At 43.1% G+C, this 259,411-nt stretch overlaps 3 protein-coding genes, 1 long non-coding RNA gene and 2 other non-coding genes across 6 annotated transcripts; 3 read left to right on the top strand and 3 right to left on the bottom strand.

Moving 5' to 3' along the window:
* Positions 1–17,939: 17,939 nt before the first annotated feature.
* Positions 17,940–24,723, top strand: LOC119920869. The gene is made up of 3 exons (XR_005448436.1): positions 17,940–17,968; positions 23,968–24,168; positions 24,608–24,723. It is a non-coding gene; the product is annotated as an uncharacterized LOC119920869 (long non-coding RNA).
* Positions 24,724–31,782: 7,059 nt separating this feature from the next.
* PEX7 (peroxisomal biogenesis factor 7) lies at positions 31,783–128,156 on the top strand. Its single transcript, XM_038741459.1, has 10 exons — positions 31,783–32,043; positions 41,738–41,795; positions 47,064–47,214; positions 69,819–69,896; positions 70,651–70,759; positions 88,385–88,491; positions 93,271–93,384; positions 95,805–95,860; positions 115,807–115,906; positions 127,606–128,156. Exons 1-10 carry the CDS (start codon positions 31,914–31,916, stop codon positions 127,672–127,674), a joined length of 972 nt encoding a protein of 323 aa, XP_038597387.1. The 5' UTR covers positions 31,783–31,913; the 3' UTR covers positions 127,675–128,156.
* A 10,419-nt stretch (positions 128,157–138,575) lies between these two features.
* LOC119924491 lies at positions 138,576–138,713 on the bottom strand. The gene has a single exon (XR_005449202.1). It is a non-coding gene; the product is annotated as a small nucleolar RNA SNORA7 (small nucleolar RNA).
* A 4,549-nt stretch (positions 138,714–143,262) lies between these two features.
* On the top strand, positions 143,263–151,228 carry SLC35D3 (solute carrier family 35 member D3). The gene is made up of 2 exons (XM_038740864.1): positions 143,263–143,701; positions 149,918–151,228. Exons 1-2 carry the CDS (start codon positions 143,263–143,265, stop codon positions 150,730–150,732), a joined length of 1,254 nt encoding a protein of 417 aa, XP_038596792.1. The 3' UTR covers positions 150,733–151,228.
* Positions 151,229–189,779: 38,551 nt separating this feature from the next.
* Positions 189,780–189,912, bottom strand: LOC119924367. Its single transcript, XR_005449113.1, has one exon. It is a non-coding gene; the product is annotated as a small nucleolar RNA SNORA7 (small nucleolar RNA).
* A 328-nt stretch (positions 189,913–190,240) lies between these two features.
* Positions 190,241–207,932, bottom strand: IL20RA (interleukin 20 receptor subunit alpha). Its single transcript, XM_038772095.1, has 6 exons — positions 207,805–207,932; positions 203,254–203,432; positions 202,390–202,565; positions 200,992–201,136; positions 194,761–194,900; positions 190,241–191,854 (listed from the first exon to the last, which is right to left on the bottom strand). The coding sequence occupies exons 1-6, from the start codon at positions 207,876–207,878 to the stop codon at positions 191,060–191,062; spliced, it is 1,509 nt and encodes a 502-aa protein (XP_038628023.1). The 5' UTR covers positions 207,879–207,932; the 3' UTR covers positions 190,241–191,059.
* Positions 207,933–259,411: the final 51,479 nt, after the last annotated feature.

Genomic DNA, 259,411 nt, shown 5'->3' with positions numbered 1-259,411 from the left:
ATGATGACTTCAACAACCACCTCTAAGTGGATGATTCCCAAATCTACCTCTCCACCCCAATCTCTCTCCTCTGCAGTCCCACTTTTCCTCCTGCCTTGGGGACATCTCTATTGAGGTGAACGGCCCACACCCATCTGCCCACCCAAACCGTGTCGTCCTCCACCCGACAACCACCCCCAAAACTGCCACATGATCGCCACACTTGGAGATTTACACCCCCCACCCTGCTGCACTTACGTACACGTCTCTATATTCTATTACTTCTTCTTTTCTGTAATTAAATCTCCCCCTTCTCTATTCTCCCAAGGGCTTAGTATAGTACCCTTCACACAGTAGATGCACAATAAATACCACTGATTGATTGCGTGGGTGTGGTGTCGAGATTGGAAGTCCCCACATCTACTTTTTTTTAACCATCTAAACATATATGTATATATGTTTGTACATATTTATTACTGTATTTATTTATTTATTTATTTTACTTGTACATATCTATTCCATTTATTTTATTTTGTTAGTATGTTTGGTTTTGTTCTCTGTCTTCCCCTTTTAGACTGTGAACCCACTGTTGGGTAGCGACTGTCTCTATATGTTGCCAATTTGTACTTCCCAAGCGCTTAGTACAGTGCTCTGCACATAGTAAGCGCTCAATAAATACGATTGATGATGATGATGATAAACCGCCCCTTTGCCTACTATGAAGAAAAAATACAAATACAGATCTACATATTGCAGTATCTATGTATATAATGTGTTTTACGTATTATAGGCATGCTACATATAATACAGTACAGTGTAGCTCTACTTTATGGAGCATATAGATATAATATATTGGAGCCAACACTACTCAGTTCCTGGATTTTTTAGGAAAAAAGGCCTTAAAATGGTGCTGAAAAAATAAAAAATGCATTCCACTTCTTAACTGCATTGAACACTAGAATAAGTAGGGGTTTATGAATTAAGGGGAGGGAGAAAGGCTGACTCGCCATTAAACAAGTTGGGCTGCCCTAATAATGATACTCATAATAATCATCATATTTATTAAGCACTTACTCTGTGCCAGGCACTGTACTAAGCACTGGGGTGGAGACAGGCAAATCAGGTTGGTTACAGTCCCTGTCCCACGAGGGGCTCACAGTCCCAATCCCCATTTTACAGACGAGGTAACTGAGGCCCAGAAAAGTGAAGTGACTTGCCCAAGCTCACACAGCAGACATGTGATGGATGGGGATTAGAACCCATGACCTCCTGACTGATCATTGATATATTTATTTAGGGGTAACTCTATGCCAAGCACCGGGGTAGATGTTGGCAAATCAAACTGGACACAGTTCCTGTCCGACACAGGGTTCACACTCTAGAGGGGAGAGGAGAAAGAGTAATCTCCATTTTGCAGATGAGGAAAACCGAGGCAGGTCACGCAGCGGGCCAGCGGTAGAGTCGGAATTAGAACTCGGGTCTCTCGACTTCCAGTCCTGTGCTCTACCCCCTAGGCCACCCTGGTTCTTGCTTGGGAGGTTTATGAAGATCCTCAGGTTGGTCAGGTCTGAATTAGAAACCCGACCTCCTCTAGTCCCTTTTCCTTCACCACCAGAGGAAAGCGGAGTTCCGTATCAAGTTCAGCCTTGCTTAATCTTATATCATCAATCATATTTATTGAGCGCTTACTGTGTGCAGAGCACTGTACTAAGTGCTTGGGAAGTACAAGTTGGCAACATAAGTACATCTTATATGTGCTGCCTTGCCTGAGCTACACCAAGAGACCTGAAGCTGCCAGTAATAATGATAATAATAGTGATAATGATGGCATTTATTAAGTGCTCACTATGTGCAAAGCACTGTTCTAGCGCTGGGGAGGTTACAAGGTGATCAGGTTGTCCCACGGGGGGCTCACAGTCTTAATCCCCATTTTACAGATGAGGTAACTGGGGCACAGAGAAGTTAAGCGACTTGCCCAAAGTCACACAGCTAACAAGTCGCGGAGGTGGGATTTGAACCCATGACCTCTGACTCCAAAGCCCGTGCTCTTTCCACTGAGCCCCGCTGCTTCTGTATAGAAGCCTGGAAGCTTCTCACTGGGCCTCATTCTCGCCTGTCCCGCCGTCGACTCCTTGCCCACGTCCTCCCCCTTGCCTGGAATGCCCTCCCTCCTCACAACCGCCAAACTAGCTCTCTTCCTTCCTTCAAAGTCCTACTGAGAGCTCACCTCCGCCAGGAGGCCATCCCAGACTGAGCTCCCTGCTTTTTTCCTCTCCTCCTCCTCCTCCCCTCCCCACTCCCTCCCTCTGCCCTTCCCTCTTCCCCTCCCCACAGCACTTGAGTGTTTATATGTGCGTTTTTATTATTCTATTTATTTTATTAATGATGTGCATATATCTAGAATTCTATTTATATTGTTCATTCATTCAATCATATTTATTGAGCACTTACTGTGTGCAGAGCACTGTACTAAGCCCTTGGAAAGTACAATTCGGCAACAAATAGAGACAATCCCTACCCAACAACGGGTTTGATGCTATTGATGCCTGTCTACTTGTTTTGTTGTCTGTCTTCCCCCTTCGAGACTGTGAGCCCATCATCATCATCATCAATCGTATTTATTGAGTGCTTACTACATGCAGAGCACTGTACTAAGCGCTTGGGAAGTACAGATTGGCAACATATAGAGACAGTCCCTACCCAACAGTGGGTAGGGATTGTCTCTGTTGCCGAATTGTACTTTCCAAGCACTTGGTACAGTGCTCTGAACACAGTAAGCACTCAATAATAATAATAATAATAATAATAATGGCATTTATTAAGCACTTACTATGTGCAAAGCACTGTTCTAAGTGCTGGGGAGGTTACAAGGTGATCAGGTTGTCCCACGTGGGGCTCACAGTCTTAATCCCCATTTTACAGATGAGGTAACTGAGGCCCAGAGAAGTTAAGCGACTTGCCCAAAGACACACAGCTGACAATTGGCAGAACTGGGATTTGAACCCATGACCTCTGACTCCAAAGTCCGTGCTCTTTCCACAGAGCCATGCTGCTTCTCAATAAATACAATTGATTCATTTTCCAATTCAGTGGTTAATAGCATCATTGAAACTCTTTGAATCGTGCATACAGGAGCTCCTTAATGCCATGGAAACATACACTCGAGAAGGCTTGAAGGTAATTATGAACCACTTTTCAGAATCAGTAAAGTGCCAGGTAGTGACAAATAGCTTTTGAATAATAATAATAATAATGACATTTGTTAAGCACTTTTTATGTGTCAAGCACTGTTCTAAGCATTGGGGTAGATACCAGGTAATCAGGTTGTCCCACTTGGGGCTCAGTCTTAATCCCCATTTTACAGATGAAGTGACTGAAGCACAGAAGTTAAGTGACTTGCCCAAAGTCACAGAGCTGATAAGTGGCGGAGCTGGGTTTATAACCCACAACCGCCGACTCCCAAGCCCGTGCTCTTTCCACTAAGCCACGCAGCTTCTCAGAAGATGACTAAGTCTATGACTCAATCTGCACCTAACAAGCTCTATACACAATCAAAGATCTCTGGGTGATTTAGAATGAAATGTAATCTCTGAATTTTGCTACCTGACTTGCATTTAGTCCACGGATACAAATATAGATTAAAAAAAAATAGAAAAGAAAATCAAGGATATCAGCATCGTATTTGGGAGTTTGGGGGCAAAATACGACCTCGAATAGCAACAAGCTTCAGAGTGATAGGTCTACGGAATAATTGTAGTGCCCGATCATCTTACTGATTGGACTTAAAACAAACCGTAACTTCTTCCTTTCCCAACTCTCCTGATTGGGATGAGATCTGAAATCTCCCAGGTCCTGAGGCAAGTTGTAGAGGATTCTGCCTTGTGAAATATCAATGTAGTTAACCATTTTGGGATTTGCAGGTACATACTGTCTTCTTTTGGTTCGGATTTGCAATAGCCAGGTGGAAGTGTAGGCTGAACTACACGAACCGGAAAAGGCTTTGAAATGAATAGTCTAAAGGAAAACTAGAGAGTAAAGGTAAAATGTGTTTTTAGGTTTTCTGGGGGTGAGGTATTGTTATTATTTGAAATACTGTATATTTAATACTTTCATAAGGTACGATAGTCACTTGAAAATGTACAGGGATGGAGAACTTTTATTCATCATTTATGATGTCTTTTCCCTTTCTGTACATCCAATTAGTTATTTTGACCACTCTATTTGTAAACAGTTTTATGTCTGTCACCCCTGTTAGAAAATACACTCCTTGTGGGCGAGGAATGGGTCACGTCTTGGTCTAGTACTTCCCGACTACTTAGTACAGCGTAGTACACCAAGTGGGTGCTCAATAAATACTAATTCTACCAGTTGTCAGAAAGTGCTAGTATACACAATTGCAAACCATAGTTGCTTGATTGAGGATCCTGGGAAAAAGTTTTAATAAAAACAATTCTTTATTAGTCAAAATTGAATTCTCTTATAGTTACTAGTTTGCTTCCATCACCACAAGATCATTACAATGCAAACTTAACTCACTTGCCCTCCTAAATCCTCTCCTCCACCTAACCACCCTGTCACAGTTGACATCACCATTCTCCCTGTTTTGGAAGCTCTCAACCTTTTCATCATCCTGATTCCTACACTCAACTCTCATATTCGGTCTATCACTGAACGCTAAATCCTGTGGGTTTTTCCCAGATCTGCCGGTTACTCTATCCAGAAGCCCATCACCCCAGTGCAAGCGCTTGTCATATCCTGGCTTGACAGTTTTCTACCTTTCATTCTATGGCTCAGATCCACTTTCTAAGACATCATCTTGCATATGTATCTCTACTCCTCATAAGGCTCCAAAGCTTACCCATCCATCATGGGAAGAAAAATGGGCATGCTGACCCTCCCTGCTGATTTTTTCCTTGTAATCAGGTAGCCCTTTGGCTCCACCCCATCCCTAATTTAAACTTTCCTCCCTTTCCCCCTCCATCACAGCTTGAAAATGTTTTCCCTATCTCCCCCAGCCACATTTCCCCTCTCCTCAAGAACCTCCAGTGGTTGCCCATCCACCTCTACATCACACAGAAACTCCTCACCGTTGGCTTTAAAGCACTCAATCACCTTGCCCCCTCCTACCTCACCTCCCTGCTCTCCTACTACAATCCAGACCGCACACTTTGCTCCTCTAATGCTAACCTTCTCACTGTACCTCGATCTCGTCTATCGTGATGCTGACCTCTCGCCCACATCTTGCCTCTGTCCTGAAATGCCCTCCCTCCTCATATCCTACAGACAATTACTCTCACCCGCTTCAAAGTCTTCATTAAAGGCACGTTTCCTCCAAAAGGCCTTCCCTGACTAAGCCCTCCTGTCCTCATCTCCCACTCCTTCTGCATCACCCTCCCAGCCGCACTTATGTACATATCTGTAATTTATGTATTTACATTAATGTCTATCTCCCCCCCTCTAGACTGCAAGCTCATTGTGGGCAGGGAATGTATCTGTTTATTGTTGTACTGTGCTCTCCCAAGCAGTTAGTTCAGTGCTGTGCACACAGTCAGCGCTCAATAAATATGACTGATTGACTGTCTGACACCCCTCTGCCACCCATACACCCAGAATTAGTCCCATAAGGCTTCTGTTGTACTTTCCCTAAGATCTTAGTTCAGGATATTGAACTTAGTAGAAGTATTCAGTCGTATTTACTGAGCACTTACTATGTGCAGAGCACTTACTATGTGCAGAGCACTGTACTAATTGCTTGGGAGAGCACAATACAACAATAAACAATAATCATACATAGTAGGAATAGCAGTAGTAGCAGCGGAGGCAGTAGTAATAATAATAATGGTGGTATTTACTGAATTCCCACTGAGTCCAATCTGCTATTCAAAGTGTTCGGGAAAATACAAGAGGAAGAAGGGATATGTTCCCTTTCCACAAGGAGCCTTCACTCTGGAGGTGTTCAAAAATATCATTAATTAGTATCAGTAGCTTCTGCTACTACTGTTATTACTCATCTTGCCAGGACTTCATAAGCAGCTTGCTCCAATCTTAGCTAGGGTTGGATACGTTTTAGCAATGCTCTTTGACAAGGCCCTTACTGCCTCAGGGTTGTTCGGTTCATCAGGTGACAGAGTCAGTCGGTAATGTATGCCCATGAGCAACAGTGGAGTCTCACCCCCCTCAGTGACTATGAATTGCATTGTTTTTCCAATAGCCACAAACTCCTTCACTACATCCTTTCTTCACTCACATTGATTTTACTGGGCTGGTCTAGAGATGGTAAGACTGAAGCGTGCTGATTCTCGGTGCTAGAGATCAATCAATCAATCGTACTTATTGAGCGCTTACTGTGTGCAGAGCACTTTACTAAGCACTTGGGAAGTACAAATTGGCAGCATATAGAGACAGTCCCTACCCAACAGTGGGCTCAGTCTAAAGATAAGGGATTTCCCTCTGACAATTCTGGAACTGAAAGATATTCGAGCAGTTCTTCCGAAGTCTGTTCTTAAGCTGGTGTCCCAAACTCAAGAAGTGATCTCAGTGGGTGAATTCTGAGAATCTCACCTATGCTAACAATATCCCTGCCTGACTGGCGAAGTGACTTGCCTCTCTCCCCCACCACAGGTTCCAAAACTGTCCTCACGGCTTCTACTCAACATAATTCACATCACCTAGGAGGCTATGGTTCCCATTTTCTGTGGCCCGCCTCCCCTATTCAGAGCCTCCATCCTGTGGGCTAAACTTATATGTCATTTATAAATTCCAACAAAGTCCAACCCACACCTCCCCGGGTGGAGGACTGTGATAGCTAAAGGTAGAGAAATGCCTGCTGGGCTATAATAATAATTATTATGATATTTGTTAAGCACTGACTATGTGCCACACTTCACTGCCTGGATTATCTTTCTACAGAAACGTTCAGAGCATGTCACAGCCCTCCTCCAAAACCTCCAGTGGTTGCCCATCCACCTCCATATCAAATAAAAACTCCTCGATATACTACAGCCTTGCTCACCCACTCACTTGTTGCCCTCACTACCCAGAAGGGAACACAACTGGCAGTGATAAAGCAGTTAAAGTGGCATCTCACAAACCACAAGCATTCTAAGTAATTCCTCCGTACAGGTTCTCAAGTCCCAAAATCTTTGTGACTGAACTGAGATTAGTCTATCATTACACTATCCAGTGTGGTGGACATTTAGGAAGAATGATTTTGGCAATGACTATTGAGATCATCAAAGCTCTCCATCACCTTGTCCCTTCTTACCTCACCTCCCTTCTCTCCTTCTACAGCCCAGCCCACACACTCTGCTCCCCTGGTGCTAACTGTGCCTCGAACTCACCTGTCTCGCAGCCGACCCCTGGCCCACGTCCTACCTCTGGCCTGGAATACCCTCCCTCCTCAAATCCGCCAATCACTCTTCCCAATTTTAAAGCCTCACTGAAGGCGCGCCTCCTCCAGGAGGCCTTCCCAGACTAAACCCCACTTTTTCTCAGCTCTCCCTCCCTTCCGCGCGTCACCCTGACTCAATCCTTTTGCTCCCTGCCCCACAGCACTTACGAATATAATTCTATTTATTTCTGTTTACTTGTGTTGCTGTCTCCCCCTCTCTAAACTGAGCCTGCTGTGTGCAGGGATTGTCTCTATTGCTGTATTGTACTTTCCAAGGGCTTAGTACAGTGCTGTGCACACAGTAAGCGCTCACTAAATACGACAATGAATGAGTGAATTGAATACCAGGCTAAGCCATCAGTGGTGCAGGTTTTCAACAAAGTGCCACCTAGGTCATCTCATGTAACCTCGCTGTGGCCAGGGAATGTGTCCATTGTTCATCATCATCATCAATTGTATTTATTGAGCGCTTACTGTGTGCAGAGCACTGTACTAAGCGCTTGGGAAGTACAATTTGGCAACATATAGAGACAGTCCCTACCCAATAGTGGGCTCACAGTCTAAAAGGGGGAGACAGAGAACAAAACCAAACATACCAACAAAATAAAATAAATAGAATAGATATGCACAAGTACAATAGATAGAGTGATAAATATGTACAAACATATATACATATCTACAGGTGCTGTGGGGAAGGGAAGGAGCTAAGATGGGGGGGATGGAGAGGGGGACGAGGGGGAGAGGAAGGAAGGGGCTCAGTCTGGGAAGGCCAGACTGTACATTGTTATACTGTACTCTCCCAAGCGCTTGATACAATAATAATAATAATGGCATTTGTTAAGTGCTTACTATGTGACAAGCACTGTTCTAAAGGTTGGATAGTGCTTTGCCCAAAGTAGGTGCTCAATAAATATGATGGAATGAATGAATGTGATGGTCAGACATAGCAAGAATCCCCAAAAATAGCTGGCTAGGGTAGCAGAGACCACAGCGCCTAGTAGCTCATGGTGCTAGAGAATGGCATCAGCACTATGTTCCAGTCACTTGGGCTGTAAACGAGTTCTGAACGCAAAACTCTCCTGGGCACTTGGCTATGTGCTGCATCTCTGCCTGCCTACTCACTTGGTGGACTCCATGGCCCGGTGGACACCTGGCCTGCGGGGATGAGAGAGCGCGGGTGGCACTGGGCATACACCATCACGATGATCAAATCCTGGCCTGAGTTCTCGGTCCTCATTAGTGCGGCCAGCGCAGCATTTGGAGAGCTGGAACATCGGTTCTGGAAAGAAAAGGGAGTCAGTTACAAATGGAGAAGCACGCTGAGAAGCAGTTGTGGCCTACTGGATAGACCGCAGGCCTGGGAGCCAGAAGGGCCTGGGTTCCAATCCCGGCTCCAACACTTGTTTACTGGGTGACCTTGGGCAAGTCAATTCTCTGCGCCGTGGCCTAGTGGAAAGAGCACAGGCCCGAGAGTCAGAAGGATAGGTGTTCTAATCCCGGCTCTGCCGCTTGTCTGTTGTGTGACCCTGGGCAAGTCACTTAACGTCCCTCTGCCTCAGTTACCTCATCTATAAAATGGGGTTGAAGAGTGTCCCATATGGGACAGGGACTGTGTCCAACCCAATTACCTTGTATCTACTCCAGAGCTTAGTACAGTGTCTGGCACAAAGTAAATACTTAACAAATACCAAAATTAATTACTGTGAGCCCCATATGGGACATGGACTGTGCCCAACCTGATTAACGTGTATCTATCCCAGCGTTTAGTACAGTGCCTGGCACATAGTAAGGACTGAACAAATACCATTAAAAAACAAACAACAATCAATGGCTCCTGAGCTGTTGTCATCATAAAATTGTTATTCATTCATTCATTCAATCATATTTATTGAGTGCTTACTGTGTGCAGAGCACTGTACTAAGCGCTTGGGAAGTACAAGTTGGCAACATATAGAGATGGTCCCTACCCAACAACAGGCTCACAGTCTAGAAGGGGGAGACAGACAACAAAACAAAACATGTGGACAGGTGTCAAATCATCAGAATAAATAGAAGTAAAGCTAGATGCACATCATTAACAAAATAAATAGAATAATAAATATGTACAAATAAAATAAATAGAGTAATAAATCTGTACAAATATATATACAGGTGCTGTGGGGAGGGGAAGGAGGTAGGGCGGAGGGGATGGGGAGGGGGAGAGGAAGGAGGGGGCTCAGTCTGGGAAGGCCTCCTGGAGGAGGTGAGCTCTCAGTAGGGCTTTGAAGGGAGGAAGAGAGCTAGCTTGGCGAATGTGCGGAGGGAGGGCATTCCAGGCCAGGGGAAGGATGTGGGCTGGGGGTCGGCAGCGGGACAGGCGAGAACGAGGCACAGTGAGGAGGTTAGCGGCAGAGGAGCGGAGGGTGTGGGCTGGGCTGTAGAAGGAAAGAAGGGAGGGGAGGTAGGAGGGGGTGAGGTGATGGACAGCCTTGAAGCCGAGAGTGAGGAATTTTTGCCTGATGCGTAGGTTGATTGGTAGCCACTGGAGATTTTTGAGGAGGGGAGTAACATGCCCAGAGCGTTTCTGGACAAAGACGATCCGGGCAGCGGCGTGAAGTATGGATTGAAGTGGGGAGAGACAGGAGGATGGGAGATCGGAGAGGAGGCTGATGCAGTAGTCCAGTCGGGATAGGATGAGAGATTGAACCAGCAATGGCAGGGATGCCACACTGACAGCATATAAAACCACTCGATCAGTTCCAATTGTGCTGCCTGAGGTAGACAACCAGCATGAAATGGCAAGATCACACCTTGAATACCAAGGTCCTGCAATGTTGGAGGATCCCAAGCACTGAGGAGATGATGATCTAAACTCAGCTACAACAGTTCTCACTGTGCCTAGATCTCACCGCCAACCCCTCGTCCACGTCCTGCCTCTGGCCTGGAACGCCCTCCCTCCTCAAATCCGATAGACAATGACTCTCCCCCACTTCAAAGCCTTATTGAAGGCACATCTCCTCCAAGAGGCCTTCCCAGCCTAAGCCCCTCTTTTCCTCTTCTTCCACTCCCTTCTGCATCACCCTGACTTGCTCCCTTCGTTCTTCCCCCCTCCCAGCCCCAAAGCACTTAGGTTCATATCGGTAATTTATTTATTTATATTGATGCCTTTCTCTCCCCATCTACACTCTAAGCTCGTTGTGAGCAGGGATTGTGTCTGTTTATTGTTAAATTGTATTCTCTTGAGAGCTTGGTACAGTGCTCTACGCACAATAAGCCCTCAAATATAATTGATTTTTCAGTCAAAGTTAGGTTCAAAGACACAGTGAAGGCCACCCTCAGGGCATACTGGATCGAGATATCAGAAGGAAGTCCCTCTGGGAGATTACTCATGTTCTGTCAGGACAAGCATACTGCTGCAGTGACGGAGAAGTGTGCTAAACGAAAGGAGGTTCAAAAGTGTTGTAGTGATTCAAAACTGTTGCAGTGATGGAGAAATTTGCTAAACGAAAGGAGGTTCAAAGCATTGCAGAATCACCAGGGCTAAGCTTTGAGTGCACCATCTGCACTCCTCAATCAGTCAGTCCTATGGCTTCACAAATCTTGGCCTCCACGGACATGCACAAGTAACAGAACTGAGGCCCATCCATCTTTTTCAAAGGGAGAGTCTATCACCTCCAATTCTGGGATTTATAGCCAATATTTATTAAACACTGCAAAAAGGTGCACGGGTATAAGGTAATCACATATCTACATTTACAGAAAGGTAGTGTGGCTTAGTGAACGGAGCATAGGAATATCAGTCAGGAGACCTGGGGTTCTAGTTACCTCTCAGCCACTTGCTTGCTGTGTGATCTTGGGCAAGTCACTAAACTTCTCTGGACCTCATCTGTAAATAATAACAACAACAAATAACGATGGCATTAGTTAAGCACTTACTCTGTGCCAAACACTGTTCTCAACACTGGGGTAAATACGAGGTAATCGGGTTGTCCCACATGGGGCTCACAGTCTTAATCCCCATTTTACAGATAACTGAGGCACAGAGAAGTGAAGTGACTTGCCCAAAGTCACACAGCTGATAGTGGTGAAGTCACGATTATGTGGTCAAGCCTTAACCCTGCTCATGCATATAACTTCTTAGCAAATACCATCAGCATTATTAGTAGTAGTATTGCTGTCACTGAATATGTATACTGACTAGCTCTTGTACATGCTTTATTGTCACTGAATATGTATACTGATTAGTTGTGCTGAGTTCCACCCAGGAAAATGGCAACTGGCAAGGCCATGATCTACGTTATCACCACCCTTAGCAACAACCAATCACCGCCACAGTCCTGGGACCCCGGATTATCAGCAAACCCTAACAGCAATAAATTGCAGGCCGTAGCCCTCAGCCTTGAGACCCCAAGTTGTCAGCAAACCCTAACGGCAATGAATTACTGGCCGCAGCCCATAGCCTTGAAACCCAACACCTGCGCTCGCTGAAGACTTCTTCAGCCCCAGAGTGTCCGCTGGATGACCCAAAGCCAATAATGAAGAAGCTTGGTGTGTAATGAGAGGCTAATGAAGACAACAATAAACAAGGGCAGAGCGGCACGTGATGTGCCAATCCAGCGCACGAACAAATAGGACCTGAGGGACTTGGTGTTCCGTCACCCGGGGAAGTGGGACCAGCGGGAAATATAAGGATGGGCTCATCCTTTCATTCAATCGTATTTATTGAGCGCTTACTGTGTGCAGAGCACTGTACTAAGCGCTTGGGAAGTACAAGTTCATTCATTCAACATATAGAGATGGTCCCAACCCAACAACGGGCTCACAGTCTAGAAGGGGGAGGCAGACAACAAGACAAAACATGCGGACAGGTGTCAAGTCGTCAGAATAAATAGAAATGAAGCTAGATGCACATCATTAAGAAAATAAATAGAATTTGGCTACCAAACAGCCATTGACCTTTTGTTGCAACAAAATGAATAAAAGGCTGGCCTAACCTGACTCATTACTTGGAATATTTTCCAATAATTACAACCCACGACCTCTGATTCCCAAGCCCATGCCCTCACCACTAGGTCACATGTGTATTGAGTGATTACTGTGTGTAGGGCACTGTACTGAGCACTTGAAACTGGGGATTAAATATCCATTTAATCCATTTTCCCTCCCCCTTATAGTGTGTCTCATTGAGGGGCAAGGACTGTGTCTGATCTGATTACACTGTCTCTACCCTTGTGTTTGGCACATAATAAATTTGTCTCGCATACACCAATTATCGTTTACAAGGGAGATGGACTCAGGTGATCCCATTCCTGGCTTCCCAACATTAGCACTGTCATCATCTAAAACCAAGAGAGTCACTGAATCCAATCCCACTCCAAAAGCAACAGAAAAGCTGCGGGTGCATTCTGGGCTCATAAAATTTACAGAGCCGCACACATTATTTGTGGATTGGGATTGCCCCAGTTGAATCATTGCATACCAGGGAAAATTACAAGGAAAAACTTGCCTGATGGGAAAATCCCTAAGAGCTAACTTCAAAGAATAATAACAGTATGAATGTTAACCACCGAGAAAGCTGTAACTATCCCCCTACCTAGTTCTTCAGCATGCAGCGATGAATATCTATATTCTGTGGCTCTATAAAGCACCAAAATGTCGTGACTCTTTTCTCAATTCTACCAGTATAATTGTCAGAATGAAAGAAGCTATAAAAATGCAAAGTAAAATCAAACAATCGTATTTATTGAGCACTTACTATGTGCAGAGAACTGTACTAAGCGCTTGGGATAGCACAATACAAAAGAATTAACAGATATGTAACCTGCCTAAAATTAGCTTACATGGCATAGTGGATACAGCACGGGTCTAGGAGCCAGAAGGTCATGGGTTCTAATCCCGGCTCTGCCACGTGTCTGCTACATGTCCTTGGGCAAGTCACTTGAATTCTCAGTGCCTCAGTTACCTCATCTGTAAAATGGGGACCAAGAATGTGAGCCCCATGTGTCCAACCTGATTGCTTGTCCCCCCTCAGTGCTTAGTACAGTGCCTGCCACACAGTAAGCACTTAACAAATACCACAATTATTATTATTATTATTATTATTAAAAGAGACAAGACTGGCAACTCTATTAGCATACATGGGGGTAGGGGATTAATCCCACCTTCTGAAATGTTTTGCAGGGTCAAGGTATCTGGAAGCAGGGGGCTGTACCAGATGATGTCTTGAGGTTCCTCCAGCTCTGTCTCCAGGAGACCCCTCCCCACAGCACCTGTATATATGTTGGTACAGATTTATTACTCTATTTATTTTACTTGTACATATTTACTATTCTATTTATTTTATTTTGTTAATATGTTTTGTTTTGTTGTCTGTCTCCCCCTTCTAGACTGTGAGCCCGTTGTTGGGTAGGGACCGTCTCTATATGTTGCCAACTTGTACTTCCTAAGCACTTAGTACAGTGCACTGCACACAGTAAGCGCTCAATAAATACGATTGAATGAATGAAGCCAGGGAAATATATTCTTGACTCTATAGGTAGAAGAATGATCCACCTAGGCATGGAACTCTTAACTACCTATATATTTGTAGGTCATCTCTGGTTGCTAAAGTCACCCTGGAATATGGGCCACAGGGGGCTTTTGGCACCTAGGACTTGCTCCATAGCTCCAGGATTTTACGTGGCTGTTATCATCCCCCTCACTGCCCCATCTGTGTTTCTGTCACCATCCTAGGCCCTCAAGTACTAATTCCTACCACTTTCCCGCTCCCCCAACTCCCCAGATGTCTTCACCCTTGTTTTTCATTCATTCAATCGTATTTATTGAGCGCTGACTGCGTGCAGAGCACTGTACTAAGCGCTTGGGAAGTACAAGTTGGCAACACATAGAGACGGTCCCTACCCAACCACGGGCTCACAGTCTAGAAGGGGGAGACAGACAACAAAACAAAACATGTGGACAGGTGTTAAGTCATCAGAATACATAGAAATAAAGCTAGATGCAAATCATTAACAAAATAAATAGAAGAGTAAAAATGTACAAGTAAAATAAGAGTAAGCGCTGTTCTAAGCGCTGGGGAGGTTACAAGGTGATCAGGTTGTCCCACGGGGAGCTCATAGTCTTAATCCCCATTTTACTAATGGGGGAACTGAGGCACAGAGAAGTTAAGTGACATGCCCAAAGTCACACAGCTGGCAATTGGCGGAGCCAGGGTTTGAACCCATGACCTCTGACTCCAAAGCCCACGTTCTTTCCACTGAGCCACACTGCTTCCAGGTTTCCCTCCCCCTTCCAGGTTTGTCGTGTGACTTCCCTTCGCTTTGGAATAAAATAAACCTATAGAACCTTAGCCTTAAATTTGATCGTTCTAATCCAATGTCCTTTGTTTCAGCAGATATTAAGTGGGGATCTTGCAATTCGAAATTCACTTAAAAATATTTGCTTGTCTTGAATCTGATTACAAAGATTAAGTCTTCAACGCACTGAGAAGCAGCAGGTGGAGACCTAGCAGATACAGCACGGACCTGGGAATCAGAAAGATGTGGGGTCTAATTCCGGCTCTGCCACTTGTCTGCTGTGTGACCTTAGGGAGGTCACTTAACTTCTCCATGCCTCAGTTACCTCTTCTGTAAATTGGGGATTGAGACTGTGAGAGCCATGTGGGACAGGGACTATGTCCAACCTGACAAGCGCTTAGTACAGTGCTCTGCACACAGTAAGCACTCAATAAATACGACTGAATAAATTAGCTTGTCTCTATCCCAGCGGTTGGTAGCGCCCGGAATGTAGTAAACGCTTAACAAATACTACTAAAAAGAAAATTGTTCATTTTTGTTTCTTGGAGGAACTGTTGTTTTCTGGACTGAGACACACGGGTCTCACAAAGCCACCTGAGTTTAGTAGACAACACTTCCAGGAAAAGTGTCGGGAAGACAAATTTTCCAGGAAAAGTGGAATCAAGGGTTTCGATTAGACTTTAGCCTCCCTCTGGTGGTCCTAGTGCGAAAACATGCTCCTGTAATCTGAATATTGTGTATATGTATATATGTTTGTACATATTTTTTACTCTATTTATTTTACTTGTACATATCTATTCTATTTATTTTATTTTGTTAGTATGTTTGTACATATTTTTTACTCTATTTATTTATTTATTTTACTTGTGCATATCTATTCTATTTATTTTATTTTGTTAGTATGTTTGGTTTTGTTCTCTGTCTTCCCCTTTTAGACTGTAAGCCCACTGTTGGGTAGGGACTGTCTCTATATGTTGCCAATTTGTACTTCCCAAGCGCTTAGTACAGTGCTCTGCACATAGTAAGCGCTCAATAAATACGATTGATGATGATGATGAATCATTTCCAACCCTAACAAATTAGATTTTCTTCACAAGGTGTCACATAAACATTTAATACTCTGTTATAAAACTAGCACAGGAGAGTTAGCATCTTGCATACAGCAAGTGGGAGGCTAACTACAATGTAGGGGGAAACATGGAAAATGAGCATATTTTGCGTACATTATCGGGTGTTGGACGGTTCCAAGTCATTCCATTCAAATTCAACAAATAGGCGTTAGTTATGAACTTCGGGAAAGAATAGGATTTTGAGGTGGTGTTTGAAAGCGAAGACGGGGTTGGCTGGAGGAGAGTAAGGCCCACACAAAAGACCTTTCAGAGATGACAGTGGGGGGAGAGAACAAAACGATCAGGCAGGCAAAGGAATGGGAAATAAGGTGGAGAGTAGGAGGAATCTAATTTAGTTTCTCTGCTCCTTGAAACTTTTGCTCCGAAAAGCAAACTAAAATCAATCAGCAACATTATATATTTATAGGTTTCAAGACTTTAGTACAAAAAAGACTTTTGCCAAACACTATGTCACGTTCTGATGTGATGTAAAAATGCTAAAATTTCTCCCAGATGATTTTTTTAAAACCTAAATTCCTAAAACCACCTCCATACCAAAGATCTCCCCCTCCTCCCCCTCTCCATCCCCCCGCCTTACCTCCTTCCCTTTCCCACAGCACCTGTATATATGTATATATGTTTGTATGTATTTATTACTCTATTTATTTATTTTACTTGTACATATTTATTCTATTTATTTTATTCTGTTAATATGTTTTGTTTTGTTCTCTGTCTCCCCCTTCTAGACCATGAGCCCACTGTTGGGTAGGGACTGTCTCTATATGTTGCCAACTTGTACTTCCCAAGCGCTTAGTACAGTGCTCTGCACACAGTAAGAGCTCAATAAATACGATTGAATGAATGAATGAATCTCATTGCTGATTACTGCAAATGTTTGAGCCTGCTTGGAGCAAAATCGATTCTCTTAAAAAAATAATTTAGGATCCACTTGATTCTTAACTATTTTGTGGCTCTGCTCTGACTTTCAGTTCTGTATTTGCTTTAGACAATCATTCGTGATATTACAAAACTCAGGGAAAAGCTAAAGGTTCCTCCTACATGGGTTGGAAGGGAAAAGAAGGTAGAAAGAGACAAGGCAGGAGAAAACCTGGGAAGCAGCTTTGCCTAACAGATAGAGCACGAGCCTGGGAATCAGCAGGACCTGGGTTCTAATCCCACCTCTGCCAAGTGTCTGCTGTGTGATCTTGGACAAGTCAATTACCTTCCCTGTGCCTCAGTTACCTCATTTGTAAAATGGGGATTAAGACCATAAGCCCCAAGAGGGACATAGACTGTGTCCAACCTGGTTTGCTTATACCTACCCCAGTGCTTAGTACAGTGCCTGGCCCATAGTAAGCGCTCAATAAATACCACTGATTTATTATTATTATTATGATTTACTCATAATTTAGAGAACATATACAAGGTGGAAAAGGAGAAATGTACTTCATGTGAACAATCTCCTCCTTGAATTTGTCTATCTAAGGTCTTCAAGGCATGAAAAGACAATATATGAGATTAAAGAAGGAGAATCTGCTTCGTTCAAAAACTGGCTTGATCATTTTCCTACCTAAGTTCTTCAAGGCCTAAAGAGAGCATAGATGGGGTTAAAAAAGGAGATACAGGCTTCATGTAAACACTCTTCTAATATACTGTCCAAGGTCTTCAAGTCCTGAAGAGAAACACATGAAGCCGGAAAAGGAAAAATTTGCTTCATGCAGACACATCTTCTGTGCATTAGTCCACTTCAAGCCTTCAAGGCCTTTTAATTGAGAGGATTCAAGATTATTCGAGGTGAGAAAGAAGTTTGCTTCATGCAAACAACCTTCTGCTTTTATTCTTCTACCTCAGGTCTTCAAGGCCTGATAAGAAAATATTTTAGGTGGAAAAAGAGAAATTTGCTTTTTGCAAAACCCCTCCCGTCATTGTGTCCACCTAACATCTGCAAGACCTGATAAGAAACTATATTAACTGGAAAAGGATAAATTTTCTTCATATAGAAATGTCTCCTGAAGAGGACCGCACCTGCAGCCTTCAAGGCCTTTTAATAAAGAATGAATGAATAAGGAATTTATTTATATTGATGCTACTGATGCCTGTTTATTTGTTTTGATGTCTGTCTTCCCCCTTCTAGCCGGTGAGCCCGTTGTTGGGCAGGGACTGTCTCTGTTGCCGAATTGTACTTTCCAAGCACTTGGTACAGCGCTCTGCACAAAGTAAGCACTCAATAAATACAATTGAATGAAATGAATGAATTCATTAATACCACAAAAAACCCTTACACTGGATAGATTTTTTAAAAAATGGCATTTATTAAGCGCTTACTATGTGAAAAAACACTGTTCTAAGTGCTGGGGAGGTTACAAGGTGATCAGGTTGTCCCACTTGGGGCTCACAGTCTTCATCCCCATTTTCCAGATGAGGGAACTGAGGCACAGAGAAGTTAAGCGACATGCCCAAAGTCACACAGCGGACAAGTGGTGGAGCCGGGATCTGAACCCATAACCTCTGACTCCAAAGCCCGGGTTCTTTCCACTAAGCCATGCTGCTTTATGGGAGGAGAGTCAGGCGGGCCACAGAGATACCTTCTTCCCCTCTTCTCTTTCCTCCCCTCTAAATGGGTCTCTTCCCATCCTCCAGATTCTCCTTCCGAACCACCAGCCCCCCGGCCACAACAGGCTGGCTCTCTTTCCGGCTTGCTGCCATTTGGCAAAGGGAGTTTGGCAAAGGGAGTGTAGTACAGTGCGGGACTGATACCAGAATGGACCAGAACTTGGTCACTGGGGAGGGCAGAACCCACAGGTGCCCGGCCTTGTCCGAGCCCTGCTGTCTTTTTGTTGGCCAGTAGCTGCAGCCAGAAGCAGGGCTCTGGATCAATCAATCGTATTTATTGAGCGCTTACTATGTGCAGAGCACTGTACTAAGCGCTTGGGAAGTACAAATTGGCAACACATAGAGACAGTCCCTACCCAACAGTGGGCTCACAGTCTAAAAGTGGATGTGGCCACGTAGGGGGTTAATAACCCAGGAATTGCCAGACCTTGCTTTGGAGACCTGTGGGAAGTGAGTATTCCCCGGGCAGGAGGCTAGAGGCAACGCAAATAACGTGTTTATTTGCACGTGAATTTAGAGGCATTTTTTATATCCCTTAATGCCAGAGTAATCTTGGCTAATTGGTCCCTTGTGGGTAAGGATCCGCTCAGCAGTAAGCGTTTACAGTGATCAGAATAGGTTTAAATCCTCACCTGAGAGGCCGTGGTAGGTACAGAGCTAAAAAAGTCAAGCTACATGCCGTTACCTCGGGGTCTCTTTGGGGAATCCTAGAAGGACTGCATTGGGCAACCAAACCCAGGCACAAAGGTGTCCTGCCGATCTGATTAATAACAGTAAGCGCTCAATAAATACAATTGAATGAATTAATGGAACAAAAGTTTCAACATCTGGTGCTGGACCCGATTTCCAGGGGTTGCGGCCCCCCAAGTAGTTGAGTTTGTGTGACCAGAGTTCAGTTAACCTCCCTGCGTTCCCACACTGCACTTGATCTCTTCCTCCCTTCAAAGCCCTACTGAGAGCTCACCTCCTCCAGGAGGCCTTCCCAGACTGAGCCCTCTTTTTCCTCTCCTTCCCCTCCCCACAGCACTTGTATATATTTGTACAGATGTATTACTTTATTTGACTTGTACATATTTATTATTCTATTTATTTTGTTAATGATGTGCATATAGCTTTACTTCTATTTGTTCTGACAATTTTGACACCTGTCTACATGTTTTGTTTTGTTGTCCGTCTCCCCCTTCTAGACTGTGAGCCCATTGTTGGGTAGGGACCATCTCTATATGTTGCCGACTTGTACTTCCCAAGCGCTTAGTACAGTGCTCTGCACACAGTAAGCGCTCAATAAATATGCTTGAATGAATGAACACGGCTGGAAACCGTGTGGCCTAGTCGAGACAGCACGGGCCTGGAAGTCAGAAGGACCTGGGTTCTAATCCCACCTCAACCGCTTGTCTGCTGTGTGACCTTGGGCAAGCATAGCTCGGTGGAAAGAGCCCGGGCTTTGGAGTCAGAGGTCACGGGTTCAAATCCCAGCTCCGCCGATTGTCAGCTGTGTGACTTTGGGGAAGTCACTTCACTTCTCTGTGCCTCAGATACCTCATCTGTAAAATGGGGATGAAAACTGTGAGCCCCCCGTGGGACAACCTGATCACCTTGTAACCTCCCCAGAGCTTAGAACAGTGCTTGGCACATAGTAAGCAATTAATAAATGCCATCATTATTATTATTACTTCACTTAATAATAATAATGAGGTATTTGTTAAGTGCTTACTATGTGCCAAGCACTGTACTGAATGCTGGGGTGAATACAAGCAAATCGGGTTGGACACAGTCCCTCTCCCATGTGGGGCTCACAGTCTCAATCCCCATTTTATAGATGAGGTTACTGAGGCAGAGAATAGTGAAGTGACTTGCCCAAGATCACACAGGAGACAAGTGGTAGAGCCGGAATTGGAATTAGAACCCATGACCTTCCCCGGGCCCCTGCTCTATCCACTATGCCACACTGTTTCTCTGTCCCTCAGTTCCCTCATCTGTAAAATGGGGATTAAGAGTGTGAGCCCTATGTGGGACAGGGACTGTACCCAACCTGATCAACTTGTATCTACCCCGGCACTTAGTACAGTGCCTGGCTCATAGTAAGCACTTAACAAATACCATTAAAAAGAAAAAAAAAAAGTGGAGGCCCGAGCCACCATGCGCTAACTCCCCAGGACAGCTCCATCCAGCCAGCAGGGCCCTCGGCCCCCACTTCCCTGTCCACCCAGGGACCGATTGATGTTTCCCAAATCTATTTTTAGACTGTGAGCCCACTGTTGGATAGGGACAGTCTCTATATGTTGCCAACTTGTACTTCCCAAGCGCTTAGTACAGTGCTCTGCACACAGTAAGCGCTCAATAAATACGATTGATTGATTGATTTGCCCGTGTACAATAGGCAATGGAGGCCAACCTACCTGCCAGCTTGCTTGCTTCGGGCTCCCTCTCCACTCGTCTTCCTCCCTCCCTTCCCATCCCCATCTCCCCATGTCTCCTTCTCCCCTTCCCACTAAGAGCTGGAGCCGGGTGGCTGGTCCAGGGAGGGAGGACACCTTGGGTTCCAGAGGTAGGGTCCCACTCAGCCTGGCAATCCTTGTACAACCTTAACTATAGGCCCCCCAATAATAATAATAATAATTGTGGTATTTGTTAAGCACTTTGTGCCAGGCACCGTACTAAGTGCTGGGGAAGATTCAAGCAAATGGGGTTGGACACAGTGTGTGTCCCACATGGGGCTCACAATCTCAATCCCCATTTTCCAGATGAAGTAACAGACCCAGAGAAGTGAAGTGACTTGCACAAGGTCACCCAGCGGATAAGTGGGGCAGTCGGTAATCGAACCCATGACCTTCTGACTCACAGGCTCATGCTCTATTCACTAGGCCACACTACGCCCCGTGCTCCCAGTGGACTGTGGGAAGAACCGTTTCAGGTGTGGGGGTGGAACGGGAAAAAGGATAATGACCCTTTCAGGTGGCTTCTGTCTCCTCTGAACTTTCCATTGACGACACTACTATCCTCCCTGTTTCTTAAGCCCGAAACCTTTATTCCCCTCTCTTTCAATCTACATATTCTATCCGACTCCAAATTCCATCAGGTCTTCCTCAACGGCATCTCCGAAATCCACTCCCTCCTACCATCCAAATGGTTACCATGCTGGTCCAGGCACTAGTCATGTTCCATCTTGACTACTACTAATTATTATGATCCTTTTTAAGTGCTTACTGTGTGCCAAGCACTGTTCTAAACACTGGGGTAGATACAAGGTAATCGGGTTGGATGTAGTCCCTGACCCACAGTGGGCTCCCAGTCTTAATCCCCATTTTACAGATGTGGTGACTGAGGCACGGAGGAGTTAAGCAACTTGACAAGGTCACACAACAGACAAGTGGAGGAGCCAGGATTAGAACCCATGTCCTCTCACTCCCAAGCCCGTGCTCTTGTCATGAAGGCATGCTGCCTCACAGACATGCAACTGCAAACGCCCCGCCGCTGACCTTGTAGCCTCCAGCCTCAGCCCTCTCCAGTTCATATCTCACTCCGCTGTCCAGATCATTTTTCTAAAACTTTATTTTGTATCTGCCTCCCGACTCCTCAAAAGTGGGCAATGGCTCTCATTCCTCTCCACTTCAAACAGAATCTCCTCCCCTTTGGCTTTGAAGGCCTTTCCCACTTCGTCTCTTCTCCCACTCCTTTCTGCGTCGTCCTTGCATTTGATTTGCACCCTTTATTCACCCTTCCCTCAGCCCTTCAGGACTTCTGCACACATCTGTAATTTATTTATATTAATGTCTGTCTCCCCATCTAGAATGCAAGCTCATTGTGGTCAGGGAACAAGACTATCAACTCTGTCATATCATACTCTCCCGAACACTCAGTACAGTGCTCTGCACACAATAAGTGCTCAATAAACATGATTGATTAATCAATCAATCAATCAGTCGTATTTATTGAGCGCTTACTGTGTGCAGAGCACTGTACTAAGCGCTTGGGAAGTACAAATTGGCAAGGTAGTCAATCGACTCTCTCACCACTAATGATAATAATAATAATAATAATGACATTTGTTAAGTGCTAACTATATGCAAAGCACTGTTATAAGCGCTGGGGGGGAAACAAGGTGATCAGATTGTCCCACGTGGGGCTCACAGTCTTAATCCCCACTTTACAGATGAGGTAACAGGCACAGAGAAGGTAGGTGACTTGCCCAAGGTCACACAGCAGACATGCGGTGGAACTGGGATTAGAATCCACAACCACTGACTCCCATATCGTCACTCTCCTCCCCAGCTCCTCTCAAGTTGACCTACCCAGAAGCAGCGTGGCTCAGTGGAAAGAGCTCAGGCTTTGGAGTCAGAGGTCATGGGTTCAAATCCCAGCTCCGCCAACTGCCAGCTGTATGACTTTGGGCAAGTGACTTCACTTCTCTGTGCCTCAGTTACCTCATCTGGAAAATGGGGATGAAGACTGTGAGCCCCCCGTGGGACAACCTGATCACCTTGTAACCTCCCCTGCGCTTAGAACAGTACTTTGCACATAGTAAGCGCTTAATAAATGCTATCATTATTATTATTATTACCTTTTCCTCATCTCTTTCACTGCTGACTCTTGCTCAGAACCTCCCTTCTGCCTCAAACTTCCTCTCCCTTCACATCTTGCAGACAACTGCTCTCCCCATCTTCCAAGCTTTTTCTGAAATCACCTCTCCTCCAGGAAGCCTTCCCTAATAATAATGGCATTTATTAATCGCTTAGTATGTGCAAAGCACTGTTCTAAGCGCTGGAGAGGTTACAAGGTGATCAGGTTGTCTCACGTGGGGCCACAGTCTTAATCCCCATTTTACAGAGGAGGGAACTGAGGTACAGAGAAGTTAAGTGACTTGCCCAAAGTCAAACAGCTAATTGGCAGAGCCGGGATTTGAACCCATGACCTCTGACTCCAAAGCCCGGGCTCTTTCCACTGAGCCACGCTGCAAAGTGAATAACATAGAGGGGAGATGAAATGGAGAGAAAAGGGAAAGAGTAAAACAGGAAAATGACTTCAGAAAGAAACAATAGTATTTTCTGGGAATGGTAGCTAATTTTCAAGTGCACTTCTTTCATTGCCGAATCTCTCCCCTCTCCAACCCTCTTTCCACCCCTACGGACATTTCAACACTTCGGAACCTCCCTAAGGATTTTTCCCCTAAGTACTTGGGTACGAATTTTCCCCTTCTTGGGTAACATTCAAGCGTGTATCTTTTAACCTCTGTGGCTTCTCCCTACTTGCAAGAAGTAACCATCTCCCCTGCTAGATCATCGGCTCATTGATGGCATAAATCATGTATACTGACTCTAGTGTACCCTCCTAAGTCCTTAGAATAGGGCTATACTCTATTGAGTATATGCTCAATATACACTCTTGATTTATTTTGTCCTAAGTAGACCTTGAAGGGACCTCTGGGCTCCCAGTACACTGTGTGTTTGGCATTATATGCGTGATATTCATTCACTCATATTTACTGAGCACTTACTGTTTGCAGAGCACTGTACTAAGTGCTTGGAAGAATACGATATAACAGTAAGCAGACACTTTCTTATGAATGTTCTGGTATGAGGTGTTTTTTTTTTTTCCATTTCAGCACTGGAGTGGTAAAATAAATAATAACTGGTCAGAAACTTCTGGAGTATGCCAGGAATTTTTCATAACTGACCAACATCCTTACTGCATTAACTGAAGAAGAGGAGATGCACTTTAGCTTGTCCATGCTTCCTACATAAAAGAATGAACCTGGTTCTGAGAACTTGCAAACCGATGTGACCTCCGGAAATAAAGCAAATTGGTGAGTAACAGAGTGAATAATCAGTGAAATCACAGAAATTCCTGGAATTTCAAGGACTCACAAAATGATGTACTTCCAGGAATTTCCAGCAATTTCCAGGAGAAATGCAGATAAGCTTCAACTCTTACAGAATAGAAAATAAACTCATGTATATATACATTTATATATAAATATACATATTTATATATATGTATGTATGTGTATATATGTGTGTTTTCATGTATGTATGTATGTGCATATATATGTATATATATATTTTTCCTATAACTACCCACATTCACAAGTTTATTTTCTACTTGGTAAGAGTTGAAGCTTATCTGCATTTTTCCTGGAAACTGCTTGAAGCGCAGCAATGTATCATATGATCTATGTCTCTGTGTTCAATTATTATTTTCACTTCTCCAGTTGTAAGCATTTTTATGTTTGTCTCCCCTTTTAGAGTGTAAGCTCCATGGAACACATGGATAGAGAATATGTGACTTCTTGAGAGGCAGCATGGCCCAGAGGAAAAAGCACAGAACTGGGAATCAGCAAACCTAGGATTAAGACCGTGAACCCCACATCATCATCATCATCAATTGTATTTATTGAGCGCTTACTGTGTGCAGAGCACTGTACTAAGCGCTTGGGAAGTACAAATTGGCAACATATAGAGACAGTCCCTACCCAACAGTGGGGATTGTGTCAGACCTGATTATGTGTCTCTAACCCGGCCCATAAACACAGTCCTTGGCACACAGTAAACACTTCAATACAATTATTCTTCTTCTTTATCCTTTAGTACAGTGCTCTGCACACAGTAAGCACTGAATAAATACCACTGATTGTATATTCTGTACTTTCCAAGAGCGTGGGCGCTAAACAAATGCTAGTATTACTATGGAAAGGACAAGCAAAAAAAAATATTGACATGTAAAATTGTAATTTATTGATCATAGGAGACAGGTGCATGAAACAATGGGGTTACAGAGATGGGGCACTAAGATTAGCAGTTGAGGTTCTGTCACTGAGCACAGAGTCTTTGAACAAACCTCGTAAGGAGCACTGCGGAAAAAGCACAGGCCTGAGAGTCTGAGGACCTGGGTTCTAATCCCGCCTCCACGACTTGCCTGCTGTCACAACTTCTCTATGCCTCAGTTACCTTATCTGTAAAATGGAGATTACGACTGTGAGCCCCAAGTGGGACAGGGACTGCATCTACCCCAGTGCTTAATACAGTGCCTGGCACAGTTAAGTGCTTAACAAATGCCACAATTATTATTATTATTATTGAAAACCAAAAAACTCTTTAATTTGCCTATATGCCAATTACACGAACATCTTTCACTTCTCACATCTGTCACAAAGATCTCAAACATGAGATTTGTTCAACACAGCCCAAGACTGTAAGCCCATGGTGGGCAGGGAGTGCTTCTCATTATTGCCGTATTGTACTTTCCAAGCGCTTAGTACAGTGCTCTGCACACAGTAAGCACTCAATAAATATGATTGAATGAATAAATTAATTAGAGTCCTGTTTTTTAACATGAGATTTGTTTAACACAGCCCAAGACTGTAAGCCCATGGTGGGCAGGGAGTGCTTCTCATTATTGCTGTATTGTACTTTCCAAGCGCTTAGTACAGTGCTCTGCACACAGTAAGCACTCAATAAATATGATTGAATGAATAAATTAATTAGAGTCCTGTTTTTTAACTATGTAAGTAGGGCTGGCTGGGCCGCCTGTGCATCCACAAAGTAGTCGGTCAACCAAGCATATCTACTGGGTGCTTACTGTGCGCAGAGCACTGTACTAAGCGCTTGGGAAAATACAATGCAGCAATAATGAGAAGCAATCCCTGCCCACAATGAGTTTACAGTCTAGAGGGGGGAGACAGACATGAATACAAATAAATAACAGACATGTACATAGGATGACCACTTCGCTCTTCCCCGCTCCCAGCCCCACAGCACTTAGGCACATACCTGTAATTTTATTTATTTGTATTCAGGTCTGTCTCCCCCCTTCTAGACTGCTCACTGTGGTCAGGGAATGTGACTGTTTATTGTCATATTGTACTCTCCCAAGTACTTAGTACAGTGCTCTGCACACAATAAGTGCTCAATAAATGGGAAGCAGCGTGGCTTATTGGATAGAGCCCAGGCCTGGGAGTTAAAAGATCGTGAGTTCTCATCCCATCTCTGCCACTTATCTGACTTGCCCAAGGTCATACAGCACTTTACTTCTCTGTGCGTCAGTTCCCTCATCCTTAAAATGGTGATTAAGATTGGGAGCCCTATGTGGGACAGGAACTGTGTCCAACCTGATTATCTTCTATCTACCCGGCGCTTAGAACAGTGCCTGGCATATAGTAAGTGATTAATAGACTGTGAGATCATTGTGGGTGGAGAATGTCACTTTTTATTGCTGTACTGTACTTTCCCAAGCGCTTAGTACAGTGCTCTGCACACAGTAAGTGCTTAATACGACTGAATGAATGAAATACCGTAATTATTAAATACGATTGAATGAGTGCAAGCTCTTGTAGATACCTGAGACACAGATGCTGAAGACGCCCCATGTGATAAACTCAGGGGTGAGGCTCTTATCACGCAAATTTTTTCGAGAAGCAGCGTGGCTCAGTGGAAAGAGCCCGGGCTTTGGGGTCAGAGGTCATGGGTTCAAATCCCGGCTCCGCCTCTTGTCAGTTGTGTGACCTTGGGCAAGTCACTTCACTGCTCCGTGCCTCAGTTCCCTCATCTGTAAAATGGGGATGAAGACTGTGAGCCCCACGTGGGGCCGCCTGATCGCCTTGTAACCTCCCCAGCGCTTAGAACAGTGCTTTGCACATAATAAGCGCTTAATAAATGCCATTATTATTATTATTATTATTATTATGATCAGGTGGAGCAGGGTGCTTTAAATACCTGCCATTCCACCAAGGTCAGGTGTGGGCCAGGAATTCAAAAATCATGGAATGGTGAGACTCCAGCTCAGCCGGCAGTCCAAGGTGGGCAAGGGGTGCCTTGCAAGTGTCTGGGATGGGTAGGAGACCGAACTGCCATCTGAAAGACCATTCATTCATTCAATCGTATTGATTAAGCAGGTACTGTGTGCAGAGCACTGTACTAAATGCTTGGGAAAGTACAACACAACAATGAAGAGTGACAATCCCTGCCCACAATGAGGTCAAAGCCTAGAGGAGGGGGAGACGGGAATCAATATAAATAAATAAAATTACAGCTATATACATAAGTGCTGTGGGATGGGGAGATGGGGGGAAGAGCAAAGAGAGCAAGTCAGGGCAATAATAATAATAATGGCATTTATTAAGCGCTTACTATGTGCAAAGCACTGTTCTAAGCACTGGGGAAGTTACAAGGTGATCAGGTTGGGGGGCTCACAGTCTTAATCCCCATTTTCCAGATGTGGTAACTGAGGCACAGAGAAATTAAGTGACTTGCCCAAAGTCACACAGCTGACAATTAGCGGAGCCGGGATTTGAAGCCATGGCCTTCCGACTCCAAAGCCAGTGCTCTTTCCACTGAGCCACGCTGGCAATGCAGAAGGGGCAGGGAGGCGAGGAAATGTGGGGCTTAGTCTGGGAAGGCCTCTTGGAGGAGATGTGCCTTCAGTAAGGCTTTGAAGGGGGGGAGAGTCACTGTCTGGCGGATTTGAGGGGGGAGGGCGTTCCAAGCCAGAGGCAGGACGTGGGCCAGGTGTCGGCGGCGAGACAGGTGACATGGATGCCCAGTGGGAAAGTTAGGACCAGAGAAGCGAAGTGTGCGGGCTGGATTGTAGGAGGACAGAAGCGGGAGCAGGATGGGTAAGCGCTTAGTACAGTGCTCTGCACATAGTAGGCTATCAATAAATAAATACGATTGATGATGATGATGAGTGCCAGCTTCCCCCCACCCCCAGCCTGGGGCAGACCCCCGCATCAGTCCCTTCCTTCCTCTCTCCCTCGTCCCCCTCTCCATCCCCCCCATCTTACCTCCTTCCCTTCCCCACAACACCTGTATATATGTTTGTACATATTTATTACTCTATTTATTTATTTATTTTACTTGTACCTATCTATTCTATTTATTTTATTTTGTTAGTATGTTTGGTTTTGTTCTCTGTGTCCCCCTTCTAGACTGTGAGCCCACTGTTGGGTAGGGACTGCCTCTATATGTTGCCAGCTTGTACTTCCCAAGCGCTTAGTACAGTGCTCTGCACACAGTAAGTGCTCAATAAATACGATTGATTGATTGATTGATCAGTCCAGAGCCACCCTCTGACCTGCAGCCCGGTCTGCATTCTGGATCCCGGCAACAGCTGCAACCAACCTGATGATGGTGTTTGTTAAGCGCTTACTATGTGCAAAGCACTGTTCTAAGCGCTTGGGGAGGATACAAAGTGATCAGGTTGTCCCACTTGAGGCTTCCAGTCTTAATCCCCATTTTACAGATGAGGGAACTGAGGCCCAGAGAAGTGAAGTGATTTGCCCAAAGTCACAGAGCTGACAAGTGGCGGAGCCGGGATTAGAACCCACGGCCTCTGACTCTTTCCAGTGTGGCGCTAGTGGCAAGAGCCCGGGCTTGGGAGTAAGAGGGCGTGGGTTCTAATATCAGCTCTGCCACTTACTGTTGTGTGACCTTGGGCAGGTCACTTAACTTCTCTGTGCCTCAGTTACCTCACCTGTAAAATGGGGATTAAGACTGTGAGCCCCACGTGGGACAACTTGATTACCTTGTATTTACCCCAGTACTTAGAACAGTGCTTGGCACGTAGTAAACACTTAACAAATACCACAATTATTATTATTATTATCATGGCATAGCAGAAGGGCAGGAGCCTCGGAGTCAGAAGTCATGGGTTCTAATTCCACCTCCGTCACTTGTCTGCTGAGTGACCTTGGCCAAGTTATTTCACTTTTCTGTGCCTCAGTTATCTGTTCTGTAATAATAATAATAATGGCATTTGTTAAGCACTTACTATGTGCAAAGCACTGTTCTAAGCGCTGGGGGGGGAATACAAGGTGATCAAGTTGTCCCATATGGGGCTCACAGTCTTAATCCCCATTTTCCAGATGAGGTAACTGAGGGTCAGAGAAGTGAAGTGACTTGCCCAAGGTCACACAGCAGACGTGGTGGAGCCGGGATTCAAACCCATGACCTCTGACCCCAAAGCCCGTGCTCTTTCCACTGTAAGATGGGGATTAAGATAATGAGCGCCACGTCCAACCCAGTTTGCTTGTATCATATCTCAGTGTTCAGAACAGTGCTTGGCACATAGTAAGAGCTTAATAAAACCATCTATTTCTTTTCCCCAGGGGTTGCGGCAGCTCTGTGTGTCTTGTAGAGTAAAACCAGGACCCCCGCAGCCCCCTTAAGAATATGGGTTCGCTGCTCCAAACCACCAATCCAGCGTTTAGAATAGTGCTTAACAGAACAGAACGCTTAGAACAGTAACTGCTTAAATACCATTACTATTATTACCAATCCACTAAAAATACCAAAGAAGGATTACCTTAAAACCAGTCGAATGGGCGGTCTAGCCCATTCTAATCTTTCAAATCCTGGCTCCGCCGCTTGTCAGCTGTGTGACCTTGGGCAAGTCACTTCACTTCTCTGGGCTTCAGTTCCCGCATCTGGAAAATGGAGATTATGACTGAGCTCCACGTGGGACAACCTGATTACCTTGTATCCCCCCCCAGCGCTTAGAACAGTGCTTTGCACATAGTAAGCACCTAACAAAGGCCATCATCATTATTATTAGCTAACAAATGCCATTATTATTATTATTATTATTAGCACACAGTCTTTTACCGATGCTTGGTTCCACCTGAACTTTGACCCCTTGGATACGCCAGGCAGGCTGCGGGTTGTAATAAATGACACAATCGCCATTATGTGGCAGTCCATCCCAGCCCACCACAACTTAGAGGGCTTCTTTGGGGACACACCACCGCTCCATCCCCTACCTAGGGAAGCGGCTTGGCTGGGGGGAAAGAGCCTGGGCTTTGGAGTCAGAGGTCATGGGTTCAAATTCCAGCTCCACCACTTGTCTGCTGTGTGACTTTGGGCAAGTCACTTAACTTCTCTGTGCCTCAGTTACCTCATCTGTAAAATGGGGATTAAGACTGTGAGCCCCATGTGGGACAACCTGATCACCTTGTTTCCAGTGCTTAGAACAGTGCTTTGCACCTAGTAAGCGCTTAATAAATGCCACTATTATTATTATTATTATCGCTCCTTTGCTCCAGAGAGGTTGCATTTCCTTCCCAAGTCGCCGTGAACCAGGGCACTGCTCCCGATCTGACAAGAGAGCTGACGGGGCAACCGGTGCTGTAGCCATGGCGGACAGGGGATGGCCAATGTACCCAGAAGGGGCCATGGGCCACTTTCTGAGACAAAAACGCGCCCTCCACTGCAGTCCAGCCAGAGAGGGAAAAGTCAGAATTCGGGCCTCATTCCCAAACCTTCCCGAACTTTAGGTCTGGGGAGGGTTGTGTGTCTGGGGAGTAAAACAACGACAACTCGGAGGCCTTCCCAGACTGAGCCCCTTCCTTCCTCTCCCCCTCGTCTCCCTCTCCATCCCCCCCATCTTACCCCCTTCCCTTCCCCACAGCACCTGTATGTATGTACATATGTTTGTACATATTTATTACTCTATTAATTTATTTTACTTGTACATATCTATTCTATTTATTTTATTTTGTCAGTATGTTTGGTTTTGTTCTCTGTCTCCCCCTTTCAGACTGTGAGCCCACTGTTGGGTAGGGACCGTCTCTCTATGTTGCCAACTTGGACTTCCCAAGCGCTTAGTACAGTGCTCTGCACACAGTAAGCGCTCAATAAATACGATTGATTGATTGATCCCCATCTTACCTCCTTCCCTTCCCCACAGCACCTGTATATATGTATATATGCTTGTAAATATTTATTACTCTATTTATTTATTTATTTTACTTGTACATATCTATTCTATTTATTTTATTTTGTTAGTATGTTTGGTTTTGTTCTCTGTCTCCCCCTTTTAGACTGTGAGCCCACTGTTGGGTAGGGACCATCTCCATATGTTGCCAACTTGGACTTCCCAAGCGCTTAGTACAGTGCTCTGCACACAGTAAGCGCTCAATAAATATGACTGATTGATTGATTGATCCCCCCATCTTACCTCCTTCCCTTCCCCACAGCACCTGTATATATGTTTGTACATATTTATTACTCTATTCATTTATTTTACTTGTACATATCTATTCTATTTATTTTATTTTGTTAGTACGTTTGGTTTTGTTCTCTGTCTCCCCCTTTTAGACTGTGGGCCCACTGTTGCCAACTTGTACTTCCCAAGCGCTTAGTACAGTGCTCCGCACACAGCAAGCGCTCAATAAATACGATTGATTGCCTGCCCTCAGAAAACATGGCGGCCCTCCTCGCTTCTGCTCTAGCAGGCGCTCCAGCTGCGGCCTAGGCCCGCCCGCCCTCATCCAACATGGCGCCCGCCAGCGTCACGGCCCCCCCGCGGGCCCGGCCCCACCCGCTTCCGCCGTCGGCGGCTCGGCCGCTGCGGCCTCGGCCCGCCTGCCCTCATCCAACATGGCGTCCGGAGGCGTCACGGCTCCCCTTCCGCCGGCTAATCGGGCCCGCCCCCTCTGCCCGGCCACTTTAGCTGGAGATCCAGCTGGAGCTTTAGGTTTTCCCGGCCGCGATTCCTCCGGGATCCAACGCCCGGGAAGCCGAGGAGGAGGAGGAGGAAGGAGGAAGGAGGAGGAAGAAGATGGCGGCCCCGCCCGGCCGTTGGGCCCGGTCCTTCCGGACCCCCGGTCGCCATGGTTACGCCGTGGAGTTCTCCCCCTACCTGCCAGGCCGCTTGGCCTGCGCCGCCTCCCAGTACTACGGGATCGCAGGTGATGGGGGGCTTCAGTCCCATTCATTCATTTAATCAACCAATCAATCAATCAATCATATTTATTGAGCGCTTACTGTGTGCGGAGCACTGTACTAAGCGCTTGGGAAGTACAAATTGGCAACACATAGAGACAGTCCCTACCCAACAGTGGGCTCACAGTCTAAAAGGGGGAGACAGAGAACAAAACCAAACATACTAACAAAATAAAATAAATAGAATGGATGTGTACAAGTAAAATAAATAAATGAATAGAGTAATAAATATGTACAAACATATACATCATTCAATCGTATTTATTGAGCGCTTACTGTGTGCAGAGCACTGTACTAAGCGCCTGGGAAGTACAATCAATCAATCCGTCGTATTTATTGAGCGCTTACTGTGTGCAGAGCACTGTACTAAGCGCTTGGGAAGTACAAATTGGCAACATCTAGAGACGGTCCCTACCCAACAGTGGGCTCACAGTCTAAAAGGGGGAGACAGAGAACAAAACCAAACATACTAACAAAATAAAATAAATAGAATAGATATGTACAAGTAAAATAGAGTAATAAATATGTACAAACATATATACATCATTCAATCGTATTTATTGAGCGCTTACTGTGTGCAGAGCACCGTACTAAGCGCCTGGGAAGTACAATCAATCAATCGTATTTATTGAGCGCTTACTGTGTGCAGAGCACTGTACTAAGCGCCTGGGAAGTACAATCAATCAATCAGTTGTATTTTTTGAGCAATTACTGTGTGCAGAGCAGTGTACTAAGCGCTTGGGAAGTACAAATTGGCAACATCTAGAGACAGTCCCTACCCAACATTGGGCTCGCAGTCTAAAAGGGGGAGACGGAGAAAAAGAAAAAAAAAGCAAACATATTAACAAAATAAAATAAATAGAATAGATATGTACAAGTAAAATAAATAAATAAATAAGAGTAATAAATATGTACAAACATATATACATCATTCAATCGTATTTATTGAGCGCTTACTGTGTGCAGAGCACTGTACTAAGCTCCTGGGAAGTACAATCAATCAATCCATCGTATTTATTGAGCGCTTACTGTGTGCAGAACACTGTACTAAGCGCCTGGGCAGTACAATCAATCAATCCATCGTATTTATTGAGCTCTTACTGTGTGCAGAGCACTGTACTAAGCGCCTGGGAAGTACAATCAATCAATCAATCGTATTTATTGAGCGCTTACTGTGTGCAGAGCACTGTACTAAGCACCTGGGAAGCACAATCAATCAATCGTAATTATTGAGCGCTTACTGTGTGCAGAGCACTGTACTAAGCGCCTGGGAAGTACAATCAATCAATCAGTCGTATTTATTGAGCGCTTACTGTGTGCCGAGCACTGTACTAAGCGCCTGGGAAGTACAATCAATCAATCCATCGTATTTATTGAGCGCTTACTGTGTGCAGAGCACCGTACTAAGCGCCTGGGAAGTACAATCAATCAATCCGTCGTATTTATTGAGCGCTTACTGTGTGCAGAGCACCGCACTAAGCGCCTGGGAAGTACAATCAATCAATCAGTCATATTTATTGAGCGCTTACTGTGTGCACAGCACTGTACTAAGCTCCTGGGAAGTACAATCAATCAATCCGTCGTATTTATTGAGCGCTTACTGTGTGCAGAGCACCGTACTAAGCGCCTGGGAAGTACAATCAATCAACCCGTCGTATTTATTGAGCGCTTACTGTGTGCAGAGCACCGTACTAAGCGCCTGGGCAGTACAATCCATCAATCCGTCGTATTTATTGAGCGCTTACTGTGTGCACAGCACTGTACTAAGCTCCTGGGAAGTACAATCAATCAATCCATCGTATTTATTGAGCGCTTACTGTGTGCCGAGCACTGTACTAAGCGCCTGGGAAGTACAACCAATCAATCCATCGTATTTATTGAGCACTTACTGTGTGCAGAGCACTGTACTAAGCGCCTGGGCAGTACAATCAATCAATCCATCGTATTTATTGAGCGCTTACTGTGTGCAGAGCACTGTACTAAGCGCCTGGGAAGTACAATCAATCAATCAATCATATTTATTGAGCACTTACTGTGTGCAGAGCACTGTACTAAGCGCCTGGGAAGTACAATCAATCAATCCATCGTATTTATTGAATGCTTACTGTGTGCAGAGCACTGTACTAAGCGCCTGGGAAGTACAATCAATCAATCAGTCGTATTTATTGAGCGCTTACTGTGTGCAGAGCACTTTACCAAGCACCTGGGAAGTACAATCAATCAATCGTATTTATTGAGCGCTTACTGCGTGCAGAGCACTGTACTAAGTGCCTGGGAAGTACAATCAATCCATCGTATTTATTGAGCGCTTACGGTGTGCAGAGCACTGTACTAAGCGCCTGGGAAGTACAATCAATCAATCCATCGTATTTGTTGAGCGCTTACTGTGTGCAGAGCACTGCACTAAGCGCCTGGGAAGTACAATCAGTCAGTCGTATTTATTGAGCGCTTACTGTGTGCAGAGCAGTGTACTAAGCGCCTGGGAAGTACAATCAATCAATCCATCGTATTGAGCGCTTACTGTGTGCAGAGCACCGTACTAAGCGCCTGGGAAGTACAATCAATCAATCCGTCGTATTTATTGAGCACTTACTGTGTGCAGAGTACTGTACTAAGCGCCTGGGAAGTACAATCAATCAATCCGTCGTATTTATTGAGCGCTTACTGTGTGCAGAGTACTGTACTAAGCGCCTGGGAAGTACAATCAATCAATCCGTCGTATTTATTGAGCGCTTACTGTGTGCAGAGTACTGTACTAAGCGCCTGGGAAGTACAATCAATCAATCCATCGTATTTATTGAGCGCTTACTGTGTGCAGAGCACCGTACTAAGCGCCTGGGAAGTACAATCAATCAATCAATCGTATTGAGCGCTTACTGTGTGCAGAGCACTGTACTAAGCGCTTGGGAAGTCCAAATTGGCAACATATAGAGACAGTCGCTACCCAACAGTGGGCTCACACTCTAAAAGGGGCTCACAAAGCAGCGTGGCTCAGTGGAAAGAGCCTGGTCTTCGGGGTTCATTCGTTCGTTCAGTCGCATTTATTGAGCGCTTACTGTGTGCAGAGCACCGTACTAAGCGCTTGGGAAGTACAAGTCGGCAACATCGAGAGACGGTCCCCACCCAACAGTGGGCTCACAGTCTACAAGGGGGAGACAGACAATAGAACATGTGGACAGGCGTCAAGTCATTAGGACAAATAGAATTAAAGCTAATAAATGCACATCATTAACAGCCTAGGAGGAGGAGACAGACAACAAAACACGTGGACAGGTGTCAGGTCGTCAGAACGAACAGAATTAAAGCTAAATGCACATCATTAACAAAATAAATAGTAAATAGGTTCACGTCCCCCCACTTCATATCCAACAGACGATCACTCCCCCTCTCTTCATAGACTTATTAGAAGCACGTCTCCTTCTAAAGGCCTTCTCTAATTCCTCATTTCCTCTTAATGGCATTTTTTAAGCGCTTACTATGTGCAGAGCACTGTTCTAGGCGCTGGGCGGGGGGGGGGTTACGAGGTGATCAAGTTGTCCCCTGTGGGGCTCACAGTCCTAATCCCCGTTTTCCAGATGAGGTAACTGAGGCTCAGAGAAGTGACTTGCCCAAGGTCACACAGCAGACATGTGGTGGAGTCGGGATTCGAACCCAGGACCTCTGACTCCAAAGCCCGGGCTCTTTCCACTGAGCCACGCTGCTGCTGCTGCTCCTCCTCTTCTCCCGCTCCCTCCGCGTCGCCCTCGCACTTGGATTTGCCCCCTTTATTCACCCCTAGGTCATGAGTTCAAATCCCGGTTCCGCCCACTGTCAGCTGTGTGACTTTGGGCGGGTCGCTTCGCTTCACTGTGGCTCAGTTCCCTCATCTGTAAAATGGGGATGAAGACGGTGAGCCCCATTTGGAACAACCTGATCAGCTTGTCACCTCCCCAGCACTTAGAACATTGCTTTGCACATAGGAAGTGCTTAATAAATGCCATCATTATTATTGTTACAAGTTGGCAACATATAGAGACGGTCCCTACCCAACAGAGGGCTCACAGTCTAGAAGGGGGGAGACAGACAACAAAACAAAACATATTTACAAAATAAAAGAAATAGAATATGTACAAGTAAAACAGAGTAATAAACACGTAAAAACATATATACAGGTGCTGTGGGAAAGGGAGGGAGGTAAGGCGGGTAAGAATAAATCTATTTATTTTATTTTATTTTGTTAGTATGTTTGGTTTTGTTCTCTGTCTCCCCCTTTTAGACTGTGAGCCCACTCTTGGGTAGGGACTGTCTCTATGTGTTGCCAATTTGTACTTCCCAAGCGCTTAGTACAGTGCTGTGCACATAGTAAGCGCTCAATAAATATGATTGATGATGATGATGATGAATGGAGAGAGGAAGGAGGGAGCTCAGTCTGGGAAGGCCTCCCAGCTCAATCGACTCAATTCAATCGCATTTATTGAGCGCTTACTGTGTGCAGAGCACTCTCTTCCTCCCTTCAAAGCCCTCCAGAGAGCTCACCTCCTCCAGGAGGCCTTCCCAGACTGAGCCCCCTCCTTCCTCTCCCTCCCTATCCCCCCCGCCTTACCTCCTTCCCCTCCCCCCACCACCTGTATATATGTTTGTACGTATTTATTACTCTACTTAGTTTACTTGCACATATTTATTCTATTTTGTTAATATGTTTTGTCGTCTGTCTCCACCTTCTAGACTGTAAGCCCGCTGTTTGGTAGGGACCTCCTCTATATGTTGCCACGCCACCTGTATATATGTTTGTCCGTATTTATTACTCCACTTATTTTACGAGCACATATTTATTCTATTTATTTTATTTTGTTAATATGTTCTGTCTTGTCGTCTGTCTCCCCCTTCTAGACTGTGAGCCCGCTGTTGGGTAGGGACCGTCTCTATATGTTGCCAACTTGGACTTCCCAAGCGCTTAGTACAGTGCCCTGCACAGAGTAAACGCTCAGTAAATACGATTGAATGAATGAATAGTAGTAGTAGAGAAGAGTAGGGAAGTAGAGAAGCAGCGTGGCTCAGTGGAAAGAGCACGGGCTCTGGAGTCAGAGGTCGTGGGTTCAAATCCCAGCTCCGCCAATTGTCAGCTATGTGACTTTGGACAAGTCGCTTTACTTCTCTGTGCCTCAGTGACCTCATCTGACCTGATCTGTAAAATGGGGATGAAGACTGTAAGCCCCCCATGGGACAACCTGATCACCTTGTAACCTCCCCGGCGCTTAGAACAGTGCTTTGCACATAGTAAGCGCTTAATACATGCCATTATTATTACTATTCTTCACGCTACTGCACCTCCTCCAGGAGGCCTTCCCAGACTGAGCCTCCTCCTTCCTCTCCCCCTCTTTCCCCTCCTTACCTCCTTCCCCTCCCCACAGCATCTGTATATATGTATATATGTTTGTACGTATTTATTACTCTATATCCCAGCCCCAGAGCACGTATGTACACATCTGTAATTTATGTATTTATATTTATATTAATGTCTATCTCCCCCCATCTAGACTGTCAGCTCATTTTGGGCAGGGAATGTGTCTGTTTATTGTCATATTATACTCTCCCAAATGTTTAGTACAGTGCTTATTCAACCTCCCTCCCATCCCCACAACACATATGTATGTATCTGTAATTTATTTTTCTATTTATTTATATTAATGTCTGTCTCCCCTTTTAAACTGTGAGCTTGTTGTGGGCAGGAATGTGCCTGTTTGTTGTTATAGCCTTCCAAACACTAATTACAGTGCTTTGCACACATTAAGCGCTCAGTAAATATGATTGATTGCACACAGTATGCATTCAGTAAATACGATTGAGTGATTATTGTATATAATAATAATAATGTTGGTATTTGTTAAGCACTTACTATGTGCCAAGCACTGTTCTAAGCACTGGGGGGGATATAAGGTAATCAAGGTTGTCCCACATGGGGCTTACAGACTGTGCCTTTTGTACTGTAATAACTATTGTAGTAAAACTATAATGTATGAAGAAAATACGGCAACTTTGACTTTCAAAATGTTACTCTTGCTCCTTTTAGCCAAATGTTCCATGTTTAGGTAATACTGTTATTTAAAGCTGTTGCCCCAGAATTTGTTCTAGTCTTTCTTAACTTTAGTCACCCATCATGTATCTGATAATTGTTTTTATCAAGTGCTTACTATGTGCCAAGCACTAGGGTAAATAAAGGATGATCAGGTTGGACACAGCCCCTATACCCCATAGGGTCAGAGTCTGAATGAGGGAGAATGGGTATTTTATACCTGTTTTACCGATGAGGAAACGGAGGTCCAGAACGGTTAGGGAAGCAGCGTAGCTCAGTGGAAAGATCATGGGCTTTGGAGTCAGAGGTCATGGGTTCAAATCCCGGCTCCTCCACTTGTCTGCTGTGTGATTTGGGGCAAGTCACTTCACTTCTCTGTGCCTCAGTTACCTCATCTGTAAAATGGGGTTTAAGACAGTGAGCCCCACGTGGGACAACCTGATCACCTTGTAAACTCTCCAGCGCTTAGAATAGTGCTTTGCACATAGTAAGCGCTTAATAAATGCCATCATTATTATTATTATTGACTCTCCTGAGGTCACCTATCAGATAAGTAACTCCCAATCCTGTGCTCTTTTCCTAAAGCCATGCTGCCTTCCATGATACCCTATAGTCTCTGGAAAATTATCTCCAGTCAATCAATCAGTTGTATTGTTTGAGAACTTACTGATACATTCATATTTCAGTAGCAGTCACGTAGATATTCCTTGCATTGGAAAGTGTACAGAGAATGCTAGAAATACTACTAATTGATTGATCTTTATCCCAGTATGATTTCTTATATAATAATAATTATAATAATAATGATGGTATTTGTTAAGTGATTACTTTGTGTACAGAGAATGCTAGAAATACTACTAATTGATTGATCTTTAGCCCAGTATGATTTCTTATATAATAATAATTATAATAATAATGATGGTATTTGTTAAGTGATTACTTTGTGTACAGAGAATGCTAGAAATACTACTAATTGATCTTTAGCCCAGTATGATTTCTTATATAATAATAATTATAATAATAATGATGGTATTTGTTAAGTGATTACTTTGTGTACAGAGAATGCTAGAAATACTACTAATTGATTGATCTTTATCCGAGTATGATTTCTTATATCATAATAATTATAATAATAATGATGGTATTTGTTAAGTGATTACTTTGTGCCAGGCACTGGACTAAGCTTTGGGGTGGATACAAGTGAATCAGGTTGGACACAGTCCCTGGTGGAGTGCTTGATAATAATAAATAATGATGACTTTTATTAAGCGCTTACTATGTGCAAAGCACTGTTCTAAGCGCTGGGGAGGTTACAAGATGATCAGGTTGTCCCACATGGGGCTCACAGTCTTAATCCCCATTTTACAGATGAGGTAACTGAGGCCCAGAGAAGTGAAGTGACTTGCCCAAGTCACACAGCCGACAGTTGGTGGAGCCGGGATTTGAACCCATGACCTATGACTCCAAAACCCCGTGCTCTTCCCACTGTGCCACGCTGCTTCTCTCTTGATCACCATTTTACGTGCCTAAGGTCACACACCAGACAAGTGGTGGAGCCAGGATTAGAACCCATGACTTGCTCCCAGGCCCCTGCTCTACTGACCGTGCCATGCTGCTTCTCGCAGTTGCTATGTAGCAACTACCTCCTTCATTCCATAAATATTTATTTATTTATTTTACTTGTACATATCTATTGATTTTATTTTGTTAGTATGTTTGGTTTTGTTGTCTGTCTCCCCCTTCTAGACTGTGAGCCCACTGTTGGGTAGGGACTGTCTCTATGTGTTGCCGGCTTGTACTTCCCAAGCGCTTAGTACAGTACTCTGCATACAGAAAGCGCTCAATAAATACGATTGATTGATTGATTCCACAGAAACGGCTCTCCCAAAGGTGACCAATGACCTTCTTGCCAAATTCAGTAACCTCTACTTCATCCTAATCCCCCTCACCTCTCAGCTGCTTTCAAAACTGTGGACCAACCCCTTCTGGAAACATTATCCAATAATAATAATAATAATGATGGTATTTGTTAAGCGCTTACTATGTGCAAAGCACTGTTCTAAAGCTGAGGAGGTTACAAGGTGATCAGGTTGTCCCCCAGGGGGCTCACAGTTTTAATCCCCATTTTACAGGTGAGGTAACTGAGGCCCAGGGAAGTTAAGTGACTTACCCAAAGTCACACAGCTGACAGTTGGCGCAGTTGGGATTTGAACCCATGACCTCTGACTCCAAAGCCCGTGCTCTTTGCACTGAACCACGCTGCTTCTCCAAGCAGCGCTTAGTACAGTGCCCGGCATGTAGTAAGTGCTTAATAAATGCCATAATTATTATTACTTTCACTAGAAAATATATGTCCTTAAAATACTCTTAAAACAATCACTAACAAAATAAACAAGACACAACCCTGCTGCATACTTGGCATCCAATCTTGGCTTCACTGACACTGTCCTCTTCTGGAAGTCAGGGGACCTGTATTCTAATCCCGACTCTGCCACTTGTCTGCTGTATGACCTTGGGCAAGTCACTAAACTTCTCTGTGCCTCCGTTTCCTCATCTGTAAAATGGGGAGTAAGACTGTGCACCCTTTGTGGGGCGTGGACTGTATCCAACCTGATTAGTTTGTATCTACCCCAGCTCTTAGTATAGTGCCTGGCCCACTGTTGGGTAGGGACTGTCTCTATATGTTGCCAACTTGTACTTCCCAAGCGCTTAGTACAGTGCTCTGCACACAGTAAGCGCTCAATAGATACAATTGATTGATTAACAAATTCCATTAAAAAAATACTTGGAAAGATTAGTTACAATTATTCACAAAGACTCTCTCATTATCTGAGACTCTCTCATTACATGAGAAGCAGTGTGGCTTAATGGAAAGAGCCTGGGCTTTGGAGTCAGAGGTCAATCAATCAATCATATTTATTGAGCGCTTACTGTGTGCAGAGCACTGTACTAAGCGCTTGGATAAGTACAAGTTGGCAACATATAGAGACAGTCCCTACCCAACAGTGGGCTCACAGTCTAGAAGGGGGAGACAGAGAACAAAACCAAACATATTAACAAAATAAAATAAATAGGATATGTACAAGTAAAATAAATAGAGTAATAAGGTCATGGGTTCAAATCCCTACTCCGCCAATTAGCTGTGTGACTTTGGGCAGGTCACTTAACTTCTCTGTGCCTCAGTTACCTCATCTGTAAAATGGGGATGAAGACTGTGAGCCCCCACCATGGGACAACCTGATCACCTTGTAACCTCCCCAGCGCTTAGAACAGTGCTTGGCACATAGTAAGCGCTTAATAAATGCCATTATTATTATTACCTAAATTTGACATTTAGGTAAATTTGACATTTGGATAAATGAACTAAAACAGACCCCATATGGATAAATTTATTTATTTATTTATTTATTTATTTATTTTACTTGTACATATCCCTTTTATACTATGAGCCCACTGTTGGGTAGGGACTGTCTCTGTGTGTTGCCAATTTGTATTTCCCAAGCGCTTAGTACAGTGCTCTGCACATAGTAAGCGCTCAATAAATACGATTGATGATGATAAATATTGAACAACCCTATTTTTATACCTTTTCTGTTTTCTTTCTTTAGGTTCTGGGACACTAGTAGTGCTGGACCAAAATGAAAGTGGCGTTGGCGTTTTCAGAAGGTAACCTAGTTCTGTAACCAGGGCAAGAGAAATAAATTGCATTCTTAGCAAAGGTATAAATAAGGATGCCTGTCTTCATAATATGCTGCCTAAAGTGGCCTACGTTTGAATTAGTGACAACTAATGGACCTTAAAGTAAGTCATGATATTCCTTTATTTTGTATCATTAAATACGCAAAAAAAACCCCAAATATAGCGTACAACAATTTGAGGCTTTTCTGTAGCATCCTCTAAAAAATCAATTCCAGTGCCCAAGTACATATGTGGGTGTCATTTCTAGACTGTGAGCCCATTGTTGGGTAGCGACCGTCTCTGTATGTTGCCAATTTGTACTTCCCAAGCGCTTAGTACAGTGCTCTGCACATAGTAAGTGCTCAGTAAATACGGTTGAATGAATAGGGACTAAAATTAGGGCATCAACACAACAGCCATCATTTTAGCTGTAGATGTAAAGATAACTACTGTTATCAGTGTCCTAATTTCATTCCCAATGAACTTCCCTGTTGCCTTTTCCTTCTCCCACAAGCAACCGCATGGCCTAATGGATAGAGCACGGACCTGAGAGACTGAAGGACCTGGGTTCTAATCCGGATTCTGCCTCGTTTCTGGTGTGTGACCTTGGACAAGTCACTTCACTGGGCCTCAGTGGCCTCATCTGTAAAATGGGAATTAAGAGTGTGAGCCCCATGAGGGACAGAGGGACAACTCAGTATGTCGAAGACTGAACTCCTTATCTTCCCTCCCAAACTCTGCCCTCTCCTTGGCTTTCCCGTCACTGTAGACGGCACGACCGTCCTTCCCATCTCACAAGCCCACAACCTTGGTGTCGTCCTCGACTCCGCTCTCTCGTTCACCCCACACATCCAATCCGTCACCAAAACCTGCCGGTCTCACCTCCACACATCCGCCGAGCTAGCTCTCTTCCTCCCTTCAAAGCCCTCCTGAGAGCTCACCTCCTCCAGGAGGCCTTCCCAGACTGAGCCCCCCTATTTCCTCTCCTCCTCCCCATCTCCCCTCCCTACCTCCTTCTCCTCCCCACAGCACTTGTATATAGTTGTACAGATTTATTACTCTATTTATTTTACTTGTACGTATTTACTATTCTAATTATTTTGTTAATGATGTGCATATAGCTTTAATTCTATTTGTTCTGACGATTTGGACATCTGTCTACATGTTTTCTTGTCTGTCTCCCCCTTCTAGACTGTGAGCCCGTTGTTGGGTAGGGACCGTCTCTATATGCTGCCAACTTGTACTTTCCAAGCGCTTAGTACAGTGCTGTGCACACAGTAAGCACTCAATAAATATGATTGAATGAATAAATGACAGGGACTGTGTCCAATCTGATCAACTTGTATCTCCACTCCCGTGCTTAGAGCAGTGTGTGGCACATAGTAAGTGCTTAACAAGTATCATCATTATCATTATTATTCTCTCACCTCCCATCCGATCTCCATCGACTCCGGTGCAGCCATAAAGCTGTCCGTCCGGTGCCAGGCTCCGCTCCTGCTTGGGCAATCACCCTTGCCCTCTGCCTAATGTTCCTGGCTGCCCACACAGTTTCTGTGAGTGTATGGTTTTACGTATCACGTATTTTTAAGTGGTGACATGCAATTGCAAAGTAGTGTTAGTAGCCTGGAAAAGCGTCCTGAGCTTGCAGAGGGTGATGTGAGAGGAGCCCGATGTTAGGGAGGGATTGTTTGTATTTGCTGCCGAATTGTACTTTCCAAGCGCTTAGTACAGGGCTCTGCACACAGCAAGCTCTAGTGAATGAATGAATTTGAGAAGTAATCAATTTGAGATTAAGATTGAGATTGAAGAATTTGAGAAGGGAGTATTTATTCACGTATAATGTATAAATTATAATGATTAATTATTATAAATTATTATAATACTAATTATTATAATAACCAATCATTAATAATATTTAATAATAATTATTATCATAATCACATAATATAGCGATATGATTAATTAATAAACAACCGATAATTAATTATAACAATATAACAATTAATTACTAAACCCATCATTAATTAATTATTATAAATATTAATTATTAATTGATAATTTATTGATTAGTGGTAATCACTTAATAAATACATCATTATTATAATTATTATATAAGAAATCATACTGGGATAAAGATCAATCAGTAGTATTTCTAGCATTCTCCGTACACTTTCTAATGCCAGGAATATCTACGTGACTGCTACTGAAATACGAATGTATCAGTAAGTTCTCAAACAATACAACTGATTGACTGCATATAATTTTCTAGATACTATAGAAATCGTAATATAGAAATCTTTGATCGAGGCCAAAAGAAAGTCTTGTCTTATGCTGCCGAGTCGTGTCCGACCCGTAGTGACTCCATGGACGCATCTCTTCCAGAGTGCCCTTCCCCCACCTGCAATCATTCTGGTAGCGTTTCCATAGAGTTTTCTTTGTAAAAATACAAAAGTGATTTACCACTGCCTCCTTCCACGCAGTAAAGCTTGAGTCTCTGCCCTCGGCTCTCTCCCGTGCCATGGCTGCCCAGCACAGTTGAGTTTTGACTTGTAGCAAATTGCCTTCCACTCTCTAGCCACTGCCCAAGCTAGGAATGGAGTGGTTAGGCCTCTGCGTGACTCTCCCTCCCATAGCTGAGACTGATTGAGTACTGGAAACTCTCCAGGTGCGACCAAAGAAAGTAAGCATCGTGAGTACATTCTGAGAATAGAAAATAAAATGTTCATTTGTTTCAGTGCTATCACCACATTTTAATATTTCTCTTTGGTCATGCTGTACATTCCTACTATACAAAAGTGATGTAACAGTGTTGTTATATTGTCTAAGTTAGGTATGCTTATTTCCACCTACTGAAACTGAAACAGCTATTTCTTCCTAACTTTTTTTATATGGAAAGACCCAAGGAATTAAGTTCAAAGAATAATAACAATTAATAATACCTGTGGTATTTAAGTGCTTACTACATGCCAAGCACTGTTCTAAGTGCTGGGGTAGATATAAGAGTGGTTGGACACAGTCCCTGTCCCATATGGGGCTCACAGTCTTAGTCACCATTTTACAGATGAGGAAACTGAGGCACAGAGAAGTGAAGTGACTTTACCAAGGTCACACAGCAGGCAAGTGGCAGAGCCAGGATTAGAACCCACATCCTCTGACTCCCAGACTTGTACTCTTTCCACTAGGCCGTGATGCTTCTTATTAAAGAGTGTATACCATAGTACTATTGAATATTGAGTTTATTACTAAGCACTTAGTACAGTGCTCTGCACACAGTAAGTGCTTAAAAAATACGATTGAATGAGTGAATGAATTTTTTCAGAGACTGCTTTATCCAGGGCCCGACTATTTCTAGACTGTGAGCCCGTTGTTGAGTACGGACCGCCTCTATATGTTGCCAACTTGTATTTCCCAAGCGCTTAGTACAGTGCTCTGCACATGGTAAGCGCTCAATAAATACGACTGAATGAATCCAAACTGGATTGCCATGTCCTTTGTTGTGTTATCATCGTCCCCTTGCCTGACTTTTGGCTAATGCACTTCTAGTGTCACCACTACTAGGTAATGGCCAAGGAAAGGGAAAGAAAATTAAAATCAGGTCATTTGATTTTTCAGTTTACGAGCATCGTAGATAATAGCATGGGGTGGGGCAGAACGTTAGAACTTGGCTTAAGTGCTGTGTGTGCCTTTAGTAATTGTGATAGTAATTGTATTTGTTTAGTGCTTACTGTGTGCAAAACACTGTACTAAGCACTGAGGGAGAATATAGAGGTGGGAATTAGAAATGGTCTTTTTCTCTCTGGGTCTAACCTGTCTCTCTCTCTCTGGCCTTCTTGTCTTTGGCCTAGTGGAAAGAGCATGAGCCTGGGTGTCAGAGGACCTGGGTCCTAATCCCAGCTCAGCCAGTTGTCTGCTTTGTGACCTTGGACAAGTCATTTAGCCTTTCTAGGCCTCAGTTTCCTCATCTGTCAAATGCATTCATTCATTCATTCGTATTTATTGAGCGCTTACTGTGTGCAGAGCACTGTACTAAGCGCTTGGGAAGTACAAGCTGGCAACATATAGAGACGGTCCCTACCCAACAGTGGGCTCACAGTCTAGAAGGGGGAGACAGAGAACAAAACATATTAACAGAATAAAATCAATAGAATAAATATGTACAAGTAAAATAGAGTAATAAATACGTACAAATGAGGTTTTAAAACCTGTTCTCCCTCCTGCTCAGACTGTGCGCCCCATGTGGGACAGAGACCGTGTCCAATCTGATTATCTTGTAACTACCGCAGCGTTCAGTATAGTGATTACACAAGTGCTTAATAAATACCAAAGTTGTTGTTATTATTAGTCTGTAAATTCCTTGAGGACAGGGAGTCTATTTTGGCTTCTGGGGTACACTCTCAAGCACATCATACTGTGTTCTACGCTTACTACGCCCTTCCCCACAGCACCTGTATATATGTATATATGTTTGTACATATTTATTACTCTATTTTACTTGTACATATTTATTCTATTGATTTATTGATTTATTCTATTGATTCCTCCCTTCAAGGCCTCCTCCCTTCAAGGCCCTACTGAGAGCTCACCTCCTCCAGGAGGCCTTCCCAGACTGAGCCCCTTCTTTCCTCTCCCCCTCGTCCCCCTCTCCATCCCCCCGTCTTACCTCCTTCCCTTCCCCACAGCACCTGTATATATGTATATATGGTTGTACATATTTATTACTCTATTTATTTATTTATTTATTTTACTTGTACATTTCTATCCTACTTATTTTATTTTGTTGGTATGTTTGGTTCTGTTCTCTGTCTCTCCCTTTTAGACTGTGAGCCCACTGTTGGGTAGGGACTGTCTCTATGTGATGCCAATTTGTACTTCCCAAGCGCTTAGTACAGTGCTCTGCACATAGTAAGCGCTCAATAAATACGATTGATTGATTGATTTACTTGTACATATCTATTCTATTTATTTTATTTTGTTAGTATGTTTGGTTTTGTTCTCTGTCTCCCCCTTTTAGACTGTGAGCCCACTGTTGGGTAGGCACTGTCTCTATATGTTGCCAACTTGTACTTCCCAAGCGCTTAGTACAGTGTTCTGCACACAGTAAGCGCTCAATAAATACAATTGATTGATTGATTGATTGATTACTAGGTCCCTCTTTTCTCCCAAAATACGAGTGGGCCGTGGATACTTTAAAGGTAACTATTCCAAACTCCTGGGAAGTAATCGCTAATGAACTGACCTTTTCTTATCTTGGCACAGTTTTGAGTGGAACGACGGCCTGTTCGACGTGACGTGGAGCGAGAACAACGCACACTTGCTGATCACTTGTAGTGGAGATGGGTCTCTGCAACTATGGGATACGGCCAAAGCCACAGGCCCACTGCAGGTCTATAGAGAACATGTTCAAGAGGTAAAGGAAGAGAACTCCTGCATGCGATTTGGTTGCGTGGATTTGGAATAAAGGGCAGTGGTGTGGGGTTAGCTACGTAATTAAGGGTCTCATTCTAGGGGTGGGGGGAGAAAGTGTTTTTTGGTCAGTAGTAGTGTGAACTTTAGCATTTCTGCAAGATAATTTAATGCCATGTGTCACTTATTATTTGATCATGCAAATACAGTGTGCTGTGCTATGAGCGTTGTCTTCGGCCCACAGTAGCAGAAGAGGGTAAGGAAAAGGGCAACCTTTCACTAAGGAATCGAAACCCCTCTGGTCGTTTGAAGAGTGACATTATTGTATATTAATTCAGGCAGTTCCTTCAGTTCCCTGGCGGTAGAGCAGCTACAGTCCCTTGTGATAGAGATGGGGAATAGATATGTATCAGGCTATATTACAAGGAAATCCTTACGTCTCTGAGGATTTTTTTCAATGGGATGTAGTAGAAGCTTTAATTCCTTAGATCAAGCTCACAACTTCTGGAACAAAGAAAAAGACAACTCAAACTGCATTTGATTCAGGCTTGCTGTATTTCTAAATTTAGAAGATAGGAAGAATCATTTAGTTGCAGTTTTCAAAAGGAGAGAAAATGAACATTTGCACATTTTCTGCAGGGTGAAGTTCTTGAGTAGTGGTCTTTGAGAATCATGAAATTGTCCCTTCTCCGCTGTAATTCTTCCATTTACTCTTCCGTTCACTTTGTTGGAAATGCTTGATACCTGCCTGGTTACCTTTTTCTGCTTCATTTTCAGCCTCGGAGGTTTAGGGCCTTTTCTTGGCCCTAGCCTCCCATGCTTGGTTTGGAGGGAGAGGGAAATAGGGTCGTGATATCACGATGCTTTGCCCGTGTGTAGTTGTCCCTTTGGGTTCCTGGAAGCCGACGGTCAGGGTGAGGCACGAGTGAGGTTGTGCCACAGCTGCTATGCCTCCCTCTGTGCCAAGCAGTGTCTGAAGCACTGGACTAGACGCAGTGCCTTCAGATCAGACACAGTCCCTGGCCCACAGTCCACTAAATAGTAAAATCCTTAAGGGCAGTGATTGTGTCTAGGGATTGTGCCTATTTAACCATATTGTACTCCCCCAAACTCTTAGTGCAGGGCCACACTCACCGAAACACCACAGAATGGTAAGTTAACTTACTTGCCCGAGGGCAGACAGCAGGCAAGTGGCGTAGCTGAGGGTCATTCATTCATCCATTTAATGGTTCATTAAGTCCATTAAATCCATCAGGTCCGACCTCTACAAAGTCACTTCCCCCCCTTCTCCAGCCCCCCAGCTCTCAACACTCTCTGCTACTCTCCCATCCTTCCCAGCAGTATCCCCAGAGGAGCTCTCCTCCCTCCTCTCAAGTGCTACTCCGGTCACCTGTGCTTCTGACCCCATTCCCTCTCATCTCAAGAAATCTCTCGCTCCATCCCTTCTCCCCTCCTTAACTTCCATCTTCAACCGCTCACTCTCCACTGGTTCCTTCCCCTCTGCCTTCAAACATGCCCATGTCTCTCCCATCCTAAAAAAACCCTCTCGACCCTACCTCACCTTCTAGTTATCGCCCCATATCCCTCCTACCATTCCTTTCCAAACTCCTTGAATGAGTTGTCTACACGCGCTGCCTCGAATTCCTCAAAAACAACACTCTTCTCGACCCCCTCCAGTCTGGCTTCCGTCCCCTACATTCCACGGAAACTGCCCTCTCAAAGGTCACCAATGACCTCCTGCTTGCCAAATCCAACGGCTCATACTCTGTCCTAATCCTCCTCGACCTCTCAGCTGCCTATGACACTGTGGACCACCCCCTTCTCCTCAACATGCTATCCGACCTTGGCTTCACAGACTCCGTCCTCTACTTGTTCTCCTCTTATCTCTCTGGTCGTTCATTCTCAGTCTCTTTTGCAGACTCTCCTCCCCCTCCCATTCTCTCACTGTGGGGGTTCCCCAAGGTTCAGTGCTTGGTCCCCTTCTGTTCTCGATCTACACGCACTCCCTTGGTGACCTCATTCGTTCCCACGGCTTCAACTATCATCTCTACGCTGATGACACCCAGATCTCCATCTCTGCCCCTGCTCTCTCCCCCTCTCTCCAGGCTCGCATCTCCTCCTGCCTTCAGGACATCTCCATCTGGATGTCCTCCCGCCACCTAAAACTCAACATGTCCAAGACTGAACTCCTTGTCTTCCCTCCCAAACCTTGCCCTCTCCCTGACTTTCCCATCTCTGTTGACGGCACTACCATCCTTCCTGTCTCACAAGCCCGCAACCTTGGTGTCATCCTCGACTCCGCTCTCTCATTCACCCCTCACATCCAAGCCGTCACCAAAACCTGCCGGTCTCAGTTGCGCAACATTGCCAAGATCCGCCCTTTCCTCTCCATCCACACCGCTACCCTTCTCGTTCAAGCTCTCATCCTATCCCATCTGGACTACTGCATCAGCCTTCCTCTGATCTCCCATCCTCGTGTCTCTCCCCACTTCAATCCATACTTCATGCTGCTGCCAGGATTGTCTTTGTCCAGAAACGCTCTGGGCATGTTACTCCCCTCCTCAAAAATCTCTAGTGGCTACCAATCAATCTGCGCATCAGGCAGAAACTCCTCACCCTGGGCTTCAAGGCTGTCCATCACCTCGCCCCCTCCTACCTCACCTCCCTTCTCTCCTTCTCCAGCCCAGCCCACACCCTCCGCTCCTCTGCCGCTAATCTCCTCACCGTGCCTCGTTCTCGCCTGTCCCCCCTTCGACCCCCGGCCCCCGTCATCCCCCGGGCCTGGAATGCCCTCCCTCTGCCCATCGGCCAAGCTAGCTCTCTTCCTCCCTTCAAGGCCCTACTGAGAGCTCACCTACTCCAGGAGGCCTTCCCAGACTGAGCCACTTCCTTCCTCTCCCCCTCGTCCCCCTCTCCATCCCCCCATCTTACCTCCTTCCCTTCCCCACAGCACCTGTATATATGTATATATGTTTGTACATATTTATTACTCTATTTATTTTACTTGTACATATCTATTCTATTTATTTTATTTTGTTAGTATGTTTGGTTTTGTTCTCTGTCTCCCCCTTTTAGACTGTGAGCCCACTGTTGGGTAGGGACTGTCTCTATATGTTGCCAACTTGTACTTCCCAAGCACTTAATACAGTGCTCTGCACACAGTAAGCACTCAATAAATACGATTGATGGTGATGATGATGATTCATTCATTCAATCGTATTTATTGAGTGCTTACTGTGTGCAGAGCACTGTTCTAAGCACTTGGGAAGTACAAGTCGGTGACATATAGAGACAGTCCCTACCCAACAACAGGCTCACAGTCTAGAAGGAGGAGACAGACAACAAAACATGTGGACAGGTGTCAAGTCGTCAGAATAAATAGAATTAAAGCTAAATGCACATCATTAACAAAATAAATAGAATAGTAAATATGTACAAGTAAAATAGAGTAATAAAACTGTACAAACATATATACAGGTGCTGTGGGGAGGGGAAGGAGGTAGAGCGAGGGGGTGGGGAGGAGGAGAGGAAAAAGGGGCTCAGTCTGGGAAGGGCCCTTTGAGGAGCTGAGCTCTCAGTAGGGCTTTGAAAGGGGGAAGAGAGCCAAACCAGATAAAGTTCAAGACCAAAAAAACCTCAGATCATTTCAAGAAGCCTGCATTGACTCATATCTCTGTCATTAACAATGCTCATTAGCATCTCACTTTTAGAAACAGTTTCCATAACAATGCACCGTCGCAAGTATATTCATTCATTCAATCCTATTTATTCAGTGCTTATCCCTTTGCAGTACTCTGTAACTATCGTTACCTCTGTTACCTCTATTAACCCTGGTCTTCTGACTCCCACTCCTCCTGATCTCTTTTCACTAGGCCACACTGCTTCTTTCTATTGTATTTGTAACTTGAAATGCTTACTTACGCTGTGAGCGTCATGTGAGATTCATTCAGTCATTAGAGACTTGGTCTGACCTGATTATCTTGTATCTACCCCAATGCTTTGGCACAAAGTGCTTAACAAAACACCACAATTATTATATTCTCAAAACCCACCACCATAAAAGAAAAAATTGGAATTATTTCCTGCTGAAGGGATACTCTAGTGAGAAGCAGCATGGCTTAGTGTCAAGAGCACGGACACGGGAGTCAGAGATCATGGGTTCAAATCCCAGTTCCGCCACTTATCAGCTATGTGATTTTAGGCAAGTCACTTAACTTCTCTATGCCTCAGTTCCCTCATCTATAAAATGGGGATTAAGACTGTGAGCCCCATGTGGGACAACCTGATTACTTTGTATCTACCCCAGTGCTTAGAACAGTGCTTGGCACATAGTAAGCGCTTAACAAATACCATCATTATCATTATTATAGGTTCTGCATGTCTAGTTGAGGGCACACACATGCAGCTCTCTCCACAAGGACCTATTGATAATGTTAGCATTATCATTAATAGCCACGCTGCTTCTATTAGCTATTGAAAAATCAAGCAATAGAGCTATATCATCATCAATCGTATTTATTGAGCGCTTACTGTGTGCAGAGCACTGTACTAAGTGCTTGGGAAGTACAAATTGGCAACATATATAACAGTGTAACAATAATATATAACAATAATGATAAGAAGTATGACACATATTGAGCACCCTGTGCTAAGCGTGGGATAGATATGACGTTGTGAGACCGGATACAGTCTATGTCAGAGAAGCAGCGTGGCTCAGTGGAAAGAGCCCGGGCTTTGGAGTCAGAGGTCATGGGTTCAAATCCCGGCTCCGCCAGCTGTCAGCTTTGTGACTTTGGGCAAGTCATTTAACTTCTCTGGGCCTCAGTTCCCTCATCTGTAAAATGGGGATGAAGACTGTGAGCCCCCTGTGGGACAACCTGATCACCTTGTAACCCCCCAGCGCTTAGAACAGTGCTTTGCACATAGTAAGCGCTTAATAAATGCTATCATTATTATTATTATTATGTCCTGCACACGGCTCACAATCAAACTTATCTCCATTATACAGATGAGGAAACTGAGATCCAGGGAGGATGGGATTTGCCCAAGATCACCCAGTAGGTCATTGGTGGATCTGGGACTCAAATCTGGGTCTCTTGATTCCCAGATGTACATTCTTTTCACTAGGCCATGCTGCCTCGGTTGTATAGTTTCTAAATTTATCAAGTTCTGCCACCCCTTGTCTACCGTTTATTTGGGCTACTAAGGCTTTTGAACCTCATATGACTCATCAGGCTTTCTGGGGCACATCTTTTCTCCTCTTCTCTCTCATTACCACTCATGAATGCATGCTCTGTCATATGTAGAGAGGTCTTGGCAAGAGTAGAAGAAGAGAAGATAAAGGAGAAAAAAATAGAATAGAATAAAAAATAAAAATAAATTTATTTAGAAAAAAATAAATGGAAAGCCTCTTGCTTGCTTGTACCTGAGCTTCAAGGACCCCTTCGGCCCTCAAGTGATGTACCAAAGGAAATGGTTGGAACGATAGTTCCTACTAGTAAATTTTCATTTTAGCTACTACAGTATGAAACGTACACCTTTTCTCTTCATTTTTATAAATACTGAAGAGCTCAATGGATTTCATAATCCTTTGCTAAGTGGGTTGTTTTTTCTTTAAGCTTTTTGTTGATAACTCAGGAAAGCTTTTCTTTGAGTTCAGTGACTGTGGGTAAAAAAGTGTGTTTGCTGGGTTTGCCAGGGTGTCACCAAGGCCAGAATCCTGTATTAACAAAAGATTGAAATATTCACATTGCACATTGTGTGCAAAATGTTTTCCATTATTTCTCATAGCTAAAATGCATTGCATAGTTCAAAATCTTTAAAAATCTTTTGATTTTTAAAAATCCATTTCTTATACTTCTAATTATCATGCAAGCTGGTAGCTAACTCCTGAAAATAAAAATGCAAAGTTTCAACCAAACAACTTTAATTTATTCTCTTTAGAAATGCATTGATGACTTTAAATTGCATTTTTAAAAATCCATTTCTTATACTTCTAATTATACAAACTGATAGCTAACTCCTGAAAGTAAAATGCAAAGTTTCAACCAAACAACTTTAATATTTCTCTTTAGAATGCATTGGTGACTTTAAATTGCATAACACATTTGGAGACCTGAGGGTATTTGGCAGTTTTTGTTTTTTTTTGGCAAGGAAACTGTTGAAGTATGTTAAACACAGCCATTCTTAGTTTGCTGCTGTATTGTTATGTAATTAACTTACTGCTTTTGACTGTAATCTCAAGAAAAAACTGTTCATAACTCAGAGCAGAGGGTGAGTACCATAATGTTATCATTTAAGCACTTAGTACAGTGCTCTGCACACAGTAAGCACTCAATAAATACGATTGATTGATCATTTGGTAATCTTTTCTTGCCTTTTGCATTAGTAGGATTCTACATTGTTCAGGAATCTAAAATCTGAGTTCAAGACCTTTTCATTTTCTTCCAATTTTAAAGACTTAAATTGGGAGAACTGGACCTCTGCCACCATTGGTTATTTAAAACCTTAATAACTTAATAAAAGCTACTGTCTCTGGGGTGATTTAAAATTGAAGTCCTTCAAGAGATTGAAAAGAAAATATTGGTAGAAGGGATAAGAAATTAACCTGCCTATGCTTTTATGGTATTTGTTAAGCACTTCCTATGTGCCAGGCACTATTCTAAGTGCTGGAGTGGATACAAAGTAATCAGTCCTAGCCCCACATGAGGTTTACGGCCTTAATCCCTATTTTACAGATGAGGGAACTGAGGCCCAGGGAAGTGAAGTGACTTGCCCAAGGTCCTACAGCAGAAAAGTGGTGGAATCGCAATTAGAACCCAGGTCCTTCTAATTCCCAGTCCACTAGGTCACACTGCATCTCTAGGTCCCAAATGTTGCTGGATAAACACCTAATACAGTGAAGGACAACCAAGATCATCTTGGGGGTTGAAACTTCCATAGCCAGAGAGACTGAAAATATTGGAATTCAGCACCCAGAAAGGACAGAGGCTGAGCAGGGATGTGTTTGAAATGTAATAATAATAATAATAATAATAATTGGCATTTGTTAAGCGCTTACTATGTGCAAAGCACTGTTCTAAGCGCTGGGGAGGATACAAGCTGATCAGGTTGTCCCATGTGGGGCTCACCGTCTTAATCCCCATTTTACAGATGAGGTAACTGAGGCCCGGAGAAGCTAAGTGACTTGCCCAAGATCACACAGCAGACATGTGGCGGAGTCGGGATTCGAACCCATGACCTCTGACTCCAAAGCCCGTGCTCTTTCCACTGAGCCACGCTGCTTCTCTATGTAGAAAATCATGAGGCTTGAGAACAGGGGGAACACAGAATTGTCATTTACCAGATGGCACAACACCAGGATAAAGTGACATGCATTGAAACGTGAAGGCGGTAGGTTCCAAATGAGCCAAAAAACACTTCTTCACACGGTGCTAGTCATATGGCATTTGTTGCCACGGGACTTATGTAACATTAAAATATAAACAGATTTAAGAGAGGTTTGGATAAAGTCATGGGTAATAATAACAACAATAATAATAATGGCATTTGTTAAGTGCTTACTACATGCCAAGCACTGTTCTAAGTGCTGGGGTGTATACAAGGTGTCCCACATGGGGCTCACAGTCTTAATCCCCATTTTACAGGTGAGGTAACTGAGGCCCAGAGAAGTTAAGTGACTTGCCCAGGGTCACAAAGCAGACAAGTGGTGGACTGGGGATTAGCACCCATGATCTCTGACTCCTAAACCCATGCTCTTTCTACTAAGCCATGCTGCTTAATAATAGTGATATTTAAGTGCTTATTATGTGCCAGACACTGTTCTGAGAACTAGGGCACTGGGGTAGATAGAAGATAATCAGGTTGGGCCTAGTCCCCGTCCCACATAGGGCTCATAGTCTTAATCCTCATTTTACAGATGAGGGAACTGAGGCCCAGATCAGTGAAGTGACTTGCACTAGGTCACTCAGCGGACAAGTGGCAGAGCCGGGATTAGAACCCAGGCCCCTGCTCCATCCACTAGGACACAGATAAGCACCCCTTAATGAGTTACTAATGGACACGTTAGGGATGTAGATGGAAAGTAAGGTGTGTTAGATGGTCCATTCCACCCTGCACAGAGTAAGTACTCCATAAATACCATTGATTGGTTAAAGACACAATACTAGGGCAAATTACTTAACTTCTCCATGCCTCATTTATCTCATCTGTAAAATGGGAATTAAGACTGTAAGCCCCTTTGAGACATGGATTGTATCAACTATGTGTCTACCCCCGTATTTAGTACAGTGCCTGGCACATAGTAATCACTTAAATACCATAAAAAAGTCTTTTTTAATGGGATTTGTTAAGTGCTTATTCTGTGTCAAGCACTGTTCTAAACACTGGCTTAAGTAATAGTTAAGTAGGTCAGGCACAGTCCCTGTCCCATATGGGGCTCACAGAAAGTAGGAAGGAGAACAGGTATTTAATCCCCATTTTACAGTTAAGTAAACTGGCACAGAGAAGTTATGACACTTGCCCAAGGTCACAAGCAAATGGCAGATCCAGGATTAGAGCCCAGGGTCTTCTTAATCCCTGGTCTGTGCTCTTTATTTCCATTAAGCCACATTGCTTCGGTCAGAAGAAAACAATGCAGAGTAGGTGTCATGTTATAGTTTCCAAAAATATAACCAGTTTCAATGAATATGCCTAAACCCTAGAGTAAAATTTGGAGTAGTCAATTCAATCTTTCATTTGCTGGAAGGCACTAGAGTGGAGTTTTGGTTGCTGGTACCGCTCAGTGGCTTGTCTGTAAAGGACAAGTTCATTGTTGGAAGTGAGGTTATTTTCTGTTTAAATTTCTTATGTTCTTTAAAATTTCAATTTTAAATTTCAAGCAAAATGCCAAGACATTGTGTTCCAGAATTACCCCCGCTCTCCTCCCTTCATCCTTCTTTCAGAATCCCCCAGGAGTTGATGAGGAAGAAGGGTTTTGTTTTTTTGTCATTAAGACAGTGAGCCCGTTGCGGGGCATGGGCTGAATCCAACCTGATTAGGTTGAATATACCCCAGTGCATAATAATAATAACGGTGGTATTCGATAAGCGCTTACTATGTGCCACACACTATACAAGTGATGGGATGGATACAAGCAAATTGGGTCGGACTTGGTCCCTGTTCTGCATGGGGCTCACAGTCTTAATCCCCATTTTATAGATGAAGTAACTGAGGCACAGTGAAGTGACTTGCCCAAGGCCAAACAGCAGACAAGTGGCAGAGCTTAGTACAGTGCCTGGCACATCCTCAGCACTTAACAAATGCCATAAAAAAAATTGCTTGTAAGTGCAAATTCAAATTGAGCTGCCCCGTCTACTCTGATGTGCAGCATGGCTCCGTGAGAAGAGCCCGGGCTTGGGAGTCAGGTCACGGGTTCTAATCCCAGCTCTGCCACTTGTCAACTGTGTGACTTTGGGCAAGTCACTTAACTTCTCTGTGCCTCAGTTCCCTCATCTGTAAAATGGGGATTAAAAGTGTGAGCCCCATGTGGGACAACCTACCTTGTACCCCCCGCACTTAGAACAGTGCTTGGCACATAGTAAGTGCTTAACTTGCTTAGAGAAGCAGCGTGGCTCAGTGGAAAGAGCACAGGCTTTAGAGTCAGAGGTCATGGGTTCAAATTCCGGCTCCACCAATTGTCAGCTGGGTGACTTTGGGCAAGTCACTTCACTTCTCTGTGCCTCAGTTTCCTCATCTGGAAAATGGGGATTAAGATTGTGAGCCCTACGTGGGACAACCTGATCACCTTGTATCCCCCCAGCGCTTAGAACAGTGCTTTGCACATAGTAAGCGCTTAACAAATACCATCATCACCATCATTATTATTATTAACAAATGCCATCTTCATCATCATCATCACAAGGCGGCATGAAAAGGGTCTCCAACTTCCTTCTCCATCTTCCTCAGAGATGTCCAACAGGGTCCAGCCTGGCATGTCTTCCTTATCTTCCCTCCCAAACCCTGCCCTCTCCCTGACTTTCCCGTCACTGTAGACGGCACTACCATCCTTCCCGTCTCACAAACCCGTCATCCTCGACTCGGCTCTCTCATTCACCTCTCACATCCAATCCGTCACCAAAACCTGCCGGTCTCACCTCCGCAACATCGCCAAGATCCGCCCTTTCCTCTCCATCCAAACCGCTACCTTGTTGGTTCAACCACTCATCCTATCCAGACTGTATTACTGCATCAGCCTCCTCTCTGATCTCCCATCCTCCTGTCTCTCCCCACTTCAGTCTATACTTCTCGCTGCTGCCTGGAACATCTTTGTGCAGAAACGCTCTGGGCATGTTACTCCCCTCCTCAAAAATCTCCAGTGGCTGCCTGTCAACCTACGCATCAGGCAAAAACTCCTCACCCTGGGCTTCAAGGCTGTCCATCACCTCGCCCCCTCCTACCTCACCTTCCTTCTTTCCTTCTCCAGCCCAGCCCGCACCCTCCGCTCCTCTGCTGCTAACCTCCTCACTGTACCTTGTTCTCCTGTCCGCTGTCAACCTCTGGCCTGGAATGCCCTCCCTCCATACATCTGCCAAGTGAGCTTTCTTCCTCCCTTCAAAGCCCTACTGAGAGCTCATCTCCTCCAAGAGGCCTTCCCAGACTGTGCCCCCTTTTTCCTCTCCTCCTCCCCATTCACCGCCCCTCCTTCCCCTCCCCACAACACCTGTATATATGTTTGTAGAGATTTATTACTCTATTTATTTTACTTATACATATTTACTATTCTATTTATTTTGTTAATGATGTACATTTAGCTTTAATTCTGTTTATTCTGACGACTTGACACCTGTCCACATGTTTTGTTTTGTTGTCTGTCTCCCCCCTCTAGACTGTGAGCCCGTTGTTGGGTAGGGACTGTCTGTATATGTCACCAACTTGTACTTCCCAAGTGCTTAGTACAGTGCTCTGCACACAGTAAGCACTCAATACGATTGAATGAATGCCTAACACACAGACAGGCTTGTTACGCATAGAGGTGAGGCCAAGCTTTAGCTAGGGCAGGCAATGTCAGAGTTCCTTGAGGGTGGGTGGGCTCCCAGAAAAACAGTTAAGAGTTCAGAACATGAACTAATGCTCAGGTCTTCCTCTTGAAATGGGAGTCAGGGAAGGAGAGCATGAGCAAGCCATGAGCACAGAACACGGATCAGCACCTTTGAAACGATGTGAAGCCGCTCACCTGCTCAAGCCCAGCCAGGAACATGAAAGTGCCAAGAAAACCAGGTGGGCTGGAAACATACTAAGAAAATTGCCGGCACACATCTGCTTGACTTGCTCATCACTGATCCTGCGGGCTAGTTCCAAGCCTTAGATGACTGTGAGCCCGTTGCTGGGTAGGGACTGTCTCTATATGTTGCCGACTTGTACTTCCCAAGCGCTTAGGACAGTGCTCTGAACACAGTAAGCACTCAATAAATACAATTGAATGAATGATGTCATCATAAAAATAATTATGGTATTTGTTAAGCATTTATTAAGTGGCAGGCACTCTGCTACCACTTCTTCCCACCCCTAAAGCCTTCTGCTCTCACTCAGCTTTAGATGTAGGATTACCAACTGAATACACCCTCAGTGAGGGCTGTGGGGTAATCAGTCAGTGTGGCCTAGTGGATAGAGCATGGGTCTGAGAGTTAGAAGGACCTGGGTTCTAATCCCGGCTCCGCCTCTTGTCTGCTGCGTTAACCCGGGCAAGTCGCTTCACTTCTTTGAGCCTCAGTTCCCTCACCTGTAAAAAAGGATTGAGACTGTGAGTCCTATGTGGGACAGGGACTGTGTCCAACCTGATTAGAAGCAGCATGGTTTCGTGGAAAGAGCACAGGCTTGGGAATCAGAGTTCATGGGTTCTAATCCCAGCTCCGCCACTTGCTGTGTGACTTTGGGCAACTTCTCTGTGCCTCAGTTACTTCATCTGTAAAATGGGGATTAAGACTGTGAGCCCCACGTGGGACAACCTGATTACCTTGTATGTACCCTAATGTTTAGAACAGTGCTCGGCACATAGTAAGTGCTTAACAAATGCCATAATTATTATATTTATTGAGCACTTACTATGTGTAGAGCACTATACTAAGCAGTTAGGATAGTACAATATAACATAGAGTTGGTAGACATTCCCTGCCCACCACAAGCTTACAGTCTAGAAGTGTAGAAGCTCTTGGGAGTGTGCAGGGGATGGTAAAGATACTTGCCCCTCTGCTCTCTCTGAGGGTTCAACCCAGGGAGAAAGGAGGAGCTCCGGAACTATTGCATTCTCTAGACTGTGAGCTCATAGTGGGCAGGAATGTGTCTGTTGTTATGACTTACTCTTCCAAGTGCTCAGTACACGCCTTTGCACACAATAAGTGTTCAATAAATACAATTGAAAGATTGAATTCACTTTTCAGTGAAGGGTTAAGATGGAGTAGGACAAATGCGGCGGATGATATGAATTACTGGGGAAGCTTTGGGGAGGAAAGTGAGCTTGTGGGCAGGGAACATCACCAATGGTGTTGTGTTGTACTTTCTCCCAAGTGCTTAGTACAGTGCTCTCATTCATTCATTCATTCAATCGTATTTGAGCGCTTACTGTGTGCAGATCACTGTACTAAGCGCTTGGGAAGTACAAGTTGGCAACATGTAGAGACGGTCTCTACCCAACAGTGGGTTCACAGTCTAGAAGGGGAAGACAGAGTACCAAAAGAAAACATATTAACAAAATGAAATAAATATGTACAAATAAAATAAATAGAGTAATAAATACATACAAACATATATACATATATACAGGAGCTGTGGGGAGGGGAAGGAGGCAATGTAAGCCTCAAAATGTAAGCACACAAAATACACAACTGATTGATTGAGTGGATTCCTATGCTTTAGACACAAGACAGGCACAGCAGTTCTAAGATCCAGGATCAGCATATAGGAAAAATCTTAACCTCTTGTCTCCAATCATCATCATCATCAATCGTATTTATTGAGCAGTTACTATGTGCAGAGCACTGTACTAAGCACTTGGGAAGTACAGATTGGCAACATATAGAGACAGTCCCTAAGCAACAGTGGGCTCACAGTCTAAAAGGGGGAGACAGAGAACAAAACCAAACATACTAACAAAATAAAATCCCCACAACTCCCACCTTCCCATCTCAAGTGAGGCACAGACCCAGAAGTCAACAATCCTGGAAACCTTTTTTGTAATAAAAAAAAGCACCGAGAATGTTTTAAAATTCTGTTTTCCATGTTTTGTGTAAATATCCTTTTTGTATGGATTTATATAACGTATTTGCAAAGGGATTTTCAGTAGTCCCTCTCCAGTGCCTACAGATGCATTCTTTAGAGTTCATTATCGACAGAAAGCAGCATTCAAGAACTATTGTTTCAATAGGAAATAAAGGGGTGCTATCCAGACTCCCTATATGTAATCACGAAGTTAATACACATTTTTTGGATGCCAAAAGGGTGTTTTATGCGGAAATAACTGTAAAGCAGAACCAATCTTCTAATAAAACACCTGCACATAGTGAAAAAACCCACCAACATTTTCTAGTGATTTTTCATTTCTACCTGTGTCTCTCAGTGTGGCTTTCTTGGGTATTAAAGGCATGATTAAAAACCACACTCATGATTCCTCCTCTAAGGTAGCAGTAAGATACCGTGAGCTTGGCCTCAATATTACAATTTGAGGGTATGAAAAAGTAATAATTCTTTGGATTTACATCGAGTTTTGCCCTACTACATTTTTTTCATGAAGTATTTTGAGGAGGGTACTCCTAGGGAATATTTGTTTTCAAGGGGGAAGCAGTATGACCTGGTGGATAGAGCGTGGGCCTGGGAGACAGAAAGACCTGGGTTCTAATCCTGACTCCGCCACTTGTCTGCTGTATGACTTTGGGCAAATGAGTTAACTTCTTTGTGCCTCGGTTACCGCATCTGTAAAATGGGGATTAAGACCGAACCCCGTGTGGCACAGGAACTGTCCAACCTGATTAGCTTGTATCTACCACAAAACGGAGAACAGTGCCTGACACAGTCAATCATTCGTTCAGTCGTATTTATTGAGCGCATACTGTGTGCAGAGCACTGTCCTAAGCGCTTCGGAAGTACAGGTCCGCAACATATAGAGACGGTCCCTACCCAACAGCGGGCTCACAGTCTGACACATAGTAAGTACTTAACAAATACCATTAATAAAATAAGTAAGTAAATAAAAAAAGTTAGCAGACATGTTCCCTGCCCACAACGAGCTTCTGACACATCCAGTGAACTTCAAGAGGGTTCTGGAAGACGAAAGCCTTCAAAAGCTTATTTCAAGAACTTTCCTCCCATGTGCTTCTGGTTTTTAGCAGATCATTTGCGCCGTAGGAAGAGCCAATTTGCAAAGCTTAAAAGTCAGTTTCCATTAAGCATTGAATTTTAAACAGTTGCAGTTGTTTCCCCCTGGTAATGGTAATGTACTACTGATGAGTGTTGCCTGAAATTCTTTTACTTCTTGCATGAAATAACATAACCAGTTCACAACTGAGTTGTGGTAGTAATGCTCTTGTATTCTTCCATCAAATTCTATACACATCACATTCTGAAATGCCATAATTTTTGCAGGAAAGCGGGACTTGTTTTATTGTAGCACATGTCCCATTTTACTTCGGAAAGTAATCATTTGGAATTTTTCCATTTCATCAGATTTGTTCCAGGAATTTGCCTCTACAGCTTTCCCTTGTGCCTGTTTGGAATTTAGATTTTGAGCATTCTAATTAGTATTATTGACAATCACTTTTTCGTTTTTAAACTTTTCCGAAATATTTATTAGGTTATATATTGGCATAATGCAGCTTTAATCCTTTAGAGCAGCTCTATGTGCAGTAATTTATAACTGAGTTTCCTTTTGAGATCAGATTAATAATCCCTTTGGAGTAGTTGTATTAGTTGGTTCACCAATCTGTAATTTTCTAACCGCATAAATTCCACCAAGTATTTGACCTTCCTCATTCTTTCATGTGACCAAATGTCTTGCAACCGAAATGAAGCTTCCAGGGGTTTGGCTCAGTGGCCTAAACAGATCAAGGAGGAAAGGGGATGACACAAGTCGCAAAAAGAAGGGAATGCCAGAGAGAGAAAGTGACAGGGTCAAATATCTGCTGAAGAGTAAGTGAAATTTCAGTTAGGTGGCATTAGTAAATCTGAGTCTGAAAAACAAAATAAGAGTGAAAATGAGAGGAAACTGAAAATTTTGATAACAAATATGGAGTTTTGCTTTATATAGACTCTGTATAGTTTCCTGAGTAAAAAGAAAAAATATGGTATTTGTAAGTGCCAAGCACTAGGGGTAGATACAGGGTAATCGGGTTGTCCCACATGGGGCTCACACTCTTAATCCCCATTTTACAAATGAGGTAACTGAGGCACAGAGAAGTTAAGCGGCTTGCCCAAGGTCACGCAGCTGACAAGTGACAGAGCCGGGATTAGAAGCCATGTCCTCTGACTCCCAATCCCGTGCTCTTTCCACTTAATGTTATACCATTAATTATAATTGTGGTTTGTTAAATGCTTACTATGTGCCAAGCACTATACTAGCCATGGGTAGGTACAATATAATCTGGTTGGACATAATCCCTGTCCCACCTGGAGCTCACAAACCTGCATTTTGGCAAATCCTAAATGACAGCCCCCAAGAGGCCTAGAGCTTTGAAGATCTGTAACCCAGTATTCAAGAAGTAACTATTGCTATTAACTGGAGAGGAATTCCTCATAGTAGGTATAATAATGATGGTATTTGTTAAGCACTTACTATGTGCCAAGCACTGTTCTATGTACTCAGTTCCTTCCATTTTTTTATAATGGCATTTATTAAGCACTTACTATGTTCAAAGCACTGTTCTAAGCGCTGGGGAGGTTACAAGGTGATCAGGTTGTCCCACAGAGGGCTCACAGTTTTAATCCCCAATTTACAGATGAGGTAACTGAGGCACAGAGAAGTTAAGTGACTTGCCCAAAGTCACACAGCTGACACTTGGCAGAGCAGGGATTTGAACCCATGACTTCTGACTCCAAAGCCCGTGCTCTTTCCACCGAGCCACGCTGCTTCTCATCATTGACCCCGCCTTGAGTGTATTGGTAAGTATAAGAATATTTTCAATGTTGGAAAGTGCCAAAGGTTGAAAAATAGGCCTTCAGTAGATGGTCACACGTTTCACACCATTTCCAAAGCTGTATTCTAAGTAAGGATGAAGAAAAATGCAATCATTAGCTGCTAAAGGAAGGCTTAATATTTGGAACACTATTGTATGAGAATTGTAACCTTTCTCAAAAGTATAGCCTGTAAGCAAAAATGTACTAAATTACTCAGAAGCTCATCTATCTAATCAAATGTAAAAGTTTACAAATTTTAAGTTTGTCTTTTTCAGTTAAGGTCTATCAAATTAAAACAATGCTCTGCATTTCAAATGCTTGAGAGAGGACTTGAAAATATAAATGCTCAGTATTATCATTAGATTTTTCTAAAGCATAGCGTCCTATGAAATAGGGAAATGGAATAAAAAGTGAAAGATATTTCTAGTTTCATATGACATTAGATGATCCAATAAATGATTGTATCAATAATAATAACAGCATTTGTTAAACGCTTGCTGTGTGCAAAACACTGTTCTAAGCGCTGGGAAGGATACAGGCTGATCAGGTTGTCCCACGTGTGGCTCACAGTCTTAATCCCCATTTTACAGATGAGGTCACTGAGGCCCAGAGAAGTCAAGTGACTTGCCCAAAGTCACACAGCTGACAACTGGCAGAGCTGGGATTTGCACCCATCATCATCATCATCAATCATATTTATTGAGCACTTACTATGTGCAGAGCGCTGTACTAAGCGCTTGGGAAGTACAAATTGGCAACATATAGAGACAGTCCCCACCCAACTCCGACTCCCAAGGCCATGCTCTTTCCATTGAGCCACACGGCTTCTCTAATTGCTTCTCTATTTGTAAGCGCTTACTAGGTGCCAGGCACTGTATTACCCACAGAGATGTTCTTAGGCAGAGCACGGGACCTTAAAATAGGAATCTGGGATTCTGGCGCTAGCTCTGCCACTTTTGACATTGGCATGATGATTGGCACTCTTGAAACAAAGGTGAGAAGGAATATCTGCACCCCTTTTCTCTTCATCCTCCCCCGACCACCCTCCGCACACACAATTTGCACCTCACTGTTACCCGTGGTTCTCAGGTTATGAGGGGAGTGAGAAATTTAGGGGGAGCTTGATCCCACCCATAGGGAAGGAACGTGGCCTAGTGGATAAAGCACAGGCCTGGGATCCAGAGCACCTCGGTTCTAGATTCCCCTCCCGGCCTGCTGTGCGACCTCCTATGTGCCTCAGTTAACTCCTATGTGCCTCAATTTCCTCAACTGCGAAATGGGGATTCAATACCTGTTCTCCCTCCTACTTAGACTGTGAGCCCCCTGTCAGACAGGGACTGCAGTCCCCACCTAATGACCTCAGTGCTTAGTATAGTGGTTGATATATAGCATGTGCTTAACAAATACCATAAAAACACAGGAAGCAGCGTGGCTCAGTGGAAAGAGCCCGGCTTTGGAGTCAGAGGTCGTGGGTTCGAATCCCGGTTCCGTCACATGTCTGCTGTGTGACCTTGGGCAAGTCACTTAACTTCTCTGAGCCTCAGTTACCTCATTTGTAAAATGGGGATTAAGACTGTGAGCCCCACGTGATCACCTTGTATCCCCCCCAGCACTTAGAACAGTGGTTTGCACATAGTAAGCGCTTAACAAATGCCATAATTATTATTATTATTATTATTATTATCAGGAATCCTCCCGATTCGTCTGCTCACCTTTCCTGCCTTCCAGACCAATGATTTAATTCTCCCTTCTTCCTGTAGTGGCAATCAATCAATCAATCAATCGTATTGATTGAGCGCTTACTGTGTGCAGGGCACTGTACTAAGCGCTTGGGAAGTACAAGTTGGCAACATATAGAGACAGTCCCTACCCAACAGCGGGCTCACAGGCTGAAAGTGGCAAATTCATTGCGGAGGGTGATCCAAAGTAATAATAATAATGGTATTTGTTAAGCGCCTGCTATGTGCCAAGCTGAGTGATGAATGAACTCAAATAGGATTCTCCTGAAGGATCACCACCCTGCAGGAAAAAATTCCAAAGAATGAGACAGGCAGAAGCCCCTCAGTCTGGGGGTTCCCGGCCAGTGGGGCTCCAGAGTCCACGAGGGCTGCCTGGTGATAAGTGTGACTCCAGGGAAGGACTGGGGATTGAGTGGGGATTTGGCTCAGTGGAAAGAGCACGGGCTTTGGAGGCAGAGGTCATGGGTTCGAATCCCGACTCTGCCACCTCTACTGTGTGACCTTGGGCAAGTCACTTAACTTCTCTGAGCCTCATCTGTAAAATGGGGATTAAGACTGTGAGCCCCACGTGGGACGACTTGATCACCTTGTATCCCCCCCAGTGCTTAGAACAGTGCTTTGCACATAGTAAGTGCTTAATAAATGCCATTATTCTTTTAGACTGTGAGCCCACTGTTGGGTAGGGACTGCCTCTATATGTTGCCAATTTGTACTTCCCAAGCGCTCAGTACAGTGCTCTGCACACAGTAAGCGCTCAATAAATATGATTGATGGTGATGACTGCCCTTGCTTGGCAGAAGCGTCCCAAGATTTGGGCACAGGGAAGGTTATTGTAATAGTAACGGTATTTATCAAGTGCCCACTGGCTGCAGAGCAAGAGCAGGAGAAGGTAAGCTCATTGTGGGGTTGGAGTGTCTATCGTTATACTCTCCCAAGCACTTAGTGCAGTGCTTTGCACACAGTAAGCACTCAATAAATAAAATTGACTGAATGAATGAAGCCCACAACATGTTCCCTGCACACGAGTGTACACGTTAATGAGGGAGGGAAAAATGAACATGCTTTTAAAAGAGTAATCCATTCAATAGATGGTATTTATGAAAGCTACTGGTGGGCAGGGATCATATCTACCAAGCCAGTCAATCAATCAATGGTATTTATTGCGCACTTACTATGATGATGATGGCATTTATTAAGCGCTTACTATGTGCAAAGCACTGTTCTAAGCACTGGGGAGGTTACAAGGTGATCAGGTTGTCCCACGGAGGGCTCACAGCCTTCATCCCCATTTTCCAGATGGGGGAACTGAGGCACAGAGAAGTTAAGTGACTTGCCCAAAGTCACACAGCTGACAAGTGGCAGAGGCGGGATTTGAACCCATGACCTCTGACTCCAAAGCCCGGGCTGTTTTCCACTGAGCCACGCTGCTTCTCTATGTGCAGAGCACTGTTTGAAGAGCTTAATTCTGTTGTATTATACTTTCCCTTAGCTCCTTGTACAGTGCTGTCCAACAGTAAGTGCTCAGTAAACCAGTGTGGCTCAGTGGAAAGAGCCCGGGCTTTGGAGTCAGAGGTCATGGGTTCAAATCCTGGCTCTGCCAATTGTCAGCTGTGTGGCTTTGGACAAGTCACTTAACTTCTCTGTGCCTCGGTTCCCTCATCTGTAAAATGAGGTTTAAGACTGTGAGCCCCCCGTGAGACAACCCGATCACCTTGTAACCTCCCCAGCGCTTAGAACAGTGCTTTGCACATAGTAAGTGTTTAATAAATGCCATTATTATTATTATTATTACTGTGGGCAGAGCACTGTACTGTGCACTTGGGGGAATACAGTACAATAGAGTTCATAGACAGTCTCTTCCCACAGCTCAGTGGAAAGAGCCCGGGCTTTGGAGTCAGAGGTCATGGGTTCGAATCCCAGCTCCACCAATGTGTCTGTTGTGTGACCTTGGGCAAGTCACTTAACTTCTCGGAACCTCAGTTCCCTCATCTGTAAAATGGGGATGATGACTGTGAGCCCCACGTGGGACAACCTGATCACCTTGTATCCCCCCCGGCGCTTAGAACAGTGCTTTGCACATAGTAAGCGCTTAACAAATGCCATTAAAAAAAGGAGCTTACAGTCGAAAAGGGGACACAGACATTGAAATAAATTGCAAATAATAATAATAATGATGGCATTTATTAAGCTCTTACTATGTGCAAAGCACTGTTCTAAGCACTGGGGAGGTTACAAGGTGATCAGATTGTCCCACAGGGGGCTCACAGTCTTCATCCCATTTTACAGATGAGGTAACTGAGGCACAGAGAAGTTAAGTGACTTGCTCAAAGTCACACAGCTGACAATTGGTGGAGCTGGGATTTTGAACCCATGACCTCTGACTCCAAAGGCCGTGCTCTTTCCACAGATTATAAGAATATATACATAAGTGTGGAGCTGGGTGTGGCATGAGTAATCAAGTGCTTAAGGGACCAAAGTCAATAACTGCACAATTGTTTATAAATATATACATGAGTGCAGGGAAAGATTAAAAAATACTTTGACAAGCACTGCAGGAGGCTGCTGGGCTGATGATTTAGAGGAGGGGAATTAATCAGGAATGGCTTATCAGAGAAATCGGGGTTTTAGGAGGACTTTGAATCTGGAGAGAACTGTGGTCTGGCAGAATTGGGGTGTGGGGAGAGGAAATTCCATTCCAGGGGAACAGTAAATAAGAGGATGGGGTGGGAAGAGTCAGGAGTGAGGTAAAGTTGGAAGATCAGCTTGGAAAGGACTACAAGAGGGAGCTGGGAAGAGGCGGGTGAAGACAAGCATATGTAAAAATGGGACAGATAATTGTAAGTCTTGAAGCTGATCATGAAAAGTCTTTGATGTACAAGAAGATGACTAGGCAATGGAAGTTTTTGAGGAAAGTTGTGGTCTTTGAGATAATATAAGGGCGTTTATAAGACTGGTGAAGAGCTGTTTCTTCTGTCTGTTTCTATCTGTTTCTTCTCAGATATACTGCTGCTTTTTTAAGTTACAGTTTTTGCAGAATTTAACCTGTTATTTCATCGTAGGTCTGTGGTCAGTGCTCTACTTCTTATATTTCGAGCTGCTTATAGGCCAGAGGCTGTACCTGAATTAATATCTTTGTACTTTCCTCAGTTCTTAGTACACTACTTTGTACATTGCACACGTTTAACAAATGCTATAATCACATTTCTGATAATTATTGATAATAATAATGTATTTAAGTGCTTATTATGTGCCAAGCACTCTTCTAAGTGCTGGAGTAGAGAAAAGGTTATCAGGTCGTCAACCTGGGGCTCAGTCTTAATTCCCATTTTACAGATCAGGTAACTGAGGCACCGAGAAGTTAGTGACTTGCCCAGTGTCACACAGCTGACAAGTGGCAGAGCTGGGATTAGAACCCATAACCTCGGACTTCAAAGCCCAGGATAATAATAATAATAATAATGATGGTATTTGTTAAGCGCTTACTATGTGCAAAGCACTGTTCTAAGCACTGGGGAGGTTACAAGGTGATCAGTTTGCCCCATGGGGGACTCACAGTTTTAATCCCCATTTTACAGATGAGGGAACTGAGGCACAGAGGAGTTAAGTGACTTGCCCAAAGTCACACAGCTGACAGTTGGCAGAGCTGGGATTTGAACCCATGACCTCTGACTCCAAAGCCCGTGATCTTTTCACTGAGCCATGCTGCTTAGTAGATCTTGGTGGATCTTTCCACTAAGCCACACTACTTCTCTCAGATGTTGCTACTGAATTAAATTAAAGTGATCCCCATGATATTTGTATCAATTGTATTTATTGAAGTATTTGTAACTGAAAGTAGGCAGTATTGATTTGATGCACAATCCATTGTGTAAAGTGAACATTTCCATGACTTGCTTTTGCTTTAACTTGATCAGGGCTCAGTGGAAAGAGCCCGGGCTTTGGAGTCAGAGGTCATGGGTTCAAATTCCGGCTCCTCCACTTGTCAGCTGTGTGACTTTGGGCATGTCACTTCACTTCTCTGGGCCTCAGTTCCCTCATCTGTAAAATGGGGATTAAGACTGTGAGCCCCCGTGGGACAACCTGATCACTTTGTAAACTCCCCAGCGCTTAGAATAGTGCTTTGCCCATAGTAAGCGCTTAATAAATGCCATTATTATTGTTATTATTATCAGGGAGGTGAAGAAAGTGAAACCTAGATTAGAAAGGCAAAATGGGATAACTAAGCCGTTTACTGTGAGATCTGAAAGGATCATGCCAGGTCTTAGAAGCCTTCTCTACGAAAGGCCAGATATGGATATTAATTAATTTTAATATCTTTTGTAAACACTGAAAAGCATGCTTTTGGGGATGACTAACTGTAATCTTCTCTGACATTTCTCCAGAATGCTGCAGACAGTGATTTGCAAATTGTTGTTTTTTAATAATATTTTAGTGATTAAATAGATGACTGAGGGAGACTGTGTATTCTCCTTCTCAAAAGGTCTTAAAAAATGGTAGAGTCCAATCCGTTTGGGTTGGGATCCTTCTTCAAGGCAGGGGCTGGACTAAATGACCTCCGAAGGAACCTTTCAAGCCTGTGATTGCTATGACGGGTGGTAGGACTCAGCTTCCAGTTTCTGACTCCTTTTCAACAGAGATTACTGATGTCTGTAACGTATTGTCAACAGTATTGGAGAAGGAGCCGAAACATTAAAATGTGCTGATTTTAAAACTTAAAAATATGTTTTAGGTTTACAGTGTTGACTGGAGTCAAACCAGGGGAGAACAGCTTGTGGTATCCGGTTCGTGGGATCAAACTGCCAAACTGGTACGTCAGCCATACGGTATTCACGGAAAATAGTGTCACGTCGGTACATATCTTCTCGTTTTCCTTCTCCCAGTTTGATTTTTAGCTGAGCTACTTCCATTGAGCTGTAGTGAAAACAGCATGGCCTGAGAGTCAAGAAGACCTGGGTTCTAATTCTGACACCACTTGCCTGCTCTGTGACCTTCGGCAAATCACTTATCTCTGGGTCTCAATTTCCTCATCTATAAAATGGAAATTCAGTACCAGTTCTCCCTCTGTTCTCTCCATCAATCAATCGTATTTATTGAGCGCTTACTTTGTGCAGAGCACTGTACTAAGCGCTTGGGAAGTACAGGTTGGCAACATATAGAGACAGTCCCTACCCAACAGGAGGGATTGTGTCTGACCTGATTAAATTATATTACCCATGCACTTAGTACAGGCCTTAGCACATAGTGATCATTTAACGAATACCACAATTATGATACAGTATTCTTCGATATTTTCAAAGTTTTAAAAGCCATGTGTACAGAGCTAAGATTAGAACCCAGGTTCCCTGACTTTACACTGGACCACAATTCAGCAGTCCCCAAAAGGCTTTCACCTGCAAACCAGTCAGATCGGATATTGCTCCAAAAGAGTTGTTCTGTCCTTTTGTTTAAGAACGTGTGCCTCAAGATGATATCCGAAAAAAATTTCAATTTCAGTTCCTTAGTTTTCTTATATTTTACAAGTGCTAACCTCAAGGAGACATGATTTATTCATTTATTTGTAGTGGGATCCAGCTGTTGGAAAGTCACTGTGCACTTTTATGGGCCACGAAGGGGTCATTTATAGCACAATCTGGTCTCCCCACATCCCTGGTTGTTTTGCATCTGCCTCAGGTAAGTACTTTGATACTGGATTAAAAAGTCACAATCATAATGAATGGTTGAATAATTTTATCCAGTAGATGGCATTATGCATCAGGAAAATCCAGGAATTTGTAACCATTGTTGGGTTTTGTTGTGATTTTTTTTTTAAAAAAAAAACAGAAAACACTTTTCATTTCCTTTCAGGCCCATGACAGGAATCAAACCTAATTTAGGGGTCTGCTTCACAGTGATTGCTCACACAACCGCTTTTTGTTAATATCTCTTCCTTCAGAGTTTACTCTTCTTCCACTGATATTCTTTAGTATTTTGCTGATAGCTAAATCTTCCAATATTTCTTGTACACGGGGCTTCTGATCTTTATCAGTTTGCATGGTAACAACCTTGGAGAATGTACTTCAGTTGATATGAAATAAATATATGAAGGATATTTTGGGTGGAAGAGAAATCAGCAAATATATGCCAATTTCTAGATAGTTATTTCTAAACTAGAACAAATTGGAATGGCAGGGCAAAGAGTTGGGAAATAGAACATTTTCCAGATTTTATTAGGAAAGTTATGACAACACTAAGAAAGCACGATAGTATATTTTTGAATGAAGTGATTATTCAAAGGTATATTCTTGTACCTGGGGCTTCTGATCTTTATCAGTTCACATGGTAACAACATTGGAGAATGTACTTCAGTTGATATGAAATAAATATATGAAGGATATTTTGGGAGGAAGAGAAATCAGCAAATATACGCCAATTTCTAGATAGTTATTTCTAAACTAGAACAAATTGGAATGGCAGGGCAAAGAGTTGGGAACTAGAACATTTTCCAAATTTTATTAGGAAAGTTATGACAACACTAAGAAAGCACGATAGTATATTTTTGAATGAAGTGATTATTCAAAGGTGTATTTCAGAAAATTCTCTACATTTGTGGTTTAAACTTTTGTTGAAACAGCAGTTTAAAAATACACCTAAATTGCGCTGCAGTTGGAAGCAGCTTGGCCTAGTGGAAAGAGAAAGCCCTGGAGTCAGAGGACCTGGGTTTTAATCCTGGTTTTGCCACTTTTCTGTTGGGCAAGTCACTTAATTTCTCTGTGCCTCCGTTTCCCCACCTGTGAAATGGAGTTTAAATCACACTCCCTCCTACTTAGCCATAAACTCCATGTGGGACGGGGTCTTTATCCAACCTGATTATATTATACCTTCCTTTGTGCTTAGTACAGCGCTTGTCACCTGCTAAGCACTAAACAAGTACCACTTTGAAAAACAAAACAAACTTATTCTTGGATCAACTGACTTGATAGGTAATTCCTATGGGTCTGATTTCCCATTTGTAAAGTAGCTTTGCCTTTCCAATTAAGAATTTGAAGCCCGGTCTCACATACATTTATCTCATTTTCCTCCCAACACTCTTGTAGGAAAATAGGCTAATCATACATATGGAGAAACTAAGGAAGAGGAAGAATAACTGACTTAAAGCTGACTTAAAGCCATTGGCTGAGATGGGGAAAGAGCTCAAAAATACTCAGTTCTACAGTGCTACACATTGTTATTAAATTACAGCACTTTTGTCCAATAACGTGACCCTGTACGGATACAGGACGCTACGGTTTTGGTAGAAATGACTTGTGCACTTGGGTGCAGTGTCAAAATGGGAGAATACTACATTGCTAGTAATCTGGAGTTTTGGAGGAATGCAACTTCACGCTAAAGGAGAAGTGGGTGTATTTTGACTCATCCATTAAACCTGCTCGACCCAACCCACCTATCCCAGACTCACTTTGAGAAAATTGAATCGAATCTCTCATAAAGTAAGTATCAAAATATAAGATAGTATAGTGATATGCTGTGTTCTGCCTTCTGGGAGCCTTTCATCTATTAATAGAAATAATAGAATAATTTTTTTCTGGTATGCATTTTCATTTATTAAAGTTTTTATTGAAATTAGATATTAGGTTAGATCTTCCAAAATTGTTTAAAAATCCTTAAAATTATTTCTGTGAAAATACATTCTGAACCACTTGGAAGGTTTCTTATTTGCCAATGGTTTTAGTCTCTTAATTTTTCTATGCTTAAACTGTATCCTTCCTCGAATATTATAATAATGTTGGTATTTTTTAAGCGCTTGCTACGTGCTAAGCACAGTTCTAAGCGCTGGGGTAGATACATGGTAATCAGATTATCCCACGTGGGGCTCTCCGTCTTCACCCCCATTTTACAGATGAGGGAACTGAGGCCCAGAGAAGTTAAGTGACTTGCCCAAGGTCACACAGCTGACAAGTGACAGAGCTGAGATTAGAACCCAAGACCTCTGGCTCCCCAGCCCGGGCTCTTTCCACTGAGCCATGCTGCATCTCTATCACTTCAGGGAGGGCCAAGTGATTAACAATTCCCAAGAGAGAGCAAGCAAAGTTCGCTAATGCATCTGAGAAGAGATTTTTCAGCTCTTTTGATATGTTAAGTACTCATTTGGGTTTTTCTTTTTCTTGAAATGTCAGCAGGGCAGTACAGATTTTTGGCCATGTTAAAAGGCAGAAGGCCACATTAAATAGGGATTAGTCAACTTCGAGTAAGTTGAAACTTCAAGTTATAATTGAAGCTTCAAAATTAAATAGGAGCTCACCAAACTTGGGGTTTTAGTCATAATTTTTCAGAATTGAAATAGAAATGACCATCAGTTCACCAGAGTGAAGGGAGGAGAAATTCTTATAGTTAAATCAATCAGTGGTATTTATAAAGAACTTTAGGTGCACAACACTGTACAAAGCACTTGGGAGAGCACAGTCCAGCAGAAATAGTGGACATGTCCCCTGTCCATAGTGAGCTTATAGTCCTAGAGGGTGAAAAGGATTTATATACTGTGAGGTTTGTAAACAAGTTGACTGTGAGCCCGTTGTTAGGTAGGGACCGTCTCTATATGTTGCTGACTTGTACTTCCCAAGTGCATAGTACCGTGCTCTGCACACGGTAAGTGCTCAATAAATACGATAGAATGAATGAAAATAAATACGATTGAATGAATGAATGAATGGTAGCATGTTAGGCTACTAGTCACTATGAGCCCATTGTTTGGTAGGGATTGTCTCTGTTGCCGAATTGTACTTTCCAAGCCCTTAGTATAGTGCTCTGCATACAGTAAGTGCTCAGTAAATATGATTGAATGAATGAAAGTCTCCCTACCCAATTGCTCAGTGTCTCTGACTCCATTCCCCTATCACCTTCTGAAAGCACTTGCTCTCAGAATCACCAGCTTCAACTGTTCACTCTGATAGCTTTTTTTCTCCATGCCTTCAAACATGCTCAAGTCTCTTCCATATTAAAGAAGCCTTCTTATGATTGCAGGAGGCCTTCCCAGACTGAGCCCCCTCCTTCCTCTCCCCCTCGCCCCCTCTCTTCATCCCCCCATCTTACCTCCTTCCCTTCCCCACAGCACCTGTATATATGTATATATGTTTGTACATATTTACTACTCCATTTATTTATTTTACTTGTACATATCTATTCTATTTATTTTATTTTGTTAATATGTTTGGTTTTGTTCTCTGTCTCCCCCTTCTAGACTGTGAGCCCACTGTTGGGTAGGGACTGTCTCTATATGTTGCCAACTTGTACTTCCCAAGCGCTTAGTACAGTGCTCTGCACACAGTAAGCGCTCAATAAATACTATTGATTGATTGATTGATTGCACTGCAGCCAACAAGTATTGCCCCATTTTCCTGCTCCCATTCCTGTCCAGACTCCTGGAACAAATGGCACTCAAGGCATTGCCCTCACTTCCTTGTTTCCAATTCCACTGTTGACCACAACAGTTTGGATTCTGCTCCCTTCACTCCACCTAAGACTTGTACTCTCCAGGATAATCAATGACCCACTCCTCACCAAATCTAATGATCTCTGCTTCGTACTAATCCTCTCTGACTTCTTAGCCTCCTAATTATGGTATTTGCTAATTAAGGTATTTGTTAAGTGCTTACTAAGTGCCAGGCACTGTACTAAATGCTGGGGTGGGTTCAAGCAAATTGGGTTGGACACAGTCCCTGTCCCATGTGGGGCTCAAAGTCTCACTCCCCGTTTTACAGATGAGGTAACTGAGGCACAGAGGAGTTAAGTGACTTCTCCATGGTCACACAGCAGACAAGTGGCAGAGCTGGGATTAGAATCCATGACCTTCTGACTTTCAGGCCTGTGCTGTATCCACTACACCATGCTGCTCCTCTGACATTATGGAGTCTTCTCTCTTCCTGGAAATGCTATCTACTTTGGTTTCACCAATAAAATTATCTCCTGGTTTTCCTCCTACTTCTCTTGGCATTCTCCTCATCTCATTCACTGACTCCTCTTCCACCTCTCATCCCCTAATCGTGCGTGTCTCCCCCAGGCTCTGCTCTGGACTCCCTGTTCTTCTCGCTTTACGCTCATTTTTTTTTCTGGAATAGAAACAAGGAAGCCAGATTGGACACAGTCCCTGTCCCTTATGTCCCCTTTGCTTGTTTCCACCCCAGCTCTTAGTACAGTGTCTGGCACACAGTAAGCGCTTAACAAATACCGTTATTATTATGTGGGACTCACGTCTTAATTCCCATTTTACAGATGAGGCAATTGAGTCACAGAGAGGTTAAATGACTTGCCCAAGGTCACACAGCAGAGAAGTGGAGGAGTCAGGATTAGAACCCAGGTCCTTCTGACTCCCAGGCCTGTGTTCTATCTACTAGGCCATGCTGCTTCTTCACTTTCAAAGAGAGCTCATTCGCACCCACAGCTTTATTTCCTTCTTCTCTGTGGGTGACTCTCAAATCTTTTTCACTTGCCCCAACCTTTCTCCTCATCTGCAATCTCACATCTCCTCTTACCAGCAAGATTTCTCCAAGTGTCATAGATTGAAATTATCTTCCCACCTAAATCCTCCCTTCTTCACCAACTCTCCCATCACAGTTGACACCACCGTCCTCCCTGTTTCTAAAACCTGGGCTCTTGACACTGTCCTTGATTCTTCACTCTCGTTCAAATCCCACACGCCAACCAACCACAAGTCGACACTTCCAGAAAGTCATCCGCATTAAAAATTGAACCAAGTATTCCGAAGGCAGTGATCACCTAAACGAAAAAGGTTCAAATGCTAACATCTGCAGAATAGAAGAGCTAATCGAGCCCATCTATGCAGATGATATTGGGCTGCCTAGAAACTGGGATCTTTGGCAGGGACCATCTCTTTCTCTATCAGAGCAGCTGGAGTTAGGACCGGTATGAAGAAAGCTTATTTTTTGCCATAGTCCATGTCTGCAGCCTTGCTCCTTGAGGGCAGGTTACTACATCTTCTACTTTTAGTATCCTTGCCCAAGCTGTAGGTTTTGTACTCTGACAGGCAGTGAATAAGTACCTCAGATTTTTGCCCTTGATGATATCGATAATTACATCCTTTAAAGGATTTCTGCCCTTAATGATATCGATAATTATATCCTTTGAAGTGATTAATCTGAAGTGGCGCTTTCTGGGGTTGGCATCTGAGCATCTGGATATTTGCTAGTAATAATGAGAAATGCTCTAATTGACACAAACCCTCCAGTAATCTGGGTAGTTAAATTAGGGATTTTTTTTTAATATAGCCCTGACCTTTGGCTCTCTAAACAGCCAAGTCAAGGACTAATTTTAGGGACCAGAAATGAATTATTGGCCTAGTGTAGTGACTCCTTAAAGGTCAAGTCATTTCATTCTGAAATGTGCCTAGCAAAAACAATAAGAAATTATATTTTAAGAACATTCATTGGTATTGAGAACAATATAAATTTAATAAGAATACAGGTTTATCTTTAAGAGAACTCTGGAAGTTCTGGGTAGATTTTTACATTCCTTTGTTCTGGAGATTTTGTGTGCTCTCATGGTAAATTATGATTAATTTAATGTGCTAGGATTTTCATGTTATGTAATTATTTGTGTGAATTCTAGCATTGACTGAGCTTAAGTATGAAAAGATCGAAAGCAAATGCATTTGGTTTTATTTAAATGTCAGGCCAGTATGCATTTCAAGCTCTTTGTTTATTCTAAATAATATATATCGTCTCTTTTCCCATGGATCTTTTGTATAGCAAGGTATGTGTGATAGTGGTACTGGACATAGAGAATAGGACATCTGCGCTACATGACAAACTCTGGATTGTATTTAATAAGATGCATTTTGGGGACCTTGTTTTGGGGGTGAGAGAGTGACTGATTTATGTGGTTGAGGCTCTTTCTAATCTACTAAATATACGTTAAAGCAACAAAGATATTGGTATCAAAAACTCCTGTACATATGTCAGTCAGTCAATATTTATTGAGCACTTACTGTGTGCACCATAAAAACTGTTCTAAGCACTTGGGAGAATACAACAGAACAGAGTAGGCTGACATGTTCCCTGCCCACAACAACAGTCTAGAGAGGAATGCAACATTCATCTAAATAAATTAATTACAAGTATATACATAAGTGCTATGGGGCTGAAGATGGGGTGAATATCAAGGGCTTAAAGGGTACAGATCCAAGTGCAGAGGTGATGCAGAAGGGCAAAGGGAATAGGGAAAAAGAGGGCTTGAATCAAGGAGGGCCTCTTGGAGGAGATGTAATTCTAATAAGACTTGGAAGGTGGGGAGAGTGATAGTCTGTCATGTGTGGACAGGGAGGGAGTTCCAGGCCAGAAGGAAAGAGGATTGTGGCAAGATGGATGAAATCAAAGTTTAGTGCATATGTTGATATTAGAGGAGCTAAGTATGCATACTGGGCTATAGTAGGAAATCAGCAAGGTAAGGTAGAAGGGGGAAGCTGATTGAGAGCTTTAAGCTGATAAGGAGTTTTTGTTCTATATGGAAGTGGATGGGCAAACACTGGGGGTTCTTGAGGAATGTATCATCCTACTTTGTTATGCTGTGCTCTCCCAGGCACTTATTTCAGTGCCCTGCACACAGTAAGTACTCAGTAAGTACAATCAATTGCAGAAATGTGGAATTAAGTTTCGTAGAAAAATGGTATGGGCAGTAGAGTGAAGTATGGACTGAAGTGAGGAGAGACAGGCAGCAGGGAGGTCAGCAAGGAGGCTGATGAAGTATTCATCAAGTGTGAGTTTGAATGGAGAGGAAAGGTTGGATTTTTGCAATATTGTGAAGGTAGACCCAACAGGATTAGGAAATAGATTGAATATGCGGGTTGAATGAGAGAGGAGTCAAGGATAATGCCAAGGTTATGGGGCTGCAAGAAAGGGAGTATAATTGTATCATCAACAGTGATGAGAGAGACAGGGGGAGGAGAGGCTTTGGATGGGAAGACGAGTTTTGTGACATGTTTAGTTTGGAGAAGCAGCATGGCTCAGTGGAAAGAGCCCAGGCTTTGGAGTCAGAGGTCATGGGTTCAAATCCCTGCTCTGCCAACTGTCAGCCGTGTGACTTTGGGCAAGTCACTTAACTCAGTTCCCTCATCTGTAAAATGGGGATTAAAACCGTGAGCCCCCCGTGGGACAACCTGATTACCTTGTAACCTCCCTAGCACTTAGAACAGTGCTTTGCTCATAGTAAGCGCTTAACAAATACGATTATTATTATTATTTCGTATCTCTCCACTACTTTCCCATCCTTCCCCGTAGTATCTTCAGATGAGATCTCCTCCTTCCTCTCAAGTGTCACCCCATCCACCTGTGCTTCAGACCCCATTCCCTCTCATCTTATGAAAACTCTTGCCTCTCCCCTCCTCAACTTCCATCTTAAACCACTCACTCTCCACTGGTTCCTTCCCCTCTGACTTCAAACATGCCCATGACTCCCCCATCCTAAAAAACCCCTATCTTAACCCCACTGCCCCTTCTAGTTATCACCCTATCTCCCTCCTACCCTTCCATTCCAAATTCCTAGAACGAGTCGTCTACACTCGCTGCCTCGAATTCCTCAACTCAAACTCCCTCCTAGACCCCCTCCAATCTGGCTACCATCCCCTCCACTCCACCAAAACTACCCTCTCAAAGGTCACCTATGACTTCCTTCTTGCCAAATCCAACGGCTCGTACTTATCCTAATCCTCCTCGACCTCTCAGCTACCTTTGACACTGTGGACCACCCCCTTCTCCTCAACACACTATCCAACCTTGGCTTCACAGACTCTGTCCTCTCTTGGTTCTCCTCATATCTCTCTGGCCGTTCCTCCTTCCCCTCCCATCCCCTTACCGTAGGGGTTCCTCAAGGGTCAGTTCTTGGTCCCCTTCTGTTCTCCATCTATATTCACTCCCTTGGTGAACGCATTGGCTCCCACGGCTTCAACTGTCATCACTACGCTGGTGACACCCAAATCTACATCGCCACCCCTATTCCCTCTCCCTCCCTCCAGGCTTGTATCTCCTCCTGCCTTCAGGACATCTCCATCTGGATGTCTGCCCATCTTCTAAAACTCAACATGTCCAAGACTGAACCCCTTATCTTCCCTCCCAAACCCTGTCGTCTCCCTGACTTTCCCATCACTGTAGACGGCACTACCATCCTTCCTGAGTGAGTCGAGGTGACACAGAAGAGAGGGGGAGCTGAGGAAAAGGGGGATTAGTCTGGGAAGGCCTCTTGGAGGAGGTGTGCCTTCAGTAGGGCTTTGAAGGAGGGAAGAGAGAAGCAATAGCAAGGCAACATGACCTAATAATAATTTTGGTATTTGTTAAGTGCCTACTATGTGCCAATCACTGTTCTAAGTGCTGGGGGAGATACAAGGTAATCAGGTTGTCCCACATGGAGCTCACAGTCTTAATCCCCATTTTACAGATGAGGTAACAGAGACCCAGAGAAATTAAGTGACTTGCCCAAAGTCACACAGCTCATAAGAGGCAGAGCCGGGATTAGAACCCATGACCTCTGAATCCCAAGCCCATGCTCTTTCCACTGAGCCACGCTGCTTAGAGTGCATGCCTTGGGGTCAGAAGGACCTGGGTTCTAATCCCAGCTCCGCCACTTGTCTGCTGCGCGACCTTAGGCAAATCACTTAACTTCTCTATGCCTCATTTGTAAAAAGGGGATTAATAGTGTGAGCCCCATGAAGAACATGGACTGAGTCCAAACTGATTAACTTGTATCTACTGTAGTGCTTGGTACAGTGCCTGGCGCATAGTACTTAGTAAATACCATATTAATGTGTCCTAATCATTCATTCAATCATATTTATTGAGCGTATTCTGTGTGTACAGCACTGTACTAAGCGCTTGGAAAGAACAAGTCGGCAACATATGGAGACAGTCCCTAATCATGCAACCCCTGCATCCTTTTGTGGGATTTTTCTCTTAGAAAATTAAAACCTTGCCAAAATGTTTCATCTAGAGAATGGGTAACAGTTTATATTTTAATCTACAGGCACTTCACTCTGCAGGAAAAATTTAAATCTTCAGGGCCACAGTCCAGTGCTTATTAAATCGAAGCAGTAAAATTTTCAAATGGTATCAGACAATTACTAAGACAAGACAGACATATCCATATCAGTGGTATTTATTGAGCGCTTACTATGTGTAGAACACTGTAACGAGCTCTTGGCACAGTATAGTTGGACAGAAATAGTAGGGACGTTCCTGCCCATAATGAGTTTACATACCTATCACTAATATTTATCGATTTATATCTATATACTTTCAAATGTAAAAACTTACTGTTTATGCATTATGTAATTTATGTTGGTATTAGTCATAAATCACATTTGTAAATCATATTTACATATTAACTTGCTCCACTATTTAAGTGCTAACCCATATACATATCTACTTCTCCTTAGGTGTAAATGATTTCCGTGTCTGCCTCTCACTATACTGTGAGCTCCTTGAGGGCCCGGATCATGTCTAGTAACTCTAGCGAAAAACAATATGTTGATCTCAGTGAGGGATTAGTAAAAATGCCATCTGAAAGTCTACATTACCTGTGACTAAGGCAGTAAGTTCATTTTCCACATAGGCAGTGTGGTCTAGTGGAAAGATCACGAGACTAGGAATGAGGGGATCTGGGCTCTAATCTTAGTTCCACCACTTCTCCGCTGTATGACCTTGGGCAAGTCACCAAACTTCTCTGTGCCTCGTTTTCCCATCTGTAAAATGGAGATTAAATATCTCTTCTTCCTTATCCTTAGACTGAACCCTGCACGGGACAGGGGCTTGTCCAATCTGATGATCGTGCATCTACCACAGGGCTTGGCACTTAGCTCTTTACAAATGCCATCATTGGTATTTTTAGTATTAGAATTAGTTTTCCAAGAAAATAATCATTTGGGAAATAACTAAGTCATTTACAAAATATAAAGTGCTTCCAATAGCGATTTTTCTTTTGAGCTACAGAAACTAAGTTATCGGCATTTCAGATCCTATACTATATGTCAAGATGAAAATCCAGGAACATTCTATACCGTAAAGGTGGTTCCACCTTAAAAAAAAAACCAAACCAGACCTGCTCGACTGGCATTTCAATCAAATTAATTTATTCATTGTCTAATACACTCACTTTGATTAGGGCAACAGGATGCACTTGACTGTGCTCTTATAGTGGCTTGCAAGTGTTTTGCCCCTAATCTCCTTACTCAACTGCCTCTTACCTGTTATTTGAACTCAAACATATTAACCTCCAGCACTTCCTTTGTATCACTGAGGATTTCAATAAATTCTTTTCCAAAGGCAGGGACGGTTTTAGACCCGATAAGCTAAGATGAGAATTCAGGTGGCCAGCTGCACCATCACAGGGGCCTGATCAGTGTCTGGCTTGACAACGAAGGCCCAGTCAGCTGGAAAATGTGATTAAAGAAATGACATAAATAAAAATGGCCAGGGGGCTAAAAGGGTTTAATGAGTCACTGGGCCATTTGTCCAGAAGGGCCCTTGTCTACCTGGAGAATAAAGTGACCGGGAGAAGGTGCCAAATGAACACGCCAGAAGCTACTGTAAAGCAAACGTAAATCAGCTAGATCAGTGATCCTTAGCCACTCTAGAGCAAAAGGCTCCAGCCCTCCAGCCCTCACTCGCTATGGAAACACTTCTTCCCCAGCAGCAAGTCATTGTTACTGCCCTTAAATTAACCAAGGCAGCGATGTGATGTTTTATTAAAAGTGACGACTCTTTAAGAGAAATAATAAGGCCTGTATGTGGTTTCTCAAATAGAGGCGGACTAATGCCAGGAAAGTTGAACACAATCACACCACCGATTTCCAGGAGGACATTAGTTGCTGCATTGCTACCATCCTTTCAATCATTAAAGCAGCCAATTCAATTCCATGAGTATAGTGAATATAGGCTCATTAAGCACTAAGTTGAGTGCCATTTTTTATTGCTGTAACACATACTCTTGTCTAAGGCTTTAGTTGAAGGCCATATTGATAAATACCATTTTTTGCTCATTTGGTAAGTCTTTCACGAGGTATCTTTCACATTGAAGATTGAAAGCTACACCTTGTCTTTAATGCCGAGCTCTTTGTTTTGGAATTTAAATGCCCCATTCATGGAAATTCCTCTTATACATAGAGGAGCTTACTGTTTCATATGCCCTTGTATCCAGCACTTCTTTTTATGCTCAGAACAAAAAAAATCACTTCGTATAGTATAAACAACAAAAGTGATGCATGCAAAAACTCAAAGCAGTTTCACCTCTGTTTTCTCACTTAATGTCCTAGGTTTACCATGAGGAAGAGAGGCAGGTATTATTGTCTGAGCCACATAGAAGTTAAAATACTTGCCCAGGGTCACTCAGCTAATCAGTGACAGAACAAGGAATACAGTTCCGTACTTTTGTCTGTAGATCATGCTAACTCTTTCTTCTTTCATATCTTTTTTATGAGCCTGATTCTTCCAGCTGAGATTCTCTCAGTAGCCCTGAATGAAAGAACAGTCATCCCTCTTATCTCCTTGTCCCATCTCTAATATTTAAAAGGTAGCTCACATGATAAATAGAAAATCATTGCCCAGGTGGCTGCAGAAAGCCAAAAACCAAAGGTGCCTTGAACCAGGAGAACCCCAAACTCAGTCTTCTAGCTTTGCAGTTATGCTCACACGAACACAATTCCCTGGATGGGACATGTGAGAAAAATAACTGAATAGTGGTAGGATACCCAAATGAGCTGAAATTGTGCATCTGAAAACAAGGGGGTGGAGAACACAGCACATAGCAGATGGATGTTTCAGACAATATATTACAGCTGAAAACAAGAAGATAACTACAGCAAACTAGCATGCATTCAAGAAAGGAGAGGCTATGAGCAGAAAATCTGTGGAAATAGACTGGAAGCTTCTTGTGGGTAGGGAATATGTCTGCCAACTCCTATTGTTATATTGTACCCTCCCAAGTGCTCAGTACAGTGCTCTGCACATAGTAAGTGCTCAATAAATGCAATTGATTGATGTAGTAATAGCATTTTCTGAGTTCCTGCTAGGTGCAAGGCACTGTACCAACTTCTTGGGGAATACAAGACAAGAAAGTGATGCAACTCTTTCCCACAAGGAACTTATACTCTAAAAGACTAAAGACTTGTCAAGAACCACAGACCAGAACTGTAGATTGAGAAAAAGCATGTGCTCTAATGTCTCTGTTCAAGTTCATTCTTCCTGAGAACTGAGTGATTGGAAAGGGATTAATTCTCTCAAGTATTCTTCAAGGATGGTGAACTAAGCTCCAGATAAATTTTGGAACAATACATAGTATGCAAATAACTCACACCCAAGGCCAAAGTGAGGACATTTTATATTGAGAGAGCATCTACTCTATTTCTTTAATGCAACAGCAACATCTTCTACTTAGATATATATTTACACCCTTCTTCAGCCTCATTTCAAAAGACAAGATGGCAAAAAGATAAAATGTTCCAGGCAGGCGAACAACAAAAAGGCATAAAAGAGGATACTCCTTGTGTCTGTGCAGTGTGATTGGGACTGCTGGTCACTCTCTGACTTAATAATAATAATGGCATTTATTAAGCGCTTACTATGTGCAAAGCACTGTTCTAAGTGCTGGGGAGGTTACAAGGTGATCAGGTTGTCCCACGGCGGGTTCACAGTCTTAATCCTCATTTTACAGATGAGGGAACTGAGGCCCGGAGAAGTTAAGTGCCTTGCCCAAAGTCACACAGCTGACAATTGGCAGAGCCTGGATCTGAACCCATGACCTCTGACTCCAAAGCCCAGGCTCTTTCCACTGAGCCACATTGCTTAAGGGTTAACACTGACATCACTGCTTGTTCTGTCCCTGTGCAAGGTTGTACATGTTCACTAATGCATTAGGGTAATCCTAAGGTTATGGGAGGATCTTTAGACAAACTTCATCATCAGTGGTATTTATCAAGCACTTGTGCGCAAGGTTATGGTTGGAGTAATCCTAAGGTTATAGGAGGATCTTTAGACAAACTTCATCATCAGTGGTATTTATCAAGCACTTGTGCGCAAGGTTATGGTTGGAGTGCAGATATCTCTTATTTTTTTTTCAATTTAACTCTCCACCTCGTAGCTTATCTCATGAATCCACTACAACCCAGCCCACAAACTTTGCACCTCTAACACCAAGCTACTCACTGTACCTCAAACTCATCTTCCTCACCACTGACCCCTTTGTATCCAACAGATTCTCCCCATTTTTCAAAGACTTACTAAAAGTCACATCTCCTCCAAGAGGCCTCCTCTTACTAACCCCTCATTTCACCACCCCCTCTGCATTGCCTGTGCGCTTGGGTATGTGTACCCCTTTAACACTGATGTCCTCCCGACACCTAAAACTCAGCATGTCCAAGATTGAGCTCCTTATCTTCCCTCCCAAACCCTGTCCTCTCCCTGACTTTCCCATCACTATGGACAGCACTGCCATCCTTCCCATCTCACAAGTCTGCAACCTTGGTGTCATCTTTGACTCCGCTCTCTCATTCACCCCACATATCCAGTCAGTCATCAAAACCTGCCAGTCTCACCTTCACAACATCACCAAGATCTGCCCTTTCCTCTCCATCCAAACCACAACCACCTTAGTACAATCACTCATCATATCCCAACTGGACTACTGCATCAGCATCATTTCTGATCTCCCAACCTCCTGTCTCTCCCCACTACAGTCTATACTTCACTGTGCCGCCCGGATTATCTTTCTACAGAAACACTCTGGGCATGTCATTCTCCTCCTCAAAAATCTCCAGTGGTTGCCCATCATCCTCCGTATCAAGCAAAAACTCCTCACTATTGGCTTCAGAGCTCTCCATCATCTTGCCCACTGACCTCACCTCCCTTCTCTCCTTCTACAGCCCATCCTGCACACTCCGCTCCTCTGGTGCTAACCTCCTCACTGTGCCTCCTCCCACTGTAGACCCCTGGCCCACATCCTACCTCTGGCCTGGAATACCCTCCCTCCTCAAATAATAATAATAATAATAATAATAATAATAATAATAACGTGGCTCAAATCCTCCAAACTAGCACATTTTCCCCCTTCAAAGCCCTACTGAAAGCTCACCTCCTCCAGGAGGCCTTCTTGAACTAAGCCCCCCTTCTACTCTGTTCCCCCTCTACTCCACATAGCCCCCACTCACTCCTTCTGCTTTACCCCCCCATCATTTGTATATATATATGGACACATTTATTATTGTATTTTATTAATGATGTGTATATATCTAAGCACTTAGTACAGTGCTCTGCACACAGTAAGTGTTCAATACGAATGAATGAATGAATCTGTAATTCTATTTATTTATATTGATGCTATTGATACCTGTTGCTTTGATGTTTGTCTCCCCCCTTCTAGACTGTGAGCCCACTGTGGGCAGGGATTGTCTCTGTTTTCTGAATTGTACTTTCCAAGTGCTTAATACAGTGTTCTGCACACTAAGCACTCAATAAATATGATTGAAAGAATGAATTTGAAACTCACCCTGTCCCCAGCCCCAAAGCATATGCATATTCTTATACTCTGCCATTTCCCCTATCATTAACTGATTTTAATGCCCATCTCCCCCTCTAGACTGTAAATTCCTTAAGGGCAGGGATTGTTTCTACCAATCTACTCTATTGTATTCTCCCAACCTCTTAGGACAGTGTCATTGATTGATGGATAGCTGTATGCTGAATCATAGAAAACTAGACCTCGGACCAACTCTGTTTTGTGCTCTGAACTAGGTGAGCACTCAATGAATATGGTCAATTGATTGACTGAAAGGATCTTGAGTGACAAAGTTCAGACCGTCACCCCCTCACTGCATCCCTTTGCTTATATTGGGAGAGGCAAAGTAAATCAGTTTTGTATTACTGAAGCCCTCTCCTGTTCTGATAGAGGTGTCAAATATATAATTAAATGGTGAACTTAATTTTCAAGGTCATCAAACTGTCAAAGGGATTTTTCAGCCCAATCCATAATAAAATGTTTTGATAATTGGTGGAGCCTGGTCCTTTTAATAAATTTAAGTAAACTTGAATTACAAAGTTGAATATCCTTTCTTTTTAAAAGTAAAGTAGCAGTCCAAAGTGGAAAATAATGTATTTTGTTCAAGCTGCTTGTGCTTCATTACTGTTAATTATCTATGGTAAAAAATAACTGTGTTGCATATGGTATGTGCCCCTGGGACATGGTTTTAGGTTGAATAATTCTCAATTGAGTTCATTTTCTTGATGTTCTGCAGCAGTTATTTGTTCTAGGAGGAAAAAAAATGATGGAAATATTTCATGTGAGATTATTGCTGAATAGTGCATTTAAAAAAGTTTTTGTTAACTTTTTTTCAATTTAAAGAACAGCCATAATAATATCTTGCCTTCAGAATCAGCTTCTAATACCAGTTTTGCTTTTGGAAATTTAAAGCCTCTAGTCTCGTAAATTTGATTTGCAGCCACACCCCATTCTGACCTCTCTACCTTCATTGATACTGTTTTTCATTTATCTTTTCAATAATCCTGTGTAGCCAAATCATGAACATTGACCCACACAGCATCATCCATCATTGCTTTTAGTAGCTGATGGTTTTCTCAAATGATCAGTAGAAGATGGCATATAATGAAGCCTAAGGATTTGGAAGAATATATCTGTTAACATATTTAATTTTTTGAAGCCATTTTCTAATGAATAAAAACTAAGGTGATATCTAAGGGGACTACTCAAGCAATAGTAGGACTGGGTTAACCAAAGTCATGCAAAGTAACTGGAGGGATCTAAGCAAAGTACAGTACTTCTGAAGTGTGGTTATACTTTTAAATATTAAGATACCATTTATTAGAACTGTTTTCCAAAATTTTCTATATTTAAAATTTTTCTGCATTATTGTAAGCATTTTATTAAACATATATGGTATTGAGCATTTGTAAAGTGATCGTTTTGAAACTATTTTGACAGAGCTAAATATTTTTCTTAAAAATCTAGTTTACCATTCATTCATATTTATTGAGTGCTTACCATGTGCAGAGCACTGTACTAAGCGCTTGGTAAGTACAAGTTTGCAACATATAGAAATGGTCCCTACCCATTTGGTATCTGTTGTTACCAAATATAACAACAGATATCTCGTATAATTCTTACAAAACAAGGTTCTGATCTTTGAGCCTGGTAACTGGATTAACATCATGTAGTTCTGTGTTAATTTAGCTGTCAAGAAGGATTGTTCAGGCTCCGAAAGTGCTTCAGATTTTATTTTTCAGTTGGTCTGGCCAGTAGACTAAGCTCTCCCCCACTTCAAGACCCTACTGAAGTCACATTTCCTCCAGGGACCTTCCCCGATTAATGCTGAGTCTTCTGAGTCTATATGACATTTAAGGCCTACTCAATCAATCAATCGTATTTACTGAGCGCTTACTGTGTGCAGAGCACTGTACTAAGCGCTTGGGAAGTACAAGTTGGCAACATATAGAGACAGTCCCTACCCAACAGTGGGCTCACAGTCTAAAAGGGGGCTCTAGGTAGGAGAGTCTATCAGCAGGCTCTAGGAGGGTCAGTAGCAAAGAATCAGGTCCTCTCGTTTAGTACAGCGGCCTGTACATAGGTGCCTAGTTGATTGGTCTAAAAATGACACATTCACCTCTTGTAATTCTTATGAACAATTAAAGAAACTAACAGTGTAGATAGGGACAGTTTTAAATAATATGGGAAAGTATTGAGGAGCAGCATACCTAGTGGAAAGAGCACAGGCCTGGAAATCAGAGAACCTGGGTTCATTCATTCATTCGTATTTATTGAGCACTTACTGTGTGCAGAGCACTGTACTAAGCGGTTGGGAAGTACATGTTGGCAACATATAGAGACAGTCCCTACCCAACAACGGGCTCACAGTCTAGAAGGGGGAAACAGACAACAAAACATGTGGACAGGTGTCAAGTCGTCAGACCCCTGGGTTCTGTTCCTGGCCCTGTCCTTTGTCTGCTGTGTGACCTTGGGAAAGTCACTTCACTTCTCTGTGCTTTAGTTATCTGTAAAGTGGGGATTAAAGCTGTGAGCCTCATGTGGGATATGGGGCATGGACTGTGTCCAACCTGATTATCTTGTACGTACCCCAGCACTTATTTCGGTGTCTGCACACAGTAAATTCTTAACAAATACCATAAAAAATATTTAAATGCTATGCTTGAAAATTGTAATCATTATCAACAAGAAACCCTCGAGTGAATAGCATTGTACCAAACCTTGAGCATTTTATTGCAGTGAAGAGTGATTAACTCAAAATCCTTTTTTCAGGGGATCAGACTCTAAGGGTTTGGGATGTGAAGACAGCAAGAGTGAAAATTGTGATCCCAGCTCATCAAGCAGAGATTTTGACCTGTGATTGGTGCAAATACAATGAGGTATTTATGTCTGAAACCATCCAGCTTCTAAATTAGCTTCCTTTCTTCAATGGTAAAATGCTCTATTTTATCTTGGGTTAGTGATAATAATAATGGTAATTGTGGTATTTGTAAAGCACCTATAAAATACCAAGTAGTATACTAAAACACTGGTATAGATACAATATAGGTAGATCAGACAGTTCCTTCCCTATATAGGGCTCACTGTCTAAAAGAGAGGGAGAACAATTATTTGCTCCCATTTTACTGATGAGGAAACTGGGACATAGCGAGGATAAGCAATTTGCCCAAGGTCACGCAGCAGTTACATGGCAGAGCTGGAATTTGAACCCAAATGCCTTGACCCCCTAGCCCTTGCTGTGTCCATGAAGCTACACAACATCCCAAGTTTAGGGGAAATGGTTAGATTACCTTAATGTCCAGTGGATGTTCACATAGGATAAAGGATATAAATCCAGAGAAGCAGCGTGGCTCAGTGGAAAGAGCACAGGCTTTGGAGTCAGAGGTCATGGGTTCAAATCCCGGCTGCACCACATGTCTGCTGTGTGACCTTGGGCAAGTCACTTAACTTCTCTGAGCCTCAGTTCCCTCATCTGTAAAACGGGGATTAAGACTGTGAGCCCCACGTGGGACAACCTGATCACCTTGTATCCCCCCAGCGCTTAGAACAGTGCTTTGTACATAGTAAGCGCTTTAATGCCATAATTATTATTATTATAGGACATACTCTATACTCACTCCCTTGGTGAACTCATTTGCTCCTAAGTCTTCAACTGTCATCTCTATGCAGATGATACCCAAATCTACATCTCCTCCCCTGTTCTCCCTCCCTCCAGGCTCGTATCTCCTCCTGCCTTCAGAACATCACCACCTGGATGTCCGCCTGCCACCTAAAACTCAACATGTCTAAGACTGAGCTCCTTATCTTCCCTCCCGAATCCTGTCCTCTCTGTGACTTTCCCGTCACTGTGGACGGCACTACCATCCTTCCTGTCTCACAAGCCCACAACCTTGGTGTCATCCTTGACTCCACTCTCTCTCACTCACCCCACACATCCAATCTGTAATCAAAACCTGCCAGTCTCACCTTCACAACATCGCCAAGATCTGCCCTTTCCTCTCCATCCAAATCACTACCACATTAGTACAATCACTCATCATATCCCGACTGGATTACTGCATCAGCATCCTTTCCGATCTCCCAACCTCCTCTCTCTCTCCACTTCAGACTATACTTCACTCTGCTGCCTGGATTATCTTTCTACAGAAATGCTCCAGGCATGTCATCCCCCTCCTCAAAAATCTCCAGTGGTTGCCTGTCAACCTTCGTCTGAAGCAAAGACTCCTCACTATTGGCTTCAAAGATCTCCATCACCTTGCCCCCTCCCACCTCACCTCCCTTCACTCCTACAGCCCAGCCCGCACCCTCCACTCCTCTGCCGCTAACCTCCTCACTGTGCCTCATTCTCACCTGTCCCACTGTCGACCCCTAGCACACATCCTACCTCTGGCCTGGAATGCCCTCCCTCCTCACATCCACCAAACTAGCTCATTTCCCTCCTTCAAAGCCCTACTGAAAGCTCACCTCCTCCAGGAGACCTTCCCAGACTGAGCTCCCCTTTTCCTCTGCTCCTTTTCCCCATTGCCCCTACTCCCTCCCTCTGCCCTACCCCCTCCCCATAACACTTGTGTATATATGTACATATTTATTATTCTATTTATTTTATTAATGATGTGTATATATAATTCTATTTATTTATTTGATGCTATTGATGCCTCTCTACTTGTTTAGTTGTCCTTCTCCCCCCTTCTAGACTGTGAGCCCATTGTTGGATAGGAAGTGTCTATCTGTTGCCAAATTTTACTTTCCAAGTACTTAGTACAGTGCTCTGCACACAGTAAGTGCTCAATAAATACGATTTAATGAATGGTGTAAAATTAATGTATTAAAGAGCACCCAGTGCTATACAGATTAGAAATTCTCAAATTCAGTAGCACAGATTTTTTGGGGGGAGCTGGGAGGGTGCGCATTAATTCCCAATTTGACAGCTGGAACACATTTTATGAGAAACCTAAATTCCTGGATTTCTCTCCTTCTTTCCCATCCATTTGCAGTTGCCCTCATTTGGCTTTTTTTCCCCCCGACTGGTTCATTCATTCATTCATTCAGTTGTATTTATTGAGTGCTTACTGTGTGCAGAGCACTGTACTAAGCACTTGGGAAGTACAAGTTGGCAACGTATAGAGACGGTCCCTACCCAACAGCGGACTCACAGTCTAGAAGGGGAGACAGACAACAAAACAAAACATATTAACAAAATAAAATAAATAGAATAAATATGTACAAGTAAAATAGAGTAATAAATATGTACAAACATATATACATATATACAGGTGCTGTGGGGAGGGGAAGGAGGTAAGGCGGGGGAGAGGGGGAGGAGGGGAAGAGGAAGGAGGGGGCTTAGTCTGGAAGGCCTCCTGGAGGAGGTGAGCTCTCAGTAGGGCATCCCCATCCCTACTCCAATGCTTTTTCTCTGCTTTTCATTCTCAGTGGATCAACCCTGTCTGTCCCCTCTGGTGCTCTCACCTGATGCTAACCCCTTTCCCACTTTGCTCATTTGCAAGCTTCCAATCTTATCTGCCACTGCTCTGAGTTGTCTTTCCCAACTTGCTTTTCTAATTACCCTGATTCCTCCTTCCTCTGCTGTGTGCAGCCTGGACTGGAAAATAGCTATTAGGGTACTGCAAAAGACTTACTCTTTTCTCTCTTGTTCCTTTTCCTCTAAGTTTACATCCATCATTTCTTTTATTTCTTTTTAAACTTTCCAGCCAGATGGTTAATCAGCTAATAAACTTGGTAGGCCTTGCCAGCCTCTCATTTTTAATTTGACAGCCCATTAGTTTTTTTGAATTTTCTATTTCGTCCATTCCTTATTACACTTATAGGGCTCAATTTGCCTTTTTGGAAGCATTGGATAGTTGTAAAATCCATGGAAAGCTTCAGACAACCTCTTTTTGTCCAAGCTGAATTCCAGGCCATTTCAGAGTGTCAGTTAAGGATAGAAAAATTGAGTCAGTTGTGAACACAGCATCCTTAGCCTAAAAGTGGAATTATAAAAATCCAATAGCAAAATCTAAAAATGCACAATTAATTCTGCAGAGAGCAGTTTAAACATCTGACATGAATGAGTTTTCAAAACCTTGAAATTGAGTTGGGGAAAAAGACTATTTTGTAGAAACATTCCCTAGTGGAAAGTGCACAGGCCTGCGAGTCAGAGGACCTGGGTTCGAATCCCTGCTCCACCATATACCTGCTGGGTGACCTTGGAAAGTTACTTCAATTTTCTGTACCTCAGGTCCCTCATCTGCAAAATAGGGATTCAGTGCCTATTCTCCTTCCTGCTTAGACTGTCAGCCCCACATGGGACATGATTATCTTGCATTTACCCCAACTCTTAGTAAAGCGCTTGGTACGTAAAAAGTGTTTAACAAATATCCCAGATAGTACCTGCAAATCAAACTATAAAACATTTGTCAGTGGGAATGACTGCATAATTCACAAGTAGATTTTTCTAAAATACCCAACACCTGAATCCTCATTTTGAGAGTCAGAAATAAGTGTAATCTTTTAAAAATTACAAACCCTAGTAAAATTGTTTGCACCCTTTGCATTTCACATGATGTTCTTAAGGGTTCAGATTTTTTTTGTTATGCTTCCATTAACCAAACAGCTAAATTAAATTTAAGGCAAATTAAATTTAAGAACATAAAAAAGCTAGAGAAGAAACATGGGATCCTTTCTTAAATCCGGACTTTGTTCTGATTTGTATGTTTGAAGCTTGAGAAGCAGCATGGCCTAGTGGATAGAGCATGGGCCTGAGAGTCCAAAGGACCTTGATTCTAACCCCGTCTCTGTCACTTGTCTGCTCTGTGACCTTGGGCAAGTCACTTCACTTGTGTCTCAGTTACCTCACCTATAAAATGGGGATAAAGACCCCATGTGGAACATGGACTTTATCCATCCCAGTTCTCAGAGAAGCAGCGTGACTTAGTGGATAGAGCACAGGCCTGGTATAGTGGATAGAGCATAGGCCTCGGAGTCAGAAGGTCCTGGGTTCTAATCCTAGCTCTGCCACTTGTCTGCTGTGTGGTCTTAGGCAAGTCACTTCACTTCTTTGTGCCCCAGTTACCTCATCTGTAAAATGGGAATTATGTCTGTGAGCCCCATGTGGGACAGGGACTGTGTCCAACTCAATATCCTTGTATTTATCCCAATGCTTAGTACAGTTCCTAGCACATAATAAACGGTTACCAAGTACTACAGTTTCTGTTATTACAATGCCTGGCACATAGTTAGCACTTAATTATTGTGCTTTACGAGGCCAAAAAGGCAAACCATAATCTAGTTGCATCTTGACTGCCTTCTAGTAAAGCAGAGTAGTATTGTTTCATATACAGAACCCCTTATGTTGACTTCTATTTAAGATTTATTTTCCCTTTAGATTTGCACTGACCTTCAATCATGATGCTGACCTTAGGAGAAGTCAGTGTAAGCTTAAAGTTAACCTTAGTTATGTTTTAAATGTCAGTGTTTGGAAAAATATCAGTCACAGTAATTCAAATAGTTTTTGGCAGACACCTTTGAAATAAAGCTTCAAGAGATAACTCTGTTTTCATAACCTCATGTATTACCTGACACCAGAATAAATATTCCTAGCACTAATGAAGCCTCTGACTATCAGTATAGTAAATTCTTTCTTTTCTTAAATCCTTTACCAGAACTTGCTGGTAACAGGTGCCGTTGACTGTAGCTTGAGAGGCTGGGACTTGAGGAATGTTCGACAACCCGTTTTCGAACTTCTCGGCCATTCCTATGCTGTCCGAAGGGTGAAAGTAAGTTGATTTTCCTTCTCCCTCTCTTGCTTTAGGGCAGATTTTAAATTTATATATAATTGGAGCAAGCACAAGTGTAGTAGTATATATAGAGTATATCTACATATATATAGATAGTATAGAGAAGTAGCATGGCTCAGTGGAAAGAGCATGGGCTTTGGAGTCAGAGGTCATGGGTTCAAATCCCAGCTCTGCCAGTTGTCAGCTGTATGACTTTGGGCAAGTCACAACTTCTCTGTGCCTCAGTTACCTCATCTGTAAAATGGGGATTAAGACTGTGAGCCCCCCGTGGGACAGCCTGATCACCTTGTAACCTCCCCAGTGCTTAGAACAGTGCTTTGCACATAGTAAGCACTCAATAAATGCCATCAATTATTATATATGTTTTTCCACAAGGTGGAACTTCAATGTGGGCAAATCTGTGCACTGCCAAAAAGCTCTTTATTGGCCAGTATTGACTAAGGAGAAACATTCAGTTGGTGATAACAGCAGCTAAAATGAAACCTCTGGTCAACCGAATCTGAACCCTCAAGTAGCCAGGTGGCTTTGGATTTCCTCAGGTAGTCTGAAGGGGATTCAAGATGAAGAGAGGCCCGGAGGCTTTCCACTTTGATCCAGCCCAGCCCCTCTTCATCCAAGTAATAAACACAGATATGAGATATGTCGAGATAGAACCGCCTCCTTCCTCTTCCCTCCACCTTTTTGGAGCTGAGTCAGAACTGCCAGGATTACCCCAGATCAGAAGCTGGATCCAGCAAGAATGGTACCTGCAAGTTCAGGGGGCTACCCCAGACCTTGTTGTGGGCAGGGAATGAGTCTGTTACATTGTCCCAAGTGTTCAGTAATAATAATTATAGTATGTGTTAAGCACTAAGCACTTACTATGTTCCAGGCAGTGTGCTAAGTGCTACAGTACAGTGCCCAGCACACAGTAAGGACTCAATATATACAATTGACTGACCGCCCTGCGTCCCTGGGGTGGCCTGAGGGACCCAGAAACACCTCCAGGGCTTCATAATTTAATTGCTCCTGATTTGTGGGGCTTGGGACCGCCTTTGCTATGGTTAATTGCATCTCTACAGTAACCAAAATTATGCCTGGCAACAAACATCTCCTAAACTGCCATAGTGCAGTTCAGTTTTTGGTGTAATTTATTTTACACTTACTAGGTGCTAAACGCTGAGGTAAATACAAGACCATCAGTTTACTCCCTATCCCTACACAGAGCTCACAATCTGTTTTGTCACCATTTTAGGTGGAAAAAAAAACTGAGGCCTAGATAGGTTAAGCTGGCTGGGAATAGAACCCAGGTCTTCTGACTCCCAGCCTTATATGTACTTTCTTCAGTAGGCCCCAGGTTTGCCATCATTTGAAAGACTATATGTCATGTTTGGCAAGGGCTGGGCTCCTTGACCTAATTTCCACTTCAGTAATTATGTTCTGCCTATTTAAAAGTCCCTTTGCTTTTGGCTCATTTGATAACAATGCCCAGAGGGTTTGTATTGCTATAAGAAGAGCTCTATCCTGTTTCTTATATCTGTTAGGTATTTTGCAGAGAGTTGATAAGTAGGTGTCATGCTTCATATCAGAGGTAATTGCACTTAAATGCAGGGCGGGCGGGGCGGGGGAGCCTGATAGCTAAGGGAAAGTGCTTGCCTCTTCTTACGTAAAGGAAGATGTATTCTCAGTAATTTTCCTAACTAAACCAATTATTTTAGTGATTGAAGTAAATAAGCATATTTTGGAAAGTTTTATGTATGAGACAGTCCATTGAATTTTTTATTTTCCCCATTTAATTCTTTAAGATAAAGAAAATATATACAAAAGGCAACTGATCTTTGCTTAGAAATACTTGTTTTTATACACTTATGAATATCTATGTTATTAAAAAATTGAGAATTTGTACTATATTTGTCGTAGCCCCATATTTCAAGTTGGTTTGGTTAAAGGTTTCTTTAATATGTTTAAAACGTAATTTTTAAATTGGCAGGGTGCCAGAATTTGGGAAGATTTTCTTGAGCTAAAATAAAAAACAAAAAAAATCAGCTGGCTGCCTCAGTTTTCACAAAAAAAGCCTTTGACTTAATTTATAATCCAGACCAGTTTGCCACTCAAAGTGAAACAATGTTTAAGTTACAAGATTCTCAGAAACAGAATTTGAAGTGTCAACTGTGACAGAACTTCAATATGTGGTGTTGCTGATAGACACTGCTCTAATGAGACGAAATGCTATCATGCAACTAATCTCACTTGGCTAAAGCCACTGTTATTACTGCATAGCTTCTATTTTGTCCCAACAAAACAGTGTGATATTTTGTGATTCCCATCTTGACAGTTGAATTAACCCTTATTTGTCATCATGTGAGTTGTATACCCAGAGTTTTCTCTTTAGGTAAATGCACATTTTGTCTTTCTTGCAGTTTTCACCATTTCACGCTTCTTTGTTGGCCTCTTGTTCCTATGATTTTACTGTAAGGTACGGTAGGTTTTATTACATTAATAACCCATATTAAGTGGCATTTGTATATTACCTCAGGGACCATGCCTGTTTATCATGCTAGTAGGAAAATATCCTTACAGAGCAAGTGTTTGCTATTAGGATTCCAGCTTTCATGGTCCAGCTGCAAATGAATATTTTTTTTTTCTTGCTGCTAAAGGTTAGCCTTTAAACTCTGTTTGAAAGACACATTTCTTGACAACTGCTTCTAATTACACTTTTCCACAGTTGCTAGTTAGGGCTTGGATCACAAGTAGATTTATTTTTTTGGTAGGATTCTTTAACAGGGAAATTCTGATTAAGTCAAATTACATTTATATTTGATTAGCAATAAAACTTGAGAAAAGAAGATTGCCAAAGCAAACCCCTGTCACCGGAGTTGGTCAAGTGAGAACTTCAGGAGATCAGTCACTTTCAAGGGTGGAAGCTTGAGAAAAGGGTGTGATCCAAAGTAGAAAGGCAAGTTTATATGGAACAGTGGAGGGGAGAGAAAAGTGTGGAAGGTAACTCTGCAGACTAGCTTCTGGGCTGTTTCAAAACCACTGACAGTTTTAAATTGGCCCTTTCTCAAATCAATATTCCCATTCCCAGAACCACTGCAAGGAAAAGGATATGCTTTGGCAGTCCACCTTTGTGGGAACAAATATGTCTGTTGCTCCAGACCCTCATTCTCAGAGGATATCTCTCCTCTGACATTACTGCTCCATCAGTAAATAGGAACAGTATCTGCTTCCCTCCCTATCTCACAGAGATGTTTAGCAGCTTGAAAGGTGATTCTTTAAAAATTGTTGGCGCTTCGTAGAAGCTCTTGGAGTTGAAATATGAGGTGGTGTTCAAGTGTAATGTTTTTTTCTGTGTTTAGAAAGGGAGTTTGTTTCTGTAGTTTCAGTTGGTTAGATGTTTTACTGGCTGAATTTAGAGAAAGGAATGACTGTTTCATGTTAGCAGGTGTTATCAGAGCTTATATTGTCTAATTTGTATCAGGCCCTAGTCCCAGAGCCTGTTTGGACAAACTTTTCTCATCCCTTCTTTTTATTGGGCCATTTTGGTTATTCTTTTGCATTAAGTAGTTTGAAGGTTCAGCCTTAATAGTAATAATAATGATGGCATTTATTAAGCGCTTACTACATGCAAAGCACTGTTCTAAGTGCTGGGGAGGTTACAAGGTGATCAGGTTGTCCCATGTGGGGCTCACAGTCTTTATCCCCATTTTACAGATGAGGTAACTAAGGCACAGAGAAGTTAAGTGACTTGCCCAAAGTCTCAAAGCTGACAATTGGCAGAGCCTTCTGTCATATTGAATGGCCTCTCCTTCACCCAGACCAATCTGTTCAACCTAGAAAGCTGCAGCTAGTCCTCTTTTGAACATATAGATGTACAACTTAAGAACTTTATACTTACATTTTCCCATTTTTAGTATATAAAACTTGGCCTCCAACTATGCTCTGTGGGTATTTACCACCTTCAAATAGAAATTTCCACTGGCACATTCATTAGATGAATTCTTAACAGGGATGACTGGTTACTTTTGAAAACTTTGGGGGTTTGAGGGGTTTTATTTTTTACTTTTTTAATTTCCCTTAATTAATCTCCTTTTCCATGCACAATAGAAGGAAGCTCTCTTGGCAACCCTTTCCTGCTGTTCCTGCCAAGCTCCCTAATCTTCCAAGTACAGGAGGAACTACAGGCTAACCTCCGTCTGTTGAGTCAGCATTTGGCCTGACAGAAATTACTTAACTTTATTTCTGTCGAAAATATGATACTAATAGAATGGAGCCCAATGTCTTGTGGTGAGATATGTGTTCTTACTTGGTTTACTTGGCAGAAACTGTGCCAGCTGCCAGCCCAGCTTCAGGACAGGATCATTCTGACACTCCTGCAGCCTCAAACAATGCAGTTTGGTAATTACTATCTACCTACAGGTGCCTGTGGGAATTCCTTTATCATACCTTCATTCCATGTCATATATTCATAATTTCTTATTCTGAACCAAGTATTTCAATACCAAACCTCATCCCCTAAAGCCTTGTCTGAATGAATGCTTAAAGCACATTCGGGTCTGTCAAAGTAAATAGTAAAGAATCCAGTGTGGTATTTCTTGTTACTCGGTAACAGCAGTCTTTAAGCTCTTTCCCCAGTCATCATTAACATGCCTAGCTGTTTGCCCAGTCTTTTCAACTGCATTTGCAGAAGTAAACCTGTATATTTAAAATGCTCCTCAGATTTTGAAAGAAAGAACACAATTTTAAAATGAATTTGTATTCCCTGGGTAGCTTCATTTATTAGTTAATTCACTGGACGACAACTGTCTGTCAGATTAATTTCTCAGCAGGGTATTTTGAACTATCTTTTCACATGATAGGTACATGAGTTACTTTGCTATTGCTACTCACTCAATGAAATCAAGATGGAATTCCTTACTTCCTGAACATAGCCAAACTTTCTATATCCCAGTGCTGTTTATAGTACATTTTGGATAGATCAATAGCCCAAGGGTCAAGACAAGATAACAAGGATATTATCTATTGTAATCTGTAGAAATACTTGAAAACTATTTTTGACTATTTTGTGGTCAATAATACTTTTGGCTTCTAATAGTATCTTTCATCTCAGGATTCCAGTTTTACACTCACCCAACTCCCTCCAATGTAGGTAAATATTTTCTCCAAATAAAATTTGTGAACACTAAAGCCCAAGAACAGAACTCTTCGAAAATTCCAAAGTAAATTAATGTGGTACAGAGATAAATTTTTGCACTTAAACTTTCAAATCTGCTCTCCAGGCACTGTTGCATCCTCCTCCCAAATCCAATGTAAATGAATTACTAAGGAGAAAAAATCCTTGGTGTGGGGTGAGGGAGGAGAGTATGTGTAAAATTAGGATAGTTACCTTTCCCCCTCTTAACTGTTTGTCTGAGGAATCCACACCGAATGGCAGAAGGCCAGAAAATGTCATGGATAAAATGTGCATGTCTGAAAGTCTCTGGGAAAGACACTCACATTCTTGGATGCAATCTACCACCACCAACATCATCTTTGAGCCAAAGAACAATTATTAATAGGACTAGTTAAAGAAAGAACACATCAACATAATATGTGCAAGTGTTTTTTTCCCAGAATGCCTAAAGGAAAAGTTATAGTACTAGAGAAGGAGTTTAGTAAATATGTAGAGTTAGATTTACTAGTCTTTGTGAATTCTGCCTCATTCTTTGTACAAGTTTGGAGAAAGATCTCCCCTTCTCCCTCACCCCTGACCTCTTGACTTAATTTTTTCCCTGAATAATTTGGCTGATTATATTGAAGAGTTTGCTACTGCCATAAAAGGGAAAAGCAAGGAAGTGTTTGAAGATCAAAGATTCTCCTCCAAATACTTTGTTCATTTCTAACCCACAGTTTTTGTAAAATTTTTACCAACTCAGATTACCCCCATATTCCTATTGGAATTTTTTTTGATATTTGTTAAGCACTTAGTATGTATCAGTCTTAATTCCCGCTTTACAGATGAGATAACAGGCACAGAAAAGTTAAGTGTCTTGCCGAAGGTCAGATAGACTAGTGGCAGAATCAGGATTAGAACCCAGGTCCTCCGACTCCCAGGCACGAGCTCTTTCTATTAGGCCTCACTGCTTCTCATTTCCTTCTGCAGTAAAAAAATTTTTCTGCTTTATTTCTGTTAGTCTTTTCAGAATATCTTTGAAACATTTCAATTCAAAGCTGCATCACAGATATATGCTGTATTGTATTTTGTTTTTCCCCCACTGTGCGTATTTTTTAAAAGATTTTAATTTGTCCACATATCCAGATAGGAAATAATTACTTCACCTACAGCATACCTCATTCCGTTCCATTAAATAAGTGATGCAAACCTAAATAGCAACCAAGCAGTGTTTTAATTATTCAGTTTGTTGGTGGCTAATCAAGAACTCCAGAGCTTTGTAAAAAGTATCACTAGAATTCTTCAATCAATGAATAAACTCCCAAAGAAAACAAATGTATTTTCATTCACCTATAGGTAACATTAAATGATTTATGTACTTTAAAACGACGGTATGTATAGTTGTTATGAAGGATGAGACCACCCGGTATTTTAATATGTTGTCTTTCCCCTGATTCCCAATCTCATGTGCTATCATTCAAACCACATTGCCTCTCTCTTGGCTTCCTACAAGATTTAATTCCTAAGCATTCCATTGTTGGAATCTTGTCAAGATGTGTCTTTCAAATCATCCACAGTGCACAAAGGCATAAAAACAGAAAGCTGTTGAGCAGGCTAAAATGGGATGTACAGCGATTTTCCTGGCTAGACAAACTTTGGCCACTGGACTCCATTGACCAGCACATTCCTGAGCCCTTGGACCACTTTAGGAACCCCTGGAGCCAACCCAAAGGTTCAGGCAGGGGTCAGGAAAGCCCTGAACTACCTCTTCTGGCCTGTACATTGGGTCAAGCCAGCAGTTCCTGGTTCAAAGGAGGTTTAGCAGGGGCAGGGCAGTTTCTAGGCACCTGATCGGCTTTGAAACCCAGCTCTGTCTGGATCTCCCAAGATGGGTGGAGCTGGTCATCTCCGCTCCTCCCTTAAGTATTCCTCCAAGCTCATTAGAACCTCTGAAGGCGCTACCCCCATTTCCCCAGGATCTCTGCTTCTTCCCAAAGTTTAGTGCAAGAAGTGTACTAAAGTGCAGTTTAGTGCCCATCCACCTCCACAAACAGAAACTCCTCACCATTGGCTTTAAACCAATCACCCCGCCCCTTCCCATCTTAACTTGCTGATTTCCTACGACAACCCAGCCCACACACTCGGCTCCCCATGCCAACCAACTCACTGAAGCTCACCGTGGACCCTTTGCCCACATCCTGCCTCTGGCATTAACTCCCTCCCCCTTAATATCCAATGGGTGATCACTGTTCCCCACCTTCAAGGACTTTGCATCTCCTCTGAGACCTTATTTTATTAAAACACTCATTTTTCCACCTGTTCATCCTCCTTTCTGTGTTGCCTCTGCACTAAGCTTGTGGTGAGGGAATCCTGTTATATTGTACTCCCCCAAGCACTTAATACAGTGCTCTGCACACATACAATACACAGTAAATGCTCAATAATTGTGATTGATTGACTACCCCTTAAGTGCTTTGATACTCACCCTACCCCAGTTCCACATCACTTTTAAGCCCATTGGTCACCACCCCAACCCATCCCCACAACATATCCCTATACCTCTGCCATTTCCCCCACCTGTAATTTATTTTAATGTCTTCCCTCCGCCCCGGCCTCGACTAGACTCTTAAACTCATTTGTAGGCAGAGTTCATGTCTACCAATTCTGTAATATTATACTCTTCCAAGCACTTAGTATAGTGCTCTGCATACAGTAAGTGCTAAAATTGGTTGCTGTCTCATTCTTCAATATAAACAGTTTCAAAGACTAACAGTACCTTTTTGTCCTAGTGCTTTCCTTTTTCCAAAGCACTTTCACATCGATTATCTCTTTTTATCATCAGAAATGTCCCCTTAATGTAGCGGACCACAGAGAGGTTACGTCACTTGTCAGAAGTCACCCAGCAGGGCAGTACCAGAATTGAAACTGGAACTTGGGTTTTCTTGTTTCCCCAGTTACATGCTCCGCAATCAATCAGTAGTACTAATTGAACACTCTCAACTCAGAACATTGTATTAAATGCTTGGGAAGGTACAGTAAGGTTAGTAGATATGGTCCCTGCTCTAAAGGGGTGAGTACCCAAAAGCTTGGATTGCAGCAGGGGGAGAAATAGTTGGGGAGAAGAGAAATTTATCATGATCATGGAAGGCCTTCTGGCAGTGATGTGATTTCAGGAGGAGTTTGGAGAAGGGGAGAGCAGTAGTCTGCAAATTTTGAAGGGGTTGGGAGTACCAGGCAGAAGGGAGGCCATGATCAGGAAATCAACAACCAAGAGATATGAGAACAAGACAATGTTGGCCTGAGAGGAGTGAAGCAATGCAGTCTGGTAGGTAGAGAGAAGCAAGGCATATACTGCCTCTTAGAAAATGGTCCTTACTTGTCCACATTGACTGCATTGTGTCAAGATTGCCCATGGATCGTTTCTCTCAGTCCTTTATATTTGAAGATGACATTGACAGTAAAAACCTATCCAGGTGTGGGGATGTAGTTGGAAAGATCTGTAGGCACCTGACATGCTTCCACACCAAAGTGGTCTTTTGTCAATGTGCCTGCCATATGGAAACGAAGTAGCAAAATTCAGATGATCTAATAAATGATCTCACTTGAACATCTAAAGTGAACTATTCCCATAAATCCCATATCCTATATTTTCACACTCTTCTAGCTCCCTTGATTTGGGGCTTTACTATTTTTAAATATTGTTTAGCCTTCCTCTGGTATAGTTAATATGATTCCTATGCTTACACAGAAGAGTCTGCAGCAGGTATTTCCTTTGCTTCTCTTTTCCGCAAAAATAAATCCAATTAAAATAGTAGAAGGGGAAATGTGGGTAAATGGCAGTCTGACTCACCCAATCTGGAATTGAGGCCCTTACTAGAGTTCTATGTCAATTACTCAAATCTAGATGGAGGTTAAGATTGAAACCCTGTGTGTTAAAGTATATTTTCCTAGTAAAATTAAATTAAATTTGTGTCTTGTAATTTTTCTTCTCGTCTAATAATGATTAGGAAGCAAAATTGCTCCCTGGTGGAGAGGACTTTGTAGGAGGGCTGTGAAAGAAAGGAGAGATGGGATTTGTGAAGACAAGTAGAGTAACAGTCCCTGACAGGGGAAAAGGCACAAACAGAAAGAGGGTTGGTGATTTGAGTCAAGGATGAGAGACAGTTACGTGGTTATCTTGGGAGGGAGGAGTGATGAAGTGTAGTAGGAAAAGAAAGCAGGGTAGGGAAGAGTGACCTAGCTTGTGAGAGCCTTGAAATTGATCTGGAGGGTTTCTTTTTTTTTTGCATTTTTGATATGAGAAGCACTAGGGAGACACTGGAAGTATTTGAGAAGGAAGTGATGAGCTCTATTGTTTTTAAAAATATGTGCAGCTGAAGGTAAAATAGGTTTAACCTGGGAGACCAGCAAGGAGGGTGATGATGTGAGTACAGGATGGAAATTGTGAGGGTACAAAAGAAGGAGTGGATCCAAGAAACATAGTATAGGAAGAACAAGCAGGACTTAGTTGACTTTACTGAATGATGTGGCTCATGATGTGAACTGATGTTTCCCCTCTTTCTTTTCTTCCAATCAGTATACAAAATATTCTTGTGTTTAACAAAGTGATTTCAGATAGTTATGGCTTACATTGTACATCGTAACGTTTTAGACTTGACATCTTTAAATATAAACAATTTACGTTCAAGTAAATTAGATCTTTCCCTAGACTGTAGATTAGTTTTACATCATTTAACTTTTGTTACATATAAAATTGATTTTCTGCATATAATGCAAGCCCTTGTACTAAATAGGAGTTAAACTCATAAAAGTGAATTTAAGAGCTTTAGAGTAATGGAAGATTTTCCGAGTCCATTTATAACTAACTTTTCTTTAACAGCAATACAAATTCTATGTTTAAATCTCTAACAGTGAGACTAGGAGGAGTGCTGAAAAACTCCATGAAATCCTGAGCTGTGGCTTTATTTAATATGGGTCACTGCTTTGAATTGTGTGTTTTATTCATTTGTTTCAACTCACAATATGTAGGGCTTGTGATAGAGTTTTCTGTTTTTTTTCTTTCTAATTTCCATTGTGCAATCTCATATCTGCTTATGCACATACAGCTTTCACATTATGTCACCTAGCTCACTGAGCGTGAATTTAGGTGATGCCAAACCTCTAGTCCAGGACTTGTCCCCCACAGTCCTCAGAGAGTAGTACTTGTGATCATCATGCCTTACTTTTTAAAAGTAACTTTCTAAGTGTTTGTTTAAGTATGATAAATGAGAAAAAGATCTTTGTTTAAAAAATACTGTAATGTTTAATTATCTTCTTAGATTCAGATTTATCCGTCTTTCAACTGTCCTAATCAAAGGAATACTGGCCTCTGAGAGAAAAAATAATCTCCAACCTGTATGCTTTTGGTCTTGTTGTCAGACAGAAAGGGGATTTATAGCCTGCTTTTTTTTTCCCCGTATTATTTTGTCCTAAAGTCTTTTTAGTCCTTGAAACTGGATTTTTGGATGCACGTTTGGGTGCTTATAGTAATAAGTTCCTACTGGGTGCTGTGCACACCACTAAGCATTTAGTGTACAGCTTGGCACATGGTAAGCACTTAAATTCCACTACTATAAAGCGCTAACCCTCTAATGGAAAAGCAGGCATAAAAGTATTTACAAGAAGAGTAATCCAAAAAAAAATACAACTGGGTGAACATATACTTATGATCATACCTAGTGTAAGTAGGTATATCAGTGCTAGAGACAGCTGATGGTTTTAAATGATGTGAGATGCTGGGAACATCAATCAGGGAAGTATTGTTGGATAAGGTGGTTTTTTTACTGGGCTTTGAGTATGATGACTTTGGTCCATTGGCTTTTTAGGGGGAGGTTGTTCTAAGCCAGGGGAAGGAGAAAGAGGCAGGAGGCAGAGAGGTACAGTTAGAAGGCTAGTTTGAGAAGAAGGACAAAGAGGGAAGTAGTGGGTTAAGAGAGTAGATGTGTTCAGTGGGGTGAATTTGCAGAGAGCCTTGCAGCCAGTTATGAGAATTTTTTTCTAGCTATAGAGGGACTCAGGGTGGTAGTGGAGGGCTTGGAGGAGCACTGAGATGTGTGTCAAGCAATGCTTCAGGCAACTGATGCTTGCAGGAGCATGAGGTGAGGATTGGATAGAGGAGAGGGAAGCTGGAGGCAGGGAGACCGGAGAGTATAATGTAGGTCTCATGATTAGTCCAGAAATCTACCCTTTCAATAGCTGCTACAGTTCTTCCTTTAGCCCACTGCCAGCCTGCCCAGGGATTATCACAGGGATTTCCAGATTGGTAGTTTGTGAGAGTTGGCTGAAGGCGGGCAGGGCTAGAAAATTCCAAGATCCACAGTCAAGCAACCAGTAGTGGTCAACCCAGCCTGCATGCTTCACTCCTCTGATGTTAACCTCCTCACTGTACATCGATCTCATCTATGTTGCCACTGACCACTTGCCCACGTCCTGCCTCTGGCCTCAAACACCCTCCCGCGTCATATCTGACTGATAATTACTCTCTCCCTCAAAGCCTCATTGAAGGCCCATCTCCTCAGAGACCTTCCCTGACTAAGCCCTCCTTTCCTCTTCTCCCACACCTTTCTGAGTCACCTTAAATTGCTCCCTTTAATCACCCCTCCTCTCAGCCCCACAGCACTTATAATAATAATAATGATGATGACATTTGTTAAGTGCTTACTATGTGCAAAGCACTGTTCTAAGCGCTGGGGGGGATACAAGGTGATCAGGTTGTCCCACATGGGGCTCACAGTCTTAATCCCCAGTTTACAGATGAGGTAACAGGCTCAGAGAAGTAAAGTGACTTGCCCAAGGCCACACAGCAGACATGTGGCAGAGCCGGGATTAGAACCCACAACCTCTGACTCCCAAGCCCGTGCTCTTTCCACGAGCCACACTGCTTCTCTTATGTACTATGTATCTGTATATCATGTCTATCTGTAATTTATTTATATTAATGTTTGTCTCCCCCTCTAGACAGTAAACGCACTGTGGGCAAGAAGTGTCTATTGTTATATTATACCCTCCCAGGCACTTAGTACAGTGCTCTGCACACAGTAAGCACTCAAATACAACTGACTGACTGGTCATTGTTTCAAAGGCATTACTTCTTTCTGCACTTGCCTAGTGTTAGATTTGCCCAGGTCAGATTTAGGATCCCTGAGCCCAGTTCTGTGGGCAGCAGCTACCTACCCTGAATTTTACATTTTACACCCAGAGGTAGACAGGGGAAGTGGGCCTTTGCCTGTTTTACCCAACCTTGTCAGTAAGACCTGTCCCACCCCTCCTGAAGCCATTAAAAGGGGAGTAAAGAGAAACTTGGCCTAAGAGTAGAAGTGATTCACCCTCATTCATTCAGTCATATTTATTGAGCACTTACTGGGTGCAGAGCACTGTACTAAGTGCTTGTCATCTGGAGTTCCCCTCTCTCACACCAGAAGAAACCTGTTGCCTCAAGCAGTGTCAAAGGCATTCTTGATGAATATGCTCACTCTGAGAAGAGAACTATCAGTAGTATTCATTGATATGCTCACTGTGTGCAGAGTACTGTATTAAGCACTTGAGAAAGTGCAACAAAATGATTCCCGCCCAAAAGGATCATTCCAGCTAAAGGGGGAGACAGACATTAAAATAAATTAAAATGCAGGGTAAGGATAAGTACATAAATGCTGTGGGGCCGAGGGTGGGGTGAAATGTCAAGCACCTTAAAGGGTACAGATCTAAGCGCAGAGGTGATGCGGAGAGGAGGGAAGGGAATAAGGGCTTAGGGAATACCTCTTGGAGGAGATGTGAATTTAGGAGGACTTCTATGGTGAGAAGAGTGATTAACTGTCAAATATAAGTGGAGAGGGAATTCCATGCCAGAGGGAGGATGTAGGGAGGGGGCAGCGGCAGAAGAGTAAGTAGGTTGGTGCTAGAGGAGCAAAGTGTGCAGGTTGGTTTGTAGTAGATGAGGAAGCTAAGATCCAAAACCACATGTTGCTTTTCTTATCAAACAATTATTTTCATATTATAGTAATACTGGGCTAATTTCCTCATTCTAAATGGGCACATTATTCCTCATTATTGTGGAACAGTGCTGCCAAAATTCTACATAAAGTACATCCTCTAAATGGCAGTGTTTGGACAGAAGATATTTCTAGCCGAAGTGAATCCAGTTTGGAAACAAACCTATGCTAGGAAAATCTGGCACTTGGTGCCAAGATAGAATTTGCAAGAAGAGAAGTCTGAACAGGAGGCAGATTTGTAGAGCCAAAAATCCCGGTCTCCAGCCCAACCACAGAGTTCAGTCCATGGTGACTGCCTATCCATCTGATTGATAAAGCGTATTTGGGGAATTTGCAATTCCCATCCTTGACCCCCAGCTTACTGCACCTCTGGATAGCCGCAGTCAGCTAGCAGTACGGTGGCGGGAGCAGGCCAAAGTCCTCAGCTTTCCCAAGTGCCAGCTGATAATCAGGCAGGCTCCTGAGCCAACTACAAGGGGACTTCTGAGAATACCATCTCACAACCAAGAATCAGTGGCCTTAGCCACATAACTTTCAGCCAATACCAAGAAAATCAAGACAAAAAGAATGTTGCAAATCTCCTCTTGGATTGAAATCAAGGCTGATTGTGTTTGTGCTAGTACTGTTAAGAATACCTGGGTTCAAAAGTTTCCTCTCAAACTTTGGTTGGTTCCATGTAGAGTTGGCCAGCATGTTCAACATCCACGACATTTAATCTTAGTCCCTTTTGTTCCCCATAGTCCCCCTAGAGTGAAGCCCCCTTCACTTCCTTTTTCTATGTGTTTGTGTGTGTGTGTGTATTTCCAGCAATTCTAAAATTATATATCCCTAGCCACATTTCCCATTGATTGCTGTCCAAAAAATTCTTATATACCTTTTGCCAGTGTTTGCTTTTGCTTGAACGATTTTGCAGGGTGGATGTGTATAGAAGGGGGCACCACTCATCCTTGGCTGCCAAGCCTGCAACCTTTCATACTTTTAAAAATTGGCCTTACCCCAGCCTAATGGCTTTCTTCAATTCATTGAGAACACCATTTAGGTTTTTGTGTGATTTCAGGGGCATAATATTTGTGATAGTGAAATGAAGCCCGAATTTCCAAACTGCTGATTCTGGTTAATTGTGATTAAAGTTAAATGATTTTTTATGAAGAAACACAAGCAGATGGATTATGTTCATCCTTAAAGTGTTTCATATAGATAGCATTTGTAGTTGCTGGATTTTAATGATCAATACCCCCAAATTTAATCTTTGATCCTTGTCAGTAGAGCAGGAATCTTTCTAAATTTGTTTTATGTTCTGTGAACAGCCAGTAGCTGATCATTCTTCCATTTTAAGATTTTTCAAAGTTGCAGGTTAAACCCAAATAGTCTTCTGGCCTAGCCTTGAAAACAACTGGGATGAAAACCAGACCAGACCACAGAAGAATGAAAAACACTCATACTCCTTGAAAGGAGTTAATAAGCACAAAATGAATTCATTTGGCACAAAGTAGTTCAGGAAAAATAATAATTGTAGGATTTGTGGGCAGGGATTATCACTGTTCGTTGTAGTTTTCTTTCCCAAGTGCTTACTACAATGCTCTACACACAGTAAGCACTTAATACAATTGAATGAATGAATTTGTTAAGCACTATCTATGTACCAAACACTAAGTGCTAGGATAGGTACAATGAAGCAAGGCAGTGTGGCTGCGAGAAGCAGCATACCTCAGTGGATAAAGCACAGGCTTGGGAGTCAGAAGTAATGGGTTTAGATTCTGGCTCTGCCACTTGTCAGCTATGTGACCTTGGACATGCCACTTAACTTCTCTGTGCCTCAGTTACCTCATCTGTAAAATGGAGATTAAGACTGTGAGCCCCACATGGTACAACCTGATCACCTTGTATCCCCCCAGTGCTTACAACAGTGCTTCACACATAGTAAGTGCTTAATACCATGATTATTTTCTAGCCAGCTGAAGTGAGTTCAGATGAGAAAGGCCTGAGGGTTGCATTGGCACCAGTTTCAACCAATCATATTTATTGAGCACTTACTGTAAGCAGAGTACTGTACTAAGCACTTGAGAGAGTACAATATAAAAGACATTCCTTGACCACAACGAGCTTACAGTTAGAGGTTCAGTGCTGTCCAGGGCATAAAGGAATGGAGAGAGAGATTCTTGTGGGATGGCAGTGGGCCAGATCCCCAACCTAAGTACCATCTCTCTTTTTTCCCCACAATGGTTAAAAAGTCATTAGTGAAGTCTCTCCCTTCTAGACTTGTGAGCCCGTTGTTGAGTAGGGACTGTCTCTATATGTTGCCAACTTTTACTTCCTAAGTGCTCTACACACAGTAAGAGCTCAGTAAATACAATTGAATGAATGAATAAATGGTATTTATTAAGCACTTAGTATGTGCCAGGCACTGTTCTAAGCACTGGGGTAGGTACATGCTAGTCAGGTTAAAACACCACTGTCCACATCCCCCATGGAACTCACAGTCTTAATCCCCATTTTACAGATGAGATAACAGGCACAGAGAAGTGAAGTGACTTGCCCAAGGTCACACAGCAGACAAGTACCAGAGCTGAGATGAGAAAATAGGACTTTGATTTGCAGGCCAGTTCTCTATCCTTTAGGCCACACTTCTCAATATCTACTTCCCAGTCCACTAAATGTTAAAATACCCTGTGGGAGAGAGATAATAGCCTAGCAAATTTCAAATGTTTTAAAAACATCTTTCAAATAGTTTAAGAAGTCTCCCTAAAAGGACAGTGGGAATGTAACTTCTCCTCATTCTGCAGGACCACCAGCAGTTCACATCCTAGGAAACATCACAAGGTAGCAATTTTTTAAAATCCTGAATTCACCATCCCCAATGAAGCATGACTGGGTGAAAGTTACAATAAACATGATTAACAGTCTAATCTTTTTTATTTCAATTCCACAATTTTTCTTTCTAGTGGCCAATTAAATCTTCCATTCCAGGTATAATTTTTTCTTGCAATGTTCCCACCCTAAAAGGTAACTTTTCTAGCAGTGACAGCCTTAGTGTTCACCTGGACATTTGGATCCATAAAGCAGCCCCAGGGAGACATAACTACCTTTAGAGTGAGGGAGTTCCAAATGCCATTCCCTCAACCTCCCTTTTCTCCCCTATCCCTTCCTCTGAAGGACTTCAGGCACTTACCTTATGTTTCATGGGATAAGGTAGCATTCATCACCTTTTTCCACAGGAACGTTAATAGGGAGAGAAAGGGCAACAGCAGCTTTCAAGTCTGCCTCCTCCCATGTCACCCAACCTTGCTTCTGAAAGCTCCACCAGATGACCAGGACTCCAGGAATTCACTGGGCCTCCTTGACAGAGGTAGTTTGGCTCTGATCCTGGAAGAATGAGGGCAACCCAAGGGGAGGGGTTATAAGAAAGTCTTAAGAACAGCCTGATCCCTGTGAGCCAAAAGAGACCATCCAAGTCCCAGCACCTGAGGGCCCAAAAGACCTTCCAAATTAGGAAAATTACAAAGTCCTTGTGTGAGCCAGCCAAATCCCATTAGGTTTGCCAGTTCTAACTTTCAACCACCTGGAAACTTTGGTCTCAAATGGTTGGATAATTGTCTCTTTAATGAGCCCACATGAAGTGAGTGGAGAAGTGGCTTCCGTAGGAATTTGTTCAAGTGGTTCTGTGGAGAAAGCTAAGACTCCCACTGGCAAATTCCACAGTCTGCCTTTGCTCAGCAGTCGCAGTTGTGATCAGTCAATCTCTCATATTCATTGAGCACTTACGATGTGCAGAAAGCACTATTCTAAGCACTTGGGGGAGTACAATACAATATAATTAGCAGAAATGTTTCATGCCCATAAAGAGCTTATATTCTAGGGGGGAGGCAATCACAGAAACACATTCCACTTTGTGAACTACACATGAAATAGTACTAGGAAATTGTTCCCAGTTATCAATAAAGAGCTAGGAGGGAATTGGATAGGGAACATCTTCTCCATTCCTCCCTACTCTCTCTGTCATTCCTGATTGATCATTAAAATGCAGTTGAGGAAAGATGTGGCTGAAAGGAAATAGTGTCTCAACTACTGCAGAACTTTACTAGTCCCTGAACTGATCTATTAACTGAACTTCACTGTTATTTAGGCTGTCCAAACTGTATTGCAGTGAGGTACCAAAAACTTCTGTATGATTTCTGAATTTTCTTTATGAAGTGTTAGTTATGTTCTTCATTTTAATAATAATCACTATTGTTATTATTCATTAATTCCATCATATTTATTGAGTGCTTACTTTGTGCAGAGCACTATGCTAAGTGCTTGTGAAAGTACAATGCAACAATATAAAAAAAGCACTTAACTGTGTACAGAGCACTGTACTACGTGCTTGGGAAAGTACAATGCAACAGTTTAAACAGTGACATTCCCTGCCCAGAACAAGTTCACGGCCTAGAGTGAGGGAGACTGACATCAATACGAATAAATAAAATTACAGATATCATATTATCGTATGATCATTTTAGTATCATAAGGTGGGACAATGACCTAGAGAAAGAGAAAGGAATTAGGAGTCAGTAGGCCCTTCTTCTTCTTCCATTGTATTTATTCAGTGCTTACTGTGTACAAAGCACTGTACTAAGCACTTGAGAGAGTTCAGTATAGCAGCAGACACATTCCTGCCCACAGTGAGCTCACAGTCTAGAAACCCGAGTTCTAGCTCCAACTCCTCCACTTGCCTTCTGGGTTACCTTGATCGAGTCACTTCTCTTTGCATCACTTTTCTCATCTGCAAAATGGGGGCAAAAAGCTTTTCTCCCTCCCTCTAGACTGTGAGCCCTGTGTGGGACAGGGACTGCATTCTACCTGATTATCTTGTATATAACCACTACTTAGGACAGGGTTTGGCACAAAGTAAATTACACAAATAACCATCATCATTATTATTTTGCATATTTGGTTAGCCACAGAGCTGCAGTCCGTTAATGCAGAGAGCAACCCAATTAAGAAAATGGGTCATTATTATTTTGTATACCTCTTGGCTTCCCATTTGAATTCAGTTTCTTAGCCCCGGAGCAATGATCTAGTCATTTATTTTCCATAAACACTCATTGTTGGGTGCCATGGCAATTATGTGGCTGCCTAACCTGAGTTCTATTCATTGGCTCCTACCAAGTTAGCCTTCTAACTGCACTTCACTCTTGACTCTCTCACCTCTGTCTTCTCACCCACGTTGTTCCCCCCGGCTCGGTGTTCCCTCGAACCCCAAATCTAACAGACAATGTCATGGCCTAATGGATAGCGCTCAGGCCTGGGTATCAGAAGGACCTGGGTTCTAATCCCAGCTCTACCAATTGTCTGTGTGACCTTGGTCAAGTCACTCAACTTCTCTGGGCCTCAGTTCCCTCATCTGTAAAATGGGAATTAAGAGGTGAGCCCCATGTGGGACAGGGACTGGGTCCAACCTGATTATCTTGTATCTACCCCCAGTGCTTTGAACAGTTCCTGGCACCCTTAACAAATACCACGGTTATCATCGTTATTATTACAACAGCCTTCCCTCAAATCGAAGCCCTCCTGGAAGCCCACCTCCTCCTTCAGCATGCCTTTCCCGATTAATATCCCAAATCACATAAGCCCATCAGCCATCTCAAGCACATATGTATTTACCTATACCCTTTTTTGCTCTTATTTATATGTACCTTTTCAATGTAAATTAAATTATTTCTTTTGCTTACTCTCTGGTAAGTGGTAAGGAATGATAAGGAGTCTTTGCTTGATGTAGAAGGAGATGGGCAACCATTGGTGAGATTTTAGGATAAGGGGGACATGTGTGGAACAATCCTTCTGTGATTTAATGTTTCATGAACAATAGGATGATGGCACTGTATTTGTGATGATTTTTACAGAAAATTATGCCTACCTGATTTACACTGTAGGCTTGATTTGAATTATTGCTTCTTTTGAGGCAACATGAATGATAAAAAATAGTATTAAATTTGGGGACAGGTATAACCTAGAAATTGCACTATGGATTCATCAGGCATAAGTGAAAATGAAAATCTTACTATAGAAGTTTCTTTTCAGAAAAAAAGACTAACCACAGTGCTTAAATATTCTGCATTCTTCTAAGTCAAGAGCACTATTTTTTTTTAATGCTAACCTTAGTCCTAACCTGAAAATCGCCATGGCTGTGAATGTAAGGTATTGCTAAATTACATCATCTAAACTAGCATTACATATTCAAATGGATTCAATGTTGATGTTTAGAAGTCATCAAGTAAATCTTTCATTTCTGTTTATAGTAGAATTCACACTCATTGCAGGTTTTAAATAAAAAATATGTTGTTCCTTTTGAGTAACAAAAACTTGTCTGTTCATACACGTCAAGTGTAGCACTTAGAAATTTTGATAATAGTGCAGACTTCAGTTAATTAGTTGGTTTATATTCTCTACCTTGAGATAATACAGGGTTGAGCTTCAGTGGGATTTATCCTAAATATAATCACAATTTTGAGAATTAGAGAAATTAAGTAGTTCAACTATAAAGCATTTCTTTCTTTGTCTTTTATTTGACATATAATAGTAATAATAATAATAATAATAATAATGGCATTTATTAAGTGCTTGCTATGTGCAAAGCACTGTTCTAAGCACTGGAATCTGAAGATGTATTAGATCCTTTTATCAATTTGAACATTTTCTCCCAATGTTAGTTCACTGTATTACGATAGAGTGTTTGTGTCAAGTATTATTGCTAAATAATATATAACATTTTGAAATTCCCCATTGCTAATTGTCATACTGTGATTCCTAATAATATTTTTATACAACTCTGAGCTATCAGTGAACCCCTGGAAATTTGGTAATATAATTTTCCTATTGCTTAAATCTTCCTTGAAACCCAATGCATTGCTGAATCCCCTTTATATTCTGTGAGCTCTTTGTGGGCAGGGAACGTCTTTCCAACTCCATTGTATTGTACTTTCCCAAGCAGTTAGGGTAATGTTCTGCTCTCAGTAAATGCTTAATAAGTATCACTGGGTTTGCTTTAGGCTCTTTCTGCTTACTTGTTTTTGTGTTGCATTGGACAGGGTAAATTTTCTTAGGTTATTATAATTCACAGGCAAAATTTAGTGTTTTGTTTTTAGAAACTTCAGCAAATCTGGGGCTTTCTGCATAGGTCTGGTTAATTATTTGTTAAAATGTGGGTATTATCCTTCCATTATTTTGTAAATAATACAGATACATTGGCATAGTAGAAATTGATCTGAATCATTTTTCATTTTCAAATGCTAAAAAAATTCCCAGCCATGTTCGACAAATTAAAATCTATTGTCTTGGCATGATCCCAAAGGAGGGACTCTTCCAAGGTAATGGAGATCACTGTTATTGCTTTCCTGAAAGGTTGCAGTTTGTTTTAATCTATTCAAACAGACAAGATTTCAAGGGTTAAAGTAGCCCTGTTTGTGATATTCTCTAGAGTACAGTGATCTGTAAAACAAGTTTTTTATGTTGCATGTCTTCTGGTACTCACACAAAGGATAAGCCATAGCAACAACCCTTTTTGCAACTTCCCAGTATCTCTGCACATTTATTACAGAAATAATGCCGACAGGTTAAACAAACAAAGGCTGTTGGTTTTGTCTGTTTGCTATGTTCCCAAACTGGTGGATAAACCTACAGTGCTTTCTCTGTGGCTGATAGTTTTTACAAGGGTGAATTTTTCTTCTCCATACAAATTTTTCTATATATCTATCGTCTTTCTCCTTTTAAAAGTGTATTGTTTTCATGGTTTGAAGTCAAAGTGAAAAAGATTTAGGTTCCTGGGCAGGAAGTGGCAAATCTAGTTCCTTTAAGTGAGATGATGAAGATGCTATAAAAAGTAATTTTCCATTTATAAATATGTATTTATTTGGCCACCATAAGCAGAAGTTAATTCCTTCCCATAAAAGCAAGTCAGGGTGCAGAGTATGTAAAATATGTCAATGTATCAGACCTCAGACAAAATAGCAGAAACAGCACCCAGCGTAAACCTACCCATTTTTTCAACTTCTAGCTCTTTTGAATATTTTGGGTGAAAGGGCAACTTACCTTTTTTTCTTTAGGCAAAGTTGACTCTATTCCATTTGCACAAATAATACATCATGAAAAGCATCATGGTTAGGACAACAGTTGGAGCATTTAGAGTTCAGCTTGATAATGAAATTTTGAGAAATCCTGTAGTATGCATTTATATTTATCCTTGGTACAGAATAGGTTCTCTCCTATGAATCGACACCTTATTGTAGCAGGAGAGTTTGTGTATATTGATGAAGCGTAGAGCTATGCCATATAAGGCTATCCATAATCGAAAGATTTAATCCGAAGCTTAAAACAGAGTCATTTCACCTGTGCTGAGCAGCAGCGGCATGGGAAAACGTCACAATCGGTTGATCAAGTGATCGAAACGTTCATCAAAGACACCAGCAGAGACTCAAATTTTTACTGCGTGGATGATATCTTTACCAAGAAGACAATCTGGATTCACATACCAGAATGATTTTATGACAGAAGATGGGATGTTCTGAGGAGGGTGTGTCCATGGAGTCATTATGGGTTGGAAACGACTCAAGGGCATTTGAAGAAGACAGAATAGGTCAATTTATGCTGAAATTGGGTGGAAAATTATAATAGGCAAGATAGTTGCAGGACTACACTATTTTTTAAAAAGAGAATAAATGCTCTTTTAATAAATTGAATTCCTGGTAAAAGAAATGTATTTGAGAATTTTGTGCCCATGTTGAGCGATTTATGTGTTTATAGTACTAATGTTCACCTCCCAAAACTTTGGGAGCAGATATCTTATCCAGAATCCCCAACTCTGATTAAAGGCACAGAAAACAATAAACAAGCAACAACTAAAGCAACTGAAGAATCTCACCTTAGAATGTGCTACTGACTTACTCAGGAGACTATCAGAACATTCTCTGCCTACATTGTTATCTGTTTCCCTTGCAGCCTTTTCAGAGTCTTTACAGTGTTAGGATGATCCAGAATTCTCTGTCCAGAGATATTTTCTGTTGATTTAGTAGACCACAATGCATTTTTTCTTGACATTTGATTTATATAGATCCAAAAAGGACTTTTCAGGAAAGAAATTACTAAAGTTAGGTATTTGTTGAGGAGCAGAATTTTCTGTGTTAGAAATATCTATGTACTTCATATAGTCATATCTTTTAAAGGGTCCTTTAAGGGGTATTAATTTATTTTATGTGTTTCTTTTCACAGATTTTGGGACTTTTCCAAGCCTGATCCTCTACTTGAAACAGTAGAACATCACACAGAGTTTACATGTGGGCTAGATTTAAGTCTTGACAACCCAAAACAGGTAATAGTCACACCTTATTTACATTTCACTCCCCAACATAATTAATAATCTGTTTCACACACTAGCATATGTAACTCTCTATATGTCATGATTACCAGTCATAGGGTAGCTATCATGCCTCAAGGAGAAGGCCTAACTGAACCTACCAGCTAAATATAATACTTAGTCCCATGAGGCTAATAAATAAAAGGGACTGTGGGGGTCCTTCAAGGTTCAGTTCTGGGTTCCCTTCTATTCTCCATCTACACCCACTCCCTTGGAGAACTCATTCACTCCCAGGGCTTCAGCCACCACCTCTATGCGGATGATTCCCAAATCTACATCTCCAGCCCCTGTCTCTCTCCCTCTCTCCAGTCTTGCATCTCTTCTTGCCTTCAAGACATCTCTACTTTCATTTAATTGCATTTATTGAGTGCTCACTGTGTGCAGAGCACCGTACTAAGCGCTTACTGTACTATGTACAGTACATAGTAAATAAATACGATTGAATGAATGAATGAACATTAAGCACTTGGAAAGTGCAATTCATGACAAGTACAATGAAAGTACAATTATGACTTGGATGTCCTCCCGTCACCTCAAACTTAACATGTCCAAAACAGAGCTTCGTATCTTCCCATTCAAACCCTGTCCTCCCCCTGAATGTAGACGGCACCACTATCCTTTCTGTCTCGTAAGCCCGAAACTTTGGTGTTACCCTTGACTCTTCTCTCTCATTCAACCCACATATTCAATCCATCATATTCAATCCTGTTGGTCCCACCTTCACAACAACGCTAATATCCTCCCTTTCTTCTCCATCTAAACTGCTACCACATTAATACAGTCACTCATCCTATGCTGCCTGGATTACCGCATCAGCCTCCTTGCTGACTTCCCAGCCTCCTATCTCTCTCCACTCCAGTCCATACTTCAGTCTGCTGTCTGGATCATTTTTCTACACAAACATTCAGGACGCATCACCCAGCTCCTCAAAAATCTCCAGTGGTTTCCCATCCACCTCTTCATCAAACAAAAACTCCTCACCATTGGCTTTAAACCACTCCATCACCTCGCCCCCTCCTACCTCACCTCACTTCTCTCCTTCTACAACCCAGCCCTCACACTTCACTCCTCTAGTGCTAACCTTCTCACTGTGCCTCGATCTTGCCTATCTCACCGCCAGCCCCTAACCCACATCCTGCCTTTGGCCTGTTACGCCCTCCTGGGACAATTTCTCTCCCCTCCTTCAAAGCCATACCAAAGGCACATCTCTTCCAAGAGACCTTCCCAAACTAAGCCCCACCTTTCCTCATCTCCCATTCCCTTCTGCATCGCCCTGTCCTTCTCCCTTTCCCCACAGCACTTATGTACATATCTGAAATTTATTTATTTGTATTGATGTCTGTCTTCCCCACTCTAAGCGGTAAGCTTGTTCTGGGCAGGGAATGTGTCTTATTGTTGTATTGTACTGTCCCAAGCACATAGTACAGTGCTTTTCACCTACTAAGCACTCAATAAATATATTTGAATGATTGAATGAGTAAAAGGAATTACTTAAAATGGACTTGTTTGGAAGGGGGCTACAGGTGGTTGACTTCAAGCCCATAATCATCCGTGCAGGTAACAAGTGTTGATTCCCATTTTTGGAAACTGGGAGTATAGTGACTTGAATAGAAAGGGAGATTGTGCTAATTATTAATTTAAGATTAAAAGATACTTTGAAAAATTTGCTGTGTTATTTTTAAGTTGGCTGTAACTCTGAAATACCTCATAGTTTTCCACTGAGTTTCTTGCAGGACTATTTTTGTGCTCCTGTCTGGGCAATAATTTCCTTTGGATAAAGGCTGACTTTGCTCAGACCAATCTTTCTCTCAACCCCCAGTCTGCACAGGGCAAGTCTACCCTTTGAGACTAATCCAAAGCTTGAAGCGTCAGGGTTTTAAATAAGAAAGGAGTAACGTGGAGCTATAAGCCTGTAGTCGCACTACAGGGACATTGATCTCACCAAATCTTCGTACTTAACAGTTATAATGTGGGGCTTTTCCAGACTGTGCCCTGTCTCTGCACGCAGTAAGCGCTTAATAAACATGATTGACTGCCTGACTGTCTCCCTTCGCCCTGCTGCCATCCTAGGGAGCTTGAGGACAGTTCCCAGTGACTAGGCAGACATGTGGGTAGCAGGATGATTGACACAGCACAGAACAACCAGCATTCTTAAGCAGCTGATGATCAGGCAGACACCACAAACCAAGGACCTGGGTTCTAATGCCAGCTCCAACACTTCTCTGCTGTGTGACCGTGGGCAAATCACTTCACTTCTCTGTGCCTCATTTACCCCACCTGTAAAATGGGGATTAATACTGTGAGCCCCATGTGAGACATGGACTTTGTCGAATCTGATTAGCTTGTGTCTACCTCAGCACTTAGTGCAGTGCCTGGAACATAGTAAGCGCTAAACAAACTCCCCCCCCCAAAAAAGAAGGTATTTTGGAAGACAGTTATGTGACTAAAATTTTCAGTCAGCCAGGACCAAGACCAGTAACTTTTACCTGACTCCAAATTGTTATCAAATTTACTTTTACTTTGATTGAGGCAAAAGGATATGTTTGGCATTTTTGAAATTACGTATTCATTTTGCTGTAGACAGATATGAGCAGCTACCAGGTTACCTCTTTTGTACTTCCCAAGCGCTTAGTACAGTGCTCTGCACACAGTAAGTGCTCAATAAATACAATTGAATGAATGAATTAATCTTTTAAAAATCTCTGACCTGTCCAAGGTCCCTACTCAAGATCATGACTTACTATTTTTGCTGATTCCACTTCATTCCTTTTCCAGTTATGTTAGCCGCCAGCTCTTATTGGCATTTTTATACCATATTACTTCCTCCAATCTATAATTTATTTTAGTGTCTGCCTCCCTCTCTAGACTGTAAACCCCTTAAGGTAGGGAGTATATCTAATAATTCTATTGTAAACTCCCAAGTGATTAGTACAGTTCTCCACAAATGGTGGTCACTTAATACTATTGATTGATTGAGCATTGTTAAGTTAATTTTTCCTTTTCAGACTTGCAATTACCTTACCTAATGAGATCTTCTTTCAAATGACTCAGGGGGTTCATGCCTGGTCTGTTTTTGGAGGGTGTTTTGTAATGTTTAGATCTACCTGCTCTGATCTTTCCCAGAAGTGTTCTTAAGAGTGTTCCTCTGTGCTTGGCTATCTTTGAGGCCTCTGGAAAAAAAAAAAAAAAGCTTAAAGCAACTCATCACAGGAACTCCAAAAATGAATGTCTGAATTTTTATTTGAAAATCTTCCTTTTATTCCGTTCCCTCTTATCAGATGCACTTTGTTCACTCCTGGATGTCCACAGCCCTCACTTATAGGAATGTGTGAATTTTCTCTTCTTGCCTCCTTTGAGAGTAAAAGTTAGAATTTAAAGAAATTCCTTCCATTTCTTTACACCTGAGTCATAAAGTGTGGGCTTTAATTCAGCTTCAGAAATTGTAGTGCTTTTTAATGGTATGGTATATCCGTAAAAGTAAGGCCTTTTCGTTAAACAGTGTAATGATGATGAGTAGCTAGCCACTGTAAAGCATAGACTGTATGAATCATCATCATCATCATCATCATCATCATCAGTCGTATTTATTGAGCGCTTACTGTGTGCGGAGCACTGTACTAAGCGCTTGGGAAGTACAAGTTGGCAACATATAGAGACAGTCCCTACCCAACAGTGGGCTCACAGTCTAAAAATACCATTAGACATTGCAAATATAGAAAACTAAGCTCAAAGGGAATGTTTTAAGTGTTTTGAATCTAAAGCATGGCTCACATATTAAAATCTTTATAATAATTATCAGAGAAAAAACAAACAAATGCTTCCCTTGATTATGAGGTCAGCCATCCTACTGAGAAGCAGCATGGTAAAGTGGATAGAGCACAGGCTTGGGAGTCAGAAGGTCATGGGTTCTAATCCCGACTCTGCCACTTCTCTGCTGTGTAACCTTGGGCCTCAGTGATATGGGCCTCAGTTACCTCGTCCGTAAAATGGGGATTGAGATTGTGAGCCCCACATGGACTAGGGACTGTGTCCAACTCGATTTGCTTATATCCACCCCAGTGCTTAGTACAGTGCCTGGCACATAGTAAGCGCTTAACAAATACCATCATGATTATTAGTATTACTTCTTTTCATTTAAATACACACTATTTCGTTGGTTTTTAGTAACTTAAGACCTAACATTTAATTTGGGGTTCTCAATTTCTGATTATGAAATTCATTTTACTTTGTGATATACGAAGTAGAAAAGGCTGATTTGGTAAACTGGTGACAGTTTCAATATAAAGAGAGATGTCTTTCAGGTGAGGTTTTTTTTTCCTTTGAGGCCCTGTCAATTTTTCACTCCAAGAGTTTAATAGAATGAACTGAATCTTTCCAGTGGCATTTTGCGTCTGGATATTTAACTTCAGCTGCCTAGAAGATAAGCTTCACTGTGCTTGGCACTTAGAGTCTTTAGCTACACTGAACCCTGAGATTCCTGGAGAAGTTCATTTAACTCATGTGGTTAAGAATTATTTTCCCTGCCATAGAATCTGTTTACCCAGTCGTTGCTTTGAATCATGGGCCCGGGTTTTCCAGCGATCTCTAGATATTTGCTGCTGGGAGCCATATGCACACAGTAAGCGCTCAGTAAATACGATTGATGATGATAATAACAATGGGGCCTAGTCCTTGAGGTACCTATATTCAGACACTAACTTTGCTGATGGGGCAAACCCTGAGGTTTGTGATTGGAAGAAGTCCAGAAATGGCAGCAAGTCGAAGGCCAGAGGGGATCCTTATGGCATTTGGAGAGCTGGCGTGAGCCAAGTGCATACTGGACATGGATACCCTTTGGCTCCAGGAATCTGGCTGTTCTGCCAGTAGGAGTGGTTATAATAATGATGGCATTTATTAAGCGCATACTATGTGCAAAGCACTGTTCTAAGCGCTGGGGAGGTTACAAGGTGATCAGGTTGTCCCACAGGGGGCTCACAGTCTTAATCTCCATTTTACAGATGAGGTAACTGAGGCACAGAGAAGTTAAGTGACTTTCCCAAAGTCACACAGCTGACAATTGGTGGAGCCAGGATTTGAACCCCTGACCTCTGACTCCAAATCCCATGCTCTTTCCACTGAGCCACGCTGCTATTACAGTACCTGTCAACCTTTGGCAGGCATTGAAATGCCAATAATCTGGCTCACGCTGTAATGGGAGACCTTAGTTATATGTTGTTTCTGCTCTGGTCTATGGATTTGTTTTGATTTTCAATGTATTTCTGTAATTTATTACATTTACTATACTGCAGGACACCAAAGAACAGTGGCCCCCAAACCTTTATTTCCCGTTGGCATTTAACTAGGTTTGATGGATCCAGTTTGCATTTTAGTATTCACATTTCTCCTTTCCTCTTTGTCCTGTAATTAGGGAATATGTTTTAAAAACTTTTATAATGTCTCCAGTCCCCCCCTCCCCAGCTGTTAGCCCTTGAGACTATCCACCCAGTCCTTCTACTTCTCCATTTCCCCTGCCTACTTCCCTCCGGGAGGAACTCCCAGAATCTGGTTCCCAAGTTGCGGGCTCCTCAAAGAAAGCTAAGATGAAAGAGGAGAATAATAGAAATTTCCCAGTTGGAATTGTAAATGTAATTTCTGAAGAATGTCAGCCATTCTTTCAGTGTTGTCTTTGGGGGCCTTTTCAGCTCCAGCTCTGATTTTGATCCCAACCACAAGCCTGTCTCTTTCAACTAATAATAATGATGGCATTTATTAAGCGCTTACTATGTGCAAAGCACTGTTCTAAGTGCAGGGGAGGGTACAAGGCAATCAGGTTGTCCCTTGGGGGACTCACAGTTTTAATCCCCATTTTACAGATGAGGTAACTGAGACCCAGAGAAGTTAAGTGACTTGCCCAAAGTCACACAGCTGACAATCGGCAGAGCCGGGATTTGAACCTATGACATCCGACTCCAAAGCCCGGGCTCTTTTCCACTGAGCATCTGCTACATCCTAGCTTTCCAGATGAGATGAACCATGCACCAGAAGTCCTAGAGTATGGTGGCCTCAGGCTGTATTCTCTTATGGTTCCTCTTCCCTCTTGCTATAAATTCATAGAACTTTTTTGTTGTTCATATATCTTAAAAGAAAAAACAAAGCCCTTTTCCCTACACCCTCATCTTTATGTCCTCCTCCCTTATGTACCCTTTTTACCAATAAATTTTATCTCATGTTCCCCAGTTAATGAAAATCCTGTTTCTGGAAAGACTCTGAATATCTAAGTTAGGTCAGACCTGTGATCATTTAAAAAATGTAGGGCAAATTATACTTTTTATTTGTACTGTTTTAAGCACTTAGTACAGTGCTGGGGACACAGTAAGTGCTCATTAAGATACCACTGATTGATTTAACAGTAGAATTTAAGAGTGCTAATAAAGAGAGTGATGAATTGCATATTGTCCCTGAAGAAATGAAGTTAGTATCACTGTTTAATTATTACACAAATGCAAAATAGTGGTGGCTCAAATTTTAGACACCATAAAACCAAATCCTTTGTAGTGATTTCTTTTTTCTCACTCATTACACCCCCCCCCCACTCCACCCCCTTCTTGGCCTGCCTTCTTCCCCTCCTCCCTTTTTTTCTTCATCCTCTTCCCATTACTTTCTCTCCTCTTATCCTTATTTCTTATCTCTCTGCTTTTTCTTCTCTTTCTCTCATCTCACTACCTTTGTCCTTTCTATTCCCCTTCACCTTCCTTCTCCCCATTTTATCAGTCTCCAGTCTTCCCTTTACCCTTTTTTTCTCCTATTTCCCTTCTCTCTGCTGTTTTTTTCCCTTTCCCTTTTCCTTCTTCCCTTGTCCACTCTTCTTTCTCCACCCTCCCCCGACTCCCCTTACGTCATCTGGATAATTACAGTATATTGAGCAAGCTTCCTTAGGGCAAAGGAAATTGCAGAGTGGATTGGGAGAAACATGGAGGCTCTGCCAAAGAACAAAATCAGTTAAGTCTTTGATAAATTAACAGTCAGCCAGTTAATCGCATTTATTGAGTTACTGTATGCAGAGCACTGTACTAAGCACTTGGGAGAATACAATACAACAATAAAAAGACACATGTCCTGCCCACAAGGAGGAGCTTACAGTCTAGAAGGGGCTATCCATATTAAATCCCTTGAGGTAAATGACCTCATAATCCAGGACATGGCTTAACACTATGATAAACATTACAACAAAATAAAAGGAAGCTCTTTCCCTTTAGGGAAAATATTAATTTCACATAAAAGAATGAAAGTACAATTACAAGACGCATATTTGGGGAGTTTGTGAGGCATAGTGAGCTAAGGGAAAGCCTGTAGTGCTTTTGGTAAGAGCAATGAAGCTCACTAACTTCCTAACATATCAGAATTGAGGCACTGAGGTCACAGTAATAGTACAGGGTAATTCACCTTTGCCTTCAATGTATCTACTACTTCAGTGTTGTGTAAAGCACAATTTACAACATCCTTTATCCAGGGGATCTTGTAAAATGCATTCTGCACATAAAATGCCCAACATTCAATGGGGAAAAAATAATTAAATTATTTTATGCTTTTTCCCTTATTTGAGCATTGCATTCACTGGCAAATAAATGAGGGTTTCTATGGTATGTGCACAAATCTTGAATTATTATAATAATTATGATATTGCTAGGTGCTTACTATGTGCCAAGCACTGTTCTAAATGCCAGAGCACTGTTCTAAACGCTGGATGTAGCTTGTAGTCTATCCTCAAAAATAACTTTTGAGTAGCACCCTGATGGGCAGTGATCTAAATGCTTAGGTAGAAGTATTGGGTTTCCAGTACTTAAATAAAGGTGGAAAATATAAGCCAAGGTAAAGCATTTTTCAGTGCACTAAGAAGTAGTAGTAGTAGGAATAAGAAGCATAGTCTATTAGAAAGATTATGGACCTGGGAATGAGAAGACCTGGGTTCTAATCCCGGCTCAACCATGTACCTGCTGTGTGACCTTGGGGAAGTCACTTAAATTTTCTGTGCCTCAGTTCCCTCATCTACAAAATGAAGATTCAAAACCTGGTCTCCCTCCTACTTAGGCTGTGAGTCCCATGTGGGACCTGATTATTTTGAATCTACCCCAGTACTTTGTAGAGTGCTTGGCATATAGTAAGCATTTAACAAATACCATTCATTCATTCATTCATATTTATTGAGCGCTTGCTGTGTGCAGAGCACTGTACTAAGCACTTGGGAAGTACCACAATTATGAATAGCAGTAGTAGTAGTAGTAGTAGTAGTTGTAGTAGTAGTAGTAGTAGTAGTAGTAGTAGTAGTAGTAGTAGTGGTAATAATATTTTCTAAGTGCCTACTGTGTGCAAAGCACTATTCTGAGGTCTGGGAAAAAGTACGTGGATGAAAATTAGACTCGAAGAGCAGTAAAAATATTATCCTTTCCTTCTCTTTTCCCATCAGAGAAGTGTTTCCATCTTTGGAAGACTTTTGTACATTGTACTGAGTTTTGTCAGTTTCAGAAGTTTTTAGAGAATTCATTTACAGTAGTATGACATAGGGGTGTCTAATTTCCTCTCCCTCCCACCCCCTAACTTGAATATCTTTTCTAGGTAAAATTATAGACCAAGAGTTATATTCCATTTTTCCTAGGAAGTTTCAGGGATCTTAAAAATTTCATTGTGTGCTCTGGTATATGGATGCCTGGTAGAGGGTGAACTGAACTGTAATTCTGGGATTTGAATTCTGTGACCATTAAGTTGTTGGGAACCCCTAAATTAGTCATGTAAACCCAGCCTCAGTTTCTCTGTCTGGAAAATACGTCAAAAATAATTGGTCCAACCAACTGGCAAAGGTTCAGTAAAAGGAAGGATGTTACCAGATAAGAGATGTTAATGGCTGGAGCATATCACAGGATAGGAAAAAGCCTTCCTCTAATTACCTAAAAGTCCTAGTCAGTTTGCCTTTTTGTAAGGCCCCTGTTTGTTTTATTATGATTGCATTAAGTGGTTCTTGGAATAGAGGCAGTGACTGGGAATTGATTAGATTAATCACAGCTGGAAGTTCCCCTGTGAAATTTTCAAGTCTTTCTGTCACATTTTGCCTCCTATTGAGGCTAAGGTATCTGGGAATGAATAGTGGATTTCACGTACCTGCTTAAAAAATAGGAAGCACAAATATCACAGAACATGGTGCAGTCTAAATTAATATTAGCAGATCATTGGAAATTTTATAATTTAGGACTCAGGCAGAAAGTACAATCTATACTTTTTTTAATTGTCTACACTATTTTTAAACTTTAAATGCAGGTTTAGGCTGTGCATAACACTGGGAGAGGGTTAGTTGTGGTGTTCATTAAGAGTAATTAAGTGCCAAGCACTGTGCTAAGAGAAGTTGTGTTTCAGGAAGAGGCTGTGTTTGGTAGATAAGTAAGCAGAAACATTCAATCGCAGTGAAAGCCAGAGTGAAAAGGTGGGAAAGGTGAAGTGCCTCGTGTTCCTGGTTCATATAGAGTACTGTGAACATGACTGGATGTAACTGTAATCCAGTTACATGAACTCTGACCACTCCCTGCCAAAGTGATGGGGCCAAAATGGAGAGCAAATTCTGAAGGCATTTGTTGGTGGCACTTCCTTGGTGGTCAAGAAGACGATGAGCTGTGGAGCTGCTACTTTAATTAGTCAATCAATCACTTGCATTTATTGAGTGCTTTCTGTGTGCCAAGCATTGTACTAAGCGCTTGGGAGAGTACAATACAGTAGAGTTGGCACACACATTTCCTGCCCACAGTGAGCTTGCAGTCTAGTGGGAGAGACAGACATTAATATAAAAATAATTTCCAGGTGTGTACATCAGTGCTCTGGGCCTTAGGGAGGGGTGAATACATGGAGCCAATCAGGGTAACACAGAAGAGAGTGGGGAAAAGAGAAAATGAGGGATTAGTCATAATAATAATAATTACTATAGTTATTATTATGATTATGGTATTTGTTAAGCACTTACTTTGTGCCAAGCACTGTTCTGAGCACTGGGCGGGGGAGATACAAGGAAATCAGGTTGTCCCACATGGGGCTCACAGTCTTCATCCCCATTTTACAGATGAGCAAAGAGAGGCACAGAGAAGTTAAATGACTTGCCCAAAGCCACACAGCTGACAAGTGGTGGAGTCGGAATTAGAACCCATGACTTCTGACTCCCAACCAAGCCTGTGCTCTTTCCACTGAGCCATGCTGCTTCTCTATAATAATAATAATAACTATGGTATTTATTAAGCACTTATTATATGCCAAGCACTGTATTAAGTGCTGGGGTAGGTATAAGATAATCAGGTCTCACATGGGGATCACTTTCTAAATAGGAGGGAGGGGTGGAGCCAGGATTAGAACCCAGGTCCTTTGACTCCTAGGTTCATGCTTTTTTTAGTAGTCCATGCTATTTCATATATACATATATTTCTGAGGATGGGTATAAATAGTTGTTAGGGTCTAGAAATGGCCAGTTGTTTTTTAAGGCTTAGTGTTTTGGGAACTAATCACGGAAGGCTTGTGGGAGGAGATGGGATTTGGGGAGAGCTTTGGATGAAGAGAGAATTGTGGTCTGTTAGACTTATGGAGAGAGGGAATTCCAAGCGGAGAGAACAGTGTGAGTGAAGAGCGAAGCAGGAGAGTTGAGAGCAAGATAACGTTAGTAGGGTATCTTGAGAGGAGTGAAAAAGAGATTTGGGGAGTAGCAGGTGAAGGGTGCAGGTAGGCAAAACAGGGCAATCAATCAATCAATCAATCAATCGTATTTATTGAGTGCTTACTGTGTGCAGAGCACTGTACTAAGCGCTTGGGAAGTACAAGTTGGCAACATATAGAGACAGTCCCTACCCAACAGTGGGCTCACAGTCTAAAAGGGGGAGACAAAGAACAAAACCAAACATACTAACAAAATAAAATAAATAGAATAGATATGTACAAGTAAAATAAATAGAGTAATAAATGTGTACAAACATATATACATATATACAGGTGCTGTGGGGAAGGGAAGGAGGTAAGATGGGGGGGATGGAGAGGGGGATGAGGGGGAGAGGAAGGAAGGGGCTCAGTCTGGGCAAGTTGATGGAGAGCCCTGAAGTCCTTAATAGTTAATTGGTATGTTTTGATTTTTTATGATATTTGTTAAGCACTTACTATGTGCCAGGAACCGTGCCAGGCATTCTACCAAGCACTGGGCTAGAGACAAGCAAATAAGGTTGGACACAATCCATGTCCCACATAGGGCTCACAGTCTTAATCCCCATTTTACAGATGAGGTAACCAAGGCACAGAGTAGTTCAGTGACTTGCCCAAGGTCACACAGCAGACAAGTGGCAAAACAGGATTAGAACCCAGGTCCTTCTGATTACCAGGCCCATGCTCTATCTAGGAGGCCACACTGCTTCTCTTTGATGATCTGTGGGCATTCCCCTTCAGTGAGGGGAATTTTACAACTTTACAGAAACTGATTTGGTGTCGTGAGAGGCTACCTTTGGTTTATTTTAAAGTTGATTCGATCTCTGGAATTTAAATATCAGAAAAACACTTGATACCCAAGAAGCCTCAATGATTTATGTTTTTGGTAGCCATTATGGGTGTTCTAATTTAACTGCCTAGTTTGGGGTTTCCAATAACTCCAGCACTTTTCTTTTTAGGTGGCTGACTGTGCCTGGGATGAAACCGTGAAGATCTACACCCCGCTTTGCCTGACTGTTCCTCTTTAGACTGCCGTGTGACGAGGGGCCGGGAGATGGGTTGAGGAAGTGCTTAGGGGCTGTCAGTGTAACCTAATATTGATAATGTGGCTTTAACCAGCTGCTCTGATTTTAAATAATTAACAATCCTTTTGAAGTTAGGAGGTGAATTTTGAACCTTATTTGAACACGATGGGTTGTTTGATCCAGGTATGTTAACCTATTTTCCTGCATCTGAAAGAATAAATAGAATTTTGATGTATTTTTGAAAATTCTGATAACGTGTTCACGCTACGGTAAGGTAAAATGTGGTTCTATCAACTGAAGGACACTGGGTTGAATCGATAGTGGGTTTTTATTTTTTTTCCTGTAATTCTTGCATTATTTTTCTGGTAAAATAGAACTAATGACGATGATGAAGAATGGTAAATGTCAGACTTTGGAATGAATTGCTTCTCTTGACCTTTCATTTATTGTTACATGATGTCCTGCCCATTAAAAAGGAAAACCTGTCTGTGTGTACTTTGCAATGTGCAGAACCACCGTCCACCTGCTCAGAAGCAGCGTGGCTCACTGAAAAGAGCACGGGCTTTGGAGTCAGAGGTCATGGGTTCGAATCCCAGCTCCACCGCATGTCTGCTGTGTGACCTTGGGCAAGTCACTTAACTTCTCTGAGCCTCAGTTCCCTCATCTGTAAAATGGGGATTAAGACTGTGAGCCCCCCATGGGACAACCTGATCACCTTGTATCCCCCCCCCAGCTCTTAGAACAGTGCTTTGCACATAATAAGCGCTTAACAAATGCCATTATTATTATTATTATTATTATTCACTGCTCTCTGTGACCCACCAGGCACACAGGTAGCAGGGACGATAGAATTCATTCCTTCAACCGTACCTATTGAGCGCTTACTGTGTGCAGAGCACTGTACTAAGCTCTTGGGAGAGTGCGATACAACAATAAACAGACACATTCCCTGCCCACAATGAGCTTACAGTCTGGGGTGGGGGGGGGACAAGTTGGAGGGGTGCCACGCAAGCCCGAACCACTATATTTCATTAGTGCAAGTTCTCACCCAGAGCCTTGAGATAGAGGCCTGTCTATCATCACCTGTCCACATGTTTTGTTTTGTCGTCTGTCTCCCCCTTCTAGACTGTGAGCCCACTATTGGGTAGGGACCGTCTCTATATGTTGCCAACTTGTACTTCCTAAGTGCTTAGTACACTGCTCTGCACACAGTAAGCACTCAATAAATACGATCGAATGAATGAATCATCTCATGATGCCCCAAAGTGAAACTTGGCTCATCATCCTTGGCTCCAAGGGTGAGTCAAAACTCCAAGCACAGCTAGCTAGCTAGCTAGCTAGCTAGTTGGATAACTAACCAGTATCACCTCTCTGTTAATTAGGATTTGTAGACTCTTAGACTGTTAAAGCTTTTCTGTGGTCAGTTGTATTTATTAAGTGCTTATTGTGTGCTAGCTAGTTGGATAACTAACCAGTATCACTGCTCTGTTAATTAGGATTTATAGACTCTTAGACTGTTAAAGCTTTTCTGTGGTCAATCAGCCAATCATATTTATTAAGTGCCCATTGCGTGCAGAGCACTGCACTAAGTGCTTGGGAGAGTACAATATAATAAACAGACACATTCCCTGCCCATAACAAGTTACTTCACCTTGCTGGCACTAAGAAAGCTTAAGTTAGGTAAACTGGCCCCTTTATCTGCAGGCTTTTACTCTGAAAATATACATACGTTTATACACACGTGGGATTTTGATTGAGGTTATATTTAATTCAGTTCTGCCTTGAAAGGGCATGCAAACTTATCAAACACCTTGATTAATCAAGGTAATCTTAAACTTTTGTCGCTCTATCAAGTATTTGTGGACTTTCCTCCCACCCTTGTCCCCTAATCTCTTCGGTATACTCTAGTCATTGCCAGTTGGCCATAATGACAGTAGCCCGTTATGCCCGACAAGGAGTCAAATGGGTCAGTGAGCCAACAAATTGGATGTTGGATTTTTTTTTTCCTTACTGCTAGCTACTTGGAGGCAGCGGTCGTTCCAACCACCCATTTTGCCTGTAAAACCAGTTCCACACCCAAGCCAAATAGCCCTCTTTCAATAAGTTCCCTGGGAGTGGATGCCCAGGAAGAGAATCAATCAGTGGTATTTATTGATCACTTATTGGCCTCTTGGACGAGTACATCAGAGTAAGGAGACGTGACCCCTGCCTTTTGATTTTTGACCTTTCTAATCCTGACTAGTGTCTAGCATAGACACATCCAATTGCTCAGTCAGCGCTGCCGATGAACATTTAACTCCAGGCCCTGCTTCTTAGTTGTAGCCCTGAATTTTAAGTTTCTCCACCTTCAAGTTAGTAAAATGTAAATTTTCCAACGGTAATGACCAAGAAAAGTAAGTGATTGCTGAGACGAGTGGATCTCGTGGAGAATCTAGAGCAGTAAAACCCACAAGAGAATTTGAAGAAATCAAATCCAAATCATTCTGATAATCATACATCGTGGACAAGACATACTTGGGGCCCATGTGAGTGGATCATGGGAAAGGCCTATCAGGCCGCAGAACCCTGCTGAGAAATTAGTATGGTGTAGTGGATAGAGCACGGGCCTGAGAATCAGAAGATCACGGGTTCTAATCCTGGCTCCTCCAATTGTCTGCTTTCTGACCTGGGACAAGACACTTCACTTCTCTGTACCTCAGTTACCTCATCTTTAAAATGGGGATTGAGACTGTGAGCCCCACGTGAGACAGGGACTGTGTCCATCCCGACTTACTTGTGTCCACCCCAGTGCTTAGTGCAGTGCCTGGCACATAGTAAGCGCTTAACAAATAACACAATGATGATGATTATTATTAGTAGTAGTACTAGTAATAATAACAATAGTAGTCCTCTGCAGGCCTCCCGAAAAGACTCCTATTATCTGTGCCTGGAGGGCACCCAAGTGCTTATTTAATTTATTTTTTCTCTTTTCTCTGGGGCCAGGATGCAGAGCTGAGTCTCAACCTATATGGTAGATGTGGCTTCCTCCTTCTTGCTCCAGGTGAACTAGAGCAGTCTGTGTTTACCAAATCCGTTATATTGTACTCTCCCTAGTACAGTACACACAGTAAGTGTTCAGTAAATACCGTTGATTGATTGATTGTGCATGGATCAGAGCAGGTTGTGAAGGGGCTGAAGAGGCCTCCCCATTTCCTATGCCCCCCTTCACCACATGTGTACTCCAGCAGCCCAAATGGGACTGGCTCACAGCCAAAGTCTGCAAGGAAAATTATGACACCCCCCCCCCACCCCAAAAGGGGAACTTCTGAGCCCTCGGCCGAGGACTGATTGGAAGCAAAGGAGAATGAGGGTGTCTGGGAAATAGCTAGGCTCTGACTGTTTTTGGCTTTCTAAATTGGTTGTGTATTCCTGCCTTGGTAGGGGTTTTTGTTGTTATTGTCTTGGGTCTTTTATTGTATTTGTTAAGCCTTAAGGATATGTTAAACACTGTTCTAAACCCTGTTGGAGGGACAGTTAATTAGGTTAGACTCTGTCCTGCATGGGACCCTCAGTCTAAGTAGGAGGGAGAACAGGTATTTAATCCCCATTTTACAGCTGAGGAAACTGCAGCACAAAGAAGTTAAGTGACTTGCTCGAAGTCACACAGAAAGCAATTGGCAAAGCAGGATTAGAACCCATGTCCACAGACTTCCAGGCCTGTGCTCTTTCCACTAGGCAACGTTGCTTCTCTTCTGTCGCTGTTAATTTTCATGACTTATTAACTGTAACTATTATCCAAGTCTGCAACTTTATCCCTAATGCATACACAAAAAAACCCCACCAATCTAAGTTTTTTTGCATGCAGTCTTCTGAAATGCCCTGAGCCATGAAATAGGCTACAGTATTGGAACCAGAGCCCTCCATAAACCACTCTCTTTAGATTATGCACAATGTTTTCATGGGTTCATTAAGTATCATGGAATACACTTCATTCTTTTTCCTTTGAATTCTATTAGAACACAAAATTACATTCACCAGGTTGAGGCACAGTATCTTAACTTCTTTACTTCGATCTGACGTTTAAACATAAAAGATTCTTGCTACATTCACATCTGAAAATTGGATTGTATTGCTTCTTGATCTACCTTCTTCTTTCCTTCTATATGCCTAACATTCGTTTGTGAAGAACATGCTGAATTTGTACTTTTGGCCAGCTGGATGAGAAGTTAACTGTGATTTTTTTTAACCTTTTAATAGAATCTTAAAATTGAAACTAGAAAGATTTTATATTTTTACATTTTCAAGTTTTAGATTGTCACAAGGTGAGATGCCTTCACCACATTCATTACAATGGCCTTACATGTCGACTAATAGTAATGATACTACTGTGGACCCTAAGTCTAAGTCTAGTCCTAGAACTAATAATAATAATAATAATGATAATAATAATAATAATAATTGTGGTATTTGTTAAGTGCATACTAAGTGCCAAGCACTGTAGCACTATACTAAGTACTAGGTTAGATGCAATATAAGCAAATTGGACGCAATCCCTGTCCCTCACAAGGCTCACAATCCAAAGGAATCATTGCCCTCACGAGGCTCACAATCCAAAGGAGTCATTGAACCCCCATTTTACAGATGAGAAAACTGAGGCACGGAGAACTTGTGACTCGGTCAGTGTCAATCAAGCTCTATCTTTGTATACAAATCCTAGTCTCTAATGAGAAATAGTCCTAGAAATTTTAAAACCTTGATGCTCCAAAACTGGATAACTTAGAGACCCTTAATATAGATCAAGTGAATTACAATTTTCTCAGCTCCAAAACCTGGTCTTAACTTGAGGAATAATCATTATAAGCAAGAGAATCAAGTCACTATGGTAATTAACCACCTCAAATAAGAATTCCTTTTTTTCTGGGTGGTTTCCAGGTGGGTTGGGTTTTTCCACATTCTTGTGATGATACCATGCCCCAGTGCTCTCTTTTGCCATTTTTACCTTTATTTTCCCCCTTGTACCACCAAAAACATAACCACTTTATTTAACAAAGCTCAAGAAAAAGTCTGTATGAAGGCTGTTCCACTACATATTATTAATTCTAAACCAAAACCCTACTGAGTGGTCATGTGGTGTGAATGAAAAAAATGGGTTCCAGTCACTCTTTATCAAGTTTTGAAAAGGGAAGAATCCCTGTTCACGAATGGAAACAAAAGTGCTAACTTCAAGAAAGCAAGACGAGCAAATACTACCCCTAGAATTAGCACTATTGGGATTAAACTTGTGTTTCCTTCCTTCCCACCACCCCCGACCCCAGCATTTTGAAACTGACCTGCTCTCCCCTCTGGAGCCAGATGGAACCAGGTGATAAATGGAGTTTCCAAGATGGCACCTCTAAGACCAAGCCTGGGACTCCATGTACACCATGAAAGCCCAGGTTCCAAATAATAATTACAACAATTGTGGTATTTGTTAAGTGCTTACTACGTACCAAACACTGTTCTAAGCGCTGAGGCAGATACAAGGTAATTAGGTTGGACATAGTCCCTGTCCCCCATGGGGCTCACAGTCTTGATCCCCATATTACAGAGGTAACTGAGGCACAGATAAGTTAAGCGACTTGCCCAAAGTCACACAGCAGACATGTGGCAGAGCTGGGATTAGAACCCATGTCGTCCGACTCCCAGGGCTTTGCTTTTTCTAAATGAAAGGCAGTGGTGAGCAGGGGGACGCTGAAGAGAGTCATGGTACCTCTGTAACTGGGTGTGTCCTAAAAAGTTCTGTAACAATTTTGCTGCTTTCCTTGAACGATTATTATGGAGGGACAGTTGTCCTTTGGATCAAAGATGATGGTGCTGATGATGAGATTGTGTCCCTGGGGGTGAGTATCTCTCTCAGTATCTTACACACACTTGCATCCTGTGCCCGAGAATATTAAGTACAGGTAAATTACTACATGCTACATTTATCTTGATTTGCAGTAAACATTGGCTGATATTTCTCATTTCACTGGAGCTTTGTGAAATTCCATTTTTTGGTCCTGCTACCAAAATTGAAATGTGTCAAGCCTTAGATGGATTGCCTCAATTTTTGTTTTTCTAAATTCAGAAACTACTTTTAAAGGCAAGTTTTTCCCTATCTATAATTTGCCTGTTGCAAGGAATGTAAATTCTGTGGCAGACACATTACTAGCTAATTACTATTTTTCAGGGCCATCAACGTCCAAGACCAAAAAACTTTCCCACAACAATACTGCATTTTCTCATGGCGGTTAACTTAATCCATTCTTTTTCCCATTTCAGTAGGCCTTGGGGAGCAGCTAACTTGTTAACAGCATTTCCAGCTTTCCATTCCTTTTCCTCATTGTGTAACTTGTGTGCGTTTGCCTAATCTCAGTGATTCCCGTAGTTTCTTCTTCCTTGATTTAACTACTTGTATCTGTAAAATTTCCTCGGATCACAGAGCAAAGGCCTTGGTGCTTTGGGCCAGCTGCCCCCTCCCTCTGTGCTCTCTCTCTCTGTGCTCCTCATTGCTCCTGGGATTACTTCCTCCTTCCTCCCACTGTGCTCTCAGGCAACTCCCATTGCCATCCAGCTGGGTCCCGGGCTGTTCCCCCATTTCTCCTCATCTGGCTCTTCCCCCATCTGGCAATTTTGAGGAGTAAGGAAGGTGGAGGAGGGGAAAAAAGGGCTGTCAGCTCATAGTGGGCAGGGAATGTCACTGGTTACTGTTGTATTATACGTTCCCAGGCACTTAGTACAGTGCTCTGCACACAGTAAGCACTCAGTAAATACGATTTAATGAATGAACCCTGGGCCTGGTTTTGTGGAGCTTCCAGGAATTAAAGTGGGGCCAGGGAGACCGATACAGAGGCTGTTGGATGGTGGGAGTGGAGGAAAGGTAAAGAAGGAGGGAAAAATATCCTTGGGGTGGGCTGAGAGTGGGTGCTAGAGAGCAGGGTGGTGAGATGCAACATGGCGTAGTGGATAGAGCACTATCCACTGAGAAGTGAGAAGGTCATGGGTTCTAATTCCGTCTGCTCTGTGACCTTTTCATTCATTCAATCGTATTTATTGAGCGCTTACTGTGTGCAGAGCACTGACCTTAGCCAATCACTTCACTTCTCTGGGCCTCAGTGACCTCGTCTGTAAAATGGGGATTGAGACTAGGCCCCACATGGGACAGGGACTGTGTCCAACCCGGTTTGCTTGTATGCACCCCAGTGCGTAGTACAGTGCCTGGCACATAGTAAACACTTTTTAACAAATACCACTGTTTTTATTATTATTATTATTATTATTTTAGAATTCTCCATTTTCACAAATTATCTGTACCACTCGTCCCATCTATGACCATAATCCTGGATGATCACAGTATTTGTTTTGAGACAGGCCAAGGGGGTGTCTGGAAACTAAAGGTGACCTGCCATAATTACACTTTCTATTGGCCCTTTACTATATTCTTAAAACTCTTATTCCATCTTGGAAGAATGGCGTGTGCTTTTGGGGGTTGCATTTTTAATAAAAAAATTAAAAATCTACATAAAAGGTTTGGAACATGATTTTATAGCTGTCATCTTTTACAAGGCAATTAAATGATAAGAACAAACAAGAACAGTCATCTTAAATGACTGTTATCTCAGCCATAGCTAGCCTAATCATCAAGGGACTCTGAAATTGAATGTGGTCAACTTAATTCTCCCCTTGCCCCCTACACAGCTCTTCTGACAATGAGCTCCCATTACTGTATCTTGAAAATCTATTAAGAGAAGGAGTTCATTGCTCAGAGGGTCTAAATTTTAATGTGACTCCACTGGCTCACACTGTGATCCTGGGAAAGTCATTTAATCTCTTTCTGCTTCCTTTTACTCCTTCGTAAAATAGATACTGGCCAGCATTTGGCCATTGTGAGTCATTGAAAATTATGATCATCTTGCCATACTATATTTAATTTTTGAAACCTTTAGCTGATTTTCCTCGGGCTTTTGAGGCTTATTTCCCTGTTGCTGCCACCATAAATGATGGTAAACTCCTTAAGGTAAACACCTCCCTCAGCCCCATAGCACTTATGGACATATTCTTCATTTAATTAATTTATTTATAGTATTGCCTATCTCCCCCTCTAGACTGTGAACTTGTTATGGGCAGGGGACGTGTCTATGAGCAGGGAATGTGTCTTCCAACTCTGTTATATCATACCCTCCCAAGCGCTTACTACAGAGCTGTGCACACAGTAAGTTCAATGACTACAATTGATTGATTAAGGCAGTGGTTGCGTCTTCTAATTACTTAATTGATCTCACCTAAGCACTGAGCACTGTACAATAAGTGCTCAATAAATGCCACCGATTGATTGAGTGAATCCTTCCTGAACTGGGTTCACTTAGACCTCTTTCCTCACCTTCACACTTTCATTTTACATTTCTCAACTCTGCCTCCAGAGAGGCCACTGGGATAAAATAACAGGCTTATTTGTAAGAGAATAGTGTTAAAAATTCCCCATTTGGAAAAAGCACAGTTTTTCTGTTGCTGAATGAAATCTATGCTAACCGTGGAGACCTTCTGCATTAGAAATTAAAACATCGGTTCAGGAAAACAAGTATATGTCATTGCTAGGTGTGACCAAAATTCATTTAGCCCAGAATTCTGTCTCTCCCTACAGTGGCAACAGGATGCTTGGAGGAACAAACAATGTGATGGTTGAGTTTCTAGACACTTGTCCCTATGATTAGGGATAAAGCAATTTCCATCCTAGTAATCCATTATGGACCTCTCTCTTCATTTATCCAGGCCCCCTTTAAACCTATTGTTATGTTGCTCTTACCCCTGCAGGCATCTCGCCTGTTGTGAGAACTGTCTATTTTCATCTTTTGAAGCCTGTAACCCTTTAAGTCTCAACAACTGCCCTGATATTGTGGGATTTGGCCAATAACATTTCAGTGTCTGCTCTGTTTACACCCTTCACGATTATATCCCGACACTCGGCGACCGTAAAGAAGGTCCAAAATAGCCTCCCCATGTTTCACCTGATACCATCATGTCATGCTAAGTATGTGCATGACAACATAAAACCACTGTGTGCAATGTTTTGCAGAAGAGCACAGCTGCCCCTCTAACAAGTGCCGCTGGTAGCTCAGTTCCAGGACCCCAATTTATGTCCCATTAACAGTCTACTTCCATCCTGCCTCCATCTTTGAGATGAGCTAGGTGGCCACAATCTTGGCGAGGTCCTTCACGGCTGACGCCATCAATCAATCAATAGTATTTATTGAGCATTTGTGCACAGAGCATTGTACTAAGTTCTTGGAAAGGTACAACGTAACAGACAATAGACACATTCCCTTTCCACAAGGAGCTTACAGTCTAAAGGGGGAGACAGACATTAAAATAAATCATGGCTATGTACATAAGTGTTGTGGGGCTGAGGGTGGGGTGAATAAAGGGTTCAAAGGGTGACACAGAAGGGAGAGGCAGTAGGGAAAATGAGGGCTTGGTTTGGGAAGACCTCTTGGAAATGGAATTTTAATATGGTTAAGCCCATGATGTGTTTTTTGTTTTGTTTTTCCTTCATGTTTTTCCTTTTTCCTTTGGTTTTAGACTGTGAGGCCACTGTTGGGTAGGGACTGTCTCTACGTGTTGCCAACTTGTACTTCCCAAGTGCTTAGTACAGTGCTCTGCACACAGTAAGTGCTCAATAAATACGATTGATTGATTGATTCATGGTATTGAGTGCTTCCTCTGCCAGCACTTTACTAGGCACTGAGGTACATAAAAGATAATCAGGTGGACAGGCTCCCTTTCCCACATGGGGCTCACAGTCTCAATCCCCATTTTACAGATGAGGTAACTGAAGCACAGAGAAGTGAAGTGACTTTCCCAAGGTCACACAGAAGACAAGTGGCCGAATGGGGATTAGAACTCAGGTTCTCCAACTCTCAGGTCCATCCTGCTTCTCTTCCATGGTTCCCTGAGACTGTCGCTTACCTGGCTTCCCTCTGAAGTCAGACCTGATTATGGCCCCCACCTCAATCTGGTGTCTGCTCCATTTCCTGATCATCTTTGTTGTCCTTCTCTGTTCCTTCCCCAGATGACCTATGTCCTTCCCAAAATTTGACAGCCAGAACTGCAGAATATCCGGGTGCAGGGCTGCTATTGGTGCAATGGGGAGAGCACAGCTCTGGAAATCAGCAGACTTGAGTTTTAATCTAGCTCTGCAAATACTGGGACTCTTCTACCAGGGGTGAAGGATTCTGACCAAACAACCAAGTAGGGTGTTTTATGAGAAGGACTGGCTCCTGAAAAATAGTTGAGTTTTATGGTGACAAAAACCCAGTGAATGGTAGCCTGGTCTAGTGGAAAGAACATGAGCCCGGGAGTCAGGAAATCTGGGTTTTCTAGCCCCGGCTCCATCACTTGTCTTCTTTCTGTCGGTGGACGAGTCACAACTTCTCTGCCTCAGTTTTCTTATCTGTCGAATAGTGATAACTGTTCTTCCTCCCTCTTAAACTGTGAGCACCATGTGGGGCAGGGACTGCACCATTCATTCACTCGATCATATTTATTGAGCGCTTACTGTGTGCAAAGCACTTTATTAAGCAATTGGGAGAGTACAATATACCAATAAATAGACACATTCCCATTATCCCATGATTATCCTGTATCTACTTCAACATGTAGTGCAGTCCTGGGAATATAGTAAGTGTTAATTGTCTTAACTTACGCTGTCATCTCTGACCCCCAGTGACGCCATGGACACATCTCTCCCAGAACGCTCCACTTCCACTTGCAATCATTCTGGTAGTGTAGCCATAAGTTTTCTTGGTAAAACTACAGAAGTGGTTTACCATTGCCTCCTTCTGTACAGTAAACTCGAGCCTCTGCCCTCGACTCTCTCCCCGGCTGCTGCTGCTCAGCACAGGTGAGTTTTAACTTGTAGCAGATTGCCTTCCACTCGCTAGACACTGCCCAAGCTAGGAATGGAATGGGTCTGTCTCTGCTTGACTTTTCCTCCCGTAGTCGAGGCTGGGAGAGTACTGGAAACTCTCCTTGTGCAACCCTGAGAGGGGAAGTGTTAATACATTTCATCATGATTATTATTGCCAAGGCAACCTCCTTCCCAATATGCTGTAGTCCACCTGGCCATCAGCGAGGCCTTCGCATGAAGGAACCTTGGTGTGTGTTTTTCAGTGTGCTGCGTTCATTCATTCAATCGTATTTATTGAGCGCTTACTATGTGAAGAGCCCCGCACAAAGCATTTGGAAAGTACAATTCGGCATCAGAGACAATCCCTACCCAACAACGGGCTCACAGTCTAGAATGGGGGAGACAGACAGCAAAACAAAACAAGTAGACAGGCATCAATAGCGTCAATATAAATAGAATTATAGATATATACATATTAATAAAATAGAATAATAAAATAATAAATATGCATTCTGCTCACCTACTCACTCATTGCACCCCATGACTGGAGGGACCGTGACTGGTAAGGGCAAGAGAGTACAGCTTATCTATAATAATAATACAGCTTATCTATGCAAACCTCTTACACTAGTAACAATGATGATTATTAATAATGATAATCCGAATTAATGTATTAAGTACTGAGCACTCCCTCTAGAGAAGAGCTTGCTGTGGGCAGGGAACGTGTCTGTTAATTCTGTTGTCGCATACTCTCCCAAGCGCTTAGTACAATGCTCTGCCCAGTGTAAGCACTCAATAAACACTATTGATTGCACTTGGATTTTCACCCTTGCACCTGGATTTGCAGCCCTCCCTCAGCCCCATAGCATTTATGGACATGTCCATAATTTATTTATATTAATTTTAGACTGTGAGCCCACTGTTGGGTAGGGACAATAAATACTATTGATGATGATTAATGTGTCTCCCTCTCTAGACTGTAAGCATGTTGTGGGTGGAGAACAAGTCTACCAAGTCTGTTATGTCTTACTCTTCCCACTGCTTAGTACAGTGCTCTGCCACAGTTAGCGCTCAATAAACTTGGCCTAGTGGCAAGAGCACGGGTTCAGGACTCAGAGGATGTGGGTTCTAATTCGGGCTCCACCACTTGTCTGCTGTGTGACCTTGGGCAAGTCACTTCACTTCTCTGTGCCTCACTTCCCTCATTTGTAAAATGGGGATTAAGACTGTTAGCCCCACGTGGGACAAACTGATTACCTTGTATCTACCCCAGCGCTTAGAACAGTGTGGTTCAGTGAAAGAGCACGGTCCTGGGAGTCAGAGGTCATGGGTTTTAATCCCGGCTCCGCCACTTGTCAGCTGTGTGACTTTGGGTAAGTCACTTAACACCTCTGTGCCTCAGTTACCTCTTCTGTAAAATAGGGATTAAGACTGTGAGCCCCATGTGGGACAACCTGATCACGTTTTATCCCCCCAGCGCTTAGAACAGTGCTTCGCACAGAGTAAGTGCTTAAGGTAAGGTCATCATTGTTACCTGGGGAGCCTGAGGTGGGGTGGGATGGAGAGGGAAGAGGGTTTTCCCAGGGAGGTGGGGGGGGGGGGTGTCTCTAGATAGGTGGGATGGAGAGGGAAGAGGGTTTTCCCAGGGAGTTGGAGGTGGGGGGGGGGGGGGTGTCTCCCGGTGGGTGGGATGAAGAAAGAAGAATGCTTTCCCAGGGAGTTGAAGGGGGATGGGGGGGGGGGGGGGGGGAGGGTCTCCCGGTAGGTGGAATGGAGAGGGAAGAGGGTTTTCCAGGTGAGCTGGGGGGGGGAGGGGGGGTCCAGCAGGAGAGGGTGTCCTGGTGGGTGGGATAATAATAATAATGACATTTATTAAGCGCTTACTATGTGCAAAGCACTGTTCTAAGCGCTGGGGGGATACAAGGTGATCAGGTTGCCCCACAGGGGGCTCACAGTCAATCCCTATTTTACAGATGAGGTAACTGAGGCACAGAGAAGTTAAGAGGGTTTTCCTGGGCAGCCGCACGTGGGGGAGGATCTCCCGGTGAATGGGTTGGAGAGGGAAGAGGGTCTTCCGAGGAGGCGGGGGAGGGGGGAGCTGTCCCCCGGGGAGTGGGACAGAGAGAGAGGAGAGACCGGGAGCCGGGAAACCCGTGCGCCTCAGCGCTTAGTGCAGTGCTCTGCGCCCAGGGAGGGTCAATACGAGAGTCAATAGCGTCAATATAAATAGAATTATAGATATACACATATTAATAAAATAGAATAGTAAAATAATAAATACGCAGTCTGCTCATCTACTCACTTGTTGCACCCCATGCCTGGAGGGACCATGACTGGTAAGGGCAAGAGAGTACAGCTTATCTATGCAAACCTCTTACACTAATAACAATGATGATTATTAATAACGATAAACCGAATTAATGTATTAAGTACTGAGCACTCCCTCTAGAGAAGAGCTTCTCAGTCAATACGATGGAATGAATGAATGGGCCGGACCTCTCGCAGAGACAAAGGAGCCGTGGGCGCCAACTGACACGAGAGGCAGCGTGGCTCAGTGGAAAGAGCCCGGGCTTGGGAGTCGGGGGGCGTGGGTTCTAATCCCGACTCTGCCACGTGTCAGGTGTGTGACTTTGGGCAAGTCACTTCACTTCTCTAGGCCTCAGTTTCCTCATCTGTAAAAGGAGGATGAAGATTGCGAGCCCCCCGTGGGACAACCTGATTACCTTGTAACCTCCCCAGCGCTTAGAACAGTGCTTTGCACATAGTAAGCGCTTAATAAATGCCATAAAAAAACCCTGACGGTGGGGCAGCCCCTGCCCTGTCGATGGGTGGGTGGGTCCGCCTGCCGGGGTGCCTGTCCTCTCCTCCTCCCTGGCTCCCTCCGCCCCCGGCCCCCGTGTGAGCCCGGCCCCTCTGTCCTCCCCTCCCCCGGCCGCTCCGGGCTCCGGCAGGCCGAGCCGCCCGCTGCCACCGCCCCCACGCCGGCCGGCCGGCCGGCCGCTAGGACCGTCCCGGACCCGGACAGGACGCCCCCGACACTCCCACCGTCCACCACACCGGCCGTTCGACCGACCGTCCATCCCACCGTCCGACCGTCCACCCTCTCCCCCAGCGCCCTCTCCCAGCGCAGAGGCGGAGACCCCTTTCCTGCTTTCTTCCTCCTTGCCCCCCTTCTCCTCCTCCTCCCCCATCCCCTTTCCTCCTCATCCTCCACTTCTTTCTCCTCTCTTCCCCATCCACTCATTTTCCTCCCCTCTTCTCCATCCTCCTCCTCTTCTTCCCCCTTACTCACCCCCACTCTCCTCCTCCTCCCTCCCCTCCCCTTCTTCTCTTCTCCCCCCTTACTCACCCCCACTCTCCTCCTCCTCCTTCCTCCCCTCTTCTCCATCCTCCTCCTCTTCTTCCCCCTTATTCATCCCCCCCACTCTCCTCCTCTTTTCTCCCCTCCACGTCCGTTTTCCACCCTCCACCTCCTCCCCCTTTCTCCTCCCCATCCACCTCCCATTTTCCTCCCCCTTCGTCTCCCACCCTCCTCATTCATTCGATCGTATTTACTGAGCGCTTACGGTGTGCAGAGCGCTGTACTAAGCGCTTGGAAAGTACAATACCCTCTCTTCCTTCTCTCCATCTCTCTCTCCATCCTCCTCCTCTTCCTCCCCGCTACTCACCTCTGTTCTCCTCGTCCCCATCCCCTCTCCTCCTCACCCTCCACCTCCTCTCCCCGTCTCCTCCTCCCCTACCCACCCCAAATTTTCCTCGCCCTTACTCACTTCCACTCTCCTCCTCCTTCCTCCCAGCCTCCCAGCCTCCCTCCCTCTCTCTCCTTCCCTCCTCTCCTCCTCCTCATCCCCCCCATACCTCTCTCCATCCTCCTTCTCTTCCTTCCCCTTACTCACCCCGACTCTCCTCCTCCTCCTCCCTCCCTGCCTCCCAGCCTCCCTTCCTCCGAGTCTCTCTCCTCCCCTTTCCTCCCTCCCCTCCTCCTCCTCCCACCTCTCCATCCTCCTTCTCTTCCTCCCTTACTCACCCCCACTCTCCTCCTCGTCCTCCTTCCTCTCTGCCTCCCAGCCTCCCTTCCTGTCTCTCTCCTCCTTCCCCTCCTCCTCCTCCCCATCTCCCTCTCCATCCCACTTCTCTTTCTTCCCCTTACTCACCCCCACTGTCCTCCTCCTCCTCCTTCTTCCAGGCCTCCCAGCCTCCCTCCCTGTCTCTCTCCTCCCATCCTTCCCCTCTCCTTCCCCATCTCTCTCTCCATCCTCCTTCTCTTCCTTCCCCTTACTCACCCCACCCCCACTGTCCTCCTCCTCCTTCCTCCAGGCCTCCCAGCCTCCCTCCCTGTCTCTCTCCTCCTTCCCATCTCTCTCTCCATCCTCCTTCTCTTCCTTCCCCTTACTCACTCCCACTGTCCTCTGTCCATCCTCCTTCTCTTCCTTCCCCTTACTCCCACTGTCCTCTCTCCACCCTCCTTCTCTTCCTTCCCCTTACTCACTCCCACTGTCCTCTGTCCATCCTCCTTCTCTTCCTTCCCCTTACCCACTCCCACTGTCCTCCTCCTTCAGCCTCCCAGCCTCCGTGGCCCCATCTCTCTCTCTCTCTCTCTCTCTCTGTGTGTGTGTGTGTGTGTGTGTGTGTCTGGGCGCTTCCCCGGGGTGTCGCGCCCGTCGGGGCCCCCAGGCTCCGTTCCCAGGAGGATGCCTGTCCTCTGCAGGGGCCGGCTGCTGGGCATCTCGGTGGCCATCGCGCACGGGGTGTTCTCGGGCTCCCTCAACATCCTGCTCAAGTTCCTCATCAGCCGCTACCAGTTCGGCTTCCTGACGCTGGTTCAGTGCCTGACCAGCTGGGCGGCGGCGCTGAGCCTGGAGCTGGGCCGGAGGCTGGGCCTGCTGGCCCTGCCCCGCTTCGGCCTGGGCCTGGCGCGCCCCTTCGCGCCCGTCACCCTCCTGTCCACCCTGCAGTCCGGCCTCACCCTCTGGGCCCTGCGCGGCCTCAGCCTGCCCATCTACGTCGTCTTCAAGCGCTGCCTGCCCCTGGTCACCCTGCTCCTCGGCGCTCTGGCCCTCAAGAACGGGACGCCCTCGGCCGGGGTCTTGGTGGCCGTCTTCATCACCACCTGCGGGGCCGCACTGGCCGGTGAGAGATGCTGTCCCCCCTCCTCGACCCTCCCTTCCTTTCCCTTCCCCTCCTCTCACCCCATCCCTGCCTGCGTGGGAGGGGAAAGAGGAGGACAGGGGTGTGGGCCGCAGAGACCAGGAGTCACTCCGGCCAGGGGTCAAGAGGTCCCCCAGGAGACCTTGTTTTATTTGGTTTTCTTGTCTGTCTCCCCCCCTTCTAGATGTGACCCCGTGATCGGGTAAGGGTTGTCTCTATCTGTTGCCCTCTCCCCCCTTCTAGACTGTGACCCCGTTATTGGGTAAGGGTTGTCTCTATCTGTTGCCCTCTTCCCCCTTCTAGACTGTGACCCCGTTATTGGGTAAGGGTTGTCTATCTATTGCCCTCTCCCCCCTTCTAGACTGTGACCCCGTTATTGGATAAGGGTTGTCTCTATCTGTTGCCCTCTCCCCCCTTCTAGACTGTGACCCCGTTATTGGGTAAGGGTTGTCTCTATCTGTTGCCCTCTCCCCCCTTCTAGACTGTGACCCCGTTATTGGGTAAGGGTTGTCTCTATCTGTTGCCCTCTCCCCCCTTCTAGACTGTGACGCCATTATTGGGTAAGGGTTGTCTCTATCTATTGCCCTCTCCCCCCTTCTAGACTGTGACCCCGTTATTGGGTAAGGGTTGTCTCTATCTGTTGCCCTCTCCCCCCTCCTAGACTGTGACGCCGTTATTGGGTAAGGGTTGTCTCTATCTATTGCCCTCTCCCCCCTTCTAGACTGTGACCCCGTTATTGGGTAAGGGTTGTCTCTGTCTGTTGCCCTCTCCCCCCTTCTAGACTGTGACCCCGTTATTGGGTAAGGATTGTCTCTATCTGTTGCCCTCTTCCCCCTTCTAGACTGTGACCCCGTTATTGGGTAAGGGTTGTTTCTATCTGTTGCCCTCTCCCCCCCTTCTAGACTGTGACCCCGTTACTGGATAAGGATTGTCTCTGTCTGTTGCCCTCTCCCCCCTTCTAGACTGTGACCCCGTTACTGGGTAAGGATTGTCTCTATCTGTTGCCTTCTCCCCCCCTTCTAGACTGTGACCCCGTTATTGGGTAAGGGTTGTTTCTTTCTGTTGCCCTCTCCCCCTTCTAGACTGTGACCCCGTTATTGGGTAAGGATTGTCTCTGTTGCCCAATTGTCCTTTCCAAAAGCTTAGTCCAGTGTGCTGCACATAGTGAGCCCTCAATAAGTACAGTTGAATGAATGCATGCATGAATGACCCCCAGGAGGACGGGGGAGGAGATGGGAAAGCCAGAGGGGAGAGGGAGTCAGAGAGGAAGGGAATTCATTAATTCATTCAGTCAATCATATCTATTGAGCGCTTACTGTGTGCAGAGCGCTGGACTAAGTGCTTGGAAAGTACAACTGGGCAACAGAGACAATCTCTACCCAACAATGGGCTCACCATCTAGAAGGGGGAGACAGACAACAAAACAAGTAGGCAGGCAACAATAAGCAGCATTTTTCAGTGGAAAGACCACGGGCTTGGGAGTCAGAGGTCATGGGTTCAAATCCTGGCTCCGCCACTTGTCAGCTGTGTGATTTTGGGCAAGTCACAACTTCTCTGTGCCACAGTTACCTCATCTGTAAAATAGGGATTAAGACTGTGAGTCCCACATGGGACAACATGATCACCTTGTATCCTCCCCAGTGCTTAGAACAGTGCTTTGCACATAGTAAGCTCTTAACAAATACCAAAATTATTATTATTATTATTAGCATCAAAATCATAATAGCAACAATAATAATGATGATGATGGTATTTGTTAATTATTGTTATTATGGTACTTGTTAAGCTCTCACTATGTGCCACGCACTGTTCTAAGCACTGGAGTAGATGCAGGGTGATTGTTGTCATTCATTCCTTCATTCAATCATTTTTATTGAGTGCTTAATAATAATAATAATAATTTTGGTATTTGTTGAGCACTTACTATGTTCAAAGCACTGTTCTAAGCACTGGGGAGGATACAAGGTGATCAGGCTGTCCCATATGGGGCTCACAGTCCTAATTCCTATTTTACAGATGAGAGAACTGAGGCCCAGAGAAGTGAAGTGACTTGCCACACAGCTGACAAGTGGCGGAGGTGGAATTTGAACCCACTACCTCTGACTCCCAAGCCCGGGTCCTTTCCCCTGAGCCATGCTGCACTGGACTAAGCACTTGGCAAATACAATTTGGCAACAGATAGAAAAAATCCGTACCCTACAACGGGCTCTCAGTCTAGAAGGGGGGAGATAATAATGGTACTTGTTAAGCGCTTACTATGTGCCAAGCACTGTTCTAAGTACTGGTGTAGATACAAGGTAATCAGGTTGTCCCACGTGGGGCTCACAGCCTTAATCCTCATTTTACAGATGAGAGAACTGAGGCACAGAAAAGTTAAGTGACTTGATCAAAGTCACACCGTTGATAGGTGGCACAGCCGGGATTAGAACCCACAAACCCTGACTCCCAAGACGGGCTTTTTCTACTAAACCACGCTGCTTCAGGGCTCACACTTTTAATCCCCATTTTACAGATGAGATGATTGAGGCACAGAGAAGTCAAGGGACTTGCCCAAAGTCACACAGTAGACAAGTGGAGGAGCCAGAATTAGAACCCACGTCCTCTGACTCCCAAGCCCGGGCTCTTTCCATTAAGCCACGTTGAGCGCTTACTCTGTGCCAGACACTGCTCTAAACGCTGGGGTAGATACAAGATAAATATTTATCTATGTATTTATTTATTTATATACATATTTATTTTGTTAATGATTCATTCATTCATTCAATCGTATTTGTTGAGCACTTACTGTGTGCAGAGCACTGTACTAAGCGCTTGGGAAGTACAAGTTGGCAACATTTAGAGACTGTGCCTGCCCAACGGGCTCACAGTCTAGAAGGGAGAGACAAACAACAGAACAAAACATGTGGACAGGTGTCAAGTCATCAGAATAAATAAAAATAAAGTTAGATGCGCATCATTAACAAAATAAATAGAATAGTAAATATGTACAAGTAAAATAAATAGAGTAATAAATCTGTACAAACATATATACAGGTGCTGTGGGGAGGGGAAGGAGGTAGGGCGGGGGGGGATGGGGAGGAGGAGAGGAAACAGGGGGCTCAGTCTGTCTGTCTGTCTCCCCCTTCTAGACTGTGAGCCCATTGTTGGGTAGGGACCGTCTCTATACGTTGCCGACTTGTACTTCCCAAGCGCTTAGTACAGTGCTCTGCACACAGTAAATGCTCAATAAATACGACTGAATGAATGAATGAATAAACGGGCTGGACACAGTCCCTGTCCCACCTTGGGCTCACAGCCTTCATCCCCATTTATACAGATGAGGGAACTGAGGCATAGAGAAGTTGACTGGAATTAATGAATTAATGATGGTATGGGTCGGACACGACTCGACAGCATAAGACAAGACAACAATGTATTAAATGCTAAATCTGTGTCAAGCACTGCTCTAAACGCTGGGGTAGATACAAGATAATAGGGTTGGACACAGTCCCTGTCCCACACAGGGCTCACAGTCTTCAACCCCATATATACAGATGAAGGAACTAAGGCACAGAGAAGCTAAGTGGAATTAATTAAGTAATTAAGTATGTTAAGTGCTTACTATATGCCAGGCACTGTTCTAAACTCTGGGCTAGAGACAAGGCAGTCAGGTTGTCCCACGTGGGGCTCATAGTCTTAATCCCCATTTTCCGGTGGAGGGAATTGAGGCTCAGAGAATAATAATGATAAAGGCATTTTTAAGCGCTTACTATGCGCAAAGCACTGTTCTAAGCGCTGGGGAAGATACAAGGTGATCAGGTTGTCCCACGTGGGGCTCACAGTCTTAATCCCCATTTTACAGATGAGGCAATTGAGGCACAGAGAAGTTAAATGACTTGACCAAAGTCACACAGCAGACAAGTGGCGGAAGTGGGATTAGAACCCACGTCCTCTGACTCCCAAGCCCCAGCTCTTGCCACTAAGCCAGGGTCTCTCCCGGGGAAGGGAGAGGGGCGGGCGGACAGCCTCGGGGCTAGTGGGAGGAAGAGGGATGGGAGCAGGAAATGGGATGGGGGTTGAGGGAAGGGACTGGTCGGGGAAGAGGGGAAACGGTTGGAGGTAGGAAGAAGAAAAACTGGGAAAGGAGGGGAAGAGGAGGATGACTGGGAGGAAAGGGTTAAGAAGGGAAGGAAGCTCCAGGGGTACAGGGCGAGGGCTCCCGTCTTACTCCTTCCCTTCCCCGCAGCACCTGTATGTATGTTTGTACATATTTTTTACTTTATTTATTTACTTTACTTGTACTTACCTATTGTATTTATTTTATTTTGTTAATATGTTTGTCTCCCCCTTCTAGACTGTGAGCCCACTGTTGGGTAGGGACTGTCTCTATATGTTGCCAACTTGTACTTCCCAAGCGCTTAGTACAGTGCTCTGCACACAGTAAGCGCTCAATAAATACGATTGATTGATTGACTGGGGGTAGGGAAGGGGGAGGGGAGGAGCTGGAGATACGGTGGCACAAATTCAGTTTTTCGTTTCCAGAGCCAAGTTTCAGAGCGCTCGACCCCAGCCCCCTTTCCCATGGGCTGGGATGCTGGGGGCTCAGGGGGCTGGCAGCCTGGGGGCTCAGGGGACTGGCAGGCTGGGGGCTCGGGGGGCTGGCAGGCTGGGGGCTCAGGGGGCTGGCAGCCTGGGGGTTCAGGGGGCTGGCAGCCTGGGGGTTCAGGGGGCTGGCAGGCTGGGGGCTCAGGGGGCTGGCAGGCTGGGGGTTCAGGGGGCTGGCAGGCTGGGGGCTCAGGGGGCTGGCAGGCTGGGGGTTCAGGGGGCTGGCAGGCTGGGGGCTCAGGGGACTGCCAGCCTGGGGGCTTAGGGGGCTGGTTGATCCCAGATGGCCCCTAGTCGCTGTGGGGCGGGTGTACAGGTGAGGTTGGCTTTGCCCTGGGAAAACTGGCGCGGACGGGCTCCTGGCTCCCTACTCCCAGCTCCAGGTATCCAGCCAAGAAGGGAAGGAAGGGAAGTGGGGCCGGGAGCGGGGGATTGGGAGAGGGAGGAGAGCCGCCCTTCTCCATTACTAACTCGGCATGGCTCCACATTGCGCCCCAGCCTCCTCCCCAAACCCTTCTTCCCACGGCTCCCCGGGAAGCTGGGTCGACGACTGACCAGCCCTTAATAAAGGGAGGAAACTAATAATAATAATGATATTTGTTAAGTGCTTACTATGTGCCAAGTGCTGTTCTAAGCGCTGGGGTAGCTACAAGGTAATCAGGTTGTTATTCATTCATTCAATCGTATTTATTGAGCGCTTACTGTGTGCAGAGCACTGTACTAAGCCCTTGGAAAGCACAATTCAGCAATAGAGACAATCCCTGCCCATACCGCGTTTACAGTCTAGAAGGGGAAAAGCCCACATGGGACTCAGTCTTAATCTCCATTTTCCATAGGAGGTAACTGAAGCACAGAGAAGTGAAGTGGCTTGCCTTAGGTCACACAGCAGACAAGTGACAGAGCCCCATTAGAACCCAGGTCCTCTGACTCCCAAGCATGTGCTCTTTGCACTAAGCCACGCTGTTCTCTACCCAGAGGGTTAAAGGCCAAACATAATTCTACTTCTCATCCTGGTCTCCAGGAGACTTTTCCTCATCTGCCTTCTCCCCACCACTCCTCCACCTCCACAAATCCTCTCTCTCTCTCTCTCTCTCTCTCTCTCTCTCCTCTCCCCATCCCCTACAAACCCCATCGAGCCCAAGCTGCATCTCTCCCCAATCTCTTTCCATGGATTCATTCATTCAATCGTATTTATTGAGCACTTTCTGCACGCAGAACACTGGACTAAGCGCTTGGGAAAGTACAATAATAATAATTATAGTATTTGTTAAGTGCTTATTATGTGTCAAGCACTATTCTAAGCACTGGGGTAGATACAAGGCAATCAGGTTGTCCCATGTGGGGCTCACAGTCTTAATCCCCATTTTGCAGATGAAGTAAGTGAGACACTAAAATGTTAAGTGACTAACTTACCCAAGGTCACACAGCAGACAAGTGGCAGAGATGGGATTAGAACCCACACCCTCTGACTCCCAAATCCATACTCCTGCCACTAGGCCATACTGCTTCTACAGCAACAAAGAGAGACAGTCCCTGTTCACAGTGAGCTCACAGTTAGAGAGCTTGGTCTGCTCCCCCAGGCCCGACTCATCACCACTTTTTTTCTCCTGGCAGGAGCTGGGGATCTATCAGGAGACCTCGTGGGCTACGTGACCGGAGTGCTGGCAGTGCTGGTCCATGCGGCTTATCTGGTGCTCATTCAGAAAACCAGTGTAGAAACGGACTACGGGCCGCTGACCGCCCAGTATGCCATCGCCATCTCGGCCACCCCCCTGCTCATCATCTGCTCCTTTGCCAGCATGGACTCCATCTACGCCTGGTCCTTCCCCGGGTGGAAGGACCCCGCCATGGTCTGCATCTTCGTGGCCTGCATTTTGATCGGCTGCGCCATGAACTTCACCACCCTCCACTGCACCTACATCAACTCGGCCGTGACCACCAGCTTTGTCGGGGTGGTAAAAAGCATCGCCACCATCACCGTGGGCATGGTGGCCTTCAACGACGTGGAGCCCACCTCTCTCTTCATAGCCGGAGTGGTGGTCAATACCTTCGGCTCTCTCATTTACTGTGTGGCTAAGTTCATTGAGACCAGAAAGCAGAGCAACTATGAGGATTTGGAAAAAGAGGACAGAGAAGATGAGAGGAAGGAGCCTGGTGACTATCAGCCGCCTTTTGCCTTGGAGGGTTTGTCCCTGGAGAAGGGACCCAGAGAGGCAGCAGGAGGGGAGGTGGCTGGTTGGGATGGCCAGCAAGGAGCAGAAGAGCAGAGAGACAGCTTGGCCAGCAGCAGCCAAGAAGCAGTCGATCCTGAAGGGGTTAACAGGAGCTCATTAAAGGACACCTACCTTGGAATATGGAGGTTAATTAGGGGGGCCAAATATCTGAAGAAGGATTACTTGATAGAAAATGAGGAGTCCCCCAGCCCTTGACATGCCCCTTTTTAAGAATATAGTTGTATATTTTCATGAGGGAGTCATATGTTTTAGTCCAAGTTAGGGGTTGTTAGAGAGGAGAGACAAGAAGGAACCCATAAAATGCAAATTTTTCACATGTGCACTGACAAAACTGGTACCCATCTCTGAGTCATCACCCAGAGATCATTGCCAAGAGATGAAAGGGTATGGGAACTCTGATTCACAAAGTAAGGTTGTCATATTGGTTACAGATTACCGACATTATTTTTTTCCCCTTAAGAATAAGCAGATCTGCATGCAAAACCACATCTTCTCCATGTACAGTACACAAATACTGTTGTCACATATATCCAGAGAGGTTTGATCGAGGAATAGAAAATATGGCTACAGTCTCAGTAATCTGCTGGTGAAGAGAAACACTGGTTGGTAAGACAGTGTATGATTGCACTGAAAGTAAAGCTTTTTTATGTTTTCAAATTACCTATCCACTTAAGGTAAAATTTATCTGAAATATCCTCAAATTTTAAAGCCATAGTTTACAGTTCACCGTGAACAATTACAAAAAGATGCTTTCAAAACTTGAGTTAGCTTGTTACTCTGTAATACTGGCTTTTAACCCCACTTTGTTTTGGGATCGTTACTCTCTGTAGTCAACAGGACTACTATCCTGTTATACTGTTATACTGACAGGATAAAGGACACACAGTCCTGTGTCTTGTATAGCTCACTGGAAAATATGCTGTAGAAACCTCTATACCTCTGGAATATTTTTGCACATGCAGTGTGGAAGAAGTACTAGGTTTGCTGCTTTAACTGTTAAAATGGATGTATTTAGGAACTCCAGTTGTAAGTGTTTGCTATCTAATGCCTGCTGTTATAATTTTGTTTATTCTGCTATAAACCTAGGTTTACATTGTATCCGGTCTTCGAGAACCACTGGGCTTGGGAATTCCCCTGAGTGAAATTGGACATTTAGTAAATGCAGCATGGCTTTCCAATGAAGGAGACTGTTGTAAAGGAAAATAAAATACTGCCTCGTGCTGAGGTGTTTTAATTGCATTCACAGAGGACTTCAATTAATATGGAGAAGAGATGTGGTAATAAACGGAGTGCATTGATTTACAAAAACCTCAGGACTTTTTGTTCTATTGCTCCTATAGTCGTTACATGGTACATTTCCTTTGGTGGCATCTAGCCCATATGTTGCACATGTGATTCCTTATCTTGACTTATGTCAAACACGAGAACAACTGCATATAATTTGTGACAATGAGAAATACAAACATTGTGCACTTGCAACAAACAGCAACTGTGAACTGCCAGCATGTTTCCAAGTTACTTAGACTGGGGCATTCCCATGTTCTTTAATTTCTATTCAACACATGAAACTACAGTGAAGACAACATTAAAGTCCAGCCCTTCTGATATTTTAAGCTAAACTAGTGGGTGAGCTAGTATAATTCTGATACTTTTTAGCCAACCTGGTCTGCTTTTATGTACAAAAATGTGAACTGTACAAGAAACTGGAGGTACAGGAGTACTTGTAGAACTGCAATTATAAATAGTAGGATTTGGGGAAAAATGTCTTCTTTCAAAAATAAACCTTAATTTTAATGTCACTATGCCAGGGGTGTTTACGAAAACTGTAAAAGTGAGAATAAATGCAAAACAGGCCAATAGAATTAGACCTTTGACAGTTAAGTAAAACCGATGCCAGAAAAATGGACTTAAAGTACACAGTTATGGCAATACTCTAATAATTAAAACCACACAGTCGAAATCTGCCTTTGTGTGAAAAGTAATCTATTTCCTGGAAAAAGGGAGCCAAGGGCTTGGGTGAGAATATGCTAGTCCATTATGAACAATCACCCATTCAATAGCCACTCATCACTGGTTAGACAAATTCTTCCAAAATAATATCACTGCAGCAAAGGAGTTGTGGGTTGAGACAACTCAATCGTTCAGCTAAACTACATAAATGTTAAATTAGACCAAGGTTCTAACCTCCAAATCCCAGCTCTAGTATCTTTTGGCTTTATCCTCCAGTAGATATATTTCTCCTTACTGCTTTGATGCTTCCCTTTGGTTTGCACCACAGAGCCTCACACATTTAGATCAGACAGTGAAATTGGCTATCAATTAGCTCCCACGTTCATGCTTTATGAGCTAGCTGGAGGTCATGGTTAAGAGGCTCACTTCACACCTGCTCATTTCAGTAAACAATGATCCGGCCATCCTTGCCTCAGTTATCCATCTACATTAAGGGGAGAGGTTTTAAGCGTTGAAGGATTTAGGAACAAATTGCCTTAAAGCTTTTAAGTAGCTCAACTAACTTGAAAACCACAATGGCAATATGGCCACCTGCCCATCAGATGGATGATGGATGGATTGATGATGAATGGATTGATAGATGGTAATACCATCAGATCTCAGGAAGACACCTAAGCCATCCTGTCTCTGGGTTTAAAATATCCCACATTAACAATATCACAGAACAATAACATTACTTTTTTTTCTTAAAAATCTCTAGAAGGGACACCATGATTCCCTTGAAAGAACATTCCAATCACACTTCAGTTGCTACTTTGTCTCCTTAAAAAAAAAAAACCCACCAACTACCACTCCCCACCAAAAAAACCTAATGTCACTACATCATTTTAAATGTTAGTGATTTTTTAAAAATCAAGTTAGGAGACATGGAACAGATTTTTAGTTTTGGATGAGATGAGCAGGTTTTGAAATGGTAATAATAATAATAATGACATTTGTTAAGCGCTTATTATGTGTAAAGCACTGATCTAAGCGCTGGGGAGGATACAAGGTTATCAGATTGTCCCACGTGGGGCTCACAGTCTTAATCCCCATTTTATAGACGAGGGAACTGAGGCCCAGAGAAGTTAAGTGACTTACCCAAAGTCACACAGTTCACAATTGGTGGAGCTGAGATTTGAACCCATGACCTCTGACTCCCAAGCCTGGGCTCTTTCCACTGAGCCACACTGCTTCTCTGGTATTCTATACTATTGATAATTCAGTCTTTTTATAATTTAGCAACATTTTATGTTTGTATGTCTGTGTTCTTGATAGTCCATATCAATCGATTATATTTATTGAGCACTTAGTACATACATAGCACTGAACTGAACTCTTGGAACTGTACAAGAGTTAGCAGACATGCTCCCTGGCCAAAAAGAGCCTACAGTCTAGAGCGGGGACAGACAATATAAGTAATTTGTAACATATAATTTAAAGACTCGTGCAGAATGGCTATGGGGTTGAAGTAGGGGTGAATACCAAATGCCTAAGGGTCACAGATTCAAGTGCATAGACACAAACATAAGCACTTAAATACCATCATTATCATTACACAAAACCTTGACTGTCTGAACAACTGGTTATCCAAACCGAGGTTAGTTCAGGTAAATAAAAAGTTCTAATAACTGTACAGCATTGAAGCAAATGCCTGTTCACTATATTCAAACCTCATTTTGCTTATCTGAACTTTGATGATATGAACTAGTTTGAATCCCAGTTTCTACATAACTGCGTCAGAGCATACTCTCAAACATGTTTCTTTTGGAAAACTAACTCGGATAGACACCAACATGGTACGAAACCATCCCGCTGTTGGGTAGGGAACGTCTCTATATGTTGCCAACTTGTACTCTCCAAGCGCTTAGTACAGTGCTCTGCAAACAGTAAGTGCTCAATAAATATGATTGAATGAATGAAACCATCATCATCAATGGTATTTATTGAGCACTTACTATGTGCAGAACATGTACTAAGCACTTGGTAGAGTACAATACAACAGAGTTAGCAGACACATTCTCTTGCCCACAGTGAGCTAAAATCATGGAATACTGGAACTGAAAGTCACCTTGAGAGAACATCTGGTTGAACACACTGTCTCTAGGCAGGTGCCCCACAGCACGTATGTACATAACCGTAATTTACTTATTTAAAGTCTGTCTCCCCCTCTAGACTGTAAGCTTACCAGGGGCAGGGGATATGTCTGTTATATTGTTGTGCTGTACTCTCCCAAGCGCTTAGTACATTACTCTGCACATAGTAAGTGCTTAATAAATACGATTGAATGGGAGTAAACACTGTCTTCGTTCTTACCAAACCAACCTCCAGCTGTACTGCACTTCTGACAATCCCTCACTTCTGACAATCCCTCATACTGGTCAAAGAATGGAAACCCTTCTCTCCACACATCAGATAAGATCACAGTTCTTCTCATATTCAAATCCCTCTTAAAATCCCACTTCCTCCAACAAACCTTCCCAATTAATTTCCCATATCGTCCCTTCAGTCAACTCCAGCACTTAGAAAGTTATTTACATCCTCCTTAGAACTCATTTATATATGTATGCTGAATTAATTGATTTTGTAGTTGTAAATATTCTTATGTTGGTCTCTCCAGTTAAAGTGTGAACTCTCTGTGGGCAGGAAAGATGTCTCTTCATTATCCTGTATTTCCCAGGGACCAAGTATGGTGCTCAGCATCGTTAGCACTCAGTAAATGGTACAACCCCTACTTCTAACCACTACTGAAATCTGACTGACCACCAATGAAAAAGCAAATGTCATGGTATCAGCTTCATCTCGGACAATTTAATGATCCTTCTTGAGGTTGGTGTCCTAGTCACTAGATGATGTCCTTCTAATCTTCTCATATCTTTTCCTGAACTTCACTAAATCGATCCAGGTCTACACAGGTAATTTATGGACCCAAAATGCACTTGATGCCCAAATAATCAAGATAAATTCAGACTTCAGACTTTCTATTTATGTGTGTGTGTGCATGTGTGTGTGTGCGTCCAAAGCTCTCCCTACTGATGCTACAAGGCTGTTGGTGTCTGGTGGCCATGGTGCCTGTCTGTCCATGTAATTATGGTTTGCCTATGACCTAATCTATTATGTGATTTAATACAAACCAGACTGGTTGTGAATCTCCGCCCAAGAACATCCTAGGACTAGGATTAGTGGGGGTTAATTCAGGCCAGAACTGAAGTTCGAAGACCCAGATGTATCTAGGGAGCTTTCAAACTGATTGCCTAACTTTCTAGAGTGCTATCATTCTCTCTGTGTTTCACTAATATCCAGTGGGTTCATGGGTGTTTAAGTATTCCATTATAATACTGGCAAATGGCTGGTCCATTGTTTCTTAATGACTTTCCTTACGGAGTCACAGCTAATTCCCAGATGCATAGTGAATGTTGGAACCAATGAGTTTTCAGGTTATATGGCTTTTAGAATTTGCAGGTTGGTGTTTTTTACTGGTTAATTTCTCCATTTTCCTGATGCACTCATTCAGTAGGCAGATATTCTCCTCACATTTAAATGGGGAAAATGAAAAAAAAAAAGAATAGGTTTAAACCCAACACTGTTCAGGTAAATCAGAGCTAGCTCTGAGAATAGAACTCAGGCCCCCTCTCTGCCTCAAGTCCAGCTAGACACTAGGCTGTATAATCTCTTTCAGATGCTAATTACCTTGTAAAATGAATGTTCCCTATTTTATCACTTTATAGGCATATTAGACTCTATAAGATTGATTCTAGAAAGGGAAATCAATGTCAACTTGGCATTCTGCAAGTTTGGGAGAGCACTGCACTGTTTCAGGAGCTCTTTTTCAGCTGACTGGATTTTGACATCTTTACAGAGCCCTCTTCTTTGAAAATGAAAATATTATAAATTTAGTCTGGTAGATAAGAAGCCACCAGCTCAGTCAGCCCAGGGTACAAAAGACACTGATGAGCAGAAGGCCAGGGCGCAGTCTGCAGAGAGGGCCATCTAATTTGGGTAAGTGCACTTTGAGCATCCTCCTCATGTTTGATTAATTCAATAGAAATGTTCATCCAGAAATAAACATTTACTATTGCTAAGATGCTCATCTTGGGAAATGATATAGAATATTAATCACCTTCCAGGCCAGAAGGGTAGAAATAACTCTTGCCCGAAATGAAGGGTGCAGGTGTTGGCCTCTCTTGGATTTGTGGAGCGTTTATTTGGCTGGAATAGCTAAAGCAGACCCACCCAACGTGCACTTTAATGCGGGTGTCAGAAAAACAGCCTCTGGGCAGATCTGCTCTGGGTTTCTATTCCAATTACCAAATGATGAAAAGGAGGCTCACAGAACAGTTGCCAACTTAGGTAGAGCATAGCTGCTTGTGAGAAGCAGTATAGCATAGTGGGTAGAGCACGGGCCCGAGGGTTGGAAGGTCATGGGTTCTAATCGCAGGTCCGCTTGCCTGCTGGGTGACCTTGGGCAAGTCACTTCACTTCTATTTGCTTCAGTTACCTCATCTCAAAAATGAAGCCTGAGACTGTGAACCCTAAGTGAATGCTTCAAAACTTTTTGCTCTGTTTGGGTCCCCTCTGCTTCAGTTTGTCCCCCTAGTATATGAGGACCACAGCCTACACCAGACAGGGAATTTAGGAAATTTTACTAAGGATTCAAAGATGCATAAGTGAAAGAACTTGGAAATGGGCAGTGCGTTATTATTTTTTCTGTCATGAATTAGATTCTCAAGTTCAGAATCAAGTTCTTTAAATGCTCCCTCTCTTCAGTTCCTCCAAATTTGTGGGCTATGATGCCTCCAATATGGACTAGAGGACAGTTAGAAGAGATTGCACATCTCAGTGAAAACCTTAAGTTAGAACAAAATTAGTATGCATATAGAGCCCTTGGTTTGAACAGAATGGCAATTTAAGACACACAGAATGACTGCCCGGCTACCGAATGGGTTGAAGAGCATGTGTCTGGGAGTCAGAAATCCTGGGTTCTAGTCACTGGCCGCTGTGCAACCTCCATCGGGGCACTTAACCTCTCTGGGCCTTAGTTTCCTCAACTGTGAATTGTGGAGCATAATACCTGCCTCTTCCTACTTCACAGGGATGTTGGGAGGGTAAAATAAATAGAGAAGCAGCTTTTTGTAGCATGGATAGAGCATGGTCCTGGGAGTCATAAGGTCATGGGATCTAATCCCAGTTCTGCCAGTTGTCTCCTATGTGACCTTGGGCAAATCACTTCACTTCTCTGGGCCTCAGATTGAGACTTGCGAGCCCCATGTGGAACAAGGGACTGTGACCAACCCAATTTCCTTGTATCCACTCCAGCGTTTAGTATAGTGCCTGGCACATAGTAAGCACTTAATGAATACCATAATAATAATAATAATAATAATAATGATAATGGGATAGTTGTTGCAGAAGCAAAACACTTTGGGTAGATAAAAGCACAATACACATTCCTGGAGGCGTTATTGTGGTTATTCAGTAGGATTCACAAACAACCCATTGAGAAGGACATGATACTAAAATCTGCCAGACCACATCATTAGCTCTCTAAGAATTCACTCAAAGCCAGAATCAGATTTAAGTCAACAAATCAATTAAGCGTCAACAATTCCAAAACAAGCTCAGGTTTCTAAGAGAAATTCGACACTGCAAACCAGTAATACGTCGATCTATCACAACATTCTAGGTAATTATTTTTGCAATTGAGTTATAATAGTTATATTGAATAGAAATAGAATCGATATCATGCCAAAAGGAAAACTCTATGTTCTCTTTTAAAATATGCAATTCTCGTCTTGTCCTATGCTGTCGAGTCATCTCTGACCCATAGCGACGCCATGGACACATCTCTCCCAAAACACCCACCTCCATCTGCAATCATTCTGGTGGCATATCCATGGAGTTTTTTGGTAAAAATATGGAAGTGGTTTACCATTGCCTCCTTCCATGCAGTAAACTCCAGCCTCTGCCTTCGACTCTCTCCCGTGATGTTGCTGCCCAGCACAGGTAAGTTTTGACTTGTAGCAAATTGCCTTCCACTCTCTAGTCATTGCCCAAGCTAGGAATGGAATGGGCATGCCTCTGTTTGACTCACCCTCCCATAGTAGAGACAGGTAGAGTACTAGAAACTCTCCAGGTGTGACCCTGAGAGGGGAAAATATGCAATACTAATATTAATCGATCCCTTATCTGAGAAAGGCGAAATGTTCCCTATCCACTACTTTAAAATTCAGAGTTGGGTGGCCATTATTATCATTTTTATTAATTATTTACTGTGTGTCAAACACTATTCTAATCTTTGGGATAGATCCAAGTTAATCAGGTTGGAGACAAGCTATCAGTACTATTAGTCTTTTGTTCACATCATTTCTGTGGATTTTAAAAAAGGACAAATTTACTTCATCCCTGGTTGTCGTCTTAGCAGCATCCCTTAACCTATAAATGTTATAAAACATTTACATAGTTCATATGTTTACTGTTTACTGGAAAAAGTATGGCATAGTGGATAGAGCATGAGCCTGGGAGTGAGAAGGTCATGGGTTCCAATCCTGACTCCACCACTTGCCTGCTGTGTGACCTTGGCCACGTCACTTCACTTCTCTGTGCTTGGGTTACCTCATCTGCAAAATGGGGATTGAGACTGTGAGCCTCACATGGAACAGGGACTAGTCCAACTTGATTTGCTTGTATCCTCCCCAGTACTTAGTACAGTGCCTAGCACATAGTAAATGCTTAATACAACAAATTATCAAAAACATTCAGACCATGTTTCCCCACTCCTCAAGAAACTCCAGTGTTAGCCCATCAACCTCCACATCAAACAAAAACTCCTTAGCATTGGCTTTAAAGTACTTAATCCCCTTGGGCCCTCTTACCTCACCTTGATACTCTCCTACTACAATCCAGTTTGCACCCTTTGTTCCTCTAATGATAACCTCTAACGTTTGGTACAGTGCTTTGCACACAGTAAATGCTCAATAAATCCGATTGAATGAATGATTTATCGCTATTCATTTCATGTTTTTGCTATACTCTTGCTATTGTCAATCGTATCTATATTTTCCCTCCTGCTCCACTGTACGCTTAAAAGTCATATCCGCTCATCTCCCCCATTGATTAAATGATTCTCCAGAACAAGTTATCATGTCTTTTACTTTTACTGGCCATTCCCAAGTGCTTCATACAGTGCTCAGCACACAGTAGGTGCTCAATAAATATTCCTGAATGAGTGAATGAACTGCACACCAACAGAGAGAAATCTTAGAAGTCAACTCTGTAAAGTCTTTTCCCCAGACAGCACAGAGAACAGGCAGAACAGAGAAACAAATGCAATTTAAAGCACTGAATAATGCTGAGAAATGGAGCCTTGAGTTGATGATTCTCCAGGGCTCATCTATAGCTGTTATAAAAGTTGTGGGAGGATGTTGATTTCTCTCAGCGATATTCTCCCTTAATGCAATTGGATGGTTGGTTCGTTTTTATCTGCTGGAATGTTTCAACTAGGAAAAGTGCCCGACGTTTCTGGATACTCTGGTCCCTGAATAATTTTTAAGAAAGGAAATCCATGCTAGCAGCGTATTCTTCATCTTCAATATGGTACATAAGACCAGACAACGAGAGCTAGAGTGAAGAAATAGTATAGAAAGCCAGATTATTTGGCAACTGCAACCCACATTTCCACACAAACTTCTCAAGGTGAAACTTCTGAGGCCTAATTGAAAAGAATAGGAAGAGTTTGTTTTTCTGTATTCGGTAGAAATCAATCTAGAAAAAAAAATCTTTCAGTTTGGAAGATACTCTAATCCCCCCCCTCCCTTATCAGCTGCATAGGTGTCATTCTTCTAGGCTTTCCCTAGAAAGTAGGGGCAGGAGAAGCTTTTCTGAGTTGATAGGTATTCTGGGATCTTTTAGGAGTGTGGGGCACTTGAGCATGTGCTTTAATGATGGCACATATTGCCACTTTACTGGGGGCTCGGGGCAGTGCTTAGTTTGGTAGATTTGAAGTCCCATCACAGCCAAACTGAGTTCTGGGGTGGGGCTTTTCTTTGAAAGATCTAATGTGACCCCACCCTGGACCCAATTCAGGGAATCCATGAGGGGCCAGAATTGTTTTGTGTCTCCCTGATGGAATAAAACTAGAAGGCATAATAGGACCAGAAAATGACTCTTGCCATCCAGGGCCCCTCTGAACCAGAAGTAGCCTGAAATTCAACCATGTGAGAGAAGGGAGGCATGCAAATATCAGTGATAAATATCACTGATTGATGTGGTATGGCTGGGGATGAGGCGGACTGGCCTGTGAATCTGGGTTCTTCAAGGCACTGGCGTTCTGCTCTCTTCGAATATGACTCAAAGAACCACCCACACTTCATCCATCATATCCAGTGCTGCGTGACAGAGCCGAGACCTTGTAATGTCCTGCGGCTGAAATGACCACAGTCCGTGTTCAGGACCTGCCCCGAGGGGACAGTTCCTTCCTAACGCTTTCTGAAATGTAGGCAATGAGAGAATCTCCCCATCTTTTCGCAATTGCTCTGGCTTTCCCGGCTTGATGGTTCTCCCAAAATCTATTTTATAAAACCTCCAAGTTTTTCTCCTTCTGGAGCTACGTTGCCTTGAAAAGAAAGATCATGGGTAAAAACAAAGTGCACTGACGCCTAGAAATAGCCCAGCAATTTGATTATAAAATTCAACTTGATAGAAAAAACGGGGTGGGTGAGGGGTAATTTGTCTGAGAGCCCAGGTACATTTTAAAGGAACCAAATGTGAGCATGTGGACTACACATGTAAATTTCAAAGCCTACACTGGATCACAGAGCTGAATAGTAATATTGCATTGACAGAGCACCAAAGCATTTCTTTCCTTTGAAGCCAGGTAAGTGCTAGAAATAACAGACTTTCAACTTCAGGTCCCCTCCTTCAGCGAGCTTTGCTAGGACAACATGAGGATAAGAAACCAGATCACATGAGCAGAACTAATGACTGAATTTGGCTTTCTGCGCATAGATAAAAATCACCAAGTTGTCAATTCAGACCAATGCCTCAGAGTCACTTAATGCTCAGACCAGAAGAGAATGTTTTATTTAGTTCAAGTTTTATGGTCAGCCATATTCATTGAGCATTTACTGTATGCAGAGAACTGTACTAAGCACTTGGAAAGGTACAATATAACAGTTCATAGGCACGTTCCCTCCCCGGGACAAGCTGTCTAGAAAGGAGGACAGACATTAATACAAGCAAATAAATTAAAGAACAGACATATACATAAGTGCTAAGGGGATGAAGGAGGAGTGACTAAAAGTTGCAAAACCCACTGCATGGCTGACCACAGAAAGGAGTGGGAGAAGAGAATATGATGATTTAGTTGGGGAAGACCCCTCGGAGATGAGCTTTCAATAAGGCCTTGAACAGACTGAGCCCCTTCCTTTCTCTCCCCCTCGTCCCCCCTATCTTACCTCCTTCCCTTCCCCACAGCACCTGTATATATGTATATATGTTTGTACATATTTATTACTCTATTTATTTATTCTACTTGTGCATATCTATTCTATTTATTTTATTTTGTTAGTATGTTTGGTTTTGTTCTCTATCTCCCCCTTTTAGACTGTGAGCCCACTGTTGGGTAGGGACTGTCTCTATATGTTGCCAATTTGTACTTCCCAAGCACTTAGTACAGTGCTCTGCACATAGTAAGCGCTCAATAAATACGATTGATGATGATGATGATGGGGAAAGTGATCATCTGTTGGATACAATAATAGTTATGGTATTTGTTAAGTGCTTACTATGTCTCAAGCGCTGTTCTAAGCGCTGGGGTAGATATAAGGTGGGGCTCATGTGGAGCCCATGTGGGGCTCACAGTCTTAATCCCCATTTTACAGATGAGGTAAGTGAAGCATGGAGAAGCTAAGTGACTTCCCCAAGGTCACACAGCAGACAAGTGGCAGAGCCGGGATTAGAATCTGTGACCTTCTGACGTCCAGGCTCGTGCTGTATCCACTATATTATGCTGCTTCTCATGAAGAGGGAGGGTGTTTCTGGCCAGAGGCAGGACATGAGCCAGCCAGGGCTTGGTGGTGAGGTAGACAAGATCGAGGTACAGAGAGTAGGTTGGCATTGGAGCTGGGTTGTAGTAAGAGAGCAGTGAGCAGACACAGTAGCCTCAGAGGCCAGCCTGGAAACTTCAGCACCAGCAGACAAATACCTGACTAATGAGACTTACGCTTCTCCAGCCTCAAGTCTTGTTTGGGTCTCTCCCACCTTGACTGCCCCTAAGGGGAGGGGAAGCTTTATAGCTGACCCCAGCCCCCAAGAGACAGGCATCAAGGTGACTGGGGCAATAGAGAGTCACCCTCTTTTCTTTATGGTATTTGTTAAGTGCATACCATGTTCATTCATTCATTCAATTGCATCGTGGCTCAGTGGAAAGAGCCCGGGCTTTGGAGTCAGAGGTCAAGGGTTCAAATCCCAGCTCTGCCAACTGTCAGCTGTGTGACTTTGGGCATGTCACTTCACTTCTCTGGGCTTCAGTTCCCTCATCTGTAAAATGGGGATTAAAACTGTGAGCCCCCCCGGGACAACCTGATCACCTTGTAACCTCCCCAGCACTTAGAACAGTGCTTTGCACATAGTAAGCACTTAACAAATACCATCATTATTATTATTATTTATTGGGCACTTACTGTGTGCAGAGCACTTTACTAAGCACTTGGGAAGTACAATTCAGCAACAAATAGAGCCAATCCCTGCTCACAATTTGGTTACCTGGGAACCAAAACATCAATAAGTATCACACTGGAGTGATCTGAGAAATAAAATCTAGGTGGAACTACAGTCTGACCTTCACCTGCTCTTAAACTACCATTTCACCTGGGTTCTCCCCAGAAGTTGCAGCATTCACAATTTATATTATAAGAGTAGAAACTCCAACATAGGTTCTGTGATCTCCATACACCCCTATGACTTTTCAGTACAGCAAACACACACTATAAGTGCCGATACAAATAATGTTTTCAATATTGACAATATATCATTTACTATTTTAGATCTAGACACAACCATATTCAGAAAAAATTCGACAGAAAAAGTCCTTGTTAAATGTTTATATCACCTGTGATATAAACACAATTGTCTCTGAAATGAATACTGAAGCTTTTAAACCAGAAAGTGAATTGGAACTCCTAAAGGAAGATGATTTTCTACTTTACATCTACTAATTTCGCAACTTCTCTCTTCTCCCACCCAATGCAATCAATTCATTACCAAATTTCATCCTAACGATAGTTCATTTGTAATTTAGTAACTGCTATAGTTACAAATCTATCAGGATTGCTAAGCATGCCTCTGAAAATTTCTGAAAGCTATTTAAGTTGTTTGAAATGTACAATAGGGCAGTTTCAACTTTTCAAATAAATGATGTTTTCTCTTCGTTTTCACATCTTTGAATTACTAGCAAATTGTAGGTTCTGGGGAATTGATTCTAGGACTCTTGCCAAATGTTGAATTCTAGAGTAATTCCTATTTAATAATGAAACTGGATACGTCTTTTGGAGCTCTTCCCTTTAAGCCATGCTTTCCTCTTTCTGAGGTGAACAATTTGAGCTTCAGTCAGGTAACTTGATGCTATGAGTGAAAGGGAGAGGAGGAGAATTTACTTTTGTGATATTTATTGTTTACTATATGCCAGGAACTGTACTAAATGCTGGGATAAATACAAACTGATCAGGTTGTACGTAATCCAGTCCCACATGAGGCTCACAGTCTTAATCTCCATTTTACTGATGAGGTAACTGAAGTACAGAGAAGTTAAGGGAATTCAGAGAAATTAAGTGACTTGCTTAAATTCACATAGCAGACAAGTGGAAGAGCCAGAATTAGAACTCAGGTCCTTCCGACTTCCGGGCCTGTGCTCTTTTCACCGGCCATGCTGCTTCTCTAATAGTCTAATTTCTATTTGAAGGAGTGAGCAATAGGTAATCACTGAAGAGTTTGGAGGAGAGGAGATGCATCTGCAGAACAACGTTTTAGAAAGATGATCCAAGCAGACGAATGAAGGGGAGAGGCTGGAGACAGGGAGACCAGTGAGAAGGCTGATGCAGAAGTCAAACTGGGAGATGATGAAGGCCTGGGCCACGGTAGTGGCTGCTTGAATGGAGGAATTGTGAAGTGTTTTGAAGGATGGTTAATCAATCAATCAATGAATCGTATTTATTGAGCGCTTACTGTGTGCAGAGCACTGTACTAAGTGCTTGGGAAGTACAAGTTGGCAACATATAGAGACAGTCCCTACCCAACAGTGGGCTCACAGTCGAGAAGGGGGAGACAGAGAACAAAACCAAACATACTAACAAAATAAAATAAATAGAATAGATATGTACAAGTAAACTAGAGTAATAAATATGTACAAACATATATACATATATACAGGTGCTGTGGGGAAGGGAAGGAGGTAAGATGGGGGGGATGGAGAGGGGGATAAGGGGGAGAGGAAGGAAGGGGCTCAGTCTGGGAAGGCCTCCTGAAGGAGGTGAGTTCTCAGTAGGGCCTTGAAGGGTGGAAGAGAGCTAGCTTGGCGGATGGGCAGAGGGAGGGTTAACCTCTTTTGCAATCTTGCAAAGCTACTTGAGGGCAGGGATCATGTCTTCTAAATCTATGGCACATTTCCAAGTGCTTAGTACTATGCTCTGTTTACAGTAGGTGCTCAATACAAACAACAGATGGATTGATTAGGGTTTTAGGGCTTCTTCAAAATCGATTTAATCCAGTGACGCCGCTTACAATCCTTATAGCCATAAGGTGGCAGTAGCATCCTCCAGACTTTATGAAGTTTTAAATAAACCTCGGTTTGCTCATTCTCCTCGTGTCCATAGTCCATCAATCAGTCACATTTTTTGAGAGCTTACTGCGTGCAGAGCACCATACCAAGTGCTTGGGAAAGTGCAATATAACAAATCTGGTAGACTTGTTCCCTGCCCACAACAAGCTTACAGTCTGGATGGGGAGAGAGACATTAACATAAACGAAAGTACAGATCTGTACCTAAGTGCTATGGGGCTAATAAAGGATGCAAATCCTAGTGTACAAGCGACACAGAAGGGAGTGAGAGAAGGGGAAATGAGGGCTCAATTGGAGAAGGCTTCTTCGAGATGTGTTTTTAAAGAGGCTTTGAAGGTGGGGAGAGTGATTGGCTGTTGGATATGAAGAAGGAGGGAGTCCCAGGCCAGAGGCAGGGCAGGGGTGAGGGGTCAGTGACAAGGAAAATGAGATCGAGGTAGAGTGAGTAGGTTGGTGTTAAAGAAGTGAAATGTGCGGGCTTTGTTGACGTAGGAAATCAGGGAGGTAAGGCATGTCAAGGTAAGGAATTTCTGTTGGATGTAATAATGATGGCATTTATGAAGCGCTCGCTGTGTGCAAAGCACTGTTCTAAGCGCTGGAGAAGTTGCAAGGTGATCAGGTTTTCCCCCGGGGGGCTCACAGTCTTAATCCCCATTTTACAGATGAGGTAACTGAGGCACAGAGAAGTTAAGTGACTTACCCAAAGTCACACAGCTGACAATTGGTGAAAGTGGATGGGCAACCATTGGAAGTTCTTGATGAATGGGGAAATATGTACTGAGCGGCTTTATAGAAAAAATAACGCTTGTTTCTTCCTAACTTTCATGATGAGAGTGGTAATTTTAGGTGGCTTTCTCATTCTGAGAACCAGAAGTTTTATTCAGGTTTCTGCTTTAACTTCCCCAACTTGAACATTTCCTTCAACTTAACTGATCACTAGATTGAAGTGCTTCAAAGGAAGAGATCAAGCCTTTTCTTCTTTATCCTTATCATCATTGAGAAGTTTGAAGTGCTTCCTTTATTGGGACCAATTGAAAAATTCAAAGAAGGATAGGGGAGATAAGCAGCATATACCATTTGGAGGAGAAACAAGTTATCCAAAATAGGGGCCAAGACAAGAAAATTGAGGAGGATGGGGAAAAAGGGGAAGAGGAGGAAGGTGAAGAGGAGGAACAGCATTTACTGAGGGTCTACTTTTTATGGTATTTGTTAAGCACGTACTATTTCTAGACTGTGAGCCCATTGTTGGGTAGGGACCATCTCTATATGTTGCCGACTTGTACTTCCCAAGCGCTTAGTACAGTGCTCTGCACACAGTAAGCCCTCAATAAATATGATCGAATGAATGAATGAATGTGTTCAGGCATTGTTCTAAGCACTGGGGTAGATACAAGATAATTGGATTGGACACAGTCCTTGTCCCACATGGGGCTCACAGTCAATCCCCACTTTGCAGGTGAGGTAACAGGCAGAGAGAAGTTAAGTGATTTGCCCAAGGTCACACAGCAGACAAGTGGAAGAGATGGGATTAGAACTCAGGTCTTCTGCTTCCCAGGCCTGTGCTCTTTGCCTAGTGGCCAAGGATATGAAATGGGAGGCAGTCCCAGACAGGAGTGAGGGTGAATCCTTGTCGTGGGCTGCAAGGGAAATGAGAACTAGGCACCGTGAGTAGGCTTGAGAGGAATGAAAGTTTGAAACAGGGGTGTAGTGAGAGAACAGTGTGACCAAATCTGGTGGGTTGACATAATTGGTCTAATGCTGTGCATGTGAAAATCATTACTAACCAAGTCTAATGACCTCTTCACTAGCACTAATGAACTTATTTATACCCTCCTTTGCACTCACGCATCTATATATATTCAATTATTTACTTTGATGACACTAGTAAATATTTTCACATTTGTCTTCTCTATGAGAGTGTTAACTCCTTGTGGGCCAGGAACATGTGCCTTCTTTATTCTGTACTCCTCAAGCACCCAGTACGGCTCAGCACAGTTACCTCAATTTGCCTGGCACCTAGAAAGCTTAACAAATACCACAATTATTATACTATCCATCAGGTCACTGCTCTTGCCACCTCCAAAGTCTTTCTGAAATCACATCTCCTCCAGAAGCCCTCCCTGATTAAGCCAACTCCCCATGGTGGATCTTCCCCTATGTTACTTCAACACCTTCACATCATCGAAGTCCCTGGGTTCTCATACTTCCCCACTGTTCTTAAATACACAACTTTGTACTCTATTGTTTCCTTTTATCTGTAACTGACTTTAGTGCCTTCTTCCACTGCTCGGTTTTAAGCTCCTTACGGGTACTCTCCCAAATGCTTAATACAGTGCTGTCCACAAAGTAAGTGCTCAGTAGATATGATGGATTAATCGATGTTGGAAAGTCATATCGCCATATGCTTAAGTATTCTGGGTCACCTGACCTGTAAACCACAGAGATTGCTGGAGCCCTACCCAACATCTTAATTATAAATCATGGGTGTTTCCTAAACAGAGAATTTCCAGGCGTGGCATCCTCTTGTTATTCTCTACTGCATTAAGTGCAAGGTTCTATTACTTCTAAAGAACAAATTCAGTTTCAATCATCTTCTACTTTCAGGGCGGAGTAGTTGAAATGCAGCCAAATTTTTTTTTTTTAAAGTACTGGGACATAAAGTTACAATGCATGCTCTCAAATACATTCCAGAGAGATGAATATTTACATTTGAAAATGTAGCGTAGCTGAGAGACCAACCAGAATCACTTTGGTAGTTTAGAGGGATTCAAATATGCCCAATTTAAATATGCTCAAATATGCCTAACATGTACCTATCCCAGAGCTTAAAACAGTGTTTGACACATAGTAAGTGCTTAACAAAAGCCATTTTTTAAAAAAGTGATTTGTTCTACTTTACTCTGCATTCCAATTTTTCCATTAAAAAAGGTTCACAAGCACACCCTATTCTTTCAGGGGGCAACTCCCTTCATTATTATTAGTTGTATTATATTTTTATAGTACTTACTATGGCATAAAATATGTAGCCAGATGCTTTAGTCATTTTCATCCCTGTGTTTCCCTACGGTTCTGTGAAATTACTTGGCATTATCACCCTGATATTGTATTTGCGGAAAAGGTGAGACAAAGGGTTGAAATGACTTACCCAGCAACCCAGTGTGAACACCTGAGACTTCGCATTCAGATCCAACAGGCATTAGATCCAAGAGATGAAGAAACAATGTGGCAGCACGGGACAAGGAGTCAGGAGGACCAAGATCCTAATCCCAATTCTGGCACATGTCTACTGGGTGACCTTGGGCAAGTCACTTCAATTCTCTGAGCTTCAATTCCTCATCTGTAAAATGGGGATTAAGAGCGTGAGCCCCATGTGGGACAGGGATTGTGTCCTAGATCTTAGAACAGCTCCTGGCACATAGTAAGTGCTTAGCAATTGCCATAATTATTATTATTGTTCCACTATGGCATATGGGAAGTCAGCTTTGGGCAGACCAGCCCCTTCCTTATTCCAGTCTCTCTACCCTCCTGAGCATGGACAGTTTCTCTATGAGGCAGGGCTGGGGAAGGAGGGAAGGAAGCGGGTTTTGAAGCCACCAGAATGCTGTTTGGGTGTTTCCTCCATCCCTTCTGTCTGGTCTGAATCCTGACACTCACCTTGGCCCAACAGTCAGAAGCTCCACTACTCCCAGTGCATCACGGCCTGCTGGGCTCTGTTTCCCTCAAAGATGGTAAACTCACTGTGTGCAGGGAATGTGTCTACCAAATCTGTTATATGATACCTCCCAAATGCATAGTACAGTGTTCTGCACACAGTAAGCTCTCAATAAATATGATTGATTTTTCAGGCATTGATGGGGTGTGGCCATAACCTTGGTCTGGGTTTGTGAGGGAGGCGTTGAAGGTGGGTGATGAAATCCAAGGAACAGTCTCTGCTGTGAGTTGGGGGGTTGTGCCTCAGGCTAGAGCCGGGCAAAGATTCTCACTGTGGTCATGGACTTCCTCATGCCCTCTTCTTCCCTAATCAATTGATTGATCAATGATCTTGTTGACGCAGTGTGGCCTAGTGGAAAGAGTGCAGACAGAGCCAGGAGACCTGGGTTCTAATCCCAGCTCTGCTACTTTCATTCATTCAATCGTATTTATTGGGTGCTTACTGTGTGCAGAGCACTGTACTAAGGGAAGTACAAGTTGGCAACATATAGAGACGGTCCCTACCCAACAATGGGCTCACAGTCTAGAAGGAGGAAGGGGAACACAGATACAGAAAACAGACAACAAACCATATGGACAGGTGTCAAGCCGTCAGAACAGACTACTTGTCTGCTATGTGACCTTGGGCAAGTCACTTAACTTCTCAGTGCCTCAGTTTCCTCATCTGTACAATGGGGTTTAAATACCTGTTCTCCCTCCTAAACTGTCCTGATAAGATCTCAAGTTCAACTTGTCTAAACCTCATTTTTCCCCCATCTAATTTTTCTATCATAGTTAATGCCCCCTCACCTTACCTGTCTCTCAAGCCCACAAAGTCGGCATTATCCTTGTTCCCTCTCAGTGCTCACATCCTCTAAACTGCACTGGGTGCAGGGAAACGTATTTACCTACTCTGTTATATTCTATTCTCTGAAGTGCTTAGTATAGTGCCCTGCACACAGTGAGTGCTCAATAAATACTATTGATCGATTCATCTTACTATTTCCCCTAATTTATTTAGATGTTTGTTCACACCTGTAGACGGTAAGCTCCTTGTGGGCAGGGATCGTGTCTGAGTCTGTTGCATTGTAGTTTCCCAAGTATTTAGTTTAGTGCTCTGCTCTCTGTAAGCACTCAATAAATACCACTGATTATTTATCACATAAATACCGGTTGTGATGTTGCACCACGTGCAGTAGTGGAGGAGCTCTCATTGCATATACTCCGTCTCTGAGACCCTGCATTCCAGGTGGGGCGGGGAGTGTGGAGATTGCAGGTCACCCCTGGATGTGACCTGCACAGGATGACCTGGATGTTTTGCATTTATGTGGTGATGCTCAACTTGTTCTGTGGTAAGCAGTTTAGGAGAAAGGTGCAGTTCAGGGTGTTTTCCCTATTTCCCAACTGCCCAGTGTTGCCATTTTGTGTTGAATTTTGCTAAACCTACCCAGTTGTCTGGCTTGAGGGGCCAAAACCTGGCTGAGAAGCTATCATGGCTCATCTCTGGCAGATTTTGCTTCTTTGAAATGTAATTACTTCAATCCCGTAGGCAGTCTCCATCACTACCCTAAATCGCAGAGAACTTGGCAGAAGTTCTTTCCCTGTCCTCACTCTCCTACCCTGTCAGCTTTCATTGCTCAATTCCTGAGATGCTACTCAACTTTTCTCTCTAAAATATGCCTAGTATCTCTCTGCCTGGGGTCCTGCAACCCATGGCTGCAAGCAGGGACCACCTCGGGAGGTTCATGAAAACCCCAACCCCGCTCGGTCTTCTCCTGGTATGAAGCGTCAGCCAACCTGCCTGAAACTTTCCAAAGGCCCCTCTGCTCCATGAAACTAGGTGGATTCTTGGCTTTCATGTCTCTCTAATCCAGAATCTCATCTGGAATGACATGAATTGGAGCAGCTTATATTTTCTCTGGCAGGGCATCCATTGCATTTCTCATTCTGCCACGACTATCAGAGTTTAAAACCTTCACGTGGTGAAATAGTTGTGGCCATAAATCAAAACTGGGATGGTCAACAATCCACCAGTTTGCTAAATATATATGGGTAATGAGATAAACATACTTTAGGAAGGAGGTGAAAGGCGACTCAAGATTCAAGATAAACAATTTGAGTTCTGTACTGTTTGGGAAAGAACTGCCAAATCCTTTCTTTGCTGGTGACTGATTTTTTGAATCTCTCTTCTCTTTAGTGACCCTACCAGGACCTCTAGTTGAACATACTGTTAGAGAGGAAGATGGTCAGAAAAATGATGAAAGCTGTAAAAGGCTCTTGGGTCATAGCTGTATCAATTATTATATCAATTATTTATGACAACTGAGAAGCAGCATGGCCTAGTGGAAAGAGCATGGGGACTAGGAGTCAGAGGAGCTGGGTTCTAAATCCAGCTCTGCCAATCACTTGCTGTGTGACCTTGAGCAAGTCACTTCACTTCTGTGCCTCAGTTCCCCTATTCTCCCCCCTAGACAGTGAACCCCATGCTGAACAGGGACTATGTACAACCGAATCAACTCATATCCACCCCAGCATTTAGAAAGAACAATGTATGACACAGTAAGCACTTAATAAATATCATTAAAATTATATTATCATTAAAAAAGGGGTAACTTATTGCCATTGCTTTAAGGGCCTTTGAGAGCATTAACCTGATCAGAAAACATTTTTATAAAAACAGTGCTATTTATTAAGCTCTTAGTATTTACATGTACCAAGTGCTTGGGAGAATGCTGGGAAACACAATCCTTACCCTCAAAAGCACAGGCTTTGGAGTTAGAGGTCGAGGGTTCTAATCCTGGCTCTGCCCTTTGTCAGCTGTGTGACTTTGGGCAAGTCACTTGACTTCTCTGTGCCTCAGTTCCCTCATCTGTAAAATGGGGATTAAGATTGTGAGCCCCCCATGGGACACCTGATCACCTTGTAACCTTCCCAGTGCTTAGAACAGTGCTTTGCACGTAGTAAGCACTTAATAAATGCTGTCATTATTATTATTGTTTAGGAGCTTTTTAGAGAAAGGTGTGATGGAAATAGAAAATATCATTGCTAGTTTCCACATCTATGGAACAGGAATTAAAAAATGAGAAATAACTTGTTTTTCCAAGTCAAAACTAAGACACTTCACTTGGCAAAAATTTCTTTCCAGTGTCTAATTTCTCCAGGTTTCGACTACCAAGGGTAACTTCATACATTCATTCCTTCAATTGTATTTATTGAGCGCTCACTGTGTGCAGAGCACTGTACTAAGCGCTTGGGAAGTACAAGTCGGCGACATATAGAGATGGTCCCTACCCAACAACAGGTTCACAATCTAGAAGGGGGAGACAGAAAACAAAACAAAACATGGGGACAGGTGTCAAAATCATCAAAACAAATAGAATTATAGCAATATGCACATCATTAACAAAATAAATAGAATAGTAAATATGTACAAGTAAAATAGAGTAATAAAACTGTACAAATATATACAAGTGCTGTGGGGAGGGGAAGGAGGTAGGGTTGAAGGGGTGATGGGGAGGAGGAGAGGAAAAAGGGGGTTCAGTCTGGGAAGGCCTCCTATCCTGGATAGGTGCATATATAGTACATAGGTGTCTTAGATGAGAGAATAGCAATAATAATAGTGTTTTTTTGTTAAGCCCTTACTTTGTGCCAAGCACTGTACCAAGTGCTGGGGTAGATCAATCATCATCATCAATCGTATTTATTGAGCGCTTACTGTGTGCAGAGCACTGTACTAAGCACTTGGGAAGTACAAGTTGGCAACATATAGAGACAGTCCCTACCCAACAGTGGGCTCACAGTCTAAAACGGGGAGACAGAGAACAAAACCAAACATACTAACAAAATAAAATAAATAGAATAGATATGTACAAGTAAAATGAATAGAGTAACAAATATGTACAAACATATATACATATATACAGGTGCAATGGGGAAGGGAAGGAGGTAAGATGGGGGGCTGGAGAGGGGGACGAGGGGGAGAGGAAGGAAGGGGCTCAGTCTAGGAAGGCCTCCTGGAGTAGGTGAGCTCAGTAGGGCTTCAGTAGGGTAGATACGAGATCACCAAGTCCCATACATGATTTCTTCACTGTCTGGAGCATTAATGAGTGCCACTTTGGTCACTATATGGTTCACAGATAAATATTGCTTCTTTGAACAGTTCATATCTCAGCCCAGGCCTGGGTGTCAGAAAGACCTGGGTTCTAATTTCAGCTCTGCCACTTGTCTGCTGTGTCACCTTGGGCTAATCACTTAATTTCTCTGTGCCTCAGTTACTTCACCTATAAAATAAGAACGAAGACTGTCAACCTCATATGGGACCGGGACTGTGTCCAATCTGATTAGCTTGTATCTACCCCTGTGCTTAGTACAATGGCTGGAACGTAGTAACAACTCAACAAATACCACTTAAAAAAAAAGAGAGAGAGAGAGAGAGAGAGAAAAAAGGAAAACGTTGCGATGCATCACAATGATACCCAAAGAAGTTACTTGGTACATGCATACGGACCACATCGTCTGCCACATCCACAAATACCAGGAACAGATAGGCTAACAAGAGTGCATTGACCAATAAAAGTTCAGGGCTTCAAGAGAGTTTGGGTCCACTTGAGTCTCCTCTGAAATATTTTCGTGGCTAAGAGGGAAATCAAGAGCCTAACCTTCTTTACTTAAAAGTTGAATTGTTTGTTTGCAATATATGAATATTTGAAAGATTTCCTAATATGTAGATATATCTGGGTGTGTAGCTATGCATTTAGAAACACATATATAGTTCCATAATTAAAAATAGCACAAATTATAAAAAACTGTTCTCTGTTAGTTTCCAACTCCATAAAATATTATTGCTGTCAAATGTCTCTGCATCATTTTTTGCACTGCCAGAGCCAAGCATATCTGATCATTGTTCCCTGAGGGGTTGAGAGAAGAGGCCAAAAAATGGGTCCTTGTCTGGAATAGATCTTTTTTTCTTTCTTTTTAACCAAATGTTATCCCCCATGTTTTAGTACCAGGAACATTGAAATCAGCTTCTTCCACAATCAAGCAATCACATTCATTGAGCACTTACCATGCACAGAATAATAATAATAATAATAATGATGGCATTTATTAAGTGCTTACTATGTGCAAAGCACTGCCCACTGTTGGGTAGGGACTGTCTCTATATGCTGCCAACTTGTACTTCCCAGGCGCTTAGTACATTGCTCTGCACACAGTAAGCACTCAATAAATACGATTGATTGATTGATTGGGGAGGTTACAAGGTGAACAGGTTGTCCCACAGGGGGCTCACAGTCAATCCTCATTTTACACACGAGGGAACTGAGGCCCAAAGAAGTGAAGTGACTTGGCCAAAGGCACACAGCTGATAAGTGGTGGAGCCTGAATTTGAACCCATGACCTCTGACTCCAAAGCCCATGCTCTTTCCACTGAGCCATGCTGCTAGAATACTGTACCAAGCACTTGGGTGAGTACAATGTAATGGAGTTGGCAGACATATTCTCTGCCCACAAGAGGCTTACAGAAACTGGAAGACCATGTCTACCAACTCTGATATTTTACTCTCCCAATTGCTTAGTACAGTGCTGTGCACACAATAAAGACCATCGATGGATTGATAGTAATAATAAATTGACTGAGTGGATTCATTGTTAATTCATGTACTTTTTCCCAGTGCTTTACATGTAGCAAGCACTTAATACTACTACTAATCTCACTCCTCATACTCCCCTCACAAGCCCAAGGCGTGATGATGACACGGATGGTACATGAGGCCAATTGACTGTGCTTGAGACCTATTCTTTTGAAAACTGCATGCAGCAAATCAAAGCAACAACTTAAGACAAGTCCCATGAATTAGACACATCGAGATTTAACAGCCCATATATTATGCAACATTGAGTCTAAATATCACAGACTGAGTCCTGCTTGTTTTATTGTTTTGTTTTTCCCCCAGTGTTCAACTGGGATGAAAGCTATTATAATAGCTCAGGGTTCCTGTTACCTGAGCATTCTGGGGAAGGATGATTCAAGTGAGCCATCTTATTGTTATCCTTATCCTGTTTGGCCTGTTTTCTCAATCTTTTCATCTCTGATGACATTTTTCTTCAAATTATCTGGAACAGCATAGCTTTAATTCTATTATAGCTTTAATTCTATTTGTTCTGACGAATTTGACACCCATCTACGTGTTTAGTTGTCTGTCTCCCTCTTCTAGACTTTGAGCCCGTGGCTGGGTAGGGATTGCCTCTATATGTTGCCGACTTGTGCTTCCCAAGCGCTTAGTACAGTGCTCTGCACACAGTAAGCGCTCAAATACGATTGATGATGATGACGACAGTAAGCACTCAATATGATTGAATGAATGGTATTTGCCCCTCATAAGGATGAAAATCTGATTCTCCTCCCTGTCAGGTGGATGGGGGAGGTTTGTTGTACTCGTTATGGAGGAAAGACATACTCAATGAGGCAGGGACCTTTCACCTTTAGCCCAATCTCCACTCCTGAATAAATCACCACCTCTAACCAAGTAATGATGCTGAAGAAAAACCCCAGGGATTCTGGGATAGCCACATCTGTGCTGGAGCACAGGACTAAAAGGAAGGGGATACTGCCTGCCACATGCTGAGCACACTGCTGCCAGCTGGGTACCACACTCTGAGAAGCAGTGTGGCTCAATGGAAAGAGCACAGGCTTGGGAGTCAGAGGTCATGGGTTCAAATCCTGGCTCCGCCGCTTGTCAGCTGTGTGACTTTGGGCAAGTCACAACTTCTCTGTGCCTCAGTTACCTCATCTGTAAAATGGGGATTAAGACTGTGAACCCCACATGGGACAACCTGATCACCTTGTATCTTCCCCAGTGCTTAGAACAGTGCTTTGCACATAGTAAGCGCTTAACAAATGCCATTATTATTATCATGGATCTAAAAACAGTGCCAGGGGCAGGCAGGCCCTCCTTGGGTGCCCTCTGATGACTCCTCATGGATTTGGTGGCCCTCAGATTTAAAAGGATCCGGGCTCACAGTCTGCATGTCTGTGCATGCTTGGAGACGTTCCCACTCACGTCAAAGGAATGTCCCCAATCATGCCTGAGGAAATCCAACATGGCAGTGAGACAGGGAAAATATTTTAAATATTGGCCTGGGACCAAAGGTGTCTGGAACCATCACTTCACACTTTTGTGGCTCGGCTGTTTGTAGATTTTAGGGAATTGCTCCTTAGCTTGTTGGAGCTAGCACTGGGGAAGGAGTCCAGAGAGCTCCATCCAGGGACCTACAGTGATCAGGATTCCTGAGATCAGTGAGGAGGGAATTCTGCCAACCGCCTTCCCTGAACCATCAAGGGCTCAGTGGCAGGGAGGCCTTCCCAGACTGAGCCCCCTTTTTCCTCTCCTCCTCCCCAATCCCCGACTCGGCCCTACCTCCTTCCCCTCCCCACAGTACTTGTATATATTTGTACAGATTTATAACTATTTTACTTGTACATATTTGCTATTCTATTTTGTTAATGTTCATATAGCTATAATTCTATTTATTCTGACAGTTTTTACACCAGTTTGTATGTTTTGTTGTCTGCCTCCCCCTTCTAGACTGTGAGCCCATTGTTGGGTAGGGACTGTCTCTATATGTTGCCAACTTGTATTTCCCAACGCTTAGTCCAGTGCTCTGTACACAGTAAGTGCTCAATAAATATGATTGAATGAATGAACTACTTATTAGGAAGGATTTGTTCTCCTCATTTTAGAGTTAGCAAGAGCAGCCAGGTGGGGGCAATGACCTGTGGTGACTATGACTTTAGGTTTTCTTGATGTTTTTGCTTGACTTTATTCCTCTTTATGAAGTACCTCACTCTTTCTCTTCTGGAAGTGCCCAGGGGCTAAGGGAATGAGGAATGAGATGGTTTTTGGCTTGTGTATGTATTACACTTGGCCTTTTCTGTGGAAACAGGGAGCATGAGGGTGCAGAAATATAATCCTCTCACAGGTACAAAAATACCAGGGCATAGCCCTGGCTGGAATGTACCTGGGAAATTGTTCACAGGATCTGTGTGCCACACCTTTTGGGAACTCTTGCCCTATTTAAACTTCTTGCTGGTCATGCTTATGGCTAGCTTTTAGTAATCCTAGAGAAGCAGTGTGGTCTAGAGGTTAGAGCCCAACCCTGGGAGTCAGAAGGTCTGGGTTCTAATCCTGCCTCTGCCACATGTCTGCTGTGTAACCTAGGGCAAGTCACTTAACTTCTTAGTAGCAGCGTGGCTCAGTGGAAAGAGCCCGGGCTTGGGAGTCGGAAGTCACGGGTTCTAATCCTAGCTCCACCCATATGTCTGCTGTGTGACCTTGGGCAAGTCACTTAACTTCTCTGAGCCTCAGTTACCTCATCTGTAAAATGGGGATTAAGACTGTGAGCCCCACGTGGGACAACCTGATCACCTTGCATTCCTCTAGTGCTTAGTACAGTGCGTCGCACGTAGTAAGTGATTAACAGATACCATCATTATTATTAGTCTCTGTACCTCTGTTACCTCATCTCTTAAATGGGGATTAAATCCTACTTCCTCCTACTTAGACTGTGAGCCCCATGTGGGACAGGGACTCTGTCCAACCTGATTTAACTTGTACCTATCCCAGCGCTTAGAACATTGCTTGGCACTTAGTAAGAGCTTAACAGATATGACATAGAGATTTGTGAAGCATTCTGGCATCCCTAAAAATAAGATGGCTTAAGATATCCACAATCAGCCTTCAACTTTGCAAAACCCAGGCAAAGTGAAACCACCACTGCAGAGAGAAACTTATTAAGACAAAAGTCCCAAATGAACCCACGTGTTCTCTGGATCAATCAATGGTGTTTATTGAGTGGTTACTATGCACAGAGCACTCTACTAAGTGCTTAGGAGATACACCTTAAAATTGGTTCCTTTAAAAACTAGGTTTCAATTTCACAGCTTTGCTCAACAAAGAATCAACTTAGTGTTTGCTTAATGTGCTTTTCACTCCTAGGGTAAATGTCTTTGGCAGTGGTGGCATATTTGAATATGAAGAACACTTCTCTAAATGGGAGATAATAATAATAATGGCATTTGTTAAGCGTTTACTATGTGCAAAACACTGTTCTAAGAGCTGGGAGATTCTACCTTACTTTTACTGAATTGCAAGAGGTACTTTGGTCTAAAGTGGCATTGCCATTTATAAAGCCTCAGTCAAGGCTCAGATCTTTCCCCACTCTCTGCAGTTTCACACGCACTCCAAGATTAGGGCACATTGAAAATAACAGGTAATCAAATCAAATGAAACAGCCATCTGTCATGGATGGCAGATTAGACCTTAGATGCTGGAAATGGTTATAGCTTCTTATCTTTAGATTACAAGCCCAATTTTTCACAATTGGTGTCAATGATGTTGTTTATTTGGATCTTTGAAAAAGATTTTCTGGGAATGCTGATGTTAATGAAATAGCAGATCACATCAAGGTACATGTTAAGCCCATTAGGAAAAACACATCTGGTTTCTTCTAATTGCAAAACACAGCTGCAAAATGGAAATTAATAAACATCATACCCAAGATGGCTCCATCCCCAGCTCCCTCCACCACAGATAGGTTATCTATGAAAGTTAGACCAAGGTCTCTAAGAGTCTTGAGTTGTCCCTGGGGACCTTCTAGAGCAAAAACTTATTCTGGAGCCCAGAAAAAGCTGGATACTTCTTTGTGTCAATTAAGTTTCAGGGGAGATTACTATTTTCTAGATTTTCAACTGCCTGAATCAGGAAAAGCCAGTCAAAAAAAGGAGCCAAATCAGTACAGACACCAGAAAATTAAGCTGTACAGCCACAGTACTATATTAATATTTCATAAAAATACCTCTACAATTCAGACTTTTTACTCATTTAACCCAAACTAGAGAAGTTCTAAAATATCTACCTTTGTCCTCTGCCAGATTCAAAAGTGTAATAGAAAACAACAAACCTCATCAATGAATTCTGGTCTGACCTCTGGATCCACTGCCAAACGCACCAGTGGTATCGAAGAGGCAGCAACGAAAGGTTGGGATGAAGGGAGAAAGCAGGAGTCGGAAGGCAGAAAGCTGCTAGAAGCAGAAAGCAGGAAACAGGAGGGGAAAGGACAGGACCATTCATACTCAAGGGCCGAAGTATAAACACCTGAGCCTCCCTTGCACTCAGGCTGGGTTTCAGATGGGGTTATTGCTTATTCTGTTTTATTCCAATTTAATTAGAAACAAAATTATTGTTTAGCCTGGATTTTGTGTCATTATGCATGAGGGAATTAGTTGTACAATACAAACAATTTTTTTATGGTATTTCTTGAGAGCTTACTTTGTGCCAGGCAGTGAACTAAGCACTGGGTCAGATTGGACACAGTCCCTCTCCCCCATAGGGCTTGTAGTGTTAATTCCCATTTTACAGGTGAGGTAGTTGAAGCACAGAGAAGTTAAGTGATTTGCCCAAGGTCACACAGCAAACATTTGGTGGAGTTGGGATTAGAACCCTGGTCCTCTGACTCTCGGGACCATGCTGTTCCCACTAGGCTTTGCTGCTTCTTGTTGCAGGATTATCTTTGCTTTATGTCTAGTATAATAATAATAATAATAATGACATTCATTAAGCACTTACTATGTGCAAAGCACTGTTCTGAGCTCTGGGGAGGTTACAAAGTGATCAGGTTGTCCCATGCGGGGCTCATAGTCTTAATCCCCATGTTACAGATGAGGGAACTGAGGCCCAGAGAAGTTAAGTGACTTGCCCAAAGTCGCACATGGATTTGAACCCATGACCTCTGACTCCAAAGCCCGTGCTCTTTCCACTGAGCCACGCTGCTTCTCTATGTATGTCACAGGATGCAAATGTGCCCAGAAAAATAATAAATATTGGAAAGCACTATGGCCTAATGGAAAGAGCATGTTCCTGGGAGTCAGAAGGCCTGTGTTTTAAACCCAGTTCTGCCACTTGTCTGTTATGTGACCTTGGGCAAGTCACTTAACTTTCTCTGTGCCTCAGTTCCCTCATCTGCAAAACAGAGATTCAATACCTGTTCTCCTTCCTATTTAAACTGAATCCCATGTGGGACCTGATTATGACATATCTACCCCGGTGCTTAGTACAGTGATTGACCCATAGTAAGTGCTTACCAAATATCATAATTAAATATTACTCACCAGAATAGATTTTCAGATTCAAGCAAGGCCTCTTGAGACTTGGGCATTGTATTTATTAGGTCACCAGCTTTTAGTCCTGGTGCAAGTATTTGTCTAGCTCAGGTGGATCAGAATCGAGACCAAGAAGGAGAAACTAAGAGTGACGGTGTATGCAGTACTTTCAGATGTTCAAGTTGCCACCCGTAGTGGTAGCTATTTTAACATGTTCCTGTATCAATGCAGTTTGTTCCTTACAAGTATTTGGAACTGGTTCTTGGCATCAAGAAGACATAAGAAATTAGAAAGATAGTGGGGCTCGCTTTTCTACACAATTTAAAACACCTACAGTGAACTGTCTAGTGCAGGGAAGGCCAGCTATTTGGAGAACACCTTTGAAAATGATAATAATAATAATAATAATAATTGTGGTATTTATTCAAGCACTTACTATGTTCCAGGCACTGTTCTTAAGCATTGGGGTGGATTCCCAAGTGCTTAATACAGTGGTCTGCATACAGTAAGTGCTCAATAAATACGACTGAATGAATGAATACAGGGAAATTGGTTGGAAACAGTCTCTGTCCCACCCGGGGCTCCCATTCTTAATCCCCATTTTACAGATGAGGTAGCTGAGGCACAGAGCAGTGAAGTGACTTTTCCAACGTCACAAAGCAGACAAGTGGCAGAGGTAGGATTAGAGCTCAGGTCCTTTTGACGCCTAGGTCCTTGCTCTGTCCACCCAGTCACGCTTTGATGACCCTGAGCAAGAGAGAAAAACAATTTGACTTTCAGAGTCCTATAAGAGGCTTTCTGAAACAGTTTTTACTCAGGTCTGCACAACCCTGGTGAGGAATTTCAAAAACAATGCAACACCTGTTCTCAACCACCCAAGAAAGGCAGGCCCGAGAGACCCCAGAAGGACAGGGACCATATCTAATTACCAATTTAATTCCACCTAAGTGCTTCAAAAATGTTAATCAATCAGTCAATGATATTTACTGAGAACTTACTGTGCACAGAGCACTGTACTAAGTACTTGCAAGAGTACAGTGTAATGGAGTTAGTAGAAATGAGCTTACAAGGAGTTTATAGTCTAGAGGGGGAAACAGGATTAAAATATATTATAGATACGTACCTAAGTGCTGTGGAGTGATTGTCAAGTGCTTAAAGAGTAAAAATCCAAGTGCATGGGTAATGCAGAAGGAAGGAGTAGAGGAAATGAGAGCTTAGCTGGGGAAGACCTTTTGAAGGAGATGTGATTTTAATCTGGTAAGGAGGGTGGTGGTTTGCCAGATACGAAGGAAGGAGGAATTCCAGGCTAAAGGAAAGAGGTGGGCAAGGGGTCGGTGGTGACATAGATGAGATCAAGGTACAGTGAGTAGGTTGGCCTTAGAAGAGTAAAGTGAGTATGGTAGGTTGTGGTGGGAATCAGTGAGGGTAAGATAGAAGGGGGCAAGCTGACTGAGTGCTTTAAAGCCAACTAAAGTAAAGTATTTCTGTGTGATAAGGTAGAGGATGGATAACCACTGGAAGGTTTTGAGGAGAGGCCTTCCCAGACTTTTCCTCTGCTCCTCCTCCCCTCCCCATCGCCTCCACTCCCTCCCTCTGCCCTATCCCCTTCCCCTCCCCACAGCACTTGTGTGTATTTGTGCATATTCATTACTCTATTTTATTAATGATGTGTATATAGCTATAATTCTATTTATCTATTCTGATGGTATTGACACCTGTCTATTTGTTTTGTTTTGTTGACTGTCTTCCCCTTCTAGACTATGAGCCCGTTGTTGGGTAGGGACTGTCTCTGTATGTTGCCGATTTGTACTTCCCAAGCACTTAGTACAACACTCTGCACACAGTAAGCGCTCAATAAATATGATTGATTGAATGAATAAATGAATTGGGCTGAACAGTTCTTTTAGAAAAATTACCTGGGCAGCTGAGTGAAGCTGAATGAGGAGAGAGACAGGAGACAGAGAGGTCAACAAGGAGGCAATTATTACTTCTACTACTATTCATGCCATCCTAGTTCAGGGGATGGATGGATTACAAATCAAGACATAGACTGAAGGTAAAAGATTAAAATGGAGTAAAGACAAGTACCTGCAGCTTTGGTATTTTTAGGATTTTAACCTTATGGAGCTACCCAAAATGGTGAGTGTCCTTGGGATCCACAGCTCCAGAGATAGGCTCTGTTCAAGGTGCAAATCCTGCCATTGCAGGTAGCAGACAGCCTGACTCTCTCACTCGCCTCCCTTTCCGCTCCCATCACCATCCATCTGGTTCTGTGCTCCTCAGAGGTCCAGTCCATCTTGTGCTTCTTGACCTCTGGGAGACTCTGTTTGCCGCTGTGGTTCTAGTCTACTACCAATGTCTTCACTGACCAGGCCAGGACTGCTGCTACTTGAGAGGAAACAGAAGAACAAACAAAGATATCCCATGTGACTGAGGCTGTCCCAGTAGGGTATGGGACCAAGCTGGGGAAATTAGCCCTGGGAGAGCATGTCATTAAGGCAGGGGGAAGGGGAATAAGTGGCAGAAGTTCTGTCACTAAATCTCTACCCACAAGTGTCCCTCTAGACTGTAACCTCATTGTGGGCAGGGAACGTGCCGTGGCTTAGTGGGAAAAGCACGGGCTCTGGAGTCAGAGGTCATGGGTTCAAAGCCCGGCTCCACCAATTGTCAGCTGTGTGACTTTGGGCGAGTCACTTAACTTTTCTGGGCCTCAGTTCCCTCATCTGTAAAATGGGGATTAAGACTGTGAGCTCCCCATGGGACAACCTGATCACTTTGTAACTTCCCCAATGCTTAGAACAGTGCTTTGCACATAGTAAACGCTTAATAAGTGCCATCATTATTACTATCTTTGTTACACTGTACTCCCCAAAGAGCTTAGTACAGGGCTCTGCACCTAATAAGCACTCAATAAATGTGATTGATTGATATACAACAGTGAGCTCACAGGAGATCAGCTGTTGTCACTGCTGCATTGCATAGTGGACAGTTTTGATCCCCATTTTACAGGTGAGATAACTGAGGCACAGAGAAGTGAAGTGATTTGCCCAAGGTCATACAGCAGACAGTGCTCTGCACACAGTAAGCGCTCAATAAATACGATTGATGATGATGATGATGTGGCAGAGCTGGGGATTAGTACCCAAGTCCTTCTGATTCTCAGGCTTGTGCCTCTCCAAAAAGGTAAGCACTTAGTACAGGCTTTTCCCAGTATTAGTAGTAATATCATTAAGGATTGAAGGCAGCAGAGAATTGTTGCCAGTTTTATTTCTATAACAAAGCTTTAAAAATGTTTTTATTTTTTAAGGAGTAACCTCAAAGCCTTTCCAGCTTATCAATCACATCAAGAGAGTCACCTTTCTCCCCCTCCCAAAGAAAATTGGTTTCAGGGCTGGACTGTATTAATCCTAATCATGGCTCACCTATTCTCCCAATTAATCCCAAAATCTGAGCCATATGACTATCTCCTGGATCCAGGAAGGATTCCAAATGGCATCCATACAAGAGAATGAAAGGTTGAGAAACAAGATCTGCCACTGAGGACTAAATGAAGAAATATGTAATTGGCCTCCACCAGGCTAAGCAATGTACTCAGGTGATCCAGCTTGAAGGAATTCTCTGGCAAATCGCCCATCCAAGGGGAAGCAGCAGAGAAGTGGCACCAACCATCTTGAAAGGAGCCCTGAATAGGGCAGTGGAGTGGTTTTGTCCTGCTGGGAGGAGGATTGGGGGAAGAAAAAAACTGAATCATAAAAATATTTTAAAATGGGCATTACTAAGGACTAAGCACCAGGAGAGACACGAGATAATCAGATTGGACATAGTCCCTGACCCATTTAGGGCTCATAGTCTGAGAGGGAGGGAGAGCAGGGATCTTATCCCCATTTTACAGATGAGGGAAGTGAGGTAAAGGGAAGTTAAGTGACTTCCCAGGGACAGCAGGACATGGCAGTGGTAGAACTGGGACAAGAACCCCAGTCTTAAATTCCCAGAGGCATACTTCCCAATGGCTCAGTGGAAAGAGGATGAGCTTTGGAGTCAGAGGTCATGGGTTCAAATCCTGCCTCTGCCAACTGTCAGCTGTGTGACTTTGGGCAAGTCACTTCACTTCTACTATGTGCTTTGCACATAGTAAGTGCTTAATAAACGCCATCATCATCATCATAAGGCCCAATCATCCTCACTGGATTAAGTGGATTTCATTCAATTAATAATAAATAATGAATTCCTAAAGTAATAATGAATAAAAGAGCCCAAGTAGACCAACAAGTGCTCAGCTGGCTCTGAGGTGGAGCATCAAGCCTGCTTCCCACAGAGATCTCAAAAAGATCCCCTGTTCAGAGATTCATGTGGGCAGGGAACCTGTTTATGAACTCTTGCAGATTATATTCACCCAAGCACTTAGTACAGTGCTCTGTACAAAGTGCGTGCTCAGAAAATGCTTGATTGATTGAGAGGCCTCTCCAAGTCACCCAGGGATGGTTCTGAATGAGTTTTAGCAAGGCCTTTTCCAAGAAAAGAGAGCAATCTTGCACCTTAGAAGCACCATCAAATATCTAAAAATAGACTTTCAGAAATCCTTTGAAATGGGTAGATTTGCAGGGAAGCGTTCATCAAATAATTTAATGGATCTGTCAGAATCCTTGCCATCCTCTGAGAGGGGTTGGCAGGATTGTCTGCTTTATTTGGAAAAGCTGTGAGGAGGGATCTTTCAGTGACAGAGTTAATATTTTTTTAAAAATGGCATGGAGAATTCCTCAGCTTTGTAATGAAGGATTGAAAGGAAATGGAAACGGATTTGGCATCATTTGTCATCTTAAATTCAGGCAAAGTTGAATTAGCATTAAAATGAGTATTTGATTTATCTAGATGAAAATGTTGGGCAAAGTTTTTGTGAAACAACCATAATTGCATGATTTATTGAAGATAAAGAGAGGAAAATAAAACCACACAAGAAAATTATGCCATAGTGTTCTCCCAAGTAAATTTACAAAGAATTATAAGCGAATGGAGCAATTGTGGTGTGGATGGGAGGGTTCCATTTGATTTACAGCACAGGTATAACCAGCTGTGTTATCCCACAGACTATGTTTAATGTTCTCAATACATTTAATCTGCTGGAAAGCAATCTGCCTTGGGTTGAACAAATACTGTTTTCCCTGGCATTTATTTAAAACTCAGACTCATCTGTAGCTAAGCACTGATACTGTACTCAGACCAGTTGAGGATTGGGCTGCAGTTACAAATGGCCTCCTGAAATATGCACACATTCTTTCCTTCAGTTTTCACATAGCATTTGGTGTATTAATGGTTAGCATTCATCTCTCCCTTTTATTTTTCAAGCTCTTGACCACGACTTTTTGTTTGAAAATATTTTTATTGCCTCCTCCAGAAAGTTTGTTCATGTTTTGATGACTACATATGAAATTAAAAGCTAGTCAGGATTTCCATGCCCTTGCGGTGAGGATGGAGAGCCATTGTAGTCTCATTGCCTGCCCTGATAACAAAAGCAGAAAAGGCCCAGTGTCGTTTTTGCAGTTGATTAGAACTTGTCTATTGCAGGGGATTTATGGGATGAGGAGATGAAGTCAGTATTAATAATTTCTCCAATGGTTAAGTCCTGTCACGAAACGAGGCATGCAAAATTCCACGTGGCGAAAAGATGCAGGGGATAAAGTGTATTACCCGAAGTCAAGTTGCCACTTAGCAGCCTAGGTCTCACTTGAACAGCCTAAAGGAAAATATATGGGGGTATCTGAGGAATGCCTTGCCCTAGAGTGCAGAGCTGCGTGGACCAGGCTATTGGTTCAGGAATACTTCTCCAAATAATTCAAAACACCTAGGTTGTGTTACCCAAAGAACACAGGCCTGGGAGCTGGACCTGGGTTCTAATTCTGTCTCTGCTACTTGCCTGTTGTGTGACCTTGGGCAAGCCATTTAACCTCTCTGTGCTTCAGTTTTCTCATCAGTATAATGAGGATTCAGTACCTGTTTTCCCGCTTACTTAGATTGTGAGCCCCTTGTGGGACAGGGACTGTGTCCAACCTGATTATTTAGTATCTACCCCAGTGCTTAGTACATTCTCGGCATGTAGGAACTGCTTGACAAATGCCATATCCTTCCCCTGGCCTGGAATGCCCTCCCTCCATACATCCGCCAAACTAGCTCTCTTCCTCCCTTTAAAGCGCTACTGAGAGCTCACCTCCTCCAGGAGGCCTTCCCACACTGAGCCCCCTTTTCCCTCTCCTCTTCCCCATCACCCACCCTCTGCCCTACCTCCTTCCCCTCCCCACAGCACTTATATATATCTGTACATGTTTATTACTCTATTTATTTTACTTGTACATTTTTACTACTCTATTTTATTAATGATGTGCATATAGCTATAATTCTATTTATTCTGGCATTTTTGATACCTGCCTACATGCTTTGTTTTGTTGTCTGTCTCCCCCTTCTAGGCTGTGAGCCTGCTGTTGGGTAGGGGCCGTCTCTATATGTTGCCCACTTGTACTTCCCAAGTGCTTAGTACAGTGCTCTGCTCACAGTAAGCACTCAGTAAATACAATTGAATTAATAAATTAATTAATAGTCAGCCTTAGCATTTATGTATTTTGGTCCTAACCTCAGGTCTTATATACAATTGTATATTTTTATTTGTAGGTTCAATGACATTCTGCCCTTTTACCCTGATGTAAATTACTTATTATATCTTCTTACTGTTCATGTATAAGTTTTGTCTGTCTCCCTCATTATATTATGAGCTCCTTGAGGGTAAGAAATGTATCTAGCATCTGCTGTACTCTTCCAAGTGCTTAGTGCTACTTCACACTACATGGGTGTTCAGTATATACCTCAATTGAATGATTTTTTTAATGGTATTTGTTAAGTGCTTATTATGTGACAAGCACTGTTCTCAGTGTTGGGATAGTTAAAAGATAGGTTGTACACAGTCCCTGTCCCACTGAATAGAGTGCCTGTCCCATAGTAAGTGCTTAACAAGTATCATTAAAAAACAATCTGGCTAAAAGGGCTCTTCTTTCTTCTACATTTCAAGATCAAGTTAAGAATATCTGCAGCTGTTATTTCTTTGGGTGAGTTTGGTATGACCTAAATTAAAACAGAATTTTCAGATTCAATGACAAGTGTGCAGAATTTTGAAGTGAGACTAGATGTATAGCCAATTTTCTGAAGGAAAACAAGATGAAATATAATTTTAATTATTCAATTAATCATGTAATACAGTAAATACTTCTCTGCACAAAAGTCCATGTGTGTATGTGTGTGTGTGTGTGTGTGTGTGTGTGTGTGTGTGTGCTTTGCCTCATAGACTCTACTTATCTAAATCTGAAAATATACCCATTCTCCCTCCTTAATTATGAGGCTAGAATGATTAATTTCTAAAGCTCTAACAGAGTGAACACTACCATTTCTTCTAAGAGGAGTAAAAGGCCTTGGGGAAAGGCTTATCTATAAATACGATTAAAAAACAGTGGAAAAAATATTAAAAAGAATAAATCCCCAATTTGGGAACTCTCACTGTTTGTGGTGGAACACAAATTACTGGTAGAGAGAGTTCATTTGTGTCTCCACTCCAGATCCTCCTGTGCCACAATCATAAGAGTTATGATGACAGATTTTGGTTTGAGGATGTTTAATGTACTGAATAGTAGGGCCTCCTGGGTATTCATAGTTTAACAAAGTGTCACACAATAAAACTTCATTTTCGAAGTTCTAGTTAAATCTTATTCCATTCAGACTACATCCAAAACCTTCTATTCTAAAGAGAAGCAGTGTGCCCTAGTGGAAAGAGTTCAAGACTGGAAGTCAGGAGACTTGAATTCTAATCCTAGTTCCTCAATTCTCTTGCTGTGTGACCTAGAGTAAGTCACTTAACTTTTCTGTTCCTTCATTTCTTCATCTGTAAAATGGGGATTAAATACCCCTGTGGGACAGGGACTGTGTCCAATCTGATTATCCTGTATCTACCTCAGTGCATAGCACAATGCTGGGATATAGTAAGCACTAAATTCCACAATTATTCTCATTATTATTATTAAAGCAGTGATTCAGTGAGAATAACATTTACCCAAATTTATGAAAGTAACCATATTGGATTTAACTCCATCCACTCAACATGATACTTTTTACCGATATGAACTATTGGAGATGTGATAGAAGAGAGGGTAAAAAAACTGAACAGTTATATGGTTGACTGATGCACTGATTTTAATTTACCTTTTTTAGATGAAAATATTCAGAGCAGCCTTTTTTAGTCTCTTTTATAAAAAATAAAAATGTCTTTCTGTACAGTGCAGTGAGAGATTCCTTTTTGGACTCATTTAGGTAGTAGGCAAGAACATAATTATGGCAGTCAAATGATACTAAATTCTTCTTGTCATTAACATGTTAAGAAGGATAAAAGGCTCACAAAACTCCTCAGAATGATCTTTAGTTTAAAACCTTTTCAATGCCACATGGCTCCATCTCGGGAATGTTGAATGGGAAGAGAAATGTCACTTTTGAGGGAAGTTAATTGAAATAAAGTAAGGTTCAGCCTTGAGAGCCACCTTTGATCAAAACAGATATTTATTCTGAACAACTGTTCCCTTGGGGAGCAGTCCACAATTTCTGTTCTTTAACTCCTCTCATCACTTGCCTCTCCACCTACCCCTCTCTTATTGAGGCTCCACTAGCCTCTCCACCTGCCTATAATCAACAGGATTTAACATTCTCAGATATTCACAGAACCAAAATGAAAGAGGAAGGCTGGATCTTTACTCATTGGATTTCTAGTCTAAATGAAACACGTTTACCCATGAAAACACCAAAGAAGGTAACCAGATCCACCTATGACAATATTAATCATTTTTCTGGACACCTTCCTTCCCCTGAGACACACTCCTTAGATTGTAAACTCCTTGTGGGCAAGGAATGTGTCTATCAACTCTGTTGTATTGTACACTCCTAAGCACTTAAATACAGTGCTCTTCACAAAGTAAGCGCTCAATAAATTCCACTGACTGACACCCAAACTGGTCCCACATGTCCTCTGTCCACCTTCCTACTTGTAAAGAGAGGGCAAAATCGATTATTTGGGAAACAATTAAAACAAGGAAGATGGAATTTTTCCATAGAAGAACAGTTAGTGAAACCTATTGCAGAAATTTTTACAATCTCTTAAATAGCTTCTTTAGAGGAAAATTAATTTATTTTGGTTCTAATGGCAATAGTAGTTGTAATAACACATAGCAATAATAATAATAATAATATTTATGAACACCCACTGGGTGCAGTGTTAAAAAAATATAGTATTAATCACTTACTATGGGCCAAGCATTATACTAAGCTCTGGGGTCTTGTCTTATACCATTGAGTCATCGCCGACCCATAGTGATGCCATGGACACATCTCTCCCAGAACGCCCCGCTCTCCACCTGCAATCGTTCTGGTAGTGGATCCAGAGAGTTTTCTTGGTAAAAATATGGAAGTAGTTTACCATTTCCTCCTTCTGTGCAGTAAACCTCCACTCTCAACTCTCTCCCATGACGCTGCTTCCCGGCACAGGTGAGTTTTGACTTGTAGCAGATTGCCTTCCACTCACTAGCCACTGCCCAAGCTAGGAATGGAAATGCCTCTGCTTGACTCTCCCTCCTGTAGTCGAGACTGGAACAGAACTGGAAACTCTCCAGGTGCAACCCTGAGAGGGGAGTAGCTCCGGGGTAGATACAAGATATTCATATTGGACACAGTCCTTGGCCCACATGGGGGTGGTCACAGTCTAAGTCACAGTAGAAAAGCACAAAACAAAGACGTGACATGCTCCTTACCCACAAAGAGTTTGCATTCTAACTTGGAGCTTACACTCTAATTGTGAAAGCTATTCTCAGTGCAATTGTGTACTTGATTTTTTATCTGAAAATTTAGATTTATTAGATATGAAGGCGATATATGGAAACAGATCAAATAAATCACTCCTGCAGTCTTCCACAACAGAATATTTTTCAGTATAGACACGTAATGAAACTCTCTGTACTTTGCCGTAGCCTAGCCTAAGCGGAGGGAATAGGTGTCTCTGAGAGGTGTGTGGAGCTTTTAGAAAGGAGGCCAGTATTGTAGTGGCGATGCTTCCAGCTTGCATTTCACTACCATGGCTATGCATTAGGGGTTTGGACGCAATGCACTGTGCTGTGTGGAGAGTTGGTGGGCGGGAGGAAGGATTTTCTCTAATCTCCACCTAAATGCCTGCAGGATGAGATCACACCCTTCTTCAGGCTAATGATACACCACTCTTGGCATATGGGAAAAATCAGGTGCATTATGGTAAGCTCAACATCTATATGATCTAAAATCCTCCAAGCCTATTTGAGGTTTGATTACTCTAGACCTTAAGTGGAATTTGGGTGCTCTACTTAGATCCCAATCTGAAGACTGAATGGCTGTTGATTATTCAGTTGGCTGGTAACCTTTCCCAGTTGTCAGATATTTATTTGTAGACGTATTTACACATGAAATTACTCAAGGCCATCCTCAAAACTGATTTCCAAATCAGTATTCATTTGTAACATATAATTCCAGAAGGATCATCCTTATAAAACTTCTAGGAGCACTTAGAACAGTGCCACTCATCAATAAGGAGATCAATAAATATTAACTGGTAATGAACTCCTTATCAAAATCAGCAAAGATACTCAGTATATCCGATGCAAATGCTGTGAAAAAAATACTGGTCCGGTAATTTTTTTAAAAAAAGCTTCAGTAGAGGAAAATTCCCCTAGAAAGGTGGGTTTTGGGTTTCCTTTAAGTCACCAGTCTGGGCATCATTAATTTTCAGAAGCTCTCATAAAGGATGATTGTTTATTCTTCCATCTGCACATGAAGACCCCACTCTTCCATGAATTGTGTGAGATAGGCTTCATTTCCTTCAGCTGATCTGTTGGATGCCCGCTTTTCATACAGTTTTGACAAAAGCCCTTCTTTAGCAGGTCCATCACCCTCATCAGACTCACATTCTTCTGCGTGGGGTTTGAAGTCGGACAGGGAAGGGATGCACAACCTGCCGGTTTGGGGATCCCAGTCCACAACTATGGTCGATTCCTCATCCTCAGGTGCCTCCTCTGACTTGAGAGGTTCCTGAGCACCTGGCTTTGGGGTCCTGGCCTTCAGTTGCCCATCCAACTCAGGCTGACTTTGGTTAACCAAGGTTTCCTGAGATTCAGTTTGTCGATTCCCTTGAGTGGACACATCCTCCTGTAAACTCAGCTCTTGATCTTTCTGTGGAGGGCAGATATCTTCAGCCCTCACATCCAGCTCATATTCTACAATTTCAACATCCCTTTGCCTCGAGGGGCAAAGCGATGCAGGTTGAACCGGAGATAGCCAATTTTCATTTTCTTCTCTGTCACTCAGAATTTCCACTGCCTGGGAAGCGTAGCCCAAATGCTTTACTTCCAGGTCCTCGGCCAGAGCATCCTTGTCCTCCTGGCTCTCAGCAGGAGTAGGATCATTCAGGTCCTTTGCATTGTCCATATGGTTAATTTCCTTCTGAGAAATCCTGGAATCATCCACGATATTCATGGTGATAAAGTTAACCAGTATTTTTTCAGCAGGCAGAAAGAGTCTCTCATCATACCCATTTCCATAGATCAATATCTGAAAAACAAGGACAAAATGCTTTGATCCTTATCACTTTTTAAAAATAATTGAACCCAATTGGAAATTAGCTGACATGGCACATTGTTCTTGGAAACCCACTATTTTGTAATCAAGGCAATTGCTGCTCTGTTCTGAAGCAAACTGTTGCCAACTTGTACGGCCCAAGCGCTTAGTACAGTGGTCTGCACACAGTAAGCACTCAATAAATACGATTGAATGAATGAATGAATGAACGAATGAATGAATGAATGAACCAAGGGCCTTTCAGCCAAAACAGGAACCCTCACTCCACATCCACAATGGCCTGCATTAGAACCCCAAAAGTCTCTCTTCACAGATTATCAAGGAATACAGAATGCAAGAGGATTTTCCAGAGCTACAAGTGATCATTTGGGCAGCTGTTCTGTAATTCATCTCACCTCGCAGAACCACTTCTAGGTAACGATATTGGTTTGTGGTTCAGGCAGGGATTAGAGAAGGATTGAATGTGGGCAGAAAATGAACACTGTTTCTTTGTGCTTTTTCTGAATCATTCATGGAAGGCCTTGATGTTTTTTTATAAACATTGTCCTCCACGTATTCTATAAATGGAGAAACAGAAGTCCAGAAAGATTGCCCATAAATTTAAAAAATAGAAGTAATAATTAATGATTTATACTTCTAGAGCATGCTTATAATTCAACTTGCTGTATGGTTACAATGGGGGTTTCCCTTCTCTAGTCCCTTCAATTCAGCAGAGACAGAAAAGGATTGATGTTTCTGGGATTTGATTGCCAATCTTGGGAAGGTGTTGTTTCTTTTCTTGTTTTTTTTATATTATGTCATTTCATAGCAATACAAGTCTTTGATTAAAAAAAAATCAATTCCAGTGCCCAAATCCATTTGTGGCTGTCAATTCTAGACTGACTGTGAGCTCATTGTTGGGTAGGTACCATCTCTGTATGTTGCCAATTTGTACTTCCCAAGTGCTTAGTACAGTGCTCTGCACATGGTAAACGCTCAGTAAATACAACTGAATGAATGAATGAATGAACTGACTCATCACCGACTGGTGTAGCCTCTCTTAGGCCTATGGTAGACTCTCCTTTCTTCTTTGGATCAGTAGCATCAGGAAAGATAATGAGCATTTTACCTTCAGTGACCTATTAGAAGTGGGCTAACCTGCCAGTCATCTTTGCACTATTACATTTCATTTTATAGAAACTATAAAGTATGGACCAAACCTTACTGTGGGCAGGAAGTGTGTCTACCAACTCTGTGGTACTGTACTCTTCCAACTGCTTAATACATAGTGCTCTGCACACAGTAAGCACTCAAAAAAACCCCACTGATTGATTGAAACTTCCATTTTCTAAACCTGCTCTTTAAAATCTTTGATTATTAGTAAAATAAGTCAGTGAAGAATATCATTCCGTATACTATTCCACTAGTTAAGATATTTGGAGAGCTAATTGTTAATATTTGACTAAAAGAGCAATATGAAAACAGAAATGTAATATTTTCCCACCCCAGATATAATTTTTCTGTACTCCTAAAGTGGAAACACCAATTGCAGAGATATATGTCCTTCAAAATCCTGATGAACAGCATCTGGAGTAATATCTAGTAGTTTAGCAGAACATGAATATTTAGGACCATTTTCTTCTATACTTGAGCTTTTTAAATGGCTGCTCCTCCTTTTCAGTTAGTTCAACTAACAATGACTAACATTTCAGCCAAAACGGGCTGATTCAACCAAAACCTGCCAGTCTCACCTCCACAACATCGCCAAGATCCGCCCTTTCCTCTCCATCCAAACCGCTACCTTGCTGGTTCAATCTCTCAACCTATCCCGACTGGATTACAGCATCAGCCTTCTCTCTGATCTCCCATCCTCCTGTCTCTCCCCATTTCAGTCTATACTTCACTCTGCTGCCCAGATCATCTTTGTGCAGAAACGCTCTGGGCACGTTACTCCCCTCCTCAAAAATCTTCAGTGGCTACCAGTCAACCTACGCATCAAGCAAAATCTCCTCATTCTCGGCTTCAAGGCTCTCCATCGCCTCGCCCCCTCCTACCTCACCTCCCTTCTTTCCCTCTACAGCCCAGCCCGCACCCTCCTCTCCTCTGCAGCTAACCTCCTCACTATACATCATTCTCGCCTGTCCTGCTGTCAATCCCTGGCCCACATCCTTCCCCTGAACTGGAATGCCCTCCCTCCACACATCTGCCAACCAGCTCTCCTCCTCCCTTCAGAGCCCTACTGAGAGCTCACCTCCTCCAAGAGGCCTTCTCAGACTGAGCCCTCTTTTTCCTCTCCTCCTCCCCATCCTCCACGCCCTACCTCCTTCCCCTCCCCACAGTACTTGTATATATATTGGTACAGATTTATTACCCTATTTATTTTACTTGTACATATTTACTATTCTATTAATTTTGTTAATGATTTGCACATAGCTTTAATTCTATTTGTTCTGACGACTTTGACATCTGTCTACACTTTTTGTTTTGTTGTCTGTCTCCCCCTTCTAGACTGTGAGCCCGTTGTTGGGTAGGGACCATCTCTATATGTTGCCAACTTGCACTTCCCAAGCGGTTAGTACAGTGCTCTGCACGCAGTAAGCGCTCAATAAATACGATTGAATGAATGAATGAATGAATGAATTTTTGGTCATTCGATCATATTCCAGGCTTCGTTAGTGGTTCTTGCATCAGTGAGGCTTAGTCATTGTCAGAGACAATAAACACACCTAATTCAGAAAGGGTTTTTTCATTTAGGTGCTCAACAACTGGACATTTACCAAAGCCATGCTGGACTTATGGAGCTGGGTTCTCCGCTCAATTTTATTCTGTTCATTATTCCTTGGAAAGACAGTCAGTTAAAATAATGATTCCCTCAGGCAGGATGGGATATGGGCACTCACCAAATTTGGAGGGTGTTTCTGCTTGCCAACACGTATGTATCTGTACATGTGGTAACCCATCACCGAGATGATAAAGGCTGTGATGATAACTGGCAGAACATACCAAAACATTATCTTTGTGGTCAACTCTGAAGCTTGATCTGTTAAGAAGAAGACAGTGATCATGATGCTGCTTGATGAAGCAAGAGAGAAGCAGCGTGGCCCAGTGGAAAGAGCACGGGCTTTGAAGGCAGAGCTCATGGGTTCAAATCCCGGCTCTGCCAATTGTCAGCTGTGTGACTTTGGGAAAGTCACTTAACTTCTTTGGGCCTCAGTTCCCTCATCTGTTACATGGGGATTAATCTGAGACCCCCGTGGGACAACCTGATCACCTTGAAACCTCCCCAGTGCTTAGAACAGTGCTTGGCACATAGTAAGCACTTAACAAATGCCATTATTATTATTATTATTATTATGAAGTGATCAATGGAATATCTATCACCTCACCAGCACAGAGAGCCCGGTGAATTCTTGGTTTTATCTGTGTCCCAAAGGCCATATGTAGGCATGATCATCTCACAGAAGTTCTTTCAGCTGCCACACTGAGAAGTAACTCCCTAAGATGGCTTGAGCCATGCCTGAAATGGAGTGCCACTGGTGCATCAGAGAAAATAGCAAACTGATTCATCATTCCAGGTGAGTGGTCCTGTCTTATACCGTTGAGTCATTTCCGACCCATAGTGACACCACGGACACATCTCCCCCAGAGCGTCCTGCTCTCCATCTGCAATCGTTCCGGTAGTGGATCCACTGAGTTTGCTTGGTAGAAATACAAAAGTGGCTTGCCATTGCCTCCTTCTGCTTAGTAAACTTGAATCTCCACACTTGACTCTCTCCCTTGCCACTGCTGCTCAGCGTGGGTGAGTTTTGACTTGTAGAAGATTGCCTTTCACTCAGTAGCCACTGGCCAAGCTAGGAGTGGAATGGGTAGGCCTCTACTTGACTCTCCTCCCCATAGGTGAGACTGGTAGAGTACTGGAAACTCTCCAGGTGTGACCCTGAGAGGGGAGGTGAAGGGGTAGAACGCCTCAAATCAGTGCCCTGGAGAAGATGCCAATTTTGCTTCCCTGGGTTTCAACCCTGAATGCCAAAGCAGTCCTTCTCCCCCTTATGTGAGAGCTGGAGCCTAGGGGGCTAGCACAGCTCCTGTTGATGATCTTCCAGAAGCCCTCTGGAGATGGGAATGGGGAGAGAGAGCAGGGAATCTGGGTTTGGAAAAAGTGGCTGGAAATGGATCGCTGGGTCAGGGGCCACTTCAGGCTAGGGCGTCTTTGACCTTCTGCCCTGCTCTGACCTGTCAGGCCACCTAACTGCTGCTGGTGGCCCCCTTGGGAGATGTTCTGCACATAATAAGCATGTAATAAATACCGCAGTTCAGTTATTATTATTAGAGGCAGTGGCTATGGGACCGAGAGAGAGGCATGTGAAAGGCTGGATGGGCTTTCTGAGGTTCTTGGGGGCTGCTGACACTTGAGGCTCTGTTCAGTGTGCCCAGCCTAAGGTCACAGAGGGGCCAGGGCTCATGAGTCCAGTAGTGAAACTTTTTTTTTTTAAATGGTATTTGTTAAACAGTCACTAGGTGCTAGGCACTATACTAAGCGCTAGGGTAGACACAGGATAAACAGGCTGGACACAGTCCCTGTCCCACATGGGGCTCACAGTATTAATCTCCATTTTATAGATGAGGTAACTGAGGCCCAGAGGGTGATGTGAGAAGCAGTGTGGCTCAACGGGAAGAGCATGGGCTTGGGAGTCAGAGGTCATGAGTTCAAATCCCAGCTCCGCCAATTGTCCGCTGTGTGACTTTGGGCAAGTCACTTAACTTCTCTGTGCCTCAGTTCCCTCATCTGTAAAATGGGGATTAAGACTGTGAGCCCCACGTGAGACAACCTGATCACCTTGAATCCTCCCCAGCACTTAGAACAGTACTTTGCACATAGTAAGCGCTTAACAAATGCCATTACTATTATTATTATTATTATGTGACACCCAAGGTCACACAGCAGCATGACCTTGTGGAAAGAGCAAAGGCCTGAGAGTCAGAAGACGTGGGTTCTAATCCTGGTTCTGCCACATGTCTGCTGTGTTACCTTGGACAAGTCACTTCACTTCGCTGTGCCTTAGTTACCTCATCTGTAAAATGGGGATTAAGACTGTGAACCCCATGTGAGATAGGGACTGTGTCCAACCCAATTATTTTGTATCAACCCAAGTGCTTAGAACTCAGCTTGGCACATAGTCAGCAGTTAAATACTGCAGTTATTATTATTATTTGGCAGAGTCTGGATCAGATCCCAGATCTTTCTGGCTACTAGGCCCATCCTCTATCCACTAGGCCACTGGGGCTAAACCCCTGGAGACCATGTTTCGGACCGTGTTTCCCCACTCCTCAAGAAACTCCAGTGGTTGCCAATCCACCTCTGCATCCAACAAAAACTCCTCACCCTTAGCTTTAAATCAGTTAATCACCTTGCCCCCCTGCCCCTCGCTACTCTCTTACTACAACCCAGCCCGCACACTTCTTTCCTCTAATACTAACCTTCTCACTGTACCTTGATCTCATCTATCTCGCCACCGACCGCTCGCCCCTATCCTACCTCTGGCCTGGAACATCCTCCCGCCTTATATCAGAAAGATAATTGTTCTCTGCCACTTCAAAATCTTACTGAAGGCACATTTTCAAGAAGTCTTCCTTGACTAAGCCCTCCTCTCTTCTTCTCCCACTCCCTTCTGCATCACCCTGACTTGCTTCCTCTAGTCAAAAGAATAATAATAACAATACTAATAATGGCATTTATTAAGTGCTTACTATGTGCAAAGCATTGTTCTAAGCACTGGGGAGGTGACAAGGTGATCAGGTTGACCAACGGGGGGCTCACAGTCTTAATCCCTTAATTGACTGATTAATCTTGTATCAATTCAGTCTTGTATTAAGTCAGTCTTAATTGATTGATTAATCCTCATTTTACAGATGAGGTAACTGAGGCACAGAGAAGTTTAGTGACTTTCCCAAAGTCACACAGCTGACAATTGGCGGAGCCAGGATTTGAACCCATGACCTCTGACTCCAAAGCCCAGGCTCTTTCCACTGAGCAACGCTGCTTCTCTAGTCATCCTCCCTTCCATCTCCACAGCAGATATATATGCATATATCTGTAAATTATGTATTAATTTATGTATATTAAGGTATGCATCCCCCTTTCTACTGAGAGTTCATTGTGGGCAAGGAATGTTTGTTGTTATATTATACATCTCAAGTGCTTAGTATAGTGTTTTGCACACAATAAGCACTCAATAAATATGACTGAATGAATGAGTGAATGAAAGGAGAGTCTCTGAGCGCTGTCCCCTCTATGCTGTCCACTACTGTGGCCTTCATGGGAAGGGGACTGGGTTCAGGGCATGTGGGATACTCCTAGGAACAGGCACTGGCAGAGGTGGACACAGAGAGAGGATGAGTCTCTCTGTCCTTTCTTCTTTGCCCAACTCAGTTAAGGAGGACCTGAAGCATAAAGAACAAGAGTCAGCTAAAATTAGCTTACTAGTAAGCAATGTCGTGCATTGGAATGTGGCTAGGGTAACCAAATGTCCAACTTCTTCCAAAAAAAGGGAGGACAGAAAATGGTCAGGACCTCACTTTTAGCTCTTCTGAATGGTTGCCCAAGGAGCCTTAAAATCAAGGTGAATCTGGATCAGGCCAGAAAGGATGTTACAACTTTTAGGACTGAGCTCAACGAGAACCCCTTGGAAGTATTTAATTTAATATGTTTTTAGCTCTTCTGCCAACTGGCTAAAAAACTTCCAATGGCAACTCACTCGATCATCTGGACACTGAACAAGCTGTGAGTAAAAAATGTCCATTTTTGCTAGGACAAAAATGATTTCTTCAAATGTGTTATTTTTTTTTTACTTGGCCTTTTGTGCTGTTGATTTGGCCAAGGGCCCATGATACTTAATTTTAAAGGAAATGCGATGGATTCAGGAACACACTAGGATTTCAACAACACCCATTTCTCCCACCACACTGAAAATGATTAACCTCCATATGTGCTGCTGTTGCTGTAGAGGGCATGCTACACATGAAAAGTGGCAGACTTGAGGGAGAAATGAGCAAAGATTCTGTAAACATAAGAAAAATTATCATGCTCCTACTGGATCAGAGTGTTCTGTGGCACTGTAGGATAAGTGGAGGATTGAATGGTGTGCTGACCTCTAGACTGTAAGCTCATTATATGCTCTCTCAAGTGTTCAAAAATTAAATGCCACTGATTGATTGAACACTTACTGTGAGCAGAACACTGTACCAAGAGCTTGGGAGAGTACAATGCAACAGAGTTGGGAGGCACGTACCCTGTCCACAAGAAGCTTACAGTCCAGAGGAGGTCTTTGCCCTGTGGTTTTTGGGAACTGGGATGATAAGGACTATCCTATCTGCATCCTTTCCTTAGCATGGGCAGTGGGACCCCCAGTGTCTTTGATTCCATGTTTCCATCCCAGTAAAGTGAATGGGAGCTGAAACATGACCACAGAATGTGTCTGGTCCAGGAGCAGCCTGAGAAAAGGCTCTACTGCTGAGAAAACCAACTGTCCAAAAAAGCCAGATGGAGAGATGCCCAAGTACAAGGAAGATTCCTAGGATTCATCCATGAAACTGTCTCCAGTCATCCCATGTTCTTTACTAATGCTTCAGCACTTCTGCATACTCTGAAATAACTTTTAAATGTGTTTTTCCTCATGTTCTCTGAAACGTGGGTTTTTTTTTTTGCTTCTGTAGCCTGTGGCTTTTGTTTCTTCCTATATTGCATTTGCATTTCAGACTTTAAGTTCTTTAAGAGAAGGAACAAATTTCATGGTCTTCCTTTGATACTGCCCCATTCCACTGAGCCACCCAGGGTTGTGCCTATAGTCAGGGCTGGGCTGACTCTCAGCAAACAAACCAGGAAATTGTGAGGAAGACCAGTTCTGGTCCACACAAACATAACTCCTCCCCACATCTCTTACCTCAGTTCTTCAGTGGTATTGGGAGAGCTGACAGGTACTGAAAACCAGGACCTCTCCTATGCCAATTAATCTTTCTCTGTCATAAATAAATACATAGCAAGGGTGGAGGGAATTTTTGAGGGCAGAGGTTTCTCTATTTCCCTCCCATAACCAAGGGTCTCCTTACTAGTTCCTAACTCTGGCTGCTGACAGCTCCATCCCCTGACTCAACCTCACAACTGTGGTCAGAAACTCAACTTCTATGTTGAAGGATAAATGACTATAATCATTTTGGAGCCAGATAGTCCCTGAACACTGGCCTCTGATTAGGTTTTACAGCTGTCCAACTAACAATTTGAATGATTATTATTATTACATTCATTCATTTAATCATATTTATTGAGTGCTTACAGTGTGCAGAGCACTATACTAAGCACTTGGGAAGTACAAAGAGACGGTCCTTACCCAACAACAGTACAAATAATAAGTAATCACTTAGCATTTATCTGGTGCTTACTATGTACCAAGAAATGTGCTAAGTGCTGGGGAATAGTCAAAGTAATATATTGGACACAATCCCTGTCCTATTCAGGACTCAGTCTAAGAGGGAAGAGCAGGTAGCCTCATTTTATAGATGAAAAAACTGAGGCACGGGGAAGTGAAGTGACTTGCTCAAGTTTATACAGCAGGTGAGTGGCAGAGCTGGGACTAGAAGCTAGGTCTCCTGATTCCAAGTGCTATGCTCTTTTCCATGAACCAATCAATCATATTTATTGGGTGCTTACTGTGTGCAGAGTGCTCTACTAAGTGGTTGGGAGAGTATAGAGAAGTAGCATGGCTTAGTGGAAAGAGCACAGGCTTGGGAGTCAGAGGTCATGAGTTCTAATCTCAGCTCTGTCACTTATCAGCTGTGTGACTTTGGGCAAGTCACCTAACTTCTCTGTGCCTCAGTTATCTCATCTGTAAAATGGGGATGAAGACTGTTAGCCCCACTTGGGACAACCTGATTACCTCTGATCTACCCCAGTACATAGAACAGTGATTGACACCTAGTAAGTGCTGAACAAATACTATTATTATTATTATCACAATATAACAGAGTTGGTAGACACATTCCCTGCCTACAAGGAGCTTACAGTCTAGAGGGCCACATCTGGCCACACGGCCACCCAAGATTTCCTGCTTAGGGCAAGCTACCTTGTTTTTACATACCTTTCAAAGTTGTCACACACTGCTCCTCTGAAGGCTCACTAATTTGATAGGGAACTGAGATGCATGACTGCACGGTGACACAGTAGGTAGTGTCTGATTCCAGCCACGACAGGGTCAGGGTATGGTTTGTCACCTGGATGGACCACTGGAAGAAAAAAATAGCAAATTCAGTACACTATTTGGAACGCTAGATTCTAGGAAAAATAAATTACATACAAGTATGGGAACTCCTACAAGCTCTTGGAGGAACTTATAAAACCACTGGTTTTAAAACCACAGCTATAGAAAGTTTGGGTGCCTCTCAAAAACTGAGACAATATCAGAGAACCTGCCGGTGGCAACAGACTGTCTCAACTGTTTAGACCAGTTTCTGAGGGGAGTCTGCAGATTAACTTCAATTCATTTCAGAAGATAGTCCTGTCGTTTCTAAATATTGCTAACTCACATAATTGCATGGGTAGGAACTGGGTTTGAACATTTATTAATCACACAGTACTAATTGATGCTCTCCACTGAGTATAGTTAGTTCTTCTATGGTGTGTGTTTCCATTACATTTTTTTGATAGAATGCTATTAAATAATTAGGGAATAATCTTCCCCAAACACGCAGCTGCACAGATAAACTGTAATGCACTCCTGGAAGAAATGGCTTTGCGCATGCACAGGATATCAATCAGGGGATGAATAACATAAAATGAGTTTCTGCGAATAAGTTCTTTAGGGCTACAGCCCCACATTACTGAAGAACTACTGGGGAAGCAGCGTGGTGCAGTGGAAAGAGCACGGGCTTTGGAGTCAGAGGTCATGGGTTCAAATCCCGGCTCCGCCAGTTGTCAGCTGTGTGACTTTGGGCAAGTTACTTAACTTCTCTGGGCCTCAGTTCCCTAATCTGTAAAATGGGGATTAAGACTGTGAGCCCCACATGGGACAATCTGATCACCTTGTAACCTTTCCAGCACTTAGAACAATGCTTTGCACATAGTAAGCGCTTAATAAATGCCATTATTATTATTATTATTATTATTAACTAACCAAATTTCTTCTCATTTCAGGCTAATATCAATATTTTCTCTGAGTTTAGCCAACAGGTTCTGTGGAGCCTGGATTCTTGAGGAGTTATTCCCGGAAAATCTCTCCACATCAACAATGAAAACAATTGCAGTATATCATCAGCATTGTTGCACACCCCATCAAAGCAGAGTTGGGTCTCTAAAGAAGAAAATCTGCAAGCAGTGTGCTCTGTAATATATTTGAGCAGAACACTCTACGATATATTTTTTAATTTTGCAAACTTGACAGTGACCAGAGTATGTATGCCATTTCATTGTTGTCTGAGGGCTGACTAAGCATGTGACAGATTAAACAGATTCCTTGTTCCACCCTTACTTTTCAGCTTACCCATTTGTTTGAGTTTCTGTTGCAAATGGACACATCGTATTTCAGGCTGGAGTAAATCTGATTCATAGGAATTGAAATGTCCCCAGGATTTTTCTTCCATTTCTCTGGAGCAGTCAAAGTAATTGAAATGGACTTGTCACCAGAAGACACAGCAACCATTGGTGGGCCAATCAGTGCTTCAAAAGGAAAAAAAGATGTATACCTATTCTATTATATATTTCAGATACAAACAACACTGTAACTAGAGATATGGGGGCAAATTATCATTCAAACACAGGATATTTGAATGTGTTGAAGTGCTTAGTACAGTGCTCTGCATACAGTAAGCACTCAATACCACTGATTGAGGCATTTTGATAAAACAAAGTATGCACCTTATGCATCTGTAATGACAATTTCTGAAAAGCCTCTGAGCATTAAACAGTAGTCAATGATGACTGAACCTCAGAGACCCCTAAGGTTAGTATTAGAGGAATGAAATGTGCAGGCTGGGTTGTAGTAGGAGAGCAATGAAGTGAGGTAGGAGGGGGCAAGGTGGTTGAGTCCTTCAAAGCCAATGGTAAAGAGTTTCTGTTTGATTTACTTGTACCTATCCTAGTGCTTAGAAGAGTACTTGACACATAGTTTGTGCTTAAAAAATATCATTAAGAAAAAAACAAAAAAAAATCTCAGAGCCCAGGGGCAACCAGTTTGGGGCACAGACTCTTCCTTTCTTCACTCCTTGGATCGTCTATCACTTTGTCCCAGGCTGTCTTTTGGCTTGCGTCAGTGTACAGACATCAAAGTCAATACCTGTCTATGGAAGAGAAAGGAAATTCTGTGGGGGCTGTGTTAACAGTTTCAGTTTGTAATTATGTCACTTACTGTTCATTTTAGGATTGAAACGTCTCGTTTCTGCCCATTGAGAACAATTTCTTTTCCAGGAAGTCATGACTCTAGCATAGTACTGATGTTCATGATCATAGGTTTCACTTGAGAGATCGCAATAGGTTCGACTGATACTCTTGCATTCTGACTTATTAAGCCAGTTGTGTTTACCATATCTGCCCGAAGAAAAGACGAGAACTTGGTTAATCAACTGAGAATGAGTCCAGAACTAACAACTGTGCCTAAAGAGAAAAACAAAGACATTACTGAAAACTGAATGGCACCTAAGACCATCTCTCCTAAAAAATTAAGGAGTACAAGATAAAGAAGGCACTCACTTGTCTACAGAAATTGCTGCTTTAGAGGTCAGAATGATGTGTCAGTTTTTCTATAATCATCTCTTTTCTGAGAATTATGTGGATGCTATGACTTGAAAGACATATAATTTTTATGTGCTTGACTACTGTAAAAATAATTTTTCATGTACTTTATTTTGTTTCAGTAAGTATACCTGGAAGTTACTAGTCTATTGTGCAAGCTATGATCCCTTTTACATTTTAAGAACAGTTAATCATTTCTCTGGGAAAAGCAATTACCTCAAGAAATTTAGAGAATTTTATTCAATGAAACTTTTATAAATTTTTCAAGCTCCTTGTAGATGAATATATCTGATGGAAATTCATCGAATTAGAGCATCCTAAAGATCAATAATTTTTTTAAAGATATTTGTTAAACACTTACTAAGTGCCAGGCACTCTACTAAACACTGGGTAGATACAAGATAATCAGACTGGACACAGTCCATGTCCAACATGAAACTCACAGTCTAAGTAGGAGGGAGAACAAGTATTGAATCCCCATTTTACAGATGAGGTAACTGAAGCCTAGAGAAGTTAAGCAACTTTCTCAAGCTAAGACAGCAGACAAGTGGTACAGCCAGGATTAGAAAACAGGCTAATAATTTAGGATAATAATATATATATATCTCCAAGATAATAATCCCAAGCTTATGCTCTTTCCACTAGGCCACATTTCTTCTCAATAATTCTGAAGGAAATCCTTACAACTCCTCCAAGAGGCTTTTCCCGGCTAAGCTCTCATTTTTCCTACTCCATCTCCCTTCTGCGTTACCCTTGCACTTGGATTTGTACCCTCTATTCACCTGTCTTCCAGGTGTCATTGCATGCTGATGACTGCAAACATGGATTTTGGGGTCTACTTTGATGCGATCATTGTTGTAAGGCCTAATGACAATCCTAAAATAATTTCAGGCTCTGTGTCAGGCTCCGAAAATCCCTACACTCAGGTATTAATCAATTAATCAAACCCCTACCACAGGGAGCATACCATACTAAGTGCTTGGGAGGTACAACTGAGTAAGAAATATGGTCTTTGCTGTCAAAGTGTTCACAATCTAATGGAAAAGATTGATAAGCACTAGACATTCACAAAGAGTTGAAAGGAGAGGGAAGAATGAATGATATACCTACTGATAGGAGTATCAGAGCATAAACAGGCAAATAAATGTAGGTCAATAATGCAGGTCAAGAATGGGCATAGAGTTGTGAAGAAACATAAATGCTGAGGGCTGCTATTGTAAGGATGTAATCCGGGAATCTGGAGCTTAATTGGGTCAACGTCTCCTGGGGGAGGGGATTTTTTTGGAGGGCTTTGAAGATGGAGAGAGAGCAGTAGTCCTGCAGATTTGATGCAAGAGGGAGTTCCACGCAGAAGGAAGGGACAGAGCAAGAGGTTAGGGTAGGATCAATCAATCAAATTTATTGAGCGCTTACTGTGTGCAGAGCAATGTACTAAGGGATCAATCAATCAAATAATGTTTATTGAGTGCCTATCTTAAGCAACAGGGAATATGTCTGCTGATTGTTGTATTGTACTCTCTCAAGAGCTTAGTACAGTGCTCTGCACACAGTAAATAAATGCTCGATAAATACAATTGAATGAATGAATACTAAACGGTTGGTAAATAGGATTAGTAGATATGATCCCTGCCCTCAAAGATCTTATAATCTAGCAGGGGAGGCAGACACTAAAATAAATTAGAAGGAAGAAGGAAAAGCACATGTATATACATGAGTTAGTGCTTAATTACTAAAGTATGTAAGTTAGTCCTGAGGAAGGTGAACGGTCTTAAGTGTTTAGGTGGTGCAGAAGTGGAGAACAGGCAATAGCGGCAGGGTTGGGGAAGGAGGGGATATAAAAAATTAATTGGGGAAGGCCTCTCAGAGGAAATGTGATTTCAGACAGGCTTCAAAAATGTGGGGCGTGGTGGTCTTTCAGATGTGAAGGTGGAAGGGGTTCTTGGTCAGGGGGCTGGGTGGGAGCAAGAGGTTGGCAGCAGGAGAGACTAGAACACTGAGTAAGGTTAGTTGGAAGAGTTGAGAATAGGAAAAAATACTGAATAGAAAGTTGAAACCACATCCTACTCTCCTAAAAGCATGCTGTTCAATGATATGTGGATGGACAAAGAAGAAAGCTGAGAGACGAGTCCAGTAGGGTGGGAGAGTGACAGATGGCGGGTGATAACACCATAATTTTGAAGGCCAGGCCTGACAAAAGGCTTACAGAGCATTAGGAAATGTCCTATCTTCTTCTGGCCAGGAGACTTGAATTTATCACAGAAGAATTGTGACTTCATTAGCAGTTTTATTAGAGTGAATTAGGAGTCATTTTTTAAATGGCTTTTGTTAAGCTCTTAATCTGGGCCAGGCACTGTACTAATCACTGGGAAAGATACAAGTTAACCAGGTTGGGCACAGTCCAGGTCCCACATGGGGCTCACAGTCTTAATCCCCATTTTACAGAGGAGGCAACTGGAGCACAGAGAAGTTAAGTGACTTTCCCAAGGTCACACAGCTGACAAATGATGGAGCCTGGATTAGAACCCAGGTCCTTCTGATTCCCAGGCCCATGCTGTATCCACTAGGCAATGCTGCTTCTCTTTTCACTATTAAAATGGATCACCAACCAAACTTCTGGAATGTAGCCAGCCCACAAGCAATGCAAAAGGGCCCTACATTGAAATGTGTATAAATATTGGAACAAATATTTGTATTTCAAGGAGGGACTCATTGCGCATTAGACTGATAACTGAACAAACAACTAGGGAAAGGGCACCATAAACAATAGGAGAAAAGGATTAGATTTTCAGAAAAAAAGTTTCTTTAGCCAAAATATTGGGAGTCTACTGCTTCAGTTGAGAATCAGTTTTCCAAATAGGAAAAAATAATGCTTTGAATGCAAGCAATTTGCCTTTATGAAAACTGGGAAATTTCTATCTGCTGTATTTTTCTTTATGGAATTTGTTAAGCATTTACTATGTGTCAGGCATTATACTAAGTTCTGGGGCAGATACAAGCTAGTCAGGTTGGACACAGTCTATGTCCCACATAGGGGTCATGGTCTTAATCCTTATTTTACAAATGAAGTAACTGAGGCACAAAAACGTTAAATGACTTGCCCAAGATCACACAGCAGACAAGTGGCAGAGCTGGAATTAGAACGCAAGTCCTTCTGACTCCTAGGATCATGCTGTATCCACAAGGCCATGCTGCTTGCTGTCTTTGATTGCGCTAACCACTTTGCTGACTTTATAAGAACAGTCACACATTCGAAGGTATGCATTTGTCAGACACATTGCCGGTGTGTTATTATATCTGCTACAACACCCCCCAACCCCCGCCCCGGCCAGTAGTTATGTATATTGGCAGGCAAATCCACCCCTCCTATCTATCATGATTTCTCGCTTATCTGATGGGCCTTCATATCTCCCAGAAGCAGGCACAGACACATAAACACTGGTTCACCACATAAGAAATCTAGATGCTCTTTTTTTTAGAAATTGTGCAATCAAAACTGCCCTCAGCCTTGAAACAGTGGCAGAGGGGAACTTTTTCGGAAGTAACTTTGAAAGCGCCGGGCAAGATCGGTTACTCCCCATAATGGCAAAATGAGGTGCTTGCTGCTCAACTTTGAGAAATAAAGAGCTGCTTTCAATTTTGGAATCTGAGAGCTATTTTCCCATTCCTCAAGGAAAACTTGAAGAAAGAGTTTGAAATGACAGGGAAACAGAGCATGGAATGGAATTTACATTTCAGTCATTCCCCAAGAAGCACAAGCCTGTGTCTCTTCCCAGTGAGTGGCTTTTACTACAAAGTTTTGGATTAAAAATTTCAAAAAGACACACGGATAATGTGAATTTCAGTTCATCTCTGTACCCTATATATTTTTCAATGTTTTTACTAATCCAAAATATTTTGTTAACTACAACCTTTCACAATTAATTCCTCCAGGGGGCAGATCAGCATTCCTTGTCTCATCAGAGTAGAAAACCTCTCCACACCAGGTTAACTTTATCTAAAATGATACCAACTTTAAATTTAAGCTATTTCATTTCTCATTCCTGAACTCTTAAGTTCTTTTCTCCAAACCCTCAATTTCCACAGAGTGTATTTTCCTTTTCCTTGCTGCCAGAGGAACTTCCAAGCAATAAACCCGTGAAATGGAAAAAGGGATAAAAGAAACACTTACATATAATATTGTACTGTATAAACTACTTCAACTCCTAGGCCTTCTGGTGGTTTCCAATGAAGAACATTCTTCATGTTTAAGGATGAGAAGGTAACATTTGTAGGTTTGGGAAAACCGTAGTTACAATACCCTGAAATAAGAAACAAATGGAAATGAAATGGAAGAAAACATTACCCCTTTGTTTAGATGTGAAGAAAATCTTGATCACTGATTGTGGGGAGGGAATGTGTCCGTTTATTGTTAAATTCTACTCTCCCAAGTGCTAAATAAATATGAATGAATGAATGATGCCACTAAATAAGGCTTCAGGCTTTATTTAAATAAACTGGTAGGTTTATACGAGCTGTCCCTAATCAAATGTATTCAAAGCAATTAAGAATTATCAAAAATAATTAGCAAATATTATTTTTGAGAAACAGTGGTGCTCAAGGATGGAAAAGGGCAAACATAGTGCCTAATTTTTTTTTAAAGGATTACTCTGGAATTTAAGGTCTTAAAGTCAATCCCTGGAAAGATAACAAAAAGAAATGATTAAAAAATGTATTTGTAAACACCATACCAGAGGACTGGCTAATAACCAACATGGTTTTTAAAGGACAATCTTACCAAATTGACCTATTTTCAACTAGAGAATGGAAGACCTGAATACACTGAGGGGAGTAAGCTCACTGTGGGCAAGGAATGTGTCTACTGACTCTGTTATAGTGTACTCTCCCAAGTGTTTAGTACCTAGTAAACACTCAATGAATACAACTGATTAATTAATATATTTGATTTTGTACTAGCTAGAGTTTTGCCTTGATCCAGGTTAATATATACACCAATAGACTGAAAATATGCCATCAACTCCACACTACTGATGGGGGAGATATATTTAAGTGTACACCAGCTTGTAACCACCCCAGAACTTAGTACAGTGCCTGGCATATAGCAAGCACTTAACAAATACCACAATTATTATTACCAGCAAACCAACACACCATCAGAGCATAGTCCAATAACTCCAAGTTGACCTGGGCATTCTGAGGTTTCACAAAGCACGTGTGGTTCCACGGAGTGGATTCTGAATTTTTATGCAGCGTGGCTCAGTGGAAAGAGCACGGGCTTGGGAGCCAGAGGTCATGCGTTCTAATCCCGGCTCTGCCACTTATCAGCTGTGTGACTTTGGGCAAGTCACTTACCTTCTCTGTGCCTCAGTTACCTCATCTGTAAAATGGGGATTAAAATGGTGAGTCCCATGTGGAACAACCTGATGACCTTGTATCTACCTCAGCCCTTAGAACAGTGCTTGGCACATAGTAAGCACTTAACAAATACCATTATTATTATTATGAGGTGGTAAAACATGGCATTATGTCTGCAGAAAGCACCCACATTAGAGGAGGAAAGGCCTTAGTAGGATACTGGAGTTAGAACTACAATAGACAATTGTCATATCAGTGGTGGACACCAGCACCAAAATACCAGGACTCTGTAGTAATAAGAAACCTATTTGGAGATTAAGTTTTCTCGGTGCTATTTTTTAAAAGTTCCCAACTGCATTAGCTTCGGGTGTAATATTTAATCGAGAGTTTTATATCTGGTTTAATTTATTCACAACTGCATTTTAGACTGTGAGCCCACTGTTGGGTAGGGACTATCTCTATATGTTGCCAACTTGTACTTCCCAAGCACTTAGTACAGTGCTCTGCACACAGTAAGCGCTCAATAAATACGATTGATTGATTTACTTTTATCTTTGGACTAAACAAAAACCTCACATTTCTCAGATTCCAAATCCCGTCCAATTTTGATAGTTTTTTTTCCCAAGAGACATTTCTAGGGAGCAAATCAAGCACAAAGTCTTTCCTCACTTTTTAAGAGTCACAATAGCATATTTTATAACAAAAGTAGACCATTTCTACTTTGGTTGTCAAAAGACAACAGTGCAATGAGGAAACAAAACAGCCTGGAATGCACTGTCCTAATCTTTGCGGCTAAAACTGGACATTTTGTCATGTACTTCCTCAAATAGATTTCAAGACAATGCTAAACATATCAGCTGCCAAACATAAAACTATATTAAACTTACACATCAGCATATCTGCTAAAAGTTCATCATTAAGTTCAAAAAACAGAAAGGCTACTAATTGCCTCCTCATTCCCTTTTACATCACCTTCTATTGCTAATAAATGAGGATTTTAATTTCATAGTTTTATTGTAGAAATCCATAAACTATGCAGTACGAATGAAAACACAATCACTCCTCTGCAGATCCCGAGAGGGTGGAAATCACCCTGAATACTCAGAGAACTGAAGGATGGAAATCCCAAGCGTAGATCAGACAGCAGTTAAGAATAGTCAGGATAAATAAATAATAGTTTTCTTGAGGACTGATTTCCCAGTTACATTTTGAGTAGCAGTGCCTGATCCCTGCCCTCATATAGGTTTCAATTTAACAGGGGAGAAAGAAACATAAATCCAACTCAAATAGGATAATCAAGATACAGTTTCAAAAAAGTGTCAAGGGAGAAATGGAGCCAAGGTTGCACAGACAGGGGCTGGCTGGGGCAGGGGCAAACAAGGAAAGTCCTTTGTTTCCATCAGGGGGTAGGCCTTGAATTGTGAAAAACAATCAGTCAATCAATTGAGTGTTTAGTGTGTACATATCACTGTACTAAAAACTTGGGAGAATACAGTGTTAGACAGTTAGTAGTCATGTTTCCTGCCTACAATGAGCTTACCTTCTAGAAGATGAGCTGAAAGCTGTCTTTCTATCCTTTATGCATTCAACCCCTAGGGGAGCCAGAGAAAACCAAATTTTGCCTCAGTTTCCCCAACATCATGGGGTCAGACTTTAAACCATTTTGGGACTGAAATGTACTGATGGTGATGATAATAATAATAATAATAATAATGGTATTTGTTAAGCACTTACTATGTGCTAGGCACTGTATTAAGTGCTCGGGTGAATACAAGCAAATCAAGTTGGACACAGAGCCCGTCCCACGTGTGGCTCACGTTCTCAATCCCCATTTTACAGATGAGGTAGCAGAGGCACAGTGAAGTGAAGTGACTTGCCCAAGGTCACACAGTAGACAAGTGGAGGATCAGGATTAGAACCTATGACCTTGTGACTCCCAGGGCCATACTCTATCCACTTCGTAATAATAACAATAATAATATTTGTTAAGTACTTTATTTGTGTCAAGCACTATCCTAAGTGCTGGAATAGATACAGGTGAGCCCGTTGTTGGGTAGGGATTGCTTCTATCGGTTGCTGAACTGTACTTTCCAAGTGCTTAGTAAAGTGCTCTGCACACAGTAAGCGCTCAATAAATACGATTGAATGAATCAGGCTGGAGCTAATCAGCTCATGGGGGCTCATGGTCTAACTAGGGTCCATGTTTGAGCCATTAATCATGGTATTTGTTAAGTGTTTATAGTGTGCCAAGCACTGCATTATGCACTAGGGTAGACATAAGATGATCAGGTTGCTCAGGGTCCCTATCCCAAATGGGTCTCACAATCTAAGTTGGAGAAAATAGGATTTAATTAGGCAACTGTGGTGCTGAGAAGTGAAATGTCATGCCCAAAGTTACATAGCAAACAAGTGGTGGAGCTGGGGTTAGAAACAAATCCCCTTTACCCGGGCCTGTGCTCTTTCCACTAGGCCATGCTGCTTTCTTGATTCTGGTCATTGACACTGATCCATGACCTGAATCAACATCTTCCATGTGCCTTTCATATACAGCTGATCTACATGCTTTTGTTTTTATTTTATACAATATGAAGATGACCGCCTGTCTCTTTCTTCTTGTACATTCAGGCCTTCTGAAAGTCAGGGCAATTAAACCTTGACCCAAGTTTCCCTTTCATCCTGGAGCAGGTTTTAAACTACTTTCAGTCATTCAACTGGAAACTTTTTTCCTCATGGTCAGTTTGGCATTGCCTATTTAATGTCAGTCTTCTCAGTTATCTGGTCCTTGTTCCCAGTGGAAAAATGAAAAATACTGTTTTCCAATGTGTTTTGAAATAAAAAGAGGAAGACTATTTGTTATGTCTTTATTTCTATCATATGTGATAGTCCCGTATATGCACTTTGAGGAATACCTAAAATTAGGTGAATTTCTTCAGGCAACGCTGGACAAGGCCACTTGTGAGTTGTAATTAAAGCTAAAGGATTTCTGAGCAACAAAAGATCATTAGTAATTGCATTTTTTTTTACCACAAGGCTGCAGGAGAGAGGTGTATTTTCAAAGGATTTGCCCGAGGGGGAAATATATTTTTGACCTGAATTTGTAAGGCAAACTAAGAGAAAATAATGCTAAATAGCACAACTATTCAACTTCAGCAGCCAGTTAAGATTATGTTTTTGGATCCCTGGATCACCAGTGCAGCTGACAGACAGCTAGATCAGAAGGTGATGGGAAGAAGTAGCAGTGAGGTACCATTAAACACCTACTATATGCAAAGCACTGTACTAAGACGGAAGCAGTGTGGATTCACAGAAAGAGCCTGAGCCTTGGAGTCAGAAGACCCGGTTTCTACTCACAGCTCTGCCATCTGCCTCTGTGTGACACTGAGCAAGTCATTTAACTTCTCAGTATCTCAGCCTCCGTATCTGTAAAATGTGGATTCAATACATGTTCCCCCTCCTACATTGCCTGACAGAACAATGAGGGAAAGCGTCTATGTCCACCTTGATTATCTTGTATCTACTCCAGTGCTTAGTAGAGTGCTTGGCACATAGTAAGTTCTTCACAAATACCACTATTATTATTACTAACCTCTTAAAAAAGATACACGGGTAAAAATGAGACACAATTCTTATTCCCTAAGGGGCTCTCAATCTAAAAATAAGGGTAGGGAGAGAAGACACGTGTGGAAGGAAAGATGAAACAACATGAACACAAAAACAACAAAAGATAAGGACAATGATAACTGAAAAAAATGAGTAGGAGGAGAGTGAGGTAGTGGGATTGTGGTCAGTCAAGGAGTTAGAAAGGGAGATAAGGGAAAAAAATCCTAGGTTCTGTAGATCCTACTGCCTCCTTCATAGAGGCTGTTGTTTTTCTATTCTAAATCTCATGTGCAATTGTGGGAAGGCTCTGACTTATAACCAGTAGCAATTCATGTAATACACAGTTAAGGTGGCCAAATGCTTGCAGCTGAAGTGCAATTATCGCACAAGATTTGGGCCACATACTTTTCAAGTTAAATAAATATGGCATTGCACAAAACAAAACACAAAGCATTCTGATTAACCATTTCATGTTAATTTTCTGTGTTCATTTTTGAAAAAGTATGCTATTTTAAGATTCTTATTTAATGTTCTGCTTCTTTTTTTTTTAAAAAAGATCTTATTTAGCAGTTGTCAGGATGTAGTTTTGTGGCTTTGGCTGGTTAAGATTGGCTGATCATCTCCAGGTGCTTTCTAAATATCAAATTTTGTTAACCTCACTGACCACAGAAGAAACCACACATGGGAGTGGAAAGTAAAATGAAAAAACAAATCACATTGAGGTACTTCCTGTTTTAAAATAAATGTGCAATATACAGTAGGTGCTTGTTGTTCATTAATTGGTCTATCCTACCTGCGTGAATAAGGCTGAGGTTCATAGCTGCTGAGGGAGTGAACCCTGAAGACCTGGGGATTCATCCCACCAGCCATAATTCAGATGATTTGTGTTTCCACTAAAAGGCCTTGAGGCTGGATCCAATCCAACACTAAAATTGTGCCCAGTGTCCCTTCTTTTCCTTTTGGGTTTGTAATCTGATCAGTTCTCCGGCAAAGTGAGGGTCTACCTTCTCCAGATAAGTCACAAGCCAAAGAACCTTGACTGTAGACTCCCCCTCTAGACTGTGAGCTTGCTGTGGGTGGGGAGTGTGTCTGTTACACTGTTTTATTGTACTTTCCCAACCACTTAGTACAGTGCTCTGCACAGAGTAAGCGCTTAATAAATACGATTGACTGACTGACTTGAATGGTGGCAAGGGGAAAGTACCTAGAGCAGACACACTTGACTGTTTTGAATCTCATGCCCTGTGGGCCTTTCCCTCCTTGATTAATGTGGTATCATGGATGGACAGACTGTAGGAAAATCTGAGCAGATCAGCAAAATGGGATTGACAGAAAGGAGGGCCTGGGTTTTCACCTTAATGGGCTCACCCACCCATACTGAAATCAATTAGGCATTAAATAGTTACTGATGTCAAGTCATTGGGGCTCAGTGGAATGATGGACAGGAACCAGGTGACCTTTGCACTTGGATCTGTGCACCCTTTTAGCACTTGTTAGTCACTCTACCCTCAGGGCCTCAGCACTTCTGTACATATCTATAATTTATTTATTTATATTAATGACTGTCTCCCCCTCTAGACTGCAGGCCCTTTGTGGACAGGGGAACGTGTCTACCATCTGTTTTTTATTAAATGGTATTTCTTAAGCACTTACTGTGTTTCAGGCACTGTACTAAGTGCTGCAGTAGGAACAAGCTACTCAGTTTTGACACAGTCCTTATCCCTCATGGGCTTACAGTCTTAATCCCCATTTTGTAGATGGGGGAACTGAGCCACAGAGAAGTGATTTGTCCAAGGTGACACAGCAGACAAGTGGCAGAACCTGCATTATAACCCAGGTCCTTCTGATTCCCAGGCCTGTGCTCTGTCCACTAGACCACCTTACTTCTCAATATTGTACTCTGTAAGTACTTAATGAATGCCACTGATAGACTGACTGAATTAGTTTTGAAGAAATAATCCAGATATCCCACAGCGTTCTGCTCCATGTAATTGTTGGAAAAAATGTTGCTCTACAATCATAAAATGATAATTACCCAGGCCTTGAAGTTTAAATCAATCAATCAATCAATCAATCGTATGTATTGAGTGCTTACTGTGTGCAGAGCACTGTACTAAGCACTTGAGAAGTACAAGTCAGCAAGACATAGAGACAGTAAAGCTTCCTTCATAAGCAGCGTGGCGTAGTGGAAAGAGCAGGGGCTTGGGAGTCAGAGGTCATGTGTTCAAATCCCAACTCTGCCTCTTGTCAGCTGTATGACTTTGGGCAAGTCACTTAACTTCTCTGGGCCTCAGTTACCTCATCCATAAAATGGGGATTAAGACTGTGAGCCCCACGTAGGACAACCTGATGACTTTGTATCTACCCCAGCGCTTAGAACAGTGCTTGTCACATAATAAGTGCTTAACAAATACCATTATTATTATTATTATATATGTTGGTGTTGCTGTTTGGAAAATAATAGTAATAATTATGGTACTTGTTAAGTGCTTACTATGTACCAAGAACTGTACTAAGTGCTGGGCTGGATTCAAGTTAATCAGGTTGGACGCAGTCCCTACCCCACATGGAGCTCACAGTCTGCCACAGTCATGTGGCAGAGCAGGAATTAATGAAAACATGGATAATTTTATAATAATAAATAATAATAATAATGGTATTTGTTAAGCACTTACTATGTTCCAGGCACTACACTGAGCACTGGGGTGAATACAAGCAAATCAAGTTGGACACAGTCCCTGGCCCATGTGGGGCTCACAGTCTCAATCTCCATTTTACAGATGAGATAACTGAGGCCAGGAGAAGTAAAATGACTTGCCCATGGTCACACAGCAGACAAGTGGTGGAGCCAGGATTAGAACCCCTGGCTACCAGCCCCATGCTCTGTCTACTATGCTAGGCTGCTTCTCCATTATTAGTAGTCCCCATCTTCTCCTTCCCTCTTTAACCACAAGATGTGATGGGGGTGGGTCTCTGTTAACAGCTTCAGACAGAGAATGAAACTGCTTACTGCCCAGACAGGGAACGGCCTACACTCAAATTGCCCGTAAGCAAGAAGAAGTTTCTCTGTTTCCCTCTTTTGCACTCTGATTTACAGATCTGCTCCTTCGGGAAGCCTTCTTCAGTTAATTCCACCAAATGTCAAAGCCACCAGGAAAACTTGTGACCCACTCCTCTCTCTCAATTCATTCTAACCATTGAGTCATCTGTCTATAGCTACACACCCATTTGTCTGTCCAGTTTATTAGACTAAAAGCTCCCTGTCTCCAACATTGTTTGTACCCTAGGGATACTTGAGAGATACTGATGGATTCCCTAATTTACACACCCTGTGACAAAAGCTTAGGGTCTCTGTGCATACCTGAGGTCCTTTTACCTTTTCCTGGAAGGTATTTTCCCAAGCTGAGAGCATGAAAACTTGGAGTTTCTGGGCCGCACTTGAGGGAACCCAAAAGAACTAGTAAGATAGGAGGGAGGCAGAGGAAGTCCAAGAGTTAGAAGGCAAACGGTTATTCGAAATGATCCATGGATTATCTGATTAAGAACACTACATTCATCCTTTCATCCATTTTGTAATATACATGGTATTCTTGTCAACGTATGTAGGAATTCTATAATGCAGAGACTGGGTTCTTGAAAAACTTTACATTATGTTAACCATTGATTCAGTAGGAATCAGCAGGAGGGGATAAGATGGTTCAAAGACAGACTTTTTACACAATTCTTATATTGTCGTTATGCCCAAAATTAGTAGAATGCTTGTCCCTAATTTTTATTTTACTGTATTAAATCCTATAAAGTTTCAGAAATACAAATTATTGTATGGTGGAGAGCAGTCAGGTTGATTCAAAGGCTGGGAAGTGTAGCAACATCATGCTTTGACCAACACTGCATAGGTGTGGGCATACATTTTTCCGACACCAAATCAACTTGTGCCAACTTGCTGAATGTTACATCAGAACAGGCTCATGTTAAGAGAAGAGCATTTGCTAACTCTACTATTCAAATTATAACCAATTCAAATTTGCTCAGCCCTAATTTCCCTTACTCCCTCTCCTTTCTTTTGTCTCTACACTTGGATCTGTTAACCACTTGATATTCACCTCAGCTCCACAGTACTTAGGTACATATCTGTAATTTATTTTAATGTTTTTTTCCCCTCTCTTTTATGGTATTTGTTAAGCACTTACTATGTGCCGGGCTCTGAACTATCCTCTGGGGTAGATGCAAGCTAACCAAGTTGGATGTAGTCCATGTCCTACATGGGATTCACAGTCTTAAACCCCATTGAGGCACAGATAAGTTAAATGACTATCTCAATGTCACACAGCAGACAAGTGGCAGAGCCAGGATTGGAACTCAGGTCATTCGGACTCCCAGGCCTGCCCTTTATCCATTAAGCCACTCTACTTCTCTAGACTGTAGACTTCCTGAGAGCAAGAAGCGTGTCTATCAACTCTGTATTGTATTGTACTCTCCCAAGTACTTAGCATTCTGGACACAGTAAGTGCTCAGTAAATACCATGAAAGCAGGTTTTGGCAGAAGTGGGTGTTTACATATATATTCCTCTAGCAATTTGCACAAAGCTTTTTAAAAAATCATCAAGCTTTTGAAGAGTTCAACTTTCAAACTTTTCATTAGCTCTGTCCACAATTAACATATGCTACCCTTTCCCCTTCTAGCATCTTGCCTCTTCCCACTAAACTAGAAATCACTAGACTAACTGCAGCAAATGCGGTCAAGAATTCCCCCAACCCATACACCAAATACAAATCCCCATGAAAACCAAATAGAAAGGGAACAGAAAGAAAGAATGGAGTTTCTTTCTAATTCGCTGTCTAGTGCTTCATCAAGCACTAGATTCTAAGGATAAGCGAAGGTCTGGATGCAGGACATTTTGATTTGAGAAAGGCATTTTATCAATAGCAGTGGGGAAAATGACTTCTCTCCATTAGAATGTTTACTTGGAGTGTCGCCTTTACCTTTTGCTTTTATAAACTGGTGCCAAAGATATGTCACTCCCTTAAAGGTATAAATTGCTGTTCGAGATATGAAATGAATCTTACATAGAATGCTATTTTTCATCTTTTAACTGTTAAATTCTCAAAAATCTAATAGAAATCAAGTACATGCCGTATTAGAGTGTATAAGGTGGCAAGTATGTATTAGGAATATTAATTTTATTTTAATTTTAAAATGCATTACTAGTGTGCTATTCTGTAACTACCTATTTGGGATTGTGGAATAAATTTAAAATTTTGCAAACAAAAGATGCACTGCTGTCAATAAAATACGATAGACTAAAATAATCTTACTTCTCTCAATAAAAAAATAAGAAATTGAAGAAATAAGAAACTTATAATCAGTGACCAGTCAAAACTGAATTATATGATGGCTCCCCAGAGCACCTAAAATACAGAAACATATATAGGGTACACAAGCCATTAACTCCATCCCAGGTTCTGGAGGATATTTCTTTTTAGATGATATTTGTTATGCACTTATTATGTGCCAGACACTGTACTAAGTGCTGGGGTAGATACAAATTAGTCAGGATGGACACAGTTCATGTCCTACATGGAGCTCACAGTCTTAACTCTCATTTTACATATGAGGTAACTGAAGCACAGAGAAGTTAACTGACTTGCCCAAGGTCACACAGTAGACAAGTGGCAGAATTGGGATTATAACCTAGGTCCTTCTGACTCCCGAATCTGTGCTCTATAGGCCACACTGCTTCTCACTGCTTCACATTGTTTCTTAGAGAAGCAGCATGGCTCAGTGGAAAGAGCATGGGCTTGGGAGCCAGAGGTCCTGGGTTCTAATCCCAGCTCCACCACATGTCTGCTCTGTGACCTTGGGCAAATCACTTAACTTCTCTGAGCCTCAGTTCCCTCATCTGTAAAATGGGGATTAAGACTGTGAGCCCCATGTGGGACAACCTGATCACCTTGTATTCCTCCCAGTGCTTAGAACAGTGCTTCACACATAGTAGGTGCTTAACAAATGCCATCATTATTATTATTATTGTTTTGTGAGGTTTGTATTTTCCTAAAGCAATGAAAAATGTCAAGAACTTGGCTCCTTCAAAAAAAGGCCCCCACAACCAACTTAAAAATGAAACAGTTGGATCACAGTGGTCAGTGAAACTGGTGCACTGAAGAACATTGGCAGTTCCCTAGGAACAAAACAAAAAATTATAAATCTAGGTCAAAGTGCATCATTTATCCAATGTGAAGTCAGCAGAAAATATGCTCACTTAATATACAGAAACTGGGTTTTAAACTCACCTTGAGAAAGAGACATTGTCTCAAAGCTGAGCCAAGTCAGTATCCTCAAATTTCGTGTTGATTCTCTCTCTATATATTTTGGGTTTTTTTACTGGGTCTTTAAAATTGTTTAGACAAGAGTTAGACAAGAGGCTGGCAATATACTGAAGACATTAGGTGCCCACTTAAGTAGTTTTAAACTTGCAGTCCAATTTTCTGTTGGTTTAGTCCCTTTCTGGTTCAGGTTTGGCATCAAATGCCTTTAGGAAGGATATTTTTGTTTTAGTGCATTCCACTTGCCTCTGCCTCATCTCCCGCTTGCTGCCTCTTTGTAGTGGCTTAGAAACAAATGGTGCCTGAGTTCACAGAGACTGGGAGAGGAATGCAAGGGCTCTAGAGCAATTTGAGGGGATGGGAGGGGATCAGGAGTCCTCCCAGAGAAACAGTCTAGTTCAGGTGGCCCGAAGGGCACGGATGACATCACTGTGTTATACCATCGGCTTTGCTTAAAACAAGTAGAATCATGTCATAATGCAAGGGCTGTGGGTTGGTAGTAAAAGTGTGACTGAGGGACACGGGAGCATGGGTAAGGAGTTCAGTGTTGGGGCTAGAGTTGAGGATGCAACTTGCACTTCCCAAGCGCTTAGTACAGTGCTCTGCACACAGTAAGTGCTCAATAAATATGATTGAATGAATGAATGAATGTGGATTTGTGCACAAAGTGAGGTGCGCAAAGTGAGGGTAGATTGGGTAGGGAGACCAAATGGGACATGATGGCTTAAAATAATTGGAAGGGATTGAGAGATCAGAGGACTCTGTGAGGGGCAGGATGGTTTTACAGGAAGGGTGTAGTGGGAGAAAAAAGATAGTGAGAAGATTGTGGTCAGAGAGTAGGATTTTGGAGTTGGTAATGTTAGAGACTGCATAGTGACTAGAGGTAATCCATCAATCAGTGGTTTTTATTGAGTGCTTACTATATGTAGAGCACTGTACCAGGCACTTGTAAACTCGTCAAGAGCAGGGAACACATCTGCTAACTCTGTTGTACTGTACTCTCCTAAGGCTTAGTACGCTGCCCTGCACATAGGAAGCACTCAATACCATTGATTGATTATACTGTAACAGAGTTGGTAGACACAATCCCAGGTCACAAAGAAGAGACAGACATTAAAATAAATTACAGATATGGGAAATGGTTGAATAGAAGACTATTTACATATGTGCACTGGGAATGAGGTGAGTATCAAAGCACTTAAGGGGTACACCCGAGAGCATAGGCAGTCCAGTGGAGAGGAAAAATAGGTGGAGAAATGAGGGATTAGTCAAGGAAAGCCTTCTGGAGAACATGCAATTTTATTAGGGCTTTGAAGGTGGAAAGAGTGGTGGTCTGTCAGCTATGAAGAGGGAAGGAGTTCCAGGCCAGATATGAGGATATGGGATACAGGTCGGCAGTGAAACACGTGAGATCGAGGTTCTGTAACTAGGTTGGTGTTAGAAGATTAAAGTGTGCAGGCTGGGTTGTAGGAGGAGATCAGCAAAGTAAGGTAGAAGGGGAGAGCTGATTAAGTTCCTTAAAGACAATGGTAAAGAGTTTCTGTTTCATGAGGAGGTGGATGGGCAACCATTGGAGGTTTTTGAGGAGTGGAGAGACATGGACTGAACGTTTTTTTAGAAGAATGATTGAGGCAGCTGAGTGAAGTAAGGACTGGAGTAAGGAGAGACAGGAGACACGGAGGTCAGTGAGGAGGCTGTATTTTTAGTAGCTGTGAAGGCCATCAGTGTTTACCTTACTTATTAAAACTACTGCCCATTAACTGCTCCCAATCCTAGATAAATATCTGTGTGAATCTTCCATAATCACTACTATGTTTGTAAGAGGGACAATTTTGATTTTTTTCCGGGAGGTAGGGGAGAGGCCTATTTAAAATATATATGATGGGGTAAATGAAATTTATTCAGTTTCCAAAAGACAATTATCTTTAGGAAAAAGATAACAATTGAAGGCACTCTGGGCAGGTTGCAAAAAAAGACACTAGTTTAGTGTCCATTCTTTAAGGGTGGAATTTTGGCTCTTTTAAGCCCACCCGCAGGTATACATTTTTCCACATTTTGGTTGATGCCAAGGAGAACTCTATAACTCTATAACTCTATGGTATTTGTTAAGTGCTTACTATGTGTGAAGCACTGTTCTATGCGCTGGGGGGATGGATACAAGGTGATCAGGTTGTCCCACGGGGGGCTCACAGTCTTCATCCCCATTTACAGATGAGGTAACTGAGGCCCTGAGAAGTTAAATGACTTGCCCAAAGTCACACAGCTGACAATTGGCAGAGCCTGGATTTGAACCCATGACCTCTGACTCCAAAGCCTGTGCTCTTTCCACTGAGCCTTGCTGCTCCTCTATAGATGCAAGCTATATATGGGTTGGTAGGTTTACTGTCACTCAGGCTACAATACTTATTGAGCTGATTACCATTCATCAGCTCAATAGTAGCACTACATGGATTAATAATGTATAGGGGAGGGCACTCAAGAAGATGGTCTCTGTCCTGAGCAATCTAAAATATGACTGGCATATTTAAGTGTCCATCTCCCCAGCTAGATTGTAAGCTCCTTGAGGGCAGAAATCAGTCAGTTGTATTACCTGAGTGTTCACTATGTGCAAAGCACTGTACCTAGCACTTGGGAGAGTACGCTATAAAAGAGTTGGTAGACATGTTCCCTGCCTGAACCGAGCTTACAGTCTAGAGGGGGAGAAAGACATTAATATAAATAAATAAATTGTAGATATGTACATATCTGCAATGGGGCTGATGGACGGGTGAATAAAGGGTGCAAATCCTAGCGCAAGGCAATGCTGAAGGGAGTGGGAGAAGAGGAAATGAGGACTTGGGAAGACCTTTTGGAGGAGATGTGTTTTTACTAAGGCTTTGAACGTGAGGAGAGTGAATGTCTGCTGGATATCAAGAGGGAAGGAGTTCCACGCCAGAGGCAGGGCACAGGTGAGGGGTAACAGAGATAGATGAATCTAAGGAAGAGTGAGCGGGTTGGCAATAGAGGAGTGAAGTGTACAGGCTGGGTTGTAATAGGAAATCAGTGAGGTAAAGTGAGAGGGGACAAGGTGATTGAATACATTAAAAGTCAATCGTAAGGAGTTTGTGCTTAAAGTAGAGGTGGATGGGCAGCCACTGGAGGTTCTTGATGAGTGAGGAATCATGCACTGATTGATTTTCTGAAAAAATGATCCAGAGCAGCCAAGTGAAGTATGGACTGAAGTGGGCAAGAGACAGGAAGCAAGGGTGGTCAGCAAGGAGGTGAATGCAGTAATCAAAGCAGGATAGGATGTTTGGATTTAGATGGTAGCGGTTTGGATGCAGAGTAAAGGGCAGATTTTAGCGATGCTACGAATGTTGAATTGATAGGATTTGTTGAGAGACTGAATATGTGGGTTGAATGAGAAAGATGAGAGATGAGTTGAGGGTAACACCAAGGTTACGGGTTTGTAAGACAGGGAGGATGGTGGTGAATCGTGCTCAACTAATCTATTGCATTCTCCCAAGCAGTTAATACAGTTAGCCCTCAATAAATACCACTGATTGAATGTCCTCCACAGTCCATGTTCAATACATGCTACTGATTGATAACATGGAGCAAATATTTTTACAAACAACTGAGTATCAGATCTACAACCACATGGATGGCACTTGCTGGCAATCCGTAAACTGTCATTTGCAAAGAAACGCGTCACATAAATGACGTTCAATTACAAGTATTTGCTGAGCCCGCTCAGTGGGTATAGCACTACTTTGTTAAGGATTTCCACACGTTTTAATTTACCTTGACAATGAGACAAAAATGAGTGTAAGATAAAAATCCACAGGATATTAGAGGTAAGAAAAAATGTTCAGCAGAATAAAAAAGTACTGCATGAAAATAGTCAATTATCATTTTCCAATTTATTCTGAAGCCTGAACTCCAAGCTCTTATATTGTTAGCATTAACATCTATGCTTCAGAACTTATGTCTTTCATTTAAGTTCTACAACTTTTATTAATATAAGTAAGGGAGTGCTTTCAATTTAGATGAAGAAGAAAATTATTTGAACACAGTTGTGACAGTATTACAAAGAACATCCCTAAATTATGATTGATGACACTTTCATTTTACGGAACACACTGCTAAATGCAATTTTAGTTAACCCTCAGAGCTAAAAATCCATGCCCTTTCTCATTTCACTAGTAAACTTTCTTGGACTACATGGTACATTTTGGCACATTTTCTGGAATCTATGGTGCATTTTGAAACTTTTCCGGAAAACTGGTGCATTTTGGAAAATGTCTGATTGTGAGAACTTATTATTATTTAGCCTTAAATGTCAAGAACACATCACATACTATGTACAACATAAATCTAAACCAAAACCCCACAATTAGATCAGTAACTTACTATGTGTATTTGTGGTTGCTCAGTAATATACAAAGTTTTTCTTTGGAACTAATACAGAGGAGTACAATAATGGCTTTTTCAGTGAGAAACTTTGCTGCATGAAGTTTTAAAACGAATTGCCTAAAGAATAATAAGCAAGTGAAAATTCTATTTTGCAAAGGTCCAGAATGTTATTAGCATAACTTTAGAAAATTTCACAAATAAATGCAGTTATATTTATGGCCAGTGATCAGACACTATTATTAAATATGTTTTAATGCTTTAAATTTTTTTTCCTATTAAAAAACAATTGCTCGCCTTTAAAAGGAAACAGTGATTTCATTATTTATGAAGAAGAATAAACCCTTATCTTTCCTTAAGCTCTTTTTCCCTCAACCATTTTTCTAATCTTGTTACTACTATACCTGCTTGCTTAAGGCTCTTTTTTTAGGATAGTAATTTTATTTTATTCATGTTTAACCTGGAATCCATGAGTAAAAATCATCTGGGGGAAAATGTGTGCAATTTCTGGGTATTAGAGTTTGCTTTGGTGTATGAAAGGAGAGCAGGAGAACAGGCCAAAAATGGAACACTTCTACTCTGAGTCCAAAGAAGCTGATGGCAACAGATACTTATGAGTCCTCTTTATGAAAAAAAAAAAACAGCAGTCCAGGGAATCCTTCTAAACACTCTATAGGTCACAAATGGGATTCAAGTATCCCCTGCCTCTCTCTTTAATGATCTGAAATGTTCAGCTGTTCAACCCTCTCAGATCCAGGGAGTTTGTGTATGTATCTTACCTTATGTATACGCTTTTCATAGTAATGTGTTCTTAAAATGTTTGCTTAATATGAAATCTTGGGGGAAATTAGAAAAATATAAGATACATTTAATAACACCTGGATATTTCTGGTTAAAAATAGGTTAAATGTCTACATTTTCTCAAAAATGGCTTTGAGGATCAAATTTCCCTCTTCATCTGAGAACTTGCAGCTTCTTTTTCTTCCATTTGTGGCAACAGTCCCCCATCAGCCTAGCAGAACCCACTTCCTCTTGAAATGATTTCAGAGCAGGGCTCCTTTTTTGTGAATTCATCAGGGAAGTGACCCAGGCCTCTCCTAGTTCTCACAGCTGTCCTAGGCCCCCTTCTCATGCGTCCTCTATCCTCTATCTTTTCTTTTTTCTTTTTCTTTCTTTCTTTTTCCTTTCCTTTCCTTTCCTTTCCTTTCCTTTCCTTTCCTTTCCTTTCCTTTTCTTTTCCCTTCCCTTCTCTCCTCTCCTCTCCTCTCTCCTCTCCCTCTCCTCCTCTCCTCTCCCTCTCCTCCTCTCCTCTCCTCTCCTCTCCTCTCCTCTCCTCTCCTCTCCTCTCCTCTCCTCTCCTCTCCTCTCCTCTCTTCTCTTCTCTTCTCCTCTTCTCTTCTTTTCCTTTCTTTTTCCTACAGATCCAACATTGCCGGGCCCCATCGGGGACCTGGCTGTGGCTGCCTCCTCTGCTGCCTCAGCCATTTCGATCCCTTACACATCTGCAGTCCCAACCTTCTGAGCCTCGAGAGTTGGAGGGGTTGAGACAGGATTGGGGAGTACTTTCCTAAGCGCTTAGTACAGAAGAAACATATTACATGTCTCACGCTCTGCACACAGTAAGCACTTAATAAATATGATTGAATGAATGAATGAATGAATGAAAGGATAAGGAGAGAGCAGGCGGTGGTGGTAGAGAAGGAGGGGGTGGGCAGCAGTGAGAGTCAGTTTAAGGGTGACACCAGGAATAAAAAGACTTTAATGAGTGAGATTTGACAGTGTCATTCTGTGTGCATGCAAGAGAAAGTAAAAGACTCCTTTCTGAGGCTCCCCGCCATTGAAGTTAAGCTAGAAATTCATTTTCTGTCTGAAGAGAAGGGGTGGGTTAGATAACTTCTAAGGGCCTCTTCAGGCTAATCTGAATCTGACTCTTCCTTCCCCAGACCCTTCTTACTCCTCCTCCATTTACCCTCCACCCCAAATTGGAAAACAGCATGGCTGGCCACTTGGAAAGAACACTGGCTTGGGAGCCAGAAGCCAGCTCCGCCACCTGTCTGTTGGGTGAACTTGAGTAAATCACTTAACCGCTCCGGGTCTAAATTCCCTCCTCTGTAAAATGGGGGTATGATAGATTGTGAGTCCCATGTGGGCCAGGGACTGTCTCCAGTTTCGTAACCTTGCATATACCCCAACATTTAGCATGTAGTAAGTGCTTAATAAAATGGCATAATTATGTTTATTATTAAGAGGAGACACTGACCACCTGATTCTACATCTCCACAGAGCATTGAACAGGAAGATATAGACAAACTGAAGCAAGAGGAAGTAGATTAGGTGATTAAACCCTACTCAGTTTACCCTGGGGAAGCAATAATAATGGCTATCCCTTCTAGCACACTCTAAGGTATACCCAGGGGCTAAACCTCTGACTTAGGTGACTGCCTGCCTGGAGGTAGTAGGCTAGACCTCATGACCTTTTGAGAGCCATTCTGGCTGAATTTGAAAAACGTAGAAGCATCGTGGCTCAGTGGAAAGAGCATGGGCTTGGGAGTCAGAGGTCATGGGTGTGAATCCCAGCTCCGCCACTTGTCAGCTGTGTGACTTTGGGCAAGCCACTTAACTTTTCTGTGCCTCAGTGACCTCATCTGTAAAATGGGGATTAAGACTGTGAGCCCCACGTGGGATAACCTGATCACCTTGTATCCCCCCAGCACTAGAACAGTGCTTTGCACATAGTAAATGCTTAACAAATACCATCATCATTATTATCAGCACTTAGAACAGTGCTTTGCACATAGTAAGTGCTGAACAAATACCATCATTATTATTATTATTAAAAATCTCCACTTTCTCCTGAAATCACACCTCTTTTGGGAGGCCTTCTACAATTAATTTCTCATCTCCCCACCCTATCTGGCCTACTGCCACTTCAGTACTACCACATCACCTACACACTTGAGTACTCCTTCACGATATCCCTTTGCACATCATATCTACTAACTCTGTTGTATTATACTCTCCCAAGTACTTAGTACAGTGCTTTGCATACCGTAAGTGCTCAATAAATATCACTGATTGATGTATTTATCTTTACATTCTATAATCTCTTCCTATTGGTAGTTTATTTTAGGGTCTTCCCCTCTTCCCGCACCACCTAGATTGTAAACTCCCTGAAGTCAGGGATCATATCTACCTAATTCACCTCACACTGTATTCATTTTTAAAAGCTAGGAAAATTCAGACACCATTTTTGCTTTAAACAATAAAAAGAACTTTCTATTGCATTTTGGTTTTGGAAACCAAAAACCCTCCCCTACCCATCGCCCCGACTTGCTCCCTTTGCTCTACCCACCTCGCCACCCCACAGAGCTTGTGTATATATGTACATATTTATAATTCTATTCATTTATATTAATGATGTGTATATATCCATAATTCTATTTATTTATATTGATGCTGTTGATGCCTGTTTACTTGTTTTGATATCTGTCCCCCCCTTCTAGATTGTGAGCCTGTTATGGGCAGGGATTGTCTCTATTTATTGCTGGATTGAACTTTCCAAGCGCTTAGTACAGCGCTCTGCCCACAGTAAGTGCTCAATAAATACGATTGAATGAATGAAATAAAAATTACCCAATATTGAGATCTATTTATCCCATTTTTAGTAAACGATTTTATAACTTCACAACCAGCCTGGAAATTGGGTTTTGTGATTGACTCATAACTTACAGATACCTAGTGTCATGAATAATTTGGAGATTGTTTTGCTTCTCACACCTAGTCTAACCCAAACCTAGAAATGTTCCTCTTGAAATGAACTGCAAAGGAAAAAATGATGTGTCTAAGAAATGACAGATTTAATTCAGCAACAAGCACTCTTGCTGTGACTAGATCCTTTTAGGTAATTTAAAATGGTCAAAATAAGACCTGATCTTTTTAGGGGTTTCAGTAAAATTGTAATAGTTCTGTATTAGTTTTATTAGATGTTAACAAGAGCAATCTGAAAAAATAATAATAATTATGGCACTTGTTACGCACTTACTATTTGGCAAGCACTGTTCTAAGTGCTGGGGTAGTTACAAGTTAATCAGGCTGGACATGATCCCTGTTCTCACATGGGGCTCACACTCTTAATCCCCATTTTACAGATGAGATAACTGAAGCCCAGAGAAATTAAGGGACTTGCCCAAGGTCTCACAGCAGATATGTGGTGGAGCTGGAACCTAGGTCCTTCTGACTCCCATGCTCATGCTGTATCCACTAAACCATGCTAATTCCCATGTGAAAACACATGGCATATAACTACCAGGGCTACTAGCAAGGGATAAATTGAGTTTTACAAATAGATATCGAAAGACATTAGTAATACATTTGTCTTTCCATTCAAAGAACACTGCCAATGATGAGGCTACATTCGTGAATATATTTGTATATAAGCGCTAGCATATGTACAAGCTAATCAGGTTGGACAGAGTCCCTGTCCCATATGGGGCTCACAGTCTTTGTCCCTATTTTACAGATGAAGTAACTGAGGCACAGAGTCACACAGCGGACAAGTGGCAGAGCCAGGATTAGAATCCAGGTCCTTCTGTTTCCCAGGACCGTGCTCTATCCAATAGGCCACACTGTTTATCTATGAGAGAAAATATCTTGCACATTTTGTCTATGAAAATGGAGTAGTACTCCTTTTCTGGCCTTTGCCAGTTCAGTGAATATTGATCATAGAATAATGATAAAGAGGGGAAATGTGTATCCTATCATCAACAGGTCATGATCTTGAGTTGTTTTTTGCAGTAGTGGTGACACTCTCTTGTTCAGCCCCCCTGTACCCAGGGGCATGCAAGCCAAGAGGAATCCCATAACGGAAGATCTCTGATCAGGTTCTCAAGAACACTCTAGGCAACAGATGGGGTGAAAGTGTGGATGACTCAGTCCAAACCTTCATCACTACTGCAAAAACAACTCAGACATTCATCGTCCTGGCAACAGGACGTACCTTTTCTCACTTAACCACTTACGTCTGAGGAAAGCTTACCTGAATGGCGAAGGGACAGAAAAGGTGTCCTTTTATTGTATTTTCATGAAAAAAAAAGTGAAGTATCAAAGTGTTCCTAAAACACCTTAATGGATGCCGTTTCTGCGTCAGGTGGCATTATTTCAAACGTAGGGCAACTCTCCTATCCCAAGATAACTGGGAGTTAGCTTCATAGAAGTGAAATGGCTTTTGCTTTTTTATTAGCTCTAATAGGTGGCCCAAGTTTTATTTGATCTAAATCGGATCCTTGCCCAGTTATTTTAGTTATTGACAAAAAGGTGGGATTCATAAAGGGTAGTCACATGTTCCCTGAATTTGTGTTTAGAGGGATAGAAACAGCCTAGAGGATAGAAGAGCACGGGCCTGGGAACCAGAGGAACTGGGCTCTAATCCCAACTCTGTCACATTGCTGTGTGACTTTGGGGAAGCCACTTAACTTCAATCAATCAATCAATCAATCAATCGTATTTATTGAGTGCTTACCGTGTGCAGAGCACTGTACTAAGCGCTTGGGAAGGACAAGTTGGCAACATATAGAGACAGTCCCTCCCCAACAGTGGGCTCACAGTCTAAAAAAAGGAGACAGAGAACAAAACCAAACATACTAACAAAATAAAATAAATAGAATAGATATGTACAAGTAAAATAAATAGAGTAATAAATATGTACAAACATATATACATATATACAGTTGCTGTGGGGAAGGGAAGGAGGTAAGATGGGGGGATGGAGAGGGGGATGAGGGGGAGAGGAAGGAAGGGGCTCAGTCTGGGAACTTCTAACTTCTTTTAACTTCTCTTCGCCTCGGTTTCCTCATCTGCAAAATGGGGATTCAATGCCTGTCCTCCCTCCTATTTGGACTGTGAGCCCCATGTGGGAATCTTTCATTCATTTATTCAATCATATTTATAGAGTGCATACTCTTTGCAGAGCACTGTACCAACTAACGGTTTGGAAGAGCTGTGGCCTCATGGAAAGAGCATGAGCCTGGAGGTCAGAAGGTCATTGGGTCTAACCCCGGCTCCATTGCTTCTTTGTTGTGTGGCCTTGGGCAAGTCACTTCACCTCTCTGTGCATCCATTAATTCATCTGTAAAATGGGGATTGAGACTGTGAGCCCCACATGGGACAGAGACTGTGTCCAACCCGATTTGCTTGTAATCACCCCAATGCTTAGTACAGTGCCCGGTATATAGTAAGCAGTTTACAAATACCATTATTATCATTATTATTACAATACAATAATAAACAGACAAATTCCCTGCCCATAATGAGCTCACAGTCTAGAGGGGGGGACCTAATTATCTTGTATCTACCCCAGTGTTTGGTAAAGTGCCTCAGTTCCCCCATCTGTAAAATGGGGTTTGGGACTGTGAGCCCCATGTGTCTTAGGGACTGTGCTCAACCTGATTTGCTTGTATACACCCCAGTGCTTAGTACAGTGCCTGCCACAGAGTAAGTGCTTAATAAATACCATATTAATTAATTAATTAACTACAGTGCTTGTCATATAGTGCTTTACAAATACCATTATCATTATTATTATTATTATTATTATTATTATTAAACAATAAGCAGACACATTCCCTGCCCTCAACGAGCTCACAGTCTAGAGGGGGTACCTGCTTATCTTGCATATACCCCAGAGCTTAGTACAGTGCTTGGCACATAGTAAGTGCTTTACAAATACCATTATTATCATCATCATTGGTGTTATTATCACGATACCACAATAGACACATTCCCTGCCCACAAAGAGCTCACAGCCTAACAGGGGGAACTGATGAGCTTGTATCTACCCCAGCGCTTAGTACAGTGCTCAGCACATAGTAAACACTTTACAAATACCATTATTATTATTATTACTACAATAATAGACACATTCCCTGCCCACAGTGAGTTTGCAGTCTAGAGGGGGGGCCTGAAGAGCTTGTATCTACCCCAGTGCTTAGTACAGTACTCAGCACATAGTAAGCGTTTTCCAAATAGTATTATTAATATTACTATTATTACAGTACACAATTAACATATTCCCTGCTCACAACGATCTCACAGTCTAGAGGGAGAACCTGACTGTCTTGTATCTACCCCATTGCTTAGTACAATGCTTGACACATAGTAAGCACTTTACAAATGCCATTATTATCATTATCATTATTATCACAATATCACAATAGACACACTCCCTGCCCACAAGGAGCTCACAGTCTGTAGCGGGGGACCTGATGAGCTTTTACCTACCCCAGTGATTAGCAGAGAAAGTGGTAAGAGCCCAGGCTTAGGAGTCAGAGGTCGAGGGCTCTAATCCTGGTTCTGCCCCTTGTCAGCTGTGTGATTTTGGCCAAGTCGCTTCACTTCTCTGTGCCTCAACTCCCTTATTTGTAAAATGGGAATTAAGACTGTGAGCTCCACGTGGGACAACCTGATGACCTTGTATCTACCCCAGAGCTTAGAACTGTGTTTGGCACATAGTAAGCACTTAACAAATGCTATTATTATTATTACAGTGCTTGGCATATAGTGAGTGCTTAATACCACGATTAGGATTAATTTGTGGACCTGAACTATTAACCTTGGTGGGGTGTCAGGAAAGCCGCTGTTACCCCTCTCCTGAAAGGATCCTCCCTCCTCCATTCTCCTCCTCCTCATTCATTCAATCATACTTATTGAGTGCTTACTGTGTGCAGAGCACTGTACTAAGTGCTTGAGAAGTACAATTTGGCAACAGATAGAGGCAATCCCTGCCCAATAACGGGCAAACAGGCTAGAAGGGGGGGAGGCAGTCAACGAAACAAAACAAAATAAGTGGACAGGAGGAGCTCCTCCTCCTTCTCCTCCTTCATTCAATTGTACTTATTGAGCACTTACTGTGTGCAGAGCACTGTACTAAGTGCTTGGGAAGTACAATTTGGCAACAGACAGAGACAATCCCTGCCCAACATTGGGCTCACAGGCTAGAAGGGTGTGGCAGGCAACGAAACAAAACAAAATAAGTGGACAAGAGGAGGTTCTGGTTCTCCTCCTCCTCCCATTCAGTGCGGGTCTGGGGGCGAGGGGCATCCCGCAGCCCTGCTAATAATTAAGGAGGGTATTTGTTAGGTGCTTACTATGTGCCAAGCACTGTTCTAAGCGCTGAGGTAGTTACAAGGTGATGAGGTTGTCCCAGGTGGGGCTCACAGTCTTAATCCCCATTTTACAGATGAGGGAACTAAGGCACAAAGAAGTTAAGTGGCTTGCCTCAGGTCACACAACAGACAAGTGACAGAGTGGGGATTAGAACCCAGGTCCACCAGACTCCCAAGCCTGGGCTCTTTCCACTCAGCCACGCTGCTTTTCTAACATGCCAAGGCCCGGAGAAGTGAAGTGGCTCACCCAAGGTCCCAGGGCAGATGGGTGTCGGAGGCAGGATTCGCGGACCCCTACAAGGTCAATCTGGGGATGGTTGCCTATCAACCTTCGAATAAAGCAAAAACTCCTCACCCTGGGCTTCAAGGCTGTCCATCCCCTCGCCCCCTCTTACCTCAGCTCCCTTCTGTCCTTCTCCAGGCCAGCCCGCACCCTCCGCTCCTCTGCCGCTAATCTCCTCACTGGGCCTCGTCCTTGCCTGTCCTGCCATCGACCCCCGGCCCACATCCTCCCCCTGGCCTGGAATGCCCTCCCTCCAGACATCCGCCAAACTAGCTCTCTTCTTCCCTTCAAAGCCCTCCTGAGAGCTCACCTCCTCCCGGAGGCCTTCCCAGACTGAGCCCCCTTTTTCCTCTTCTCCTCCTCCCCTCCCCGTTACCCCTACTCCCTCCCTCTGCTCTACCCCCTTCCCCACCCCACAGCACTTGTGTATATGTGTACATATCTGTACATGAGAAGCAGCATGGCTCAGTGGAAAGAGCCCGGGCTTGGGAGTCAGAGGTCATGGGTTCTAATCCTGGCTCTGCCACTTGTCAGCTGTGTGACTTGGAGCAAGTCACTTCACTTCTCTGGGCCTCAGTTCCCTCCTCTGTAAAATGGGAATGAAGACTGTGAGCCTCGCGTGGGAAAACCTGATTGTCTCGTGGCTCAGTGGAACGAGCACAGGCTTTGGAGTCAGAGGTCATGGGTTCAAATCCCGGCTCTGCCAATTGTCAGCTGTGTGACTTTGGGCAAGGCACTTAACTTCTCTGTGCCTCAATTATCTCATCTGTAAAATGGGGATGAAGACTGTGAGCCCCCCGTGGGACAACACCTGATCACCTTGTGACCTCCCCAGCGCTTAGAACAGTGCTTTGCACATAGTAAGCGCTTAATAAATGCCATTATTATTATTATTACCCCAGCGCTTAGAACAGTGCTTGGCACATCGTAAGCGCTTAACAAATACCATCATTAGTATCATTATTCTCTGTGCCCCAGTGACCTCATCTGTAAAATGGGGATGAAGACTGTGAGCCCCACGTGGGGCAACCTGATCGCCTTGAGTCTCCCCCAGCGCTTAGAACAGTGCTTGGCACACAGTAAGGGCTTCAGAAATGCCATCCTCCTCCTCCTCCTCCTCGTCCTCCTCACCCACCTGAGTCCGCGGGCGGCGGGGCAGCGAGCGCTGGGAGCAGGAGGAGCCGGAGGAGGAGCAGGAGGAGGAGGAGGAGGAGGAGGTGTCGGGTGGCCGCTGGCACGGGGGCTCCTGTGCCCGCCGCCCGGCCGCAGGGCTCGGGCCCCCCCATGGGGAGGCTGCCTCACAGCCCCCGGGCTCGCCCCCTGCCCTGCCCTGCCCTGCCCAGGGCCTGCCCCCTTAGCCCCCCGAGGGCTCGGGCCAGCCTGCCCTCCGGGTGCCCTGCCGGGTGCCCTCCTCTCTCTCCGGGTGCCCTCCTCTCTCTCCGGGTGCCCTCCTCTCTGGGTGCCCTCCTCTCTGGGTGCCCTCTTCTCCGGGTGCCCTTCTCTCTGTCCGGGTGCCCTCCTCTCTGTTCGGGTGCCTTCCTTTCTCTCCGGGTGCCCTCCTCTCTCTCCGGGTGCCCTCGTCTCTGGATTCCCTCCTCTCCCTCGGGGTGCCCTCCTCTCTCTCGGGGTGCCCTCCTCTCTGGGTTCCCTCCTTTCTCTCTGGTCCCTCCTCTCTCTCTGGGTGCCCTCCTCTCTGGGTGCCCTCCTTTCTCTCTGGGTGCCCTCCTTTCTCTCTGGGTGCCCTCCTCTCTCTCCGGGTGCCCTCCTCTCGGGGTGCCCTCCTCTCTCTCTGGGTGCCCTCCTCTCTTTCTGGGTGCCCTCCTCTCTCTCTGGGTGCCCTCCTCTCTCTCCGGGTGCCCTCGTCTCTGGATTCCCTCCTCTCTCTCGGGGTGCCCTCCTCTCTCTCCGGGTGCCCTCCTCTCTCTCTGGGTGTCCTCCTCTCCGGGTTCCTTCCTCTCTCTCTGGTCCCTCCTCTCTCTCTGGGTGCCCTCCTCTCTGGGTGCCCTCCTCTCTCTCCGGGTACCTCCTCTCTGGGTGCCCTCCTCTCTCTCCGGGTGCCCCGCCAAGCCCTGCCTGCTCCTCCCCGCAGCAGCCAGCAGCCAGCAACCAGCAGCAGCAGGGACCAGTCCGGCCCCGACAACCGTTTGCCTTCTAAGGCTCTGGGGAACTGGCCCCACTGGGACCGCCCCGAGGGCAAGGGGAAGGGAGGAGGGGGAGGGACAGGACGAGGAGGAGGAGGGGAAGGGGCTGGAGAGAGGGAGGAGGAGGGAGGAAGGGAAGGGGGAGGAAGAGGAGGAAGAGAAGGGGAGGGGGGAGGGGGAAAGGGATAGGAGGAGGGAGAGGAGGAAGAGGAAGAGGAAGAGGAGGAGGAGGGAGAGGAGGAAGGAGAGGAAGAGGGGGAGGGAGAGGAGGAAGGGGAGGAAGAAGAGGAGGAGGAGGAAGGGGAGGGGGAGGAGAAGGAGGAAGGGGAGAGGAGGAGAGGGAGGGAGAGGAAAAAGGGGGAAGAAGAAGAGGAGGGAGGAGGAGGAGGGGAAGGGGAGAAGAGGAAGAGGAGGGGGAGGAGGAGAATAATAATGGCATTTATTAAGCGCTTACTATGTGCAAAGCACTGTTCTAAGCGCTGGGGAGGTTACAGGGTGATCAGGTTGTCCCACGTGGGGCTCACAGTCCTAACCCCCATTTTACAGATGAGGTCACTGAGGCACAGAGAAGCTAAGCGACTTGCCCAAAGTCACACAGCTGACAACTGGCGGAGCCGGCATTTGAACCCATGAACTCCGACTCCAAAGCCCGGGCTCTTTCCAGTGAGCCAAGAGGAGGAGATGGAGGAGGATGGAGAGGAGGAAGAAGAGGAGGGCTGGGGAATGGGTGGCGCAGCAGCACTTAGTGAGGGCTGCGGGGTGAGGGGCGAATCCCGGGCCCCCCATCAACTTGCGCCCTCCTCCCTCACCTCCCTTCTCTCCTTCTCCAGCCCAGCCCTCACCCTCCGCTCCTCTACCGCTAACCTCCTCACCGGGCCTCGTTTTCGCCTGTCCTGCCATCAACCCCCAGCCCATGTCCTCCCCCGGGCCTGGAATGCCCTCCCTCTGCCCATCCGCCAAGCTAGCTCTCTTCCTCCCTTCAAAGCCCTACTGAGAGTTCACCTCCTTCAGGAGGCCTTCACACACTGAGCCCCTCCTTTCTCCTCTCCTCCTCCTCCTCCTCCTCCCCATCGCCCCCTCACTCCTTCTGCCCTATCCCCTTCCCCTCCCCACAGCACTTGTATATATTTGTACAGATTTATTATTCTATTCATTTTTTGTGCATATTTACTATATTTATTTTATTAATGATGTGTATATAGCTATAATTTTATTCATTCTGATGGCATTGACACCTGTCTACTTGTTTTGTTTTGTTGTCTGCCTCCCCCTTCTAGACTGTGAGCCCACTGTTGGGTCGGGAACGTCTCTATGTTGCTGATTTGTACTTCCCAAGTGCTTAGTATAGTGCTCTGCACACAGTAAGTGCTCAATAAATATGATTGAATGAATGAAAGAATGAATGAGTCCTAAAGGGAGAGGTGAATACCTCCCCGCACACTCTCCAGGCCAGGGCAGGGCAAGGGAGGGTAGGGCAGAGCAGGGCCCGGCAGGATAAGTGGGAGGGAAGAACCACGGGAGAAGTCAAACCCAAGGATCTGCAGAATCAGGGAAGTTCACCCCATGGGGGTTGCCAGTTGACTGGTAACTTGATAATAATAATAATAACAATGATGACATTTATTAAGCGCTTACTATGTGCAAAGCACTGTTCTAAGCACTGGGGAGGTTACAAGGTGATCAGGTTGTCCCACGGGGGGCTCACAGTCTTAATTCCCATTTTACAGATGAGGGAAATGAGGCCCAGAGAAGTTAAGTGACTTGCCCAAAGTCACACAGCTGACAAGTGGCGCAGCTGGCATTTGAACCCATGACCTCTGACTCCAAAGCTTGTGCTCTTTCCACTGAGCCACGCTGATGAAAGTGGAGGGGGATGTCAATAATAATAATTGCATTTGCTAAGCACTTACTATGTGTCAGGCACTGAGTGCCGGGGTGGATATAAATGCCATTATTATTATACAAGCAAAAATAGGGTTGGAACAGGTCCCTGTCCCACCTGGGGCTCACAGTCTCAATTTGCATTTTACAGATGAGGTGACTGAGGCACAGAGAAGTGAAGTGACTTGCCCAACATCACACCGCAGACAAATGGCAGAACCGGGGTTAAAACGCTTGATCTTCTGACTCCCAGTTCAGTGCCCTATCGACTAGGCCATGCCGCTTCTCTCACGATTTACCAGTAGTAATTACTGAGTTCATTCATGCATTCAGTCATATTTATTGAGTGCTTACTGTATGCAGAGCACTTTGCTGAGCTCTTGGGAGAGTACAATACAACAATAAACAGACACATTCCCTGCCCACAAAGTCCCTTTCCTACATGGAGCTCGTAATATAAATCTCCGTTTTACAGATGAGAGAACTGAGGCACAGAGAAGTGAAGTGATTTGCCCAAGATCACACAGCAGACAAGTGGAAGAGCTGGGATTAGAACTCAGGTCCTTCTGCTTTCGAGGCCTGTGCTCCAACCATTAGGAAACAGTGCTTCTCACTACTCTGGAAACCTTACTGTGTACAGAGCACTCTTTGAAGTGCTTGGGAGAGTGCAATACAACAGAATTGTTAGACAAAATTCCTGCCCTCAAGGAGCTTACAGTCCATATTTGGATCCTGAGCACAATATCCATGTCACAATTTCAGGTCAATTTCCTGGGCAAATTTACCTGGGCCATGATACTCCATTTGCCAGAAGAGAGGAAAGTTCAGTGGAAGCCCTCGTGTTTCTCTATCAGTTGTGATTCCCCCAATTCCATGTATAAGAGAGATGGTAAGACTAGGAACACCGCCCAACTGGCATTCAAGGAACAGTGATCTGCACACAAGTGCCCATTCCAAACTGTTGACTCAGGAACTGGGAAAAAAATCAGGAAATTTTCTGTATGCAGAATCAATCAACAGTATTTACTGAAGTACCTATTTCATAGAGAACTGTACTAAACTGCTTGGGAAAATACAACAGAGTTATTAGGCATGATTCATACCCTCAAAGAGTTTTTGATCTATCTGGGGAAACACACTAAAATTAATTACAGGTAGAAGGAAAAAATTGAATTCAAAGATAACTTTGAGCAGAGAAAGATCTAGGTTCTAATTCCACCTCTGCCACTTGCCTGCTGTGTGATTTTGGGCAAGTCACTTAACTTCTCTGGGCCTCAGTTAACTCATATGTAAAATGGGGATTAACACTGTGAGCACCATGTGGGACATGGACTGTATCCAACCTGATTAACTTGTATCTCAGTGCAGTGCCAGGCACATTGTAAACACATAAATACTACAAAAAAGCATGCTATTCATGTTCAGAAACAACAAAAAATAACAAATAAAACACCTTGGAATGTCTCCTCAATACATTTAAATCTTACCCTGTTTCTCACTCTCACTAGATAACTAAAGGGAGTAGGCTTTTTGGACTACCTGTTTAATGGAATCTTGCTATGCAGTGTAAGCTCTAACAGTGATGAGCAAACCATGTCATGCTTTTTGGCTTTGTTCTCTGGGGTCCCCGTGCTGTATGCTGCCCACAGAGGAAAGTATAACACAATAGAGTAGGTAGAACTGATTTCTTCTCAAAAGGTGCTTACAGTCTACAGTCTGAACCCTCTAAGCAGTACTATTCTATTTATTTTGTTAATGATGTGCATATAGCATTAATTCTATTTGTTCTGACGATCTTAACAGCTGTCTACATGCTTTGTTTTGTTGTCTGTCTCCCCCTTCTAGACTGTGAGCCCATTTTTGGGTAGGGACCATCTCTATATGTTGCCGACTTGTACTTCCCAAGCGCTTAATGCAGTGCTCTGCACACAGTAAGTGCTCAGTAAATACGATTGAATGAATGAATGAAGCCCTAAAGTCTCTCCCAGGAGATTTTTTTCTCTGAATCAACTCTCTCTAAACTGACACTGAAAGCCTGGTTTATGGGGAGGTGACAAACACGAGCCCTAGAGAGTCAGATGCAGCTGGTAGTGACTGTTACCTGTAGGCGAGGGTGTGTTTGAGTCAAGAGAGATCAATCGATTGATCAATGGTATTTACTGAGTGCTTATTCCGTGCAGGACTCTGTATTAAGTGCTTGGAAAAGTAAAAGCTTAATAAATATGATTGGTTGATTGATTGATTATAATACTGTAGAGTTGGAAGACACAATCTCCGCCTACGAGGAGCTTCAGTCTAGAAGAGGAGCATCCTTCAATGTAGCGGTAGAAGATGAGGCAGTGAAGGGGAAAAATAGCTGAATGATAGAGATTAGTGAGCAAGAGATGGCAGTGAGATATGTTGACTTTCTGGTAAATCCTGAATCAGTGTCCAGCCTCATCCAACCTCACCTTTGGTTAGGTTTCTTGTTGCAGTGTATTGTCCGAGAGCTGCTTCGGGAATGATAAGACCCTTCAGAACAATGAAACCATTCACATTTTTAATTAATAATGAAGTGGGTATTAATGATTAATAATTAGGTTAAATATACCTATCCTCTTTTGTTCATTCTAACCTCTTAAGTCATTAATTCAAATGACTATCGAGTCATCAGTTTTCTCTGAATCAGGTGTCACTGCCTTTATTTTATGAAGACGGCTTATGTTTCAGTGAGCCTTTTTCATCTCTTGCCAAGATTCACCAAAAGGGTTTTAAATCATTCATTTGCTCTGACTAATTGTTCATGAGGCTAGATGGCAATTCCTGCCAGAGGGTCACTGAAGCAGGGAGTGGAGAAATCTGAAGAAGAAATCTGTGTTGCCAAATGGTCTCTTGCTATCTTCGCTTTACATCTCCTCCTCCCCATCCCCCCCGCCCTACCTCCTTCCCCTCCCCACAGCACCTATATATATGTTTGTACAGATTTATTACTCTATTTTATTTATTTTACTTGTACATATTTACTATTCTATTTATTTTGTTAATGATGTACACTTAGCTTTAATTCTATTTGTTCTGATGACTTGACACCTGTCCACATGTTTTGTTTTGTTGTCTGTCTCCCCCTTCTAGACTGTGAGCCCGCTGTTGGGTAGGGACCGTCTCTATATGTTGCCAACTTGTACTTCCCGAGCACTTAGTACAGTGCTCTGCACACATTAAGCGCTCAATAAATACAATTGAATGAATGAAGGAATGAATTTTCAGTACGGTCCAAGAAGCATTTCTGATTGTTTATCAGACCAACTCTAGAAGACACGTTCTAGGACCTGCATGGAATGTAACTCTTCTGCTCTAAGATGGTTTTACTCAGAAATATTCTGTAACAATAGAAGTAAATATTTCAAGGAGAGAAGTTGACTGGGCAAACTATGATGTTTTGGAAATACCTTTTCTTTATTTTTTAATCAGGAGAGATGCACAGTCAGTGAAAACATGCGATTGTTTCTGGAAAAGCCAAACATCAAAACAAATTCAGATTGAATCCAAACATCAAAAGACAAACAATGTCTGGTGTACTAATTAGGACTGGGTGAGCATTTAAGAAAAATTTTGGGTGACCAAGGCCCAGCCAAAGAGCCAGAAAAAAGGAACAAACACAACTTTAAGCAAAAAGGAATAAACATAATTAGAAGTGGATCAAGACAAGACTATTTGGTAATCAGAAAATCTATGTCTTCCTAAGGTGAATAAATGGAAAATAACCTGAATAAATTGCAACTCAAATCACTTCCTACAAGTTCAGTCATTTTCAATCTGGTACAATATTATTTTCCAGTTTTCCACCCTAATCTATATTGCTATCAGTCATACATTAAAATATGTGACTATATTATCTTAAAATTCCTCCTAAAATCATCCCACCTACTCAACTAAGCTTTTCCTGAGATATATCATCCCTTTAGCCATTTCTAGTACTTATGAATTCAAAACAGTGCTTTGCACATAGTAAGTGCTTAATAAATGCCATTAGTATCTATTTTTATTATTTACACTCTCCTAAGCACTTATGTATATAATAATAATGGCATTTGCTGCCTTACTATGTGCAATGCATGGTTCTAAGCCTATATATGCCCAAGCTATTTATTTTGATAGTGTTGTCAAATACTCTTCTGTTTGTCTTCCGCAAAAGAGTAAAAGATCCTTGTGGGCAAGAACGAGTCATTTGCAATTCTGTATTTCCCAAGAGCTTAGTGCAGTACACCACACCCAAGTGGGTACCTCAATAATTATAATAACAATTATGGTATTTGTTAGGCACTTACTTGTGTGCCAAATACTAGGCTAAGCCTGGGATAGATGCAATCAGCTGCTGCTGCTGCTGAGATCTTCCTTCCCATGGAGTAAGCATTCAATAAATATGATCGAATGAATTCATTCATTCACTCAAACGTATTTATCGAGCGCTTGCTGCGTGCAGAGCACTGTACTAAGCGCTTGGGAAGTACAAGTTGGCAACATATAGAGACGGTCCCTACCCAACAGTGGGCTCACAGTCTAGAAACAGTGGGCTCACAGTCTAGAATGAGTGAATGGAGGTGTAGTTGGCCTTCCATTGGTGAGAGTCTCTCTACGTGTGTGGGAATTCTACTGCATCCATAGCTCTCAAGTGAGAAAAAGTCTCCCCCTCCCTCAGACTTTGGGCACTCCCTGTTTTTACCTTGCCTTGCCCTACTTGCTGGTGGCTCTGCAACCCAATCAATCTAGCTCATCCTCCTCCTGCTCCCTCATCATGGCCCAGCTTGTTTCTCATCCTATTGTCATTCGACCTTGGGCTGTCCCCTCCCTGCTCTTTCCTTGAGAAGGTTTCCTCCCTCGCCTTGTTGGGGTATGGAGGGCAGTGACCATCAGTGTGATAAAAGACCCAGGGATGTCATTGAGCCTCCATCCTTGGAGATTGCTAGGGAAGAAGAGATACCGGTTTGCCTGGCATGATTTAGGCGCTGAAAGGGGTGATCTCTGAAAGTCATTTAGCTCAGTTATTCTATGGTTTTACATCACACAGATGCACTTAGCAAAAAATTCAGCATCAATTACAGTCGCATGGTCTATTGAAAAGATCACGACCATGGGAGTCAGAGGACCTTTTTTTTTTTCTTAAGGTCTTTGTTAAGTGCTTACTGTGTGCCAGGCACTGTACTAAACACTGGGGTAGATGCAGGGTTGGACACAGACAATATCCCACATGGGACTCATAGTATAATTCCTATTTTATAGATGAGGTAACTGAGGCAAAGAGTAGTTAAGTGACTTTAGTGGAAGATCTGGGATTAGAACCCAGGTCCTTCTGACTTACAGGCCCACTAGGCTACACTGCTTCTCAATACTGGAATTCTAATCCTGGCTCTGCTACACACCTGCTGTGTGACCCTCAGCAAGTCACTTAACTTCTCTGTGCCTCAGTTTTCGCAATTTTAAATTTGGGATTAAATACCTATCCTCCCTTCTACTTAGACTTGTGAGCCCCATGCAGCACAAGGACAAAATCCAACCCAATTATCTTGTCTCTATACCAGGGCTTAGAACTGTGCTTGATACATAGCAAGCTTTTAAAAAATATGATAATAATAATAACAATGATGCTAATACTCAGAAGGATAAGAAATGCAAAGATGGGCTTAGAACAGTGCTTGACACATAGCAAGCTCTTAAAAAATATGATAATAATAATAACAATGATGCTAATACTCAGAAGGATAAGAGATGTAAAGATGGGCTTAGAACAGTGCTTGACACATAGCAAGCTCTTAAAAAATATGATAATAATAATAACAATGATGATAATACTCAGAAGGGTGAAAAATGCAAAGATCTGTGCAGGTCTGAAATGACCGTGACATTCCAGACCATTCAGGAAATAATCAGTGCAGCAACTGTGAGCTCATTTGTGGGCTGGGAATGTGTCTTGTTGGTTGTTATATTATACTCTCCCAAGCTCTTAGTATGGTACTTTGCATACAATAAGTCCTCAATAAATGTGATTATTATTATCATCATTATTATTATTAATAATAATAACAACAACTGGTAGGATAAGAATTCAACTCTTGTTGCACAAGCATTTCACTATAAGCTGCCAAGGTATGGAAAGTCGCAAATGTCTAATAATCCATAGTAATTGTGGTATTTGTTAAACACCTACTTTGGGTTAAGCACTGGGATAGATACAATATAATCAGATCAATCAACCAACCATTCACTGGTATTTACTGATTACTTATGTGTGCAGAGCATGGAAGGATTGACAGTTGGTAGACATGATCCCTACCCTTAAGGAGCTGACAAGCTAGTGGGGGAGACAGATGTTAAAATAAACTACAGCAGGGAAAGCAACAGACTATAAGGATATGTCCACCACAGTGCTTAGTAAAGTGCCTGGTATAAAGTAAGCACTTAACAAATCCCATCATATGTACATACACATTATGGACGTGGGGTTAGTATTAAAGAACTTAGGTGGAGTAGCCCCAAGTGCACAGGAGAGGCAGAGATGAGAGAAATAGTGTGGGGAGTTGAGAGGCCAGTCAGTTAAGGCTTCATGGAGAACAGACACAGTCCCTGTCCCACATGGGGTCAGTGTTTAAAAGATAACTTGTCTGCTGTGTGACCTGGTGCACTTAACTTCTCTGTGCTTCAGTTCCCTCATCTGTAAAATGGGTATTAAGGCTATGAGCCCCACGTGGGACAACCTGGTATCAGCCCCAGTGCTTAGAACAGTGCTTGGCACATAGTAAGCACTTAACAAATACCATAGTTATTTTTATTATTATTAAGTTCAGTCTATGGGTCAAGCGCTGGGATAGATGCAAGACAATCACAACAGGCACAGCTCTTGTCCCATACAAGGCTCACAGTCTAAAAGGGAGGGAGAACAGTTACTTTATTTCCAATTTACAGAAAGGGAAACTGATGCTTAGAGAAGTGAGTGAATTGCTTAAAGTCACGCAGCTGAAAGTAGTGGAGCTGGGACTAGAGATGTCCAGGCCTGGACTCTTTCCACTAAGCCAGAAACTATTGCAGGAATGGAGTCTAGCAACTGCTATTGGCTTTCTTGACTAGTAGGGAAACTGAGTTGCCCTTTTACAACTTCTTTTTTTTATGGTGTTTGTTAAGGGCTTATTATGTGCCAGGTGCTGTACTAACCACTGGGGTGCATACAAGATAATCGGGTTGGACACAGTCCTTATCCCACATAGGGGTCACAGGTTTTATCCCCATTTTACAGATGAGGTAACTGAGACACAGAGGAGTTAAGCCCCCCAGCAGGCAGATGGTGCAGCTGGGATTAGAACCCAAGTCCTCTGACTCCCAAATCTGCAATCTTTCCACTAGGCCATGCTACTTCTCTTTTGCCTTGTGGGCTGGTGAAAGTCACTTTTGTGATTTCAGTTGAGTAAACAGCAAGCGAACACTACGTTCCCTTACCTGTAATAATAATAATGATGATGGCATTTATTAAGGGCTTACTATATGCAAAGCATTGTTCAAAGTTCTGGGGAGGTTACAAGGAGATCAGGTTGTCCCACTGGGGGCTCACAGTCTTAATCCCCATTTTACAGATGAGGGAACTGAGGCACAGAGAAGTTAAGTGACTTGCCCAAAGGCACACAGCTGACAATTGGCAGAGCTGGAATTCAAACCCATGACCCCTGACTCCAAAGCCCGTGCTATTTCCATTGAGCCACGTTGCCACTCCAAATCCTACTCCTATTCCACTGTAACTCCTGATCCAACAATGGGAAAATCAGTCTGTCAATCAATGGCATTTAATGTGCACTTATAGCATGCAGATCACTCTATTCATTCATTCATTCATTCATTCATTCCATTGTATTTATTGAGCGCTTACTGTGCACAGAGCACTGTACTAAGCACTTGGGAAGTACAAGTTGGCAACATATAGAGACGGTCCCTACCCAACAGTGGGCTCACAGTCTAGAAGGGGGAGACATACAACAAAACAAAACCTATTAACAAAATAAAATAAATAGAATAAATAAGTACAAGTAAAATAAATAGAGTAATAAATATGTACAAACATATATACATATATACAGGTGCTGTGGGGAGGGGAAGGTGGTAAGGCGGGGGGATGGGGAGGGGGAGGAAGGGGAGAGGAAGGAGGGGGCTCAGTCTGGGAAGGCCTCCTGGAGGAGATGAGCTCTCAGTAGGGCTTTGAAGGGAGGAAGAGAGCTTGCTTAGCAAGTGCTTGGGAGAGTACAACACAGTAGAGTTGGTAGACATGATCCCTGTCCTCCATGAGTTTACAGGTTAGTAGAGGAGTTTACAATCTTGTGGAGAAGGAAGGGTCCAGGAAGCTGGGGCCTTAGGAGGATGGGGTTGGCTCCCAGAGTCTCCCAACCACTGCCTTTCAATCCACTGAACCCTACCAAGGATCATGGAGAAGGAAGCAACTCTAAAGACCCCACAGTCTCACACAGCCAGGATTCAAGGGGTCCAACAATCAATCAATCAATCGATCGTATTTATTGAGTGCTTATTGTGTGCAGAGCACTGTACTAAGCGCTTGGGAAGTACAAGTTGGCAACAGTGCTGGACCCGGGAGAGAATGGAGTGCAAACTCCTTTTTCCCAGCTCTGGTTATAGCTAGTCCGGTTCTTAGGTGGAAAGGGAGAGTGTGGTCTGGCAACATGAAGGATGGAGGGAAGAAAAAACCTGATTCCATTCCCTCCTTGCTGCCTAGCATACCTGGACACCTAGACATAACATTCCTTCCTTGAGCAACTCTGGGCATCAGGAGAGTCAGTGTAGTCTTGCAGCATAAGGGATTGGGGATGAGGGTGTGGGTGGGACCATTGTCCCTGGTCTATTTTGACATATGTCTGATCCACCCATTCCCACAGCTCATGACCTCAGAGGGGAAGACCAATTGGTCCTGACCATCTGGCCCACACCTTCCACTTGAACTTCAACTTCAGTTCCGGCTCTGCCACTTTGTTGCTGTGGGCAAGTAATAATAATAATTATGGAATTGTTAAGTGCTTACTATGTGCCAGGCACTCTACTAAGTGCTGGGGTGGATACAAGCAAATTGGGTTGGACTCAGTCCCCTTCCTTCATGGGGCTCACAGTCTCAATCCCCATTTTACAGATGAGGTCACTGAGGCTGAGAGAATTGAAGTGACTTGCCTAAGGTCATACAGCAGACAAGTGACTGAGTCGGAATTAGAACCTATGACCTTCTGAATCCCAGGCTCATGCTCTATCCACAACACCAGTCACTTCACTTCTCTGTGCCTCAGTTACCTCATCTGTAAAATGGGGATTAAGACTGTGAGCCCCATATGGGACTGTGAGTGCTCTGCACACAGTAAGTGCTCAATAAATACGATTGATTGATTGATTGATTGATTGATTGATTCTATACTGTAAACCCGTTGTTGGGTAGGGACCATCTCTGTATGTTGCCGATTTGTACTTCCCAAGTGCTTAGTATGGTGCTCTGTACACAGTAAGTGCTCAACAAATGTGATTGCATGAATGACTATGGTACAGGGATTGTGTCCTACCTGATTGGCTTGTATCTACCCCAGCGCTTAGTACAGTGCCTGGCATGTAGTAAATGCTTAACAAATACCATAAAAAAACTGACCCCCACCAACTCTTACTTTGGGAATGGGAGGGGCAGGGATGTCCAAGAAGCTAAGGACTTGGGCAGGCAAGGATTGACTACTGGAACAGAATGGAGACAGGGAGGCTATCCTGATCACCTTCTGTCACAGGGATTACCCCCGACACACATTCTCCTTCTAAACTGTAAGCTCGATGTGGGCAGGGAATGTGTCTATTACCTCAGTTGTATTGTACTCTTCCAAGCTCTTAGTATGGTGACCTGCACACAATAAGCACACAATAAGCACACAATAGCGTGGCTCAGTGGAAAGAGCCCGGGCTTGGGAGTCAGAGGTCATGGGTTCTAATCCTGCCTCTGCCACTTGTCAGCTGTGTGACGTTGGGCAAGTCACTTCACTTCTCAGTGCCTCAGTTCCCTCATCTGTAAAATAGGGATGAAGACTGTGAACCCCACGTGGGACAAACTGATCACCTGGTATCCTCCCCAGCACTTAGAACTGTGCTTTGCACATAGTAAACGCTTAACAAATGCCATTATTATTATTATTAATAATAAGTGCTCAATAAATACAGTTGATAGCTAGAGCAGGAGAGAGAATAAAACTATAACTGTTCCAGTGACTAATTGACTGGTGGCAGGAAGCAGCTTGACTCAGTGGAAAGAGCATGGGTTTGGGAGTCCCTTCTAGACTGTGAGCCCACTCTTGGGTAGGGACTGCCTCTATATGTTGCCAACTTGTACTTCCCAAGCACTTAGTACAGTGCTCTGCACACAGTAAGTGCTCAATAAATACGATTGAATGAATGAATGAGTCAGAGGTCATGGGTTCAAATCCCAGCTCCACGAGTTGCCAGCTGTGTGACTTTGGGCAAGTCACAACTTCTCTGGGCCTCAGTTCCCTCATCTGCAAAATGGGGATTAAAACTGTGAGCCCCACGTGGGACAACCTGATCACCTTGTATCCTCCCTAGCGCTTAGAACAGTGCTTTGCACATAGTAAGCACTTAACAAATGCCATTATTATTATTATTATTATTATTATTACTAGGCGGTGACTCATCTAGGGGTCACGTGATCCCCCTAGGGGTCTTCACCACCGTGTCCTGATCCTGTAGAAACTCCTCATTCTCGAGGAAGACGAAATGGTTAGCGGAGGTGAAGTTTGTCTAACCAAAAAGAGCTCTATCAGAGGCTTAGCCTTTCACATAGTTCCCTCTGCTGGGTGCTTTCAGATAAAGAATCTGCATAACTTTGCCAGCTGGCTACTATGTCCTCAGCAAAGATTCCTCGTGACAACTTCCCGATTAAAAGTTGTAAAAATTATACTTTAGTGGTACCTTTTTATGATTATAATGTTTCTATTTCAAAATAATTTACCTCAATACCCGTTCTACCTCCCACTTAGGCTGTGAGCCGGGGGCACAGGCCTCAAAGTCAGAAGACCAAGGTTCTAATGCGGACTCTGCCAAATACTTGCTTTGTGAGAACTTGGGCAAGTCTCTTAACTTCTCTGTGCCTCCGTTCCCTCAGCTTCAAAATGGGGATTCGATAACTGTTCTCCCTTCTACTTAGACTGTGAGCCCCATGTGGGACCCTCACCTGTCCTGCCGTTGACCCCCGGCCCAGGTCCTACCTCTGGCCCGGAATGCCCTCCCTCCACACATCCACCAAACTAGCTCTCTTCCTCCCTTCAAAGCCCTAATGAGAGCTCACCTCCTCCAGGAGGCCTTCCCAGAATGAGCCCCTCTTTTCCTTCTGCTTCTCCTCCCCTCCTCATCACCCTCACTCCCTCCCTCTGCCCTACTCCTTTCCCTCCCTACAGCACTTGTGTATATTTGTACATATTTATTATTCTATTTATTTTACTAATGATGTGTATATATCTATAATTCTATTTATCTATTTTTTATGGTATTGACACCTGTCAATTTGTTTTGTTATCCGTCACCCCCTTCTAGACTGTGAGCCCATTGTTGGGTAGGGACTGTCTCTAGCTGTCAACGAATTGTACTTTCCAACTGCTTGCAACAGTGCTCTGTGCAAAGTAAGCGCTCAATAAATACAATTGAATGAATGAATGACCCGATTATCTTGTCTCTACTCATTCATTCATTCATTCAATAGTATTTATTGAGCGCTTACTGTGTGCAGAGCACTGTGCTAAGCGCTTGGGAGGTAGAAGTTGGCAACATATAGAGATGGTCCCTACCCAACAACGGACTCACAGTCTAGAGGCTCCAGCACTTAGTACAGTGCTTGACATATCATGTGTTCAACAAATATTATTTTGATTAAGCATTAATTTCTATTAATTAATGGAAAATGTTCATTAAAATTAAGGGCAATAGTGCCCATTTGGTTCAAATCTTCTCACTGTTCCTTGATCTTCCCTGTCTGGCTGCAGATCCCTGACACCACATCCCGCATCTGGCTTGGAATGCCCTCCCTCTTCAAATCTGACAATTACTCTCCTCCTCTTCGAAGCCTTATTGGAGGCCCATCTCCTCCAAGAGGCTTTTCCCAGACTAAGCCCCCTTTTCTTCATCACCCACTCCCTTCTGCGTCTCCCTGACCGGTTCCCTTAGCTCTTCTGCATGTCCCAGCACCACAGCACTTATGTATATAGCTGTAATTGTATTTATTTGTATTGAAGTCTGTCGTTCCCAAGAGCCCAAGATCAGAGAGACAGGAGAGACAAGGTGAAAAGATTAGCTCGGGAGAAACAAAGAATGCAAGCTGAAGTGTAGTGAGGGGAGAGTAGATAAGAGGGAGGGACCTGGTGGAAAGCCTTAAAGCCAAAGACCAGGACTTTCTGCTTGATGTGTGATGACTGTAAGTTTCAGCCTGAGTGAAACCTCCTATCTCACCTCCTACCTCACCTCCTTTCTCTCCTTCTCCAGCCCAGCCTGCACCCTCCACTTCTCTGCCACTAACTGCCTCACTGTACCTCATTCTCTCCTGTCCCACCGTTGACCCCCAGCCCTCGTCCTCCCCCTGGCCTGGAATGCCCTCCCTCTGCACATCCACCAAGCTAGCTCTCTTCCTCCCTTCAAAGCCCTACTGAGAGCTCACCTCCTCCAAGAGGCCTTCCCAAACTGAGCCCTTTTTTTCTTCTCCTCCTTCCCATCCCCCCCGCCCTACCTCCTTCCCCTCCCTGCAGCACCTGTATCTATATGTTGCCAACTTGTACTTCCCAAGCGCTTAGTACAGTGCTCTGCACACAGTAAGCACTCAATAATTACGATTGAATGAATGAATTCCATGACTAGATCCAGAATCACAAGGGATTGCCCTGGGCAGTTTCTTTGCGTTTCAGCCAAAAGGAATCAATTTACTTCAGAACCCAGTCCCTATGTAAATCATTGTTTCTAGTCTACTTCAAAGTCCTATTTTCAAAAATAAAAGAATATATATTTAGGGGAAGGTCATACAACAAACCTTGAATATTAAGGCTATAAAGTTCTTTAAAAATGTAATTTAACATAATTAAAAAACATTGTAGTCCGGGGTCCGCAGAAAGGGAACTCTATAGTATCAAGACTATTTCCAAAGATATGGTAGAAATAACATTAAATGGAAAAGAAAGAAATGTGGCAATTTGGATTCACTCAAGCTATTTTTTTTTTCCTGAAAATTAAAATGGTACTGGGGTTAGTACAGTAAGTGAGAAAGGCTTTCTATTTTGTCAGATAGTAGCCTTGCAAACGCTGCAGGAAAAACTAATCAAACTGGGCCTCTAGATGTCAGCATTACTTCATGATTCTGCAGTCCTGAAGCACTGTTCCTAGACACTGGCTTGCATTTATTTTTTTTTAAATGATATCCATTAAGCACTTATTATGTGTCAAGGACTCCTCTAAGCACTGGGGAAAATACAAGTCAATCAAGCTGGAGACAGTCCCTGTCCCACATGGCGCTCACTGTCTAATCAGAAGGGAGAATCCCCATTTCGCAGTTGAGGAAACTAAGGCACAGAGAAGTTAAGCCACTTGCCCTAAGGCTCCCAGGCCTGTGTTATTTCCACTAGCTCCCACTGATTCCCCAACTCACATTCGCACTACTCACCCATCTGCCTAATACCACGTTCAAGTTCAGAACTGTTTCTGCCAACACCACGTCGAGTTGTATCCAGCAGATGCGTGCGATCAGAAATACATTCCCTCATTCTGCTGTTGTGTTCTAGCCAAAAAACAGGTAGTGAAAATGCTTGTTCTGGCAGAGCTGAATGTGTTGGATTTCTTTTGGGGAGTGATAGGTCTGAAAGCTGTTCTCATTATCTGTGGCTGGCAGTGGTATGGACAAATCTCCCAATAAGTTGTCACTAGGTAAGTCATAGTTCCTTTACTCACCATACTCTTCTCCTTTCCCTCTACCACAGCCATATTTCTTCTTATTTTCCCCAACTCAAGGTTTTTTTTAAATCACTTTTTTAAATCATCCATCTTCCTCTTCCTCCCTCATTCTTCTTGGATGCTGTATTATAATAACGATAATAATAATAAAATAATGCTAATAATAATTTGTAAGCACTTACTAAGTGACAAGCACTGTACTAAGCACTGGGGTAGATTCAAGACAATCAGGTCAGACACAGTCCCTGACCCATGTGGGACTCACAGTCTAAGTAGAAGGGGAAAAAGGCATTGGCTTCCCATTTTACAGGTGAGGAATCTGAGGCACAGGGAATCTGTGTGATTTCCTAAGATCACATGGCAGGTAAATGGCGGAGGTGGAATTAAAACCCAGGTCCTCTAATTCTGAGGCCTGTGCATTTTCCTCCAGGCCATGCTGACATGTAAGTCTCATTCAGCCCCTTGACAACTAGTCCCCAGAGCCAAGGGGAGAGAGTGGTGGAGTGAAGACCAATGCAGCATGATTAAGGGGTTGTTCAACACCTTACCCCAGCCCCATCAATCAGTAGTATTTATTGAGCGCTTACTGTGTGCAGAGCACTGTACTAAGCACTTGAGAGAGCCCAAAATGACAGAGTTGGTAGACACAGTCCCTGCCCACAAGGAACTTACAGTCTAGAGGGGGTTTTGGCATGTGGTTTTGGGGGACTGGGACAACAAGGACTAAACTGGGACCAGGGAAGCAAGAACAGGGTGGGGAGGATGGGATGAATGGTGTTTTTTTTTTTAAATTGGTGGGAGAGGGATTCTAGATTTGGGGTGGAGAAGGGCAGGGATCATGAAGAACCCAGGGGTGGGATCTTCCCAAAGTCACTGGGAAGGGGAGACAACTTTAAAAGAGAAGCAGCATTGCCTAGTGGATAGAGCATGGGCCTGGGAATCAGACGGACCTGGGTTCTAATTCCAGCTCCACCACTTGTCTGCTGTTTGACCTTGGGCAAGACACTTCACTTCTCTGTGCCTCAGTTACCTCATTGGTAAAAAGGGGTTAAAGACTGGGAGCCCCATGTAGAACATGGACTGTGTCCAAATTGTTTGATTTGTATCTTCTCCAGGGCTTAGTACAGTGTCTGCCACATAGTAAATACGATTGATGATGATAGTAAGCTCTTAACTGATGCCATTAAAAAAAAGAAAAAAGCCTGTGTGGGATTGGGTGGGATGAGTGGAGATGGAGAGGCAGGTGGAGGACCTGGCCAAGAAAAGAAAAAAACTGCCTTAGCTGGAGGCAGCTGACTGACAGGAGGATTGCCTGTGCTGTTATTGGTGATTGTTGGGCTAATGACCATGCCTGCCACACGCATGGGCTTTTTTGCCACTGTTGAATTTTCTCTTGTGATCTGTGTCGGTGATGCACACAGAAACTTAATTTCCAATTCTGAGCAATGCAGAAAGGTTGCAGGAGATAAATGTTGTCATGCAGCATTAAATGGGTCCTTACATTGATTCAATCAAAATCAGTGGTATTCATTGATAAATAAGACATTGACTATAATATTATCATTATTATTCAATTCATTCATTCATTCAATCTTATTTATTGAGCGCTTACTGTGTGCAGAGCACTGTACTAAGCGCTTGGGAAATACAAGTTGAAAACATGTAGAGATGGTCCCTACCCAACAGCAGGCTCACAGCCTAGAAGGGGGAGACAGACAACAAAACAAAACATATTAACAAAATAAAATAAATAGAATAGTAAATATGTACAAGTAAAATAGAGTAATAAATCTGTACAAACATATATACAGGTGCTGTGGGAAGGGGAAGGAGGTAAGGCAGGGGGGATGGGGAGGGGGAGGAGGGGGAGAGGAAGAAGGGGGCTCAGTCTGCGAAGGTCTCCTGGAGGAGTTGAGCTCTCAGTAGGGCTTTGAAGGGAGGAAGAGAGCTAGCTTGGTGGATGTGTGGAGGGAGGGCATTCCAGGCCAGGGGGATGACGTGGGCCGGGGGTCGACGGTGGGACTGGTGAGAACGAGGCACAGTGAGAAGGTTAGCGTCAGGGGAGCGGAGGGTGCGGGCTGGGCTGTAGAAGGAGAGAAGGGAGGTGAGGTAGGAGGGGGCGACGTGATGGAGAGCTTTGAAGCCGAGAGTGAGGAGTTTTTGCCTGATGTGTAGGTTGATTGGTAGCCACTGGAGATTTTTGAGGAGGGGAGTAACATGCCCAGAGCATTTCTGGACAAAGACGATCCGGGCAGCAGCGTGATTGAAGTGGAGGGAGACAGGAGGATGGGAGATCAGAGAGGAGGCTGATGCAGTAATCCAGTCAGGATAGGATGAGAGACTGAACCAGCAGGGTAGTGGTTTGGACGGAGAGGAAAGGGCGGATCTTGGCAATGTTGCGGAGGTGAGACCCGCAGGTATTATCAATAATGAATTGATAAATAAGCACTTAGTGTGTGCAGAGTACTGTGTAAAGTTCTTGGGAAAGTACAAGACAATAGAGTTGTTAGACATGATCCCTGCCCATGAGAAGCTCAGGAATCTACGCAAAGTAAGTGATCAGTTAATACGATTGAATGAATGAATGAATCTACAGGGAGAGATGGGCGTTAAAATAAGTTACAGGCAGGGGAAATGGCACCATGTAAGAACATGTACCTAAATTCTGTGCAAGCAGGAGCTCTTGAGGAGGCCCACCATACCATACCATACAAATGCCTGTCTCCCCTCTAGACTGTAAGCTTGTTGTGGGCAGGGAATATGCCTACCAACTCTGTATTATTGTACTCTCCCAAGAACTCTGCACACAATAAGTGCTCAATAAGTACCACTGTTTGACTGATTGATTGGTGACACTCCTATCAAAGTATCTCACAACTGGAAATTGGAAATCTCTTTCTTTTGAAATAGGAGGGAACCACAGTTACAGTACAGTATATTTCAGTCTTTGACAACAGTTTAGCAGTCAAGGTATGTTCAGAAATGTGGCAACTAATTGACTATAGCATTGTGAGAAGGGCTGTAAATGGACTCATTCTGACAGTTAGTAGATGCTGAGGTAGGTTTCTCAATAACTTATTCATTCATTCATTCAATCATATTTATTGAGCACTTACTGTGTGCAGAGCACTGTACTAAGCACTTGGGAAGTACAAGCTAGCAACACATAGAGATGGTCCCTACCCAACAACGGGCTCAAAGTCTAGAAGGGGGAGACAGACAACAAAACAAAACAAAACAAAACAAAACACGTGGACAGGTGTCAAGTTGTCAGAACAAATAGAATTAAATCTAAATGCACATCATTAACAAAGTAAATAGAATAGTAAATATGTACAAGTAAAATAGAGTAATAAATCTGTACAAACATGTAGACAAGTCTTCACCTAATTCAATCGTGCTCACCATCACCCTCATTTGTCAAGTCAAGGTCATTTTGGCTTCCTCTTTCTCCATCAGGACTTCACAGTGTGACTCTGTACTCTCCACTTCCACTTCTAAAACCAGTGAAATTTGGACTTCTCCCCTAAAGACCCAAGGATTTGCCCATCAAGTGCAGTGAAGGGTGTCAATGATGGGATGTAGCAAATGTAATGATCCCTGTAATAAACCCCATCCTCGCCACCTCCCAGCAGAACTCCAGGGTGTGAGTTGTGTTTCTGAGGTTCTGGGCTGAGGCATGGCTGGCCTTGGGTGGCAAGAAGCAGACAGCAGGTGTCCCAGAGGTGGGAGAGGCCCCAGAGGGGTCTCTTCTCTGAGTCATTTGAATCCTTGGGCTCTTGGCCTGCCCGGGTGAGGAGCGGAGGATGGGTTGCCAAGGGGACCTGGGAAGATGTGCCCAAGGTTCCAGGCTGAGCCTGGTGGGTGGGAGAGGAACCATTTGGATGTGGCTAGAAGTGGAGAACTGGCACCAGGCTAGTCTGGCTGCAAAAGGGCCAGCCCTTGGAAAAGAAAATTAAACTTTCTCATCCTTCTCCTGCAATGCCCACCACCCCTCAAAACAACTTAACGTGCCCGCCACCAACACACGTCTTTATGTAGGTGTTCTACTAATATGCTAACTAAATGCTAACCAAAACGAATAAGCTCAAACAATACACATGTATTGGGATGGCTTCAGCTATTTTTCCACCCTGAGAGAGGGGGAAAATTTTCCACCCTTCCCATTCTGCTTGACACCTCTATGACATGCTGCATGGAAACTCAGCGTTCTGTATGGCATCGATACGTTACTCCATTTGAACCACTGCAACTAGAGTGTTTCTTGCTGGGGAGACGCCCTGACTTAACCCCTCCCAAACTTTGTCCGGAGCCTCTGTTTCCTTACCTGCCTCCAGCCCCTGTTCACCCTGGCACTGCTTTGGGTGGGCAGAGGTTCTGACGTTTTTGACTACCACCTCTCTGCTGCCCAGTGACCACCTTCCATGCCCTCCTCCTGCCTCTTTGGAAGTTTCTGGCCCAGCCTCGGCTGCTGTGGCAGCAACTTCCTCTGTCTCCGGGCCCCAGAGAAGCCTGGAGTTGTGGAGTTGTGTCAGGGACAGTAGCTGCTTGGGATTAGCAGTGGACTTTCTTTCTTTAATATGGTCTTTGTTAAGTGCTTATTAAGTGCCAGGCGCTGAATTAAGCGTTGCATGGCTCAGTGGAAAGAACATGGGCTTTGGAGTCAGGGGTCATGGGTTCACATCCAGGCTCCGCCACTTTTATTTTTGATAGCATTGATTAAGCACTTACTATGTGCAAAGCACTGTTCTAAGCGCTGGGGAGGTACAAGGTGATCAGGTTGTCCCACGGGGGGCTCACAGGCAATCCCCATTTTACAGATGAGGTAACTGAGGCACAGAGAAGTGAAGTGACTTGCCCAAAGTCACACAGCTGACAATTGGCAGAGCCGGTATTTGAACCCATGACCACTGACTCCAAAGCCCGTGCTCTTTCCACTGAGCCACGCTGCTTCTCTTGTCAGCTGCTTCGCCACTTGTCAGCTGTGTGACTTTGAACAAGTCACCTAACTTCTCTGCGCCTCAGTTACCTCATCTGTAAAATGGGGATTCAGACTGTGAGCCCCTCGTGGGACAACCTGATCACCTTGTAACCTCCCCAGTGCTTAGAACAGTGCTTTGCACATAGAAAGCGCTTAATAAATGCTATCATTATTATTATTATTACAAGTTAATCAGGTTTGACACAGTCCATATTCCACATGGGGCTCAGAGTCTTATTCTCCATTTTCCAGGTGAGGGAACTGAGGCACAGAGAAGTGAAGTGATTTGTCCAAGGTCACACTGCAGACAAGTGATAGAGCTGGAATTAGAACCCAGGTCTTTCCGACTCCCAGGCCCGTCATGCTCTATCCATTAGGTTACACTGTTTTCCCGAGTACCATCCTTGTTTCCTACTCCCCACCATGCTCCAGCATTGACCTGGCTCTTCTAATGACATTACTTTCTGGTGAAATGATTTGGTCCAATTGGACTGTAAATAAAAGCTCCCTGCCCAGAATGACAAGCTTCAAAAAGCTTCTCTGCTTCCTATCTCATGTCATTTGGATTCTGGACTCAAACAAACATATCTCCCCATGGGTTTCTGGGTATTTCCTACCCAACCCAGTTTCTCATTTATTCAGCTGGAAATTATGTTTAGGGTGTGTTTGGCAGTTAGCCCCAGAAGGCCGGCGGGGGGTGGGGGTGGGGGGCAAATCAGTCCAGCACTATTTAGCTGGAGCAATTTGGATAATAATGATGTTGTTCATTAAGCACTTAACTTGTGCCAAGCCCTGTGCTAAGTGCTGGGATGGTTACAAGATAATCAGATTGGACAGTTCTTGCCTATTCATCAATCAGTGATATTTATTGAACCCTTATTGTATGCACAGCACTGCACTAAGCACTAAGCACCTGTATATATGTATATATGTTTGTACATATTTATTACTCCATTTATTTTACTTGTACATATCTATTCTATTTATTTTATTTTGTTAGTATGTTTGTCTCCCCCTTCTAGAGTGTGAGCCCACTGTTGGGTAGGGACTGTCTCTATGTGTTGCCAACTTGTACTTCCCAAGCGCTTAGTACAGTGCTCTGCACACAGTAAGCGCTCAATAAACATGATTGATTGATTGATTGGGAGAGTACAATGTTCATGGGGCTCACAGTCCCAGAGGGGAGGGATAACAGGTATTTTCATGCCCATTTTACAGGATGAGGACGTTGAGTGAGGCAAAGTAAGGCTAAGTGACTCTCCCAAGGTCTCACTGCCGGCAAGAGAAGGAGCCAAGACTAGAACCCAGGCCTCCTGTCTCCCAGCCTTGTGCTCTTTCCACTAGGCCATGGCTTTCGAGTACATGCGTACGGTGAGGGTCTATAAAGTGATGTATCTCCATAAACTCCTAGAAGTTAGGGGTTCGGAAGCATTCACTCATGCCTTAGAAACATCCTTCCTGCTTACTAAAATTCTCTGTGTGTTGGTATATCAGCTGCCAATATCCAGAAATCTACTCAATTCTATTGCTGAAGTTCAGTTGGATAAATATATTTGAGACTCCGCGGACACTTTCCTGCTTCATTGATGCTGAGATGCTTTTTCTTCCCCCACAACCCAGCCCAAAGAGAGAAGTTCGTATCTCAGAATGAGTTGACTTGTCCCCAGTAGGGGAATCCGTGGCTCTCTCTCTTCCTCTTTGTGCTACCATTCCCCTGGTGATGACCAATTTCTTCATGCTGAGCCCAGTCAGCTAGTGACATTGAAATGTCCCCTTACACTCTACTTCAAGACAGGTATTGTGACCTTGGGTAAGCCACTTCACTTCTCTGTCCCTCAGTTACCTCATCTATAAAATGGGGATCGAGACTGTGAGCTCTAAGTGGGACAGGGACTGTGTCCATTCCTATTTGCTTGTATCCACCCAAATGCCGAGTTCAGTGCCTGACCCATAATAAGTGCTTAACAAATACCATTATTATTATTATTATTATTTCTAGGTAGCAGTGCTGGCTGAATTGACTCCAGCCAACTATTAGGTTGATTGGGTCATCTAGTCAAGATTTTATTGTCTTAAAAAAAAGACAGGTTTCTGGATTCTTTACTCATTCTTCCACTTCCCAGCCCAGTGCTGAAACAGACCAGTTCATTAAAAGCAACAGAAATCCAGCCTAAGTACCTTACTCAATCTTCTAAATTTACGAGCCCAGACCTTGGAGTTGGGTTCTATTCTGACTCTGCCACTTGCCTGTTGTGTGAACTTGGGCAAGTTCCTTAACTCCCCAGTGCTTCAGTTTACTCATCTGTTAACTTGCCCGAGTCCCTTGCTCACAGTTAAGGGGAGGGTGGACAAGGATTTGATCCCCAGCTTACTCATCTGTAAAATGGGGATCAAATACAGGTTCTCCCTTTCCTTAGATGTGAGCCCCATGTGGTACAGGGATTGTTTTTGACCTAATTATCTTGTGCATATCCCAGCATGGAGTGCTTAACAAATACCACAATTATTGTTATTACTCTATCACTCTTCTGTAATGTGTATTAACAATTATGGTATTTGTTAAGTGCTTTTTCATGTGCCAAGTCTTGAGGTAAATACAATATAATCAGATCAGTGGGGCCTATTGGAAAGAGCACAGTCCTTGGAGTCAAAGGACTTGGGTTCTAATTCCGGTTTTGCCACTTACCTGCTCTGTGACGTTGGGCAAATCCCTTAACTTCCTTCTGTCACATTTCCTTCATTTACAAATTGGGGAATCAATACTTGTGCTCCTCCTACTTAGGATGGAAGCTCCTTTGGACCTGATTACCTAATATCTACCCCAGAGTTTAATACAGTGCTTGGCACATAGTAAGCATTAAATGAATACCACAATTATTATTATTAGATCAGATTATACATAGCTTCTCTCTTCCCTTAGGCTCACTGTCTAAGGGAGAGGGAGAACAGTTATTTAATCCCCATTTTACACTTGAGGAAACTGAGGCAAGTCAAATGACTTGCCTAAGGTCACAAAGCAGGGAAATTCTGGAGATGGGATTAGAATCAGATCTCCTGGCTTCTATTCTTGTTCTCTTTCCACTACTCCATGATGCTTCTCTCTCTGGGTTGTTCAATGCTTTTGACCCTCCTAGTTTTATTTCGTTTATCTCAAATATGTTTTGCTTGGTTTCCACCTCAATAATCACAGAGGAAATCTTCCTTATTTGAACGCGTCATTTCACAATCTGCTGCACCCCTGTCTGCATATTCATTGCACTCTGTGCCCTAGCAGGAACACAACAAACCTAGATGAGAGGGTGAGTGGCATGGTGCCAGCCACTTGCACTATTATCAGTTCCTCTGCACAGGTTCTCTGTCCTGAAGTCTCAAAACCAAATTTGCTTTTTTTTTTAAAAAAAAATGGTATTTGTTAAGTGCTTACAATGTACCAGGCACCAAGTGTTGGGGTAGATATAAACTAATCAGGTTGGACACAGTATTTTCCTCATATGGGGCTCACAGTCTTAATCCCCATTTCACAGATGAGGTAACTGAGGCACAAAGAAGTGAAGTGACTTGCCCAAAGTCACTTAGCAGACAAGTGGTGGAGCCACAGTTAGAACCCAGGTCCCTCTCGGGAGACTATCGTGTTCACCCACTTTAATGTTTATTTAATGTAATGTTTAATGTTAGATTTATTACTCTATTTATTTTACTTGTACATATTTACTGTTCTATTTATTTTGTTAATGATGTGCATCTAGCTTTAATTCTATTTGTTCTGGTGATTTTGACACCTGTCTACATGTTTTGTTTTGTTGTCTGTCTCCCCCTTCTAGACTGTGAGCCCGTTGTTGGGTAGGGGCTGTCTCTATATATTGCCAACTTGTACTTCCCAAGCACTTAGTACAGTGCTCTGCACACAGTAAGTGCTCAATAAATATGATTAAATGAGTGAATGAATGAATCCTCCTATTTTCCCAGCTATTTCTCTCCTGTGATGGTTTGCACAGTTTCAGTTGGCACAATTGTCTGGTTTTTAAAGTGAATTTATTTCCTGGATCTGTCAGTATATCCTACTGATTCCAGTAGGGGTGGATTTCACCAACACCAATAGCGAATTTGTTTTTTCAGTCAATCAGTGGTAATAATAATAATAATAATGGCATTTATTAAGTGCTTACTATGTGCAAAGCACTGTTCTAAGCGCTGGAGAGATTACAAGGTGATCAGGTTGTCCCACAGGGGGATCACAGTCTTAATCCCCATTTTACAGATGAGGGAACTGAGGCCCAGAGAAGTGAAGTGACTTGCCCAAAGTCACACAGCTGACAATTGGCAGAGACGGGATTTGAACCCATGACCTTTGACTCCAAAGCCCGGGCTCTTTTCCACTGAGCCACGCTTATGGAGCCTTCAATTCCTGTAGCTGGTGCAGTGGAGAGAGAACCATTGTGGAAAACAGAAGGCCTGGGTTCTAGTCCTGACTCATCATCCATCGTCCCTACTGACAGCTCACCTCCTCCAGGAGGCCTTTCCAGACTGAGCCCCTTCCTTCCTCTCCCCCTCGTCCCCCTCTCCATCTCCCCATCTTACCTCCTTCCCTTCCCCACAGCACCTGTATATATGTATATATGTGTGTACATATTTATTACTCTATTTATTTATTTATTTATTTTACTTGTACATAT

This window comes from Tachyglossus aculeatus, chromosome 2, assembly GCF_015852505.1.
Source record: "Tachyglossus aculeatus isolate mTacAcu1 chromosome 2, mTacAcu1.pri, whole genome shotgun sequence".
In the NCBI taxonomy this organism is placed as follows: Eukaryota; Metazoa; Chordata; class Mammalia; order Monotremata; family Tachyglossidae; genus Tachyglossus; species Tachyglossus aculeatus.
The sequence above is the reverse complement of the archived record's forward strand: the minus strand, read 5'-3'. Positions and strand labels throughout refer to the sequence as shown.

What these genes read in the sequence shown, in the direction of transcription:
- PEX7 (XM_038741459.1), top strand. Translation starts at nt 31,914, where the DNA reads ATGGCGGCCCCGCCCGGCCGTTGGGCCCGGTCCTTCCGGACCCCCGGT. An exon ending in ATAGAGAACATGTTCAAGAG is followed by an intron (nt 47,215 to 69,818) that starts GTAAAGGAAGAG and finishes AATATGTTTTAG; the next exon opens with GTTTACAGTGTTGACTGGAG. An exon ending in GGGATCAAACTGCCAAACTG is followed by an intron (nt 69,897 to 70,650) that starts GTACGTCAGCCA and finishes ATTTATTTGTAG; the next exon opens with TGGGATCCAGCTGTTGGAAA.
- SLC35D3 (XM_038740864.1), top strand. Translation starts at nt 143,263, where the DNA reads ATGCCTGTCCTCTGCAGGGGCCGGCTGCTGGGCATCTCGGTGGCCATC. An exon ending in CTGCGGGGCCGCACTGGCCG is followed by an intron (nt 143,702 to 149,917) that starts GTGAGAGATGCT and finishes TTCTCCTGGCAG; the next exon opens with GAGCTGGGGATCTATCAGGA.
- IL20RA (XM_038772095.1), bottom strand. Translation starts at nt 207,878, where the DNA reads ATGAAGAATGTTCTTCATTGGAAACCACCAGAAGGCCTAGGAGTTGAA. An exon ending in TATACAGTACAATATTATAT is followed by an intron (nt 203,433 to 207,804) that starts GTAAGTGTTTCT and finishes TTCTTCGGGCAG; the next exon opens with ATATGGTAAACACAACTGGC. An exon ending in ACAGAAACTCAAACAAATGG is followed by an intron (nt 201,137 to 202,389) that starts GTAAGCTGAAAA and finishes TTTTTCTTCCAG; the next exon opens with TGGTCCATCCAGGTGACAAA.